Source organism: Sander lucioperca, chromosome 1 (genome assembly GCF_008315115.2).
Source record: "Sander lucioperca isolate FBNREF2018 chromosome 1, SLUC_FBN_1.2, whole genome shotgun sequence".
NCBI lineage: Eukaryota > Metazoa > Chordata > Actinopteri > Perciformes > Percidae > Sander > Sander lucioperca.
The window spans coordinates 24,184,165-24,452,791 of NC_050173.1; the positions used below are offsets into that span (position 1 = coordinate 24,184,165).

Sequence of the window (268,627 nt, forward strand, 5' to 3'; positions counted from 1 at the left end):
TGCAACTCTGAGGACCTCCTAGGGGTCCCGGACCCCTATTGAAGATCTCCGCCTTAGACTGACTAAAGCAGAGCTGAGTCTGACAAAGTAAAGCAAAGGCAAACAAATCAAACTCAAGATGTCCTACAGCAGCCATAGGAGGGGAAGAAATTGAAATGAATGTGCACTTTTTAGTCATTCTCTCATTCAGTGATGTCCCCAGTTAACTGCCCATCTCCTTGAAACATCATTCAAATATGTTGAAATCCCTCTCTAACCAATGTACTTGCAATCACAATACTCCCTTAGGTAATATGAACACAAGATATAGAATAGTTCTCGCCTTGAAAACACTTGGTGAACTCAAAGTCTTCTTTCCCTCCATTCTGATGCCTCCAGGTCGGCCTTTTGACCTGGCAGTATTTGAGGACAGGTTGTGGATGTCTGATCAGGAGCACCAGCAGCTGCGGAGCGTGCACAAGCGGACTGGGAGAAAACTGCAACGTATCCATGGCAACATGGTCCAACCAGCATCCATCGTGGTGGTACATCCCCTTGCTAAACCAGGTAAAGAGAGACACCAGGTACTCATTTTAGAGATTTAGTTTGTTCAGAAACTATACACAGAGGTTTAACCCTTGTGTTGTCTTCCCATCAACCATGGTCAAAATTGTCCTGGTCTGTTTGCCTGTTTTATAAAGCAAAAAATATAAATGATCACCCAATTCTGTGTTACATCTTCTTAGCCAACTTTATTCCAACTTATTACCACTAGTTTTACACTTACTTTTGGAATTCATAGTCAATAAACCTAATTCATATTAAATTATGCCTACATTTTGAGATAAAACCCCCAGAAATTATGAATTATTTTAGCTAATAGTTAAGATCAGAGGAACATATGTTGATGGATGATCACAGCCTGTTTCGTGTATGGAACCATCCATGTTATTTGTGGGCAATTTAGTTGAAACAAACCCATATTTTTTGTTTAGAAACTTTGAAAAGATGTCATATTTGACCCGAGGACAACACAAGGGGTAAAAACACTGCATGTAGCACAAGCAAAAAGCAAAGGAAGGATGACAAAATGATCTCAAGTTGGAAGATTGTGCATTATGATACAGTATGTATCCTGCAGCCTCTTTTGTCTTTCCACCGCTTTCTATGTGTTAGTATTTACTAAGTTATGCAAAAAAAAACTAAACACTGACTAAACAAATTCTGATGTTCAGCATTTAGGATAAATGATAAGATATGTGTAGGCCAGCAGCAATAAAACAAGTCATCCTAAAAGTGAATGATTGAGCTTTATATTTATACATATTGCATCCTCATCTGCAGGGGCCGACGTTTGCATTTACCTAAATGGAGGTTGTGCCCAGGTGTGTGAAAGCAAACTGGGATTGGCCCACTGCTCCTGTCTGTCACACTTCTACCTATCAGCTGATGGAAAAGGTTGCTTGCCTGCCGATGCTTCGAATGGAACAACAGGTGATTTGAGATATCTTACACTTCTGAATAAGCTATGAAGTAAAACTGACCAATGATGAACGTTTATTGTTAACTATATGAATTTATTGTGTAGAATCTGGAGACAGTGAATCCACTGATTTAACGTCTCTCAAAAACAAAACCTTCAACGATGAGAGCACACCCCTGACAACACCTGGGCTGTCAACCGATAAAGCGGCGGCTGATCTAGACTCAGATGTGGGCAGTGAGCCAACTCTCTTCACAGACAAGATGGTTTCAGGTAACAGTGTAAAGAGTGCAAATTGTGTGTACTGCTTCCCACTCAAGGTCTTACTCTAAATAAATGTCATGATTCCATGTGTCCCCTTCTCCGTCAGACCAGAATGAGTGTTACTCGCTTCGCTGTGATGTAAATGCACAGTGTCTGCTCAGTGCTGGCAGCCCAACCTGTCTATGTCTAGAAGGTTTTACAGGTGATGGACACATGTGTGTGGGTGAGTATTTCTGTTCCTGTACTACAAATGTGTCTTGGGATGAAGTGAAATATCCTCAAGAAAGCTTATGGAATTACATTTGATACAGGGACACTTTTATCTCCCTTACAGTAGCAGGGGTTTAAATTGTACATTTTTGGCATACATAACAGCACTGAGAATGGAGCAGAATTGATAATCACAATATTTAACATACACATTAATGACAGGAGCTAAAGCCAAAATGCCTTAAAAGGCAAGTCTAAAAAATGTAACTCTTCACATTATTATTAATTCCTTTGCTAAGATTGTCTGTCTGCAGTAGTAAGAGGTCACATGTTCAACTATTTTGACAGCTAAAAATAATACTTGCACCAATGTATCAGAGAAGTGTAGGCCTTGTTATTGAGAAATTGTTTATCATTGTTCTTCTTTCTGTAATCGTAATGCTTAAAAATATAAATAGATGCTATCTGGATGAGCTGTATATATATATATATATATATATATATATATATATATATATACAGGAACTTGTGATACACAGAATACTGTAAAAATTGTAGGTATATTTACCTTTTGTTTCAGATATTGATGAGTGTAAACAGGGAACGCACAAATGTAACAAACATGCAGAATGCCAAAATGCCTTGGGGAAGTACCTCTGCAAGTGCCACTCTGGATACCACGGCGATGGGAAGACTTGTCAGGGTGTGTCTCAATTATTTACAGCACATACAATTTCAGTACCATGGTTATCACTATTGGAACATTAGAAAAACTGTGTTTGACAGGATAAATGTATATGCTCTCGCCACTGATCATCAGGTGTACTATTTAAAGTGGTGAGAGAGTAGAGGCTTGTATCCAGTATGACTCAATATATCAAGTTGTTGATAGTGTCATTCGGTTTTTGTCATGACAAGTTAGGGTTAGAGTTAGGGTTAGGGTTCATGTGTCATGACTGTGTCATGACAGTGTCATGTGTTCATCACAGTGTCATGTGACTCTTATGTAGATACCTTCAAGTAAAGTGTTACCTAATCTTTTACCTTCATTGGTATTGTATTTGTTTTTGCTTGTTTATTTTCTGTTTTGGATCCTACTGTATTTTAACAAATGTTTATTGTGTGAAGCACTTTGTGAATCTGTCTGTAAAGGTGCTATATCAAATAAATTATTATTATTATTATTATTATTATTATTATTATTATTATTATATAACAACATTATTGGGATGTAATCAAATCCCTTTTATCATACAGTACATGGAATACAGTGTTTACATGAGTCACCTCAAAGGAGGACTAGTATTCTGAAGAGCAGACTATGATTAAAGATACTAAAAGGTAATAGTGTGCCGTTTGTATATGTGTCTAATGTAATGACATTATTTCCTGAATCTACAAGAGTTGGAGACCACATCGCCATGGGTGACAACCGGTAGCCCTGCTGATGTCACCACCCGGCACCACAACAGTAACTCAATAGAGAGCTGCCCCTCCACCCATGACTCCTACTGTCTGTACCAGGGTGTCTGCTTCTACTTTCCTGAAATGGAGTCCTATGCTTGCAAGTAAATAACTCCCCCATCAGTATGACCCCTGATCTCCAATTTTAACAGTTCACTGACATCGTGTGTAAGTACATGATGCTCACTTTCCCAAACTGTTATCCTTTGATCATCTGTTCTGTAGTAGATGAGGTTAAATATAAGCTGCTCTTTATATTTCAAAAGAGTCTACAATGATCGGTTGCACTCTATAGTGTGCAGTAACTCAAAACTAGAAACTCAATCAGGAGAATCTGATCTCTGGAAAGTATTTTCCTTTTTAAGCAGCATTACAAAAACACATGGAATGAAATTCCATCACAACATGCCAATATTGTTTGAAAGTATGAGAATACCTCCTGCATCACACATTGCAGGCTCTCTGGCTTCTTACAGTAGCTCTCATGTTATTTACTACAGCTGACAACCAGTAGGTGTCACTATTGTTTCATGATTAAAGCCATTGACTGGATGTCATCTTGCATGATATAATACATACCCAGCTCTAATAAGCGCTGTGCAAGAGACATGTAACTCTTGTAACTTATAATTTGATACTTTATTCCAGCGAACGGGTAGTTTCTTCCCTTGCAGTGTTCAACGCAGCTGCTCATTATGATATTCTTTACATAAAGTTTGTAACATGCATGTAACCCACTAAGTTGAACTCTTCTACTGTAAGTACGCTGACGCTCAATAATAGATTGTGATCGTGAACTACATAATGATGCTGTTTGTCTTTTCACCTGTTGCAGTTGTGTAGCAGGCTACGTGGGGGAGCGTTGTCAGTTCAGTGACCTGGAGTGGTGGGAGCTTCAGCAGGCTGAGGAGGAGAAGAGGAGGAACGTGGTCATTGCGGCCTGCATGGTGGTCCTCGTTTCCCTGCTCTCCATCGCTGCCTGTGTCACCTACTGTTACGGGTGAGAGGGGAGAAGGAGGAGAAGGGGTAAATGAGGGTCAAGGCATTCAAAAATGCAAGGAAGGAAAGGACAAGCATGAGATCTTGTCCTTGCTAAAATGCTCTATAATCAGCCTTTAGGACCACTTTAACCATTTGCTCAAAACTACTGTATATCCCATATCACAGTCAGAAAGGTTTATTTCCTAGTTTGGACATACATGTCTTGGGTTTTTTGGTGCCTAACAATAAACACAGTGGAAAAGTAAAGAGACATAATAGAAAATATAAAAAATATATAAGTAATGTATAAAGATATAGCTGTTTTTAAAGTGAAAGAGCTCTGTAGTAAATTCCCCTATTGTTTATCCCTAAGAAAACTGTATTACAAAACTAACCTCGTGGGGCTCTAGTAAGATACTAATGGCCCCAAAAGAATTTGATACATGTACATGTGAAAGTCCTATTATGGTCTTAAGTGGCTTCCGTAAGCTTTTTCACCCCCTAATGGTAAAAAAAAATATTAACAAAAGATCTGGGGACAGTTATGTTATCCATACTTCAGTGACGTATGCATTGCAATAATGATGTATATTATAAGAAGTGTTGTGTTCAGTCTTCTGGACACTGGAAGCATAGGGCAGCACAGATAGCCAGGGAGGAGCTGCTCCAGCAAATGAATGAGCTGACAGCATTTAGAGGTGTCTATCAAACCTAGGGTGGCATGAGCCGTGTAATGTAGGTGTCTCAGCATGACAGAAGGGGGTCGGGAAGCAGATTACATGTGGAACGAATGGCAGCATGCAACCCTGGGTAGCTGAGAGAGGAGCATACGTAAACTACATACTGTGACCCCTCCTCCCTTTTATTTCCACCTGAGCTGTCACTAAGTAGCTGATTTGTTTTACGGTTGTTTGGCTGGCTTATGGACAAGGCTGTTGGCATTCTCCACTCTTTTGACTCACAAAGCACACTCCTCCCTTCCACCTACTACATCCTAACCTTTGCAGTCTGGGTTCCCCTGTGGAAGCAGCACGCTTTCAATTACATGCTTGGTTTAGCTTGTTCTACAGCAATTACACATAAAAATAGGTCATTTCTCAGCTACAAAATGGAGCCGGTGAGGTATGACCCCGGTGAAACGCTACATGACCGCCAATAGCTCTGCCTCAAATTGCCTTTTGTACTTGACTGCGAGTGCACTTGCAGAGGAAACTAAACCACCAAACTCAAAAGCTGCAACACACACAAGTATCATACAGTACACAGTGAAATGAGCTAAAAATAAATAAATAAAAAACTAGTGCTGTCAAACAATTAAAATATTTAATCGCGATTTATTGCATTAATGTCATAGTTAAATCGCAATTAATCGCACATTTTTATCTATTCTAAATGTCCCTTGATTTCTTTTTGGCCCATTATTTTTTCTCATTTTAATACTCTTATCAACATGGAAAAGTGGATCGGCTTGCTTTGTGCAAATGTTTTTTTATTGAAAACAACATTGGCATACTGTAGTGTTCAATTTCACCCTAACATTCTCACTTGGAGCAAATAATCTCTCACACAATATAATGGCTTTGACGAGGGGGCGGAGAATTGGCATCAACTGTGTGCTTGGCCATCAAGTGGTATTTCAGACTGGACGTGCTGCGATGATAGCTCAGTTCACAACAACAAAACACACAGATCACTTTGGTCTTGTCAATGGAACCATTGGCAACTTTTTAAAAGTAAACTTTCCATTCAGAATGTTATTGGCATCCATTTCGTCGTCTCGCGCTCACCATCCACTCAAAACGTAACATTAGCCTACTACTCTACTACTGTGCGGCGTGCCTGTTGTTTTGTTTCCGGTCTAGCTAGATCCGGTGTGGTGTTTTAGTTTTTCTAACGTTACTAGTTGTTGCAACAGCATGTGAAAAAAAAGTACAAAGTTTGCTAGGCCAAAAAGAACGTTAATCTTGCGATAAAAAAAATGTACGCCGTTAAAATGGGTTTGCGTTAACACCGCTAATAACTGACAGCACTAAAAAAAAACACAACTTGCTTCTCAGGCTTCTCGGCATGCAAACAAATGTACCAAAAACAGACACACAGCCCTTGGGGTAGTTTCTCTTAAATTAAGTTAACCCTTCTGGTCAACGGAACAGACTTTTTAAAATAATTTTTAACACATTTATGTGTGTGTGCAGGACAGGTAAGGTGCAGGGCATTACACTGATTACAGGTTATGCAGAGCACGGGTCAATTTTATATTTCCTACCATGTTGAATTTGAATGTGTATTTTCTCTGCGAGGGCCCCACCTCTGTGACTTTATAACATATAACTTCCATGCGAGTCGGTGAATATTTACATGATAATTTGAGGACCCTTGTGATTTCTAAATGAATTAGAATACTGCATGTTTACTTATTGTTTTCTATGCAGAACTAGAAAATTCTTCCACAAACAGCCCTCAGAGGATAGCGTGAGCGAGAGCAGCGTGACAGATGAGAGCATGTCAGAGACCACCACAACCAGTGTGCCTCAGGTAAGGCTTTCATCACCAAGCTCTGTCAAAAATAATTTACATATTTAAAGGAAGATTTTTAGAGAACCAGAAATTAATGTGAATACATTTGCGTTACATCATTAACTGTAAAAGATTCCACTCAAACAAATACAAAAGATCAAGAAGCCAGTGTTATGTAGACATGACAACATAGCAAATGGAGCGATAGTTCTAACTCAAACGTCTTAATGTTTTACTGTATGACTTTGCAGTTCTCTATGGTAGCAGAAAATGGTGTGGAAGGAATGGTGATCCCTGCCACAGGCTGTCCCAGGAGAGCTGTCTGTCCATCCTGCTCTTCAGAAACAGGTATCTGTAACTGATAGAAACACCCTGGCATTCATCTTTGTAGACAGTCTTGACCTTATTGCTTTTTCTTCCTCCTAAGTAACTAAGACAAGTCTGCAACTAAACTGTGCCATTGTGTTTGCAATTTAATTTCTAAATGATCATGTTTTTTTTGCCAGGCAACAACCTTGTGTCTGAAGAGTTGGGAAGATTGTCACAGCACAACAGAGGGTATGAGTGTTCCATGGTGTCAACTGTTGCCATGGAGACCACACAACCCACTGTCCATCACTCAAGTCCGTCACTGTCAAGCTCATACACTTGTACGTCCATCAAGCCACCACTGCTCTCCCAGACTCCCAGGCCAGAGTCCCCTGCCTCCTAGATTACCAGAGAGACCGACACAGCTGTACAGTTAAAACTGTGCACACTGTTAACATCTGGCTGATGTACTAAGAAATGAAAGAAATGCCACAGAAGTTGTTACCTACCTAAAGGTTATTTGTTCCATTTTTGCATAAACAAATATCGCGTTTGCAACGCTCATCTTTATATTTGTATTACACCTACAATTTACTAATGCCACACCAGATCAGGAAAGCCATTGTAAACACAAGTATCTGGTAACATTACCCAGAATAAATAATTGTGTGCACAGAAAATGATATTACAAGATGTAGTGAGAGCAATATGTTTGACACAGAAAAAAACTCTGGCTAGTTAGCAAACGAAAAGAGCGTCATGTGCAGAAAGTCCACCAAAAGTGATGCAAGGTAAAAGGAAACAATAATTAACACACTAAGACTGAAGTTAACCTAAAAGCAAAGACCTAGCAAAAATGTTTTATGACCCATTTTCCAAAATATAGCATTTAGAATGAAACTCTTCCCAGCATCAACATTTACCTAATACTGTAGCTGACAACAGAATATATTATGTCATGTAAAATACATAGGTACAGTAGCCTATGGCTTTCTTACAAAGTTCCAAAGTAGATATAAGTATAGTATCATATTATCAAGTGTTACAAAAGATAATGAAGGCAAAAATATAGAAAACAAATCACATATACAAACAAGCAAACAAAGACAATAAAATCTGGTCATAATTTAGACCAAAAAAAAACTTCTGTTGCTTGCTTTTGAAAAAACATTATTAATGAATAGAGTACCGCTTGTCAAGTTATCATGGGCCATTTAAGAAAAACAACGTAATTTCGGTCTAGCAAAAAGCATAAATACTAGTCTAGCATAAACACTAGGAACTTAATTCACATTTTATTTTAAAGCCAAGTCAATTTTGGGTTACACTTTACTTGAAGGTATCTACATAAGAGTGACATGACACTGTCATGAACGTGTCATAAACATTATAAACATGTCATAAACATTTATGACATAACGCTTCTTTTAGTAAGTGTCATTCGTTTTTTTCGGTTAGAGTTAGAGTTAGGGTTAGGGTTCATGTGTCATGACTGTGTCATGACAGTGTCATGTGTTCATGACAGTGTCATGTCACTCTTATGTAGATACCTTCAAGTAAAGTGTTACCCAATTTTGTTTATATAGCTCAAAAGCACAAATTTACCTAATGTGTTTTGGATATTTTAGTCACCACAAGAATTTGCTTTGCTCACGATGGGCTTGCCTACCAAACTAGTTGTACTCCGCAGAGTGTTTTGAATATTATTTATTGTATTTCAGCTACCACTGAATACTTGACGTTGGTCCCATCCCTAAAAAGATCTCAATCCTCACTTCAAATGCTGTAGGCTTAATGCGGTTTGTGTTGACTTTTACACTAAAGCAAAGACTATTTCCAGCGTGAGCACTGATATGTTCGCATGTTTAATCTGCTGAATAAACTTTGAGATACCAATGCAACTTTTTCCCTCCCAATTATGAAATATCTGAACACCCTTCTCAAATTGCTTGGAATAAGCTGGTGCAGAAGAGCATCAGAATAGAATAACGGCTTGTGTTATAAAGGGATGCGTTTTGTTTTGTTGTTTAGAAATCACTTTTATGTTCTCCCCCATTTGTTCTTTATTTCATGGAATAGTTGGATGTGAGAGGTTTTCCTTTAAGGGTGTTGTATTGTAAACTCCACGAGGGGCTTTGATGGGTGCAGTGTACTCTGGCTCAACAGATGTACATTGCTGGGATAAAGCCTGACATCCGGTGTTTCTTTCATGCGCCAGATGTCCCTTCCTCTATCTCCACTATCTATTTAGCACGTTTAGCCGTTGCTGCATCTAGGGCTTAGTGCTGCCCAGGATGGTTGTGATTGGTTTAAAGAAATACAAACAAGCCAGGAGGCTTATTATATCTGAACAAGCAAAATGATGGTAATATTTGTATGAAAAACACAACCCCCTTCCAGAGTTTTCATTCACACTATATTCAATTGTCTGGTTATGTATTCCTTTCGGCCCGTGTACTATAACTGTGATTACAAAATGGCAAGATGAGGCTTGCTTTTATTTCCATCAATAAAAATATATTCCCAAAAAATGTGCTTTGTCAATAGCTGCAACACATTTGGCATCAAAGTTTAAGGGACACATAAAAACTCTTACCATTACTAAACTTTTGCAGTTCTAATTTTCCAGACAGTATTATTTGCAAAATACACTTTTGTAACGTCATTATTTTCTTAGAATTGAAAGATTATTTCGGCCATTCATAGCCTCTGTCTCGTTCCACCCAATCACACTCTTCTTCAAAGTTCTTGCTCCATTGATGATGCTTTTCTATCCTCTACCAAATCTAACGCTCTAGTGATGTTGGTACCAATGCTGCAACCCTCCACCACCACCCCATCTGTCTGTCTATTTCTATCTCTGACTCAGTCTGCGACTCCTTCTCAGGGTTGACTGGGAATTGTTAATAGAAGGACCCACAGCCTCTTTGTTTCGAGGCAATGGCAGAAAACAAAGCACTTTAACTCAAAAACCATCAGGGGCCACATCGATATTGATTTTCCTGGCAGGACACACTTATCTATATATTGCCCTCGATTAGGGCTAACAGATAGGTTAGGGCACCACTCTAAACAGCAGCAGTTCAGCCTTCAAGTAAAGATGAAATTGGGCCCAGTGTCAATTTATCTTGTATTACTCCTCAATTGGGGCAACAGGGGGCAATAGAGTCACGGACACTATAAGTAGCAGGGGCCTCAAGGGGCCTCAGTTTGTTATCTTTTTTGTAGGTTCCACTGCTTTAAATGTTCTTATAAATATACACTCAGTTGCCAGTTTATTAGGTACACCTAGCTAAAACTAGCGCAGCCTACTACAACAGTCCTGTATATGTATTATTTGTTGTGATATGTTCGTCTCAAGTCATTTGTTGTAGATATGTATGAACTTTATGTTTGGTTTCAGATGTTGAATACTTTACAAATCTAATAAAAAGGGTGGTGTGAGGGGTTTAATGTGTCAACGGATTATCACAGAGACACAGTACGAAAAGGCAAAAACATGAAAGTTACCCAAAGTAAATAAATATGTTCGTTAAATGTATATGTTGAAATGGTCCAGGAATGGGAGAAGATTGGACAAGTGTTTTTTTTAACAGCACAAAACACATACAAATAACTACAGTAGTTTCCTTGCTTCTCTTTTAGCTATCTTGGTATTTTTCTGCCAGATGGGGCAAGCTTTGCTTTACTGCTCACGCCTCCATCCCAGCCCAGAGGACAGCTGATGAGGGCTAAAGAGGGAATTAGCTACCCACTCAAAGGCTTTGCTCTGATCCTTCAGGTCAGTAGTTGGTCCCTCCAGCTCTTGAGCAGGACAGAGTAACACTAGTTTGCAAGGATTTGGGCAGATTTGAAATCAAAAGGGGAGGGGGTCTAATGCATGTATTGGACATAGACACATGAGCCAGAATCTATGGGTGCACACTGCACTACAGAGAAGGACATGTCCCAAACCCGTGGTTGTTTTGTCTCCTGAGGGGCAGTTGCAGGGAACATTTGAATTGTAAAGATAACAATATGCTTCCCCTTAAGTGACAGCCAATACAAATGTTATGTACGTCAATGAATTACCCTTACTGCAACCTAAAAACATATAAATGTTTGAATCCATTCCAAAATATCCAGTCAAACAGATGATGCTTATGTGCATTTGTGTGTCACATCTTTCTAACCATATAGTACATATTCATAATGAAAACATGTTATATGGAGTCAACCCCGAAAGCAGAAACTGCTTATGGATACTATTATTTAGTACTCTAATTCATTCATTGTAATGATGGCCATTCTCACGCAATGCTTACAAGTATTCATTGTTTCTATTGCATTCTTGTGAGGGTGAACAAGCTTTTGAAAGATGTTAGGGCTATCATGGAACAGTAAACACTCAGCTGAAACCAATGGTGAAGATCTAAGTTTTTTGAGTGGGTTAGGTGCTTTTCAGGCAATATTGCGATATCGATTATGAATATTGTGATATAGATATACAACATATGTAAAATTATAAAGGTTATGGGAAAACGCATCAAAATAGATTCATAACAAATAAAACAAGTTTTCTTACAACACAAGGTTTATTTCAACTGACAGTCATATTGGACTGGTCCAACATGAATAAATAAATAAATAAATAACGATGTCTACAGAACAGGACATGTTTTACTGGTTGTACAGTATAAAATAAATAAATAAAGAGAACAGGACACAACTTTTCTTTCGCTTTTCTGATTTGTTCTGTTTAGTTGTCTCTATCTATTTCTTCACTTACACTGTCACTCTGTCGAAATATGCATGCACGTAGTACGCTACATAGGATTTGTCACGTAGTGGACCCGTGCGCTGACGTGTACTAACATGTGCAAGTGGCAGGGTAACTGGCCAATGAAATGATCATTATAGCGCTTCAAGCGGGTTCCAAATCAAACACAACTGCCACACAGCCAATGGACGGGACGCAGCGCTCCACAATATAAACAAAATATTGCATACTTATCGCGACACTTTCGATATAATATTGCACAACGTGATATTGCGATAACGATATTGAGCCGATATATCATGCACCCCTAGTTTTTAGTCTGGTAAAATAGTTATCTTATACAAATAAATGGCTAAGAATAAAGACATACTACCAAATCAGATTTTTGGTATATGGTCCTGGAGAGAATTCCATCATACTTTAACAGACCTCATATAAACCAATATATCTCATATAAACCAATATTTCGATAAATGGCTGATGAATAAAGTTGCTCTTGCAGTTTACATGCTCACTCTAACAGACAGTCTTACAGCCAGGACACACAAAAACACAGAGAGAAGTCAAACGTGAGAATTATAGGAGGCACATCATTAGAATAATTGCAACTGGATTTCACCAAATAAAATTAAACCTGGGAGAACTTATTGTCATGCCTACTTTGTTCCAGCAGATGGCGATAGTGTACAGGGAAAACCACTTCATTCAAAGTCAACCTTGAGAAACTGTGATAAGATATATTGTCAGTATTAGTAGCAGTAGTAGCAATATATTCAACACAAATAACATACAGACTAAGCCTAAATCCAATTAAAATTAAAAAAACTGTCACAAAACAACTTTGAAAAGTCTGCCTGATAGTCTAAATCCCTTATTAAAAAATACATCAACCGTCAAATGCTATTAACATATACACATATATAAATACAAACACACACATTTACATATATATATATATATATATATATATATATATATATATATATATGTGTGTGTGTAAATATACACTCAGCAAAAAAAGAAACGTCCTCCCACTTTCAACTGCTTTTATTTTCAGCCAACTTAACAATATGTAAAACTTTGTATGAACATAACAAAATTCAACTACTAAGAATTAAGCAGGAATGTTAGTGTTCTGCCATGGCCAGCGAAGAGCCAGGATCTCAATCCCATTGAGCACGTCTGGGACCTGTTGGATCGAAGGGTAAGGGCAAGAACCATGCCCCCCAGAAATGTCCGGGAACTTGCAGGTGCCTTGGTGGAAGAGTGGGGTAACATCTCACAACAAGAACTGGCAAACCTGGTGCAGTCCATGAGGAGATGCACTGCAGTACTTAATGCAGCTGGGCCACACCAGATACTGACTGTAACTTTTGATTTTGACCCTTTGTTCAGGGACACATTTTTCCATTTCTGTTAGTCACGTCTGTGAAACGTTGTTCACAAGGCTCATATTCAGACCTTTTAAGGTTACACAACATGCATTTTAAACTGTCATAGCAGTACAGATGTAACTGATAGCAAATAATAATGGCTGCATTCCATTTTGGTTTGACACTTCCTGGGCTGTAAGCATGCATCACTTATCATTAGACACACTGTGGTTGTCCTGCTATGATCAATAGAAATGTGTGCCTTGAAATGTATTGATGCGTTAGTGCTGCTTGTTTTAACAGTATACCTAATATCATTATATGACTATTGTTTCCATTAAATTTCTCACATCATTGTGTGATTTATAGTCTAAAAATATAAAGGATAATATATGTGAGGGATACATTTGGTAACAATTTATAATGCTAAAATAAAGCATTGAAGCTGGAGTTACACTGGCAGTAATGGGAATCATTTATATTAATAACGTTATGCCACTAATATTTCCTTTTCCTCAATTTGTATGCCGTTTTGAGTGTGCCTCATGTTGTTGACACAATCTATTTTCCAACAAGCAAGTTCGTTCTGCACCTACCTTTGCAAACTAAAAAAAAAAAAAAAAAAAAAAAATCCCTAACGTTACATTAGCCAATTCCTAGAAGTGAGTTAGCTACATCTTAAAATGTTTGTTTACGATCTAATGGGATTAGCAGTTACGTGTGGGGCAGTTAGTGTTAGCTAAGGTTAGTTAGCTAAACCCGCCTATGAACAACCTCGCTGGTCGTTTGACAACACTTACCAGTTACAGTATGACACTTTCAGATTCCTCAAAGACTCCTTCATCCAGCCGAACAAAAATATTCCGTCTGCTGCTCAATAAATAAGAGTTTGAACTCATTTACAACTTAAATTGAGTCTTTTCGAACCGAATAAAAACGGTAGTCGGAAATAACAGCTATTTGTAGTCCCACAGGTGAGAGGAGACGGTCGCTTCCTGCTACCATGTTTTCTTCCCTTTTATTTTTGCTTAAATAATAGTCTGCTAAACATGGGAACACATTGGGCTGGGATAAACTTAGCCTTAGTATATCGCTTTCTCTCTCTCTACCTGGTATACTATACATTACATTGCTTACATAGTACAAAGTGGGACTTTTTCTTTGAGTAAAAGTTTTCACTCTAGGGTGTCTATTGTAGAATCCAGCAAGCATGATTTAAGGTGTGCTTATGCCTCCAACAATTAATCACAGGAAAGAGTGTGGAATATGTAGTCTCAATGATTAAGCTTGCTTGCACAATTACACCTCTAGAGGGAGGTCAGGTCCAGTGGATACTTTCGAATGCAGGTCCAGCACCAACTGTGAAATAGTTAATTGGTAGAGCCAATTAGCTCCAACTCAAGTATGTTGTTTATACCTGCCACCAACCAATTGTATCCAGCAATGATCTACTTTGACTTAAGTAACCTAGGTGAAACCAGAAAGTGGAATCATTGATATGTTTAAGAGCTGACAGCAAGTAGACAACTTAAATTGAATTATGGCAACATAAGATCCACTAAATCAAGTCTGACAAGTATTCAAAAATGCTGTCTACTCAACAGACATGGAAGTGATAATCACCCTCTAACCTTTCAATATTGCTGCCTCTAATGTGCCACGTAGTGCCTAAAATGGCTTTTCAGGTTCAGCACCAAAAAATGATTAGCCTAAGTATGTGCAACACCCAAGATGTTGCAGATGAGACAAAAAAAATACGCACCACAGGTATGACACATTTTTTGCACTCTTTGTTCATATGTTAAGTTGTTCAGCAACAATTGTTTTTGACATTGATACAGTGCAAATGCACAATAGCACAACAGACACCATTAAGGATACATACTATTTTTTTAAGTCAATACAGCATGTTTGAATTTTTTTTCTTTTGCTAAACATAAAAATGTTTGTCCTCAATGTAATCCTTCACTGTCCAAAAGACAAGCTTTCATCACTTGTAGGGGCCCTTTTAACAGAGAGGCGTTTGGAAATCAACGGCAAGTCATTTTTCCAAGTGTGGTCGGCAACTTCTGCATGGTCATGACAAGTGGTGAAGCAGGGCACTGTCCACATCTGTTTCCCATCATGCTAAGAGCACTGTGATCATCTGAGTCAGTCAGTCCAATCAGCTTCATTCGTATTTTTATCAACTATGCGGCCGTACTGGATGAGTTTTAGCCATACTGTAAACCGGTGCTGATGTTTAACATGTCTACTTTGTCTTGATATGCATATTATATTAACAAAGAGATAACCTAACACCTGAGAAAATATCGCATTTTGCAATATAAGACACAGAAGATACAGTGCCGTTCACCCCATCAGTTCACATCAACCACCACCACTCACCAGCGTTTCAAACTTTTTCTTAAAACAGATCAAAACAAACCAACAAACACTGACAACAGACGGACAAAAACATACTCAGATGGTTCAAGTCAACGCTGACTCCATCCATCTTCATAGTCAACGCTGACTCCATCCATCTTCATATGCACCAATTAATAATTATTTTAATATCAAGTAAACATATGCACGTGGCAGATGGATTTTTTTTAATCTGCCAATTTTGTCTTTTTGTTTAATTTTAGGTTTTAAAAAGTATTCATGGTGAATTCAAAAAGGGCCTTTTTAAAATTCAGGTGGACAACTCGATGATGGCTTCTGATCATGGCAACGCTGCTTCCTCAGCATCCCTCAACGGAGATATCATGTTCTGAGGCATTTTAGATCTGCACATTAGTAGTAATGCTTAAGCACAAACACCAGCCATCTTCTTGACCCTCCCACCCCACCCCCCCCCCCCCCCCCCCCCCAGCCTCCATGCCACCTCTCCATCACCCATCTTTCATTTCAATATCCCCTTACCCAACCCTAACAAATTCTCTCAAGTCACTGGTCCCTGTTTTCCATTTCTAACTCCCTTTTTCTTCATTATTTCCCTTCTTCTCATACTTATGGCATTTGTTCATTCGCTCTTCTTGGCGACAGCCGTGGCAGAGAATTTGGACTTGCTAAAGTAGGCCTCGAAGAAGAACTGGACAAAGAGCACAAAGTAGCTTAGGTACATGAGGGAGGACCACACAATGTTCTGCATGTGGGATGGACACTCCTGGCCCTGCTGCATCCACGAGTACACCAGGTAGTTGACCACACAGCCCATCAGCATCTGGGTGATCTGGGTCAGTGTGATGAACATGGCAAACTTGCGCGACACCTTAAAGCCGGCAGCCCGCAAGGCGTAATAAGAGTACATGACAGCGTGGACCAAGTAGTTCATGGTCATGAACCATCCGCCGCCGGCCACCATGTCTTTGTAGGAGTACCAGGAGTAGAGCAGCACGGTGATGTGGTGGTACCAGTGGAGGAAGATGAGCTTCTGTTTCCTCAGGACAATGAAGAGAGTGTCACCTGCAGGTATGACACAGGAAGTTGGGTTGTTCAAGACATGGGGGAGGTTTGTGGAGACCATGTACAGTACTAAATACACTATATGACCACTATGTGCATGTGGTAAAACAGTCAGCAGCAGCATGCTATTTGTGATGCTATTTGGTACAGCAGCATACTATAGACCTGTATGTAATGCCTAATGTCTATGTGTTTAGTCTACCATTGGGTTACACTACTACAAGTGGCAACAAAACAGTTGTAATGAAGGGATGACTAATTATTGTAATTGCAGTTCACTGACATGCCTTTGCCATTTGGCAGTGGGAAGTCTTAGCTGTCTGAAAGCAACATCACTAAAGAGCACAAGCTTCCTGCGCGACAATATGACAATAAAATGAATCCATAACAAAACCTTACTTGGTCTGTTCATTTATTTGGGAAAGATGGTTTATGGGAAACAATATATTATGAGGCATGCCATAAAAACGCCATGACTTACCCAGTTCTGGTGCTTTACTTAGTACAAAGGCGTATGCCCAGAACTTGCTAACAGGCCCATTGTAAAAGCTCTGGTCACAAACTGACTGTTTAAGCCCTTTCGTCATCAGGATGTACGTCATGTAACTCCCAGTACGGATGGCACCAAATATACTACAAGGACAGAGAGACAAAACAGGAAATGTGTGGTTATTTTGTTACTGTGGTTGATATGTGAAGTCTATGCCATGTTGTGTCGGTATCAGCTGCACCTTAAATAATGTTACAAATATGCATACTTTTTTTTTTTTTTAAATATATATATATATATATATATATATAAGCAAGTCTAAGTTATTCCCCGCACTAACTCCTCAAACTAGGAAGACCACAGGAAAAGGACCAGCATAATGTCGAGTTGAGTAAATGTGGACAAATGCAGATATTCTATCAGCTGTCTGTCTACTGAGCCACTTCATGAACCAGAGAAACCATTTTGTGAAAAGTAAAGTGAGAGAAATGTTTGTAAATGGCATGAATGGCTTACGTTTTATTGATTACACAATGTCATTTAATAAGGCCACTAACTGGTTAAAATGTTGGCCCTTAAATAATTAGGATTACTCTTCGTGTTTGAAAAGTGATATTTATTTGCTCCCTTTAATAACGTTAGCGCTTTCGTACCTGAATAGAGCAAGCGTGAGCGACCATAGCACCAGCGGCTTCCTCAACTCAAACTTCTCCCTCGGTTTCATGACATGGCGGCCCCCGAGGATAAAGGCCACGTAGAGTGCAGAGAAGAGAAAGGACTTCTTCCTGTGAACACACAAACACAGAGGAAAGATTAACATTAACCTTTTTTTGACTTTTCATTGCCTTTACCTACACAGCCTAATGTGCTGATTATGTCTGGTCTTTTTCAGAAATGCTGTGCTTATTATTCACGCAATCACATAAACACTGGGCGGCTTATAGTAAGCTGCTTAACAGACCTCAAACAATGTGAGGAGTCAACCAGATATAACAGCAGAAATATAGCAAAAATTGTGCAAAGCTCATATGCAGGACGGGATCCAAATATTTGAATTTCAATTTTGGGATTCAAATATTCGTTGTTGTTTTTTTAAACGTGCATGCAGGCTGAAATTCACGGTGGTGTTTTGTAGGTATTAAGCCGCTAATGTTAGCTAAATGTCTGGTAGCTGCTGGCTAATTTATGCAGCTCTACGTCGTCCATCTCAGCCAAGAACAGAGAAATGTGAAGTAACAAGCACAAGTAGGAATGTGCAGCATAATGCCATGCTTTAATGAGGCGCTGGCTGAGCATTCATTCACAAACACTGCGTCTGTCATCAGTCCGGCAAAACGCAGGTATTTCCATTTATTTTTAAGAAATTTGAAATTGAGACTGATTCTCAACTTTTGGAGAAAAGCAACCCGATGTCAACCTGCGGTGGACAATCATGTAATCGGAGATCAGACTTGTCTGTCCGTACCACGGCGTACAAGTCTGATAACGTTACAGGCAACATCATTGGCTATCGCTGCTTTATGGACTTGGGTTAAAAGCATTTTCACAAAGGTTACTAAAGGAGTAGTGAGGGTCACTCCTGCCTTTCTATGTTTAAAAATAAATGTATACAACCAAAAGCCTGCTTCTCTAACTGCTCCTCTCCCAGCAGTGCCACTATAATAAGCACAACATACTGTGTACAGAACACAAACAATAGCTGTATTGACTTCACAAGCAATGCCCGAAGTAATGATTTAATGATTTGAGGCCAGCTCCAGCAATCACTAAATGCTTAGGTTTCAGTTTACAGTTATTGCTTCTATTCAGTTCCAACTCCCACCATCCTGTGATGCCTGTTTACATTAATTGACTTGTCAGAGATCCCTGCTGTGCAACGTGAAGTGAAGAACTTGTGCTGAAGCACCACCTGGCCCAACAGAATCTAAAAAGCATTTCCCAGCGCTCAGCACAATTGCAAAGTGCAGGTGGTCTGACTTGACAGACTGGATGCTGAGTAGGACCAACAGAAGATTGGGGCATTCTGCCAAAATCTAGAGCAGCTTTTTTTCAAAAAACTGTTTGGTCTATTGGACAGGGAGCAGAGGAATAGTTTGGATCAGCATTAGCCAAAAAGGAAAATAAGTAATTAGTAAAGGTACGTGTCCACAGGCAGCATCATTTCCACACTTCCCTCTTCCCTCTGGATAGGACCATCTATTCAGGGACAACTCTCTTAGTAATAGAAAGTATAGTAGCACACTGGTATACAACTCAAATGCTCTGTGCACAACCCACACCACTACAAATGCAAACATTTCTCATAGAAGCGTGACATATGCAACCTGGAAACAGCAATCCATTCTGTTTTGCAACTTGAGCAGTAGGCTACACAGCAACAACAGCACTTTGTTTTGCTGATCAGGTGTGTAGCCAGGCAAAAAAGCGAGAAAAAAAAAAAAAAAGTGTGCAGTTTGCTTAGCCACTTAAAAAAAACTTCAAATGTGGCTGTGTGATATGCAGGGAGTGGACAATATAGAACAGAAAAAAAAACTTTCGTTAGTGTTCTGTTTTGGTTGAGTCTGTGTCACAGAAACATTTACTCAACCTGGTGGTCATTTTTGAGGTTCTAGTTTGTAATATTGTTGTAGTGGCAGCCATATACTGTAAGAGCGTAAGTCATGTTAAGCTGAATATCAATTATAAAAATATATTTATAATTATATATTAATATATTATATATATTATATAAAATATCAAGATCTACCTGACACCAATCCTGCAGATTGGCTTGGGGCAGCCCTACTTCCCACCTGTCTTTCCAATACATTTCAAATATGAAAAGCTGTACATTTCAAGAATTTTTTTTCTCAGCTGTTTATCACTGAAAGGAAAATGATGCTCAGAATGGGAATCCTAAACTATTGCTATCAATAATAGTAACCAACAACAAGGCAGGTCAACAAAGACAGGAACAAAAGTACAATAACAGTTGTTTAACATAATAGACTTCATTGTGACTCAGTATTCTGAAAGTGAAAGATGCCACTTTTCTGTTCTTGCAGGAAGCCCACAGACTGATTTAGGCCACCTCCACAAAACAAAGGACAAAGCATTCCAGTCCAAGTAGCTTTCAGAGAATGACAAGACGGTTGGACTGCAGAATGGCATCACTGTTTCTCAACTTCACACGAAGGAGGGGAGAACAGAGCCAACACTGAATACACAGTGGCTCACATTCTGTAGTGAGGCCGGTTGGGCTGGAGAGGATCAACAATCTTAGCATTCCCCTATAGTGTCCTGCCGTCAAAGCTGAAAGGTCAAAGGTCAGAGTGATGTATGGCCTGAGCTGTGATTATAGTCTGATAACGGCAGACTAAATCGCAAATGCGAATCATTCTGGAACCTCTTAGTTTATTTTCGAGTTTGAGTTCCAAGGGGCCATAGACCAAAATACCTCTGGATGCTGGTGATGGTGTAGCATAAAAATGTCTGTGAACAAGTGTTTTGCCGATTTTGCCATCAAAATATTGAAAACAGTACTTTAACAGAAAGTTCCACATCAGCTGCAACCATCTTAGTTGTTTTCAAAAATGCTTCAACGGTTCTCCTCTTTAATAAGCGAGGTGTATGCTCGTTATAGTGTCCCAGGCGCGAGGGTGTGCGAGCCAAAACTGATGTCACCACGTCATAAGCTTAAAGCGCAAAGGCTCTGCAAGTTGGTAAACTTAAACTCCAGCAATCATATCCTCAACCACCTTCTTTAACTTTCACTAAAAGACCTTATTTACAATACACACCCTCTGAAATATACCTGTTCATTAAAAATGTTTTCTAAACTGACCAAAGCTGTTATTCATGTTATTATTTGGTTATTATTTTGGAAGATAATGTGCCCTTATTATGTCTTTGTTTCTCAACGATAATATCAGTATCAAAAACTACCTCAATGATTGTTGCAATCTATGTTTTTTTTTATGATCCAGCCCGAACACAAAGGTTTGGAGGAATTTTCTGTCTTGTTCTCCACGTTGTATCATCATCTTAAACAAGTAGACTAAGCCAGAGGTGACGATGTGCATGGCCTACTGCGTTATGTTTAAAAGATGGATTACACCAGAGGAGTCCTTAGGCCTGGGCGTCCCCGGCTACAGCCCCGAATATTTTATGAACAGCCTCCGATCTCTCGCTCTCTTTCTCTCTTATTTTATTTTAATTTTTTACAAAAACAAGTATAATATAATAAAAAAAAAGCCCTAGAATGCCACATGCAAATTAAGAAAAAGTATTTTCCAAGGCACTCGCAGTTCTTACATTTTTTTTGTAGAACTCATTGTAGAACTGTAACTTTATCCAGTTTATTTTTCCGAGGCAAATAGAACGGGCAGCTACGTGCGGGGTCCGACCATCATGCCGTATTTGTTGCTATCACCTAGCAACCGTCTCTACTCTGAGCAGCGCGCATTCCGTGGTCTGTGCAGCTTCAGGTTTATAATAGACGCACTCATGCTGCGGCAGGAATACACGGAGCACAGATGCGACACCTCCGATGTAGAGCAGCGTACAGCCACTTCCCTGAACTTTCTCTCATTCTGAGACCTGAGTCTCAAACGGGGCTCTGGGTCTGTCAAAAGGTCTGAGATCTACCATATCAGCAGAGCAATCACGTAATGCACAGCAGACTATGGTGCAGGTAGCATAGGTGTGATTGGCAAAGGACAAAAAAGCAGGAAAATATACGGCGCACCCATGACGCTGCGACAGCCCCCTCCCCCCCTCATTTAAAAAAAAAAAATAAACCATTAAATGGCACTTTCTGGAGAGTTTTGTGCAAAGAAATGGAGAAATTGAGTCTTACATGATATGTAGGTATTAGGGCATTTAGCATTTACATTACTGTTAATCAGTCATCACTTGATCACACATTGCATTACCTTGTTATAATATAAATAATAGTGCCACATGAAGAGACAGTGCAGCATATGACAGTAGCAACAGCTGAGAAGATTTGGGTCTGTGGTGACCAGGTCCACCTCACACAAACTTCCTTCTCCTATTCTCTCTCCTTACTACCACACTCACACCCACACCCACCCACACCAGCCCACATTACCACGCCCATGCAGCCCCACCCACGGACATTTACGGATTTTTAAACATTTAATGTAACTGGCAAACAATGCTTTCTACTTTTTAAAGAGCACACGTTTATAACAAATTTTTATTTATGCCGTTTGTATGCTGTTACTGTCATTCTCTACAGTATGTAGGTATGTAGTATGTATGTTGTCACTGTCTGTTCAATTGTCCGTGTTTCTCTGTTGACACTGTACATATTAAGTTATAACTAACTCTGCAATTTAAATGTTTTTTATGGCTGTCTGTGATTATACTTCAGGGTTTTTCCTTGCTCAGAATTTGTCTTTGCGGGAACACACAAAGCAGGGGGAGGGGGTCTGGGTGTCCTCCCCCAGGAAATCACAAAATTCTGGTGGCAGGTAACAATTTAAAATACAAAATATAATGGAATATTATTATATTCAGTAGTCCAGTAAGGAGGCTTTCACATCCAGGACATGGGCCGGATACAACAACACTTGACCCTAAAGTCCAGTTGTTTGTTGGATTGACTTAGGCTACTTAATCAGTGATGTTGAATATAGCCTAGAGTGTAACGGACCACCACAGTTCATACATACATGTGAACCGCGGATTAATTGCAGAGTTTAATCTACATAGTGTAAAACTACTACGTGAATGGGGCACAGCAGAAAGACAGAGCAGAGCGACGCTGCTTGTTCAGGGTTTTCATGTGTAATAGGCCTACACTTTGCATCAGGCGTTAAAACCAATTGTACCGAATTAGACTACTATTTAACGCGAGACGTTTTTAACGGGTAATGAAACTGTCTCAATTTAATACTGATGCCGTCAGACGGCCGCGCGGACAGACAGCAGTCGGAGTTCCGGCAGAGCTCTGCGCCCGTCAGCAGCGGCTTCTCACTGTACAGCCGGTCCCCCAGAGCAGCATGATCACCGGGAGGGTCCAGCCTGAACCCTGCAAACGGAGATCCCGTTTGAAGGTGACATGATTGATTTTGACTGAACGTCCCAATTTAAGTAACCTCTGATCGGGTCGTAGCAAATTAAGTAGCTACACTAAGTTTAAGATTAGGTGTTGGTCATTCTCAACACCTTTCTACCCCCCCCCTCTGTGCTGCTGCCAGCCTGTGTAATGTACGTTACTCACCATCGATCGACTGTTAGCTTCAGCTGGCTAACGTTAGCTGTCAACCTCCCGACTAGCTAGTGATCTAGCGAGGATTAGCCCTTCAGACCGCAGTGGACTTCAGTGGACTCTCCATCCAATATCCCGACTTCGTCTACCACAACTGCCGGACTCTTTCAAATACATGTACTCCCTGTCTCCGCCGATCACTTGGTAGCGTTGGTCAGCTGTCAGCTTACGCCAGCTAGCTTCTGTTAGCTTCGACCGACTGACGGCTCGCCCAGCACATCTTTTCACTGTAGAGCTCTTTTAGCAATGTTTCCCGGCTCAACACTAAGTTAGTGTGGGCCACTACCTTTCTGCACTGCCCAAAATGGTGCTCCTAAAATATTCCTCACTGCAACTTCTCAACGTCATCTGCTACATCGCTTCAGCTTGCATTGCCAACATGCAACAATATTGTCCCGTTGTCGGCTTCAGCTAAGAAGATAGTTCGCCCCCACACGTCCAAAATTCTTATTCAAATAACCTTCCGCAACGATTGCAGGCTCTTTGGTGAAGCTCTGCTTTGAATGAAGTTACATCGTGACAAATTAATGGACCACTTGCGGAGTGATATGAAGACATGAGTCAGAGTATGTTTACCAATACCCCCGACCTGTGCCTTGCGACACCCCCCCCCCAAAAAAAAAAGAAAAAAAAAGCGGATTTGCATGATTTACGAGAGCTTCATTTTCAGGTCAGAAAAGCCGGATTTCCGGAATTATCCGGAAGAATCACACCCCTGAGGTAAATTATTTTCTGAAATATTGTGACCACAAAATATCACGACTCCTCCAAATGTCAGAGAGCACAGATGGGATATATTTTGAATGTGCACAAAGTTTTGAACATGAGCAGAAATCTTGCTCAAACATCTGAAATATTACAGTCCAGGGGTTTATTAATTAATTAAAATTAATGAATGTATCATTGAGGTGAATAATTGTCATTTGCACATTTAAGGAGGTGAATTCTCCAACAAAAGATGGAAGAGAGAGGAGGGAGGAGTAAATGATGCCTAGGCTCAATGTGTGCTGACTCAGATAGAATTAGAAAAGTCGATCTACAGGAGAATAAATAGTTGAAAGCAATACAGAATGCCTGAGAGCCTTACTGCAATATATTCTATTGTGTTTTTACTGTATATTTGGATTGTAATATATGTTTCCCTTTACATAAAGATATTTTCAGCATAAATTGATGCAGAAAAAAATGTAGAAATAGGTGCATAAAAATTCACCATCATGCAGGAAATGAAGTGTTTAATGCACAAAATGTTCTGGGGGAGGAACCCCCAGACCCCCGCATCATAAGTCACCACATAAATCTGCAACAACAAAAAAACCTGGCCTTTGGGTTGCCAGGCCAGTTATGATTAGGCCAAATGTTGGTGCCAACTAACATCTGCAAACTGGGCAGCTGAAATTAACATACACTGGCTATAAACAAGCTGGGCAATCGCCGTTTTGCATTGCATTCAGTTTATTTAAACGGGTCCGGACTAAGCTTCCAACCTCCTCCAGTCCTAGAAACGCCCCTGGATTACACGGTCAAAAAATAATAAAATGCTAAAGAAACCCAAGGGCATGGTCTTGGTTCATGGTGGTGGGGGAGGTGCTGCTGTTGTCTTTGCAAAGGATCTGAAGTGCCAGCTGCAGCCAAGCTATGTCTGCGGTCACAGGAATTTATTTGAGACAGTGTGAATTCACATCATCCCTTGAATGCTTCACGATGCCCCTACAGCTCTAGCCCTGAACTTCAGAATGCAGATTCACCCAAGAAATGATACAATCAACTGAATGTTTTTCAAAATAAAATCCAAAATATAAGCTATACATTTTGAATGATCCAAGGGCCAAAATAAGTATCACTGCTTTGACAAACTGACAAATGATGTGAAGTCCCGATAATACGATTTATTTATTTTGTACTTATTATAAAAGGTTTTTGAAGAATAGCTAAAAGTTTGATCTGTAGACAAGCTCTGCTAGCAACTAGAGTTTAGATTCTCGTTTCAAGCCCGAGCCCGACCCGAGCCCGACCCGAGGTCCGGTCGGGCTCGGGCCGTTATTTTCTGCCACATCCTCGGGCCGGCCCGGGCCCGGGCCAGCCCGCGCCTGGCCCGGGCCAGCCCGTGCCTGGGCCAGACCCTTGATCAAGCAATTTTTTTTTTTTTTTATCCATTACCTTATTATCCTATTTGGGTGGGGAGATGGCTATGCCATAATCAGAAATATTATAAATATATATATAGGCTATATAAAAGTAACAAATGTGTACAAAAGTTAGGCAGTTACAAAATGTGTCATGCGCGGAGTCTCCTCCTCTCGCACGCATCACACCGGGAGCTTGAAGATGTAAAGAAAAAAAGAAAAACAGGAGAATTAACTTTGAGCAAGTGTGGAGGAAAGTCGGAGGTATGGAAGCAGTTTAAACAAGTCGTGGGCAGTGACAACAATATGTTGTTCATCATTCATTCATTTCTTTTTTTTTTTTTTTTTACGTTTCTTCATTCGGATCCACTTGCGATCCGTTCCATTCTAAACAAACAGCACAGTTTACATGCTTCGTCCTTGTTGTATTATTCTAAACAGATTTCTGCAGTTCAAACAACTCTGAATTGTAGTTGAGAACGTCAGTTATAACGGCCCACGTATTAAAAAAGTGTCGGGTTTAAATCGGGCTCGGGCTCATAATTACAGTTAATGTTTCGGGCCGGGCCGGGCTCGGACACAACGTGCTCGGGCAGGTTCGGGCTTGATTTTTTGGGCCGATCTAAGCTCTACTAGCAACTCTGGCTATAGTCAGGATTTACAGTGTATATGTATTTCTCCCATCTTCCTTCAGTTCACTTAGCAAATAATGTCTACAACATAACCCAGAAACTAATAAAGAAGCAAAAACTTGAGAGGAAACTTGACGTTGATCTATTGATTTTGAGTTGAGACATAAGATGGAAGAAGCCTTAAAATATTTTACCAATGATATTTTAATGACAAAACTAATAATTGAAAAAAAAAACAAAGCTGGATGTGGCAACCACCACTTCTGAACCTGACTTATGTCTACACAGAACAATATATAGAGAGGGGTGTGGCAAAATGTTAGACTCTGCTCGTTGTCAAAGTGGACCAGGCAGCACAAATGGAACAACCACAACATCAGAGCTCTTTTGAGAAATAATAAAAGTAAGCAGCAGTGTAAAAAGTATAGGTGTCCCAGATCCACTGCATAAGATCTACATGTTCAAAGTGTTTGTGCACCGAAAGCTTAATTCAGGATCAAAACATAATTTTGAATCATATACCGTTTGTACTGGTGTGGTTAGGATCAGATATAACGTATTTCCATGAACAATGTAATGAGTAAAGTATTAGTTTACAATAAAACCAATGACTAAAAAGACCACGATCATTATGTGTAACCAGGACAATGAGTAAGTCAAATTAAAGTATCAGAAGAGCTGCTCAGTTAGGTAGGTATGACATGTCTTTCTCCCATGTGTGCTTGTTATCAAAAGGGTGTGACGCTGGGCATTGGTCCAGTATGCTCCGTTGCCAAATCATGCTGAATATCTGATATATAAAAATAAAAAAGGTGTTCATATCTGACAGAGTAAAAAGCAAAGTTACAAAGCCACTCTAGCCCAACAAAGGTTCACAACAAGATTTCCAGACCAACTGCCACTGAGAAAAGGCATCAGATCCCATACACAATTGTACAGCAGGTATAGACATCATCTTAAATTACTGTTCACAGTTTATCACAATATGTGTGTATCCTTGTGGTTTTAGGTAGTCTGTGTATCTACTGCATATGGACTATGTAGTACAGATCGTAATATAATAAGGATGTTGGTTGTGTAGCACCTGCCCTCCCCCACTCGCAATGTTGTACAAAGCTGCTGGATAACCTGTCGTGAAACTTGGATCTGCATTAGCTGGTCCAGGAGACTTTACCCGTTACGTAATCCTGAGTTTGCAGGCTGAGGATGACTCTGTACGCCTGTGCCATTGAGCTGGTGTCTAACTGTCTTACCAAATTGTGTGTGTTTACAGCGTTACATGCAACTGTATCCACAACAAAAGTGTGTGTATGTATGTATGCCGCACAAATGCACCCAGTTCAGGAGGTGTAACTCTATTCCCTGACACTGTATCTAAAACAGTGGGAAGGCAACCAGAGTTACTGTGGCACCGTGTAGCATTAGCTGCAAACCACTAAATAAGACCAAGTAAGACCTAGCTATTGCAGAATAATTTCCCATCCAGGAAGCACCAAAGCACCCATTTGTAATCCAGTTAGTAACACACCCACCAGTCCCAGTTCATTCTGCAATTAGTAGCCTACATGAAGGGAAAATGTATCTATTCAGGCAACAGAAGAGTTCTTTAGTTGAGTGGTAATTATTTCAGCCTGTTAAGTGCTTAAGAACATCTTGAGTCATGCTTATTTTAACCCTCTGTTCTTCAACCCCAAGCCATTTTTTCCAATCTTTGGTTCGCCTGGTTTTGTTGTGTAATAATTCTTGTATAACCTCAACCCTGTAATGCACAATCAATTTATAGACATCGTTAACTATGGACAATCGTGCGATTAAATATTTTAAGCCACAACATTCCTTGACTACACTCACAGGCTGTGGATCAAGCTGTGTCTCTGTCTGTCCAACCATCTCAGACAACAGTACACAGAAAAATGTGTGACTAAAGGTGGTGCTAATGTTTTGATGAACGGGTGCCAATTTTGTTGCTATCTTGTGCTCTACTAGCACCTAATAATGGCATACATGTACACAGTGAAGCACAAGGGTGACCCAGTCCACATTCCTGGAACTGCAGAGGGCAGTAATGCAATTATGCAAGGCATGCTATTTCAGTGATAGAAAGTTGATGGAGATAACATGCCAAGAAAAGATGCAATAATTGCTCAGGCAGTGAATAAGACAGCTATCAACAATGCAGTTTTTTAAATATATTTTTTTAAATCATGCAAAAATGTATATGCATAGTAACTCAATGGATACAATATACAATAGACTGTACAATGAACTGCTCTTTCCTTTGCTTGCATCTAAGATTTTCCTTGACAGCCTGATGAAATCTAAAAGTGAAACCAGAAACAGTGACACTCTAGGCAGACCTTAATTCCTAAGGAGCCAGCCTACATCTTCATCTCACCAGTCGTGAGAAGGCGAACAGCCTCGCAAACTTCAAGCCTGGGGTGAACTCTGGGTTAACATGGTCAGAAATGATCAGTATCATCATGTGCTGCTCTTGTTAAAATGGCAGCAGCATGCTGAAACAAGACCTTGTTAGATTTAAATGTACGGCCATCAAGAGGAACCTCTCAAATGCACTAGGAAATAAATACTAAATGTTGTTTGCTTTCATTTTCTTTGGTTTGGAGTGGTCACATTTGACTTAGGAAGTAATATTTAGCAAATAAAAGTAAAAAAAAAGAAAAGAAAACAAAGGGTACTAACCAACAGTTGGTGACATTAAAGAACGGCTTGTTTATTGCTAAGGCCATATGGTCAAAATTAAATGATTTAATAATAATGTGTAACAATAACTTATTTCACTAGTAAATTGCTGTTGAACAACAAAAACAACCACCAAGGACATTTACAATAACTTCAAATGCACCACGAAGCTGTAGTTTACTAGTTTCATTGAACGCACCGTCTGTGTTGGCAGCTCGGCAGCTGCAGATTGTTACATCCCGCTGTTGAGTCACAGTCCTCTACAGTAAAACACAGTCAAACTTTACACCGTTTAGCGTTAGCTGTCAGCATTGTAACCGTGTTTAATCCAGCTACTAGCCAGCGGTAGGCGAACGTTAGCTGCTGTCGAGTATAGTGTTAACTAGCTAGCGGTAGGCTAACGTTAGCTGCTATGCAGAGGTGCTTGTGTTGCCTGTATCGTCTTCAGAGCATCAGAGAGAAGTGCAGACATATCAGTGGCACCAGATTTCGGTAGCCAGGGTTGGCAGGAAGAAGATTTTTACAAGTGAATGTTCCAGATAATGATCCAGGCAGCACATTCTCGTCTCCCTCCTTCATTTTACAGTCGAATGGTGGCTAGAACGGCTCCGGGTCAAACCTCAATATGGAATGGATTAATCTGCGTTATTTTTTCTCAGATTAATTAATCGAAATGAACGCGTTATTTTGACAGCCCTAATAAAAACATATCTTTGGTCATTTGTATGTTAGGACATAGATTAAATTCAGGGCACAGGAAATAATATAAAACACAAACAGAAGGCAGATGAGTGTGACTACAAAATATAACCTAATACTTGCTACCCCAGTTTGACACCTAGGGTTGGGTTTCGTTTGGGTTTTTTTCCGATACCGGTGCTAAATCGATACTTTTAAAACGGTGCCTGAACCGGTGCATGTATATAATATAAAATATAAAAAAGGAGCACAAAACGACAGTTGGCAACATTAAAGAACGGCTTGTTTATTGCTAAGGCCATATGGTCAAAATTAAATGATTGATTAATAATGTAATAATAACTTATAACAATGTCTTATTTCACCAGTAAATTGCTGGTAAACGACAAAAACAAGCACCAGATGGGAAAAGGGTATTTTACATTAACTTAAAATGCACCACAAGGCTGGCGAGTTTCAAGTGAACGCACTGCACCGTCTGTGTTGTTTTTCTGACAACGGCAGGTGCAGTCAGACCGTTACGTCCCGCTGTTGGAATCCTCTACAGGGAAATGCAGTCACACTTTACACCACTTAACGTAAGCCGTCAGCATTTTAACCATTGTGTTTAATCCAGCTAGTAGCTAATGGTAACATAGCGTCCCGTGCAGCGATGCTTCTGAATTTTTTTTTTTTTTAAATTTTCGTTCTTATTCGATACTACCGTTTACGTCGGAACCGGTGCCCTATTGGCACCGCGTTTCGGTACCCAACCCTATTGACACCTGAATAATACATTCTTGAATAAACATCTAATTACTTACAACCACCTCTTCCACATCTTCTGCACTGTGGCTTTGAATTATGCATATTTTGTTAGTTGCATGCCTGTGATGCTGGCATCTAGAAATGTATTATTCCCCTATTTCTGTTGAGTGCAAGCCACTATTTAGAACTAAATTCTTCAAATAAAAAAAATATATATATATTTTCAACCAAATCTTTAACTACAGAAGAAAGGTAACTGGTTATCTAATGACCACAGAAATGATACCCTGATGCTTAATTTAAGATGGGGGTATCTATTGGCCATCATCATCAGGCTGTACTGCTCTTGGACTGAATAAGTAACATGAGACTTGGAAGGAAGAGACTTATCTCCTCAACTTATCAAGTACCATAGGAACCTGACCTTTAAGACTAGTCAGTGAGCTATGATACTTCTGAACAACATTGCCATATCCCTCATAGGGCAGCTGAATCATATAAACAGTGGGAAGACATTAACAGACAAAAATACACAAAACAGACCACAACAAAGATCTCATTGGTCATTATCACTGTTGCATTTTCACTGAAGCATTCTCAGGCTCTGCATCCTTTGCCATCAGTCCAGAGTAAACCACCAGAGATCCATCAAAAGTGCAGAGACCCGTAGCGATGCTATCTACCCCAGAGCCTTTTCAAAAACAGAGAACGCAGATTCCAAGCAACCTGCATGGTAATGGAGAATGATGACATCTGTGGGAGTACAGAGTGAGTCAGCAGGTTAAATATGTCTGTATAACAGAAAGGTAACAGTATTCTCTTCCGGACAGTATGGCCAAACTGCAAATAATCTTAAAAACACAACAGGCCACTTTGGAACTGCAGTAGGTTTCACCCATCACACAGTATCACATGCATGTTGCTAAACAACAGCATCTAGGTCCATGTCCACTCCTTCCTCTTCCTAGTTTTCTGACAACTGGCCGCTTAATCATCCTTGCTTCACAACTCTGAGCTGCCGCTGCCAGTCTCACGGGAACACATTAGATCAGTGTACCAGTCTCCATTCATCCCTGCAGAACAATGTATGCACAGTATATGTCCAAAGATTTCTCACTGTGTCCGTTTTAAAACACATGCATTTCTATAGCCAAGGACTTAGTCTGTACAGAAAATTCCTTTCAAAAACACAAACATATTGCTTTGCATGTATCACCCCTAAAAGTGATGAAAAGTAAAAACACCTGAGGCTACACTAAGAACAGCATATTAATTGGATTCTTTAACATAATAATATGAGATGGACTTCTGCTCAACAAAGCACATTGATTCTTAGCTCATTTAACAGCTCAAATTATAAATATATGAAAGGCAATCAAGTGAATAGAAGTTTTTCCTCCTTTGACAATAATAATATACAATTCAATAAATGCAACAGTATCAGTTGGAGTGCAGTAAGAGCAGTAGTAGTCTGCAGCTTTTTCACCTAGCTACCCTACAGGCACTGATATTAATGCTAAAATGGATTATCTACCCAAATCAGCCACTAGTTGGCTTGTGTTATATCCAGGGCTGAACAATGTATGGTTTCATCATCAACACTATGAGATAAGCATGTACAACACACGGCAAAGAATTGAATGCACTGTAAGTCAAATTGAGTCCAAACCGTCACGAAGTTATATAAGTTAAAAATGCTGGATAGAAAGTGGGAGCTATTCATCACTACAATATCCCTAGTCCTCAATACAAACAGTCTAAGGCATCAGATTGAATCACTCTTTTAGGTGCACAAGTAACGCATCACCCTCTCAACTTTCATGACCCCCTTGAAACAAGTACGAGTTCCAATGCATAGATTTTTTTTTAAATTTAATTTCTGGCAATATCCAAACTTAAACAATTTGTCTTACCTTTGAGGTCTGAATAGTTTTCATGAGCATCATTTATCAACACAGATGCTCCACCTCCTTCAGCTCGGTCTTCGTAGTGATGGGTTTTTATGTTACAGACTACTACAACCGGCATATCTGGTTGGACCTTTTTTTAATAGCTCTCATGGGGTGTGTTCAGTTGTTCACTTACAATACTGAATGCTGAACACTGGTTTAGACATAAAAGCATGTTGCAATTCTGGCCTCACCTCAATCAGCAATGTCACTGCAGGCATGTTTCTCAACAGCAGTGAAAAAGGTACAACACCTGCTGTCACATCACTGATTGTTGTGCAACAGTAGCTAAGACCTACTAAACTTGGACCTAAATCAGTGCACATTTATGATGTTTACATTCAAATAATGTCACAAAAATTGAACCAGAAGTGGAATTCATAAAAAATAATCAGAAACAATTCCATCTTAACACACATGCTAAGCAACCCATTGTCAGCCCAAAACTAATTTGATTGGCATTTGCAACTGCAGTGTTTCCTCTATGTTGATTTTGTAGTGGCGGCCCGCCATGGCAAAATTTCTGCCGCCACGGTATCAGAAATAGGGCAGACACTTTTAAATTATCCTGCCGACATAATGCACCCCCCGTCAGCTGCCGCTCACATAGGCGCCGGAAAATACTGAGCACCCACCCACTGTATTTGTGAGAAGTGGCGCTGTCCTGAGTTGAAAGATAGCCTACTTTACGGCTTTATTATCGAGTTAATAGGTGTGTGCGTTCGTGTCGGCCACTGTCCATTTCCTAAGGTTCTGAAATGCAAACATTTTTTGACTACTTTTTTTTTGAAGGGCGTGCGCCCGTGAGCACCCACAGAGGAAAACATAAATCGGCGCCTACAGCCGCTCACATTGCAATTTAACAACAAGTAGCACTATTCAGAGGTTATTGGGCCCGTCCAGAGTCCAGAGTAGACTATTAAACGAACAGGGGGTTGTTGTTCGAACAGACCTGCCCCCACTGCTAAAAAAAAATCCTAAAGGAAACACTGAATTGGCTTAGTTGATGTTAATTCCAGACCCTAGTAGAGGTTTGCTAAAGATGCTTGACCCCAGGCCCCATAAATAAATAAATAAAAGTGTGGTATGCAAGTCTGTGTTCTAAGTCACTTCATGGTGAAAGAACATTGCACTTGGTTTTCAAGTGCTCAACTACTGAAGTAACCATCAAACATCTTCATTTTATTTCTATTTTGCATGAGGCTTGCCTATTTTTATTTGCTTTTATTCTTTCTCTGTCTCACCCTTAAGTCATAAAAACATGCCAAGCTTAGTCAGTTCCTCCCTGAACATTTTGAATGTAATAAATAACCTATCAAATCCCATTTTCTATCAGCAATGTGCACTGGCCCAGTCTGACATCCTCTGTGGCCCAGTCTGACATCCTCTGCTACATGAGCAGGAGAGAAGTCAGCATAGGTCAGCTGCAATGTGATTGGCTAATGCTCCGTCAGCCGACATCAGAAGATTAATGTTATTGGTTGGTTGTCAGTACCAGGCTATGGACAGCTCCTACACACTGCTCCCATGCTCTCTCTCTCTCTCTCTCTCTCTCTCTCTCTCTCTCTCTCTCTCTCTCTCTCTCTCTCTCTCTCTCTCTCTCTCTCTCTCTCTCTCTCTCTCTCTCTCTCTCTCTCTCTCTCTCTCTCTCTCTCTCTCTCTCTCTCTCTCTCTCTCTCTCTCTCTCTCTCTCTCTCTCTCTCTCTCTCTCTCTCTCACACACACACACACACAAACACATATTTCATTTCAATAAATAATAATGGAACTGTTCTAAGACTGGCACCATGAGCTCTACTCACTCCAAATTTGTTTTAAAAAATATGCTAAATGTGACTCTTTTTTTTTACACAGGCAATTCAGACAGATGAATGCCTCCTGCTCGCTGTGTGCTGCTTTTTACAAACCTAGTGCCACTGAATGCATAATGAAGCCTATGCAAACTTAACGCTTGACTTATTTTGTATTGCTTAGAACCATTTTTTGCTCAACCTGGCATGGACTTGGACAGTAATGACCCGACAGTGAATTCATGCAACGTATGGTTGGATGGACCAGCACATGACCTACAAATGCATCAATGCACACAAACACAAAGCAATTAGAGGTCGACCGATATGGGTTTTCTCTGGCTGATGCCGATCTTTAGAAATCAGGGTCAGCCGATGGCTGATAAATGCTGCCTATTTATTTTGGCCGATATTTGGCCGATACGTGCTTGTTTTTAAACCTCTATTTGAAAGATAAAATGTAACACTAATATACACAGAATTTCTCAACAAAAACATTTATTGAACACTTCACCAATCTACATTTGTATACTTCAATTACAAATGTATAATGTAAAAACATACTGTATATTGTATAAATAATGTATGAAAAATACATTAAATAAACGAAACGGGTAAGAAAATAAACTGTCAAATAAACTTTTCAATGAAAAAATCAAATTTAGTGCACTTAACAGCATTTATTAAACTTCTGAGAATACAAATCTGCAAGCTTCACAGAAAGTGACATGTTATTATTAATCTCAACACTATTTCCTCCTAAAGTCCTGTTGAATCACATCAGACTAGGGCTATCTAAAGTCAATTCTTGTTCACCTTGTTTGTTAGTAGGGCTGAACGATTAATTGCATTTGCGATATCGCGATATGTTAAAACGCGATTTCCTAATCGCAAAGGCTGCGATTTGGTCACATGACTCGCGAGAGCAAATCAGTCTGCACTCCGCAGAGAACGCATCAACTAGCACAACTAACGCTACACTGTACCTTGAGCTGATTTCTGTCGTTCAGACAACTCTGAGTTGTAGTTTAAAACTTTTACAGCCATTTTAATAAAATGAAGGGTTTTATTCTGGTTCGAGTCCATACGTGCAGTTAATGGATACAGACACGCAGAACTGAAGGCTCGGTTGGCAACTAGCTCTGATTAGCGGTTAGCTCCGGTTAGCGGTTAGCTCCGTTATAAAGATATGGAGTGGAGGAGCTGCCACTGAGAGGGGTAACAACCAGACTCTGATAAATGACGTTCGGGGAGCTTTCACAGCAGCGTGGCCGCAGTGTTTCAACAGTTTTATTAGTACAGTTAATCCCACGGCAAGAACACCAGCAACTAGCTAACGTAACGACAGTCTCTCTGAGCAAGTGCAAACGGCAGCACGCAACTTCACGAGGGGGAGGGGGAGGGGCTGGAGGCAGCTCCTCTCTGTGCACTGTAAAAAATTACACGTGTGTGTGTGTATACTATATTTTTACTTTTTTAACTGTCTAGTGTGTAATTGTGTGTTGTTCATACTATAAAATGATTTATTGTTTGTCTTTGTTGAATAACACAGAAGACAAAGCTTAAAAAAAAGAATCGAATCGCAATCGCAATATTTGGGAAAAAAATCGCAGATTGTGTAAAACCTGGCAGACACTGCCCTGGGCAAACATGACACTCCATATGCTCGGTCATTACAAGGTTTCAAGAAACACACTGCAAGTTACTGTTGAAGCTTGTTTAATAATTAATCAATTATAAGTTGGTCCGCGTTCCCCACTCCTTTTGCCAAAACCTCTATCCTTTCTAAAACTAGTCTAATAAATCGATTTACAGAAAATTGCCAACTATGTTGATGATAGATTAATCATTTCAGTCATTTTGTGCTCATATTATGCTTTTTGGCTTTTTCCCTTTCCTTTATTGTGTTATATATCTTTTTGTGTATGTAATAGGTTTACAAAGTGAAAAATCCCAAAGTCCAACCCAAAGGGACTGACCATCTCCAACAGAAAACACTGTTCACCATCTGCTCCAAACAGCTCTATTGTAGTCCAGCCTTTACTTCAGAGACAAACATGCGTCACTTTGTAACACACGTTATAATGCTCGCCTAGCTGCTAGCGCGGCAAGCCCTCATACTCTACAACTTACTAGCTGACCTAGCTGCTGCGCATGTGCGACTCCCAACAAAGATGGAACAGAAGTGAGATGCCTCACTCTGTAGCTAAAACAGAGAGCTCAACACACAGGGTGAAAAGAGGAGCTGTAGCAATGTGCAGTACAACAAAATATGGTGTTTTTTGAAAATTAAACCACATAAACCTATTCTGGTACAACATCTAAATACAATTATGAAACTGAAAATGAGCATAATATGAGCACTTTAAGCAACACTGAATCCGGCATCTCTAATGTGTGGATTTGCTCCTCTTCTCTGTTTTACATCATTTAAATTGAAAATATTTTGAGTTTTGGACAGTTGCTTGGAGAAAACAAGCTATTTGAAGACATTACCTTGGACTCAATATTTTATAGTCCAACAGATGAATCGATAATGAAAATAATCATTTGTTTCAACCCTAAACCTTTTCATACAGAGAAAAACATAAAAGGTTCAGAATACAGTTTTGAGTGGCCTTACTGCTAACATGCAGTAAGTTGACTTGAATTCCCTTGTACAACACAATGATAACTTACTGTGATATAGTCTTTAAAAATCTCTGTACTGTAGCCTACCTTTATCAAAATAACAATAATAAGTAAGACCATCCTGTCTGAAGGAGAAAACCAGTGGATGACTGAGGGGAATTGGTTCAATATGGTATTGGGCCAGTGACTGTAAATGGATGAGGCAGCTGGAGTCAAGGATGACCTTCACAATAAAATAACTAATGTAGGGAAAATAAATCACGGGATAAATCCTACCCGTTAAAGATGCACAATGCAACAGCGGAGTGCCATGTAGTATCCAATTAGTTCAGACAGGCTTGAAGTGTGGCAGAGCCTTGCTTTCGCACGCGGCTAAAGGCCTGCGTAAATTTGTTCATTTTATGAAGCACAAGCAGCAATTTGCGGATGATGACAGAGCCTGATATAATACATAGACAGTATAATATAATAGGATACGGCGTGGTTAATCCCGGTGGGCTAGGCTGATACAAGTGCACGGTTACAGCCTCCCTCGTGTACACTCCGCGTTGAATTTGAACTTGAAAACGTTTATTGTAACGTGGGATTAAAAACGAGGCGCTAACATTACACGGCAGCGTAGCCTTACCAGTTCTCCTGCATCCATCGGATGGCTTCGTCCTCGTTGAACTGTCTCTCGAATTCGTACTCTTGCAGAGCTAGCACCGACATGCTCACTGTGCTGTGTTTCTGTTCACGCTGCTGAGACAAGACGATACTCGGTCGATGTGTTTCTGTTTGGTTAGTCGGTTTCCTCACAACCCTTGACTCGCATCGCTCGTGCTGCTGTCTGGTCCTCGCGGTTCGTGCGCGAGCAGCTCGGCGGTCGCGGGCCCTTCCTCCTCAACCGGCTGACAGAGCCTACGCCCTCTTCCGCACGAAGGTGGACTCCAGGTCCTAACGCCGCCGATTTTGTTCTCCTCTGCCATTATAGTGCATTTGAAAATGAGTTAAATTCAAATGTAGGCTATTTAATTGTAATAACTAGTACAGTGCCTGTTGAAAATGTGCATGTTTGGAACGGGCCGAATGCTTGGCCTGTGGTATTGCTGCTTGTAGAATTCTTCAAACCCAAATTGTACCCCAAAATTAGAATCATCAACCACCACAGAGAGAGAGAGAGAGAGAGAGAGAGAGAGAGAGAGAGAGAGAGAGACCAACCCCCGTCTGACCAACGGTCCAGAAACCAAAGTGTTTCAGTCACTATATTATAGACCAAGAAACTAGAAAATATTCTCATTTTAGATGTTATAAACATGACATTTTCCATATTTTTGTTTAAAAAAAATTACCAATCACCAAAATTGTTTCCAAGTCTTTAATGGACTAATCAACCAATCATTTCAACTCTAATATCAATTCTGTAAAATGCATTCTATTTCGCTGGTCAAGGTGGAGCTGCTCTTACTTACCTCATTTACAGTTGGGTAGTTTAATCTAACAATGTAGGCCTATCATATTTTTAACAAACTTAAAGATACATTTGATTGATAGCTGATTATTATAGATGATGGTTTGGACAGGATTTGGAGGTCTACCTTTATCTCAAGCATGAACAATATATGCATGTTTAAATGCAATTTTCAACCAACACAGCCTTTAAACAGTGTGACCTGATTAATGGTTTTCAGATCACGTAACAAAATAAATCTTGGAGCATAAATAGTGATGTGGCACTTTGTTGCACATTTATTTGCTGTTTCCCAATGTTTAAAAAGACTGTTGTAATGACTGCTGTATCAACCTATACAGGTGGGAGCTATTCAAAGACAAATAGGTGGGGTGAGCCCTCTTGGCACTGCCTGATTAAACTTTCACCTAGATACTGTCTACAGGGCTGCAGGCAAATGCAGACACACACTACACATACTTTCTTCAGATTTGGTTGCAGGTTGTACAATTTTTTTTTAATTTTTACTGATATGCAGACTATGCTCTCTGGCAGACTGGTGGGCTGATGATATCTGATGATGATGCAGCTTGCTTTGGACTTTCAGCATATTTACCCATTATCTTATACACAAACACTGAGGCAAAAATCTCCTGATTCAAACATGGAGAACTGTGTTGGTAACTAAATGGATTCTCTCTTGGGACATTTTCTTCACATAGGTTACATCATCGCCAGCATACAAATCATCTGAATAAAAGATTTGACCACATCTTGAACAGTTTGTCATTGGTTCGTTCTACTCCAATCAATTTGCTGACATCTATCTGTAAGAATGTAGGAATTTAGCAGGAATGGGAGAATCACTATAATGCTAAGGTTTTCTCTCAGGAAAAACATGTTTGCTTTATAAGCTTCTCAGCAACAAATCATCTTTGCACTCACATCTGAAAGTGGGCCACCAATTCTACAACACAACATCCACAGTCCAGTCATATTTTCTCCTAATACTGATTGAAATACCAACTGGGGCAACAGTGTGAAGTCTATAGAACAAAATGTCAAACACAAAAACACTATTGCAGAAACAGGGACTGATGTCAATAAACCTGTTGCTCTGCATGCTGAAAGGCTTTCCACTTTCCCCTGGAACATCACAATACTTCTGTTCTGTGGAACTTACAGTTTGTGTTAATTCAAACGGCCACTTTGGACAAAAGTGGTAGTGTTTTTACCACACCTGCTGTTGTAAAGGTGTTTTCTTTACGGTGCTGTAATGCCCACTGTAGATTATTGAGTTTGTGTTATATGGAGGTCTTATAGTTGCAATGAACATTTTGCTCAGTCAGAAAATCATTCATTTACAATAAGAGAATACGTTAAAGATGCATCGTTGCATTTCAAGTGTTGCATACAGTAACTTAGCCTACTTTGGATGAACCAGGTATCACTGTCACTGTGTCACAAGCCAAAGCATTAGGAGTTTGTTGTAGCAACCAACGTAATAAGATTAATATAGCACATTTCATGAAACCCAAGGACGCTTTAAACATGTACAGGACAACAAGGAAATAGAAAATAGTAGGCCAACACAAATACAGACTAAAAGGAATAAAACGTCCGCGCTAAATGGAAGGGGGACGTAATTTAATCTAGGCTACAACAACATTGCACAATCTAATGTTATTTTATGAATGAAATAGACATATTTAGGGCTGGGCATTATGGAGATGAATCAAATATCATCATATTTTTGACCAAATACCTTGATATCAATACCGCAACGATATTGTAGTGTTGACTATTGGTGCTTTCACAAAATATTTACACAATGAGAGTTTTGATAAATAATCATCAGTAATGTGGATATAATGACAAGTGGGTAAAGGCAAATAATATAACAGTTACAACAGTCTGGTAAGTTCAGAAAATGACATCACTTTACTGTAATGCAGCCTTTAAAACCAGGAAAAGACAACACTTATGCCATATTACGATATCCAAAATCTAAGATGATATCTAGTCTCATATCACGATTTCAATATAATATCGATATATTGCCCAGCTCTAGACATATTACATACCTAAAGGCCAATTTGGGGTCAGTTTTGAATCATTTACAATCCCGTAATCGTCTCCATCTGTAGAAAGCCAGACCGAGTGTGACTTGGGTTTCCCCCGATGTCTTTGTTTCCTTCTTTTCTGTGATGGCCCTGCCCCATTATCAGCCATAACAACAGCAGATAACTTCTAAAATAAAATTAAAATACAATACGGCCTATAAAGAAATCTCCTGCTACCCTTTAACTTGCTGGATACAATACCCCAGGCTTTTTGTGCGTTACACCGAGTCTGTGACCGGTCAGAAGATGTGCTCTGTAGCGCCGTCTACCTGATGTAAATCATTTTGTGACTTTTCGGGAAAAATCGTACCCGGGCAGAGGCATTAATAAAAACTATATAGCTTTCTTTTCACTGTTTCAACAGTCTCGTTTGAGGTTACAGGTCATGATAATCAGATAGAAAATTACAGTTTCAGAAACATTAAAAAGGTACATGTAGTCACTTTAAGTGAGATTTGTATTGTATGTCACTGCATGTAAAATCCCATGATCCATTGTAGGTATACTGTATGTGTTGTCTTACATGAAAAAATATGTTCTTTAGTATGATACAGACATCAATGTTTTGTAGGCTAGGTATAAACTGAAGTTTACACATATCCATTGATCACTTTACTCTGAATGCAAAATGTATTGTTGCATTGTGGAGTGGAGAGAAGCTTTGCTTCAGGGACTCATGACAAATCTGACATTTACAATGGGTGGGTTCAGCAAAGGTGGGGTCTTTAGGCATTGACTTGTTCGGTCATTGGACTTAATGGAACCCAAAATCTTGCCACACCACCATTTGTCACTGAACAGTGACTTTTATTTCATCATTGTGGAAATTATTGAAAGGCAAAGAGAGACTGGTTGGCATGTGTTCAGGGAAAGTGAACCAGCAAATAAATTGGACTAAGAACTTTTGGAGCACTCTACCGTGTTTGCTCAGCCAGACTGGGACAGTGTTTTCAGATAAAGTGGGACACCTTTTTAGAGCATGTTTGCCATATCTTATTAATTGAGATAAGAACTAGGCCTATGTGTGCGAAATATAAAGGAAACATTTGTGATGGGAGTTTGTTCAGTTTGTAATTTCTCACATATATAGGCTATATGTGGCATATATGGTAAATCTTCTTAATTTAAAGAAATGTAATACAAGATATGAACTCTTCCCACCCTATAGACAAATATTATAGTCATAATATATAAATACAATTTTATTAACTTTACTGTTGTCTCCATTTGGTCAGTTATCAATAGAAATAAGAAATCATCTCCATACACCATAAACAATAAATGCAAGACATATTTCTAATGTAGGCCTATGTTTTGTTTTGTTAACAGTAGTAAAGTGTGATATATAGTGAACTTCTCTTTAAATTAAGAGAACTCTCCCAGATGTTCAGGTGCGGTACTACACTCTCACGTGACATTATACACCTGCTGCAACACATAATTAACGCACCCTTTTGCAAGGCGGTCTATAGGCGGTCTATTTAAACTGGCGATGCCCTGCCATCTGGTTTGGTCTGCAAAGCTGCTTTTTAGCTAACTCTGCTGTAACATGTCTGTAAACTTTAGCTGCTAACGCTGCTGCTCATTAAGGTATATCATAATCAAGCTCGCCTATTAACAGTCCTAATGTCGCTTCGTTTGGTGCTATTAGCTGTTCCCTGACTTCCATGCTCACTTCAAGCCACCAAGCTAAAGTTTTCTGTCCTGCTTGGAACCACTCACTGCAACCCTTCCCGGAGACACTTCACCAAGTAAGTTCTTGGTACTTGTGCTTACATTCATGTTTGGACTTCATGTCTGAGGTCTGTTCAATTGGTTTGTGTGTGCATGGCTGTATCATTGAGGTTGCTGATGCTGCTAATAGTATGTGCTTGTGCTCACACTGTCTTCGGAGGCTGCTAGCCGTTAGCCTATTTTCTGCTCTGATGCTGCTTTCTTCCTATCTTCTGTGCAATATTTGCTTTAAGTGTTAATTGTGAATAGTTCTTGTTGTAGCCTTTGCTTGGTGTTTGGTGGATGCATTATGATGCTTTCATACTGCTGATTTACATTAGGGTCAAATATGACAAATGTTCGAGTATCATTGTTGTTGGAGGGTCATTGTGTGTGTGCTGCTGCCTTGATTACAATATCTCCCTCTACAGAAAGTTACATTTGTTTTGGGGTTTTTCTATTGGTTCAATGCAAACCGGGGCTTGTGTAGAGGGGGATATAGGCTACACTTAGGTAATTATAATGGAGGTTATAATATTCAGTTTTTGTTGATTCAACTATATGATCATTTGGAAGGCTGTTGTGGGTCGGTTTTTTATTTATTTTTTTTAACCTTTATTTAACCAGGTAGGCCTGAGAACAGGTTCTCTTTTGCAGTGGCGACCTGGCCAAGAAAAGCGTAAACGTGCAGGACAACATACAGTTTCACATTCATACAATACAGGAATACGGAATACAAAAGGCTACATAAAGTGCAGATTAAGTAGGATTACAAAGCCGGTGCAAAGTGAGGTATAAGTAGGACGAAGTATATGCGAAAATGATATGGTAATAACACAATATACATGAATAGGCAGTCTATAACACTGCTGAGATGTAGTGAAGAGCCAAACAAAACAAACAAAAACAGTGCAAATTATGATCTAGTTAGTCGTGTTGAATCAGTTATAATGCAATATATATGAATAGACAGTCTATGTAAATGCTGAAATGTAGTGAAGAGTCGATATACAGTTAGTGCAAATTGTGGTCTGGTTAGTAATGTAGATTAGAAATTACACGATATGCATTAATAGACAGTCTATAAAATGCTGAGATGTAGTAAAGAGTCAATATACAGTTGGTGCAATGTGTGGTCTAGATGATGATGTAGGTCAGTAATATCACAGTATACATGAATAGACCGAATATATAAATGCTGAGATGTAGTAAAGAGTCAATGTACAGTAGGTGCAATGTGTGGTCTAGATAGTGATGTAGATCAGTAATATCACAGTATACATGTTGGATTGTATTGCATTATACATATAGTGTTTCTGTTATTTAGCCTGCACTCAAGATGTGGTGTGGACTAAATAATAGAAACACTTAAACTTTTCAGGAAAACTAATGTTGCCACACACTGCCCATACACAATTATCTCTCTCTAATTTAGGCTTTATAGGAAACCCATCACGGTCATTGTCACATACAGGATAGGTTTCTTCCACGCTCTTTTTACATTCAGCTGAACATTAGGGAAATGGCTCAGCCCACAACAAATGGGTTTATGTGTCAGGTTGTTTGTCATCATTATAATTATATCTTATAAGCTTAGCGGCTGTGGTTTGTTCCACTCAGCCAGATTCAATGCCAGCCTTATGTTTATGTCCACCTACTGATGGTCATCTGCTGATTTATTAATGCTACATGGCATTTCATAGAGTGTATGAATGTCGGTGATTTGATATACGTATACAATAACTGCTGCAGGTTTACGTGCAGTTTAGTGTCCCAAATCCCACTATAGCCACCCCAAGACCCGTCCTACGAAGCAGCTCGATTGGTTGGGGTTAAGCATTTGACCTTAAGTGGTTAAGGTTAGGATAGCCGATTGGTCAGGGGATAGGACCTGTACAAATGGGGTTACATTACAGGGAATTTGGGACACTAAACTGCATGTATACCTCTGCTGCATATAGCTGCCATGTTGAGACCTGTGTCTGCCTTTGTGGTTTGCTGGGTTCAGGTAATCTGGGTTCACCAAGTGGTATATGTCCTGCAATGGTTGGAGATGCTTTGTTGGGAATGGCCACATTAATATGATTCCACTAGTCTTGGCTTGGCTAGTTGACACAGCATTCTGAATGGTAGAAAAGCGTGCTCTGGTTTATTGGCATATCTTTAAACCAATCACAATCGTCTTGGGCGGCGCTAAGCGCCGGATGGAGCAACGGTGCCTCTGCAAAGTAGCCTCGGGAAGGAATTTGTTTTTGTGGAACATGTGCTCGTTCAAATGTTGTCTTAGTCATGCAACAGAAAACTCAGATCTAGCTAGCTGTCTGGATTTACCCTGCAGAGATCCGAGGAGCAGTTAACCATAGTCCTCATAAATCGACCGGAGTTTAGAATACCAACACAAAGAAAGCGGAAGGTGACGGACATCCGGCCGAAATGAGGGATTCCCTGCACCTGAACAATCCCGGAAATGAAATGTCGTCGAAATAGACTATGATTCCACATAATGACTGGCACCAGCATCTATTAATGTGTTTTTATGTGGCTTTTGGTGTTAATTATTGTCACTCTACAGCTTTTTCTGTGTGCAGCTGTAGGCATATACTTTCAGGCACTAATGAGGTCAGAGCCTGGATGGCAAATATCAACTGAGTATTCACATAAATCAATCTGCTCTACCTGAGCCCGCCGACTGAACTGTGCTTATGTTCCTGCACCTTTTCACTCTTGCTCTTCTTCTCCCCTGTTACCTCATAACGCTTACCAAAATATCCAGCTTTTAGATTTCATCATGGCGTCATTAGTTTCCCACGGGTCTCTTTGAGCGTAATTCAACTGTAGGACTGAAAGGTGTGACCTCTCACCTGTCTGTCGAAACATATCATCTTAAAGTCTCCCAGTGGAGCGCCTGCCGCTGAGGCCTGGCGTACTACAGCATCAGCCGGGATTTCATCATCCCAGTTCATTCCCTCCACATCAAATAAATATCTAGTGTTGTTGTGGAAGCATATAAGGGCCATGTAAATGTATCTGTGTTGACATACAGGCTTACCTGCATGTCTGTTGTGTGTCTTGGGTTAGTGAGCAGTGTGGATCTGCCTCGAGGTTGAAGTTTGGTAGGCATGTCAGGCATCTGGAGTGGAGTATTACAGAGAGTTCATGCATTCATGAGTTGAGTCCTTTTGTAATCCGGGAAGTCACTCATGTGAACATGTGAGGGAAAGTATGTGTGAGTGTGGGGGGACAACGGGGGGACTGCAAGGTTGCCATCAGCAAGAAGACATGTGTTGAGGCAGAACATCTTAAATGTCTATTGTGCTTTTGTTCTTGTTGTTTGAATAATTATAATATGCTTTTGTTTTGTGCTAAAATCCTGCAAGGCAGGCAGTCTCTGTATTGTGTGTATGATTGTGTGTGATTTGTACTATACTATCTGCTGCACAACAAATTGCCCCACTGGGGGACAAATAAAGTAACTTGAACTTCGTACAATCGAAAAAATGTACAGTCACTTTTTTAAATAATTATTTATATCTGTTAAGTAGAACTGTAACTATTATTTGGCTTCATCTCCAATGTGAGCATGAATACTTCCTCTTTTTCATCTCCAATGTGAGCATGAATACTTCCTCTTTTTTTCTCCTTACTTGCTCTTCTTCATTGTAAAGTAAATCACTTTGAGTTTTTAGACTGATGGCCAGACCAAGGAAGACCGTTTCGCTTTTTACAGGTCCATTTAGCTTTTTGCGGTGCTTTATCTTTTAAAAACATGTTTTATAATAAAGAACAAACCATATACCAAGCAGGTTGTGTGGAGATTTCAACCACAGCTCTTGGTTCATGGAGTCCTTTAGACCTCGAGTTAAGACGAGAATACATTTTAGCACAAAATTGTTTATTTGCAGCTCCAGCTTTTTCCTCATATTATAAATCAGAAACTTTTAACATCATAAACAGTAAAAGATAGTCAGATAGGTTTGTGGGCAGGACTTTAAGTCAGAGTCGGTCGTGAGTGAAACCGAAGCAGAGGGACAGACACAGAGCTGTAGTGGAGCCAAAGTAGCACACTTTTTAATAAATTAACTTTATTGGTCAAATAAAACTCCAATACACATAATCTGCAAACTGCCAAAAAATGGCCTGATAATCGTCCAGGGCCGATAATCGGTCTATCCTTAGTAGAAAGGCAGTTAGAGGCATATATCCATTTTTAATAGTATATGTTATCTACTATAGTGTGTTCTTCAAAAGGAAGAACTGTTTTCCCATGACCACCACCCATGTATAATCAATCATACATCAACATGATGCATTGTACTCCCTCCTCATATCCCCAACCTGTGCCCTTTTGTAGAATCAGCACTCCTAACATAACACCTAGTTCCTACTGTTTTGCTTGGTGTGCTATAAATGCACCGTGTCCTTGAGGCAAAAACACATGTGTTCTGAAACACAAATTTTGTTAACACATTTCCTCGGCCATCTGGATGCACTGAGGTGCTCACACTATGATAGATTAAGTTATCGTGGTGTAACGTGTATGTGCAGTTCCCCATAATACCTGCACCAGTAAAAGCATAATACTATATAAATGTGCTGAAACAATAAGTTGAGTAATACTGTCAAAAAATACTAAGTAGCTTCTCAAGTGTGAGAATTTGCAGCTCTTCTCAATTTAACATGATAATTGTAGATTAAATACTTTTAGCTTTTTGACTATTGGTTGGACAAAACATGCAATTTTAAGACAGATGTCACCTCAGGCTCTCAGGGCTTGTGATGGCCGTTTTCCACTATTTTTGATTATGGGTATAGGGTTCAGTTTGATTAAACAATTACTCAAATAATGGAAAAAATGTTGACGGATAAATCGATTAATACAGTAATTGTTAGTCGCAGCCCTACTGTGTTTACTTATACATTCAACAGTTCTTTAATAACTGATTGGACACCAACAGTTCCTCTTTAGGCAAGTGTTGGATGTTTGTAGCGTGCAACCTTACCGCACATGTTTTTTTGAACTGCAAAAGTTGTGTGTTGGATCTCTGTGGCCAACAGTAACCCTGTTTGGTGACATTCGTCTAAGCCACTTGAAACCCTGCAGGGAGGGTGCCTACAAAAGGCCTGGAGCACTTTTTGAAAAATTAAAAGGAAAACGCAGACTGGTCGACTCAAGATTTTTAACAGCTGCACAGTCTAATGCAATCCATTCCAATAGCCCTGCAACATTTATAATAAAATATTTTTGTTGATACTGGTCAGGAAGCTGTCGACTCAACATTGTCACTTTTAAGGCAGTATTTCTTGGTGTTGTAGAGGATTGCATTAAGGTGTTTGTAATATTTTGTACCCTCACATAGCCTATACAATGTGCGGTCAAAATAACATGAACACTTCACAATATTGGACAGCGACAGTGCAGCCTACGGTCTCATTAAATCCCATAGCGAATAGTCAAAAACCTCTTTGACACAGCAAATAATATAAATGGGCATATTTTTCTTAGAGAATGACCCGTAATCTAACTTTCTCTTAACACATCTAAACTTGCCTTATAGTGGAATAACCTGCTCCACCATATTCACCATCGACTGTATATAAAACTAGATATTCTCCAGCATACTGCCATCTAGTGGTCTCAGGGTGACTTTCATCCTAGTAGATCTATTTTCTGATCTCGGTCAAACAAATTGGATTTATAATGTATGGCTTACATTACACGCTGTTTATATCATCTGAGGCTGTGGACGAACCCTGGCAGTAAATCTATTCTGTAATATCTCCGAGCCCTCTGTGTGACATTGCCAATAAGATGGAGAATTGGTGATATGATGTATGAGTGGCCAAGGTGAATGTATTGTTTTAACCAAAAGGGCACCATCTGCAGTCACAGAGTTGTGGCGTGGAAAGTGGAAATCTGACCTATTGGTTTAGAGCGGATAAAACCACATTACCCCTGACCTTTCCGCTTCATTACTCGCCATGATACCTCATAAATTGAGGAGAATACAGAAATGGTGTCACGACAGAAGCAAGCTGTAGTTTTCTTTTTCTTTTTTCTTCTCTCCATTTTTTCCTCACTTGATGTTTAAGTCAGACTGTCTGGTTGGCTTTATTTTTGTTGAGTGTGGTTTGTGACCTTGTAGATCTGTAAGAAAATGACCATAATATAAAAAAAGAAAAACATACCGGTAATAATATCCTAAAGCAAGCAATAATTATCCAATGATGAATGCATTTAAATATTAATTGTGTATAATGATGCAACCTTAAGTCCAAAAAATGTTGTAAAATATTTTAAAAATATATAATTGCATAAATTAAAAATAGACTAAGTAGCCAACTGTGAAGTTAAAGTCATAATGAAGAACAGGCAAACTAAAATAATATTGTACGAACATCATTTTTGTGTAGTGTTGCAAAAACATAACGTCAACTGTTGAACAGCGAATCTGTGTTTAAGATCCACAGATATTCCCTCTGTATTAACAAGATGAGCTGCTGTTTGTGATAGATTTAATTATATTTGGCGCCCTCTGCTGGTTCATGGGATGTCCCACATAAACTACCAGACTGAATGAACGAGAGCTTGTCAGTTGATGGTGCACTCACTGACCAACCACTGAAAAAAACATTTTTATACTCTATATATCAGCCCTTCTCTCAACCTTTTGGAGAAATGATTATATAATACAGCCAAAAATGTCATATTTTGTTCATAACCGAATGATAGAAAACACAATAAAACTTATATAGATAACTCAAATAGGGCCAGATTCTAACATCAAACAATTACAAATGTTAAATAGTCATATTATAACTTAAAAGAAGACTGATAAATTGTACAGATATCACTGTAGAACTCATAGGCCACGTCCAAAGCTTACTGCAGTGCTGTAGGACCCTTCAAGGGTTTGCAGGATGCAGTAAATGCAACTTTTTGCGAGATGATTAACAGAACAGGAGAGCAGAAAGAAACGTATTTCTGCAACACAAACCACTGTTTAATTTTTTTCCAGACTTTCTTTTGATCTTTGTTTTTTCCCCTGTGACGCTGGACAAGTTAGTTTGAGCTACTCGCAACCTAAAATCTGTTAAGAGAGGTCATGAGTGTAAGTATAGCAAGGTGAACTTCAATACTGAAATCCCCTTTTTAACGCAGCATCACTGCAAATGCTAAGCAGACGATAGCATTACACAGAACTAAGCCAACAGCATTATACCTCACAGCAGTATACCACATGCTGTATTAATGACATCAACAACAACAAATAAGAGCAGTGAGTCCATGCATGTAACTGACTACAGAGGATAAGTCTGAGCCAACGTAACATCTCCTGCAGAGAGATATAAACCTTTTAGCTGTAGTCTACAAGATGCTGCTGCTGCAACCATTCATCTTTCAGCCAATCCAAACTGTGGATGTGTACACGCATATGTGTGTAGGTTATATATGTGTGTCTTCCGTTTCATTAATGACAGTATATGGTGACGCCTTCCAGCAGGGATTGCCACACCGTGCGCTCTGGCTCTCCCACCGTGCGCAGTAATGAAGGGGAGCTGTGGAGACTGGAGGCTCAGGCGGCGGGTCGCTTTCCACCAGAGTTTACGCGGCAGATGACAAATCTGGACGTGACTGTCTTACCAGAGATTAAAACTGTCTGAGAGAGACACGGAGAGAGGGAGAGAGAGAGAGAGAGAGAGAGAGGCTAGTATGCTTTATGCACTTGTTCCGTCAACCTGCTTATGCAATTTAACATGAGATCACGTTTTTAACGGTCCAGAAAATCAAAGGAAAACTATGACAAAATGGGTTGTTTTTCAGGTTATTACATCTGTGTTTCAACAGGAGGACACTTGGGAGTTGCAAACTTGCACCCAGAGCTGAACAGTTGAATTGTTACACATATACACTCAATATTGGGAACTCAAATCTTTATCAGGTTCATAGTTTTATCAAACCAAAAAACACCAAAAAAAAAAAGATACACTCATATTGGAAGCATGACACATTATACTCCCTCCTCATATCCCCAACCTGTGCCTTTTTGTAGAATCGGCACTCCTAACATAACACCTTGTTTTGCTCGGTGTGCTATAAATACATGTTACATGTACATGTTCTGAAACACAAATTTTATTTTATAATACATTTCCTCGGCCATCTGGATGCACTGAGGTGCTCACGCTACGCTAGATTAAGTTATCGTGGTGTAACTTGTATATGCAGTTCCCCATAATACCTGCGCCAGTAAAAGCATAATACTGTATAAAAGTGCTAAAACAAGTAGTTGAGTAATACTGACACTAAAATACTAAATAGCTTCTCGAGTGTGAGAATTTGCAGCTTTTCTCTATTTAACATCATAAATTGTAGATTAAATACTTTGGGGTTTTGGACTATGGGTTGGACAAAAAGAATTTGAGATGTGTCGTTTCTTGTCTCGGAGCCTGTCTGTCAACAAAATGTCATAGGAATTGGTTCATGTTTTTTGACACATCAGGACAACAGAACAGTGTGACACATAAGTTCTTTATTAACATGATGATCATTTTTAGGAGATATTTCACAGCCACACATAGATACACCATCAGATTGGATATCGCTACGGACTATGTCAATTGTACACATGATATATTAAAAAAAAAAAATTGCCATTGATCGTCAATGCAGCATAAGCATTATTGGCATAAGATATTCAGGATGCTGCTTTTCACTGCAAATGCTGAAGATTTGCATTGATGTGTTGTCTAGTTGCAGAATGCCTGTTGATAAAATGGATGGATGGCATTTAACATGCAGTAGGTATCCCACTATTTGTAACTTCATCTTAAAGGAGTAATCTGCAAGGTTCTTGTTTTTCATTTTAGGGACATATTTGATGCAAAGTGATTATTACTGTTTTGGACTTAATCTACCCAGAGATCTGTTGGCAAGCAAACAGTGAGTCAACAGTGAGTAACTTTGGATGTTGTTACAGTTTGAGTTGCTGTAGGTGGTATTCTTTTCTTTATTCTGTTGAGACACAGCGGCTCGTGCTAGCCATGCTAACTGCCCAATTGTGCTTCAGTTTATATGAAACCATAACATTTTGAAAACATAACATGAACGACACATGTCAAAAATGTAATCACCTGGCTATAGGTTGAAGCGTTATGATGCTACAGCATACAGTATAGTGATAGCCTAGATGGTGGGGACATTTTCACAAAACGTTCCCACCATCTAGGCTATCACTATACTGTATGCTGTAGCATCATAACGCTTCAACCCTAGTATTACCTTTACCTTAACCGTCAGAGATAGACTGAGATTCCAGCGGCTCTGCTCCCCTCCAGGTCTCTGCGGATGTTCAGATCCTGCGGAGATCAGGCAGAGAGCAGATCTTGGAAAGATCAATAATCCTTAGTGGATTTCCTATATCAACTGCACTGAAATCCTACCATCTGTGACATATAGGTTGCGCGTATAAGTCACTGCTGGGTGGGATCCAGTCCAGTAAGTCGCTCCCCACACCGTCTGTTCTTGTTGGGTTGGAAATGCTGTAGGCTGCGAGAGGTGTGGAGCCACCAGGTACACCAGGTGGAGTGTATTTCACTGTTCACTGCTGATCGTCTCGACATTTCAAAATGTAATATATCAATTTATTTGCCATCTTATTTGACACATATACAGGGGTTTTAGCCAGCCCCAAAATGATAATAATAAAAAATAGCAATTCAAATCCTCTCTGAATGTGTCTAATAGCAATTTACCAAACAACCACATGTTTGCTGTCTTGCATAGCCCCCCCCCCCCAGCCCAACCCTACATATACAGACACAGCAGGCAAGTAAACAGAAATAAACAATCGTGAAAATGTTTTCTTGGCCGGGTACAGTACCTTTCTGCAGATCTTGTCGCCACTGTGAGGTTTGCGAGCAGCCAGCGGTGACTCCAGGGAGTTACTACTGTACATGAATTTTGTAACCAAATTTTTGTTAGCTTTGGACAGTGTTAGCTGTTTCCCCACTTATTTAGAATTATCACTTTGTGCTAAGCTAAACCAAGCTAACGGGCTGTGAATTACATATTTACCGTAGACATGAGGGTGGTATCAACGATACAGAGTCATGTTTTTTTTCCACTCAATAATGGACAAATTACTTTTGGGAATTACACCTTGTATTAATGAAATGAAGGAATGACACTCATGTCAGTGTATTTATAAAACCTTTGACAAACACTGATGGAAACAAATGTGAAAATGTAAAAAATTCTAACTAGATAATTATGATGATGCACAAAGAATAAACCATAACATATTGCACAGAAATGGAAAATAACTAAAAACCTAAATGTGCACAGAATGGAAGTAATCATCAATAACAACTGGGAGAAATGGAAGAAATCAATGTTTTTCCTACCTTTTTTAAACAACTGAAAAGTTTTGCTGTGGATGGATGCACTGGTTGTTGAGATGTTGTAGGCATGGTAACCACAAGCTGCTGCTGCTGACAGGTTGGAGACAAACTGCAACTGGCCCTGGAATTAGTGGACAAAAACTTGTTGATGTCAGACCATGTGCAATATAAGAAGGAAGATGCAGTGAATTACACAATTTGAGGAAAATAGCCTGCAATAAAAACAATGGCTAATGTGTTCATTAATAGGCAGGGTTTAATTTGGCGGCTGCTAGATGTCACTCGCTCACTGTGACATAAATTCAACACAAGGACAGAGAGTTATATTTGTAAGGCACAATGTATATGTATTTTGAACCTGAATGTGACTATTTTGTCTATATATTGTCTGCAGTATAGAACAGCAACAGTGTGTGTAGTCCAATAAAGGGCAGATTCAGTTGATTTCAGATTCACTGATTTGAAATCTAGGAGATTTTATATACTCAAGATTTTATATCAGAAAGAAAGGGCAAAAGTCATATTCATTTTCGACACAATCTATAACATTCCAAACCAAAGATGATGTTTCTTCAGTATTGTGCAGTGATGATATTGATTTAGATTTTGTATTCAGATCTTTTAATGCTGTTTGTTATATCTCTTCCGCTCGTCCCCAAGATGTAACACAATAGGACAAAGTATTTGGCCGCATACATAGACAGTTTTTAACTTGCATAAACTTTGCAAAGTTGTAACCTATTTATTGTTTTTGTCTTCTTTAATGTGTTCAAAAGAAAGCCAAAAAGCCCTCGAATGAAGGGTGTAAAAGTAGTTGGACAATATAGTTGATGGGTGTTAAATGAATTATAGCTGCTATCTGCCTTTCAGCATTTTGCATCTATAACAGTACTAATGTCAGAAACCGGGTCCAGGACAGGAACAAGTGCAGTTAAAGCCGAGCTATGAATCTGGTTGGCCGGTTATTCTCAAACCACTTTTCAGTGTGACAGAACTTCCTTTTACTGAACTTATAATGAACTATACTGTATCTAAAGTGCCCTGCAGCAACAATATTATGACGGTGTACACTGTAAATGCTACCCAGGATTATTTTTGCCAATGCAATAATCATTAAAATGTGTTTTAATTCCGTATTTACCAAATATTTTTGACACAAAATGAAACCGTTACATAAGACACATTATTTTGCCTTTAAATCTCAAGGGAGTCCATAATTCTTCTATAACTAGACCACATGAAAGCACAGAGGTTTTATTGAGGAAACTCTAATTCCTGACTTCTAGCTTTGAACTGAACGTGGCATTAGGGGGATAAATGATGTGAAGCTTCCAAAGTAAAGTTGCCATGTTTTTACAGCTGGAGAGTCAGATCCACGTGTAAAGTATGACATTAACTCTGCCAGTGTTTGAGGTTTTGTTTTATGGGGCTACCTTCACACAAAATCTCTCTCTCTCACACACACACACACACACACACACACACACACACACACACTGTGGTGTAGTGTCCACATTAATTGTATGTTTTGCATGAGTTGACCTCCTATTTGAAATGTCTAATATTACTTAACAGAGCACGCAGGTGACATTCAGTTGGAAACCTTTCCATAGTTTGCTTTTGTAATGAGCTGTTATCGATCTTTGGTTTTCTAGATAAGATAAGAATAGACTGCCAGGATTTCAGGCCACTGAACTATCATGAACCGATGAGAGCGTAAAGTAGAAGCTAGACACTTTGACAATTTCACAGCATTTTGTGATTCAACCTGCGTGTGAAGGGAGAAGTGCACGACACGAAATGAGAAAGGAAAAAAAAAAAAAATCTAAAACAAACAAACAAAAGCGTTCAGGTGTAATTTTCTGTGTGAAGTTGGAGCCTGGGAAACTATTCTGCCAGGCTGCTCATCAGACACAGACTCCGGGTGGCTGACAGCGGCGAATAGAGGTAAACGTCAATTAAGACGTTACAGTAGATGACAGGCCTAAAGAAAACAGTGCTGAGAGATGCCATCTGGGGCAGACTGTGTAAACTGAAGGTGTCTGAACACGACGCTTCAGATATGGCTAAAATGTTAGCAGCTTTAGACTTGTCAAGTTAACACGAAGAGGCACGAGGAAGACTTTAGGTAGCTGGCCTACCTGCAGGCTACCTATTTATGAATTGTATGCAGTTGTGTGTTTTCTGCACATTTGGTGATTATGATTTTAGAAAATGGAATGATTTTGTAGAAAAAATCTGATGCGTATGTGTTATTCGTCAACGCAAACATGCAGGCTTAGAGGTGTTTCTTGCTGCTTGGTAGGTCTTCTATATTTAGCCTTAATGCTAAATAATTCCACTTGAATGACATTTTTATCCAGTTTGAGCATGCAAGCTCTTCTTCTGCAGTAGCCCGCCTCACACAAGCACAGACACACCAGAGAGCTCCAGCAGCAGTTTATTTTTTTTTGACTGATTGGGTGCTGAATGCCTTTCTACTATTCTTGTTTCTGTTTTAAATGGGGTTTTTCTGTCCAATTAGGGACCTCAGAGAGAAAAATGGCTTAAAGAGACACCTCCAAACATTTACATTTTAGGTCTTCAGCAGGCGCTCCAGATCACAACGGGTGACGTTAAGGGTTTAGTGGTGAAATATACAACACGCCAACAGGTAAACTGTATTCTCAAAGTTTTTGTTTTTTTAACAATACAAGGTATGTTTCCTCCTATCACATAAATTCTCGAGCCTCTCCTGATGGATCATTTTTTCCTCCGCTATTTCAAGGTCCGTGAAAGCTGACCGTGCTGCTGATCTTTTCAGCAGTGCTTAATGTGTAGAAATTGATTTGGAGAGAAAACATCTCAGATGTGTGTTTTTGTTTTCCATCCTTCTTTAATAGAACTTCAGAGAGCAGGAAGTGTGTGCGTCATGAAATTCACCCTGGTTGTCTGCTTTCACACGCTCTGGCCAGCCGCCTGCCCTCAAACAGCACCAAGCCTCCACTATGAGAGGGGCTGATACACCACTTCTATACATTCACACACACACACACACACACACACACACACACACACACACACACACACACACACACACACATATGCATGCAGAGTCATGCATAGGATACACAACATATAGCCAACACACATGCAACAGATACCAGCATTGAGCAAGCTTGCATGTCTGTCTTCTATTTATTTCCAAGAATGCAGACATATAAATTAACACCAGGAAGTCAATATTTTTACACAAAGCACACTTTTAAATCAAAGCCACAGGCAAAGATGTATACATATTTCATTTTGCAGTGTGCAAACACATATGAATGTTGTTGCATTGAATCAAAAGCCAATTTATCTTGCAGAATGTTGCTGAAAAAAGCCGACCAGGTCAGATACATTATTTAGTTGGGAGGTGTTTAGAGTTGCGCTGAGATGGACGGCCGTGCATCTTGTTATGGAGAGCTTCTCCTCGGGCCTTAGGTGAGGGTGAGAATGTGTGAGGTCACACCATGTGACCTTTAGCTGAAGCCGCTGGGCCGCCATTGGTCCACAGCCAAACCCCCAAACCCTCAGCCCACCCACCTCCCCCAGTCACACAGCAGCCCTCTTTGCTGCCTGACTGCTGCATGGGCAAAGTGCTGAGATTAGTTGTGTGTTTGTAGATAGACCATCTATCTTCTCTGTGGCTATTATCCTACATTTATTCCGAAGCACATAGGAGTTTAGTCCCTTCTGCCAACGCGGCCCTAAATAAAATGCATCACTGAATACTACGCATGTGTGTATATAAATATTGGCGCAAGTACACGTGTATGCAAGTAAACTGTATGTAGAGATATAAGAAAGGTGTATGTGTGTATTACAATTATGTAGTATTAGTATTTTAATGTGTTTTTTCTTGAGGCATTAACGTGCAGATTGTGAAAACCAAATGTACACCCCAGTGGCAACTGACTATAGATATGACATTATATGATATGATGTGATATTAACAACCTGAACATTACCCTATACCCTATTCTTAGTCAAAGTCATGATCTTTGAGTTTTGAAAGCTGCTTGATTTCATCACCAGAGTCCTGCTGTGCTGTGATTTTAATTGTTGGCCTGTTGCAACACCGCCTCCTTCAAAACTAAAACTATTGATCAGAACCACCCCGCAAGCTCTGAAACATCTGAAATGTGTGTTCATTTCCTTAACCCATAACCCACAGCTCCCACACAAAACACAACCTTAAACTCCACTGATTTAAGTAAAATGCTTGCTGTGGTTGAATAGAAAGAAGCAAATGCTTGATTTGCATGTAGTTTTGAAGACGAGGCACACAAAACAAAAGTACTTTGTCCAAAAGAATATAGCTCTCAGAAATTAGCCTAATATCCTCTTCTAAATTATGTATTCATCTTTGAAGCTTAAATAGTTGCCATATCTATTAATTACGTGCAATAAATAACTGTTTACCTGCCAAATGTTGCTCAAATGCCCAGCATCATATATATATATATATATATATATATATATATATATATATATATATATATATATATATATATATGAAATTCGCCCTGGTTGTTGTTTTTTTTTTTAACCAAAAATCACTCAGAAATATACTGTTTTCTTGGTTGAAATGCCACAAACATGTCAGCAAGCGTGTGCAAAAACTTGTTTTTCAGAAAAACAATGCAATAGTTGAATCCCAGACCTTTATTAGCGTGTATTTAGAAAACATGCTCCCTGATATATCCCATGCAGCGTTATTACCAACCCGTTTCAGGTCTCTTCCAAACCCCGCCGCTGCATGAATATTGAGATATTGTTAATTATTTAGATTGGAGGTGTAACGATACATGTTTGGATATTCGCACTTCCTCGCTTTCTATTTGAATTCCCAGTGGATTGCGGGTGAGAGCTGTGTCGCCTCGGTGCGTTACTTCACATTGGATTATTTATTTCTTTTTTAAATCAGCTGGCGGAACAAATCTCACATTAAGATGTAGTATTGTGCTTTATGGGTCCGAAAACTGAGGCAGGACAAATATGAATTTGGTTTAAACAGACATGTATAATTGTATCTTTGTGGGAGCATGAACTAGCCTATATTTGTATAACGTGTATTATGTATACTTCTCAGGTATTAATATGCGTGGTTATGCATGCGAAGCATGTCTTTAAACTGAGTTTAGTTTGACGCATAAATGACTCTGCAGCGTCTGAATTTAGAATATTAATTTCGGCTAAAAACGTGAGCAGAATATGAGTAGCCATGGTGCAAAAATAAAAAATAAAAAACAAGCTTATTTTGCGAGAAATCTATAATTAATCATGAGTGAACATGCAGTTACGGCAGCAAAAATGCACACGTTTACCATTTAAACTTTGATAAGTTCTTACCTTGTGCAGGATGGAGAAGCAAAAAAAAAACCGTCTGCAGTCCTGCGTGCCGTTTCAGCCAAATGAACGTTTCCCACTGAAGCCTTTTCTCTTCAGGTCATCCTCTGTTCACATGTTGATTGTGTGGATGTGTATTGAGACTGCAGACTTGCGTATTCGCCTCTACAGCAGACGAGGCTTATCCCCCTGTCAGCTGATTATTGCTCCGCGTTACCGACTCCATCAAAAGGTGACACTCGTGCAACAAAAAGGGCCCGCCGCTTCTTTAGAAGAAAATCTAATTGTGGAGGGCGAGTTCAGGAGGTCAGGCCGCAGGATGCGCGCTGCAGCTCGGAAAATCAGTTGTATTCATAGATGTAGAAAGAGAAGAATGCTTCTCTTGTGTTTGTTATTTTGCAGTTATTGTAAAAACATTTGGACTAAGTGATTTATTTCTCCTCATAATAACCTCCCTTCGGGGAATGACCTAAGGCCTGTTGTAGCATGACATCAGATCCTAAATCAGCTCTCTTCACCAAGCCACCACATTAGCTTTTTTATTATTTTTGTTAATATTCTAGTTAATGTTCCAGTGATACGTGAATATGAAGAATATAGACACAAACAACTCACACGGTCAACATTATGAGGCTGATAAATGACCTCAGCTCAGGCTCCAAACCGAAAGTCTCACTATTTTTTATTTGTCTCTCTTTCTGCGGGGAGTGCTGCGGTGCTTTCCTCGCCGGTGTCTCCGCTCTCCCCGCAGCCAGGAAGCTGCACTCGTCCCCCCGCCTCCTCCTCCATCCAGCTTCGGCCCACATACCGCTGGATCTCTCTGTGGGCGCTTGTTTGCTTAAGCTTGTGGATCATAGTTTCCCTAGACCGTAGCTTTGTTTCGCTTTGGCGCATTTGCGCACTATTAAAAGCATGACTTCAAAAGTGCCACGTTCCAAAAGAAAGCCACAATACAAAGGCAAACAGATGCATGTGTGAGTCAGGTAGGCTGCATAAAGATCATTTAGATTTCTGGGACAAAAAAGCAGCAAGACTTGCTTTAAACATATGAACATAAACTCTCAACAAAAGACCTTTTATACAGACCTTTTAATACAAATGGCTCTCTCTAATCTCATATATAGTGTTCATAAATTAATTAGTAGGCCTAAATAAGTCAAATGGATTTAGACCATTGTATTTTTTTGTAATAAAATCCTTATTAGAGCATAACCTGACTAAAATGTATATAAAGATGTATATTGTTTTCTTATAACCCCCTTCAGAGAACTACAATCTCTTGTGTTCAAACACAGGGAGGAAAAAAAACCCCAAACCCTAATGGACTGTTGTCGCTGTTGTGTGGTCCAACTCCTGTTTGTTGATTCCCGTGTTATTTCAAGCACCAGTGACCAGCCGAGGCCCTCGGCTGAGCAGGCAGACATGTATTCAGCAGTTAATCTGACGGAGCATCTCGCCGCTATGTGTATTGGAGCGGCCCATTGTTTTCCTCTATAGATTAGCCGCACAAGCACCTCACATAATCGAAAGGCTATAGACAGACTGTCATTGCTTTACACTCCACTAACGGACTACTAACACAAAGATTCAATACATTCAGAGTGTTTTTGAACAATATATTTACTTCCATTAAATAAAACACAATAGTTTTTTTGGATGTTGAAAAAAACAACAAAAAAAAAAACAGAATTCCGTACCAAATAGTATACACAGAGCAAAAAAAAAAACAAAAAACATAATTTGTCGCAGGATCATATTTGATGCTTCTTTTTTTTTTTTTTTTAAATCCAGAATTGCTATTCTAAATCGATATTCACACAGACATTAATAATAAATTTATAATATGTTAGAAACACAACTGGTGCGTTTTAGTATGTACATTCCCTTTTTGTTTGTTGCAAGCAAAACATGATTCCTTTTTTAGGTTTTGTTTTTTCCCCACATGCGTTGATAAATTGAACCTGGAGAGGACTGGGGGGGGGGGTGTTATAGCGCATTCGCCTCGACAAACAGGAGATGATAATTCAAATATATATACAACCTTTTCAGTCAACAATTAACGTCCAAAATCCACCAGGAAAAAACCCCAAAACAAAAACATGACGAGCTATGAAAAATAAAACGGGCCTTTTTTTCTTTTTTTCTTTAACTGTGTTGCAGTGTGAAGAAGGCCTGGACTCATCAAAGGTGAATACACCTAAAATCTCCTGTTTCAGTTTGACTCCGACCTGGAGTTGAGCTTGTTTCAGTGGTTCAGTATTCTAGTGCCCGTTTTGAAAAATGAAAGGAAAAAAAAAAAAGTAGTTGTAGTAGTCTCTTGTTCCTGTGGCCGGCTGTTTGTGATTACCTGCACACTGCAAAAAATGACCACCATAACAAGCCATTTGGTCTTGTAATCACCCTCAGACTCATAGGTCCCCCCCCCCCCCCCCCCCTCCAAAAATAAATGGATGGAATAACCTCACTTGTTTCTTGATATATTTGGGGATGTTCAAGGAACAAGTGGCAATAGCTTAGGAAAAAAGTCAGAATGATGCAACTAGAATCAAGAAAGTAGGCCTACCATATGACCATCAGAAATTTCCTGAAACAAAACATAATTCCTCCTTGCGTAGAGAAGAATAACACTTTAAGCGTCGCTACTAGCCTGTTATGACTTGCTATGGTGGTTACACATTTGCAGTGCAGGCAGGTATTAGACTGGTCTGTCCACGGCGTATTGGCAAGCGCTCAGATTAGTGGCCGGATTCTGCACACTGGCGTATCCAAAACTCGAGTGCTGCTTGGCTTTCAGTCTCAGGCTGGCCAGGCTGGAGTTGCAAGTGTCCCTGTACACATAAGGAGGGGTCGGAGGCGCGTAGGGGCACGCCGAGCTGGGCACCCCCGAGTTGAGAGACGGGTTACTGAGGTTGTTCAAGTTATTGAGGCTGTTGAGGCTGGAGCCCGGCACGCCGGTGACCGCCGATGGCACCATGCTTGAAGTCATGGAGGATATGGAGTTGGGCGGCGAGAACATGGTCTGCGAGGATAAGGGGTTGACATTCATGGAGTTGAAGAAGGGGAAGCTTTTGGTGGATAAAGAGGCCGACGTGAGGCCCTTGGCTGCCCAGTTGTTGTACGTGTAGCTGGGGTACATGTCTTCGTAGGGCTGCATGAGTCCATTGAACTGCGGGCCGAAGCCGTTTTTGCAAAGCTCGGCTTGTTGGTTTCTTTCCCGTTTCCTCCACTTGGCTCGCCGGTTCTTGAACCAAACCTGAAGCAAAAGAAATGAGAGCATGTTAGAAATAAATTATTAAATTGCATTATATATATATATTTTTAAATCCTTGTAAATGTAACGGCTGTAAATCCAAACACTCTTCGCTAATCTATTTTCCTGTGCAGACAAGTCCGCTTTGACTCCGTCTTTATCTGAGCAGAATACACACTGGGCTCGCACTGCACCATCTTACTGTGGAGAGGATGTGTATTCCTCCGCCGGCTTCCACAAACACGCTGACCTTAATCACACAGCACCAGGGCGACAATCGCAAAATAAAAGCTTTGCACCTCTTTCACACGGCCAGGAGAACACGACTGGTATCTGCCACCGACTAACATCAACAGCTCAACTGTTAACACCGTAATAGTGTGTAATTACACCTAATAGGCAAATAACAAGTAGTTAGTTGTTGTCCTATTTTAATATGAAATTACTGAACAGATTAACGTGTGCCGAGAACCACAAATGAACTGTGCTAAACGTGCTTATTTGGCATTGTGTGCAGAGGATTGGAATTCATATTTAGCCTAATAAACAAACATATACCAGCAGAATCTTTAGACAAGACTGTGATTATTTATTTTCCAGCTAAAAACTGTGTCCTACATCATTTTCACGGAAATGTAAGCCGTGCGTAAAGTTTGGTGTCCGCGCGTAATAATGTTAAGGCATAGGCTATTTGTAGGTTAACCTGGCAATTGGCACAAATTACCCGAAATTATACACACGGATTATTTTTGTTTGCACCCACGGGAATACTCACCCTGACCCGGGCCTCTGTGAGGTTGGTCCACACGGCTATCTCCTCCCTCGTGCTCATGTCCGGATAGCGATTCCTCTGGAAAGTGGCCTCCAGTTCCTGCAGCTGCTGGCTGGTGAAGTGAGTCCTCTGCCGCCGCTGCCGTTTCTTTTTAGAAGGGTCATCTGAAGAGTCGTCGTTTTTGTTTTGGTTCTTTTCTTTTTCTGTCAAGTGGAAAGAAGTTGATTCAGTCAGTGTCATGCGGATTAAGGCCTGTGCGCTATAGAGAGGCAACAACAAAAACAAAACAAAAACATGACACTGTTGGGAAATTGATGATCGAGAAAGGAATGCTCTGGTGCATCAAATAAACACAAATACTTGGTTTCCCATGTTTGGATTTTTCTTTTCTTCTATGAGATTTGACTTGACCTTTTTGATAAAATCGGAAAACGGAGTATATGAGTAAATGCCTGAGTAAATGCACAAAACAAGCTGTCTTTCATTTACGTAACACAGAAACTTTTCACTACACCACACACAGGCCAGTGTCAAAACTAATTACCGGTCTGCGTGGATAAAATGACAGCTTTAATCGCCTATTTGCATGCACGTGAGACTCCCTTTTACGTTGATTAATGGAAGCCATCTTTTGTTTAATATCAAGATGACATCCTTGCTGAGAACATCTGCACCCCGGGCGGTTCTTACCGACAGACTCCGGACTGGACGTGTCTGACACCGTGTGCACCTCTAACCGGTGTTTAGAGTCCACAGACCGCTGCAGCGGCTGCAAAGTAGAGGCCATCGCCAAAGCCGTGTGGTGTGTGGAGGCAAGTTTATTCCCAATTAGGTGGTGATGGTCTGTGTTTAATGGATCCCTCATAGAGTTCATGAGTAGAAGGTCGCAAAACTGGCTGTCAAAAGCAGAGTAAGTCCCTTTAGTACAACCAGGATACGCGGAAAGTCCGTCTGCGGAATGTGTTCAAATCTCCAAAAAAACGCACAGCAGAGCAGTCCCTTTTGCGGTTGAGATAAAACCGTCTTTCTGTTTAAACTGGAAAATGCTTTAAAATAGGCCATTGAGTGCTGCCATACTAGCATCGGTGGCAAACAGCGGCTGACTATCAGAGTGACAAGGACAGGTAGGTGATATTAGATCCAGAGGCATACACACACTAAACCGCTCTCTGTTCATTTCAGCTGTTGCCTGCGCACTGCCTATCCAACTGCGCCTCTCTCCCGACCTCCACGTCACCATGTTGAGCCCGCCCATATTCTCTCTGACAGGCACGTCCATGTGGATATGACGGTGTGTCCAACCAACCGGAGCAAGCAGAAACGAGATCTGTGTGCCAATGTGTTTATGCCGGGGCTGGCGCTTATTTTTCTCTTCCAAATAAAAGCATGTAAAGAGAGATGGGACGCACGGTGTACCCGCGGCGCTCCGTTGCGCAGCAGCCCAAGACCAAATAAAAATGAAAATAACACAGTTTGGCCTCATTTTATGAGATGGGTCCAGTGGCCCAGTAAAACGATGCAGTTCTATTGATACCCAAGCTGAGCCGCATGCTCGCAGGCTTCGTCACCGCAGTTTACTCAGGGACTCAATGTGGATAAAGCGAGCCACCGAGCGGATGGTATTGAAAGCCGTATGAAAAAAAAAAAAGATGCACACTGAATATCAAACTCAAAAGAAAACTACAGCACAATGATCCTGAGAAAGGACACGCGATTAAAGGGAAATATACATGGAACTTCCAAAGGGGGGGTGTGCCAGACTGCTCCAAAACGGTGTGTGCGCACTTGTCAACTGACGCTAAGTGCCAGACATGTACAGTATAAGCTGGTGCAGCTCATACATACTTTTAATGTAATGTATTCACCAAAACCAGTGAAGTAACGCGAAGAAAAAAGGCGATAGCCTACAATTAGCCTATTAAAGGCAAAAAAACCCACTAACGCATTGTGTTTAGACATTCTCATTCTAATCCTCATCTTCCCACTTAGATATGAATTACAACGTGACCAAACCGTTTTAAAGTGGTTCACTCTCCACTACATCCCTATATGCATCCTACATGCTCATGAAAAGCATCGTCAGTCATACTAGTTGTCAAATGAGACGATCCTCTTGACCTCCCCAGAGTTAAGGTTCAAATAGCCATTAAATCAACCCCGCCGGAGTTAACTACGCAGACTCGGTTTGTTGACGACGGATTACTTTATCTGGGTGCTTAACTGGATTTCTCTCCTCACTTTGCGTTTGGACCCCTCAGTCGTCCTCAGCCAGCACTCCTCTAGTGTTTTTTTTTTTTTTTTTTTTTAATCTGATAAGACTCTAATTTGCTTAAGAATTTCTGAAGGACTTTTAATGAGTTTGAGCTGATATGCCAGCACTTTTTCCCCCTTTTTTTTTTAAACCTACAACTCCCCAAAGATTGCGACGCGTTAAGGCAAAGTAAACTTGTCTAATCAAACAAATGCGACTTTTATTTTTCGGGGTTGTCAGCTGGGTAACAGGTGATTGAAGTGACGGACTGATTGTATACTCCAATTAGTGCGATTCACTCAAGTAGGCTATACATGAAAAAAAGTGACTTTAAATATTGATTATATTCGGGTCCTTTTCTTATTCCATGACACAATTCGTTCATCAGCACCATCAAATGACACATTTCCGATCTCCACGTGGCCACGCGGACGCCCATTTAGCCAGCACATTTGGACTTGGCTCTGTTAAGAAGTTACTGGGCTAATCCCGTGAAAGCCCCTGGTATATAAATACCAGCAGACCATGGACTGTATGCAACACACGCACACACACACACACACACACACACACACACACACACACACACACACACACACACACACACACACACACACACACACACACACACACACGTGCACTCAGAGGGACGGAAAGACTTTATTAAAACATAGGGAGCCAATCGCTTCTCATACAGAGCAATAACACCTTGTTTGGATGGCCTCTGAGTAATCCAATTAAGTATGATGCACATTTTAAGTTAGAATCATTCATGTGTCATTTAAAAGTAATGCACTTATTTTCATTAATAGATATTTTGTATGGGAAAACCATAGAATCACGCCCTTACATTTCGAACAAACGTTCACTTAAACTGGGAAAAATATGACCTTCATAATTAATAATGGTGTGCATAAGGGAAACGGGATTCTAAAATACGTTTTATATTTCAAAATAAGGCTGCTATTTTGTTAACAATAATATTGTATTAGAAATACCCATAATAAAACATTTTCCAGGTCTTATTTTATGCCAAGCAGCGAACAGTCTGTTGCTCCCTTTTCCTTCCAGCCGTACTGTAATACTAAACTTGAAGTGGATTATCGGTTTCCTCTTCATTTCTACCTTCTGAATGCTTTATCTCTCTTCTGCGGATTACTGCGCGCAATAGGCCTCCGCCATTGAGGGCCATTAATTAGCAATTCAGTCAATATAGGGGGAGACGACAAGGCTTTTTACATAGGATTAAGGAGACATCAGATTCCTCCATTAGTATATTCCTCCTCACGAATGGGCTTTCATTATACATTTAGTTTTCCCCGGAGTCAATCCAACAAGCACTGCATAAATTACAGCAAAACAGTTGGCGCGGGTGTGTCTCCCCCCTCCGTGTAATTCAGTTTTTATTTTAGTTATCCTATTATTCTTAATCAATGGCCGTTCACACTGTGCAGCTGTGAAGCTATGAGCAGCCTGCCCTCTGCCCCATCAATGTCGGCTAAATGAAACCGAATGAGAGTTATCGGTTATTCGTTTAGGACCCTAACAAGACCTGATGTCATTTCCCCGCCAAATTGGAGAATAATTATTAAATCCCAGACTTTGTCGAGCAGGGGATTGTAGCTTTTGTTTAGTCTCTTGTTGGGTTTTATTCCTAGGTGTTATGTTAGGAAAACATGTTGCTGTTAATGCGAATAGAATCAAAGTATAAATCCACGTTTGGTCGTTGTACAACAACGCCTTAATGTGCCAAAGGCCAGTGAATTTGTAAATTAAAGGGTAGCTATAATAAGATGTGTCAGTGGTCCTATAGGTTATGGCCATCTTCTAATTACAACAAATAAACGTCGCTGCAGAGCTTTCATCCGGATCAAATCCTCGGATGACGCTCTGAAGCTGCAGATCCACATTCGACCACCAGGTGTCCCTCTAAGACAGCAATCCAACCTGGATTCACCACCAACTTCTCCACACCGACGAGCTCTCTGACTACTAAACATGTTGGAACAAACTAGTGACATCCACTGCAAAAAACAAAACAAAACCAAACACACTAAAGCAGGGTTTTACAGTCAGGTTTTATATCGTAGAGTCTTGAAGTGGGAGTTGAGATTGTGAAGAGGACAATGGGACATTATTTTGTGAGAAATAACCGTAATTTGGCCTTTTTTTAATTAAACATCTTAAGCTTGTTTTAAGCAAGCTCACACAACTAAAAGTTGGAAACAATTAGCTCACTAGTGCCAGAACTGTTCACTTATTTTTTAAACCAAATCCGATTTTAAGATCATCAGTGTCTAGGCCTCTGGAGAAGATGAATTCATTAAAAACGGCAGCACATAAGATATTAGCTGTAATGAATAAATATCCTGTTTTGAAAGCAACACGCTTGATAAACCCTCAGCCTGTTTAATTATCAAGAGTACCGTTTTATAGGCTAAATATATTAGAATAAAATAGAATGCAGTAACACAAAATTACATTTTCTTATGTAATTGAAACTAACAATTAGTCTATACTATTAAATCTAAAATAGCTACATTTTATTAATGATGTGTTCTGTGAGAATTGCTCTGTCAAGATGATGGATCAGATACTCACCTATTTGCGCGCAGGTGGTGGCCAGTTTGCGGCAGTGGGAGTCCATTATGGCAACTTAAAGAAACCGCTTCTGTAAAAACAGACAAAAGAGCCATAATTAGCCTTAAAGTCTGGTAAACAACCCCGCTGTGTTGTTCAATGACATCCAATTCTACTTCTGCAGTCAATATTTTTTGGAGTCAACATAAGACTGAAAAGGACAGGCCTAGTGGTGTGCTCAAAGGATAAGTAGGCCTATTAGATTACAAGAAAAAAAAACAAAAAAAAAAAACTTCTGGTCTTGAGAAAAATAATTCAAATTGATAATGAAAATCAAAATTCAGACATTCGATGCGCAGTGCAGATTGTTCAAATAAAGTAAAGGCATACAAAATACATAAAACAAAGTTGCACGCAAAGAAATAGCATTTTAAAGAGTCTCGGGATTTTTTTTGTAAAATGCGTTAGTGGTCGATTTATTTCCAATTTAATTCCAATTTAACTGTCAGCAATTACAACTGTCCATTCACTGAGCTACGGCAGGAAATGACATAGAAAAGCTCTCTGAATTGAAAAAAAAAAAAAAATAATAAACAGGAAAGGACACAAGATAATTTTCGTTGGAGAAAAACATAATCATAATTCTGACGCTTTGTTTTCACTTGATTTAAGACGAATTCGAGACTAAAAAAAATATCTCACGTCATGTATTGTAATATATTTTTTCCAGTGTAGGCTAAGAATGAATTTTGTGCAGTCCGAGGAGGCTTTATAAAAGCCGCCGTGTTGTGCATGGGCCGGATCTTGTGTTTTGGTGCAGCCTGCAGCAGTTGGAAGTGGAGTGATTCCGTAGTAAAATCACGGGATTAGAGTCTGATTGAGATGTCTGTCGGTGGGATATTACAAAATTCATTATCGCAGCCCTCACACTACCTCGATATGAAGTTACACAGATGGGGTTTTATTAGTCCAGGCTCACACTGTTTGCTTATGATAATTCAAGACGGGGGGAATTTGCATGCAGTCATGCTGTTAACCATTTTCCTCAGCTCTTCTCTTCACCTGCTCTACATCATCTGTGAGGGTTTTTTTTTCCTTCTCTAATTCAAAAGATGCTGATATTGGAGGTTAAGTTTTACGGCATGTACCTGCACAACCTTTCTTCTCATTCCTCCTCTTTATCCCTACTGCAAAATGAAATAGTGGGGGTCATGCTGTAAGGTGTAAGGTTGTTGCAGGCGGCTCAGTGTTATCTAATCAGTGAGATTTAATGACGGGTCCTTCCAATATTTCAGCCTGCCTGGCTGGCTACTCCGGCGGCCTTTGAAATCACACCCGGTGTTATTTATGCATTTTTGCTGTATTTTATTTTGATTGTGTGAAAATATGGATAGCCTATCATTTCTACATCGAATGATTTGTTTCTATTTTGTTGTTGTTGTTGTTGTTGTTGTTGGGGACTTAAAATGAAAAGCATGTATTCCTTTTAAAAATCTCAGGAAAAAAAAAACATTTGAAAAGAATCTAAATAAAATGTGTAGCATATAGTCTATTATTGATTTTCTTTGACTAAAATGTAAATGTATCACCTATTATTGTGCTAATTTGTAACCTAATAAATTTCTTAGAAACAATACACAAGTACAATTACCTTCATTTCTGATTATGTTGTAACGGTGGTTTGGTGGTAATTAAGCCTGTTACAGGCTAATACATATTTCTATTTCTCCTAACATATGCACAGTGTTGATCCCATAGGAACGGTTTAACGATATGGAGCTGCGTAATATTAGGATTACTTAGCCTATTATTCCCGGTCACCCATTCATTCTCACTTTACGGACGCTCTCACCACCAACAGTTGATATGAATCAGTGACTCACGTGGCATGCGGCCCAGTGCAGACAGAAAGCTGGCATTGGCTCACACTGGCTTTACTTCTGAAATTAACACAGTAGAGCATGAGACTGCAGCCTTTACCGGCAGTTGAATCGACTAACCTCCACCATATGGTCCTCTATTAATTAAAGGCGTGAGACCGTGAACGTCGCCTCTTTTCCCTCCCTATATTGCAACAGGATGCAGAGGAGGGTAAAACACATCTAAACTGCACTTTATTCCTTTTACTTTTATTTTTTATAAACAGGGTTATTAATAATTTTCTTTGGAGAGCCATTTAATTTAGGCTATCATCTTTATAGCAAATAGTTTATACGCTTTGTGTTGTTAAGTTTACCCACAATTTTACTCATTTTATTGGGATTTGTGTTTATTATTTTAGAGCATCAAACTGACAAGCTGCAGGATATGATACATGAATCGATTTTTAACGGGTTTCTTAGATTTATCACCAACTGCAAGACAATACAGTGTGGTGCGGCCCCTTCTTTTTAAGTCCCCACACTCCATCACCGCTAATGATACATCATTATCATCCGCCGACCTGTAAGGCGAACCCTGAACCCTCATAGCACTTCATGCTCCTTTATGTTACAGCCACGACTTTCAAATTCACATCGTAAACGCAAAGAACAAGAAAAAAACACGATGTGGAACAAATTCCTTCACTTGCATTAACTCACATCTCTGTGTTATTTATTTGTAGTGCCTCTCTTCCTCCTCCTCCTGCTGCACTTACCAGTTGTAGACACCGGTGGGGTTCGACTTTCCCAGCCGTCGGCGTTTGGCTCTATAAACGAAGAGATAATCCCACCGTCCAAACGCACTCAAGACACCAGTAACTGTGTTTTTATAGCGAAAATGCAGGAAACTTCAAGGTCCAGTAGCGCTGAAGTCTAACTTTCGGTCCGGAAATGCGAGCCTTGCATTGGATGTGGCTCCCCCCGCTATGTTATCCAAAAGGAGACGCAGCGCTACCTTTTAGGATAGTTTCATTTATGCGCATAAATAACCATCTATTTACAGTGCGAGGAGAAATGGCGAAGGAGGCGCTTTCGTCCGAGTCTCCCCTTGGTTCGTCCTCTTCTGTCTTGCCCAACTTTTTTCCTCTTGAAAGACGCTCCAAGAGTGGCGCATTTTTTTCCTCCTTCTTTTTGAGCTCAGAGAGGGACCCCGTGTGTGTGTGTGCGCGCGCGCCCGTGTGTGTGCGCCTTTTAAAGGGGTGTGTTTGTGTATGCGCCTGTGTAGTCAGAGGGCAAACTTAGAGCCTCTCAACTTTCAACAACAATCAAACAAAAATTCAGGATGGCATCTTTAAAAAGCGAACGCAGGTTAAAAAAATCAAACAAAAAAACCCCCACTGATATTCATGTTACCTTGCCCCGGTGCGTTTACTGTAACACTGCACCATTTGAGTTGCAAGCATGCAAAACATATAATCGTTGAATTTGCCTAAACCTTAAATGCAACTTACAAGCAACTCCACTGCTCATTATCGAAACTCGCAAAATAAACAACAGTCATAGCCACGGATTCATGACTAACCCCACTTACTGGCAGGTAATTTAAAGAAATACTGTATTTAAAGTCACAGATACGGATTCCTAAGGCAGCCTACTATGTAATCAGCAAATTAGAGCCTAATTAACGCCTAATTAAGCTCACTGTTTGGGCACTGGTTATAAAATAATGGACCACATTTTAAAAACGCAATATTTAGAGTATTCAGAGGTAAACAGAAACCTATTTCAATGGATGCATTAGGCTCCTTCAGGGCCAGACAGAGCCCTATCGTGTTGCGGATTTATGTGCAGAGTTGAACAGCTGGCTCAGATGCAAATGTTCTTTATAGATCCGTTTCGTTAGATACAGGCTGATTTTCCATTCGCATTTTAAGTGAGGCGAGCAGACCGGACGTAGGCCGGCGTTCCCTGCGCCTAATCCGTCTTTTACATTTTTAGTCATACTCCCATTAAACCAGTAATTAATGCGCACATCCACACGGGAATTTCCAGGCAATAGGGGGACACTGAAGCAAAACGAGCGCATCATCCATCCCCTCCGCCCCCCCGACCAACATTTGATGATTCAGGAATAGTTTGCATCCTTGTATCCCAAACACAAATGTAATGCAATACATTCTTACTGCAGCCTATAGGCTACTTATAATAGAGGGATTACACTAGTCGGTGTATTTTTAATAGCTGCTTAGATCAGGTTTATTTTGTCAGGACTATAGACATTAAATTAAGTTAGTTTTTTTTTTTTTTTTTTTTTTAGCACCTAGACACATTCCTCTTAGTCTTCTACAAAGGCCCAAGAAGGCCATATTTTATTAATTTTCCACTCGCCTAAACACACGTGCAGGCAAAGAGCGTTGGGTCAAATGCAAACCAATATAGGATAAAAAAAAAATAAAATGTGCATATTTGCCAACACAGCTCGCTTAGTTCTTCAAAATCTGACCCGGTCGCTTTAATATTAGATGTTGTGATATGGCACACCGCACACACAATGCAAAGTAAACGACCCCATAACCCGTGCAGAAAACACCAAGCCTGCATCATGCACATCTTTAAATCACGCCCCGCCTGCACGGGGAGAAGAGGGTGAGCGGCATCTGGAGAGGCATGATGCTTCGGCTATATTCTCCTCTTACCTTCTTATACAAAGAAAAAAAAAAATCAGTCAAGAGCCTCCTCTTTCTCACGCAGAAAGGTGCAGAGGAATGCCTGAAGTTCAGAGAAGGCTGGCGGGCGTGAAATCTTTCGCCTCGGGGGCAAACCGGCGGCTTCTTTTCATTTCAAGCGCTTATCGATTCGCAGTTGTCATCTTTGGCGACGCAGAAGGACACTTGAAAGAATTTCTGATGGGGCTGTGATGTGAGAAACACGGTGACCTGCTCTGCCGATGCTCTCTCTCCTGATTCTTAACGAGCACATCAGCCCACAGCCAGTGCAGTTGGACATTTCAACTTTTGCCCCTCCTGCATAATGGAGAGAACTTTAAAACACTCTTTTTCGGCTTTCCATGTGCATCAGCACGCATCCAAGCCTCCACTTTTAAAGGGGAGAGGTGATAGACCAGGCAGCAAGTCAGTAACAACACAATCTCAAAACTTTGGCCATTGTAGTTTATAAAAAAAAAAAAAAAAAAAAAAAAAAAGTCTGAACTTTTTATCAATTAAAGCTTTTTTGCTAACCATTTTCACTGTGATTGATTTCAGCGCTTAAAGGGATAGTTCCGATTTTTTTGACGTGAGGTTATATGAGGTACTTATCCACAGTCAGTGTATTACCTACAGTAGTTGGCGGTCAGCACGCCCCCAGTTTGAAAGAGCAGGCAGGAGGACCATCACGGAAGCTAAGTAATGTACTGCTGTGGACGGGGCCAGCAGCAAAGCATATTTTAGCCACCTAAAAAAAGAAATCTGTTTAAGTGTACGCTATATTTAGAATATTTTCATCGCTTTACCTTGCTGTCAGGCAGCCCTTTGCGACGGGGAACTTAAGCCAATATCTACTGTATGCTCTCTATAAAGCCACAAGACTCCTCCTTTTGACAAAATCTGTTTTTATTTTACTTCGCAGAACACGGGAGTTGCTGGTCTACCGCTGCCTCAATTGGTTAGTTTGAGGGTTATACCAGCAACTTCGCGTTCTGTGAAGTATGCGAAGAGAGCATAGATGGGAGCACAGATGGATATAATGGCTTCAGTTCCCAATCAGAAAGGTCTGTCTAACGGCAAGGTAAAGCGGCAAAAATATTCTAAATATAGTGTACACTTACACTGATATTGATTTCTTTATGTGGCTAAAATAGCCTACGTTTTGCTGCTGCCCCCGTCAACAGCAGTAGGCCTACATTGCATAGCTTCCGTGCTGGTACTCCTGCCTGCTCCTTCAAACTGGGGGCGTGCTGACCGCCATCTACTATAAGTAGTAATACACTGACTATGGATAAGTACCTCATACAACCCCACATTTAAAAAAAAAATCTGAACTATCCCTTTTAACCTTCACACCAATGCAGACTTCAGATCATATAAGCATAGGTTGCGCACATAATACAATGCATGAAACACAACATATTTCCCACTGGAACCAATACATTAGATCTGTAGGACCTGACAGCTATATGATTATTCAAAGTGACTAAATATGCAGTTTAAAAGCCCAAACGGTGTTCTAAAAAAATATGCACAACGACCATAACCTGATATGCACACTCTGCAGAATACAGCCCTATATCTCCACAAGTAAAGACTGTGTTGAAACATAGTATTACTTGTTATATGGGCTCTATTGTTTGCCAAATTACACTCTGACACAAGCTTATTAGTCTTATTGTGAAATGAAGCCCCAATTTATTTCCAAAGACATATAGAGTAAATGGTTTAATATGAAAATGTTTCCTGTCTCTGCAGCCTTTGCATCCTGCTCATGCAATGGTAAATCAATTAAATTACAATTAAATCAGACAAACTTCCCTCACCTCACATCATGACTTTTTGTATTAATTCCTGCTTGTCATAAAAAGTGAATCTAAACCTTTTTCCCACAGCATTCAGTGAAATATACAAGTCCTGTCATCATGCTGTTGCACCAGGAAGCTCGAGTAATGCAGATGTGAAGTGGTTCCATTAGTCAAGGGTGCTCTTTCACTGAGAAACCAGCCTGATTTTCTTCTTTTTTTTCTTTAGTTTGAGCCTCAAACCACATGTGATTGTCGCCTAGTGTTCTGTCTGGCCAACACTATGTGGCCATGTAATAAAATTTGGAGTCAAATTGGTGTTTCCAAAGCCACAAATCTTTTAAACAAATCAGTTTATGTACTGCTAATATGTTAGAAATAAAGTAATGGCTGGGAATTTAGTTTTATTGTGGGGTGTGACTTCTCTACAATTGAAAGGGATATATAGAGAGAGAGAGAGAGAGAGAGAGAGAGAGGAATCGGAATCAGAAAGGGCTTTATTGCCAAGTACGTTGCACATACGAGGAATTTGTCATGGTGTTGTTGGAGCATGTCACACATACAAATATAAGAAGGATAAAAAGAATATAAACAATATAAGTATAAACATATACACACAGTATGTATTAATAACGATAAAATAAGAGAGATCCTGTGTGCATTTCAATTTGACAAGTATCTCTCCAAGAACGTTATTAGCGAAAAAGCTGCCTGTAAATTAACCAAATTAAAAGGGTGGCTCTTTGATGGCTCTTGAGCTTGTTGAGTGGCTTTATGCCTGATCCTTACTATTCCAGCTCTGTCACAGTACCAACGGGAGACGAGCTACACCAACGCTAAGCACTCCAACTCAGCAACATGGCTTGTGGTTTAGAACGTTAATACGCAAGGCCAGTAAATGACATGATAGGCTAGCCTCACTTCTCCCGACATGCCAAGCTAACATGGTGTATATTTAAAAAGTACTCAGCTCTTCGTCTTTGTCTTCTTCTGTAATTATCCTATCCTCGGCTTCCAAAGAAAATGCTCAAGCTGATGTCATTGTGGTTTTGGCCCCCCGACTGCTCTAATATTAATCCCATGCATGAAACGGCTTCAAATGAATAAGGATTATTTTGAATTAAACTCTGGCCCATGTTTTCATGTGAACACATTAACTCCTGTCATTGCTGGTCAGTCAGACAAGCCTGTCTCCATTCCTCTTGACTTTGGACATGACATGACATGGCCTTGGTCAAGCATGATTAAAAATGTCCCCGAGACTCGGACAGCATTCATTGCACTGACAGCCACAGACGGGCAGCGCCTTTCATGGCACGTGGGTGATCTTGGAGAAAGTAATAGCCAGCGCATGCATAAACACATGCGGCCTCAGCCTTAATCACAGGTGCAAGCTGGCCAATAAATTGCTCAAGCAGGTCTCTGATCAATTACATGAAAAATCAATGGGAAGCTGCCACTAACCTGCCTAAGGGGAAATCGGCCAAGAATGAAATTGGTGTGATGAAATGACTATGATGCCTCCCACCCCGTCGATAACATGTGAAACAGTTCAGCTACACGTTAACTCTCCTGTCAGCAGACCTGAGGTGGACCCAAAGGTCACAACTGGAATCAGCTTAGTGCTAATTGGTCTACTGTGGCAAAGAGAGAGAGGGCACGAGGAGGGGGAACAGAAGGAGCTGGAGATGTATAGAGGCTGGTTCAGACAGTGGAATTAGGGGTGCTTGATATATCGACTCAAAATCGTTATCGCGATATCACGTTGCACAATATTATATCGAAAGTGTCGCGATAAGTATGCAATATTTTGTTTATGTTGTGGAGCGCTGCGTCCCGTCCGTTGGCTGTGTGGCTTAGTTGCGTTTGATTTAGAGCCCGCTTGAAACGCTATAATGATCATTTCATTGGCCAGTTACCGTGCTGCTTGCACATGTTAGAACACGCCAGCGCACGGGCCCACTACGTGACAAATCCTATGGAGCGTACCACGTATATTTCAACAGAGTGACAGTCTAAGTGAAGAAATAGATAGAGACAACTAAACGGAACAAATCAGAAAAGCGAAAGAAAAGTTGTGTCCTGTTCTCTCTCATTTATTTATTTGATACTGTACAACCAGTAAAACATGTCCTGTTCTGTAGACATGGTCCTTATTTATTTATTCATGTTGGACCAGTCCAATATGACTGTCAGTTGAAATAAACCTTGTGTTGTAAGAAAACTTGTTTCATTTGTTATGAATCTATTTTGATGCGTTTTCCCATAACTTTTTTAAATTTTACATATGTTTAAAAACATCGAAATGAATATCTATATCGCAATATTCATAATCGATATCACAATGTCACATTTTGTCAATATCGTGCAACCCTAAGTGGAATATAGGATGGGTGATATTTAGTGCTGAGTATCGTTCAAATATTTGTTCGATACCGGTATCAATACCAATACCTTGAATTCCATACCGGTTCCTGAATGATACTTTTTTCGATACCAATTTTATAAACTAAAAAGACAAAAAACAAAACAAAAAGAAATGATAACATTAGACATTACGGCACAACTCGTTTAATTTATTTTTCAGCTCTACGTGAGCCCAGTCTATGTGCGTAATATAGTTTTTTTTTTTTTTTTTTTGCAGAAGCATGCTGCATGCTTATTGGCTCACTGATGCTGATGAGATTTGCTCCTTAGGTATTGAAATTTGGTATTGAATGACGAGGCATTTTTTGATACTCGATACTAAGGAGGCAATTTGATCGGTGCCTAAAAAGTATAAAATTATGTACCCAGTCCTAGTGATATTTGGAAAATAAACCTTCAAAATGTATGCGTTTTAAAAAAAAAAAAAGATACATACATGGAAGGTGTAGGTACATAATTAATTCAGGAAAGGCTAATCCACTTTGGAGCTTTCAACCACATCTCATGGTCTTCATCAGTGCATGGAACTTGCTCTGTTATGGCTCAGTTGACCCCCTCCCCATTTCATCATCTTCATGGCAACTGAGCAAACCCCATCTGCTGATGAAGAATGTGAGATGAGGTTGAAAGCTCCAGAACAATAGCTAATAAGTGGTACTTGAGTTGTGAGTTGTTTTTGTTCAAATTCAACAAATTCTCTCCAAAATTGATACATTTGTAAATTGGCAGACTTGCATATGGTTCCAGGCCTCTGAACTGCTGCCCACATCTCCGGAACGATATGGGATGGATTAACTGGCGAGCGAACATTGTCTGACAACTGAAGACGGTTGTATGATTGCAGAGTTGGTCATGTGAGGGTTAAAAATATTGTGCATTGAGAATAAACTGTAGCACAATAATAAACATTAAATGTAGGTTAAATTCAGTTTAATGACATACTTTGGCTCACCTAAGACATCCATATGTCCATTTTAAGTTTCCAGTCACAAATAACACTTGGAAGTTGACGTATGCTATTTACAAAGTCGGAAAGTGATGTGTCAAACAGAGTTTTGGGGACAAAAAAGCCACAGAAACATGGCGACAAAAATGGCAACAAGCGTGGATGAGACCGATGCAGCTGTGCGAAGTGATGTTGACTTTGTTTGACATGACTAAATTATAAGTTAACTGCTCGCGCTAACTGCTTCTTCATCGACAGAAAATGTGGTTGGTGAGGACAAGATAATCCCTCATCCGAACAGGAAATGGCCAACATGAGATTTGTCTGAATTTCAAAGTGAAAACAAAATGGCAATTCAGCCTTGATTATCAGGCTATTAAAACCAAAGATGTTTTAGTCTTTTACGGTCTTTTGAAGTTTTAGTGTAGACTGCTAACTTTAAGAAAGCAATTCGGAAAAAACTAGCATCAACAGAGAATTTCAGAAAGATGAGAGAAAGAGGAATAGACATAAAAGGTATGATGAGAAAAAGAGATGGATATGAGGAGATTAAAGTTGCAATAAAGCAAAGGGGGGGAACATAACATAGATGATCCAAAGACAGGTTTAAAAAACCGCAAGATGCAGATCAAAAAGATCACCTCCAAAAGGTAGATAAATGAGACAAAAGATAACGTGAAGACAGAGAGGCAGAGAAAGAGAAATAAAGGGAGGGAGGGTGGCTAATCTGAAATCAGGATGCTAGTCCCATGTCCTGCGTTCTGATTAGTTCCTGTGTTTCATGCTTGTCTCTGCTTTTCATGGAGCCACATTGCCTGGCTGAACTGTACATGAGTACAGAGTGTTTCCCTGCAACACAACGGCCATCCCTGTGCAACCACTAGACTACAAGTGACACATGGGAACCTTTATAGATGACGTAGGGTCAACAGCCACTCATACTGTAGGCGTGCAATGTGTATCTCTCTCTTAGTCTTATCCTTTTATATATGGCTGATTTTAAGAAACAGGGTTACAACTGTTACTCCTTGGAAGACTTAGAGAGATTTCACATATAGACTTCAACTGCCCTTTGGCCTTTTCCTTCAAATCAGTACTTCAGATTCACTAACCCGTTACCGTTAGTGGGGAAACATGACAGATAAGGTGATGGAGGGAGGTGGATGTTTGTACACTCATAACTCTTCATGCTGGATGTGTGTGTGTGTGTGTCTCTGTGTGTGTGTGTGTGTGTCTGTCTCTGTGTGTGTGTGTGTGTGTGTGTGTGTGTATGTCTCTGTCTGTGTGTCTCTGTGTGTGTGTGTGTGTGTGTGTGTGGCGAGGAGGAGGAAAGTGAGAGCGAGGCAGTGTGTGAAAGAGGAGGTTGAGGTGGGGGTGTCTAATCCAGTCTCAGTGTGAAACTGTTGACATTTGTGCTTTTTTTCCCCTTCATTATGTGACTGGGGCTGTTTTGCGCTGGATTAGCTACAAATCTCCCATGCAGCACATTCAGCATGCCACTAGTAGTTTAACTTCATTAATAATGGATGAAGAGATTGTAATCCAGGAGTAAGAGAGCATGGAGGAGCACCATACAGAAAGCGAGAGACAGGGAGAGAGGGCACCACTCTGGTAGAATCATGTTTTTTCTTCCAAGACAATCGTGTGACGCCAATAACATTACCTATTATTATTATTATTATTATTATGATTATTATTATTACTACTACTTACCCATGTGTAATATTGCATCAATACCTTTTGTCTCAGGTTGTAATTTGCCTGGAATCCACAAAGGTAGGGGTGTGTAATTGAATACGTGGAGGGGTGAATAAAAGGGGGGGGGGGGACTTCGGAAGTCTCTGCGGTGCATATGCTAGTATCTTCCATTGATTGTGTTTACTCAAGCTTCTCATTGTAGACTATTATGGAAGACCGGGGGACACACCTTGGCCCAGCAGCAGGATGAGGGGGATTAGAGGTATACGTATTCACTATTTCTCTCTCCACTGCCAGCTTTGATTTCTGTCAACACAATGGAGATGCGGCCTGAGCACAATAAGGGCCAGTGGCGTGAAGGTGGATTGAGATTTAAATTTTTGTCCAATTTTTATACAGATTGATAACAGAGAAGAAGCCGAAAATACCTGTTTCATAAAAATGATGGGCAATTGAAGTCTGGTCTGAGCCATGTAGACCTCGTGTTGGTTGGAATAATTCCTTATATGAGATGATCGTTCATTCATGGTATTGAGTACATTTGTTTTGACTTACATGGATGAAGTATAAACTATGTCTTCAAAGTATAATGATTGGCTGCACTTTTATTTGAATACAGGTCAGAAGGCTACTCATCATTATCAATTGATAGAAGACAAAGTAATGTAATTAATGTCCATTTCAGTTAAGCTTTCACATTAGTTATTCCAAACATTCAGAGTCTGGAGGCATTTCTAGGGATACTTTCCTTGAGTATAGGGAATAATACGGTTTATATTTTTTGTCTACAGCAATAGCTTTTAATTTTTATCAAGACTTGAAGAAGAAGAACTAGATATTTATAACTTGCTGTGATAGCCACCATGCCTAACACAACAACAAACAGCTTAACCAGCACTCGGTCAAAGTCCAAATTAACAATGCAACATTGGCTACATTGTACCATTTTTCATTTAAAGTAGGAATAATAATAATTAAAAAAAAAAAAAAAAACAGATCCAGAAATCCATGGTTACAGATCATCAAAAAAACGCCTGGTAGTTAAGAAAGGACTGTAATCCTTATCAGAGACCATCACTACCAGTTTGGTAATTATGTGACATTCTGCTAAAGTGGAATTATTCAAGTCAAAGAAAGATAAAAGGAAAGAAGAAGAATGGAGAAAAGATTGAGGCTTTGATCTTTCCTGTTGCCGTTTCCCAGGCGGACGGCCACAGAAAGCTTCAGTCTGGTAACAGTGTTGGTTGTGCTTGTTCTATAACTGGTCCGTTTCATAGTTGATTCTTCATTTCGATACCCTATTTTTCAAAAGCTGTTAGAATAGGCAAATGAGAAATTCGGATTTTGAATTGCTAATCTGTCCTAACCAATCCTCACGTCGTAGCCTTCCGCCGGTGGCATTTTGTTATGTTCACTCCTGTGATTGGATACTAAGCCATGCACATGTATAACAACAGATGTCAGCATTTTTTTGTGAGGCATTTAACGGGTTGATAGTGCAGTGTGCAATAACTGCGTGCTCAGTAAAACAACAAAATATTGAAATATGAGTGTCATTGAAATGCTTTAAGTTTTGTCTAAAAACAGGAATACTGATGTTTACCCTTTGACCTTTGATGGAGGTGTAACTTGAATAAAGTCCAACAAACCTCTTTTATATGCAGGTGTTCTAATAGAGAGACTCTCACATGAGACGACACAAGATATCAATAAAAATGTTGTAAGCTCGTGATGTCCAGTTTGAACACTTACATAAAGCACTGATCCTTTTTATACTATTTTTTTTCAAGTGAAAAATCACTCAAATTATAAAATTTCACAAGGTGGCTGTGCTCTTTAATGTGGTCTTTTGTGTAACTGATATTTTACTGGCATGAAAGGTGTGAAGTTAAAGACATGGTGTCATTCGAGCTGCCAATTTACTGCAGCACAACAAAACCTCGTCGCTTCAGGGCAGTTTCTATCAACATTTTAACAGATTTAATATTTTTTTTTCTTGAGTAAAAAAAGAACAACGCACATCTACAAGCAATGTTCCCTTTATAAATCACAGATTACCCACAAGTGTGCGTCCGTGAATCAGCCTCTTATCCCGCCCTGTACACGCCCATTTTTAACCTTAAATAGTCAATGCAAAGCCCCTCATGGATGCTGACCAGTATGTTAATGACCCTGGCAGTTGTTCTTTCGTTATGACGAATAATGCCGGTGGCCAGTGGCGGGGAAAAAGCAAAAAGCGTCTCAGACGCTGGTGAATTGCTGCAAATTGATTTATGAATTCAGCTTGATGTATAGACTACCTATATTAATTAGGGCTGTCAATCGATTCAAAAATGTAATCTAATTAATTACATACTCTGTGATTAATTAATCGAAATGAATCGCATACATAATTAACGGTGCCTGAACCGATACTTTTTAAGAAAGTAATAAAAGAAAAGAAAAAAAAAAGGGTACTAAACAACAGTTGGTGACATTAAAGAACGGCTTGTTTATTGCTAAGGCCATATGGTCAAAATTAAATGATTTAATAATAATGTATAACAATAACTTATTTCACTTGTAAATTGCTGTTGAACGACAAAAACAACAACCAGATAGGAAAAGGACATTTACAACAACTTCAAATGCACCACGAGGCTGTAGTTTACCAGTTTCATTGAACTGTGTCTGTGTTGTTTCTCCGACGGCAGCTGCAGATTGCATCCCGGTGTTGAATCCTCTACAGTAAAACACAGTCAATCCTTACACCGTTTAGCGTTAGCTGTCAGCATTTTAACCGTTTCTAATCCAGCTACTAGCTAGCGGTAGGCTAACGTTAGCTGCTGTTGAGTATAGTGTTAAACGTTAGCTGCTGTTGAGTATAGTGTTAAACGTTAGCTGCTGTTGAGTATAGTGTTAACTAGCTAGCGGTAGGCTAACGTTAGCTGCTGTTGAGTATAGTGTTAACTAGCGTCACATGCAGCAGTGTTTGTGTTGCCTGTATCGTCTGTTTCAGAGCATCAGAGAGTAGCGCAGACTCATCAGTGGCACCAGATTTTCGTCTGTATGCAAACGTCAGTATAGAATGGATTAATCTGCGTTAATTTTTTTTAACGCGTTATTTTTCTCAGATTAATTAATCGAAATGAACGCGTTATTTTGACAGCCCTAATATTAATAATACCTTCCAAAACGGCAGGCATTACGGCACTCGGGGACAGCTTCGATATACAGTACCAGACCTATATGATAAGATTGAACAAAACTATATATTATAGGCTATCCAAACAAGTCTTAGTGATAAAGTTGAAGATTATATATAATATTTATATAAAACACTTAGCTGTCTGACATTTCCCTCTGGAAACAGCCGGTTTCCCCCAGAGTGGCGAGGACCTGTATTTGGACCGGGATGGCACGGTTCTGGAGCGTTGCCCTCTCTACTGGACCCAATTCAGTACTTAGATCCAAGAGCTCAGCTTTAGGGACTTTAAATCGTCATGGTCCCTGAAGCCTCTTTCTCTCCTGATTCTTCCATTGGCGTAGTCCTCCTGCAGGGCCAGCAGTGCCATCGTGAAGCATTACGCATGGGTTCACCGCAGTATTTATATGTTTACAACAATTTGTGATTGTTAACACCTTGCCAAAATCACAGCATCAATAGTGGTATCCCACCGATATACAATTTGAAGACGAAAGTCATAGGCAAAACACTTTTCTTCATGCAGGTTTGGTCACGACCATAGGCAAGTTCGGACTGCCGAGGACATTTAAGTGTTATACCGATCTGCATGCAGAGCCTTAAAGGCTGTATTTCCAAATCATATTTGTGATATATGACCGTTTAAGCCAGATATTTAGTTATTTACACTGTGTCGCAGGGATCTAATGCTAGGGTATTGATGCTATGCGTATTCCAGGAGTGGGTTGCCATCTCCTCTCCTGCACTCCGTAGCAGACGTTACGGTGAGACAGCGCCGATTAAACATGAATACATTTTTTTTTAAGATTGAGTTGGATTGTTCCAGGTGCTATGCAACAAGTATCAATCAGCACAAGCACAAAAACACTGCTGGATTTATATCTTCATAACGGGGAATATGGAGTGAAGAAATGTGCGGAGGCATCAATACTTGAACATATTACGAGTAATCGTATTCTCACATTACTTTGCTGCAGTCTGACTTAAAGTGTGCACAGACATCATCCATCTGCGTCGCCATCCCAATTGTCTCAAAATGTGCGTACGCAAGGGTCAGAGGTGCGGTGAGGACCGCACATTCTCCCGTCAAGTTAGTTTTTTATAAATCACAACCTTTGCGTGGGAAGTGGTGTAAGCACATTTTCAGCCCCGTTTTGTGCATACGCCACGTTTATAAATGAGACCCCTGAACAGTTTCTGAAAGCCACCTGTTTGTGAACTTCCTGTTTCAGTTGATCCGAAATCTTGTTTGTTCTTGTAAGTCTGAAAGGAGCTGGATCGCTCCAGGATCGCTTCCTCTCCTATATGAAAGTGAGATCACCTCGCGGCAGGATTTCAAAACAAGACAACTAATCAAAGCTTCTGCCTACTTTATATCTGAAGATCAAAGTGACAGCTTAATTAAAAAAGATGAACTGTATTGATGCCAGAGGGCAAATGTGGGTATTGAGTGAAAGTGTGAAATCTGATAATGTTTTCATGATCCTAAAGGGAAATGATCATAGTCATATTCATAGTCGTAGTAGATCATATTTCTGTTTATTTAGCTGGTAGACAATGAATGATACAGGGCTTCCCAAAGTTTGGCCTGCGGACCAAATGTGGCCCTCAGAATGGTTCTTGTTTGACATTTAAAGAGCTCCACAAACTGATGAGTTATTCTCTTTGCTCTAGTCTCGCTTTGCCAGACGCTCCTCCAAAGCGCGCTGAAGGAGAGTCCGGCTACTCCACACAGCATTCTGGGATGGGAGGAAAACGTGCTCTGGTTTATTGGCATTTCTTTAAACCAATCATAATCGTCATGGGCGGCGCTAAGCTCCACACAGAGCCGCTGCAAAATAGTCGTGCGAGAGAAAACTCAGATTGGACAGATAGTCTAGCTAGCTGTCTCAATTTACCCTGCAGAGATCTGAGAAGCAGTTAACCATAGTCCTCATTAATCCACCAAATTTAAAATTCCAACACAAAGAAAGCGGAAGGAAACGGAAAATACATGCATCCGGCGGAATTTCCTGCAGCACCGGAGCAATCCCGGAAGTGGAACACGAAGAATATAGACTCTTTGCTCTCACAACTAGGATTGTGATAGTCTCAAGTTAACATGAGACCCTAATAGGGACCGAGTGACCCCATTATTGATATATTTCTGACACAAATACATTCTTTAAAGCCACAATTACATTTTCTTTTACATATAATCATAAGAGTTTGACTTTAAAATAATATATTCTAATAAATAATGAATACTTTGTCTACTGATCATTATTAAAAAATTCCAGACCTGTGTACAAGAAATACTGATGTAAACAAACCTTAAATAGCATCAGAAGCCATGAAACCTGTATTGTTGGTGTTACTGTTTTAAAACACCTACAATTTGACAGTGCAGTCTTGCATTGTTTTAGCAATGGGGGCAACCTTTTTGTTTACATTTGTAAGGTATCTTTATATATTTGTTGATAAGGTACAGTGACAAATAATCTTTTTGTTGTAAATATATCATATCTCCCTGTCATAAAAGCCACCATATTCATCAATTATTTGCCAAAACAAATTCTGCCTGGTTAGAGCTAAAATGTCTCTTTTAATGCACGTAGTGTTATTTGTTGTGACTCAATCATGGAAGAACACTGTTACACCTTGTCAGCAGACACAGGAGAGACAAGTGTGCACTGTGCTGTTGACCATTTTTTAAGATTGACAAAAAACTTGAAGTGATGCGGAAGTTCATTGCTATTTTTGTTAAGTTACCTGCCCAACAGAAAGAAATCATTAACTTTTTAGGTAACCTAAGCAAATCGAATCATCTGTCCTTGTGTATGTATAGTATTGGTACAATCCAAAATCTGTGTCATATCCGTTTAACATTCCTTAATATCCTATTCCTAAATGTCTAACGTTCAGTTTTCGGTAAATTACCCACTGCTGTTTTCTTCTGGCAGCCCTCCATTTCAAAAGATTTGGTTTATATCTGGGAGCTGCCCAGTTTACACATTGTTGGCCAATAAGCAGCTACTGGGTCGGTTGTGGGTTTAGCACTTTGCTCAAGGGCACAGCAGCTGTTGTTGTTCAGGTGGCAGTGAGCACGTTTACTGTCCCAGCAGCAAGCATCCAGTCGCAACCTTCCTTGTGTAACCATCAGATCATGTAATTAGCTGCAGGCTGTCGGAGGTGCAGGGAATACCGGGCGGTCAGCTTTGTTGTGTGAGGTGCCACATTGCTGCAAATAAATGCTTAATGGGCTAAGCTTAGGTGATGTCATAGTTCATTGTAATGGCAGTTGCCAGCCTCATAAATAATGCTTAAGATTATTTCCAAGTACATCTTTTGACTGACACGTCAGTTTGTTTGAGGCTGGCGCTGCTGACCCCTGGCATGCTGTGAATGTCACACAACAGTTTCCATTGTAATGAACCGACGGAGCAGACGCACAAAGACCTCCATTACTGAATGAGTTTTCCAACAGAGAGTATTACAAATGTTGGTACAAAATTAGAGTAATGGCAGTTTGTCATTGTCAAAATGAAAACACTTGCTCAATGATGCTCAATTATAGATCTAAGGATTTATTTTTTTTCCAACATGGACACACAACATTTCAGTCAGTCATCACAACAGATGTTCAGACACATATGCATGCACATTAATTGTAGAGAGAGTGTTGAGAAAAAAAATGCCAGCCTAAACCCTCACAGATGGATGCTCTCAGGGAAAATAGTTTGATGACATTGACATGTATGACTGAAATGTCCCTGTGATGTGATAAGGATTTGATTAGGGCTGCAACTGACAATACCTTTTGATTAAGAATGTATCTGGTGCTCTGTTTTTGATCACTAATTAATTGTTTACTGCCAGAATCCAAGGTGACATCTTTAAATAGCTTTTAGTGTTTGACGGACAGTCTAGAATCCAAAGAGATTAATTTTGAAATTATATACAACCGAGAAAATCCTGATTTTAGAGGACAGACCCAGCAAAGATCTGGCATTTTTGCTTCTTAAATGACGTAAACAATTATTACTTTGTAAAGAAATTGACAGGAAAGATTTTATTGCCGAGTTTGCAAATATTTGACCTGCGAGCTTTATTTAAAAAAAAAAATCTTTTAACTATTGCGGATGTACACTATGGGTTTAGTGACTCGTTTACGTAATTATAAACTGAGGCCTGAAATCTAACCTCTAAAGGTAGGTTTATGGTCGCCGCGTTGTTCCCGACCACACGCTGTGACTCAAGCACCTCTGAATTTTCGTAACTCTGCGCGTTCTATTTCAACATGGTCAGCTGCAGGCTGGCCGAGCAGGTTCGTCTGTACAAACATCTGAATGATTCTTCATGTACAGACCACAGGGAGTCAAATTACCTTATATATGTGGTAAGAGAGCGCCAACACACTGGGAAAAGAAGAAGCATTTTGCTGGAGGGTGTAGAAAAACATGAGCGATAGCTTTGTCAAAGCAAAAAAAAAAACGGCCTCATGGAAAGAGTGTTCTTAACATCAAGAGGCAGACCGTAATTTTGACTTGGAAATAAGTGACTGTAATGTTAATAATTGGAGTTAGGGCTGGGCGATACCTCGATGGAGATAGAACAGTCAGGTATGTTCAAAAAATACATCACTTTACTGTAACGCAGCCTTTAAAACCAGGACAAGACAGCACTTACACTATATTACAATATTACCATATCCAGACGATATTTAGTCTCAAATCACGATATTGATATAATATTGATATATTGCCCAGCCCAAATGCAGTGTTTGAGGGTACATCTGTGTTTACCTGTTGCCAGGCAGCCTTTACTTCTACTCTCTACTTCTCTACTACTTCTTGCTTCTTCACAGATTACATTGTGTGTATGCCCCCTGGCGTTTCACAGAATACTGCAATGAAAAATGCTTTGAGCTTAAATGCCTCCGTGCCTGCTTGTAGCTCGCAACCCATCTACGAAGGCACGCACGCGTATAAACGGAGATTAATGTTTTGGCTTCAGGATGGTCTCTCTCATTACAAGCCTATCCTGCCACTCCCTACTTTCTTCCCACTTTCCATACTTCACACTTTCACCTATATTTCTATACCTCCATATAGCAAGTCAATAAATCGAATGAACACCAGAAAGTAAATGCCTCCATTTCGGGTCTTTCATGTCTAATACTTTCTAAAGAGCTGCCTTCCAAAACAATACACAGCAGAGCAATTACCTCGTCACGAAAGGGACATTTCCGCGCCGGCTGCCTCTACATGATACAAGTGCTAATGCGGAGTACAAAGTTACATCTGGTTCCCCCTGACTGGGAGGAAAGCTAGCCTGCTGACACTGAGGCTGGGCTAAGCTCCTGCTGGATAGCTCGTGCTTTCCGTGTCTTTTGGGGGCTGCAGTGCATGCGACGCGTCAGCCAAGGCCACATGAGCCCCAGAGCATTCTCCCCCCTCTCTCAAATGTTTCAATTAATTTCAGGGCTGTCACGAACGGTGTTCAGCTAACAGGAAACACATTGGCTTTGACGTGAAAGCCCCAATTGTTGATAGATGTAATTAGAAGTGTTAAATCTCTTTCCAGATTGTTTCACACAACTGCGTCCTCTCCCTCTGCCTCTCTCCACTCTTTCCTCACAGGTTTTATTTTAAGGACCATTACTGGTGTTGGATATTAGGAAATATGAATTGAACCTTTCAGTGACAAATTTATTCCAAAAAAAGCCCTGCAAATGTGAAGTGTAATTGTTTATTTATGAATTTCAGAAGATTTTTGGTAGTAACGACAGGTGAAACAGGCTATGAACTGTCATGAGCAGCTGCACTGGCCAGTAAGAGCATGTATTGCTATGTGTTACTCAATGGCACTTTGATGGGGGTCGTCATGTATTCATTTAGTTCCCCCACCCAGGTTTTCATAGCCAATCTGGCAGATTCAGACTATATGACCTTCCAGTCACAAGAAAGCTTCTCTAACCTTCAGGCTACTCCAGTGTAGGAATACTTGTGTAATGAAAAAGGGATGAGATAGTTTATTTGGGGAAAAAATGTCTGAGGAGTGTAAGAGAAAGGAAAGCATGGGAGTGGAACCAAAGCCTTCATTATATGACTGATAATGCCTGATGTGATGGATCACGCAAACGCTGTGCATCCCTGGCGGTGCACATGACTTCATTTTGCATGTGTGGTGGGACAAACATTCACTCCAGGCAATTTTGAGTCTCTATAATTGCTTTTGCAGCATATTCTCATATGTTACATTAATAAATATGGCACAAGCTAAATTTGATTATCAAAATGAATTGGTGTGTCATTGGATCATATTCCATTTTTGTGAGATTCAGCTCTGGATGACCCTTTGAACTTGCCTTGTATCTTGACAGAGTTATCTGAAATTCATAGTCAAGAATATAAGTGTGATTATTTGGGCCAAACTGAATGGTTTTGTAGCTGATAAATAGGACCTGAGAGGAGCAGAGATTGAGCAACAGTGGTTTAGAATAAAATATCTCATATGTCTTTATAGCAATATTGTGGTTCTTTTTGTTTATTATGTAATTATATATTATCTAGGAGACAGATTGTTCTTTGAACTCTGCTCTGATTGGCAGACAAAATGGAAATCCTCTAAAAATGCCCCTAAAGTAATTTAATTTAACAAAACCTGTGGCATTATTCCAAAACCAAATCGAGGCCATGTTATTATTGTCAGTACAAAGATATAAATGTTGTAGCAACACTCAAGATACTGTATGGAAGAATTAGATCAACTAGAGGAACAAGAGAAATTGAATTTAATGGTAGACAGATGTGTAAACATGACATGACACATCTGACAGGTGTACTCATACTGTTGCTCCTCGACTAAAACCTGGCCAGACATTTAGAGTTTAAACATTTTATATTCAACATATTGCAGACCCTATGGGTATGACTGTTTGGGCACAGCTTGGCATTGTGGGCCCTAATGAAAGGAGGTAATTCTGTAGGTTAATCTGTACTTCCCTCCAAAACTAATCCTAACCCACAGCATCACACAATAATTTACAAATCATTATAAACACACAAATGGCCTTAAACACAACATTGATAGAGGTGAATTGGCCGATCGGACTTGGTGTCGATAATATCCAATTATAAGAACTCGGATTAGGATGGGGGCCAAAAAAACTTGATTAAGACAAATATTACATATGCACTTAAGCAGTGGTTCCCAATCCCAACCTTTGTGACTTGTGATCTATTCAAACAAAGCAAAGTCAAATTGCGACCCCTCGTCAACATTTACAGTGAGCTGTTAAAGCAAAGAGTGCTTTTTAAACAAAGTAAAAAGCGAAGACAGTAGGATATGTCATACTTTATTTAAACAAAAATGTTCTTTTTTTCTTGTGACCCCTCAGATTTATTGTGTGACAAGTTGAAAGGGGGCCCGACCCCCAGGTTGCTAACCACTAGACTAAAAAAAACATTTCTGTATAGACACTTCAACTTATAGGCTGTGGATAGATACTGTGGATAGAATTACATGTTTATAGTCTTAACTGAATTAAATTAGTAAATGTTTTAGATTAATCCAAAAAAAGTCTACATTTTTGCAAATAATTGGAACTGCTCTTGTAACCACCCTAAAAATAAATATCCAGTACAATTATTTTGGAAACTGGAGTGCAGAGAGTGAGACATCCTAAGATAAATCATGCCCTATCTACTTTGACAAAATAATTCATAGAAAACCTGAAACAAAACAGTTTTTTAAAGGATAGTCCATGTTTGCGAAAAAGATAAAATGTTTACCGACTGGATTTGCTGCCATTGAATGGTGGGCTTCGGGCAATGATTGATTGATATTTTCCATTGGCCAGTGAGACATTAATTCAGGTTGACAGGCTGTAGGTCCATGATCCTCACAAAGAGAACTGCAGATCCTCTAGTATGTTGAAGGCTTGGCCCTTACGGACCAACCGAGTCTTAACCCCTTCTATGGTGCTCATGGTTATAACACAGAGCATTCTGATCACTGGACCTGAAGGGCAGTTCAAATACCGCCAGGTCATCGGGGGCCCATATTAACAGAACCAAGGCTTTGTCACCAATCCCACTCAACTTCAAGGGGAAACAAATCGATCAACTCCTGACTCCATAACTGGTCTATGGCCACAGAGAATAAAAACACCATAAAGAAGATTATTTTTCCCTGTGTAGCTCCAGCACTTGAGCTTACCTGCAACTCAAAGAAAACGTTGAAATACTATTAAATCAGGGATGAAAATTAGATGAAAAATTAGTCATAAATTTGAAATGGACTGGCATATTAGCAAAAGGCGTGTCAACGGTGGCATGATTGACACCTTTTTGAGATTTTATGATTGATCCAAATATTTTAAAGACCAAGAAGTTGCCCAATTGACATCAAACTAAAAAAGCTGATAAACAACTGAAAACTTCTATCGTGCCGACCCGCTCCTTTCTCTCCTGACACCCAATTAGGTATCAGTCCAATTACCTCAGCATACAAACCACAGATCTTTTTAGCGTTTGAAGCAGAGCAGCCAAATTAAAGAATGAGTTGGAATCTGAACAGACATTACAACTTTAGATCAATAATGTCTTCTGGTACCCGTCAAGAGAGAAGTAGTATTTTTTCAGTAAGTCTAATATCAGTGGCTTTCGTTAAAAATGTCAGGTTGGAGGCTGAGTCTCTGAGCAGGCACCTATCCATCATCACCATCGCTCAGGGTAAAAAGGCTTCAAGTAAAATTCTTTTGAGTCGTCTATATTGTATCTTACCTTTAAATGTATCCTGCCAATTTATTAAACCAAAATATTGTGGTCATCTGCCTCTACTCTTTAAATTATGTTAGTTGTTTCTTACCAAAAGTTAAATCACATGATACTTAAGCTTTAGGAATGAAACAAATACATTTAGCTATGTTCTTTCTTTGTTTATTCTGACGCAATATACAGTAGGACCACAGCAGTGCAGTAAAGGGCAGATAGCTATTGGTGTCTCAGAAGGTCACGAATGAGGCTTTAATGTCTTTCCTTACGCTGTCGGCATGCTGTGGAGCTCCCTCCCTTTCCTGATAGGTTGCCTCCCTGCTGGGACACAAGGCAACTCGTTCTTGGCTGCGAAGCAGGAACTCGGAAAGCCATGGCGTCAGCTATGTAGCTCCCAGCAAGAACGGTGGAGCTGTGAAATTGGGTAGTGGGGAGTAGGAATGAGGATGCCACCTGTTCACCTCAGCTAAACATTTAACCTAGAGCGCCTCGAAGGAGAGAACAGAATGGCCAAAGTGATGGTTAGGGATTAACACCAGTGGCTCAATAGTATTTAATGTACCTTCTAAAACACATTACTGCCTCGGCAATGTCTTTCCAAATTCAGCGCCCGTTCAGCCGCTAGCGTAGGACAGTTAGTATAAGCACATGATCAGCATTCACAAAAGTCACAAAATACTTTAAAAAGTGCTTTCACCACAAGCACAACATTGTGTAGAAACCAATTGCCTTGATTTTTCTTGGCAGCTTTTGGCTAAATTTAACCTTTACAGCAAATCCACACAATCTTTACAAGGTACATCTAGTAGCATTCTGGCAGGCAGGAGATAGAACATTGTTGATGCCAAGTTTGACTGCAGAAAAATATTGACTAATTTAAATTAGTGTAACCCAGAGTCATATAGCATATGTATATATATAACACTGGATACATTCATACCGGGACAAATATATCACTAGGGGAATATCTAGGAGGATGTGGCTTCCAGGTTAGGAAATTTATATTGTCTTCTTATATATTCTATATTCTGAATAAAATCAAGCTTAGATGGCAGCCTGGAGAGGAATGATCAGATGGTTTGTATGATTTTAAGACTGCACTAACCTAACATGTCACTAGTGTGTTACAAAAAACTTCCTGATTTGAAAAGTCCTCCAAATAAAATAACAATATGTTTTTGTTTTTCCCTAGAACGACATATAAGCATTTTCGACAGTGGCCCTTAAAGCCCAACACATTGTAACTTGTCAAAGTGATGATATATGTGTTCTTAATTTGCTTGTGTTTTGTCTCCTTGCATATGTTTTCTTAAGTTGCTGTATGTTGAGCTCCCAGGGCCACTGTCATTTTCTAATATCCCGCCCCTGTCGGCAGAACAACATCATTTGTCAGTGCTTTTCAAAACCTTTTAAAGGGGACTTGGTTTGAATAAGATTGTGGTTTGGGTTGAAATAACTACTTGGTAAATGTTAGGGAACGCTATTCATGGTTAAGAGAAACCAATGTTGACTGAGTTTGGAAACTGGAAGCCAATAGTCGTCTTGTCGAAGACCAATGTTTTGTTGATCCATCCCTCCATCCTGGCCTCTTCCTTCCTCTATCACAGGGTTTCCTGCAGAAAATTTGTTAGTTAAGGTGGTAGGTTTGCCATCTGACCAGGGGGGTCTGTAGTACAGACTTTGTACTACACACTACACTAAATATCAAATTTAAATAATAATAAATAATTAATAAATAACCATTTTTTCAAAATAACAGTTGCAATGTGCAATTTTAAGCTCATTAAACTATTTTCAAAAAAAGTGCTATAACAATTTTACTGGCATTGCTCCCATTATCCTCCGTGACATGCACTCTTCCACTTTGCCTGACAACTCTTCTCCAAAACAAACTGCGCTGAGATAACAGAGCTCAGCCCATAGCTTCACACACTCCAGCAGATAGTATGCGTGAAATAAAAACAGGACTACGTAATTTCACTGTGTGTAGTGTTAACTACGCTAACTAACCGTGTATTGTGAACCGCGTGTAGTGATTAAAAAAAAATCAGACAACAGCTGCGTCTCAAAGACCAGGCAACAGCCACACAGAGGTGATGGATATTTCCAGTCACTTCGTCATGTATTCACTTTGTTGAAACAAGAGAAGAAAGCCTCACTGATGTGAAGAATAGGACAGAGAAACATATATAAATGTTCTCTGCCTGCCGTATGCCAACGCTCCGGTAAGTCCATCACACCGTCTCTGCCCGGGCATGCCCCAGCTGCCACACATTTGTTGACAAACTCTGACGCATGCGCGACGGTGAAATGGCGATTTATCCCTTTAAATGTGACTAAATGACAGTTACACTCACCGTCAGCAAATGCTCTTTCCGTTGTGATTGGTGGTATCTTTACAACTCGCCGTTACCTTGTTTCCTACAGACTGTGTTGATGCGACTTGCGGTTATATATATATATTTTTTTTTTGAAGACTCAGTTAAGGCGGCATGCGCGTGTTGTTAAGGCGGGCCGCCTAAACTGCAAAGTGCTGCGGGAAACCCTGTGATTATTATGTCGCACTGCATCCTACTTTGCTCCCAATGTATAGTCAGTCACAGGCTTCTGTACTTGGGAAGTTTTTAAGGTACTTACAATACCTCCTAGATGCTAAAAATTGGTATAGACCATAGACTGTAAAATATTAATGGACAAAGCATGTGTGACATCACCCATTGGTTTGTGGAGATCTGCTATGCGTCAGCGAGTTTGCCATTATGGGCGTAGCCATCCTGGTTGCGGATGTGCCGATTTTAGACCAGAGGGAGGAGTGAGGGAAGGAGCCACGTTACGTTACACACTTTCACTGGCAATCACATCATAGCCACGCCCTAAAACACCCCCTGTTTTATCACCGATTTTAAAATCGAGACCACAATTTAAAAAATGAACATCATTCTGTATTGCAGAAGACCTAAAACTAGCGATTGAGACCATAAACTCATTATGAAAATGTTTACTGAGTTCATAAATCAAGTGAGAAGTGGGTCACTTTCTCATAGACTTCTACAGAAACTGACTTCCTTTTGCATCTGCACGTGTCGCCCCCTGCTGGAATTCAGATAGAATGCTATAGAATGTTTAAGGCACTTCCGCATTTGCAGCACTTCGCCGAACCGGATGCTTTGTCCATTAATATTATACAGTCTATGGTATAGACCGGTCTAATTTTAACTTTATTGAATAGTCAGTGAGATGCAAAATATTTGATAATGTTGTCAAATGAACAATATTTTATTCTGGTGAATAAGAGGATGATGCTTCACCATTTGGCTGCACATTCCAGCACCAGTTATAGGGACCACATCAATTCTCGATCTCATAAAACAATGCTAGTGGAATTAAACTTCCACAGCAGCCATCTTTTCTCCTTCTGACAGCATTGAAATAAATTATGAACATTTCCAGTCCATCCATTCAAGTTCTACCACTCAACCACTTTTCACACTTACCATCATCTACTTCTAACACTGCACCGTCATTCATCCCCAAGCTCCCCTTAAAGCACTTTTACAAGGTGAGAAGTGCCAGATCCAACAACAATTGAAAACAGAGCTGGCATATCAGCTGTAGCCATCAATCATACTTCGATAAATCACTGTCATCTGGCCCCGCGCCAACCTCACACCAGTCTTTCTGCCGCGCCCTCGGCATGTAGCCCTCAGGAATGCTGGGTAATGAGGGATGGCAAGGGGCATCCAGGCATCCGATTACGAGCCATGTTGGGAAGAAAGGAAAGATGTGTTGTGTGAGGGTGTGTGAGCTTGTTTACATTTACTAGTAAGGTATTTAGCTTCTGCTTTGATCCAGAGGAAAAGTGGAATGAGCTTCCTTCATTGCAAACATTTAAGGAGAGGAAAGGTCAGAGCAAGGAGGTGATGCATGGAAGAAATTTACGACAGGGAAGAGTCTGTTATGATTGTTGACATGTTAGGTGATAAGAAGTCTGTCAGTGCTGTTGTATGGGGTTGACTTAAAAGCACTGATTACTAATCATTAGATCTATAAACGTGCTGTATTTAGGGATGCACCGATCCAACTTTTTCAGTCCCGATACCGAAGCATGGGCTTTGTGTATCTGTCGACACCCGATACCGATCCGATACCGTTGTTGAATTAATAATAAACTGTATACCTTCCACCTTATACCTTCCTTCCACCATGTGGAAGAGACTAAATGCACCAGACTTTCCTAACTAAACATTACTTTCCTAACTAAGACAAAATAACATAGATGTAATGTATTGAATTCTTATTTATTTGTACACTCAACTCTTCCAGCATGCGACACACGTGCGACAGAGGGGAAAAAAAACTAACAAAACTGGATCGGCCCATGGATCTGTTCATTTTTCCGATCCCCGATCCAGCTATTTTGTCAATATCGGGACCGATATCCAATCTTAATATCGGATCGGTGCACCCCTAGCTATATTCACATAACATACCACATCCATTGTTTAAAATAGGGCTAGGCATTGTCTGATTTTTAGGCTATGGTAGTGGCATGGCTCTATGGATGGCAATGTCAGTTGGTTGGTTGGTCCACCACTTTGGTCCAGACTGAAATATCTCTTCCATCAATGGATGAATTGCCGTGGCATATTGTACAGACATTCTGTTCCCCAGAGGATGAATCCCAATGACTTTAGTGAGCTGCTGACTTTCTTCTAGCACCACCAGCAGGTCAACATTTTCACTTATCCTGTGAAACACCTCAACATCTACCTGATGGATTTGCACAAAATTTGGTACAGATATTTATGGCTGCCATGCAATAAATCCTGGTGACTTTGGCAATCCTTTGACTTTTCCTTAAGCGCCACCATCTGACGTATATTTAAGGAATGGTTTTCTCTTAAAGGAATGGCATTTTCAGTATATAATTTGGTCGGTGATAATGAGCTTCATAATTCATGTAATTGAGAATAATGTAATTGATATATTGTTATAGTTGTTCCTCACAACATTGCACTAACAATGGTATTGTTATAAGCAAAGGTAAAAGTACATCTTCCCAAACCAGGTACACAGACCTGTTTAAAAAAATAAGACATCATAAGATTTAGACCTGTAAAGATGTAATATTAGGGTGTTTATTTGCTGTGCATTAGTAGATTTGATGCTTTACCAAGGTTTATTCCAGGGATAGCTGCTTTAATTCAGCTTGAACATCCAAGATTTGAGTCCTCAGACTAATAAGTTTCTTTAAATGGCAGCAAATATCACATCATGCCATGGACGGGATGGAGATCTCACGTTAATCTGTGCTACAAACAGCAACTGTTGGAGGGGGCACCGCAAGGTATTAAGTGTAAATCCTCTTTCCTGAAAATTGTTCACAGCGTAAATGGAAATTCCATCAGAAAATTCAGACTAATTTATTATTCATTGTCACCCCTTCGCCAATGCCCCACTAGAGGTGATGAAAAATGATGGCGGATACGCAAGTATATCATGTGGGACTTTAATATATCGCTATCAAAAGCAGTGAACTGGAAAAGACAGGATTTAAAATGGTATCTGTTCCTAAGTCCCCACTAATTCAATAACATTATGCCAAAGATTTATTAGGCATCCCATTTCTCGTAAACACATCTGCTTGCTGAGTTTGATGCAGGCTGTGCTGCAACATGCAAATTTTTCAGAACTGTTTGCTTGGGGACAGAGTGAAACAAATAGTGCTGAATATACCTTAAAGGAGGGCTCAGTTTTCTGTTTTTTTTCTTCCTTTTTACCACTTATGACATCTCTCCATCTAATAAATGAATGCAATATTGTGGACAGTATAGTATTTAATCATAGTTATTTGCAAACGTTTTAACTAACCATTTTAAATCAGTTTATGTAAGGAGTGTTATGAGTTTTCTTTTGGACTTTCACCATATTAAAAAAGTGAAGCATACTCGTACAAAGTGATTACTCTAAGGTTTTCCGTCCCTTGATCCTGTCTGATTTATAGACAGTAAATGTTTCCCCCTTAAATGGCCACATTATTTTTTAAGAAGACTGCAGCTGAGTGGAGGGTGATCTGTCAAATCTCATGGACAAGATCCAGTCCAACAAAGGACGCACGCTACCGATTTTCCTTCAAAAAGTAATTTTTTTTTAAAGCATAAATTATTATTCAAGTAACATAATTTCACTTTTTTAAAGTTTTTGATATTATTTTGGAATTGGAACCATTTTGTACCCAAAGTTGCTGTTTCTAGATTCCTGGAGAGACCGTCATATCATCCTCATTTACCTATCAGACCAGAACTAACCTCATTACAGAGGAATGTGTCTTACTCATACACACTGCAGCCTCTTCCTCTCTACAATATGTCTTAGAGGCTGGATATGCTACTTTTTTTGGACCCAGCTTTAGAAGAAAAAACATTAAACTGAATAGAAATGAATTCCCATCATCTTTTTTTTTTTTTTTATGTCTTGAATTTGCCCATTCCTTACGTAAAGCTGTAACGCTTTAATGGCGACATGGTAGTTTCAGAGCCACACGTGATAGAGAGCCATCCCCTCCTCTGGAACCCATTAAGAGATGTATAAAATGCCTTACTACAAGTTTGATTTGTAGTTAGAACGTTAACCCCTCAAATGTCTGTCCGTGGTTCTTAAGAATTTGAAACCCCCAGTGAGTGATTGTTTCAATGTAAATGGGGCATGAAAGCCCCTCTATAACTTTTCTTTTGGGTCTTGTCATACTCGATTATGAATCCCACAAGTGACTTTTGGTTATAAAGTAGCCATTTTAAAGATTCCAAGATAAATTCCTTTAAGTTAAACATTTTGTTAAAGCAGTGACAACAACTCAAACCATTGATTTGGGAATATTTAACAAATGGTCATTGGATGAGGGAGAACCCCTGTCAAGGTGATATCTGCTTGTTGTGACAGTGGCGCTGCTGTGTGCACAAACACATGGCTGAGTTTTGTGGGGATGTATAACCGAGGCTGGCTCGGCGTTGACACCTCCAGCTGTCTCTAGGGTTGGAATAAAGATCTGACACCCACAGCGGTCCAGCGTAGACACCAGCTGGGCCTGGAGCCAGATAAAATGTCTTTCACCTCCTCTGTCAACAACGCCATTCTCTCTCCTTCACAACCACAATTCACCTCTTTCACCTTCTTCCACTCCCTTTTCTTTTATCTCTTCATTTTACTTTATTCATCCAACCTTTTTCCCCCTCACCCCTCCTTTACTCTCTCCAATGCATCCGTCTTCCGCTTCAGCCCGAGTTCCTCTCTCAAACCCTCCCTCCCTACTTCCCCTCGTTCTCCCTCCTCCCACTTGCAAATCCTTTCCAGTGACACAACACTGATTTTCTGCCAACTTTTTTCTTCCCTCCTTGAACATCAGTCTCTGTGGCACAGTAGCTCTTGACTTTTGTGATGACTTCATACCGCCTCTCATGGCTTGGGTGGTGGTCAACTCAAGCATAGAATGAGGACTCTTGAGAATCACAAGTGCTGTCTGCTAGTACAGTAGTACTACTAGTAAGTAGTGCAAAAGATGCAACAGTGGGATAACATTGTCAGACACTTCTGGTACGTTTAAATGTATAGCCTCTGTATTCTTTACTCTCCCTAGACAGAAATGACTATAATACATGACTGTATTGAGTGCAGAAAAGTGGTGAGAAAGTGGTTTGTTATACACAGTAACTTCCTTTTGATTCTTGTACATGCAATTGGGGGGGAACAAAAAAAAATCTAACAGTTAGGATAATCTTTTTGATATAAATCACAAATAAGACTTATGTAAAGCTTATGAAATAAGTCTTTCTGACTACACCTGGAACAATTTACTATTTGCATATCCGCTCCAACCTTTCACAGAATTCCAGTTGTAGTTTAAAAATAAAACCATCTTGCAGTTGTGTAGGTGTTATGGTCATCCTTCCTTTGTTGGTTCACAGGGGTGAAGTTAATCTGGGTGAATATTTCTCATCAAGTATAACTTTGGTGAAATTCGATACGAGAATTTGCACCATTGACTATAGTAGCAAACCGTACAGACATTTCTGACCTTTGAGGTAACGGAGACAGAGGAAGCTTCCCTAGCTTATTGGCTCTGTTGCACCATCTACTTGCATATCACATATAACCCTTCTTTGATGGAGTATAAACTCCCTCACAGTAGAGGAATGGTTTTGTCTGTTATTAGACAGGAGACTATGGAATAAACTTTGTGAACGTATTATCACACTCAACCGAGTTCGCTATAGCTAGTATGTTAGCTGTTAACTTGTAATCAACAGTAGTTTGACAAATAGCCCCGTGAGTAGTCCCTACATCACCAATCTTCTAGCACCACCATTTTAGCAAGGATCGACAAATGAACTTTGATTTTTCCACTTCCTGGTGTTACCAGTGGTTAACACCCAGGGTGCGATTTGTGAAGAAAGCAGCCAGGCATGCCAAAACACTTATTTATCAACTTCAATATTCAATGAAAAATAAATCTCAAAATGAAATAGCACAACGTGGTGTCAACACAGCGCTTTCATTTTACTTTGCGGCGAAAACTAAGTACTTTCACCCAGGAAACGCTCGTGCCGACCTCAGGTGTGTTTTAATCCAAACCACGATCTTTTTCCTAAACTATAGACGTTTTGGTGCCTAAACGTAACTGTCAGAGCCTCATGACCCTAACTTTTTCTGGCTTAACTCAACTACCATGGCCCCTGAAAGGACGGTAATCTGGCGGTGTCTGTAGCCGGCTCGCAGTCACCTGTTGGCGGCTAAACAACTGCCGCTGGTAGCCGGCGTCCCGGAGCTCTATAGCGACTAAATACAACCAGCAACTGCCGCTCGGATTTTATGATTCTATCGTACTATAGACTGTTCACGTTACAGCGCTTTACTTAGTTTAGAATTGGCTACTTCTATTTCAGGTATATAGCTGTAATTAATATATGGTCTATTGTTGAAGTAGCATTGATACATTTTGTCACCACCGGGTTAGACCAGAAAGGGGGAAATCCCACGTATCCTTCCCTGCAAATCACATCCTGTTAACACCTGTGTTTACAGTTGATCAATCAGCCAGCTTGTTTTGGAAAACATCTGCATCGGAAAAATATCTGCGATACAAAAAAACCCCATATGACCAATGTATAAAGTATGCAACGGTTGGATATAGGTTTGGATTCTAAAATGGATAAAGTATACATTCTCTAACTATCCTGCAACATTAAGTTCTTGAGATCCTGCCACAAGTTATAGTACAGGCAGAAAGTTTAATACTTCTAAACATTTCAGAAATTGCACGAGTTGCACTTTGAAGACGGCATGGGATGGCTACACCATTATTTAAACTTAATATGTCAATCATTTCAGCCATGAGTAGTTCTGTGGGATAAGTTCTGTAACCACAAGATATCAGCCTTTGCCAGTGCATATTTATGTTCCAGCTTAGAAATTGCCTCACTGTGTTCAGCAGATCTGAAACATCCAAGAACATTACTGTAGACATTGTGCACATACTTAGAGTCACATGAATTAGAGTAAATGATATGCTCATGTAAGACAGAACAATAACCAATAGATCATTTAAGTACCGGTCATCTAGTCTTGAGAAAATAACCAATTTCACATTAAAACGACAAAAGCAGACTGTACCGTTTACATTGGGAGTTATATTAGTTACATATCATCATAGGCTGAAGATGCAGATTACAAAAGACAAATAAAATGGTTAAATAAAATGCTTAAAGTCAAGCTAAATAAAACATGGACATGTCTTTATTTTTAGGCACAGATACGGCATGGGATAGAAAGCAGTTGTAATTCCAGTTGTATACATTAAATCCCAAAAACTATGGATTCTTTTAATTGGATTCAGCCTAGTTGTACGTTCTGGGTTCATTACTGGGAATTTTATAAACTTAATTTACAATGTCTTGATTTTGAGACACTTTGAGTTGTACACAGATGAAGTGGGGTATTCATTAAACTTGTAGATAGCAGTTTCAGGGGCCAAAGGTATTTAAAGGTGCACTATGAGTTCCTGCATGGTTTCAGCGCGATTTCATTTTTGTCTCAAATCGTAGGCATCTCTCCTTGATCCGCTAGCTGCCTGCCCCCTGAATACACTGTGAAAAAGCCCGGTCTCGGGAGACAACACAGGGGTCGTAAACGTCAAACAAACACTAGGGGGCACAGGATAGGCACCAAAATACAACAAAACACTCCAGCCAATCACTGACAAGATGGCTGGGGGAGGGGTGGGGGTTAGTGACAGTTAGTCAGTTAGTCATGACAGTTATGGAAACATGGGGGGAGGGGCGAGCTTGCTCTGTTTTGTTTACTTGGAACGTCAACAGGAGTGACCACGCAGGAACTCATAATACACCTTTAATACCAGTGTATTTCATTGCTTGATTTGTTGCTCTATTAGAATTCCCACCCATTTCTTCTGACAGCAAACTATATGCAAAAAGTATAGATTTTAAAGTAGCACAGCCACAAAATGTGGTCTAAAATACTGGGAATCTTTATGATGAGTTTATTAGTAAACATTTGTTGTGGAGAAAGAAACCAGATACATGATCCAACATTAGCTATCAATTTGTCAACTCTATCTATGTCATGTTAAATTCTTCATCACTCAGTCCAGCTAAGTTTTAAAGATATTTAATTTGATTAAAAATGGTAGAGTAATTCTACAACATCAACTGCCGAGGTACATGTCTTTAGCAGGAAAGAAAGCCATATTGGGTTTAACAAGGGCTCTGAAAAGGGTGCGGAAAGGGAAAGGAATGCCTTTAGATTTCATTTGGAGGAAAAATGCTGATGCGGTGGTAAACGAATGCAGACGAAAAGCCGGAGAAAAGAGCAAAATAATGATCACAGTCTTGACGTGGTTCACAGACAGATTTTTGTGGTCACCCGGCAGCGTTACAGAAGTAATTCCCAGTTTCGGCTCCTTTCCCCAAATGTTTTCCTATTGCCGGTCTCACACTTGCATTTTACAGGGCTCATATACTGTGGCTCATGGTGGTGTTTAATACCTTAATTTCAGCTGTTGTAGAATAAATTACTGAAATGAACTAGATCCAGGTTGATCACGTTTTAGAGTGCTGCATGTTAGTTTCTGAGGTGATGATGTTAGTAAATCCTCCGACACGCTCGTTAGTACTATTAGCAATTTAAGGTTATTTGGCTGCTGCACTGATTGGAAAAAGAGGAAAAGGTGCCAACTAAGGAAATCAGTCCTCAGAGAGTATAACCACTTACGGTCCAAATAGTGGACTATAGTCATAAAGTCAGTACCTCATTGGCTATGCAAATCATTTTAGAACCTTTTGACCTGCTTGGCTTTTATGCGAATGAGGGGAAGATTCTTTGGTTTAAGCCTCTTAGTGACAAGAACTCTGGGCCTTGGGCCAGCAGTTATGACTGATGGAGAGGGTTGTCTTCTCAGCTGCCCCTTTACCCACTGAGAGAACAAGCTAAAGATGTAGAGGCCAAATATAGAAGGCTATTTCTCACCCTAGGTTGATGGATTACGCCTAAAGCCAAACTATGTACAGTGTCCAAAGGGGTAACAATGTAATGTATTCATAGGATGGGTATCTGTTATCATACACAGTAACTGCAACCTTTTTTTCACCTTTTTCTTTTCATCTTGCCCCGCCACATTGCAATAAGTTTCTTCTGCACATGGAGATCATTGTAAGACTCCCGGCTCTGAAACTGAATAAGACCTGGAGCAAATTGTGTCAGAAGCCAACAAAGCTGGTGGCGTTTGTTTTGAAGGCTGTCTGCTCCCAACTTATGCAGTCTCCTTAGCTGGTTTTGTGTTCTTTGGAGCCGAGTCCAACCAGATGTTTCTCTTTGAGCCACTGAAACTGATAGCTCATGACGCAGTGTCATTTTTCACTGCCGTATCTCTCCGCTCCACTCAACACCCACATAATGCCTCATTTCTGCAAGCGGAATCAATACGCATTTTAAAGTAATATTCTCAGAGAATAATTTTCGGTGTGTGGCTTGCATCTTTAAACTGTCTGAAAGCGATCTTTCAAAAGCAAAGCCTGTGTGGGAGGATTTGGCTGTGAGTGGGGAAAATGCGAATCAAAAGGAGCAGAGATCAATATGATTTTGAATCAAACAACATAACAGTAATTCCTGCTGTCTGTTTGCAGCAAACTCAAAACTGAATGACTTGTGTGGGGGAGGTCTTTCTCTCTCTCTCTCTCTCTCTCTCTCTTCTCATTCCCTTAGTCCTTAATAACAGCTCCACAACACCCAACAAGAAATAAATATGGGTGCAAAGATAGATAGGGTTTACTCTGTTTGAGGTAACGATTGACCTTGTTAATTAAATCAGAGCAGTCACTATTGCACGGCATTGAACCGTTAAAGATTGCATACAAAGTTACACAGTGAGCCACAAAAATCAATACTCAGTTGAGAGGAAGATCAAAAATTGCTTGATGAAACGGTTTGGTTAGTTTTCTATCCACAACTTCCCACTCCCACTGTTCAGTGGCCACTGTGGTATGTTTATCTATCTTTTCAACACTATGGATTTATAGATGACCTAGCATTGTAAATCATCTCAAAATCAAGCATCAACATGCTCTGTATCTACCGCTGTGGCCAAAAATACCCTGGCCCTTTCCAAAAAAACTTTGTTCTCTTGTGTTAAATCAAGGAGCTTGTCTGATCAGAATGAAGTTCAAAGCCGTGTTAGCCAACACAATACAGAGAGTTAAAGGTCCCAACAGATGCTGCCCCTCTTCTGAACAAGACAAAAAAAAAACAATGACAGCGGTGACCTGTGTTTCAACATTATGAGGACCTTTTTGAATAGTTGGTATAGCTTTCTAAAAATAAATGACATGGATATCCTTTAAACAATGTTGCACAAGTGGCTCCTATTTGTCTGTTGATCTGAGGAGGTTTTATTCTCCCATTAATGCTTCTCAAATCCAGTTTATTTTACTGGTGCACAGCCGTAGGATTGGATATCGGTAAAAAAAAACGATTTAATAAAACAAAACAAAAAAAATAGATTATGTTCTCTGATTTTAAATTGTGTGTCCAGGTAGATTTCTAATACCTGAAAATCACACACTCTATGCTCTTATGGCATATGGTCACAGCAGTGAAACAATGGTGGACAAAAACTATTGTTATGGTGACACTGGGTTCTATTCTGAGGTTTTAACATGTTTTGTAGTCTGATATATTATTTCCCACTATTATAGAGCAAAAAGGCTGTAATTTAAACTGAGAATAGGTATGTTTTGGTTCTGTCCTGACAGTAGAACATTGTTAGCTCCGTCCTCCTTCCCCTCAGTGGGTCAAGTTCATGCCCCAGCACTTGTCGCCGTCTCGGTGAGCTGTCTGTTTTTAAGTGTGAAGGTCGAGCTTGTGTCTGGGCACACCAAGCATTTAACAAGAAGACAGTACTTACAGGGCAGTGCTACTACTGGTAATGTTTAGAGCAGATGTTATGTGGCCAAAGTGACAGTTTCATTCAAACGGGCACAGCCCAAAGGTGATATATAAAAAGTTTTTTTTAATGAATAATAGTTCCATATAATAGTATGTATGTTCAATATTAAATAGCTCAATACATTTATATTTATGATTCATATTCCCCGACTTTAACCAAATAGATTTACTTTATTGAGTGTGTTTAACAAAGGACAACTAAAAATCTGACAAAAGTGTGTCTTCACAAGCAGGGTGCCTTTGTTAACGTTATGCTTATTTCACAAAAGTTTGTGAGACTGTTAAATACAAACAAGCTGGGGCTCTCACATAAATTATTGCCTTATTTGTTGACAAATCAAACATTAAACTGTTTCATTGGAATTGTTTGAGAACAACTGTCATACAAGTTTTGGTTTGAATTCATTTTTTGAAGCTTGCCCCTAAATGACCCCACCCTACCCCTGCAGACACAAACATAATATTGCAGCAATATGCCCACAGTTTTCCTCTCTGTAATTTGGAACAATTAATTTTAGGAAAAAGACAAGAAAATGAAACCCCTTTGAGGGGTCATTGGGTTTTTACATGCATTCTTTTGCGATTATAAATTTAGCTCAGGGTCCTAATCCCCGGCATTGTTCTGTTAGTTGGGAGTAATGCTAGACATGCTTTTGGAGGCATAGTGCTCAGAGCTTCAATGCAGACGGAGTCGGGGCCAGTCCAAGTTCATCTAGAGCCACTATGTCATCTGTTAGACACAGAGATGACACACTGCACAACTGGAAATCAGGAGAGCTGCGGTGTCGGGTTTCCCATGTGCTCGAGAATATCCAATCAATGTCAAGAAAACAAAGTAAAGCACAAATTAGCCCATACACAACTGGACATATGGGATGTATGTGTGGAGAGTTTTGTTTCCTGGCCCTCCTTTAATTTCAAAATATCTGATATATTAAATTAAAAGAAACATCAGTTGTAATTTTGTTGTCATTTTTATTTAATGTATATTTTATGGATATCCCTTATGTCAGAATGAGGTTAATTTTTACTGTCCTGTCTACAAGATTTAGTAAAAGAAACTCCATTTTTACAGTCTTTGCATTTAATATTTATATGTGCAACATTTGTAAAGTGTGTTCTAAATTACATTGTGTATTTATTTCATGTTATCTTGGCTACATGGAAAATGAGGGCTTGCCCTCGATTTTACTCCCGAGAACTAAATAAAGGTTGATGACGATGATTTATGTTTCTTTTGGCTGGATAATAAACTTGAGTTTCAGCTTCAGGAAGGGAACCTTTTTTGTAGCAGATTTTATTTTGCCAACCTTGAAAAGGCATAATATTTAGTTTAAGACGGAGCTATAAAATAACCTTTAATTTTGTAATAAAATGAAATGTTTGACCACTGCAACTGTACTACTACTACTGTTTTGTAAACACATGAGGGTTGGGCACTTTGTGTGCATGACAAGTAAATAAAGAAAATAAATCAGTCAAAGAATACCCCATGGTTTTTCCGAAATGAGAGAAAAACATTGGTCATGATGTTATCTGGGGTAGTCCTGCAGTGTCCGACACAGACAGCAGTTTTAACACTGGGCATGTCCGCTTCAACCTCCTAAAACAATAAAGGGTTAAATTACATTTGTTTTCACACATGCTAATCTCTGCTTGTAAAAGTTACACAAGTCGAAGGAGGTGTGCTCACACAAAAATTCCTCAGTGAGATTGTCAGACGGCGAGTGCGTGGCTGGAGTGAAATTAATGAAGTCTGTAATGCGTTATCAAAGAGGGGAACCTGATATCTGTGGCGGGGAACCCCACCTGTTTATGGGGAGACGCACTTGGTCACACACTCACACACCCATGCATACACGTACACACACATCACAGTCTGCCAGACCAAAGAATTGCAGGTGGGGTTCAAATGCTCCCCCAATGCCAGAACAACAGGTGGATAGGCATTTTTTTATGATGTCTGCCCTCTCCATGTGTACTTTTCAAGCCAAGCAACATGAGATGTCAGAATTTCCTGCTAGACAGAAAGACCGACTGGACGAACTATACAAACTATACCTTTTTGTTGATTGAAATGTTCATGTCTCAGACGGAGTTCAGCTTGATTTAGATATTCTGTGTCAGTCACTATCCCTATATATAAATAGCAGTCAAGTTTGCCCGATCTCTATAGCTTCTGGATGTAACCCAATGGTGATGCACCCCAGTTTGTGAACATTTTAACATCTGAAACACTTTACATTTAGGCCTTACCCATGAATATTCCATGCAAGTTGAAAGTTTAGGTGTTTTTAAGGCACCAGAACTAACAATTTGTTTACAATAAAAAGGAGACGCCGCCACAGCTGACAAGACAAAGATAAGAGCAAAGACTAAATCTTAATCAATAGAACATTCAAGGAAAATTATGACAGTCCTGCTTGATTGTTAAACAGTTGGGGGAATTTCTATATTGTTTTTTACTTTATTTTCTTGCGAGTTGGGAAAGAATATCGATACCACTTTCATAATTGTATGTTAAATATGAGGATACAGTAGATCCAGCAGGCGATTAGCACAGCCTAGCATAAAGACTGGAAACCGGTGAAAAAAGCTAGCCTGGCTCTGCAGGTACAGCATCCATCTAGCAGCACATTTAATGCTCACTAATTAATATTTGAATCTCAGTTGTTTATTTGTGCAAAAGCGTGTGTAAAAACGACACATTTTTCATTTTACGGAGGGTTATGTGCCAGACTATTTCTTAGCCAGGAAAAGTGACTTTTTGGAGTCTCTGCTGGTTGTTTGGTAACCTCACAGTGATGTCAAGACTATACTGTAGTCTACTTATCACTACTCTCTTTAATGTTTACACTCTCTGATTGAAGTTATAAGTATAGCAGAGAAAATATTTTTCTTAGAAAAGGGCTTAATACACCATAAATATTTGAGTTAATTTACAGCAAATTATATAAGTAGTAGCTGCAGCCATTTGTCAGCTAATAGACAAGAGTGTAGGAAGGAGTTTTATGGGTTGGCACACAATAATTGGAGAATGGATCACACTATTTAACATGGTATATTGTACTTAATATGGTATATTGCATCTTTTGTTTGCCTCGCTCTGCCACTGTGGATGAAGACGGAGCTCTTTACAGATGGATTACTGAAATATGTATTCTGCATTCAGGGGACTAGCTGCTATAAGGTAGTGTTTAAACTGGTGCAGGAATATATGAACATGGTTTTGCTAGAGTCCTGATATACAGTTTTGTACTTCATTAGTTACTGTTTTGTTATTTATCGGTTTGATGAATGTTGGAAGTACTCTTAATTCAGTTGCAGGGACATTTTTCACAATATAGGTCCCATTTAGCCATCAGCCTCCTTTTATCAATCCATGCAAAGTATTTTTTATGAACTGACATTTTTTAAGATTTTATGAACTGACAATATCCATTTAAGGGGGCATTTACCTACCACTATTTTACCTAATATTAAGCCACCCTGTTTGTTTGCCACATGCACACACCAGTCATAGTCAGCCAAATGGCAAAAGACATGGAATGCTTCACTGAGCAGCCAAAGTGCAGGTAACATCCCTCCAAACCACTTGGGAAATGGCACTACGTTTCTAGTCCATACGCATTCAGAATATCAAGCCAATGCATGCCACATATGCTCCTTCTTCAGTGTTGTCAAAAACAACCCAAGTCTTAAAGTGAGAAATGTTATACTTTTTTGGCAGGTAAAATGACTTAAGTTACAGTGACATTTATAGTTAAGGGTTCATTCAGAATATTTCTGACTGGGCCTTAATATCCACGTTTTTGATATTATGTAGCTATCAGTAGTGAGTGATGCTTCTGTCCTGCCTACGTTGGTAAATTTTTCACATTAATTGAAGAAATATGCCGATTTTGTGATGACCTGATTATATCTGTCTCATAATATGTCAGCAAGCAATGCATCACCAAGGCTGTGTTGTCGATGTTGATGAAAGCCTTTTACCCTTGCACAGTTAACCATATGCAGTGCACCCATCCATATGATGCACATTGCACACATCATTTGGGTGATATGAATGTAAGATGATTGCAGAAGTGACACTGATCTGTGTTTTTGTTTATTATTTTTAAAGAAATGGCTGATGAAAAAAAAATCGGTATCGGCACTAAAAAAATCCATATGGGTCGATCACTACTTTTTATCATGGCAGATTTTCTGTTCTGGTACAGTATGTCCCCATTATTAATCCCTAATCCGCTAATGCAAAATAATAGAACGTGAAGGTAAATCGTGAAAGATAGTAGTGCAGCTGCAGGGAGTGCTGCTTGCAGGCCCGGTGCCAGGGTAAGGGGGCAGGTAAAAATTGCAAGGGGGCAATTTTTTTTCATAAAGTAGGCTAAAAATAACAAATTCACCCAGGCTTTACCCGCTGCCGCAACAGCGTCAGCACTCGCAATTTTGGCATTTCTTGAAGCAGTTAAGTTGTCCATTTTTTAGCTCTCTTTTTTTTAAATAATAAATACACACACACGCACACACACACACACACACAAACACACAAACAGCTGTGACTGCGCTCTCAGTGCGTGTTTCAGGTTGTAGACGTTTCCGTCCGGTAATGGTTGAGCCGACACTAAAGAATAAAATATTTATAATTTGTTTAGCTAGTGCAGTAAGCTAACGTTAGAAACGGCTAACGTTACACAAGTTACGTCTAACTAGAATGCCTATCACTAGACTGTAAGCATCTGTCACGTCAGCGTCTGAGGGCTGCTACGCTGTGATGATACGGGTAGCTGGAGCTCCTCGTCATCAGATGAAGAGTCCTCATCTGATGAAAGTGACGGGTCATTGATCTCTCCCCGATCCGATTCTCCATCCAAATCTAGCTTGCTCTAGCTTCTGATAATACAGCCGCCTTGTCAAAAGACATGTAAACAGATCACGTTGCAAGGCTACGCCACTGCTAAAAGCCGCTGTGCTGCTAAGACCACGGCTTTTATAAGGTGGTTAAAGTCATAGACATAGGCTACTAATGAAGTGAGAGGACGGCTGGAGCGGTCACTCTGTGTCAAATATCGCCACAGATGGGATTACATTGTTAGCAGTTGAAAGAACCCTGCGATAAAGACGCCATGGAGACCTTGTAATAGTAATTGTGTTTGAACGTTTTATGGACGATGTTGAACCAAGGGGGCAGAAAATACAACTGAGGGGGCAAAGCCCTCTTTTGCCCCCTCGTGAGGCTGCTCGTTTCATAACACAGAAATGGGGCCAATGCAAACTACTGACACTGAAACCCAAAGGAAAATAAAATACGCCCTTTCAACACAGTAATACTCACACTGCAGCTACATGTCATTAGAAAGCTGAACAATTATGGAAACCATATTTCATTTGTAATAGACCATTTAATACTTGTGGAGTTGCACACACATTTCATTGCTACAGCCTAAAGAGTTCTTGTGATTCACTCACTGGAACACAAACATCCTTTTGTATTTTATCTCTTTCTAAATGAAGCCAGAGCAGACTTATTTCGCACTTCTCAAAAGCATGGCTGATTGTATTATAGTTTCAGGACTGACAATTTTGATCCAGCTTGAATTAAATAGTCTACACTTGACAAATTAATTCAATCTGTTACTTTAGAAGGCCATGTTGTGTTTATTCTCCGCTTGCTAACCACAAATAAATCCATTACAACTATTGTATTATGTAAAAAGAACACATTTTGGTCTTTTCTTTACAACTGTCCTGATATTGTAACCCAACCACCTCAGTAAAACATGCTCATCGCCAAGGTCATCAGTAAGCTAACTATGTTTTCCAACCAAGCTTTCCATCAGTTTTCCACACATCCCCACCACTCTGCATTTTCCATCCCACTAAACTGTGGAGCATGCACTAATACTCCGGTGTCACCATATTATGTCCTTAAGTTCATCTATAAATATACAATGTCCTAAATCACTGTACAGAAGTGCTAATCATTTTCAGTGCACAAGGGCCAGCATATAGTCAGATCAAAGTTAAGCTCAATCGTAGCAGGAATGTGTTACCCTCTGGGCTGTTTTTAGGTTCTCCTTGCTAACTATCTGCCTTTTGGACTTGATTGGAGATTAGCACTGTTTTGATTCTGGCAATGAGTAAACATCCTTCCATTTATCTTTAAGCTCTGAATCCTCCCACCACGGGTAGCTGGTTGGGCACCTGCTATTTTTGGGAGAATATGGTGAGTGGTATTCTAAAGAGAGATGGTCTTGTTTTACACCCTGATCAGAACCCTGTGTGTGTGTGTGTGTGTGTGTGTGTGTGTGTGTGTGTGTGTGTGTGTGTGTGTGTGGGGCAGAGAAACTGAGACTGACACAAGTGAGTGTTAAATTATAACAACATATACAGTTTCCTCTCGTGCCGTGTCAGTTTGGTGGTGGGAAGAGTTGTTGATGATTAATTTTTTCTAAGGCATTAGCTACTTTACTTTAACTACTTCAAAAAAATGGCTAATTATATTACAAAGTCACTTTCTTTTAGTGACTTTGAAGCACATTTCTGCTAGCAAGTTCACAAATATACATTTTGTTGTAAAATAGGTTAATTATTGTACTAACATACGAATAAGCCAAGCATATTTCAAATTGCAATCTTTAATCATCCTTTTTAATTAAATTTTTTTATCCGCATTAAATGTTGTGATTTTGTGTTTTCTTGTTGTAAACCAAATCTGCATTTTCAATTTATGGACAGACCCTAGGGATGTCACAGCAGCTGTCAAATACGTTTGACATTATTATTTGCAGTGCTGTCAGCCCAACAGTAAATTAAGAGCCTTAGAATCTTCTAATAAGCTACATTTCGGTGTGGCGCTGGCTCGTGATCTCTCTCTTTTTCTCCCTGTCTTTTTCAAAAGTTGGGAAGCCGACAGCAAAGCCTAAATTTCCTTTTCAATATTATCAAACAAAGAGAAATGTTCTTCCCTCGTCCTAAAATGGTCATACATTGATATGAGAGTGCTTCCTTGTTTCATGAATTAATCATCAGCTCTTGTTTTATGAATTAATCATCATGTGTTTGACCAATCGGTGACGGTCATCCCCGAAAACCCCACCTCAAAGGTTCCTGTACTTTCAGAAGTACTACCCTCTGATCAGGGGACTTTTTTGAAGGGTAACAAGGCCCCGGAAAACGTCCCCAAAACAAAATTTACGCAACAAGTTTCTCAGCAGGTTCCTAGTTCTGAGGGTAGTTCCTGCGGTCGAAACTCGGCTTTATAGCGCATTCCATTTGTACTCGGAAGTAAGATTTTCTCGGACAACCTCGCATTACCCTGAGTTCAAAATCCAACATGGATGCCCCATGCATCAACAGTTGTGAAAGCTGTAGTAACATGCAGTCATTAGAACTTGTGACTTATTTGTGTCTCACTCTACTGGTATTGTATTGGAAAAATCCAACTTGTAAATGGAACGCTTTTAACTTGGGTGTGACGTCATTCCCAGCTCTGGCTTCCGAGGAAAATGGAACGTACTCTTAGCAAGCCATTAGCCTAGGGTAGTATGGCTAGCTTGGTTAGCAAACATCTACCACAGAAAAACTAAATGGACAAATCAACAATCACAAAACCGCTATAATACAAAAAAAATGGCAGATATGTCAGTTAAACTGGTATGGAACTGAGTCTGTAGCAGTTGCTACTAGCAACAAAATGTTCATCCAAACCAACTGCTGCTGGCAGAAAACATAAACTCAAACATTCTGAAACTAATATATATTCAATATATATATATTATATATAATCTATTCAAATTGAATAATAAAATAGTTAATGTGAGCACTCTAATATTCCCAACGGTGCTTAAAGTGGGTGCAGGCGAACACAGGCCTGACAGCTGGTCAGGTTCAGGACTGTGAAGGTTATGATCAGAGTGAGTGATTTCTATCTCACCACTCACCCACTCACCATGGCCCCGGGACCCCTGCTCAGACCCTCAGACAGCTGGACCCTGGTTCTGGTTTCACTTCTAGTTTGGTCAGTACAACTATAAACTCCAGTTTGTTGTCACATAGCCTACTATCTTGCACTTGTCTGTTGTCATTGTACCACATCTGCATGTGTCTCTGCCTAAATGCAATCACACAGACTTATCATGCTTGGTGAATGATTATGACACTGACACATGTTACACAGCAATATGCATATGGACTGAAAGCAGATAAACTAAAGAATGGAGAGGCCAAGAGCAAAGCCCTCTCCCTCTGTCGTTTTCTCTTTGAGTAATGTCGATATTTTTTAAAGCGCCCTTCCCCCTCCTCTTCCTTCTCTACTGCTTTCCCTTGCCCCTTCACGCCAGCTGTGGTCTGCACAAAAACTGATTTTCAGAGTGTTAACCACCATGTTCTTCCTGCCGACGGCAAGATTTCATTTGCAGAGCACAGGGGGCCAATATCTAGGGTAATTCCCAGGGTTTAGTGCCACTGATCTTTTCCCAGCTCACCTTGGGGAGAAAAATTAAAGCGGCGATAAGGCCTTACCCTGCCCAGCACCGTGTTCACCCTGTGCTGCCCGCTGCCTCACTGCTGTCTTCTACTGGAGGCTCTCACAGATAACACCTGGCCAGTCTCATATTCACTGTCTTGTAGGCATCTGTACACAAACTAAATGTAATATGACAGAAAAAACATGAAAAATGTTAACATTTCTTTTAGTAATAGAGTAGAAGTAAAGAAAAAGACAAAGCACATTTACGTTTTTGATTCATTATGTGTGTCGTTAAATAGCCTTATAACTACGTCATTACCAGCAGATTTCAAATTAAAGGATTCATTGCTTTTTTTAACAGCACCAACAACAACAAGAACTACAATTGTCACCATCAGTTTGGGATGTTCAGATTGAATTGCACTTGGTTCAAAGAAGGCTCACTCACGTCTTTTGTATATCAACAGCAAAATAGCTTTGTGTTGAAATGTGTTTAAGGTCATGTCAATGTAATGTCATGTTGTTACCTGTGAAGAGTTAATTTGTTTATATATTGCAAAATTACAATTCCCAGCAATTAGCAGGTATTACTATTGCAGTTTTAGTAATATTTTTGTGGTCCCTATAAAAAATCTTTTTTTTTACTTTAACATCTTAACTTGAAATTAAAGTTTATTAAACTTGTTATAGCTCTATGTAACAAAGGGATGATGAAAATATCAGAAATTGCAATCGCAAAACCCAAGACAATCATTGTTTAATCACAAATAACAAATAAATAACTTTCCAAACCAGTCTTTTTCCAGTGTTAGTTCTTGTACGACAGATAAGTCAGTATATGTCCAGTATGTATTTTGTCTGCATAATGCAGTAAACGGCATAAATACATTAGACACTAACATATTCTGAGTGGTAATTACTTTGAGACAGATAATTGTGGGGGAATCCAGTAAGTTCTGCTTGTATATTTCCATCTTCTTAGCAGCAAAATTACATTTCTACTGTGTAATAAAACCGTTGTTCATGACATTTTTATTTTTATAATTTTTTTTAATTTTATTTTTAGAACTAGATGGATGCATGCCAATCCCTGTGCAAAAATCCTAATTTAATTTAGAGAAGAGGAAAGACACATTAACAAATGAAATGTCAAAAGACTGATTCATATTTCTTTTCTTTTTTTTAAGAATTCAATCAAAATGAGAACAGATGTGATTTTCATGTATGTTAAATGGAAACTATGATTGGTTACGGTTGCTACTTATGAGGAAATTAAAAGAGGAAATTTCTTCTAGGTTTTAGGGTTGGTGGTCCATTCAAGGGCATCGCTCTGGTAGTACGCTTCAACTGTGTGATGGGAGCAATTAAGGCAAAGTCTTGTTAACCATCAGGCAGAGTGGGAGTGGAAAATAAAGAGAAGCAGGAAACACATGCTTTATGGCCTCCATTTCACTTATACAGACATTTGTGATATTTTCCTCACAAACGGAGTGAAAGATAGGGTGAGAAATATCTAAAATACCTATTTTTTTTTAAAAAACAATCTTTGAATACACACACACACACACTCACACACACACACACACACACACACACACAGCAGTTTATTCCCTCTCACTGGGAGTGGGGAGGGTCCCGGAAAAACAATCTTATTTGTGCACATCAGGAGGGACTTGTGGATTTAAGTGAAACCAAATGAGCTGATGTCTCCCTGATTAAATGCGTAAGTTATTGTTTCTTTAGAAAGTGCATCACATAATGCTCCCGCTCTCTCTCATACATGACATGACTGTTGGTTTGACATTTTACCATACAGAGCGCGCTGCAATGTGTTTCCAATCGGCAGGAGATGTGAAGCCCATGATGGGACATGCATGCTGCCCTTTGAAATGATGCACCAGTTGGAAAACATAAACAAATGTTTGCCACCAAGCACGTTCAAATCCCGCCTCCCCCTTTCACCGCCCACCCACCCCATGGTCTCCAGAAAGCCACAGCCTCACATGTGACACATTACCAGGGAGGCAGAAAACATGTTTTTGGATTTAAACTATTACAGGCCCTTTCAAACAAGATACATTTCCTAATTGGCTCCTTTCACAACATTTACATATTGCCTTTCTTTTCTCTAGGAGGTGGGTGTTGTTGGTTTGCTCGGTGTCAAGTAGGGGTGCCCCGTGGAGGTAAAGTTTATGAGAAGGAGCCTGGCAGAGAATCACGGCAGGACAGAACCACACTGGGAGAAAAAGAGCGGCCGTGTCGACATATGAAGCAAAACAAACAGTCTGACTTCTAAGCCTTGGCAGACCCTGCTGACGGGTCTCTTGGTTTCTCAGCTTTCCTCCCAGATGCCTTTTAAGCCTTTTATTCTGTTTTTTACTGGCACTCTTGTTTTTTTTTTCTTTGCACTTCTTCGTGTGTGTGTGTGTGTGTGTGTGTGTGTGTGTGTTTCATTAATCCCCAGAGGGATACACTCAGAAAGAGAGGGAAGGGAGAAAGAGGGATACAAGGCACAGTTTGAAAGGGGTAGAAGGCTCCTTAAATGCTATGTCCAGACAGCTAAATGCTACATTGGAAGACACGCACATGCACATACACAATTCTGCCGTAACAATACACATAGCTAAAGTGAAATGATACCATCATAATGGCCAATTCCTGCCGAACCCAAAATAGCTTCACACTGCACTTTAACGGCTCCTCACTTTCGCTGTCAAGTTGAGCAAACACAGACGTCACGACTATCAGAGGAGTCGTCCTTTCCCTCTCCCCTGCCCATTCCTGAGACGCTGCTGGTGCTGCAGCAGCAGAGAAACTCAATCTATTGTTTGATGTGGACAGACAGATTGTCTTCCAAAGACTGCCAAATGCTTTGTGTAAACAACCCCTATTTTAACCTTCCCCAAAGTGTGACTTAATAAAGATGAAAACGCGAGGTGTCCGTTTCCCCCTCGCTGGGGAGCCTGAATGAAAACCACATGCATAAATACAGCCCGGTGCCCGGCGTTAAGTGTGCGCATGAGAGAAGAAACAGTAATCAGATTGGTTTCCTGTGACAAACAATAACATTTATTTTAAACCAGCAGAATTTTTTTCTCAGGCAGAGGCAGTAGCTCCCATGGTAATCAGAGCCAGACTTGTCTTGGCTCCGAGACATAGGGATGTTGCTACCTTTGTGCTAGTGGCGCTAATGGGGGGCTCACATTAGTACTGGTGTAAGACAAGGTGGTACTGCTGTTTAGGCATGGCTTATATATGGAAGAGAATTCAGGGGAAAGAGATCATGGATGATTATTTTAAATACAACTAATGGTGTATGACTTAGTTGTACTTTACACATACGAACGTCCCAACAACTTGTTAAGCCTGGCCTGAAGTGGAGCACTCGAATGTGCTTTGGCATCTACATTTTTGTAATTTTGCCTTTTTAAGTTATTGTGGTGTTAACGTAATGAAAAAAGGTCTGGCTATAGATAACATGTTATGATCATAAAGTTATTTTTTTAAATGATTGATTTTAAGCCAATCCTAATTAAAAACTATTACAAAATGAGTTGTTGAAGTTTTATTTTATTTTACACATTCGATCTTCTAATGTAATCTCTACGGTGGAATACAATTAATTTAATTTAATCAAACTTTAAGCATATGAGATTTTGCATCGTGTGTGTGTGTGTGTATATATATATATCAGAAAATATGCTGATTAATATTGATTTCAGCCAGTGACAAGCAGGTTATATAAAAGCTCTTGTGAAAACGTCAAGAATAAAGGGATATATTATTATGATGCTATTTTACTTCTCAGATATCTACGTACGTATGCTAAACAGTCCCTATGAGGATCTATTTTAATTATTTAATTTGGAAGCTTATCTCAGTTTCCCTCCATTTTCATAACGAGTGATAGCTTTGGTGCCCCATGTAGCTCAGCTTAACTGTGATCAAGTGGAGGCTCGTGGGAGCTCTCAGCATGCTTACAGTCCCTTAACATAAGAACGCGCCGGCGATGATGGATCACGCGGTTTTCATCACAAACTCATAGGAGTGTCTGCTATCGTCAACTTAAGGGCTTCTGACCTAAGAGCTCCCCCCTGTTGGGGTGGTTTTAGTCTGACAAATTTTCCCTCCTACAGGGTCTCTGCCGGCTGCGAGGGGAGCGGCTGCAAGACTCATCTGCCTCTTATTACGCTCCCAATTTGAGTGCGTGCACAGTGACAGTGTTAATGGATAGAAATGCAGTGCAGGGACATGGCGTGCAGGGCTGGTAAAGAGAAACTACTCCCATAACCTGCTGGACTGCCAGGGTGGCCAGAACTCTCAGTTTATCGCTGCTATTATATCTAGTGTTATGTTACTTGGCAGAGGATGGAAACTAAGATATTTCTGTGTTATCTATTTACACACTGCACATGTGAGTGTTTCCCTTAGAGACAACTTAAAAACTTCAGAAATGTACAGTGTTTCCCTTCTTACTTTCACTTTTGCGGCCTGCTGATGTGACCCAGAATTGCATGCCAAATGCTAATGTTGACTTCAGATTGCCAAGTCACTACCTTTACAGCTTTATAAAGTGGACATTTGCTGAACATCATCACCACAATCCTCAAACGGTACCTGATCCCTAAATACATTTTGTAAATTAACTCTGTCCACAAGAAAAATGCAGCTAAGACATTTTAGTTTTGGCTGGTATTGAATATTTTAAAAGACACTTCAACAGGTAAACAACCTATTTTGTATATTCTACAACAATAGAAATGCAGAGCGGCCGTTCTATTTTAAAATCCACTAGCTAATTTGATGAGCGGATGAGGAAATTAGTTTCACTCGCTGCACATAAGTGGGTAAGGATTACCTTGCGAGGGCTGTTGGCGGCGGGCGCAGTGCAGGCAAGCTGTGGCCAGTGTGGAGAAACTCTCATGGCAACAGTCGGGGCCAGACGTCTGATACTGTAGCCTGGCATGGCAAGTGCCTTTCTGAGCCCACAATGGATCATGCATGACCACAACACTTAAATATAGAAGCGCAGGCAGCGAAACTGCAACTGTTCTAGCAGTAGATGATGGTCGACCTTGTTGCAAAAGTATTGCTGTGATTACTAGCAGGCCTTAATAATTCAAAAAGAAGAGTTATCTTTCAATTCAGCAGCATGTTGAAAGTGCAGTCAAATGATTGCACACATCAAAATCAGTTTGGTTATTAGAAATTTTCAGTTGTATAATGGCTTCTTTGACTCTGGAGGACGTTTGTCAAGTCTGAGAAAATAATATGATGACCATCATGGTTAGGGCTTGGATACATTATTTATTTTTTTTAACAAGGAACCTCAGTTACAAACTAGGGGCATGTAGTTTGAACGCTTTGGGCGTTCAGCACACAGGGAGGGTGTAATGAAAAGAGGGCATTGAGTTGCATTATGGGAATTGTACGATTCAGATTTCTGGAGCTTAACTCACGTTAGGAAAGCTATCTTGCCCTCTGATGCATCAAATTTTACCATTCTTTAAACAAAAAATTTGTCTCTCTTAGATCCCCAACTTTATGGAAGGGCAATGCTAAATCACTTGAGTACCACTTTTAAAGAAAATTTTGACTTTTGTGCTGGAGTTGGAGTCTATACTAAATATGGAGCCAGAGCCAGTAGATGATTAGCTTAGCGTTAAGACCAGAAGCAGGGTCTGGCTGTCCAAAGTTGAGAAAATATGCTCCTCCAAAGCTCAGTAATTAATACATATATCTTTGTTTAACCTGTACACAAACATAAATGCTAAATTTAAATTTAAGTTACATGCTGTAAATATTTCTTGGTGACCAGAGGTCCTGCTTGCGTGTACATCTATTTAGTAAAACCCACTGGTATTTCCACCTACTTCAACAAATCTAATCTACAGTCACCCTCTTAAAGAGTGAACAAAGAGCTTCACAAACTGTACTAACTAGCCAAAGAAACTTAACAACTGTTAAACCTGCTAAACTACATGATGCAGATTAAATATCATTGGATAACTCCATCATGCAACTACTGTTTTCTTCCCATTTTTTACCAACAGCTGTGTCAAAATGCCCCACGTTTACCCTTAAAGACAATCAAACATCAAATGTTCTGGTATTCAGACGATGGAGTGAAAAATTGAGAACGGGGAGAGGATTAGAAACAGCTTTGAGTGCAAATTGAATTAGCCCGTTTGAGATGACTTGGTAAGAAATGAAATGTCATCTTCGCCCATGCAGGCAGAAATGCAAACCATGTGAATGTGAAGAGCATCTTTTTTTTCCTCCCCTCTCTATTTTTGTATGCTGACTCTTTTCTTACTGTACTAAGATGTGTTGGGCATAAATCATCACAGTGAGGATGAGAACCAGCCGCCTGCAGCTCCTCGAGACACTCGGGTATACAGGCTCATGCTGTATGGTGACATGGTGAGTCGTACAGCTGGTTTCAAATTGTGTCACAGCTTTAACCCTGTTTGCAGTAATTACCTCCTGCGACGCCACGGCTCCCACCAACAAAAAAAGACAGTTCACAAACTTGATTCATAATTTAGAAATGATTAATGTAAACCACAATTCCTCTGTGTTTATTAAAAAAAAACAAAAAAAAAAAACATTCAGTCTTAAAGGTTTGTCCCCAGAAATATACCACATAATTTATTAGGATTAGTCTTTATGTATTATGTTCTTAAATGCTCTAAAAATAGTGGAATGGAGAGAAACTGCATTGAAATTCATTCTATATTACAGAGACTGAATGCAACAAATGACCTGCCAGTGCAATAATCATTACTTCTTTGCTAAGACACTTGCATTGGAGTAATAATCCACCAGTAAATCTGAAACTCCGACTAAAGGGTGTTTCAGTGAGCTGCAGTGTGCGGACAAAGTGATCGTGCTTCCCTGAGGCGTGAGCTATTCTGTCACTATTTTTATAGACATACAATCTTAACCTATCTCAACCTGCTGCAGAAGTGCAGCTCCCTGGTGCTGGATTTCAAGCTGATATGCAAGACTCATCGTAGGCAATAATATGGGGAGACGAGTGGAAGAGGGCTCTGTTTCTCTGCTCCCCTGGCTCCTGCAGTGATGGTGTGGGTTATGACACCACTCGCTCCAACTTTGGATACGTTTTTCCACAAGTTGCTTTTGGTGAGAACACACAGACTCGAGTCATAACAGCGTGATCATGTAACAAAAATCTGTGTTTTGTGGTCTTGCTGATGCAACTTAAATTTCAGAAAGAACACCAATGTACACTATATTCAGTTTAATTTGTTATTAGTAGTATTTAGTTCATGTCCTAGCATTTGTGAGAAAGCCTTGCCAGATGTGGCCAAAATAATAGTTACATAATATCTGAACACTGATTACCCAATTCAGGCCTGTTATGCCATACAAGTCCTGCTCTATGTGCAGTCAGATATTAGACCTTCAATAAGTGAAGACTCTAGTCCTTTGAGACATGACTTGAATATAAATTGTATTCATGCTCCTAACATTGCATAAATGTATAACTGTATTGTTAACCATTAACAATACATCACCATGTTTATTGTTTTGTAACAATACTTAGTACTTTAACAATGTTATTGAGGGTAGATACCACTGTATAGTTTTCTCAAAATGTAAACCAGTTTTCTATTGCTCAGAGATCAGGCTCGGTTTGCAATATACTTAAACAACACATTAAATTAGGAGGCTCACAAGAATGGTAAAAGTTGAAGTGGCAGTAGATGAGATATCTTGACTTTTAGGCCCTCCCAACTACAGTATGGGTCAGGTCTTAAAAACACCGGATTCTACATGTCCAATTACACAACTCAATAATGTCTTTCATTAGACCCTCCCTGCCTCCTAAATGCCCACATTTTTCAAACCCCACACCTCAAGTTTGTGGTGTGGGGACCTCAAATCTCAAGCCAAGATAACCCTGATGATATCATCTGGGTTATTCTCTCAGACTTCCTGCAGAGCCTCAGAAGACATTATACAACTGTTTTACAGGCTGAGTAGTTCTCTACTCATGACAAGTAAATGGTTTTCAAAGCCTACCATAAAAAACACCTTTATGAAATCCATAATGTAAAGTTTTTGCTGACTGAAATTTTTGTTCATTCTGAAGCCGTATTTTGGTGGCATTTAGCAGCAATTCTGTAAAAGTCAACTATCCCTCTTGGTTTGCTGTGACATTTGACCACTGATCCTTTTTCGTTGATGAAGTCTGAATGTTTTTGTCTTGCCACTACTAATTATTTTACAGTGTTTTGGGAATAACTGTCCTGCAGTTTTTTTTGTTGACATTTTTGGTTATCCCAGTAGTCTTTTGTTTTTATTTAAATATCGATAATAAGGTGGTGACCTGTTTACCTCTTTCACATTACTAATGGGCATATGTTTGGCCTTTGTAACTGCCCCTGCAAACTAGAAGTTCTTGTTTATGTGCTGTTTCCATTATTTTGTCCATCCCATACCAATGTAGTTTGACAACTAAGTACTATGTTATGAGTTTGGGTCCATGATAGAGGTTTAAAATGTAAGGCAGCTAACATGACGCCACTAACTGTCACTTCCCTAAATCGGTATCTGGAGCGTGCTCAGTGTGGGTGGGGGGGCAATTTACTACTGATACAAGGCACATGCTGTACAGTGATGATTGGTCTGAAACTAGGTTATCCATCACCGGCCGTCCTCAGTCCACGGGCCCCTGGCCAATACCACATCCATTATCGGGTTAGGGGGATACAAAAGGGAAAATAAAAGGGCTTTTTACCAACAGGAGACTACATTAAAAACTTATGGACAGATGTGAGAGTCTGGCAGACCTACTATAGTCGTCAGTCTAAAAAAAGGACACAAAGTCAGGAATGTCTTTTTGCAAATCATAAAATAGTGTATAGGGATGATTAATTAAAGCTGACTTCTAGAATCCTGGCTGGCTTTTAACAAGACTATACAAAACTTTACCCTTTGAAAATAAATGTTACCTGGATTAACCTACTACTTGATATTATAATGATAAATCTAAGTTTTTAAACTCTAATTGTTGCGTATGCTGTTTAAATATGGATATGAATATAACATATTTTATAAGGAAAGGGAAACCCATGCATACTACTGGAAACTGCAGTGTAAAGAAAACCTATTTTCCTCTGCAACACAAGGAAGAAGAGAAGAAAAATCCCACCGAGACTTGGCCAAAAGTGCTTTTTCATATTGTAAATTAAGGACCGACTGTGGCTTTCAAAGCAAACCATTATGATAGTTAACGTAGAACCACTTAAAAGGCCAGCTGCGGGAGTGACGTGAATAATAGTGTTTAATTTGTCTAATCTTAGCAGGAGCAGTGGGTGGCTGGGGTGGGGGGTTCGCTGGTACTCTGCTGGCACTCGAAGAGAGCTGCTTCCACCACAATGTGGTGCAAATGCCCTAAATTGCCGTTTGGCTGTGTTGCTGTTGTTTTTTTGTGCTGTTACCCTTTCATTTGTAGTTTTTCTGTTGTTAACATGTGTGCACAAAAGACATACATGGTAGGACTACTGTGGAAAAGTTAGTGCAGGATGAAGTTTGGCACGTGCCAAGAATAGTTGATTGAAGAGATGATGTTTCTTTTTCAAGGCCACTGTAATTTGCCCAGGCGCTGTAAAAGCCCTATAAATGAATCATTTAAGAACTTAGATGTAGTTTGGAAAGTATTTACAAGGGCAAGTTCTCGGACCCTTTTTGCAGCACTAGAGACATTCACTTGGCCACATGATAACGCTACATGTACTGTATGGTGAGCCTTATTTAAAATGTCAATAAAATGGTCTCCTTTTGGAACCAGGTTTGAATGTGGCCGCTCACAGTATGAGTGGTTTAAAAGTACAAAATAATGCACATATCAACAGTTTTGCAAGTATTTATCATCCAAGGGCTGTGGTTTATGCTGAGTTATATTTCCTTTATTTTATTTTCCTAACTGAATTCAGTGGGGCTGTCTCTTGTATTGCAACAGCCAGCACTAGTTTGGCAGTGGAAAATTCACTGCTGATTTTTATACTGCTTGTTTTCAATTTGACACAGTTTTACTTTCCTGTAAGAGACGATCCTGGAGCCGAGACATCTCCTGCGACTCTCCTACCCGCCCTGCTCAATGTTGGTTTGCGTTGGAACAGGAGATGTTGTTCTACGCTAGAAGCAGCTAGATAGTCTTATTCTATTTATTGTTATAATCCCTCAGCACACATTATAATTATGTGACAGAGCTAATACTTAGTGCGCTGAAACGTAAACTTGTGTGACATCAAATACATGTATAAGATTTCAGACGGGCTTCAAGAAAAAGGAAGAAATGTCTTTAAGTGTTAAATTATAAACACTAATGTCTTTGCAGCTGTAACAAAAACAAATCATGGTCATGAACACCCAATATAAAGAGGAGAAGGCACATACTGTGGGGGCAAACTGCGTGTGTGTGTCTGTGGATCTCACCTAAATTAAACCATGTGGTCACCAAAATTCCCTCACCACCCTCCCACCCCCCCACCTCAATCTCCCCGTCCCTTCAACCCAGGCCTCTCATTGACCTTCCAGGCGCTCATTGTCCCAAAGTGAGACTTGATTACTGGCCTAAGCCCTGTGAAGGTTCGCCTCAGTGGCCACAGCTGATCTTTTATACTAATTTCGGATTAATGCGGGGTCTGCAACACTGCGTAAACACAGCCACTGAGAAGGCCCCTGCCACACAGAGCTAAACATTAATCCTCCTTAATGCTGAGAGTCAACTTCCAGTCCTTATCAGAATTTGTCTTAATCTCTGCCTAGGCTGTACAAAACTCCACTGCTCAATAAGTAAAATGTACACTACCAAACAACAAATGAGCCAATGAGCTGTGCTGGAATAGAAGAAAAAAAAAATGTGTGCGTTGGAGTGGCAAAGAATAGAAATGAAGCAAGGGTCTTACCTTCGAGATCTTTAAAACACTCCTCCTGGTTTACAGATTTTATAGTAAGATGTAATGAAGACAAAAGAAGGACAGCAAAGGCTACGCTTTTCCCCTCATAATCGGAACCATTTACACGTTCATCTTTAGCTTTGCTGTGTGCAAATTCCTCCCTCGATTTCAGCCACTGCCACAAGCATTTCAGCAAGTTTCCCTACTCCCTGTCTCTCTTTCTTATTTTTCTCTCTCATGCCGTTACGAATCCACTGATGTGTGGGTTTTGACCATGTGGGTCCTAGTCCCTGTCTAGTCTAGCGCCCTTCCCTAGACTGCGTGTGCTTGTCTGTAATTTTCTCAATACAAGATATGTGATATATTATTTCAGCGAATATCTAGGCTTGGTTCAGCAACGTTTCAAATACTTTGATTTATGACTGGATGTTTTTGTATCCTAACCGCTGGTATATTTGCAGTATATTAAAGTACAATACTTTCCTTTTCTTAAAATACTCAAGGACACTTTCTCTTTTCATGAAGTAAACTTCTAGGTGAAAACTATGATCCCATATTGTTTTCTTCTGCCAAACATAAACTATGTCCATCCTTTACGCTGTGTGTTAAATGTTTGCTCATTAACAATAACTTAATTTAATCTTGTGATACCAAAAGAAGAGAATTTTACCTGCCATTTTTCACACTTTCTTTCACTATAATTCATCATAGTACATACATAAATACATACATAATTACATACATACATACATACATACATACATACATACAAGGGCCTTAACAGACCTGCTGTTTACTTTTCACTTTCACACGCCACAGCCACTTTACTTTGCAAAACAGAATTATCCCATTCTGAGGTTTTGGAAAGAGCTTTTAATTTAACGGTTGCATTTGGCAAGAATCCTCATCACTCTGAAAATTCATCACTCTGAATCTTCTATTTTCTTCTACATGAAGAGTCATCTCGCTTCCCTGTAATTATGCTGGTGAAGAGATCAATGAGCTGGGAGGATTTTCCTCCAAACCCGGGTCAATAACTTTAGTATTCTTGAGAAGGTTCTGCGCTGCCTCTAGCCACTCTACATTATTCAATTTTCACTGAGGTTAGCGCTAGTCTGTTATGAGCTGTGAACTGACCACAAATGTACGGACCAGTCCGTCCCAAAGTACATCCCTTAGCCCTCTTCCCATCCTTTCTCAACTACTCTTCTCAAGTCTATGGGAAAGGGCAAAAAAAGATGGCAAGAGCTTTAAAACGGAAAAATCCTTTAATGCAATTCCTACCTTATCTAAAACACCTACATATCTGTCTCCAGTCTGCGGCCTTTGAAAGGATATTTCAGGCCTGGGATTGGGGAGGGCTCCCTCCCTTTAGAAGCAGAGCTAGGGATGAGTTATAGGCATCTAAGAGGCTGGAAATCTCTGGGGCCTGACCATGGCTTTAGCATACAGCTCCAACCACGGCCAGGGTCTCGTCAAAGGAGGAAATATAGAGAAGCATGAGAAGGCTGCGCTGATATCAAGAATTAAGAGGGCCAGGTTTTGGTTTCATGGTGGGATTTTTTATTCACACATGATCCACTGAAGTGCAGCCGATGATCAGCCCAAGTTATTATGCTATAATTTTTCTGCCACTCCGACACAACAGGAAATAATTGGCTACAGGTTAAATTCAGGTGTGATGATTCAACTTTTTAATTTGACAAAAGCTAGACTACTCTTCCAGACATCCAGGAGATAGCTCAGTGACCCTAAGTATGGATCTAACTTTCACGCTCAACTTTGACGAAGTTATTGTCGGTATTAAAGATCTCCCCCAGACATGTTTTAAGACATATGAAAACACTCTTCGTTGAGTAATAATTTGTGTTACAAAATTCTTAAAATAACATCTACTCCTCCTCCCTCATTGGAAAATTCTGAATCTACAAATGCACAAATATGTTTTGCTTATAAAGTCCAACTACTGGACACTATGTCTCCTACTACTACTGAAAAGTCAATTTTCAATGACATCCAACTGTGTAAGTGAAATGCTAGACCACGACTGGCTTCCAAAACTATATTTAGTTGTGATGTCACAAAATCCCACTCATACACATACGCGTTAAACTGAGATTTAAGGCGAGTACAGAGAAACTTGTCCCCGTTCAGCAGATGAATGTGAAAACAGTCTTCTACTGTCATTCTCTGCACATACATCGTTCTGTACAGTGACACAGATATCCAAGCACAACATGTTTTAGTGGAGGGGGACTTTAAAGTTCTCTTTGAGTGTGAGTTTATTTGACCATCTACCAGGTGAACTTCCATGCTATTATCAGCACTGGTGATATTATTTGCATTTTAAAATGTGCTCATTTTGCTAAATTTCATGACACCACATGCTCGAGAGTATAGTATACAGTAAGTGCACTAGACTATATGTTGTGGGCTTTGAGGGTTAAGATGTGCTGTCCTGCCCAGTGTCTCAGTTGCCTTTGCCCCTCTATTAGTCTGGCTTTAACACACTGCTTTGGTCAGAGCCAGTAAATTTTCCAGCAGAGGATAAAGTTCAAGAAGATAAAATCAAACAGATGTCAGTGTGAGGGTGAGTCTTCGTGACCCATAAAAGTGTTCTCATCAAAGAGCTGAATCATTTGTTTTGAGTTATTACATTGTTATCAAAAGGGACGGCAGCGGCCTGTTTGAGCAGGAATCTGATCTGTTTGTCTAAAAACACGAGCAGAGATAGTCCAGCCCAGAGGAACCATGGGAAAAGAGTGACGGCTGACAGGCAAAGGCAGCTGGGGATGGGTTTGATTGACAGCCATCAGCTATCTTTGGACTTTGTGTTTACTTTTGTTTAGTGGAGTCAAGTGTTGACTGTCTGGCACCTCGCCCTGCACGCCACGTTTCTTGTAAACTTTACCTCCTAAATAACTAAATAGGTAGGAAAACAATTTCAAGAGAGATGTTGTGTCGTGAATATTTTTCTATTTACGACACTCCAACACTGCACGTTTCTTCCTCTGTTGTAAATTTGATAACTAATGAAATTTCTGATAAGATCAAAAGCAAAGTAAGTTCAATAAATGTTGATTATTTCTGAATCATTTGGCACACATTGGACTTATTATTTAGTCTTACACCAGAGGAAGATCATTCCACTCAGGGTTATACGTTCATGCAAAGTTCATGTTAAGGTTACATTTTTGCCCTATCTCTTAAATCTTGTTTCAACTCATGAGTGAGGTTAAGTCCTGGACAATAAAGTGTTGCTTTTATAAAAAAAAAAAAAGTCTGCCCATGATACCTTGTGATGTATAGGTAATAAAAGCAATAAATATAAAACATCTGACCAAATATACACAAACTATTTTCATCTGTTGTTGTAATTCAGGCCCAGAAGAATTTACACCATGAAAAAGTGAGTGTTGTCTTTTGAAGGGCCCAAAAACAAACTGGATTTCAAAGTGTCTGCGGCATAGGAAATTCGAGGTCAGCCGAGAGAGAGAGAGAGAGAGAGAGAGAGAGAGAGAGAGAGAGAGAGAGAGAGAGAGAGAGAGAGAGGGGTTAAACTAACTTTTACCCATGTGAACTTAAGCTGGCTGAAGCACGCAATTTCAGTTAGTACTGTAACTTATATGACATGCAACTGTGCAATACTTGACTTTACTGAGGTTATGTTGATAATCTGGCAATAAGGACGTTTTTTGTAAGAACTCCAATAACACATTACTGGCTTGTTTAAGCTGTTTTTCCTTTATTTGAACGTCTGTCTGTATAAATTTTACAGTACTTTAGAAAAAGTAGAACAAAAAAACATTGTTACATACACATTTCCCATGGATTTTGAAAAGCCATAATGTTTCTACATTTCACAAGTTACGCTGTTAGACACTGCTTTACAAGTTTCTCGTGGCGGTGGCTCAGAGTTAAAGTGTCTCCTGCAATATCTTGCTCTCTCAATGAACCATGAGGGCCTAGCTGGCTGGGATCACAGGAAGATGTTTGATAAGCAGGCCTCAGAGTGCTTTTGCTCCCAGCAGGCTATTCTCACTTTCGCAGTGTGGGGGCGGCATGCCAGTAGCCAGATTACTCACCACAGCAGTCAATACAGTCTCTGCAGCTTTCTCTCACTCTGCAATGAGGTTAGTAGAAGCTCGTACCATATGGTCCGAAAGGCCGGTCTCCAAATAACATAAGCCAAATATAGTGATCTTTTAAATGCTATAGCACAATGCATAGATGCACTTTGCTTTTTTTGTTTTTTTTGGCATTTTAGGCCTTTATTGGATAGGACAGCTTAGACATGAAAGGGGAGAGAGAGGGGGGCAATGACATGCAGCAAAGTGCCGTAGGTCGGAACCAAACCCGCAGCCACTGCGTTGAGGACTGAGCCTTTGCATATGGGCACGCGCTCTACCAGGTGAGCTACCCAGGCACCCAAGATGCCCTTTGCTTTTCCTGGGTTCAGAATACTGCAGGGCAACTTAGGTCTAAAAATGGAGCACAATGGCAAAATATACAATTTAATAAGAAATATCTACAATTAGCTTGTCATAACTTCTCAGTTTCAACCAGACAAAAAGAGCTGTTTGAGAAAACCTGTAGAGGATGATATATTTTTCAAAAGTTACTATTACAAAAACTAGAATGTTTGACCTAACATGTTTCCAACATACAGCAAAGCTCTTGCAAATATGATAGCAGCTAAACAATCTGTCTCTCTGGGGAGGTTCAGTCAACTTGTCCCCAGAGCTAAAATGATTGTGTGACCTTAAGATAATATTCCGCTTGATTATACAAAATACAGTGAAAGGTAAGCTAGAGTACACATGTATATTTAGTTTTACATATTGAGTAAAGTGTCCTCTAGTAAAAACTTCTCAGCATTATATCCACTAGCTGTACAACCCCATTCTGTCCCGCGTGCATACGCTTAGAATAATAACACAAAAAACAGGTTTGTTTTCATGCCATTGTGTCTTAATTTGTAAGGAGCATGTCACTATGGGCATCGTTTTTACATATAACCGCTGCCACCGCAGCCATAGCAGTCATTGAAACTGTTCTCCATGGAGACTTCATGCGTAGTTATCTGTGATGATGATGATGATGGTAAAGAGATTTAGGATTATTTCACTCAAGCTCATCAGGGCAAGGCAACGTAGTACATTGGCTGCGCCAAATGACGGAAATAAATATTTTAAATAGCTGAATATAATTGACCCAGAATTGACAACTGCACACAGCACGATCATGATTAACAATCACCGTTTGACATTGGTAGGGTGTCATGGTGCACCTTGGTATGACACCTCAGTTGAATTACCTCAGGTGGAATTTTAAGAAAGATACATGACACCAAAAGGTCAGTGAAAAAAAAGCTGGTGAATTACTAGTTAAAGCTGTAGTGCGTAGTTTCTGTCTCCCCCATGAGGAATTCTAAGTAATGACAACAACACTGTCGGCGCGTCCACTTGATACAGCCTTCTGTGATCGCGCACGCGTCCTCACCCCTCCTCCACACAGTTGCTAGTAGCCAAAGAGGACATGGAGGATTAAAAAAACAAGATGGACTCTTCAGAAAAGGTCATTATCTTCACTCGAGCTTCTGCGTCGGAAAGTCACCGGACGACACAACTTCTGAACATAGCCATACTGAGAAATACAGAGAGTTGAGCTGATAGTCTTAATTAGCTTTGTAGCAACTCATTTGGCAATGGCTTGAATGTAACGGATGTTCATTAATCAGTCAAAGTAGTCAGATTACTTTGAAATGTAATCCATTACTGACTACAAATTACATGGCAATTTTTGTAATCAATAACGTAATCAGTTGATTACCCAAAACACATAACGTAATCTGATTACTTTAGGATTACTCTTAGATCACTTCATTAAATATCCACCTTAAGTAAAAGACACCGCCACAGAATTGATCAATGAATTCTCATTTTATTTTTCTCTTCATTATTTCATTACATCTAAGAAATCTTTTTGCTCTCATTAAAGCATTCCTGTGTGAACTAACTAAAAACGTTATTAACTAAAAACATTCTTTACTCTGAACATATCCATTTCTCAGTACATATCCTCACATTTTTTTTCCCCAACATTTTTCTATCTTTTACATAGTTAGGCTATCATAAAAAGTTGCATTGTTTGCATGATAAAATGTAATCAGGTAATCCTCAACAATGTAACTGTAATCTGATTACACTTTTTTTATTGTAATCTGGGCTGATTATAGTTACTTGATTTTTGTAATCTGATTACGTAATACAGATTACATGTAATCCATTACTACCCAACCCTGGTAGTAAACATAAGAGAAATTCCCTTGTTTAGCAGTTGAAATCAGCCATCAAAGTGTCATCAACGTACGATTCTGCAGCAGTAAGACTGAAACTGTCTAAGGAAGTTCCCTGATGTGATCGGAGTAAAATGTAAGTCAACAACAGACAAGGCATGCTCACCAATCTTTTTCCTAGATAATTAAAGTTTTTAAGAAAGTTCAAGTGTAAATCAGAATGCTCTAACTCCAGCAGAGGTACTCTCGCATGCTGATTTGATATTTCACATTGACATTTAACAATAATCACAGATTCTCTGCAGAGAGACGAGCTGTCAACAGCAGCAAACCTTCTCATCTGCCGGAGGCGACGCAGGCTCGTAATGAATTGCGGAGGTTTGCTTCTGGAGCCCCTCCATCCCTCAGTTATTGATACAGTAGGGTGGGAAGATAGCTCTATTTTCTGCATAGATGAATGATGAGTGCGGCACCGTTTACATACTGTATTTTCCAGTGTTTGCCCTGAGGAAGGGAGCCTTGGTGGAATTTGTATTGACTCTACAAATGTTTAATGAGCAAGCAGCAACAGCAGCTGGTTGCACCCCACTGATGAAATGATGAAATGATGACACAAGACACGTGTGTTCCTGTGCACAGCAGTGACTGGGCATGTGTAGCACACAGAGTACAGTGGTTGTATCGGTAAATATAAAGCAATTACATTTTCTTTCTAATTTCTTTTAAGTTTACAGACAATGTCAAAACTTTGTCAAACCACTTTTTACTTTAACATTAAATTACATTCATGTTTACCGAGACAGTTGAGACAGAATTAAAGAGTTTCATTCCGAAACTACATCATTTTAAAATGGTCAAAAAATTAACACAATGTGTTTCCATTAAAAATAAACTTTGCAAAAATAACTTGCTACAATTAAACCAAATTCTTAATAGGTATTGGATTTTAGAAATTTAAGATATTGAATGATAAAAAAGGTATTGATTTTTTCTTGGTGTTTGGTGTTGTAATTTAATTAATAAGGATATATACATGTGCAAATAGACAATTAAACATGCATAAATTGTATTTTTAAGACATAGATGGATTTTGAACCCCACATAAGTCCATGGCTCCAGAATTGTAAAACGGGAGAAACACTGGCACCCGCATTGTGTCGATCTTTAAGAGAGCGTGGGCAGCCACAGTCCACAAAGCTAACCCTGTCATCTGGCAGCAGATTTGCAAGAGAGATAAACTGAGATCCTGCAGGGGATCAAACCCAGCCTCTATCTCTAACAGAGGATTTAGCCAGCAGAGACTAAAGGGGCTAGAGCAGAATTACTCTGTATGGAGCCTGAATGAGTCGTCGCATTTACCCTGCAAGTTGGTTGCTTTTGTGCCTGGATACTGTTTAGCAGGATAATACAAAAAGATGAAAATGCACTTTTATCCTGTGTTACAGGTTGACATGCAGGTCTATTTGGAGGGGAGGTATAAGTATAGCAACAGCACTTTAGATACAAAAGCATGAACTGAGTAAGGGACAGTAAATTTACCCTACTTACATGTCTAAGTTGGTTTCTGTTGGTATGCTGACTCGGTGTACCTCCTACTGTTGTTACTGTGGTTAATATAATTTATGTACCAAAAAATCTACAGTTATGGACGTTCAGCCCAGGAGGACTTCAACAGTGTAAGGAATGACCACCAGGAAGTGACCCTAACAGGATGTCTAAAAGGGGGTAGCCATTTTAATCATAATTATAACATATTTCTTCCTTTCTGTTTTATCATTTGCATTATAAGGCAATGTTAGGGGTAGCACAATACTTAGTGACAAGTTACTCTATACACATTATTTTCTTACTAAAGTAGTGTAATTCATTACTAAATGAGGAGTGTAATTCATTACTGCCCAAACAATTGTCACTTGTTCAATATTCTTTTACAGTTACTGAACCAGTGAAAGTGTAGAAATCATAGACTACGAGCTTCAATTAAGTTAGGACGCACATTATGTTAAATTGACTTTAAGGCAAGAGGAAGAATAATGTGAGATGTTAGCTCAGTTTAAAGACCCCATTGTCGAGTCAGTTGTTAAAATGTTTGCTTATTATAGCTCTGGGACATTACTTTAAGAAAAAATAGAAATCACCTAAAAAACTGAATTGTTAATGAAATGATTTTTCCCGAAAGTTTTGAGAATGCTTTAGATTTAGAAAACCTTTTTTTATTTTAGTATGGTTAGCAGGTAGTACTGTATTATATGTATATACTATAATTAGATTTTGTATGGGGGCAGTATTTTACGAGACTACTAAATTCATTTACAGGGGATTGTGTACTGTAAATCTTTCCATGACCTTTTTTAGAGAACACCCAGCAGCACTATCAGATTTGGTTCTGGTGAAAACCCCATGGGTTTTACTAGGCCCACACTTAATACTATTAATAGACATGTAGATGATGGCTGTGGAGTCAGCTGGATATTTTATTCTGTTGACTAACCAAAGCAGCAGCCAATCAAGGCAGAGATAATTTCCATAATACTCCATTCTACATAATATTCCATGACTTTTTGAAATGTCATGTCTGAGGTACCAAAAACATAACGTAAATATATACACAAAATCTTTACAGTGCCATGAGTGAAGGATTGGAAATCTAACGTATATGCATCTTAACAAATTCATTATTTTCATGCTCCATCATGTTATATTTTATTATTGATTTATTATTTATGAATCAAAAGACCACCAGAATGGTGAAAGGTTGACTGCTGCTGAACCCACTCAGAATTGACATTGCAGTGTGCAGGTATTTGCAGCTTACAGCACCTAAGAACCATCAGTACTCACCAACACCCCCATTAACAATGGCCAAACGTCCCCAGCCCATTACACTCACAAGAATGGCATACAGCAGCAAAACACTCCCCCACCTTCGTAGAAAATGTTGGTATGCTCAGGGTTTTACATCTGGCAGTGGTACTTAGCTTGGTTGTGGATTCCGCAGTTGGTAAGCCAGTCAGGGATTATGTCCTTGGCACTGCAATGGTGAATTCTACCAGTTGGTTTGGGGGCCTGACTATGGGTGTTGGGATCTGGGGTTAGCATGTTACACCCTCTTCATAAATCTCCTCACTGGCAGGAAAAAAGAAGCTGGCGACACCATGCCCACTCGTTTTGTAAATCAAGACACGCAGGACATGCTATACACTGCGTGGCATGTGACGTGTGCATCACTTTTCTGTTTTAAGGCCAGGCTTCAGCCAGGATGAGATTACAAAGTATTCATTATCATACATTATCAGTGGGTTTTTATAGTGGCTAGAAACAATCCACAATCAGATTGGCTCCTTCCGTGCACTTTGAAAGCTGTGTTCTCCCCACACCATGATACACTGGCAGTTTGGTAATGAAGGAACGGCCTTGCAGTCGACTGAAGATGAGAAAGGGGAACCCAATGGGATAGCTAATGCTGCTCTCCGTCTCTGGTGGATCCGTAAGAAGGCAATTCCCTAACATGTAAGCCATGTATATGTGATAATATTAAGGTTATGTTCTTTTGAGTTTGTTTTGTGGTCTTTGTTGCCCTTTTTGGTTAAAAAGGGCTGGCCTCTAATTTTACTTTGGTAATTAAGTTTTTTCTTTTTCCTGCAGCAACATACAGGATTATGTTTTATTACAGTAATTAGTGTGAGGAACAAATTGTCACCTCCCATTTATGGCCCAATTTAACCAAGTTCAGAGCATTCCTTGTTCTGGTGTTTCAACCAGTTGCATTACTTCTTTTTTGGATGACTTTTTTGTTAATAGTTACACCCACAGCAGTACTGTAAATAAGCACAAAATAAACAGTAAATTTTTTGGTATTCAAAGAATTTAAATACATTTTTTGACAATTGTGAGGAAATTTCATGGAGAAAAAGAAAAGAAGCTAATTTGAAAACTGTTTAATAAAAAGTCATGCTTAATATATCATATAGCATCTCATCAAAGCAACAAAAAGTGCATTATATTTTTTTTTTATCTACCTATTTATCTGTTTATATATTTATTGCTGCAGTCCGTTTTCTAGTGCAAAGCAGTACTTAATAGGGTGATGAAGACCAAGAAAATAAATTAATAAAAGGCCAATTTGTTCCATTTGTCAAATATATTCCTATTTGAATCATTAGGAGAAATAAAAGGAATAGATGCACATAAATTGATGAAATTAGTATTCTGGACCGTCTGTGTACATTGGAGGTCAGAGTTGCAGTGCAAACTATTAGCCCACTCCCCAACCCCTGTTGCACAGTCCTACTTCTTATTACTACAATAGTGGTTTCACCTTTTCAGTTTAATCATTCCAGTAGATATTAAACTCTCCCGGCAGGCTGGGGGCTATATAGTGTAGGGATTTACTGAGGGATTTGCGTCCTCCTTTCTGCTAGTTCAAATCTCTGTGTCTTCTCAGATCAAATTATCACAACCATCATCGGGCACGACTCCACCATGAAAACACAGTGCAGGAAAAACGCCGTCAGCGATTCCATGTGCCCCTCTCTCAGAAATATGAAATATGGTTATTGTGCACTGCTATGCAGTAGAATTGGAGTGTTATCCCATGGTACCAGAGCCATTGTGGAAAACACAAGTTATTGTCAAATAGCTGTGTGATTGACATAAAAAACCTCTCCTTTTAGAGTAGTACGTTTATTATATTTCTGTGCCACATTTGGCCTGAATAGAAGACGTATATTCTGCCCTACAAAGGCAAACGACCTTAACTCGCTAGAGCAGAGATCATCAACAGGGGGTCCGGGACCCCTAGGGGGTCCTCAGAGTCAATGCAGGGGGGCATCCAAATTATTAAGTTTTTTTCTAAAATTAAAGTCCTAAAATGAATCCCAATAGAAAATCTAAATCCCCACTGATAATAGGTTAACTGGCCTATAGGTAAGGTAGCCACTAAAATCCACAAGGATTTAATGTGTCATATGTATATTTAACATTAAAAGATGACTTATAAAGTCATGCCCACAATTATTAGGCTATTTTAATAGCTTAGTAATCTATGCAAAAAAGGTATGTGTAAAAGCTTTAGGCCGCCCTACACGTTATTGTAGGCCCAGTTTAATAAGCAAATTAATTTTATACAATATATGTAGTAGGGGGTCCCTGCTCCGTCTCTCTTTCAGTTAAGGTTTCCTTGGCTTAAAAAACATTGAAGACCCCTGCACTAGAGTGTGGAACTGAGAAAAATTATTTTAAAGCTTTTTAGTTGTCCAGCCAAATGAATTATAGGCAGGACACTGGAAACCTGGCAATTAGATGTTTAAGTAATGAACTGTATCTACATAAGAAAGCTTGAGCTCAAACTTGACTTTTTTACTTTTGACCTCTATTTTGAAGTTACTGTACTCCGCCTTTGTATTGTCTGCGAAAAGTGAGACGTCACACCAAGGCAAAAGGCAGTGACTTCCACATTATCAATATTTGGTTGCTGTTCACCATTTAAAATATCATTTTAGTAACACCTGTATAAAATGTAGTGATCATGGCATATAATTCTCATGATTTACAATTACTTATAGCCATCTATTTATTGCTATCCTGTACCCTAACTCAATTTCAGCGTTCCAAAACAAAGTCAAAGAGCGGTAACTGGTGTTACAGTGTTCTGCCTTGGTTTCTTCTGGGCTTTTGGAAGTTACTGTTAACACAACCCTTTATTTTCTCGAAAAAACAACAAAATTGACTCAAGATACTTATCCACATGATAAAGGATGTCTTGAATGTCCCAAAAATATAATTAACTAATTTTCGACCAAAAACAAAGTTACTTCCTCTTGCCTTTGCAGGGCAGTATTGTCTTTGTAATTATATTGTGTATTAAAGTGTATTGTTGATTGATTATAACCCTTACTAGGGATCGACCGATACTGGTTTTTCAATACAGATTATTAGTAGTTAACCGATATTTGGAACCGATATGCATTTACAGTGAAAATGAAAATCTTTAAGTCATACATTTTGGAATGTTACAAACTCCAACACACAACTTTGTTTAAATGTGTTAAGCAATTATTTAATGAATTAGATAATTAGATACTTTCAACATAATACACAGTAAAAGATAGTCAGATAGTGTTGTGGGCGGGACATTAAGTCAGACTCAGTGGTGAGTGAAACCGAAGCAGAGGGACAGACACAGAGCTGTAGCAGAGCCAAAAGTAGCACAATTAACTTTATTGGTTATCAGGCAAATAAAACAGCGATAAATATAATCTGCAAACTGACAAAAAACTGACCAATAATTGGCCAGGGCTGATAATCAGTTTATCCCTAACCCAGAACTGTTTTGGTGAAATTTAAGGGTCCTCATGTTTAAAACATTGCTTGATGTCCTTATGTTATTATAAAGCATTTTCATGAAGCCTCATTAATGTGATTGTTTTTAAAATTGAAAATTATACTTTATTTTTCCACGCCTCAGAACTGGAAGCTCCTTATTAAATAGAGCTGAATGGACCAAACAGAGAGGCAGAGTGAAAGTTTTCATATGGGAGAACTTTCATCTATTTTTGCGTATTATATATCCAACTTAATACATCATCAAGGGGGTTAACACACCATCGCGTGACTAGCTGTGATGCCATAAGACTGAAAGTAAATTAACGTGACGCGGCAGACCCCGGGACCCTTGATAAACGTGGAAACCTTTTATTATTATTTATCTTATTTTGGGTGTGTAAGCTGAGAGCAGACGGGGCGGGTCAGCACAATGTCTGGATTGTTCCACGCTGCACGCACCTACATATTGAGAGAAAGATGAATGCTTTCACCTATAGGGGCACCGCTTTACTTTCCAATCTTTAAACCTGAATATGGCTAGTGTGGGAAAAAGTGCGTTTTCTACCTCTGACTGCAAGGGAACGGGTCAAATCCTCTGCTAGATGCCCCAGGCTATTTTTCCTTTCCTCTTTTTTTTCTGAACACCTCCACACCAAGAGAGCAAACTCTCTGTCAGAAGACGAAGGAGGGGAGGGGAGGCAGAAATACTCTTCTGTTTTCACTTTGTGTGTGTGTGTTGAACCCTCTGGGGCTGAAATAATTAAGATCAATATATATGAAAGTTCAAGATACTTTTTTTTCAAAGTTGGTTCATTTCAAGGTAATTAAAGCATGATCTGGATCTCATGTGAGTCTGGGTAGCCTCATTGACATACAGTATCATTGGCGATGGGCAGATTTACGAGCCGTATTGCTTCAGCATCTGATAATTACACTTGTGCTGTAATTGTACCCTGTCTCACGTTGTGTTTGGACCAATTACCGAAGTGGATACACACAGGAATAACGAGTGTGCAGGAATGTATACACATGATGTCTCTTTTACTCTCTAATTAAATTACTTATTTTTTTCTTTCACACAGACATATTAATCAACAATGTACTGCACTGAAAAACTGTGCTGTGTTGTTTATTCTCCTCTAAACACCATAATCATCTCCTTCAGATAATGTGCCGAATATATTATCATTTTAATATAATCATTTAAGAGAAAAAGGTAGATCACCTTTCTGAGTGAGGTAGCTCTTCTTTAACTGTGTAAGTAGTAATTGTCAGAATAATTTACCAGCTATATACTACATTACTGTCTTTGCATATGAAAGAATGACATTATTGTAATCATATAAGAAAACACATGCTGTTCATAAAACCAAATCTATGCAGTACACGTGCAAAAATGTATATTTGGTGAGTGTGTGTAAGGAAGATGAAAGTGCGGTTTTTTTTTTCTCTCCATGGCTTCCCGTTAATGTTTGATCTAATTCAGTTGACTTTTAAGGGCCTACGGGTCATGGAATTGCTATAAACACATACAGCAAAACGACCATGTCAACTTTCAATTTCAGCAATGGGAAGAAAAATAAAAAACATCCAAAATAAATTGTAGTTCTGCGGTTTTTACCTCCCAGCATCGAGATGATATTATTACTCTGCTGAGCATCTCCGGCCAGAGTGACACCAGTCCATTACACCGTCAAAGCCCTCAACTCTTCCCCCACCACCTCTCAAAGGTCACCTTGGGGAGGATTCCACTATCCACCAAGCCCACCGAACAACACCCTTCCCATCATGCCATTGTTCAACCCAATTCCACCTGGGATAGATACAAGAGGATTGGAGAGAGGCTGAGGAGAGTGAGAGTGAGAGTGTGTGTGTGTGTGTGTGTGTGTGTGTGTGTGTGTGTGAGAGACCAGCTGTCACAGGGTTCTTGGTAAAAGGCTGCAGCTGTTTCGGCAGCCTGCTGATAAAGGCAGTAGGACTGTGGGGGAAAGTGTATGGACACGGCGGAGAATAGAATGCACACAGACACATGTGGACATGTATGCAAACATAATTAGAGACATACACAAACACACAGTAGTTTGTTAAGGCTCCTGTTCATTTTTTTCATCTTAAACTTTTAGAAATGAACAAATTAGCAAACCTAGATCCATTCATGGATACTGACAAAGACTGGCTTAATGCTCCCACATTAAAGTGTAATTATGTCCTGTTAAATCGCAGATATGTTGCACTAAAGCTCTGAACTGACTAATATGTTATCAAATGTATTTAAGCTGGTCCCTACAGGCAGCAAAAATAGTCCATAGTGTCCCTACATAGAAATACTAACTTGTGTTATCTTACTATGACTTAGTCTTGTTGGTTAAGTACATTGTACACCAGTGGGCGGGGGTAAAGACAAAAGAGGAAGAAGAAATTTGTTCACAAGACAACACGACCAACCGATATAATGGACCAGTTGCTGGCAGTCCATTTTAGACTGCTGTAAAGGATAGTTAGTTCAGCCAACAAACCTGTGCACAATGTGGGACCCATAGCCAATTTCAGCTGACAGATTATGGTGCTAATATAGCCAAAAAGTTTTGTTTAGCTTCCATTCTTTATACAGTTTGGTAAGTACAGCAAGACATTAGTGCTGTTAGAAGTCGGAGTTCCATTTCCTGTGTGGACCCTGGCAATAACATGTCCAGCATTTCTATACTGATTTGCTGTAGAGTCAACAACCCAAATGTAAATTGCATCCAGAAATTGGGATATAGTCTGAATTACATAAATGGTGTTTGAGCACCTAAGTCACAGGGGTCAATGTGTCCGGCTATGTCCTCTGTGTGCCTCGCCTTGGATTAACCAAAACCTGGAACAGTGTGGGGGTCACTGTGTGCCTAATTTACAGCTGACATCTCATGTCTCCTACTGTGGGATGGCATGATGTGAGACACATGCCTTTGAAGGTCTGGCATTGTGATAAATTTGGAAACAATACTCGTTGCAGTGCAGATACAGGATGATTAATTGCAAGTCTTCCAAACCTTTTAGGGCAAATCCCATGTAAGGTGCTGCATTAACGTACACCTGTGACTGCCCCATCATCAGTGTTGGGGAGTAACGGAATACATGTACCGGTGTTACGTATTCATAATACAAATTATGAGTAACTGTATTCCGTTACAGTTACAATTTAAATAGTTGGTATTTAGAATACAGTTACATTGTTGAAATCAATGGATTACATGACGATACTTCTCTGTTTCACGAGTTTATTCACTCTCTGAATAAATTAAGGTAACTCCATGCATTTCCCAGAAGCCCCAATATGAAAACGAAAAAATTAGCTATTTGCGTGATCACTGATAGAGGTGAGATGGAGCCGGAACCGGCACAACAGAGCCAGGGCAGGAATGCATTTCTATCTTGGAAATTCAAACAGCATTTCACATTAAAGAAAGAGAAGGGAGAATGAAATATAACTGTGCAGTGCAACCTCTGCTTACCAGCAACCAACCTCCTTTCAGCGTACAAATTACTCCACCTCCAACCTGAAGAAGCATCTTAAAGTAAGTTATTTTTTTTAATTAGCCAAGGGTAGTCGTCTGCTGTAGTTTTACTGGTCACCTTGCTATTTTATAGTTGACATGCGACTTTACATTCTCCTACGTGCTGATTTACTAGCCCCAGAGCCGTTGAAAGACTGTTTGACATGCTAGCTAACGTTAACTAAAATTAGCTTGTGGTAGCTTAGACTGCGGTTAGATTTTTGTAGTATGCAGTTCGGGACTACAAATACAAAAATCTATCTGCTTGTTCAGGTACACATTCAGCCAGATGGAACAGAAGAACACACCACAATAGGCCTGTTTAGTAAGCTGTATGTGTTGGCCGCATTCCTACATTTATAAAATGCAATTCAATGTGGAAGTAATCCAAGTATTCAGAATAACGTAACGGAATACGTTACAAATTACATTTTTGGGCATGTATTCTGTATTCTGTAACGGAATACGTTTTGAAAGTATCCTTCCCAACACTGCCCATCATGATCATCTCTGTGCTGACTAGTTGCAGCAAGAGGAAGATTTTGATATTCACTGTTTGTTTTGTTTTTACTGTATAGTCTTTCCTCATAAAAAATAGGGATTTAAGGTAAAAAGAGAAGCTGCGGTTTGAGAAATCTCAACACTGCTACAGTATTTCATCCTCGAAAGACGGGGTTGACACTTAATATCGCTTCCTGGCAACAAGGTGGTAGTGGTAAGCTTCTCCAAGCAACTAGCCAAATGGATTGGTTCTTCCATAGCAAACTATTTTAAAATGAGCAGGATTCAACAGTTGGCACACCTCCCTACACTGTGTACTTGGTTCATATTGTAAACTCTGTCAGTATGCATTTGATCAGTTATATAATGTTTAAATCATCTTGGAAATATGTGTGTTTCCTACTAACCAATGTCAATTTCTGAGCTAAAAACACTGACTTCGTAACTCTGAGTCAGTAGTCCACCCGACCCATGGACTGTTAAGGTTTCCATTTAATTTTAGAACATAATAATAAAATACTGGGCCCTAATCCTCACACAATGTAGGATAAAAGTAATGGACTATGCTGGTGACATACTTGGAAAGATATAGAAAACCTCTGCTGGACCAACACACAGAGAGCTCATGGGGCTAAAGGTAAATATGAAATTACATTTATCACTACAATCTAGTCGCCGTCAATGACTAAGCTTACATGCACATAATATTCAGTTTTTTGCCCTTATTCCAAAAAAGATTATATTCCGACTAAGCTGTTTACATGGCTAATTAAAGTGAATATTCCACTAATATTTACGTTTACATGCAGCCGTGCAAAATATGTTTTGTTCAGAGTTTACCAGCATCGGCTGTCTTGTTGGACCGTGCAAACACAGCGTCCCTCTTTCATTCCTTCAACCAGCTTCTTGACAAGGTCGGCGTAGCGATGTGTGCGCATATCCAAAAACCTGTTGATATCCAAGTCTTTGATACTGTTTAAAGGGGTGATAGAATGCAAAAACGATTTTACCTTGTCATAGTTGAATAACGACAGTTTGGTGGGTAAATAGGACATACATAGAACCTCAAAATCCCATTGACACCTCTTTCCTCTGCAAATCTCACAATTTCAAACTGCCTCTGAAAACGGGCAAATCTCAACAAACCACCGAGTTGACGTCAACTCGTGGCAGCTCCTTATTTGGCTCTAGTCTCTACTTTTGTCACGCCCCAACATTTACATAGGCTACACCACTGATCTGAGATCAGGTAGTCTTCTGAATAGGTCGCGCAGATCTCAGAAATTGTATACATTGTTTGTCTGCTATTTCGTCACTAAATTCACTTCTGAGACTTTTTTATGCGAGAAATCAACTATGTAGAAGTCAAATACGGGCCGTTTTACGAAAATTGATGGCTAATTGCAAATTATGTCCAACTGTGTGTTGGAGTTCAGTAGCTGGGCAGGCTAACGTGACAGCGGCGGTGCTGCCTGGGTTGCTGCTGACACACAGTCGGACAAAATTTGCACTTAGCCATACATTTTTGTAAAATGGCACATATTTGACCTTTACATAGTTGATTTCTCGCATAAAAAAGTCTCAGAAGTGAATTTAGTAGTAACGAACGATGTATAACATTGCAGTGTCTGCAGCCTTGCAAACTGTTGGCTGGTTGGTTTTTGTACAGCAACCATAGCAACGCACAGAACTGACCATAAGCTGTAAACAGGCAAGAGGCCATAAACTGGGCGTAAACTGTGATAAAAACCCCGATTGAGACGCATATTCTGAATGCGCTGTAAATATGTCCAAAGAATGCCTCTAAAACCCGAATAATACCGGAATATCCCACGTCTTAATCGGAAAATGCATTATTTGGAAAAAGGCCTTATTTGGAATATCCAACTGGAATATGCTGTTTAATATAATAGTGGAATATTGGTGTGCATGTAAAGATACTCAGTGTTCACTGTAATATTTTTCAGTAAATATCATGTGAGTTTATTGAACATCTTGCTTGTGGAACAAACAAACAAGACCAGATGAAATATTTTGTAAATGTCCAGACAGGGTGTGAGTACAAAAACTAGGGAACATATATATTAAAGATGCAGCATCCAGGCAAAACCGTCTCATTCTGACACACCGGTGACAACACTGTGACAAATTGTCCACAGTACTGCACATTGAGTGTGAAAAAGTCTTAAAAAAAGAAAAAAGTTTAAAGTATATCTGCAGCAGGTCAGCGATGTGCCAAAGTAAAGAAATATCATTCCCAGAAGCTTTGCTAAGGATTCAAGGAAGTCTTTGGAGTTAGATGCAAGGTTATACAGAAGGCAGCCAGAATGGGTGTTTAGTTTGGTAGACCGAGTCAAACAACTGCCACAGAATGAAAAGATACAGAAAAGTAATTCACCTTGCATCAGGAAAAACACTGGCGAGACAAAAGGGGTGGAAGGCAATGGTTCAATACAGGGGGTTAGTGCAATATTGAAGTGAATATTGAATGATAGGGTGATAAAAAGTGTTTTCAACAAATAAAGCAACTTTTTTTTATCTTTTTTTTCCCTCTATCTGAGAAAGCTGCACATAATTTAATCTGAGAGTGGTTCACCTGGGAGAGCTGGCTGTTCTGACTGCAAGAGGATTTGTGAAATGGCTCGAAGGCAAGTTCAGCAGAACACACAAACTCTTATTAAACTTCCTGTTTTCACCCAGTGAGAGCATGCACATGCATGTCCTGACACACACGGACACACATGCACACACAAATGTAGCATTTAACTGGCCTTTATGACCCCGTATTTGTTTGCTGTCAGGGATAAAATTGTGTATTTTAAGAGACAAAAAAAGAACAGAAAGAAAGAAAAAATATTTTTTTGTGATAATGACAGTGCTTTATATGTTCCTGAGGCCATTAATTGGAATCATCCTTATACGGCAGCAATCAATGCTTAGCTGTAACACTACAGGCCTGCTCTTGATCAGTGTCCATACTTCAGGGTTAAATGAGTAAACAAGAAACATATCACATAAACAAGTGGAGATGATGGATTCTTGATCACACTTATGATAAATGTAGTTACCAGTTCACCATCTCAACCTTGTATGTCTCTGTTAGTGCTCTCACCGTTATACACATTTCAATATAAAAAGCAATACAGTAGTAAAACATCCATAACCACTGCCCATCCAGTCAAATCCCATCTTCATCAGAATTGGCTGTCCTTTTGGTAAAACAAAATAAAGCAAAGGTAAGTAAAGTAAATGGGTTTTCCTATTGAATGTTATTGCTTTAGGAATGGGTGCAGATGGCTATTGATCTGCCTCATCCTTGGCCATTACTGTTGGGATGGCAATCAGTGAGGCCGTTGGTTTCTGGGTAAACAAGCATTTTCGCCTCTCATGGCAGAGCGGCAAATATATTGAGAGCAGTGAAAGGCTTGGAAAAACATTGCTATCGGTCTCTCCTGTGCTGCTGACAGAACAATTGAAAAGTATGTCATTCATGGATGCCCTAAACATGATTGTTTCTCTGCTTGCTCTGGCCTGTGTGAGGAGATATATGCCCTAGGGTATAGGGGGACATTTACAAGAGCAAACACTGGCGTAGAATGCATAAAAGGGGCAACCGAGTTTTGTTGATGTGAGATGTTTTTGCAGGCTTAACCTGTTTCTTCTCCCCGAATGAGCCAATCAGACTTTCTGTTACGTAATGTTCTGTGTTCCTGCGCTGAGCCTCACACAGACCAAAACAATGGTATATCCAGGCCATTCTCATCAACATTTTCTTAATTTACCACCAAAATGTTGCACTGAAACCGGTCAAGTTCATGAGCTGAAAGCTCATAACAACCTTTTATATTTTACTTACGAGGGACCTCTTGCAGTCATGCAAATAATGACTATCCTCTCTATGTTGCAAAAGTGGAAGTAATGTGACTGATTACACATCAGTAATGTGATTTTCACAAAACCTATTAGGTCAGAGTGGATGGTTGCGCGCAAGGTTATCAATTTGTATTTATAATTCATATGTCATTTTTCTGTCATGATGTGTGCAAATGAATAAAGCCTACTTGTAATTAAAAACGACATACATGGTATACAGTTTATCTGCAGCTCCAGGCATTACTCAAAAAAACGTTCAGTTTTAAAACTTAACAGTACTCTGTCAAAACCATCAAAATATTTTTTTTCTCCTCTTTTAGCAGTCGAGTCTGTCACTCAACAATTTTTTTCATAACGGTTTCATTTTCTCCTCACTCGAGGCAGTCACTTGTAGATCTATTTATGATTTATGATTTTTATGAACTTGCATCTTACCGTGTCAAACACAGTAGCTTTGCTTTGGTATTTGGCCTAGCTAGCCTAGTCTGACGCTAGCCCAACCAACAGAAGGGTTAATTTTATACTATGTTAGCCATGGTGAAATACACAAGCTCTTTGGTGGGTATCCCGCAGAACAGCTCTCCTAAATGCAGCTGCTCCTCTGACTTAAATGTAACCAGCTAAACTCCTATTCTTTTTTACAAATTAGCCAGCACAGTAATGGTACAGTATAACTGCAGACACTTATTCTCTAAAATGACATCACACAAGATACTGAAATTATGAGTATGAGATAATATTGTTAATATGTTAATTATTTTTAGCTAATAATGTTGCCTTCAAGAGTAGTTCATTTCTTTTCTTTTGTATCAGTCTGAACCATGGATTGAGCCATACATTTTCATTAACACTGTCTATTCTTTCTGAATCCATAGTGTGATGAGTCAGGTGTGAGTCCTGAGCCTCTCGCTGCTCTAAATGCCATTCCAAACTCATTACCTCTGTCTCGCGTCTGGCCATTCACCCATCATGATCTGACCTTGGGAAAATAGATAGAAAGGTGACAACCGAGTACCCAGTTCTATACATGTGATAAAAAAGATAGGGCTGGAGGTAAGTATACTCCCGCCATACTGCTGTATATCTAGGGTACATAACCAACATAAACATTTCTAAATTTAGAATGAGGTGTTGTACGGCAAAGTGTATCTGTAGTATATATTTTGTTAAGTAGGAGAAACTAGTGTTTGATGGAACAGCAGGATATCAGACAGATTATGATGGGATGTTTGTAGGTCTGTGTGCTTTTGCTTTACACATGTGGGAAGTGGCCTTGGTATCTCTTCTCACCAGAAGATCAAACAATACAGGTTGGGAATACAGTTACAGTAGGCCAGTGGGACTTTTTTTTTTTTTTTAAATAACTTGTTTTAATGATGCTTTGGTCCGTAGTATGTAGTACAAATTATAACGATCTTCAAGTTCCCTTTTTTTTTTTTTTAGATCTGAATTAACTGAATTTTTTCCCCCTAATATGTAATTATTAGGCGGTTTAATTGAGGAATCGAATGCATAAACATCAAATTCATCAACCTACATACATCTAATTAATTGTCTGAATATGGTCTTATCTTCTCTAAATCTTTAACAGCAGATGTGTGCAAATATTAACCTTTATTGCAATGTTTATTGTGACAAAGTGTACTTGGGGGGGAAAAAAAAATGCATTGGATTTGAAATATGGCAAGACGCTCTACAAGACCTTCATTTTACACATAGCAGCAAACAAATCTTGCAGTAACTGTTAACCATGCATCCATACACGTCTTCAGTATTAGTTTGTTCTAGTGGAGGGTTTCCAAAGCAGTGCTTAAACACAACACCCAGCAACAGTGTCTTCCTCTAACTTCCAAAATTGCCTCAGTTTAATAGTCTAGGAAATCATGTTCTGTCTTTACGCATTAACAAGGATTTTTACCCCTTATACTTACTCTTGGTAATAACAGACATAGTGCTTAGTCTGCTTGGTAGAAACAAGCACTGTGTCTTACAATCTTTTCTTTCCCTGCACATAAAGTGAGGTAATTTCCCTTGTGTTCAGACAGATCAGGCCGCTGATATTGACTGATTTATGAAAATGATTGAAACTATAGAAACAAATTCAATAGTATGTACCTTTGACAGGTTTTCCCACATATTCTGAAAACACAAGAATGATTTTAAGAGTCAGTATTATACATACTGTGAGATTTATGTGAGATTGTTATGTGTATTTGTTGTGTTTTAGCTGTCCTTAAACTAAATAAAACACAAACATCCACTATAAAAATGTAGTTAATTGCCATTATAAAATGTTATACTATAATTTATATATAAGCTTTTTCACATAATTCTGACTGTGAGATTAAATGATAATTCTGTAGGAAACAATACAACCATACTCTGGAAAGACTCCATCCTCCCAGTGACAAAATATGTGAAGACATGCGTGAACTCCAGCCAATTAGAATTATGTTTCAGTGACATTACCAAGTATCTTAGCAACAGGATCACATCAGATTTAAACCTCACTGTCTGCAGCTTCAAGTGATAACCTCAAAGCAATCATTCCCTCCTTTTTTCTAATTTTCACCAGATTGCCATAATACAGATACATGTGTTCAGTTAGTGATCTTTATTTAATAAGGTGTGGTGCAATTGTTGAAAATTTGCTTTGTGTCATGAGTGGACACGTTAAGAATTTGATTGAAGTTAAGACCTCACCGTCCTCACCGTCACAGTTTTTTTTTTTTTGGTCGGAGATTGACAGGAGTCATACATACCTTGATTAAGCCACGTTTCTTAGGCTCATCTTTGAACTGAGGAAATCAAAAACTGCTATTGGAATCCTTAATATGGAGGAGTCATTTAGAGTCAAATAGAATGCAAATTACTTGTACAATTGAAATGTCAACTTAAACATGCTGCGCGCCTGGCCTGTGGCTACCCGAAGAAGTCATTTAAAGTCATTTCGTTGATTCAGAGTCCCACTAATCCTTTTTCATTTCCTTATAGTCTCAGAGGTTACAGGAATAACTGGGAGTGGGGGTTGGGGTGGTTCGGGGGTGGGCGACACATCTGGGAATCAGGTTGATTTCCACCTTCGTCTGGCTGGACGAATAAGGTTTGTGGTGATTCATCTTTTCATGTTTTTTTTGTTCAAAATATGTGCACCCCAATTACAGCAGGGCTTTGCTTATTCAAATGGGAGACCTCCTAACTGACCAGTTTGTCAAACAAGTCAGCTGAGGTTAAACAAAAAAATGCAGCAGGGGATATCCTTGTCGATGCAATTTCTCAGTTAATGCATTTACATTTCTTTACATTTTAGATGGGTTTAGTTCAGATGCTGGAATATGTTTGATTATTTCGAGCCTTTTCTCCTCTCGGAATTCATTAAAACAAGAGGTTAATTATGAAATATGGCATAGATAAGAAAACACTGACCAATGAAATGTCAACATGTGCTATTTGTATGTTGGGTCAGCCAGACTCTAGCTAAAATATAAAAGGTATTAAAATGAAGTGATGAGAGAGATAGATGGATGTGTCTCAATGGAGGCTTTGCCCATGTTATGGTCTAGTGATTTTATCTTCAATCATTCATGTTGATAGTCTCCTTTTGATTTACTTTCTTATGAGCTAAATACGAAGTATCCAGTGTTTCACTATAGTGCACCCTTGTATGAATTGTTATTGGAGTTCATAGAAAGCATGTATAATTTAAGATTGTGATATAATTGTCATTTGGTTGCATTTCATAAACTTGTAAGGCTTGTTTTCACCCGGCAAAATTCCCAAGTGGCTACCACAATGAATTTGATTAGTAATGCCACATCCATCATCTGATTCGGTCACGTATGAAAGGATCCATTCCAATGGCATGCCATATATCCACTTCCACTGAATTTAATAAATTGTTACTGCTTAATAAAATAGGCGAAATCGCTCCAAAGGGGCCTTAAACAGCGGTGGCTGCGAGGATATTCATGATTTACACACACAGTGAGAGGCCCAATGTAAACTTCAGCCATGCACATGCACAAACATCTACCCTGGGACATTTACCTTTCGCCCTCATTGTCTCCATCTCATTGATACATGGCCATCAATTTCTGCTGCATCTTGCACTGAATAGTCTTTAAGGTCGATTTGATCCGTCCAAGTGGTGGCCTGATGCACTGTCCCCCTCCTCGCTCCCTTTAAATTGCCTTCCCCAGGGGAGTGCTTGTGTTTGCTCCTGGCGAGGGCCTATGGCCACGCTGTTAATTTATTAGAGAGATAAAATGCTTTCGTGAGTTGTGTTAGACTGTGTGCTCTTGGGGTGCTCAGTGGTAAGGTGGCCTCTGCAACAATAAAGTGGGGCAATACTTCGACATTTTGGGAAATATTCTCACTATATTCTCGCTTTCTGGTGGGGAGTAAGAAATGATGATTGATACCACTCTCATAACTGTATTTTAAATATGAAGCTGCAGCCAATTAGCTTTGTTTAGCCCAAACACTGGGAGCAGGGGGAAACTGCTAGCCTGGCTCTGTCCAAAAGTAATACAATCGGCCTACCAGCACCTAAAGCTCTCTGCTGTAGTTAGCACATAATTAACAGACAAAAAACTGAATTGTAACGATGACAATTTTCCATTTTGAAGCAGTGGCCAGGCAACCAGCAAGGCCAAGAAACAAAATGTGCAGTGACAATTTGCTTATAGATTAAACCAACGAGATATAACGTATTAACAAAGTTTATCCCCGTTTTCAAGTCTTTGTGCTAAACTAAGCTAAGCTTAAAAACAGATCATCATCATCATCAGACAGAGTGGTATCAATCTACGATAAATAATGTTACCCAGTCTTCTCATCTGACTCTGTTACCACTGCAAACTTCAGTCAGACACAGAAACCTTAATCTTATCAGATCACCTACATATTAAGATGTTATTTCTTTACATAATGTGGTATGATTTTTGGCAATTCAATGTGTACAGTTGTGCTCTGTCTGGATCCCTCCATATTAAGGCAGTATGAACTAGAGATGGCCCGATACCATTTTTTGCTTCCTGATACCGATTCTGATACCTGAACTGATCGGATACCAGTGTGTCATATATTTTATTATGTTTTAACAAGTGTATACTGCTATCCCTGTATGGATGTAATATTATTTCTATCTTTGTTGTCAGTCTGGCTCAGGTTAAACTCTTTGTGAAACATGAACAAACTCAAACAATGAATGCCACAGAACTTTCTTTTATTATGCAGTTTGACAGTCAGTTATAACGGAAAAAGAACATAAATAAACTACTTTAACATAGATTTTCTTTAGGGCTTTATTACGTGGTATCGGATCGGTGCATAAACTCCAGCACTTCCCGATACCGATACCAGTGTTTTAGGCAGTATCGGACCCAATACCGATACCAGTATCGGTATCGGAACATCTCTAGTATGAACTAAGGGAAGAGAACAATTAATTGTAAAACTTTCCCTGGCCTGACTTTGGATTCTACACTGCTAGGCAAACACATGGATAATACATTTCAAAGCTTTCCCCCCCCCCCAGAGATAACTTCGTAAATGTCTATCATATGACAGCAAAAACAAATAGTTTTGTTTAAAAGCTACTTCAGCATCTAGGGTTTTATTGATAGAAGATGGACTGCTGGCCCAGTTTTTATTTTTTTCCTGGAAGACAAAAGTGATAAAGTATTGTCATGAAACTTACCGATAACTCCGGCATCATGCCTTTACCTCTGGGAGCTATTGGACCCTTGTTGTGTCCCCAGTAACAATGCCTAGACAGCTGTGATTTCAGATTACAGACTTTTCTATCATGTTCAGCGCTATTGGACTGCAGAGAGCCCCTGCCACCTTATTGTAGTTCTTAAGTGTTGCATCTTCAGGGAGCCATTGAGGGCCCCAGCTGCCAAATAGCTGCGAGGGAAGCTGATTTGTCTTAGTCCATTCATCTTTAGCTCCGCACCCCCAAACGTTGACCTCCATGCAGCCCTTAACCTGAAAAAGAGAATAAGAAAGGAAAATCTTGAAATAAGGTGACTTGATGACTCCTGTTTCAGTAAGACGCTGCTGACATTCATGAGCACATAATGGGCATAATTTTACATTTAGATTTTAAGTCTGAACTCAAGATTAAACGAATTGTTAAAATGTACATTTTTGCAGCACATGCAGACAGTCCAGTGAAAAAAGAAAACTGGTTCTGATCTGCCTGCCATATGGACTGTGTTATCACTTGTTAGGGCCTCGGTATGTTGGATGCTATGATCTTATTAGTCGTGTTGACTGACAGATGTGATTTATTGATTGTATGTGCTGCAGTTGTGTCTTTGTCCTGCTGTATGAACCCAGTTCACTGCAAGACCACTGAACATGACATAGGACCTGCAAGCACAGTTAGACACACTATATTGAGTTTGAGACGGAATGGTAAGATAGCAGTCCATCAGTGGTGGAATGTAACTGACTATATTAGTGCTTTAGTACACATTTGAGGTACTTGTACTCAGTATTTCTATCTTATGCTACTTTGTGCATATACTGTAAATAGTAGCACAATTGGGATGTATGCAAACTTATTGTGTGAGTTTACTTACATATTTTTATTTTATTATAATTATTATTATTATTATTTCTTTTAGTATTGTTGGGGGTAATCAGTCAGTGTTGGAGTAGTTAGGCTTGGGAGTGTTGTGTGTATGTATGAATGTATTTTGTGTTTTGTATTCTCTGTATAATTGTATAAGAAGCCCCCTGTAAAATTAGATGATTCAGCTCAAGGGGTTATCCTTCTAATCAATACTCTGAAATACGCGAACTTTTACAGCCCTAGAATTCAAAGGGAACTATAATATTTTTACTTGATTACATTTATCTGTCAGCTACTAGTTACATTTCAAACTACGATTTTATTTACTAAACAACATAACAATGCATCATTTTGTACGTAAAATATATTAAACTACCCAACAGTATATATAATTGTTCAAATAAGCTCCACCTCTACAAACTACAACAGTAAAATTACACTTGAATGCATCAGTAATAATAATCCAATCACACAACATATAATAGTTAAACAGTTACAGGTTTCATTTTCAGCATTATGAGTACTCTCACATTTTGCTGATAATATTGATGTACTTGTACTCAAGTAATATTTTCAATGCAGGACTGTTTTTCTCAGTCTGATATTGCGAAAGTAAATGATCTGAATACTTCTTCCATCACTGCAGTCCATAACACATGCACACACAGTCAACATCACCATAGGTTTTTAATTGGAACAATTATTTCTAGTATTAGCTCCATTACAAGCTCTTAACACGCAGAAGTCAAACAAAAGACCTGCACACTGTCCTGATAGTTCCCATAAATGTAGTCTTACAGAGCAGAATATTCATCTAGCAGAGTAAGGTGTTGTTTTTGATCCAGCGTCTGTAAAGGTTTTTGGTTGTGTGCACCATCAGACCTGATCTCAGAGTTTATTATGGACTTTAAGTATTTTTAAGTACATCTCTAAATTGCACTATGATGCATGTCATCAATTAATTCCTTTCTTATAATTGTCATTTTTCTCTGTTCTGCGATGTTGAGTAAAGCAAAAACGGCATCAACATAATCTCAAACACACCAAAGCTCCTATCACACATTTTGGGTATTTCAATAGATGTCTATTGTAAAGACATTGTCACCAACTAATCTGTCTTCATACAATAAATTAGATTCCATCATAGCCAAAACAAACCTCGACCTGTCAAACCCATCGGCCATCCTCAATATGACCTTTTCTTTTTCCTGCTGAACTATCCGAGGTAATAAAAGCTTGAAAGTCAGATGCTAAATGTGTTTAGTTTTTAATTATCACACTGATCCTCATGGCAAATAACAGTACCAATCAATAGAGGCTACTGGGAAATATTCCATTGTGAATACATAGCGTGGATTATCGCCATCATTGTCTTTGTAGACGGCAAAATCAAATTACAGCTGATGATGAGTGGACCATGCTGTGGGAGATGTGACACATGGATATGCAGAGGATAACACAGTGAGATATATTTTTTTGGCTTTTCCGCCTTTAATTTGACAGGACAGCTAGGTGATAAAGGGGAGAGAGAGGGGGAAGACATGCAGGAAATTGTCACAGGTCAGATTCGAACCCTGGACCTCTACGTCGAGGCATAAACCTGTGCGCCTGCTCTACCACTGAGCCAACCAGGCCACACACAGTGAGATCTTTGACTTTGTGATGCACCGTTTGTTCTTTCGTTGTACATTCAGAGTAGCAGATATAAAGATTTGTCTGTGCTTTTCTTAGTTCAGATATAGGATGCCAACATAAAAGAGGTTATTGGACTGAGGAAGCATCAGGGAAATGAGTATCGTTTTCTCCCTGACAAAGCCTGGTGTTTCTTTCTTTATAAGGGTGCTAGAATGTGGTCAGTAAACCAAACCGAATAAAACTTAATCAGTCAGCAGTTGATTTATGGTGAAGACTTCAGAATCTACTTTACTTTCATTGCACAGTGGTAGATGTGCTGTTTTATTTTTAAAAGCTTTAACGTTCCCGTTGTCAAACAATATGATTACGTCCAATGACAACATTTGTTATTTTCCAATGCAACGTTTTAAAAATCACTTCCTACTACAATATGTGCACATGGTGACTAGGTTATGTTTATGGTTTAGGAAAATATTGTAGTTGTGGCAAATAAACTGTGCTTAAGGTATGGTTAAGAGTTATGGATTAATGTTGTAACTGCTCATGTAGCTGTTGTGTCCCCACACTGCACAGAAAAAAACACTTGGTAATCAAACACATAAATGAGGTTGACAAACTCTATTCACATCACTCTCTTCCTTCTCAGTGTACAGGCCTCTTGATGTTTTAATGGAATGCGCCATAGGACAAATGAATGTGATAATTTGCCAACCCTGGTTTAATCTTCCTGCATTATATAGCATTAGTCATACAGAAGCCAGCTGTGGTCAATAAAGTCTCAAAAATAACTCAGAGGGGTAAACCAACATTTAATGTGCTTCTCCAAACACCAACCTCTTGCTGACCTTTTACCTCTGTGACAAGAAACTAAGTAAACTGCACTTATGCTCTTAAGAAAGTTTATAAATGTTGCATGTGCAGCGAATGTTTCCTTTGCTAATCAAGCCCAGCTAGAGAAAACAAACTGCCTTTAATTTCAGCTTATGACTTGTGACTTGTGAGAGGTTACCACTCTAGTTCACCAGAAAGGACACATTCCTGCAAACATACCAGCAACTAAATAAGACAGGCTGTTTGTAATTTGTCCTCAGTGAAAAAAAACTCAGTACTTAAAAGACTGGTAATTTAGTGAACCATCTCCTTCCCATGCAGTGCTTTTGGGATGTCCACTTACAGTTAAAAGCCACATGCTAGTGCTGAAATGTGTGGATATAGAGATTTGCATTTGTTTAAATATGTCAATACTATGGTGGACGAGACGGTTCAACACAAATATAAAAGCTACAACGCAAACACCAAAGCTACAACACAAACATAAAAGCCACAACACAAACACAAAAGCTACAACACAAACACAAAAGCTACAACACTAACACAAAAGCTACAACACTAACACAAAAGCTACAACACTAACACAAAAGCTACAACACAAATACATAGGCGACAACAGAAGTGAGTGTGTTGTTGACAAATGGAGCCGGAGGAGGAAAGTTCTTGTATGTTTGAGAAGTGAAACATGGTTCCTGGCTAATTATGATTACTGTCGCTATGTGATTGTCACAAATAAGCAATGTTGTTCAATATCTTTTTTATTTTCATATGTATGTACTCTGTCATTTAGGCTACGAAGCTACAGCTATAGTGAAGCTGTTTACAGTTTTTTTCAACTGCTTACACACAAAATCTTTTCATGTCACATGATTTTTGAAACCTCTCACTCAAAGTGCAAACTACCTATCAAACTACACAGCAAATCTCCAAAACCATAAGCTATTTCTCAGCCTTTAACTCAGTTTTCAATTGCATAAAACACTTTTTTCAAAACATTACACACAATTCTCTACCTAAGACACAAAAATCTAACAGGAAGTGACTTGCTTTCCTTTTCTAGACACAACCAATGAAAATGCTACACTTATTTACCAGGGCTCACACACACTCCTCACATTTGCAAACACATTATGTCATAACTGAACACTAACCAATCACTGCTTTAGTATAGGCCTATTAGGTCAAAGGTCAGATTATCTGTTTTGAACAATGGATGCCAACAATAGACACAGAGCAAGGGGAGGAGGAGGGACAGAAAGGGGACAACAACAAGGAGGAGGAGGATGAGGAGGAGGGAAGAAGAGGAAGAAGGAGAGCCATCTCTGATGAGATCAGGGCCACACTTATACATCATGTGATCAATGAGAGAAGCCCATCTTGAGTAGCTTTACAATGGCGTCCATATTGCATGCAACTATCTAATGACTATTTCAGCAGACAAATCAGTCAGACATTGTTTTGCACAAAGTGCATACAATCCCCCCCCTCCCCCCGCCCCGACACACACACAGCTTTGTAGCTTTTGTATTTGTGTTTAAGCTTTTATGTTTGTGTTGTGGCTTTTGTATTTGTGTTGAAGTGTCTCAGCCACCGTACAATACAATGATTTTCCAGCTGATTTCAAAGATATAGGTTGAATCCCAATCACTTCATGTAATATCCTAAAAAAAAACTTCCTGCTCAAATGATACAAAATAAGTCATAGAAATAAACAGTATAATTTAGTTTATTTAAGTAAACCTGATCCTCTAGCAAGCATTCCAGTAAGTAGCAAATAACATACATTACTACAATGTACGTAAATATGCTTCTGTCTGTCCGGACCTGTGTCATCATTACAAATCAGATAATCTGTTGATCAAAGGAAAAAAAACCTTCAAGTTGTTACTTAAGTTAACATTTTTTAGCTGATCATCTCACCCACGTTTTGAAAGTGCTTAAAAGTCTCATCAGTGAACCTTGGATTTGTTTGGTCCCTCCTGTTTGTGCAGGAAGTCTGCACCGCACCAAAGCTGCCCATCCCTCGAATAAACAACAGGTAATTATGGGACAATAGCCTGAACCAAAGCCCTAACTATACAGTTATTTTGAAGCCATTCTTTCAAGCTCCATATTCTCAGACCTACTCCCTAAGCCCAACAAAGTAGCAAAGACATTCCTCTTTCCTGACTGAGTAATCCATTAATTTCTCATTCCCTCTTTGCATTGCCCAGTGGCATGTCTAGTCTCGGTGATTTCTTTTACCTCCAACAGAGCTTTGGGAAAACTAGAAACTCACCTTCTCATGCTGCCTTTGCCTTTGGCTACAGTCTCAGTTAGTCATATTAGGCAGGTTTTATTGTTGTCTTAAACAAAAATGTACAAACACAAAAAACTGAGGTGGAGAAGGTGGTGCAAAGTTGCAAGCAATACTGGCCAAACAGGTTATCTGTGCCTGCATGCATAGAGGGGACGTGGAAGTTGACATTTTAATATGACTAGAAGATTTTCATTGAAATTAGAAAAGATCCAGGGGATCAAATCTGTAAATCACTTGCTGCCTGTCAGAAATAGGCACAATTTATTTAATACTTAGCCTGATTGCACAAAGCTACACTAATTATCTACAAAGAGGTTTCTTGTTCAAAATCAGTTACTCAACTAGAAGTCTGGCTTCAGCTTGTCCAATTTATAGCGGTTCTCACATAAAAGGATTCATTCTTTTCAGATTTTATGAATTAAATAATCTGGGGATTATATTAATATACTGGTAAAAGCTTAAAAATTCAACAATAGGGTGAACATAAGATACAACCAGCAGGGCAAACACTTACAACCATTTGTTGTTTCATTCGATTCCTTAAAAGGAGCAAAATGAGCAGCTTTTTTACTGTTCTACTACAAACTTCAGTGAACAGTGTCTTCTAAGAGCAAAAATGCAAGTTTTGGTTGACTAGCAATTTTAATAAATCTGAGTAAAGTATCTCATAAAAATATTTTTTTTACTAAAGTACAACAATGTCATGAGGGCATTTGCATGTTTATACAGTATGTTAATGATAACTTTCTGGATGTAAGTTTAGTTCATGTGTCATTTAGAATGATTATACTCGAATGAAAGTTAGAAAAGGAACATTAACTGAATAATGTGCATAACTCTGACCTTTATACATTAGTGCTGTCTTCCTCTCAGGGTCTCACTGCTCAAAGGAAACTAAGAGCAGACCCACAACCCCAGCAGAGGAGAACATCTGTCCCCCCTGCACATGACTGATCATGGAGTGGCTACAGAGTTAAAGAATTCACATTTTTCACAATTGTATATGATGCTTGTGCTGAAAGCCAAAAGCACTGCGTGTGTTGTGGCTTCATGCGAGCCAGTTTCAGGTTTTTCGTCCTTCCCTGACCCGAAAAGTTTGGTCCACATCAAAGCTGCGAGGCATCTGGTTCTGAGTAGAGGCAGAGGGCAGGTGGACACAAGAGGTCTTCATTTTAGCAGCGGGGGGGATGTCAGAGGGTAGCGAGGGGTTAGTGGCAACACAGAAATGTCCACCGCACTTCAGGGAGATTAATCCGAGTTTAGAGGAACAGGATTGTCATTTCCTGGATGAGTGTTGGAAAATTAGTTTGGCTATAAATCTCAATAGGCCCTACCTTGTCCTGGCTTTTATCAGGTTTATATGAATTGAGGTAACTACAGCCAAGTAATCATTTTGTGTTAAACAATGTGCAGCTCCAGTTCAACAACCTAATTAGTGTATAGTAAAATGTGTTAAAGGACATTTCCAGTGTGATGAGTTATATAAACATGCCTTTCTGCAGACACTGAAGTTTTTCAGGGTTTCTGCTACATTAAGACACATTTCTGTTGTTGTCAAAATAAAAAAAAGTAATTTGAAACTAACGCTGTCCAAAAATAAGAACTTGATCAAATTTGTAGTCATTTGTAGTACATAGTCATGAACAAACTACAAACAAGAAACACTAAATCTGAAGACAGATGGACCAATGTCTTCCTGGGATACAGTGTCAAGTATACTAGTTTATGTTTTACATTGTTTTGGCTCTACAGCAGCACACTGGATTTCAAGAGAAATGATAAGTATGCAGTTGTTACCATCCATTTTTTCTAAACATATTCACAATTATGCAGTTGTGTAAAATCCCCCAACTTAAAGGCCAGTCAATTTAGCAATGGGGTCATATGAACACATAAGGTTCTGCCAAAGTTTTATCGTTAGTTTTGGGGGTTTCACATTTTTGGTGGGTCTCTCCTGGAAATGGTTATGTCATTTACTTCTGCACCCAAATTTAGGATTTAGCAATGTTTGAATCAAACTGTAATAACAGTTGCGCTTGTTACCAGGCCACTGTCAATCAAATATCATCAAACTACACAAACACAGTCCTGATGAAGGTGATGAGTTACGTTTTTGAGTGTTAAACTCGTAATAATTAACAAGGAAGTATGCTTTTTTAGTTATACATATACAGATACAAAGTGCTGGAATTACTGTTCAAATACTTATTGACTGCCTTGTAGCCATTTGTCTAAGATAGGTCGTAAGTTTAGATTTCATTGTTAGATGCTTTGGTTCTAAATTAAACATTTTATGGAAAAGATGAAATTAAGCATTTATTTCCAGGAACCCTGTATGCCCATTGCCCAAGTCTGAGGTATTTACAGACAGTGGATGCACATCATTGGACTCATTGACTATTGGGTTCAGACATAAACACACAGAAAGCTAGTAGAAAAACAAAGTGGATCACTCTTTTCCTATTTACTGTGATTTTCCTTAAGACCATCCGTTCAACATGTTGAAGTGACAAGTGCATGAATAAATAATCATCCAGCTAAATTGTTGTTGTTTTGTATATCAATATTTGGAAGATGGAGATACAGTAAGAGCCATTTGAAAAGATGGGAGAGTCAGAGAGACAGAAGAGAGACAGAGTGTGTGTCCATGTGTATGTGTCGGCGCACATAACCTCTGCAGCCACAGCCAAGTCATCCTGCGGAAGATTGCTGGCAGGCCTGGGGTCAGGGGTCACCCCTCTGAGGGAATTGTCCCTTTAAAAGGTTATCTGGGCCTCAGTTTGGTGCTGTGATGTGATTTCAGTTTGTAATTGTGTATGATTGAAATAATATATAATATCAAACAAGCTCTGAAGGTCATCTTTTTTCCCCATGGTTCCACATTTTTTCTCCTCTGAGAAGAATTCTCCAAATGTGTGACTCGTCTGGCAAATCCATTAGCAAGCAGCACTAAAAAAAGAAAACATAACTACAGTAATTCAAGACATGCAAAGGAGTCTGAAATCCTCTGCTACAGCAAAAGACACAACGTAGCGTCTCCCTTATCTTAACGGTAAATATTCTTATGACAAGGCATTATGTGCACAGTGCATCCTCAGCTGTTAAAAATCCCCAATCGTTTAAATGAAAAAAAGGACATTCATTTCTTTGTTCTTTGCCTTTTCTTCCATTGTCTGTTTGTTGGTTATTCCTGATTAGAAAGGATCTCCATCTGCCTGTCTGGAGCTCGTAAGCCCGCTCAGATCTCTGTTTCTTGTTGGGCGAAAGCTCAGCTAAATCCGTGCAAGCCTAATGTTTATCCGATGTGAAAATAATTACTCAAAAGTGTTTTTCTTAATCCTGATAATTAGAGCGCGAAAAGAAAGATCAGTGTCGCTGTATATCACGGGGGCCTGGCGATTGACTTCCTGGTCGCTGTAAGTTTCAGGTGAAGATGGGAGCGGATAAAGGTTAGATTAGGCCTAATCCAGAGCAGCAGCAGCCCTTAATCTGTTATGATACAAGGATGATCACTTAAAAAGGTCTGGATCCAGGGCTCTGCCTCCTGGTTGGGCGAGAGAAGGCTCGACTGGGACCCGTCTTAAAACCCGTTTAGCGGCACGGTGGCGCGAGCAGCTGTGAGCACTTGTGGACGACCGTGGTTAGAGAGCAAGAGAAAGGGAGTAAAAAAAAGAGAGAGAGAGACAGAAGCAGTGGAAGACATCTCAATATCATCCCGTGCCTGGGTTTCCTCATCGAGGGCGGACAGGGTTTAGATGGGGGGGGGACCTGTGTGGGTCAGTAATCTCAAGATCAACAAGCATGTTTGAGTCCAGGGCTATGATTTCACTGTGGTACATCAGGGATCTGCAAAATGAAGCCCAGAGTGGCATTAAGGGCCCAAATGGAAAACAGCTCATCTTGTTAGAGGAGGGAGGCAGGAGACTAGCGACTCAGTGATATTGGACGGAACGGGAAATCAGTCATCTCTCCAGATCGTATAACCAAACTCCAGCGGGAAAGGGAGTGCGAGCAAAGGGGGGGGCTCGGGATTAGGCAAGAAATTTTGCATGGCTTGGTGAATTAGGGTTGGAAAATATGGCAGGATGGTATGTTGTGCGGTTGGCATCTTCGAGATGCAGAACTGGATGGCATGGATGCCTGTGGATAAACATGCCAAGGAGGGCAGTGATGTGGATATAGTGACACATAGAGCATTTAGAGTTTTTTTATAGTATCAAGTGGGATGGCTTTGTGAAAAAGAAATGTGTAGAGGAAGACACACGCACACAATTTATCATTGTCTTATTTAGATATTATCCTGCAAAAACAAAGTATGAGCTTGAAGAAAACGCGAAAGTCACTAATATTCAAAGTATTATCTGTCTTTCCTTGCAGAGGAATATTTTGGCAAGCTGTGTCCAAAAGTATATAGGAAATATTTAAGAAGAAAAAAGATGCAAAAAAGAATTGCTTTTTTGTCTTGACAAATTTCCTGTGTTTTTTATCGATATAGAAATAATAACGTATTGAATGTTGAGTCATGAGCATCACTTTTTGCATTTGGTATTGGAGTGTGACTAGTAATTAGTTGCATATTTACCAGGCTGCTTTATATGATAATAAGCAGATGAAATCAATTTACGCATATGTTTATTGACTTTTTTTTCTCCAGCCTATTGATTGGTGTAGAAATAACTCAACACCCAGTCGCCTAAAAGGGCTTCATTATCTCAATTCAAAATGCCATTTTGTTTTACTACTCATGGTTCTGAGACAACAACACACATGTTTGTTTTGTTGTCACCAAACTGGACTAATAGTTGGTAGCTATTGATTATTGGCAATTGGGATGCGACAGATCCATCAGCTGAGGATGACATTCAGATCAAAGTTGAACAAGCTTAAACTTGTGCTTTAATTACCCAATTTATATTCACTAATATGAGTTGGTGCAACATCCTATTCAAATGATTGCCTTCTTATTATTGATGTCACATTATATGTGAAACCTGTAATGCTACACAGATGCAACCTTGAGTGTCAACGTCATACTCCAGTGGGATGTGATGGACACATGGACTACAATCACTTTAATTGTGGATGCAATAAAGGAAGAGGAATTTGTCTAATAACACAGTCAGTGTCACAATAATAAAAGGGAAACACTTTAACACTATGTCACTCTACATATAATTTCTCCATAATGTCATCTTTTTAGCACTATAATTATACTTATTAGTCCTGAATGTAGCTTTACTTCCATGCATGTATTAGCCCATTTATGTTTAGGTTTCAAAAGGAAAATAGACAAAACTGGAGGACAGGGTTTGATGCAACAATGACAAAAAAATGAGAACATTTGTTTTTGTTTAATAATACAAAAGTTCAATAAAATAAAATCAGTTAATTGCAATTCATGGTACCCTTTCAACCGCAGTTGCAATAGTTACTTTTACTGAGTATTTTATGTTTAAGATAAAAGAAGTGTAATGAACAACTTTTCCAAATTAGCGATAATATAGTGCTCCTTTTTTGTGTGCCAAAATCAATATTAAAAGCTACTAAAATAATAAATATGATCAATGATTTTGGTGTTTTATCAATCCAATATTCTTGCATAACTATCAGAAGTTTAGTTTAGTTTGACAATAGGATTTAAGCTGTTTAAAGGGCCTAATGAACGTGCAACTCATCCAGCAAAAGTACACAAGTAACTATGACTGTATGGATGTAAATAAAAAGACAACCACCATGTTAACAGGCGTTTTGATCTGATAAAGCAAAATAGGATTATTACTGAAAAGAATTGCTGAAAACAAATGCTTAACATCACTGCCATTCTCTTTGAACTGTCAGGTGGGGATCCCTGCTTTGTTTAAAAGAGCATAGGAAGTGACATCACATCTAATGATAAACTGGATTAAAGCCACCATTTCACACAACCGCAGGCTGCGATACATACATTTTACGGTGTAAGACTGTACACAACCGGTGTGAGCAGCCTCTCCAAAGTGATCATAATAGAGGAATTAAGTCCCTTTAATATGTTCTTATTTCCTGGAGGACATTCATATACTTTTTGTGGCTCTATGGTAATTTTCTGTAATTAAGAATCTAATCAAGGCATATGCTAAACCCAGCTTTTAATAAACACATGAGCTGCTGCTGACAGAGGACAGGGAGCTGTTGGGTTATGTGCGTGTTATTAGATTCCTGTATGTAATAAAAACAGGGCAAGAAGACGAAGAGAACAGGATGAAGAGGAAACATACGACTGTGGTCTACAAAGTAGTTTCTTTCTGAAGAAATGTTTTGAAATCAGCAGAAATAATGTGTTTAACTGCAGTGTAAGACGAGTAACATTGTGACAATCTCCCAACGTTTTATAAACAGTAGCAGGACAAACAGTTGCATTTTTGACAAAATCTGGTATAAGATGAAAGATTGGATAAATCAGGCTATAGATAAATGAATGAATGAATGAATGAATAAATACATATTATTGCTGTCAGTCAGATCCTATCCACGTGTAAAGGTTAGGCCTACGTTTGCCACATTGTTTACACCAGATTATTGCCAAGCATTTGTAAGAATCTTCATAATGGAGTCAGATTATATTCGGGCTACTTCTTGCTGATTTACCGCAGTGACTCTGGTGAGCACAGGAGGGCATGTGCAATCTCTTTTGTCTGGATATAAAAGAATAAATATCCTGCTAAATCCAGAGAGCTCGCAGGGCTGGGCTAAAGCTGCCGCTCAGTATTCACCGCTGTGTCTCTCTTTGCTCTTTGGTTCCACCATCCTGGAACTTTCCTCCTTGTTGCCTCTATCGCAGCGAGATGGAGCAAGGGAGGGGAGCGAGGCGGAGGGGAGAGGGAGGGAGGAAAATGAATTGGGGTTTGGCGTTTGATGTGTTGATTGGGAGAGGAGCAAGGACAGCAGCTGCACTCAGAACCCTCCCTGGGGAGAGCAGGCTTGATAGCTAAATGAAGACCTCTAGTGCTTTCTTGTTAGCCAAGATGGATCCTGCACCCAGATGAAGCACAATTAGTCAATGGTGGCGGCTTTAGGTGTCCACCGATCACAAGGCACAAGTCAGTGCTTCTCTGGGGCGAAGCTATTGGCAGTTAGTGCCCCAGGCTGTGTCCTAGCCCCGCTGGCCTTTTCAGGCCTCTTTACCACTACAGAGGAGAGAGCAGAAATCCTGAGCCGATAGGGGCTGCAAATATCTCTCGTCAAATGATCCCTCTGGCATTTGGGATACAGCTGTGCACATCTGATTAGAGCGAGGCAGGCATGGTCCAGTTTGCCTAAGAAGTGCTTTCTCTTAGATCTCAGCGGCTTTCTCATCTGACACATAAAAAAGGGAAAAATTCTCAATAGAATTGCAGTTTGCCCATCAGTCAGCTATTAAATCCCTCATGTCTGTGCGAGCCCACTGGCATACTGACAAGAGAGAATTGATTGCTGCTCTATCGTATGTTTAAGAGAAGCCCAATTTGTACTTTGTATCAAGCCACTTGGAAATAAACCCCATCTTTGGCCGGCAGAATGCTACTTCTTCTTGTTGCTATTCAGCATCATATTTCTTTGTTGCTACATGTCCATATTTTGCCTCCAAGACCAAACCAACCAGACCAGCCATTTAAAACTATAACAAAACATGTTTGCTTTTTGTCTGCGTGCTACCACTGCTCCATCCCCTCGGCATGTCCTCATACTTCGGCTGCCGCTGCTAATGCCACTGGAGCAATGCAACATGGGGAAGTTTGTGCCACTGCATGATGAAGCATTCTATTTATATTAAAATGAGGGAGCTCCTCTGGGAGATCTAGAGGAGAATGGAACAACAAACATGGAGCTTTAGAGGCGAAGGGAAGTGTGGGGGGACCAGTGACAGCAAAATGGCAACTCCTCCATACAAAGTGGCCCTAAGGACCTTAGGAAGAGTTATAATATGAACGGTGGCATATAGGAGGGCCGGTGGGTGTACTGCATACACTTTGCCATAAAACAACACCCACGGTAATAAAGCAAACCCTTTAAATCCACAGACCACACTATCCCCTTAAGTTGATCTTACTTTTTTTTTTACTGTTAATGCATTGACCAATGGTGTCGTAGCATCAGCTGACCTGTGATAGATTGTTTAGTCTTCGTCTGTTTGTTGTAGTACTTGTCAAAGCCTGTATTTGTTAGTATATTGACTACTGTCATTCATGCCCCCCCCCCAAGACAAATGACACCTCAGAGGATTGTGTGGAGGTGAGAAACTATTGCACATTGTCATCTTTCAATGAGGTTATTATTGTACTGTGTTATAGATAGATAGATAGATATCGATGGAGATAGATAAATATAAATAGGCTCAATACCATATATTAGGTAGATAGATGGATAGATATGGATAGATAAATGCACATAACAGATACATACAATGCCTTATGTCGATTATCGTGGAATTGTATGGTGAAAGAAACATTTTGTGTTAACGTTTTACAAAATTCTGCTGTCCAAAACGTTACATTTTTTTAGTCAGGATTTTTTATAGAGGCCAGGATCAGTATTGCACATCAATATAATGGGCTAGTGAAAAAAAGACCATTCCTTACAACAACTTGCCCTAATAACCTATATTACCGTTCAGCCATGGTAATAAAGGCCAGTGGGCAATAACAGCTGGGTTTTTCTCTTCCTCACTAAGAGCCTGGAGAGAGTGGTGGAGAATGGACCCTGGCCCTGCAGTCTGTCTAGTTAATTAAGCTCAGGGGTGAAGGTGTTATTTGTGGGAAAGAATCCAATTATTTTGCCTCTTCAGTCTAGAAGAAGAGAGGGGTTTGTGTGGTGGTGATGATGATGAAGATGATGATGATACCACTCAGAGGCAAGATAGCCACTTCATGACTTAAGGAGTTCATTCTTTGTACCCGCCTTCCCCTCTTTCCTTCCCCAGATTAGCCAATTCCTGTATGGAATGACAGTATGCAAAACATCTTGCTTTTTAACAGAAAGAGTGATATTTCATTTGGTGAAGTGCAAATGTGATTGTTACACTGCTTCAGAAAACAAAAGAAAATCAAAATTGTATGTTTCTGTGTGGATCCTGTTTCTGGTGGGAAATTCTTGGGATGAATAAAAAAAAGAATACTCCTGTTCATTGTAGCTTCAAAGGCAAAGGGGCTTATTTGAAACAAAAGAACCAATTAAAATCTCTGAAACCTTAATTACTACTTTAACATCTAAAAACTGTAATATCCCTGCCTGCCATGGTGTAATGGATGGCCTTGTTTGAACACAGATTTTTGCATTTCTCCCTGCAATTAGTGGCCTTAGGTAGGGATCAGTGAACGATACTCTGAAAGAACCAACTTAAACAAATGTAGCTGTTTTTTGAGAAATGTCTTACTTAAGGAACACTTCAAATGTATGTGATTATTTTGATTGCAAAACGAAAACGTCACGTGTAATAAAGTTTTAAACCACAACATTCTTGTGTTTTTTTATTGTTTTATTTGGTGACATATTTGGTGCTCAGGAGTCATTGCTGTGTTGTTTTTGCACTGCGGTTCCCAGGGATCACTTGGCAAACTAATATGTGGCCGCTACTGGCATTTATATATTTGTTCTTTGTAGTCTGTGCTCTTTTCTCTGTCTGGTCGGTTGCGGTCTGGTCGAGTGTGGTAGCTATCTCTGTTTATGCTAACAAGCCTGTTCTTTTTGCTATTTATCCCGAAATGCAGTGATTTCTGCTGCCAGAAACATAGAAGTCCTCATTTCTTGTGCATCACCAACATTGTAAAGACAGAGTCACTTGATGTTAAGATGAGAAACTGCTTTTATTTACTAACTATTGGACAATTGAGACATATTGGGTCAATTTAAAATCTGGTGAAGCGGCCTTTAGCTTGCTGTTAGCCTGTGCAGCCTTGCTGATATAGAACTATGTTTTGTAAAATGTCAACATGTTTGTTGTGTGTGACGGGAACAGCATTTTGCAATGTATTTATTGTAAATGCAAGTGAGGCTCTCAGACAGACTCCACTTGCAAGTTCATAAGAAAAGATTGAATAAATGGGAGGCATGTGGGATCGACCGCTACTGGTTTTTCAAGGCCGGTACCCATACCGATTATCAGTAGTTAATTTAACCGATAATCAATATTGGAACCGATATGCAATGCATACAAAATCTTTAAGTCAAAATTTAGATTTTGGAATGTTACAAAATCCAACACTAAACTTTGTTTAGATGCTTTAAGCAATTATTTAATAATTTAGAAACGAGCCGAAGTAGCGCACTTTTTAATTAATTAACTTTATCGGTTGTCTGTCAAAGAAAACGCAGATACAGATAATCTGCAAACTGCCAAAAAGCGGCCCAATAATTGGCTGGCAGAACATGTTAAGAAACAAAAAGTTTTCATGTAGATAATTTGATTTAATGTTGTGAACCGAAAATGATGTCCATCGTGGGCTAAATCTAGACTAAATCAGACACACGGAACAGAGTTTCATTTTTTTTTTCTCAAAAAATAACGTCCATGGACGTCCAATTTTTAAAGCCGCCTCACAACTGTTCTTTTTTTATGACCCTCAATAATGAGTATTACATCTTAATGATTGAATAGTTTGTATGTTTGCTTTCTTTGCTTTTTACTGTTTAAAGTTTATTTAGTTTCCAATTTATAGAAAATGTGCTTTTTTAAACAAAGTTTTCCTTGCCTTTGCCTGGAGAGCAGCACATTGAGATGTAGTATATGTAAATGTGAGTTCTGGTTATTTTTTCAAGTACAACTCAATAAATGTGTGTGTTTTGAGGCAGTGGTGTATTAGTGTAAAATCACACTGATAAATGTATCCACCTGTCACATGTGACATGTTTTCCTAATTGGAGTTTTTGCCTGAACAAACCTGAGCCTGTTTGATGTGACTGTTTGTGTGTGTTCTAGTGCACGCACAGAGACACATCGTATCATTTCACACTTTCATGTCTCCACTGGGAGAGGCAGGGCCCCTAATCTGTGCCCGGGAGAGCTCACCCTGTTCTCCCTTGCTGAACTTTGTCTTGGTGCAGGTCACCTCGCCGGGGCCACTGGGGAGAGGCTGCCTCAGCCAGCCCTAATCCTAGAGAGTCGATAGATGCTAGCATGGCTGCAGGCCTCAGCTCCACACAAGCGCCTCAGGGAGATCTGCTCATTTCAATAAATGTAAAGTGATGCTGTCCACAAGCAAAAATGAAAGCCACACACACATACGTTATTATACATGCACACACATACCCACACATGTGAGCTCATATGTACGCAGATGTGATGGAGAATTGGTTGTCCTCGGGGCAAAATATGGAGAAGTGATCCGGTGATGTAGTTAAATGACAGGCAAGCGAGTGGAACATTTGCTCGCTTGATGCTGTCGATGCGTCGCTGCTGCCCCGATAAGACCTTATTTACATTTATCAGGGTGGAATTGATTTCTTTTTTGCCCTTTACAGACTGTTCAAACTACAGAGTGGATGGGAGCTGTGTCGCACGCCTCCAATAAAGCCAAGAAGTCTGTCAAAAGTCTTGGTTTTAAAACTCGAACAACTTTTGAAAAAAAAAAAAAAAAAAGTCTGTAAATTGAAAGGGAAAATCAGGATTTGACTCACATTTTATTTCTTACATACAGCCTCACATGTGGCCACACAAGCCTACAACCTTCACCTTTATGTGTGTGACAGGGACATATGTTGATGTTAACCCCCTGTGGAGAGAAGGCTGGTGCAATATCGGTTTGTGTTTGTGTTGATGCAAACCCTTTGTGTGCATGTGTGCACGTAGACTTATGTGTTCCAATGTGTGTGTGTACACGTGCACTGTGTGTGTGCGTGCGGGGGTGTACGGCAGAGGGGGGACACAATGAAATGGGTGACTGAGCAGGCGCCTCCCACCATTAAAGCACTAAATGGGCAGCCGGGGGTCCCAGTGAGTGTGTGAATGGCGAGAGTTCTCCTGGGAGGTTAAGGTCAGCGGGTTTCTGATGGGACTGTATGATTAAGGTCAGACCCTGCTACTAATGTGGCTGTGTGTGGCGTCGAAGGGATACCAAACTCTTAAGGGTTAAGTTCATGATTTTTTTTTTAACGGGCCAAGGTTAAGATCAGACACCGAAAAAAATAAACACAGTAATGTAATTGTCAGAAGTGAGTTTTAATGAAATTCAACACTGCTTCCATGTGTTTGGGTTTATGCCTACTGGACATTTTATTTTATTTTTAAACATGAAATAAGCTTTCTATCTTTTACTTAGTGTGAAAACATGTTTTAAAATGTATAAGCAACAAGCTGTTACACTTATTTTGGGCATGGACCATGAAGACTCAGATGTTGAAAAAAAATGACCAAAGGATTCAGTTAAGCCTAGCCTAAAACTAATGACTATTTTCATCACCAATTAATCTCTCCATTATTATCATTTGTCAAGTGTTTGGAAGTTGCTCAACATCTTTCTCAGATTCATATTCTTACCTAGTATTGTCATTCTGTTTTTCCATAGTGTCTTTACTATTGTTATTTCTGTGTACGCTGTACACATATGTTGCATGTCTGTCCAACCTGGAAGAAAATATTACCCCATGTTTTTCCAGATCCAGGATCTAATCATAGAGGGTGTTGTAACCTGCTACAGATCGTAAAGCCCTTTGTGGCAAATTTGTGATTTTCAACTATATAAATAAAATTGACTAGGCTTGCTTAGTCTTTGAAATGTCAGAAATAAATGAAAGATAACCCCTCACACCTTCCCAGAGGCTATGTCTGTGTCATTAAAGTGCTTGTTTTGTCCTAACAACACTATTTGATGACAGTGTTTGATGATGATCTACATCAGAGAAAAGCAACAAATCCTCACAATTGAGAAGCTGGATTTTTTTGGGGCATTTTTGCTTAAACAATACATGGATTATCATTTCTGTCGATGGACTAATCATTTTTCAATACTTCCCTGATTCTTTATTTTTGGTTTGAGTGTTCAGCAACCCAGCGATGATTGCAGACCCAGCATGAGGTGCGTCTTGGAAATATAAAATAGAAAAGGATGAAAGATGTAATCTCAAGGCTGAAGGTAACATCAGGTTGTTGGCAGGACTCGCCTGCCACTGCACTTCATGAAATTTTAATGACATCTAAACAATGTGATGATATTTTGACAGATCCAAGAGGGCCACCTCCAATGATACTATCATTAAAACATCATCACGGGATAATGACATTCCCGACGGTCTTCACCTACAACCAGTCCAGTGTAGATGTCTGTCTGGACTGACTGACAGATGCACAGGCAAATAGATATATCTGACCTCTAGTACTAAGGGTATTTCACTTATGGCTGCCAGACGGGCCCAAAAAAGTGTTTATTAACAAGCCATCTCTTAAAAAAATAAATTAGAACTGGCCCTCCCTCCCTATCTCCTTCGAATCAAACTCTAAAAGATTATTCCACATAATTATACTAAAGGGCAATTGGTTGATATGTGGCAGGGTCGGAGGTCGTGGCCTGGTATAAGCAATCTGTAGGCTTTGGTTGGCAGGCGGTAATACGCAACCGGGCGTCAGCCTCTAACCCTATTCCCCAGGCTGATTGCTACCTGTCACCTCCCTTCAACTCATGTAAATTGCATCTGCTTTCTGCAGCAGGGGGGTGGGATGGGATGGGGTAAGGATGGGGATATGTGGATTTTCAGCGATGTATGTGTGCATGCATTTTTGAATACATGCCTGCCTGTGTCTGTACAGTATGTATGTGTAAGTTGGGGCATGTGTCCACTCCACCAGTGGCGTCCTGCTGCAGTTGGATGGTAATGGCTTCTCGGGGCAATCAGAAGAGGCACTTTCTTGACTCATCTTGACTCATCTCCTTTAATGGTGTGTCCTCCTCAGGCTAAAATTGAACAGTCCCTACATGGCCTAAGGCAGCCGATGAAAATTCGATAATTCAGCTCAGTCAACGTCATGTCATTTGTTTTGTAGATGGGGAGTGAGATTACGCTGCACTAATATGACGTCTGGACAGGGCTGTGTGTTTGTGTGCCAGTATGGTGCTGGTGGTGTAAAGGTTTCTCAGTGATACCTGCAGCACCATAGTTTGGGAGGGGGCATGCCACCTGTGATGTGATGCACACATCTATTTGATATCAGGGGGTGTTTAAAAGCACAGCACTGCTAGGCAGGACAGTAACACGAGAAACTGGGCTTCTGTTTTTAGTTTTCCCAACATAAGTAACAATTTCTGGGTCTGCAAGGTATTAGCTGATTGCATACTTTGTGTAAGTGCTACAAAGTTGGATAAGGATTCATCTAAAATTCTATTTTGGAGTCAAATTTTAGAAGATTGCTTACTAATTTTCTAAGTTATTAGTAAACAGTCATGGTTAACTGCAGGCAAAACTAGATGAATTGTTGTCATTCTGTATTTCAGTTCATATGAAGTTCACAGAAAAATGATTCACTATTTTATAACTAAAGATGATGTCATAAAATGAAACTGTACTTGGTAAATTAGGAACCAACATTAAGTTTATTTAAACAATCTGCTCACTGTGTATAGTTGTTTACATGCATGTAGCTGCAGTCTATAATATGTGGTTTTAACTGTAAGGATTAGGCCCTTTTTTATATTTGACTATACTGCCCGTAGTAATAGGATAATACTTACAGTTTCACCCTTTTCTACTCATTATAGTTTGAATACATATAAAGTAAATAAATAAATCTGTAAGTAATTAGCATCCATTTTACTGTGGGAATGTTTTATGTTGAGTCCTCTATATCCAGTCACTCAACATGTGTATATATATATATATATATATATATATATATATATATATCTCGATATATAATGTATATGTCTGCTTTATTATATCATGAAAAGTAGACATAAATTTGTCACAAAATAATGAAGTGCACACTATGTATGGTTTATAAGTTCATATTGATTTTTTTCTCCAATGTCAAACACAAATTTTTCATTTTCAGAAAAAGGAGAGAGAGAGAGAGGGGGGGGGGGGGGGATACATTTGAAATGGAGAATGGCTGTGACAGGGCCGCCCCAGTGGTGGTGGGTTGCGGCAGAGATGAAGTGCGAGGCCCTATTTTGCTCTGTCAGCTTTTATATGACATTATTATTCTCCGGGTTATAAATTCTGGCATGTTAAGATCTTCAACAACAACGACATAAAATTCAATCAATGACGCCTCCTTTCCACACCTCGATTCTCAGCCCAGCAGCTCGGCCCCGCTGATAGTTCCTAAATCAAAGCCAATGGGATTCTGCATAATTGTGCAGCAGCAGTGGCCTGGCGTTGAGTCGCCAGTGGTGGCCGCACGGCTTTATGGAGTTAATGTGAATGGTGGTATAAAACACTGCTTCATAAAACACTAAAGCACTGACATATTGCCAAACAGGGTCTATGTTTATTTATAACTGCTGCATGCCTGCGTAGAGGTGGTGGTCCATCGCACTGCTGCTGTTGGGCCAAAGACACTTCCCCAAACAATGTGTGGTTTGTGGGGCCAAAGAATCACATAACCCCTTGACACACATGAATGAGCATGTAGACTTTTACTTTAAACGTCAAACATGTTGCAATATTCGTTTGCAGATGTAACGTTATTTTATTCATCTGGTGCTGCAGATACAGTGCGTATAGAAAGTATTCACCACTCTTTGAAGTTTTCATGGCTTATCATCTCACAATGCTGCATCAAAAAAGTAGGTTTATTGTGGCTTTTTTAGATCCTTTGTCTTTGTTGCATAGGTTTTGTCATGATACTGACTCCCCTTCCAGAAATAGATGTATTGCAATCAACTGAAACCCACTGAATACACACAGGTAAACTCTATTCAAATTATAACAAATTATGTGACTTCTAAAACCAGTTGACTGCAGACACAAACATGTATTTTGTGTGTTATATTTGTGATTACACACCACAAATCACTGTGTAGATATGTCTTTGTCCCTTTGTCTTTTTTTGTTGATCAGTGTCGAAAAAACACATTAAATCTACTCTGATTCAACATTGTAAGACATTAAATATGACAACTTCCAAGGGAGGTGAATATGTTTTAACCCTTGTGTGGTGTTCGGGTCTGTGGGACCCATTTTCAATGTTTGCTAAAAGAAAAATTATGCTATTTATTATTTCTTCTAACTCAAACTCACTGGCCTTGGCTCATTTTCTGTGAAGAACATAAAAAATTGACTTATTTTCAATGCACACGGTACACCCCCCCTACACATAACTATTACATATGAGGTGTTCGGGTCTAATGGACCCGAGTGTATTTAAATGTAGGTGCTATGAAACTATGTTGTCTTTCTGCACCTACTATTCCCACACAAAGTTACAAAATTGTTACATTTCAAGCACTTTCACCTGTTCTGATTAAGTTCTAAGAAATAAGCACCAATAATGATCAAAAATCTTGTTTCTATTTTTTTAATTGAATTTCCTTGTTTTCTCACAAAAAACGAAAATGATCATATGATCATAAATGTGATCTCACAGGGGTAAATGGCATATATGAACCATACATGATGTATATATAATTGGTAATTGAGCTAAAGTAAACATCTGTTAAGTATTTTTACATAAATTTTTATGGCTGTATTGTTTTAAAAGCCTAATAATGTGGTGGGTCCACCAGACCTGGGATAACTGGCTGTGTAACAAAGATATGAACAACATACAAGGGTTAAAGGTTGTTAAAATAATGTAGTTTTTTTTCATAAATGCAATCATGTAATTTTTAAGGACATGTTCTGAAATTACTGTAATGGATTTCTGTTGTCGCTTAGCTGTGACTTATAATAATAATATATGTTTGTTTCCCCTGAATTGTATTCAATACTGTGATATATGTACAATGCCACACACATATGACAAGATAAAATGACAAAGGCGCATTGTACAAGATGTTTTCTTTTCCCCCAAATCCCTAGGAAAAATACATATAACAACTTATTTGTGTGTTTAACTGTGCGTTTGTGTGCATGTTTGTGCTCCGAGATGCACCTCTTCTCCATCTGCATGCCGCTGCTTGTCTGCCTGCTGATTGCTTTGATTGATCATTATCTGATGGCCTCTTAATTAGAATGCTAATGAGGAGGAGGTTTTCTGCCCGGCCCATCTCCTCTGCCGTGCGTTGTCTCTGAAATGAGGCGTAATGGAAATGACATGGGCGATGTGGGATGGATGATCCCCCAGTTAATAATTCCAATCTGTTAATCAATGGCCTGCTCGATTGGCTGCCACACAGAGCAGCGACACAAAACCACAAAACCACTTGGTGTCAGCACACTGGGTGAAAGGGATTGTGGGAGATGACAGGGATTTCGTGTTGTGGCTGATGTAGTAGATTGGAAGGTGTGTTTTTTTTTTTTTTTTTTTTTCCTTCAGCAAGACACACAATTATTCACTTCTGTTGACTTTAATACCTGTACATGATTTCTAATGACTGTGTATAGAAAAAAAACATTGTTCCCCTAATATACTGAGACTTTGTAGCTCTGTTCACAAGGTTAGATGAACATAGGAATAAATCCTTTTTTTCAGGCGGTGGTTGTGGGGCGCTGGGGGTGGGTTTGTTTGAGATCAGCGCGTGGAAAGAAAACGTATTAACAGCATAATAACAAAAGATTATGTTCATCTGGGGCGAGGCCCTCCGTTTTCTCGCAAGGCGCTGACTGTGAAGTCTTTATTCTGTGAGTCGGCAGCACGCCGCACCCTTAAAAAGGTTATTATGTCCCCCCACTGTGGCAGCACCAGCCCACGGAGCTCCAATATTGTGACGGGGGTCGCCCGTGCCACATTAGAGCCAATAAATGTGCGTTGGCACTTCCTCAATTTAAAGTAAAGCCCCCTTTCCCTTCTACCTCCCTTCTTCATTCCTAATAGGGTATTCCAGCAACGCATCTAATAAGTTGTGGGATATCTGCTGTGGGATAGGGCTGAATATTTCTCTTTTCTCTATTGTATGTTGCTGCAGTGGGAATTTGTCATTTGGTGGTTGTTACTTTGTATGAAACACCAATCTTTATTTTGTTTTTATTTTTAATTAATGTATCTTTTTATATAATCCTTATTAGAATTTTGGTCATTTTTATTTATTAACAAAAATGTACTTTAATTTTCATTTTGACCCTTGGTTTAATTTGTGTACTCCCCTAAAAATATCTTAAACATGACTCCAGGTGTGTTTCTGAAGCAATATCACACTGTAAACATATTTTAGCTTCATTCTTAAAAAAAAAACTCCAGGTCCAGTGTGCTTATTGTGGCTTCAAAAGAAGTTAAGGTTGGCGAATCTAAACACATTCTAAGCTAGGTTATTCTCTGATGCCTATCATGGGAGCTAATATCAACCTCGGGGATCATCCAAAGCCCACTGGGTCCGCAGAGGACTCCAAATTCATGAGGATGATATGTGCATGTGTGTATGTGCGTGTACATGTGTATGAAAGGGGCAGAAATAGAGGTTTGATGATATTGTGTTCACCTGTGAATGCCAATAACCATATCGCAGGTTTAAACTTGTTCCTTCCGAGGCGGTTAGAGTAAAAGGCCATGAATAATTGCCTTCAATACACACACTCAAACACACACACACCTTCACCCTCACATCCGTTACCGCATTGGAAGTCTGTAAGTAATGAAGAACATCCTCCAACAGCAGGACAAGCACTTTCAATGACTGATTGGTGATTGATTGCCCGCAGAGCACCTCCCTAACGGTCACTCTGTGAGGGTTTTTCTTTTCATCTTTTCATCTTTTTCATCCTTACAGAGAAAGAGTTGAGGGAAAGATATAGAGAGGGAGAAGGAGCATGGATTCATTAAATGTGCCAAACCTTTGCCTCTAAAATTGATCTCCTTTTTTTTTTTTTTTTTTTTTTTTTAAGCCTTCGCCCAATCTCATCTGTATTCCAGATCCATTCCCAGATGATACCCCCTCGATCAAGAGGCAAATGCAATAGAATCATAAATCTCCTTAAAAATATCCTGCTTTAGAACATGTGCATGTTCTGTGGGATGATAGGATCTAATTAAACAGGCCTTTGTTAACAGTTTGTGTAAAGGCTTAGTTTCACTGCTTATTCTGCAATGTTAAAAAAAATGTAGGTTTTAGGGGTGAAAATGCAAAGAAAATGCTTAATAAAGTAAACACATTTTATTTGTTTTTAACTCGTCTCTTTACAGTCTTTAAGGGATTTTAAGGGTCAAGCAAAGACTAACCATCTGCCCTCCTTCTCCTACAATTAACATTAGTGATAGTTTAAATAGCTCAGCAGAAAGGATTCACATTAACTTCCCTGTCTGAGTCAATTAACCACATAATATATCCCGCCTTCTCCAATTGCCACTCCACAGCGAGAGTGATGTGACACTTCCTTCCTCCAGCTATCTAATGGCACAATCCAGCAGTCTTGGTCAGCATGTCGTGTCTTTCTTAAACACGCATTGATTTGAGGCGTCGCCACATTAAACATTAAGCGGGGGCGCCTGAGCATCTTGTCATGAACACCAAGGGGCAATTAATAGAGCAGTAATGTCGGGGGCGACAGATTACTCAGACAGCGTTGAGTGAAGACCAGTCTGTTACCACCTGTTCAGTGTGGAGGGAAATGAAGTCGAACCTTGGCACCCTGCTGTGAGACGCTGATTGAAATTTACAAGGCTACACACACGCCACTGACAGCCATGTCGGTTTGGACACTTTGAGGAGGGTCAGACGTATAACAAGTAGTGCAAAGGACTGCAGGCAAAAATCTGACTTGCTGTGTTTCCAAAATGACATAAATCATGTATATAATACAAAATATATTTGGATAATTAGGACATCCGATTTTCTATTAGATCAGTCTTTGGCAAAGCTTACACTATAGGCCTGGTTTAAATATATATAATTAGTTTATTGCTACAAGAAGAAATTAACATCTTTTTTGTTTCATGACAGACCATTTTATTCCATGTACAGTAGCTCAGTATCATCATAACTACACAGACCCTCTTTCTCTGTTTTACCAGAGAGCCGTAAAAACAGCCTCTTGTTCTTAATATCTTCCCTTCTTTTGTCATTTGCTCCCACTAACAAGGCTTGACAAGTCTAAAGTGGTCCTGTTTGTTCTCCTTTATCAGGCAGGCAGCTCCCGGCCTCTTGTATTCAACACACACTACAGTGGAACCAGATGTCCTTTTGCCAGCGGCACAACTTTCAAGTTGACAAGGTCCCCCTAGAGAATGGGGGATGGATTGGTGGCAGGCAGAATTTGTGACTAATAGCCAGTTTGATGTGACAGGGCCCCGCCGTCTGGGGAAATTGAAGCGCTCTCCGTGTCGATACCTTTTGTGTCTCGCTCAGTTGTAGGTTATTGTTGGCCTGGCCTTGGGGACCTAGAGCCGGGCAGTTTACATTGCAGACACTACGTGGTCAGCACCAACTTTTTTTATTGTGGCTATTGATTAGTCCCGGCTGCCCCGCTGTGGCTAATTTGCTTGTTAACATCAGCCTGAAGTGTCCCAGCCTCCATTTTGTCCCTCTCCACTCCTTCATCTCCACACATTGTCAGCTCAGACACTTATTTCAAGCCATCTTTTTTGTTCGACTCCTTGTTCCTCTCTAGTCCAATACACAGGGCCTATTTATTACACAACTAGTCCTTAAGCTGTCATTTAATCAATACAGCTTCCCTTCTCTCGCTGCCTGGAATTAAACACGAGTTAAACACAAACCAGACATAATGACCTTTTTATGGGGCCCACTCAGCCAATGAAATTAACACCAGAGACTGTCCATTTATACCTATAAGCCTGTATAAGTCATTAACTTCAGAAAATATCATTTTAAATGACAACACATGGCAGTCAGCGGGGCCACACACTTTCTGCTCCCACCCTCGCTGTCATATGTTGAGTCTGTCAGAGCTCGGAGGAATGCCGTGGCTGTCTAACTAACAACAGACTGAATATATCTGTGAAAGAGAAAAAGAGAGAAGGCATGAATTTTATATTAAATTCCTTTGGCTAATCCAGTTCGCTGTTCGGTCCAGACTGAGTTTAGGCAAAATATTAATAATGCATTGAAAGGAGCTTATTTTCTTCCTGCTGGAAAGGGTTTAAGGGACTGGTACTTTCTCAAGTTATGCATCTTGGTTATTTGTAAGCACCCAATAACTAAGCAGGTGACAGTTGATTTTATGAGATCTTAAGCCTCCCAAAGCCTGAGAATGCCCCTGCTTGGATTTCCTAATACAATAGAGAGATGGTATAGAAAGGAGATAATGAATTGGAGGAATATTTTCGTCCTGTTTCTTTGCAACCTTGAATACTGCTGCCTGAGGCAGTTCCTTAACCTTTTACAAGCCAGTTAACATTTCAGTAAACAGCGGTTTCCTTCTATTTTTACACTCATTATATCAGTAAACACAAGTTATCTTATCTCCCATTTAACTTAAAATTCACAGAATATCAAACTTTCTTTATATTAATCTGTCACTAGTCTTGTATAGCCAGACCTTCCTCCACAGTGCTACGGAGTAGGGTCTGCTAGTCCACACAGCATTCGGGGATAGGAGAATAGGAGAAACGTGCTATGGTTTATTGGCATTTCTCTAAACCAATCACAATCGTCTTGGGCGGCGCTAAGCACCGAACGCAATAACGTGCCTCTGCAAAATAGCCTTGGGAAGGAACTTGTTGTGGTGGAACGTGCTCATTCAAAAGTTGTCTAGCTAGCTGTCCCGATTTACGCTGCAGAGACATCCGCCCAAAGTTGTGGGACAATCCAGCAGATTTTCCGACAGCACCAGAACAATCCCCTAAATTAATCATCGTCGATATGGACTAATCTGTCATATAATGTTGTTTGTCTATCCACTCAGGGAAGCACTAACTGGATTTGTCTGGCACAGACGCATGTGAAACACTATAAACACTACTTACTGTCACAATGTTGAACCGTTCTCACATGCCCAATAGTGTTTTGGACTATTCCTCAGTCTGACTGCACTAGTTTAGCTGTCTTTGCCTCAAGTATAATTTTGGTTTTGGGAGCCACTGCTGTCCTGTGGTATAGGGGGACATGGCAGGGAAGCTGTCTGATATGGCACACTGTCTGTGCCCCCCAGCATGAAACATGTGCACAGACTCATCCCACGTCTCCCTCTGGACGGTGTAAGGTTTCCCAGCATGCCGCAGCCTCTGAGAACTGGGGAGAACCAGACATTGTGGCGAAAGCCAAGGGTGACATCAGCAACAACTGGTGCAAGATGCCATAGAAACGTCAATAATATTTCTTTTGGCATTTCTCGTAAATCATATTGGGGGGTAAATAAGTCATTCTTAAGCTAGGAACCAGTGAGAATGTTAATGGTAATATAAGTGTGATAGAACCCACAATCACAACACTCACAGTCCTGAAAGACCTGTTTAAATAACTATTATTAGCAGAGTAAAAAAACGAATCAACATATTTTAGATAGGGCTTCAAGTAATGATTATTTTCATTATTGATTAATCTGCCAATTGTGTTTTTTTTATTAATCATTTTGTCAATGAGAAAGATTCCTTTTATAATATCCTAAAGACAACGTCTTCAAATTGTTTTATTCGGCCAACATTAACATCAATTTTATATCATATATGATACAGAAAATATATCTCATATTTGAGAAGCTGAAACCTGCAAATGTTTAGCATTTTTCTGGAAGAAATACTGAAATCATGAATTCCTTATCAAAATAGTTGCCAATAATTTTCTGTCCAGCGACTAATTGGTTCATCGTCTCAGCTCTAATTACATTGCTGCATATTCTTCATGTTTCTCACACACAGTGCAACAACATCCTCATAGCTGCAGTATGTTAGATGACATTTCTCTAACTGGACACAGAAGTAAACAGTGACCACTTAAATGCTGCCCTAAGGGGGTACGATACATTGACCTCACCACGACCCCAACCCGACCATAACCCTGACCCTCAGCTGACCTCCAACCTCTAAATTTAACCCTAACACCAACTCTCAGCACGGCCTGCACCCTTCAACCTGATGGCCCGTGCCTCGGAGGCACATCTGCTTTGGGATCCAGCTTTTCAGCAAGGAGAAGAAAGACAAAGAAATCTGACTCCCAGATGAAATTCACTCAATTTCTCAGTGATCCACTATACCGTGAGACAAATGTTGATCTTTCGTCACTGGAGCAAAAACAGTACGACTCTGGTCCTGGCCCCTCCTAGAATGCATCACGTGCTAGTGGCTGTCTCCGTGGTGCGTTGCTTTGCTGCTTGCTTGTTCATACTTTCATTGAAAAATTTGTCAGGCATGAAATTAGGCTTTGTTACAACCAGGGGCGTAGGACTGGGGGGAAAAAGGGGACTGAGTACCCAGGGCCCTCATATGAGGAGGGCCCAAAAAGATGCTAGAATGAATAGCTGTGGATGCCTTGAGGGGCCCATAGAAAATGCCTTTCTACAGGGCCCAAAATTTTGTGCTACGCCGCTGTTTACAACGTCAACATCAATTGCTGTTTTTGTCAATAAGACCGAAATTTACATTTAATTCATAATGACACTTTTCATCGCAGCTTTAAGGAATGAATCAGTTTAAAACCACCAAGATATTGGGTTATAAGATTCTGGGGTAAACTGATTCACTATCGTCAGGAGGCTATGGCTTTATATTTTAACTCAGCTAAAACATCATTTGACTCCTTTACATTTTGTAATGTTGCTCTACAGTATTTAGACTGCTCTAGTACTGTGACTGAAACTCTGTTAAATTGCTGGAGGGTGGTTGTATTCTAAAATTCCTGGAAATACGTGGTTGTCCAAATCATATTCACTCCCGTTTTAGTGTTCAACTGTTCAGACAACAAATCAAAATGTAATCGCTGCACTCAGAGTTACTTGTAAGGACAAATATTTATTTATTTTGAAAGCGGTCTTTACATTTGCTGTTTCACCAGATCTGCGGAAGATCACTCAGGTCTCCTGATTGCGGTGGTCTTTTTGATACATGGGCCTGCGGACTGGCCCAGGAGCAAGAGAACAGAAATAAATTTCCCCTCCTTACCCTTCCCTCCCTCTTCTCCATTTCCCCGTGTCCCTGTGACTCCCAAGACTGAGCCATACTTTTCATCCTAGCTGTGGAAATACTCCCCTGCGGCTTTTGGCTTTAGTTCCTTTCCAGCCTAAATCTCTGGACCCCAGAGCTAGCATGGTCCCAGGTTGTTATGGGTGGTCACCAGTAAAGTTGTAGACTTCCAGCATACTCAGGCATACAAAATAGAGGGCACAAATTTTGAGAGAGGAGAGAAAAAGAAAGAATACCACCGCATTAAGCAGACATCCTGTTAAAAAAAAAAAAAAATCCCTTTTTTGAATCCAGATGCTCATATTGCATCTGACAGTTGTTGGGCCGTAAAGTTCAGGCTTTAAAGCAACTGGCTTTCTGTTTCTGTTTTCAGCTTTAGCCTCCTAGGCTGTAATGAAAGCAAAACAGTAGAAAATTCCCACATTATTAAATAAAACATGTCGTTGGCCAAGGGCCAAGCATTGTCACGCTAACAGGAGCAGAGCACACAGTCTATTCTGTTATAATTTTAACATGATTTGAATGACCGATAATGTGTAATATGTTATAATATGTTAAGATATTAAGAAAAATACACATATTTTGAGATGCAAATGTTAATATTTAAATTTTAGCCATTTTTCAGACACCCTGTTCTGGATATTTTTCAAGATTAGAACGATTAAAGCAAGACCAGTCCAATTTAAAAGACATGAAATACATCTTTACCTTTACAGACGTGATATCTGGTGTCAATACACTTAAATGCCCAGTTCAAACCAGAGCACCAATCAGTCACCCCCCCCCTGGCCAGTGCAGCCAGGGTCATCTAGGGGTCGCCATTACAGGCCCCCCCCCGACCTTGGCCGAAGCAGTCCATTAATAAGACAGCTGTGTTCGATACAGCAGAATGATATCATACAGCGTTTAGCAGATTAACATGTTGTACAAGTCGTCAGGAAGTTTAAGTTTAGTGTTGTTCTACAGCACAATAATTAAGCTTATTATTGTGTTTATCATTATTTAATTTGCTGAATATTTCCTCAATTAATTGACTCATTGTTTAGTGTTTAAAGCTTCAGAACATAATGAAAAATGGCAGTCAAAAAGTTACTACCAAACAGTTCAAATCCCAAAGGTTTACTATGACATAAGACAAAGCAGCAAATTACCACATTGGAAAAGGTAAAACCAATGAAGACTCCACGCCAGCAATGACGATGTGACCGATATGAGAAACCACAAATAGATTACTTTTGTGTATAAATTAGTTTGATGAAATGAAGACAGTTTCATTCCTTTCTTCCCATCGTGCTTCAGTGTGTTCTGAGAGTTTCCATCACCTCCCTTTCTCTTTCTATCAACTTCTGACGGCCTTATCAGAGGAATCCTGTCCATGGAATCCAGATGAGCAAACACAAGACATGGCAAAGACAGAGACATTAATTACTTTAAAATAGCACATTTTCCAAGGCCTGACTGGATGAAACTGAAATGAAATGAAAAATATCCATCCATCACATGTTTGGACCACCTCTAACCATTTAAATAGGAGAAAATTATGCTATATTTAATGTTATCTTTCTGTCTCTTTCATTTTCTGTTCACATTTGACAGCTAAATGTAATAAGGGAGAATGTAAAGGATTTGTGGTAGCACGAACAACTTCTTATTGTTTGCTTTGAATTTGATGATTTTATTATGATCCTACTTAAGTCGAAGACATTGCCAATTGATTCTTTGAGTGATGATATGGTATGTTTCCTTGTTAAAACACAGGTTTGTAGGAGAAACAAAGTCACAGGTCATCTTTGGGAAAATCCATTAAATTCCAGCATGAAATGCACAGAAGCTACATTGTTCAAAATAACACTACTTTGAAATCCACAGTATTGCAAAGGGAAAAAAAAGAATATAGTACCTTGGGCAGATGAGAGATGAGAAAAAACATGCCCACCCCCCTTCGGTTCCCTCTTTTCCTGCCTGTCTTCTTCTGCTGGTATCCTTAACACCTTTCTTTGGGATTTACTTAGAATATGAAAGGATTGAAGCTACACCTGGCTTGACAGACACTGTGCTGCTTTATTAAACCTCATGCGCCAAGTACGGCACTGTATTAAAATTGAAAGAGAGGCAGTGAGAACCCGATTCCTCTGGATAGACGGTGTGAAATCCTTGGTCAAAGCACCTCGGATCTGTCTCTCCTCGCACCCAGCTCTCTCCGTACCACCGAGAGGCCCTATTGATATTTAGATGATGCTGTCGTAGGTAGGAGAGGCATTTTTCTTTTAAAGATATTGATTTTAAATTGCACATTAGGCCTATTCCATGCTGCTCGCTATATCTTAAAGATGGGCCACTTCTCCCTTCCCAAGGCGCTATCTTACGTGTGGGAATTTGTATGGATTTTTTGGGGCTTGTTTGCAGTGATGGGGGAGCGAATGCAATAAGTGCTCCATTACTTACACAATCTGTGAGTGCTCAGAAAATTAGTCACCAGTGACCTCTTGGCCTCCCTCTCATACTCATTCGCAGTCAAAAGACCTGATGGGAATAAGAATAAAGTCAAACTAATGGGATGAGCTCTGGCCCCCGCAGTAGCAGCAGCAGCCTGTCAGGAAATATAACACTGCACTGTGGATTGAATTAATAAAATATTGTACCATTTTGATTGATGAAATATAACACTTAAAGACATGCAACAACAAGCACATGCATGTATCCAATTAAGAAAAGATAGCACCCAAACCAGTGGCACTTAACACCTTTTGATTAATGTTTCAACATTCTCTGCAATAGCTCCACTGACTGAGCTGCTTTACATTTCCATATCTGCAAACATCATTAAAATGTTCTGAAATTGGATTCTGCTTGGTCGTCAAATTTGTAAAGCAACCCTACGTTTTGCGTGTACACGAGTAAAACGTCTGACGTGGTTAACAAGTCATATTTAATTTGAAATGATGAGTTAACTACACTTTGTCTTCACTTCCCTTCTAAATGATTGTCAATAGTGTTCGTATTGATGGACGTGTCAAAGGGCTGCACAGAGCAGACAGTGACCAGTCAGACACAGCAGAGTACTGTGTTCACCTGTGATGGGTCTGGGTGCAGCTTGGCACTGCATTGCATTGGATTAATAATTTCTGGTGATTTCCATTGATTCCTCATATTCCTGTATCCCCTTTTCCAAAATACACATGTAACCATAGCAACATTTCAATCAATCGACATCAATGAGGGACCTGCTGGAAACATTTTAATATCTTGTACGGTTAAACTGTAATTTCGTTTTTAAACTTGGCATACGAGTGTATGACCAATAGCTCAGTCATATTTATTTGTTTGTATTTGCAAGGTTCATTGATACAGAGCAAGACACTTCAATATATTGTAGGGAGGCGGTTTTAACTTGTCTGCATATGGAAATTCATAGGGGAGGGAGGGCAGGTGGTGTACAACTTAAAGCACTTCCTCCGAGTTATTTTTAATGAAAATAAAGTAGGATCCACACAAATCGAACAAATTATGAGAAACGACCTGGCAGAAGGTTGTTTTCTCCCTCCGAGGTGATACCGAGGGAGAAGAAGAGGAGCAGGAGGGCCTCTATACCCCCGCCCCCCCTTTCCTGTTTTTGCTTCTTTCCATCTCTTACCTCTCCCTCTCTATCATTCTCTCCCTGTTTCTCCATCTCTCCCAGCTCTCTCTTTCTCTACTCCTCTCACTCCCTATACGTCTTTCTCCCTCCCTTTCCACTGTCTCAAAATATGAAAGGCCTTGTATCTTCCTAACCGTATGTCGTCTCCCCCCCCCCCAGTAAAAAAAAGAACAAAAAAGCAAGACAAATCACAGTGATGCATTACTTAATTTAATAAATGAAGCTTGAGAAACCTGATCACACAACACACTTGTCCATAAAGTAGCACAAGGGGACATACTGTTGCCAGATGCCGCTGGATGTCTCTGAACAAAGAGGACACACACATGTAAACCCTTTGGGTTTGGGGCGACACCGTCTATTCGATGGGTGCCAACAGAGCTCTCACTCTGTATGACTGACTGTACTTTGACATCACAGGGAATGGAGGAAAGATACTCCCTCTTTATGAATAGTAAGATGGAAAATCCATTTACCCAAGCTGACTCATAACCAGAAAAAAGCTTGTTTTAGCTTTTAAAATGAGTCCATGATGAAACTGCACTGTATGTATGGACATGTGGAGGCCAAGACATCTACAGGGGAAACCAAATCTGTCAGAACTCTGCTGGGCTCCCAACTGAACTCCGCAAAAGGAAATTGGTTGCAGTTGGTCAACACAAAGAAAACCTAATTTCTAAAAGACATAAGGCTCTCAGCAAAAGTAGTTTTTTCTCTCCAAAGGTCTGTACACTTGTTCAAACAATTATTTCATTTAATGCAAATGATAAAATGAAAGTTTAAGAGTTCTAATATAATACTTCATTGCCTGGTCAACCAAGTTCCTAGACATTTGTCAACTCTTTTAAAGCAATACAAAAAGCATACAATACAAATTGAGCATTATTAAGATTACAGGAACACATAAAGGGCATTAGTGACGCAAAAATACACGTAGACACGTGTGTTCTCGTGCAGGCCCCCAGTGGTGCGAGGCCGCCAGTGGCGCGAGGCCCTGTGCGGTTGCACAGTTGACACAACCCATACGACGGTTCTATTGGGAAATATAACTGGACGATTGCTTGCCTTGCTTGCTTCTGGAAAAAACAAAGACCTTTAGAGATTCCATGAGCTTTAGGAAGTCATGGCACCTCTTTACTTTTCTCCAGTCAAGGCCACAACAGCTGAAGGCCAAGACTGAATTTAAAGTAACATAACTTGCGCTGTATATGAGAAACCATATTTTCCTCCTTCCCTTTGGTTTAGTTCATTAAGTATGTATGCCATGCATGAGAAAGAAAGATCTGACTAAATTCCTTTGTCATGGGTGGGGAAAGATGATTATTTATGGTGTTGTTTTCGCTTATGTATTCCCTTAATTAAAACATATTGGCTTCCAAAAGCAATATAAGAAACAAATTGCTTTGGCATGGCTGTGGCAGTTGGAGGATAGACTCTGCATGTTGGCAGATCAACGGAGATGGGATTTTGAGTCTTTGAAACTGCATTTGTGCTTCAGACTATGGTAATGAGGCCTACCAGAATGATATCACCCTCCCCAAATATTTAGTTTGTCATTTTGTGGTAATAGGCCCCTCTGCGTGTGCATGTGTGTAACATCAGCGCTGGGTGCATGTGTGGAGCAGCTTTGGAGGGGGGGGTGAGCATCTGGGAAGTACTTTTTATCTCATCATTTTAGAAGATTACCTGTTTCATAAGGTAATCATTATTGTAGAGTACAACTCCAATATAATCTCCTCACTTTGACTTAATTTTGAAATGTTTTGCATTCCCAATCTAGTTTACATTCCAAAGTACATGTTATTACTTATAATCAAACTACAAAACATTTATTTCATCTCACATTTAACAATGCTTCCTAGCTAACTCTACTATAATTTGGTGACATATAATCTGCTACTTTTTAATTCTGTATGTGCTTACATCTGTGTGTGTGTCCTGTGCATGGGAGTGGGTAAATGTGTGTCTGTGTGTGTGCACCAGAGGAGGATGGTTTCAACTGGTTGACAGTGACAGTTTCAGCTGGGACCAGGAGGAGACCGTGAGACAACTCCTCCTCAAACAACAGTGAGGAGTGGCGATACACTGCTGCGATAATGGCCTCTTTGAAAACAAGAAGGCTCTCCCCTCCTGTATTTTGGAGGGAACATATGTTTGCCTGTCTCTATTTCTGTCAACAGCCTCGATTACAATAGCAGAGACCAGAGAGAGCTGCGCTCCTCGTGTGTCGGGGGGAGGAGAGCTTCCCTGTCAGGCATGGCTGATATGACGACTCATTTCACAGCAATGCACTGGTGTGGTTTCTCTGTAAACATTGGGTATAAAAAATGCTTTTTGGGAGGCAGAAGTTTGTGGTGAAGATGAAAACATGACATGAGCCTTTCCAAAGAAGAGAAAATCTCTACCCCCCCGACCGAAGACTCTTTCTCGTCTTCTGAGAGTGGATACTGAAACCAGATGTTTTCAACAGATAACAAATGTCAGACGCAATAGCTGACAGCACACCTGGTACAGTACAGACAGGGTGACTGGCCCAGGTCATGTGAACAGTTTGACGTAAAAATACAATTCATTAATTTTCACTATAACTTTTACATCTCTTTTCTGAATATGTTTTTGCAGAAGAATGGATTGAAAAGCAATCACAGTGTGTGGTTTCATCAATGTATCATAATACAAGACAGATGTTTAAATAGTTAAAACATCAATAGCACTGATTTATGTCTATATGCATTTTGTTGTTGCAAATCACGCTGTCAACTGCAGGTTCTTGAAGCTTTTTTTGGTTGCAAAACCCCAAACTTTGCTCTCAGATTTTTAGCCACGCTAGCGAGGGATGATGATGTCTGTTGGGGTGCCATGTCATTCCTCTGACGTTCCGACCTCTCAATAACCCGAAAAATTCCCTTTGGTCCTACAGCCCACTAGTCCGACGTCCACCAGCGATATTATGAATCCCACTATGGCTACGCCAAGACCCATCTTTAAATAGCATTTATTGGCCAGGGTTCCATGCTTACACAAGGTAACATAACCCCATTTGTACAGGTCCTATCCCCTGACCAATCGGCTATCCTAACATTAACCACTCTAGGTCAAATGCTGTAGGACCAAAGGAAATTTTTTGGGTTATTGAGAGGTCGGAACAATGGAGCGTCGGAGAAATGGGCAGTCCCCGTCTGTTGGTCTGTTGATTATAATTTATAACCATTAGAGTGTTAGCATTATCATTGTGAGCGTTTACGCATGCTGATGTTAACATTTACAGTAGCTCAAAGTACAGTACTACAGTACAATACAGCCTCACAAAAAGCTGTATAAAGCCTTTTGAAGCTTGAGAGGAAGCTACGTGAAGTTTGATACATTGCCTCAAGTGATGTCACTTTAGCTCGCGTTGGTTGGGGCTAAAGACTACAAGTTGGAAAATAAATCAAAACTGGGGCTGTGGCATTAGAAATAACTGAGTTTACTAGACCTCTGTAGCCCACTGCTCATCCGTGCTTGAGGTTAGTGGCCCAAGGTTACGTTGGCTGCTACTAGCATAACACATCTCAATCTCCAGCTGAACTGAATTAAAATGACTATATCTATCTAACTATTGATCCTATTTTTGTACTGCCTGTCAAGAGTTCAACAATGTTGTAGAATTGCAATGCTTATTCACTACTCTTTCAATGTAATTTAGAAAAACAAAAGTAATAACACTTGTGTGTGACTGAAGTAAAACTTGGATTACAGACAAGTGTCCATGTCACTGTCACATAAAAATTTGGCAATCATTTTCCATGTTGGTATTGACAGTCTCAAGTGACCCTGAGCTATTATGAGGCATCGTCTATGGTTTGCTTTTTTGTCTTTAGGACTGACATCATATGTACTGTAGCCTATATAGTAATCCTCCCATAATGATCAGGGCTTGTTTGAGCCAACAGAGACCTGTAGGGAAGGGTGGCCTGGTCCCCCAGTCTCTCTCTCATGATTGATGATGCTTCTTGTGACACTGACAGAGAGGGATCAGCAAAACAACCAACAACTTCTGCATAACTCTGCTTGAGGCAGACGCCAGCCACGCTATTGTGTCATCAACACTGGCGCACACACACTGAGACACTGGTAAACACATCCGCCCACCAACTCACACACACATATTGAGTCACTCAAAGGGATGGGGTTGATTTATTATTGCTGAGACATAGTTTCTCATACATTATAAATGAATGGACATGTTTGCACTCTAATACGCTCCTATAAAAAGACGATTATCTTCTGTTCTAAATGGATTGGATTACTCTTACACCTGTGCTCCCAAGCTCTCAATTTTGTCTGTCTTCTCGCCAAAATCAGCTTCTAGCCACCTGCTCTGATGACCACAAGGGTCTCTGGGAACCAAGAACATCCACTGCTTGCACTGCAAAAAATTATATATAAATAAAATAAATTACCCTTTAAATGTCTTCTTTAAGGGAAATATGATTTGACACAACCTACATCTCATTTTCATAATTAAATGTAAAATAAGGGATTACTACCAACTACCACTGCTTTATAGCACAGGAGATTGCTTTATAGCACAAAAGCATAGTTTTATTCAGTCAAAGAGGATGCCATTCATTTCTAATTGTTTTTATTAAATTCAAGCACACAGTCATGTTTCAATGTTTCAACCATAGCTTTATGTGTTTATGGTATTTAAATGAAGGTGTAATATATTGCAGACTAGAAACGCTGCAATACATACAGGTCAGATCCCAGTCCTAAATGACTGGGCCTTTTTTTGCAGTGTGTTCACTCGTAAATCATAATTTTTCAGTTTCACCCTTGCAGCTGCCCAGATGTATGATTTACAACATTAATGTCTCAAGTCCCTTTTATTTTATTGAGTTATCAATTTCTCTGCATAAAGAAGTCTAACAAACTCCTGTGACAACTCCCAGCACACATAGAGATGACATTTAAAGCACTGGCCATTAACAATATATCTGGTTGCAGTAAGAATGGACCGTTTTACTGCTTAGTGCATATCAAATAATGGCGTCTGTTGGCACATGGATGTGAACAGGACACATCAATATTTCCGCAACAGCCAGCGGGCCACATAGAACATCTTGTGGTCACTCCCATTCGGCGCCAGCCATACAGACCCAGAATTCCTCACTTCATAAAAAATTGTTCAGGCTCATTCACAGTGTCTGGTAATCAATACTACCGGCACAGCTGTTAGACCATAAAACGGCCCTTAATTTGGAGACAGCCCCTTCCTCTCTGTTAGTTGGCTTCTGTCTGTTATAAGATGTTAGCTAGCTCACCTAGACATGGATAAAGATGACAGTGACAGGGCCAATAATATGATGAAGATGGCCCTAAGAAAGTCAGGGTTTTGTTGCAAAATCCTATCAGGTGTCAAGGTTACTTTAATTTTATGTAGTTAGATTTTAACTGCAGAAAACAGTTCAGAAGTTATTGTTCTGGTCCAATTTATGGCTCTGAAAATATACTCATTAGCATAATTATAAATGATGTATTTCCTGAAGTGAACACTTTTCCTAGCCAGTGTTTTCTTCTTCGCAGAGAGCCCAGCAGTGAAATACTGTACTACAATGCAGCAGCGCAATCTGATACGTTTTAGGCAAGACCTTGAAGTAGGCCAGAACCACATCTATCAGTGACTAAATCTGTCCTTGCATTCTCGGGGAAGAATCTCAAGGATGAGGCAAGTCTTCAAAAGCATCTCTTCCTTTTGATGTAAACTTCTGTGACTGGTAGGGTGCCTCTTCAGCCTCGCCGTCTTTTAATTGATTATGTGAGGCAGAGGGCACCGTATTGTAAATGAGGTGATAGACAAAGACCACAATGCTCAGTAGCTTCATCCTCTGTTATTTTCCGCTACAGTGGCGGTTAACAGTAAAGAAAATCTTGTTGTGTCATTCAAGGAAGAGGTCATGGGAACATTCAGTATTTAAGGGAAATAACAAGAAATAGAACAACACGTTATTATAAAATTATTGTATAACTATGTATGGTTATAACTAACTAGACAGATAGAAAATCAAGTTTTTGTCCTAACAATAGAATAATAAATGTTCTAAAATACCAATTAATAAAGCTGCCTCAATTTCATGCAAGGCGTTGCAAATGTCCCAACAGACGTGCATGTGCGTCACAGGCTGCTGTCAGTTGCAAAACGTGCATATTCATTACATTGGAGCAGTTAGTGCACATACAAATCTAGCATTGTCCTTGGGCACTCGCTGGCAAAACAAGCAGAAGAGTCTGGACCTGCTTTTTTTCCCCTGGTGGTAAAAGGAACGTTGTTGCTAATAGACTGCAGCGGTGGAAATAAAATAAATCTTTAGACTCCACCCGCAGCTCATGACATTTGACAGTCTTTTATGGTGCAGAGTGAGACATGTTTGGGAGTCGAAAAATTCAATTGTGGCGTATTGATTCTCAGCCGTCTGTCATTATTCCCAGGTTGATTGACAGGAGAAAATTGGTTACGTTAAGTATTTCATATGTTATAGGGGCTGACATTTGTTTGTCTGCTCCCTATGTCAATGTTGTTAGAGAGATCTGTAGCGTTATGAGATAGCATTATACACTGACTGTGGCTTTTGTGTGATGTTCCAGTGTTTTTCTTGACATTATTTAAGATATATTAAAAACCAGCAGAATCTTGAGGTGTTTAATGCCAATATTATTGTCTTCCTCCAGGGGATCATGTATGTGCATAATCGGTGGCAGCCGTGTGCAAGCGTGCATATGGGCACACACACACACACACACACACACACACACACACACACACACACACACACACATCTAAAAATATATTCTCTGCATGCGTTAACCATCGGTAATGCCAATGACAGTCAAATGGAGCTATTTTGATTGAACTGTGTCGACACTTAAGCATAACATGGCATAAGAAGAGAGCACAGTGACCTCATCATGCTGACAGTTGGCTCACCTGGGCCTGTACTGACTGCAGTATTTGAACCACATTAGCACAGACATAGCTCTATTTTTGAATTCATGTCAGCCTCGTTGGAGCGCCAGTTGGTTGAGGTTTTGTACTTCTGATCCAGATATGCTGTCAGTCATATGAATGTACTCAGAAGTTTTAAGCTACTCTCTGGTAATGATTTGACTGTCTTCTCCATGCTATTAGGCTGTCTTCTCTGCTCCTTTTTTTCTTATTGGAACCACCTCCTCGCATTTAATCTTAATGGGATCAACATCAAATTGAAATACAGCTTTGTTTGCTGGGAAATAGGTCCATAATTGATATTATTGTTCAACTTGGTTGTATGATTTTTCATAAAATCTAACAGTTACACAGTCAATAATTCTTTTGCATACCATGTCATTTGTCCTTATTATGAGACTGCTTGTAATGTGCTAATCCTGTATGTGGTGGTATTGCTATATGAGGTGGAATATATAGGTGGAAGCTGAAAAGGGGAATTATAACATGCTGGAAAAAAAATGTAAAAAAAATCAAACTCATCATTTCACAGACCAGGGAGCAGAGAGTCCTTAAGAAACCTGTCACAGGTGGGATCCAAAAGGTCAATAGACAAGCTGTGGGAAATGAGAGTGTCTGTTGGTGTGTTTTTTTATTTTTTATCATTCAAATAGAGACTGAAACATATGCTGTCAATCAGCAGTGATATTACTAAGAGAATAGTTAGTTAGGGAGTGAGGAGTTGCAGCATAGTAGAGTAGAGGGAGGCAGGAAGTACAAGCCCGTTCCGGCAGGGGAGAGTACGAGCCCAGTCCAGGGCCCGTCTTTAGCCTGCCTCTCTTAGTTATGCTATTATAACTCTAGACTGCTGTGGGAAGCTCCTTCCAAGGACACAATGAGCCGCTCCCTCTTCTCTCTGTCACTTGTCTCCTTTTGTGTGCATCTTAATCCCAGAAATGCCTGTTACTAACCTAGCTCTGGGGAGTTTTCTCCCCGGAGTCCCTTTGCTTCTTCTTCACCCAGAACATCGCCTTGGAATTGGGTGGCACCTACACCGGGGTCCTGGGTGCAGCTGACACTATGGACTTACTACACCCTGCTACGCTCTGCGATTCCCCGCAGTGTCCGACTGCGTCCTGCCGCGTCCAACCGCGTCCACCCAGGCTGCTGTGCCACACTACACCCCGTAACGCCCTGCTGCACCCTACTATGACATGAACTACTACGACTACCATTGTGATCACTGTTTCACTATCTTTATTATGACTATTATTGCCACCATTCACCACTCCCCCAACTGGTGCCGTCAGACACCGCCTACCAAGAGTCTGGGTCTGTCCGAGGTTTCTTCCTAACAAAAAAGGGAGTTTTTCCTTGCCACTGTCGCAATAGCTACTGCTAATGCTTGCTCTTGAGGCAACCACTGTAATAGTTGGGGCTTCGTAAACTACAGAGTTTGGTCTAGACCTACTCTATCTGTAAAGTGTCTCGAGATAACTCTTGTTATGATTTGATACTATAAATAAAATTTAATTGAATTGAATTGAATAGTTTAGGTATCAAATAGTGATGAATGTATCAGCTTGAGGGTCTGAACAGACCCTACATCAGACTGATTTTTGTGTTTGAAGAATTTCAGCTTCTTAAATCATGCCAGCAAAGCAGATATAACTGTCATGTGAACAATAATTAGTTGCATACTGGAGGCTATAGCCATGATTAGTCACATGTTAACATTGGCTGATAATTTCACCTACAGGCTAATTATCTGGCTACAAAAATAGCAGGTTTCTGAGATAACTTTTCAAGCTGCAACTTGTAGTACAGGGTGAAAAATAAAAACATTGTGTGCACAGATGAACCTTATCAGTTGAATACAGGACACAGAAAACACTCCACAAGACCTACATGATACTCAAAATGTAGTTACCATTAGATTGAAGCTGTAAAGCCTATTTTTAACAAAACTGTTGTCACTGGGATTGTATGACACAAGTATTACTGGCCTGCTTGTTTGTGTCTCTGTGTTTATTTGGAGATTTTTAGTCTGAAAACACAGAGCTACCTTAGACAGGTAACATCACACCATCCATTGTGCTTGCCTTCTATTGGCTATTTCAGAGTTATTCTTTGTTGGTCCCAACCCAAATGCAAATGTTTAGATTTTACTTGCCCATCCCTTATGCTATACTGACAAAAGCACTGTCCACATAGATCCCCAGTCCTGGGTCAACATTAGCTCTTAGCTGGACTGAGCAGTGGTAGGGTCAGTGGATCAATAGTAAGACCATCTCCCCACTTGTGTATATGACCATCATGTTTACTGTGTAAAACATGAATTTCTCCAGAAGATATTGATAGTTTATGTCAGTCATTTGTTTAAACAGAACTTCCCCAATGTCTACTTTGAATTTTGTAATATAACTTTGTGTAAATGTGCCCTAAAATGACACTAGTTTGCTGGCAAATTTAAAAATGTACCCTGGAGCATTGTCTACCCAAGATGAACCAAACATCTTATCTCTGCACAGCAGCTCATCCTTAGCCTGAAGCCACACTTGTTAGGTTTAGTATCAACCTGTCTTCCTCTACTGTTTGACGGACATCACCAGGTGTTTAAGTGGCTCAAGGGTGGGGAGGTATCTTTAGTACGGCCTGTTCCGTTGTTGTATTCTAGCTGAAAACATTGCTTTGTAAGCACATGATAACAGGCCTTAGGCTGGAACAATCAGACTGTGGTGATTTCCCCTTTGTTGTGTTTGCTGAAAAGCTAACTGATACATACTGTAGCACTATTCATTATTCCTGTATATCTTTAATTAGATGCAGTGTGTGTTCACTGGCCAACATTTTATCGCCATAGGCTTCATAAAGTAACTCATGTACAAAAGTGTAAGCAATTAGTATCTTATCTTTGTGCCACTGAAAATTGTTAATTCACTTTGTCTGATGATAATTTATAAGTGAAAGACTTTTTAAGGTGAGGTCTTGCTGTTTGCTTTGGCAGTACACTTCAATCAGTCAAGCCTGTGATGAATCTATTATCAGACACTGTGTCCAATACTGTGATAGCTCTTGTATCCAATTTCTTCGCCTTTGTTTTTTCAGTTTTTAAAAAAAATATTAGTTAGAACTGTTCATTGTAAATACCCCCTTTTTTATTCATGTGGTGTTGTTAATCCAGGACATATAAAATGCATCAATTTCAGCACACCAGAGAATTTGACCCAGCTACAATATTTCCCAAACCTGAATGTCGCAGATGCACAGTTGTTGAAGACAGAAAAATAAATTTTAAAAACCTTGCTATTGAACATAATCCAGGGCTTTGCAGAATCATCCAATATCACCATTCTTGTCTGACAATAGAGTTGATCAGACACGGAGTGATTACAACAATAAAAGCTTTTGTGAAAAAAGCTCTTGGTATTGCTGTTCAATCAGGAGCTCCCATCATCTTTAGGACTATCGTTAAACTAAATTTCAATTGGGAAAAAATTGCATTTGACAAAACAGATTTTGATGATGCAGCATGTCTAATTGCTTTGGACAAAACCATCAAATGCACGTAATGTGAATCAAAATTAACATATTCACACAAGACATCAGTGAAATCAGCATTCCTTTCACAGCACACATTAATTACTGTGGTGTTCACATGTGATGACTGGACATCAGGCCTGTTCTGACTCCGGGCACATCAAAGATTAATGCATACCTGTGGGATATAGACGGTCTGGGAGCTGGTGTGTTGTTACTAGTCTGTAAATTCTGGGAAACCCTAAGTGGGGGAAATGTATTTCATGTAATCCCTGGATTAGCATAGCAACCAGCTAATGGCCAGAAATGGACGGACTTCTTTCAGTTTTTGTGTCCATTTAACCTGAGGCAACATGGTGGGTGGACTGGGGAGAGGGAATGAGAGGGAGGACTTAGACCACCAGCTGCTACATGAAGGCTTTAGAAGAGGAGGTGGGCAACAACTTCCAGCTGGGGCTCGTCCTTACACAATGTGTCATTGGCAACAACAGAACTTACAAATGGAAAAAACATTTGTACACTTAAACGTGTTATACAGTTAAAGAATGTACTGCAACTAATACTCTTATTGAGATTTTAGTGAGAACACTGAAAGATGTGTAAGATGTTGTTGGCTAATGTAGCAGGAAATAGTGGAAAGGATTGTTAGGTAAGAATCGAAACAAACAAATAAGAAAAAAGAAATCCAACAAATATGACCTAAATTAGGAATGTTTATTTCAAATAACGACTTTGGGATCATTTTAAATGTATTAACTGTTTTTCATGGCATTATGTGGGTTTGTCCTCCTTCAATGTTGTGCAAAACCAATTTGGATGTGCAAAGTGTTACAAGCTGCTGCCTACAATAAAATTATTTGGAAACACATCTTCATGAAATTTTATATGTCAACAGTTTATATCCCATTAAGATGATTGTCAAGCTTCCCAAAACGTTAATTAATAAAATATATTGTAATTTGTCATGGTGTCTCATGGCTAGACTAAATGACTACTTTCACTAATTAATCATTGCCCTGTTGCTATATACAGCACAGTTTGCCCAACTGTTTTTACGTTTTGAATAAACTACACTGGTTTTATAAGAAACACATGACCTAAATGAATAGTGCAGTGTCTCAAACACACACACACACACACACACACACACACACACACATACACACACACAAACACATAATAATTTGGTACAAATACCTCATACTGCCTGTTACTGAGATAAGAAAGTCTCATTTGTGCAAAGTTGCCTTAATTGATCAAAATTCAGTGCTCACTTTCAAACATTCAACTATTTGTGAGTGTGTGTGTGTGTGTGTGTGTGTGTGTGTGTCTGGAAAAAGGAGTATTCCTGTAAGTACACTAATTGTGCATTACATACTAAAGTGTTAAGAAAGCTACATGCAAATTTGTGGTCAAACTCTGCTGTGATCTGGCACTGTACGGTCTAGAAAACTTAAATAAGCAGCCTCTCAATTTTTCTCACTTGAGTCGTCAAAAGCGCTCGAAGGGTTTTCATCACCAATCACCACACTGATCTCTTTGCATTCACGCAAAACCAACAGAAAAAAGAATATGACAGTTGGATCATAGCTGTCCACAAACGATGCCTCAAGGCTTGAAGTGTGAGTTCGACCAAGCGTAAAATGTCAGACGGGAAGCTTCCAGGGAACGCTTGTTGGCAGGACGAAGTGGAAACCCAGCTTCATGTGAGGGGAAAGGGAGAGGACGTTTGGTTTGTACTTTGCAGTTTGCGGATGGCTCCGCGTTCCTCTCAAATGTCATCCAAGACAGTCTTGCAACACTCCGACCAGAAACATAAGTTGTAGCCTATATTTATATATAGCCGGGTGATTATTTATGTACCTGCCATGAATTTTCACTCAAGCTCGCCGTGTACCAAAACCTCCCACATCTCCCCCAAAACCAGATGGAACAAGGCAGAGTAACCGCAAAAAGCAGTAGACTTTCAAGACTCTCCCTTTCTTGAGTTATATATTCACCATATGCTGTGCAAAATTATACTTGTGAATCTAAAGGCTGAGGTTTGTTTGTGAGAATCTCTATGAGAATAAACACTGCAATCCTACTTTAAGACCCCAATCAATCTTTTTGGCTAGTAGGCTGGATTTGTATGATTAAAAACAATCAAAATTGTGATTTTGACAGATGATTGCTTATGGTATCCGGCACCAGCTGCTTTTCACAGCTAATGCTAATGCATTATCCACAACTGCAAGAGCAGCAACATGCAGTAGCTTCAGAATCCATTAATAGTATATTCCTATTGAAAAGAAAAATCTCAAGCACCATAATGTTACTCCATCAGCTTATCCTGTTTCAGCAAAGCAACGCTGTGCACTGAAATAACACCATCACTGACAGAGAGAGCCTAATCCAGTGATTGGTTTTACCTTATCACACAACTTAAGGAGTGTACACTTCTAAGCTGACGGATTGAACCTCTGTTCGATACAGGTTTGCAAAACTGAATCTGTTGAGCCTCCAAGATTTGATATGGGTATTTAAAGCTCTGCGCGGCATTAACCGCAGAGCACAACAAATAGCCTGCCTTTTAACAGGGCTAGGGAATCCCGGGGCCAGTTGGGATGCAAATTGAAATGATCCAAGAGTGGATTGAGAAGGTGAGGGTGGGCTCGGATGGGGCTTCGGAGGGTGGATGTGGGAGTGGTGAGGAAAGAGGGTTGTAGGAATGTGGGAATGAGATGGGGTGGGATGAGGCTTGCGGTGAGGTTCTGAGGAGTTAGCTGTGATTAGCCTCAAAGACCAACTTATGACGTGAGTGACAACTGTATAGTAACAAATAGCAGGGGAGAATGCACTGTCACTATGCTCATTTCGACCTCCTCCTCTCCCCACGCAAAGGGTGACAGTCATTTGGTCAACAAACAGTGGATCGCTGCTCAGCCCTCTCTGTTGATGTGTGTGTTTGTGCTGGTGTGTTCCAGGATGAATGTCAAACAGTTCAAGAGGGGTGACAGGAGAGGCAAATTATGTGCTTAATGTTCTAGTTACACATTCACTATGTGATGATTCATGGTTTTATCTTGAATTACATTATAATTATGTAAAATCAACAACCTCCACACAGTAAGATTTTGCCTCAGGCCTTTGTCATGCGACAAGATGGCATAGAGACATTTTTCAGCATTATCACTGAACGTAAAATTGCTGTGGCAGAGATTATTCCTCCGCAGACAGGCAGACAGACCAAATTAAAAGCATGTTGGCAAGTGTTTGGAGAGAGTTTAAATGATATGTGATAATCAAAACCATGCCTTGGCCAGAAGAAATGGCAGCGTTAGTGCAATGGCAGCGTTAGTGCAATGGAAGCACGGTATAAGTCGTGCATGCTTACTTGATTAGGTATACAGTCTGCGGACCAGAACATCTGACACCACTAGAACAAATGGCCATCATGTTGGCACCTACACGGCAATATCACTCCTGCCAAAACTCACTGACTGTCTTCAATGTAAACCTTCAGGCAGCCATTTTAATTGTTGATGCTATCATGCCAGTGTAAGGATGTGCCAGTGATGTCATCATTTGTGCAGACTCTCCTGCTTACCTGCCCTGCACACACACACACACACACACACACATGGGGCTCATTAGTTTTCTACTGTTAAGCAGCCACTGACTAATGATAAAAGAATGTAACCTGCGTACTTTTCATCATTGTAATTAAAAAAGGATAAATTAACACTGTGAACATGAAAAAGGAAGACTCCCTCCACTGACCCTGTTAATCAAGACTGGAATGATCATCCTGGGATTTAATTGCCTTCTGCTGTTTTCTTCCAGCAATAATTTGGTTTGCATTGGCTACGCTGTGCCACTGTAGTAAGCCAAGCCCTGTTGGCCCATTAAAAGCTAAGGCACTCTGTTTTGGTGGGTGCGGGGGTAGATGGAAGGGGATGGAGGGGTAGAGAGGGGGGGTGATGGCAACACACACAGGGTGACTCATGATTGGGAGTCCATGGAAGTCAATGTAGGACTATAAAGAAAGCAGCTTCCCTCTCTAGGGTGTGGTGAGGTTTAAGGGCTTTCACATACAACTTTAAAGAGCCCAAGTTTTAAATCCTAGGATATACTGTTAAATCACATGGGAGGCTTATTGTTTTCAAGGCTTCACATATAAGCGCTGTTAACCCTCAAAATGCCAATGAAACCGGCCCGATGTATGCTCATTATAGAGTATGAGCAATCATCAGCATGGCAGGTGTGAGTGAAATGCGTCAGTGTTGGAGCATACAGTTCATGTCGCTCGACTATGTTTACAGTTATTATCCAATATCATATTTCGTTCTGTTGAATAAGTGAGACTCTTGCCCCTCCCAGGTCTCCCCCTTTCATCTGAGCGTGTCCATATTTGATTGAGCGTGCGTTTGTGTGACCACCAGCTCGTTGAAACCACCCTGACATCACTGAGTGCTTTTTGCTGCATGTGCAAAACCATCCAGCCGGCCGGGATTGAACCCTTTTCATTAATCTATCATCATCGTGACTGAGGCTGTCTGCAAGACAGCGCTGTGTTTCAGTCATGCTGGGAATAAGATGAGAAGAAATAAATAAGAAATAACATGCGTGGTTGCGAAGACATTCCGACAGGCTTTTTTGGAGAAAAAAAAGGTTTATTTTAGTATTATTAGCCAAATGCATTTAAAAAAAGGACTGCTATAAGTAACAAGCTTGCATGAAGATATATATTTTAGAGATGGAAGGTAGATCTTACTCTTTATTAAGATACTATTTGACATCCAGACAAAGTTAACTGCTGCAGATTAAATCAATTTCCGTTCATTCTTAGTTCTCTTTGTTTTGTTGAAATGAAAATATTCTCTATTTGCATGAAATTGCAAAAACTGTTCTTGCTGGTCTGAGAAGTGCAGAAGTCTTAATCCATTGCCGAAAAAATACAAATCTGCAGACTAAATCCTCTGTTTTCAGTTACTTTTGTTGCATTATTGAACATAAACGTTATTTTCAACAATCAGACCTTTATTTTCTTGCTTGTTTTCATTTAACCGCCCACAGCTCATTCTCCCCAGTGTGGTGTGCCTCCTAAGACAGTGTCAAGAAGTAAGATATGATTGTATCATCAGATATCGATCCTAGCCCCAACCTGCTCCATTGCCTGGTATTGATTCCGCAAACTGGTGCAGGAGGCCTGAAATTGGTCCTTGCAGTGAATTTCACCGGGGCAGGTTTTTTTATTTGTCAAGAAAACATTCATGCAGCGCTCAGCCGTGTCAGTAGTGCCTGTCTGTCTGACTATCTGTCTGCTCTTTTGTGTTATGTTTGTCTCTCTGAAGTCTCTGAAATGGTTGTTATAGGTTTCCGCAAAATATTTATGTGTAACTTGCTCTGATACTTTTTATTTGCTTAGTACGTATGTGATGCCTATATACAGTAGTTGCAACCTTGAACATATTAGGTCAATATAAGACTTTTCACTACAGTAACAACATTTTCTTCAGATGCATTTTTTGTGAAGAGTGAAGAGCATTGGATTGGGGTTTAACTTTCACACTTTGACCAAATTCAAGGCAGTGAGGAGTAGAGCATCACAGGCGTAGCTTACATGTTACTGAGCTGTTTGAGCAACGTATCCACACATTTCTAGCAAATGGTTAGTGAATAAATGAGTGAATCATACACAATTAAATACAATTTCTGCATTTATTCCTAAACAGCAGCACATACATGACATGTCATTATTTCTTAAGCAGAGCTGTCTTTTATCTGATGGGGGTAAATGCTAAGGGGCAATCTCTGCCAGCGTGTGGGATGGCCTGCATCGCACTACATTTCGTTTCACTGGAAAATATGACTCCATTGTAGAAATCTATCCATCTAAAAGCAGAACTGCTGCAGCGTCAGTCAGTCAGTTGAGCTGCCTACGCAGCTCTGATTTACAGACTGTAATTTATTTTGAACTAAGATTATGTAGGAAGTTTTAGGCATTGATCGGTCAGATCTGAAGGAGGTTTGGCTGCGAGTCTGATGCTGAAAACGGCTACACCACATTTGATCTTGTGCTTGAATAAACATCAAAATATACTGATGGAAATATGAAGGACATAAAAGTGCAAATTTACAATTCTCAACAGCAATTAGCACACACGATTCTGTCACAGAAATTATTCAACAGGCATTTTGGTGACTGTATGTCTCTATGGATATTTATTTGATGAGAAAATGTTAAGATGCTTGAAACACATTCTGCCTACTTTTAATTTCTTAAACATGCTCTGTAATCATAGAAATGTATCATCATAAATTAAGAGATTGGCATTCTTTTTTAAATTGCTATTCCATTTCTGTCCAATAATAGAGAAAAGCTGTATACCCCAAAACAGAAAACTTATCAGAGCTTTACTACCATCCATACCCATAATCCTTTTCCTACAGTAGCACAGTTGTGATGTAGCTTAAGTGCTTACACCACTGCTGATAAAACCTATTATTCCAAGGAACACCAACTAAACAACATGACCCTGCTCAGTCTAATGAAGTCACTGATTTAATATGCCACTGTGCTTTGGTGGCAATAGATTCAAAATCTAATCTGGGCCAAAACTGATTAGGCCTATTAAGTGGTAATGGAGCGAGGGGCACTTAGCATGCTTGGAGGTTAAGCACCTTTATCTAAGGCGTGGCTGCTCTTTTGTTGTCCTGTTGTTAAGCTGATTGCATAGCCGCGACCATCTGTCTACTTGTGTGGTCTTCATTTTCGGTCAGATTCTCCTAACGTGTTCATTTGTAACTTATATTCACATGCTCGAATCTTACGGATGCACTTTTGAAAAGGACATTTGATATCTTCAGAGTTTGTGCACAAGAACTGAAAAGTGAGTTCAAGAAAAGCTACATTTGTAATCTGTACAAAACATTTTGACAAATTCTTTTAAAAAAAAAAACACACACACATTTCATCATGGTCATGTCCTGTGGGTTTTGACACCTGTCATCTTACACAGTTTGATATTTGTTGTTGTGAAGAATAATTATTTGTAGAAATGCTGAACACCTAAACCAAATCGTAGTGAAAGTGAGACAAATGCAGGAAGACTGAGCATACATTTGAAGCATTAACACATGTCATTTTGACAGTTATAGATTTTATCAGAAACATATTTAAAAAAAATATTTTTTTAATAAAACAATCCCTTTAAAGAGTGTATTATCCAACTTAATCAAGAGCTGTGTGTACTAAAAGCTCCCCAAGGGCAATAGCCTATTGCGTAGCACTTATAATAATAGTAGAATAAGCTTTCAGTGTTTTCAGTCTTTTGATGTGTGACTGATCTGCCGACCAACACAACCAGAAGGCATTCCTTACCCAGAGAGCTGGCTGTGGATCTTCGCTCTCTGCCAGCTGAGCGCTCACTGCCACGGCACGTTTTCTTCTCACTCCCAGAAGGCCTTGACACTTTTCTGGCATGTATGAAGGATGGATCACGGGGCATAAAAAAAGGCAATGTCCTGCAGTGTTGAAAATGTATGGCCAGACAGCTCACGCAGACCCATATGTTTAGGAGGGGTGATGGGGCCATTCTATAAGGCTGCAATCAAATACATCTCAATTAGAGTGTTTTTCTCCCAGTAATACCTGCTTTAATTTGATGGGCTCAAGACAGACTTTTAAAGCATTTGACATGGTTGTTATAGTAGCTGTTAGTGGAGTTATTTCTCTTTTGAATAATTCTCAACATAGGCCAGCTTTTTGAAAAATGCTAAAGATATTATGAAATTATGTATAAGAAATGTATTGTTTTATTGAGCATAAGACATTGTTTTATTTAATTGCAAACTAATGGGACAGGGTGAGTTACTGAAAGAAAATAAAAGGTCTAGTGAAGCAATTAAAATCCTTTGAAGAAATGAATGTATCTATAGAACAAAACTACTAATCAGAATGCATAAGTGAACCCAAACTGCAATAATATGTAAAGGCTTTTCTTGAAACAGCACATCTGCATTTTCAACATGTTTTTAGTTTTATTATCATTATTACATTTTTTTGTGGCATGGATATGATAGGCTGTTTTATGTATGTGTGTCTTCTATAGGAATTTGTTTGTTATTGGGAATCCAACAGTATATCTGCAGAAAAATCGCAGGATGATGGTGGGACAGTTCACACATCTAAAGCAGGTATCAGATGCCATCTACTGGCAGCTCAAGCTGCTTCATCCTTCAACAAGCTGCTGCTACATACTACTATCCACATTCTCACAGAGAGTGCAAAATTTAAAATATATGGTGAATTTCAATGTGTTTTAATACATATTGAAGGCCTACATTTGTTTTCATATTACCACCTAAATTAATTGAGTGCAAAATAAAAAAAACAGGGCTGTTTTTTGAATAAAATTACCAACACATCCCTGTATTATCAAGGCAAATGGAGAGAAAGGGAGATATTATTGATGATATACGATGCACTAGATTTTAATGTCTTAAAAATTCAATACAAATGTATAAAATAGTGTAATTTGAAATAATAAAACAACATGATATCGTAGTTATGTGGACCCAAACCACACAGTCAAAACTTTAATCATTACAAAATGAAAAAGCAAAATTACTTAAACAAGAAAAAAGTGAATGTGTTCAAACAAGCCAAAGTCAAACAAAAACTATACAGTTTCAGTTTCCAGTTTAATTCTGCACAGAACACAGTCAATTCCCAACACCAGCCGTTTCAGTGTAGTCAAGATTTTGAGGCTGAAAGCACAGACTCGGAGCAGCTGAGCACCATCCTGTCTGTGACTCCACATTGTGACCCTGCGGCCTGTATATCCAGATGGCCACTTTTCTGTCAGCCTGTCTGTCTCTGTGCCTGTCTCCCTCTCACAGCTGAGCCCAGCTGAGCCGGTCACTGAGCGGCATGGGAACTATTTCTCTGACAGCTCACCGTGCCCCGCTGCTAACCAGCATCAAAATATTGAGACCGGCCCAGGTTGCATACAGTTCAGAGTGTGAGGGATTAAATTATGTGTATGCGTGTTTATGGATGTGAGTTTGTGTGTGTTTTCACGAATTATAGACAGCTGATACCAATTCCAATATAAGCACTTAAACTGCCGACAGGCTGTTGTATTCTGCCAAAATTGTTTAAAATGTAATTTTTATGCCAGAAAAATATCAAGGATTAAGTTTTTATTCTCTCTGATATTCTTCCGTGGAGGAAAAGTCTTCTAATCATCATGGGACATTAAAATAGTGATCAAAACCCTTCTGAAAACTGATAAAAAATCCCATCAAGCAGATTTGCATCACTCTGAAGCTGACTCACTGTTTAATAGGGGGAGAAACTGTAAGCTATAATACTCCCTTCCGATAAAGAAATAAACTAACTGCTGTATAAACTTATAAAGTGAAAACAATGACAGACCGATAACTGCCGCTTCACCTAATTTGTTAGACAAATAAAAAAAGAAGTGTTTGAGGGAAGTTATTCCTATGTTGATGTTAGAAAAATAGTTAAGATTGTGCACAGGTATATGGAACCATCTGTAGGTTATTTTTAAAGATGCCATTTTACATGACCCTGTTTTGTAAGATGACTCTCACAAGGAGAAGAGATGGCAGTCCTCAGGTGGGCGTCCTCCTTACAGACCACGCCCCCAACATGGAGGATCTCCATCGAGACGCATTTTTATCGTTTCTGGACTTAAGTGTAGGCCACTTAACTATCTAAGCTTTCGTAGTGATCATCGCATTTATCTGGGATTATTGCAGTGAATTTACTGTTTGGTCTTCTTCCAGGCCTAAAATGTCAAGTCCAAAGTCATGTATGCAGTAGCTTTATTCAGTAAGACCTTCGCAGATCCGTCCAAAGCTGGTAGTAGTTGATCTTTGGATAGAGCATGAAATAAATAAATCCTCTTTAGCAGATCAATATTCATCCTATTTAATGCTGGATGTGAAACTGCTGGATTTGAGGTGGTAATGCTGATGTACAGCTAATCGTTGGAAAATAAGCAGCGGGGCTTTGCGATCCTCCAGCAGATAGTTTAAACAGGAAGCCGGATGAGTAAATGCCGATTGTCTAGGCAGTGAAAAACCTGGTAGTGATTACTTGTAATTTATACCTTCCAATTAATACGCAGTCTGTTCTGGAGTGGGAGGGGATGAAGTGTAAGGACTTGTGTTGATGAGTGTTATTGAAGCGGGAAAATGAACCTGTGACACATTTTCTGCCGTAGTTTCACAGTAATGACATTGTACACTAATGATATTAGTTGACACCTCTTGCATAAATAGAGAGAGGGGAAGTATAATTGATATAACGGAGGGATGTGAGGTTTCATTATTGTTCTACTCCGTGTGTATTTCATTGTATAAAGAGCAAGCGAGAGGACATGACCCCTGGCTGGATTGGATTTTGGCATGAAGGAGGAACCGACTCTTCCATGTGTAAATTCACTCTGGCACTAAAGCACCTGTGACAGAGTGTGACAGTTGGGAGCCCTGAGGACTCCGGACAAGTTGTGACTGATAAGTTTGCAGTGCGCAGTTTAAGGCTGGTTCCCATAACATAAAATACATTAAAGCATCATGAACTTGACCAGTGTGATTTATGGCTGAACTCTCTGTTCCCTGTTGTGAGGTGCCCCGCCCACACAGCCTTTCTGGCCAATGATTTACTTCACTTGTAGCTACTATGAATTGAAAGCCGAAGTCTGCATACCGACTCTGTACAGTCCTCTGTCTAACATTAGCAGGACTGCAGCTTTCTTTGATGGATCGTCCCAAGATGTGTCCTAATTCCAGCAGCAAATGAATAGGGAAATACTTTGGGAAAGAAATGGACATCCATTGCCAACATGCTTCTTTTCTTTTTTGATTTTTATTATGAAAAATGTAAACCTCCACTGCTTATGTGTCTTAACTTCACAGCCTTTACAGGGATAAGCAGGATTTAAACTTTTTCCAGTTTAATAACAAATAGCCAGAATGAAGAATGTGGATGAATTAATTTTTTTTTCTTTTCAGATATTATTTTGTTTTTCCCATGCAAAAAAAAAATTGTTTTCCCATGAAACACCAACACTCCCAGTATCATAATACTCCCCAAGGCTTATAATAGAAGCTATATATAAATACATTTTTTGTCCTTTTCTACACTTGCTACACATCTTAAGGTAGTTCTCAAAAAGACGCTGGCTTTTTTGTGCTTCTTGTGTAAACTATAATGGTTAGTCCTGTAGATAACCATAAATCATAGCACTGTTATGAGCAGGACTGTGAAACGATGACAAAGAGACCTTAACATATAAATATTAGGACATTAAGCTTGTCTTTGACAATCTGGGATTACACTGATGAGCTAGCAGGTACAAAATATATTTTTCTGCAGGCCCATGTCATACCCATATGACTGCAATGGACATAAATACACAAGCAATGAATTTTAAAACAAAGACCTAAAACACCTGCTGCAACCTCACTGGATAACACAGTAAAATAGAAAATGACAGAGAAGTTATTGCTGACTGGATAGGCTACTACTGCTAAAGAAAATGAGCATTGACAGTATTTTCAAGATTATGAACATTCTTTTCGAATGTTTGATGATTTACTCATTTGAATATGTTGAAAAAAAAGGGAAGGCTGGGAATATAAATTCGTAAGAGAAAAGTGACAGGTCACTGAAACTGTGCTGGAAACCAGAGATCCCAGTGCAAAGGGGGGGTGGGGGGGGGACGCTGAGAGGCAGACCGGCTCAGTAAAGCTGCCGAGGCGGGATGTTTACCAAGGATTTTTGGCTCACTAAGCTGAACGGCTATGAGAGAAAAGAAGAAAGGAAAGACGAAAGGGGAAGAAGACCAAAAAAAAAGAAAAAGATATTTGGCATTTCTGACTTTTCCTCAACAAACACCCCAGGGTCTAAGAGTCTCATTTAAATAAACAAAACCAAGGGGGTTGGATCAATTTGTGGACAATGAGCTTTGCCTCTGGGCCCCGTGCTCTGACAAGCTCCGAAAGTGGCGCCGGACTGTGTCTCGCTGAGTCAGAAGGAGAAATCCCATCCTTCAACAAGTTGTTGTGAAGCAACGTTCACAGGCTGCACTGGTGGCCTCACCCGCCTCAGCAAAACTTTGAAGTTAGTGGAAGCAGACTCGGGCTACAAAAAAGGCAAATCTCCATGTACAAAATGGCTACTTGCCACAAAGGGTGTAGGAGTGGCAGAAAAAGCAGCACTTGGCTGTGGGGACTGGAGCTTGGACTGAAACAACCGTCTTAACCAGATGTAGGATTTAGGAAACTGACTGGAGCACCTGCACGCTGCACCAGCCAAGTTTCTGTCCTAGACCGATACAAAGGCCATGACCTCTCTTCAGAGGTAAATGAGGGGGTTTCATCAGGTTTCCATGTGCTGTATCTTTTGACAGCATTAGTACAGTAAAGGCAGTGTTCTTCATTCTTTGTAGTTATCATATATGACCAGCAGAGGGAGACCACAGCCCTAAGAAGCCCCACAGGATCAGTGTTGGCAGTATTTAAAATGTCCACAAAGATTGCAAGAGAACATTACTTCTTCACTTGTTTAGCAGTTATAGCTTTTTAAGAGGTGTTTAGTATGCTTAAGAAGAATTGTTTCTGTTCCAAAAGACAAAAAAATAATTTCTGACACGCTGCTTTGTTGCCTAATTCTTACTAAAGCATGGGAGCCTAAAAACAATACAAAACAACAGCAAACAAACACCTTTCTAGTTCTGCTCTTGGTAATGACGCAGAATGCTCAGCCAAGAGATATGTGCTTGCAAGACTGAATTATATTGATAGCAAGGAAGAGTTATTATTCATTCATGTTCAGAATAATCATCTTGTATTGACTTTTGTCATTAGATCTGTATAGTTGTATAGATCTGGCATCCTGCAATATGTTGCAGGATAAGACGTTAAAGAGTTTTGAAAAATAAGGTGACTATAAATGGCCACTGGTCAGCTGTGATGTGTCTGCTAGACCACTAGAGACTGAACTGCGTCCAAAAAAGAAACACATTTTTCTTCTTGTATACCAAAAAGGAACCTTAACCCTCCTGTTGTCCTCGGGTCAAATTTGACCCGTTTTCAAAAAGTTTCTATGTCAGAAATGTGGGTTTCTTTCAACCAAATTCTCAATAACGTGGATGGTTCCATACAACACTCTTCACAAGTAAAATAAATGATCAGGTCACTACTTTCATTAAATTTGGGTGTTTTGTTCAATATAATAGCATTTGAAGAAAAATTGATAAAAGAATGTTAAAAAAACTCACAAAAATGTCAGAAAAGGCGCCGAAAAAATGGACAAAAATGTCAGGAAAAGTGACAAAAACTTAAAAATAAAAAAGTGACAAAAAACACCAGGGAAGGAAGCCAAAACGTTGAAGAAAAGATTGCATTTGAAATTCTGACCCATAAAAACAAAAAGTTGCATGGTCGACGGGAAGAAAACACAAGGGTACTTTTTTATAAAAAAGTACTTCATTGCATGTAGCATTAACTGTGACACCGACTTAGCCTCTTCTTTTCTTTTCACTTTAATATATGGTTCTTGTATTTCATTTACTCAGCACACTTTATTATACAGGAATGTGTTGTGTGCAATATTGGACTGCAAGGATAATAACTAATGTATCAGGAGACCACGATCAACTTGGTTGGTTGTTAATATTCAGATATACAGCAATGCTACCACATATCTGTGGTTAATAGATGCTCATACATTCAATTTCTTTTAGCAAGATTTGTCAGCACAGTGCTGCCAATCCCCTACTGTAGTTGACACTGAGGGAGGAAGTGGTGTCCGTGCTCAACTGCTATGAGTTTTAGATTTTTAGACTGATGGCTTAGCTTATAATAAATATCTTTAAATACTGGTTCTATGAAGTAACGTGAAGTAGAGGTATTAGATGTTTTCCCCCAAACATTCTGAAACAATCCCATGACACTTAAACTGGGAAATTGTGGTCACATTGTAGTGTCAGTGCATTTTAATTATTCTACACGCTTTACCCTCCTGTTGTCCTCGGGTCAAATTTGACCCATTTTCAAAAAGTTTCTATATCAGAAATTTGGGTTCCTTTCAACCAAATTGTCAAAAGAAATAACGTGAATGGTTCCATACAACGCTCTTCACAAGTAAAATAAATCATCAGTTTACTACTTTCATTGAATTTGGGTGTTTCATTTAATTTGATAGCATACACAGAAATAAAATTGATAAAAGAACGTTGATAAAAGCTTCAAAAACGAAGAGAAAAGTGACAAAAACTTTTTAAAAAGTGACAAAAACGTTTAAAAAAGTGACAAAAACTTAGGAAAAATCTTCATAAACATCAGGGAAATCGACAAAAGTGTCAAAAAAGACGACCAAAAAGTTGAAAAAAAAGTTTTAATTTTGACCCAGAAAAACTAAAAGTTGCATAGTCGACGGAAAGACAACACAAGGGTTAAACCCGGAAATACACACACACACTTTTACTGTGGATTCAGTCCTTTGTTCTAATTATAAATGCCTAAACATGTTTTTTCAGCAGTGATGAACTTCAGAGCTGGCCCCTCTGCATCTTATCTAGCCTTCATTGTTGAGCCAGGGGTCACGTGAGGTCACTGACAGTCTGTTTGACACACTACTCTACAACTCAGCCTCCAACTCTTATCGAGACACTGCCGACATGTTCACAATGTATGACTGTCTATAAAAGGTTAGAGACCCGAAATCAAACTAGCCCGATACAATAAAAAAAAAAAGATGACATCACCGCCGAGGCGGGACAGAAGAGTGAGATACCACCACGGGCGCTGTCCATCTTCTGTCAGGTACGCACTACAAACACCGGTCCTCGCTTATCAAGGAAATGAATTAATGACAGTCCCAGCAAGCCTTGGCTTCAGTTGGATTTGGCTGCAGGAATACATTACCAGAAATAACCGATTCAGCAGGAATGATAAACTGAATTTTTTTCCCAGCCTAGGCAGTGCGACTCTCGGAGGAAGCACAAAGAGAGAACGTGTTTTCTGAAACACAGCTAACAAGATTAGCAGTGTTCATGATTTAATTGGCCCATCCCTAAAAATAATAAGATATGTGTGACAGACAATGTAATACTGTTGTACAAAAGAGTAGACAAAACAGACACATATTAGAAAGCCATTATGCAATAGGTTTTTGAATTGGTAATGACAAATCTAAATCAGTTGATTTTTTTTTTTTTTTACTTTTCCTGAAAAGTTTTTACCATGAGTATTCCTCAATGCGCTCTCTGCACAAACCACAATTTTAAAATCCTGCAACTCTGCAAACGCTGCAACGTTGTTGTATATTATGGTATCATGGCCACACTGTGTCATTTGAAGAAAAGAAAAACATCAAAATATAAGTTACATTTTATTCTCTATTTTGCACCTCAACTATGTTCTTAAGGAAAGATTTGAGAAGGTGTGGCAGTAAAATCTTCAGAATCAAAGAACAATTTACAAACTGTGGGTCAGGGAGCGGACAGTTCATGCTGCACTACATTGCAAAAACATTCTGGACAATAGACACTTTTAAATTGGTAATTCCAATATTTGTTCATGTATTATCTAAACATAAACGTTAAAAAATGTATTTCATTTGTCGATTTCCTATCCTTAATAAAAACCCATCTTTATTGGTTTTTCACGTTGGATGTCAACATTTTTGCAGGGGAGGTATATGTTCTTCAGATTGTGTAAATGATGGAGTTGAGACTCTTAATTTCTCTGATCCCATGGCTTCCTGAAATGGCCAGCTTAAACATTGTTCTGCTGTTCTCTCTCTTCCCACAGGAGACTTTCCATCCCATCCCAGACACCGAACCAGCTAGTGTAAGCCTCACTAAGTCACTCTTAGCTCCACCGCCTTAGTTTATGTAAGCCAATTCATGCTGAATAAGACCATGTTAATCTGGGGTTTACAACGGGACTAAGTAACTTGATTTCTCTCCTCTGTTAACCTGAAAATGCTGCGATGGCCAACTGGACTCATGGCTGGAGGGTTTTTGTTGTTACTGTTCCCAAGACAATGTGTTCATGTTTTCATCTCAAGTTCTCCTGTTGCTTCATGTTGCCCAAAAGGAAGGATAAGGCACATATGCACAAATAAATAAAATCACATAGGGCCTATAATATCATGAGCACTAAGTAAGATTAAAATATATTCCTAGCTAGCAGTTTAATGCTGTGATCTTAACATGGAAATGTAACATGATGCAAGGCTAAAGTCTACATGAGAAAACACACCAATGACTTTATTATTTCCCGAAAGAGAAATGAATCTCCCTATGCAGGATTATTTCTGCACTGAACGGGCCATTGACAACCTTTGATAATTGTAACGAGAACTTAAGCAAGCACTTTTGTGCTGCAATTTTCAATAAAAGCTTCAAAAACCTTTTAAAAAGTAGAGGCAGATACACAAAAGAACATTGTGTTACCATACTACGGAAGAGGATTAGGGCCACGTGAAAAAATTAATTTGAGTTCCGAGTTTAAGTCAGAATTCTGATAAAGTCAAAATTCTGAGAAAACAAATCAGAATTCTGAGATTAAAGTCATATGTGGCCCTAATTCTCTTCCGTACCATGCAGAATTACAGACACATTAATACAACTGGAAGACATAACAGTTACAAATATTTAATGGAACTGAGCTGTGTCAGAAAACAAGACTAGTTTTTCTTAAATGTCCTTACAGTTTGAGTTAATGGATCTTCACTGCCAAACTCTGCCAACATTTGACTCAAATTTGCAATAATAATGTACATTTATTAGGCTTCTCTCTTTCTCTCTTTCTCTCTCTCTCTTTAAAGAAAAAAAAAGAATGACTGAAAGATTCACAGCCTTGGAAACAGCTAGAATATAAAGTAGATTTTAAAATCCAATAATGCGAGTTTTATGATGTCTCCAACTTCACCATAAGACCTTTTTTTGCAAACAAACCTGGTGTGTGTTATACTTTGGCAGCCTTGACAAGGAGGTTGAGGTTGATGAAAACCTGTCATCAGGAATCCTCAGATTCAGGCCTTATAGTGTTTGTTGCTGTGGGACACTGGACTTATCAGCAACTGTCTTCACACTGTGATGTATGACATGCTCTTCTTTAAGAGCTCAATACACAAAAACCATCAATTGACTCTGTGTGAATAATTAGTGAAATTGAATGTAAATAAAACTTGGTTTGCTTGTCTCATAATACACCCAGTTTATAAAAGCTTTATTTGCTGGTCCAATTACCCAGTTTTCGCTTGGTCTTTAATGCAAAAAATCCTTTGGTGCTCACAAATAGATGTGTTTTAATGTCACAGGGTTAAAGTGGGACTTACGAGGGTTCAATATATGTTATTCTACTGGGGAGTTTTTGCCAACCCAAACAACGAAATTGAGCTGTTTTAAAAATACACCTGTCTATACGTTGTTTGGGTTGGCAAAAACTCCCCAGTAGAAGAGTATATATTGAACCCTCGTAAGTCACACTCTAACCCCGTGACATTAATGTTTTCCAGTTTGTTTGTTTTTTCAACAGACAAAGAGTCTGAAAGCCACTTTATGTGACAAACTTTTTGGCTTTTTAGTGTATCAACTAAAAAGCCACCATGATAAATAAATACAAGAATGTTGCACATAATCAGCCACTTATCAATCCATCCATCTTGTCCTTTATATCCATTGGTAAAGCTAATCTGTAGGTATGACTAATTCCAACACTATTACATGCCAGTTTTCCAGAAACTGAATTCAGGACTTCAAACATACAATGTTTGCTCTCACTGAATCCGTTTCATACAGAAGATCCATCCGTATTTTGACAGACTCCAAAACACTTCTGCTTTGCTTGTCAAGGTTTCCAGACAAAACACAGAGAATCATTTCAGATGTCATTTTACAGCTCTTTACATATGCACACAAAACTAATCCACAGAAAGTGTCCAACATTACTCAAAGGTACCTTCAAAAATGTAGTTATCAGAGGCCCAATGTGGAGTACAGTCAAAGAACACCCTGCCTTCTGCTCCTTATCTCTGCACTCTTCAGTGTTGTGTGAGTGTTCGTTGGAGGGAGATAGGGAGGGAGATGAGTTGACATGTAGAGGTTGTGTTGGGCACTGGAGCCTCTCGTGACTGGACATTGTCAAGTGGGGTCACCCGCAGGGCCGACCTGCGGGCTCACCAGGAATGCAGTCGTCTTATCAGTCGTATAAGGAGCTCTAGACCCTCTGAAAGCAAAGCAAATGTCTCTGTAGTAAGACACAGATGGGTCCTACGGGATATTTTTCTTTTTCGCTCTGGTTGGCAGATTTAAAGCTGCGGTGCAGATACCCACTGACTCCGACTGTCATGGAGGCTGTGATTTAAGACATGTTTCCCTTTATGCCTTCACCTCCCTTTCCACTAATATTTTGATATATTTATGTAACATGCTGATAATGGTGCTTGTTCATCTACCAAGACAGTAGCAACAGAAGCGTAAAGCCCCATTCTGCTATTCTTTAAACCACATGAAACTGAGCTACATTCACATTTGTAAATGAGTGTAATAGAAAAAACTAATATCTTTGTTTCTTAACTGATGTAAAGGTTTTAAAGGATGTAGTTTATTGTACTTTTATGTCAGCAGTTTTTCAAATTGCAGACATTTTTGATAAAAAGATATGCATTAACATATAATCAGCTGCATTCCTTATTCTACAACTTTTTTATTCACTCAAACCTTTAACTGCACAACTAATGTCAACACAACAACCTAACCTCAATAATGCAAATTAGATCAACAATAGAAGCCATTGGAATTAACATTATCTGACTAATATCCAGAGCTGATCATTAACATGAGAATTTAGGTTTTGTTCGGACTGTTTTGTTGGTTGGATAAGCCATCTGATGATGTCATCTTGGGCTCTAGGAGGCTGTGACAGATTCATTGAATAATTGAGAAACTAATGTGCAGATTAATCAGTAATGTTTATAGTTGCAGACTGACTAATTGTTTTTAGCATATTACAGAAACATTATAAGTGACTACTCTCTCTGAATTGGTGAATGAATTGATTAGCATCTGATAATAAATGTGAAATATTTTTATTTTGTTTGCATTATAACCTTTTCTTCACCATGCAGTGCAGACACCAGACATCAGTTAGTCATCCACAAAGCACAAAGCAAAACTTATACTTTTTTTTTTTTTATAAACGGTCAGTTGACACTGAGCTTGGGGCTACGAATATAAAACTTTTTACTTTCTTCTATTTCGTATCAGCTGTGAGGTTGCCATACTCAGACTGCCTTTCTCTCCTGGGCCATTTCTCATCCCATAATCCCTTGCTCTGTCTCCTCCTTGGCAAGCTTAGCCAATCAACTTCCTTAAAGGAATGAGTGATAGGAGGTAGGATGAACCAATTAGCGTGGTGACGACTGAAACCTCCCCTACAAACAGCCAAGTCTATAAGTCGCTGACTTGTTGCTCAGCGGGAAGCAAGCGCTGGTGGATTAACGCTACAGCAAACAGGCACAAGGGCCAACACGGCTGGGGGCTCCAACCCCACGAGAGGGGGGGAGCAACACCTCCATGTGAACCTCATAAAAAAACAGGCCATCGGGAGGTAAAGGAAGCCCCCCCTCATACTGAGCTGACCAGCAGCTTTGCATTATAAAGACTGGCGCAGTGACGCTGTTGGGTGGTCATGACCCCGTCTCCATGGTGATAAGGGTTGACGTGAAACTGTCAGAGGACCAGGGCAGGTGTGGCTTTGATTGTGTAGCAACAAAAAGAGGCCATCCCTTCCGGATGCCTACCTAGCATGTTCTAATTGGATTGGAAGTCATGCTGTGACGGAGCGGATATAGTATGAATGGTGTACTAATGCAATGCAAAAAAGAAACAAGTGGGCCTTAGTATCACAGGATAGGATATTTTTCAGATGGAAGTGTTGCAAGTGTTAAGCAACTATTCCCTAAGTCTTGGACTTAAGTACTTTTAGTACTTTACTTTAGTGATCCCATTGTATGCAACTTAATACTTCTACTCCACCAGATTTTGGAGGCAAATATTGTACTATTTACTCGACTACATTTAGTTTTGACAGTTTTTGATTATTAGGGCAAACTTTTAGCAACAAATATATTATAATGTATTAGATTAAGCTACACAACAGTATGCAGTAGTTAGAATTAGCCCTATTTTTATCAGCTGCAACGTGTTAATTAAACAGCAATAATTACAATATTATAGTATTATTTTTAAATGGGCTAGTGTTCATAATTTTGATGCTCATACTTAAATACTTTTACTTATAGTTGTGTACTATATCTATTGGTGGTATTGCTTCTTTTACTGAAGTTAAAGATCTGATTTCTTCTTCTGCAGCTGCCAGTTTACAAAGAGAATAACCTAAATCTAATACTGTTTTATAGCAGCGAAAATCTATAAAAGCAAGCAAAAACGTACTATAAAAGCATGTGCAGCAACACAATACTGTATGTTAACAGATATATAAATATCTTAAAGGGCCAAACCTCAATAGATAATTCACCATCATTTGAAATTTACTAAGTAGTATATAAATACTTACCATGACAAAACCATACTGGAATGATGGTCATGTGATTGAATACGAGTCAGACAGTCGCAGTCGGATCCATCACTTTAATATTTGGTTTGAGAGAGTTTGAAGACCTGTTTTGATGAGTAGACCTGATGAAAAGTTTCTCTTCAGCTCTTCTGCCAGGAAACAACGGCACCGATCACATTCATACCACTGTCAGTGTGTATAAATGATTATGACTTTCATCTGATTTTTTGCCATTGCCACAAGCCAATATCTCCAGCGGAAAAATAAATTGTTTTTTATCCTCACTTGAATTCAAATTTGACTCAGTCTTTAAGTGTTTAATGTGAGTTGTCTGACCCCTGGGCTCCTCTCCAACTACAAACTACAACAGAAACTAAGTCATAATCATAAGGTTATAATATATATATATATATATATATATATATATATATATATATATATATATATATATATATATATATATATATATATATATATATTACGGCTGTCAATCGATTAAAAAAATTAATCTAATTAATTACAGACTCTGTGATTAATTAATCGAAATTAATCTCATACATAATTAACGGTTCCTGAACCGATACTTTTTAAGAAAGTAAAAAAAGAAAAGAAAACAAAGGGTACTAAACAACAGTTGGTGACATTAAAGAACGGCTTGTTTATTGCTAAGGCCATATGGTCAAAATGAAATGATTTAATAATAATGTATAACAATAACAATAACTTATTTCACTAGTAAATTGCTGTTGAACGACAAAAACAACCACCAAGGACATTTACAATAACTTCAAATGCACCACGAAACTGTAGTTTACCAGTTTCATTGAGCCTTAAAACACACCGTCTGTGTTTTTCCGGCAGCTCGGCAGCTGCAGATTGTTACATCCCGCTGTTGAGTCACAGTCCTCTACAGTAAAACACAGTCAAACTTTTCACCGTTCAGCGTTAGCTGTCAGCATTGTAACCGTGTTTAATCCAGCTACTAGCTAGCGGTAGGCTAACGTTAGCTGCTGTCGAGTATAGTGTTAACTAGCGTCACGTGCAGCGGTGTTTGCGTTGCCTGTATCGTCTGTTTCAGAGCATCAGAGAGAAGTGCAGACATATCAGTGGCACCAGATTTCGGTAGCCAGGGTTGGCAGGAAGAAGATTTTTACAAGTAAATGTTCCAATCAATGATCCAGGCAGCACATTCTCGTCTCCCTCCTTCATTTTACAGTCCAATGGTGGCTAGAACGGCTCCGGGTCAAACCTCAATATGCAATGGGTTAATCTGCATTTTTTTTTAACGCGTTATTTTTTCTCAGATTAATTAATCGAAATTAACAAGTTATTTTGACAGCCCTAATATATATATATATATATATATATATATATATATATGCACACATATAATTTTATGCGACTGCATATGTATACATTGTACATTACATGCCATGTCATTCTCAACACACAGGCAACAAATCATACCAGACAACATACCTATCAGCATCGCTGTAAATAAATTGCCACCTAGCTCATATAGCTGACCTCCGGAGACAGAACATCTAAACACATGGAGAAATGTGTATATTACACATGCAGACACACATTTTCCTTAAGACTAATGACCATTACAGAGATAAATTAGAGTGCTTATATCCATGGTTCATATGTGTGCTTTATATATTCAGATTAACATGTAAATACATTGACAGTATTACCCTCTGAAACTTGCATGCAAAACACTCACATTTCTTGGAAGAGTGGGAGAAGAGATTCCCTGGAACGTTTTATGAATTAATTTCACCCATCATCAGCTTGTTATATGACAATGCACTTAAAAGGATATAACAACAGCCAACTTTTACTGGTGTTTTCTTTTCTGTAGTCATTATACTTTTGTCTAACACGGTATGCTGTAACATCATGATGACACATTATATTATATATCAGTGGTCAGCAGGGCAAGTGTTTCCATACTTTCCTCTGCACCATACTGATGTGGTAAAGTTGGAAAAAGTCATGGAAAGCAGCCCATTAAAGTAAATCCATATTCATGAGTGTATATAATGTTTGCATATTCACATAACGTTTCCATACTACGGGTTAATATCCAGGGAAAAGTATATTAAGTACCATTTCTTTCAAAATGATTAATAGCACAAAAGTTGAAGGTCTTGGCTGGCACTTGAACAGACTGGACCCTCTTATACTTTTAAGATTGAATCCTGAACTGCGGTTTTTCCAAAGAGCTGTTATTTTCTAAACTCCTCCAAAAGCCTTAATGAAAGTGGTATGCCAGGCAATGATGACGTACATAAAGTTCTGATTTAAATGTCTATTATTTAGTCTAAAAGTTGCCCGTAATTCGGAGGTGTGTTGGCACTGTAGGGCCACGGTGTCCTGCTGAGCCAGAAGCCTGAGCGATGAGCTGCAGAAGCGCCAAGGCTCTTCTCCTTGCAGAGGCGCAGAGGCAAGCAGGGCCTCATCTGTGACTGAGTGGGTGCTAGAACGCCAAGCAGAGAAGTGCTGGGTCACAGTAAAGGTTAACAAAATCAAGGCAGGGAATTTACGAGCGTCCGTGCTTCACAAGCGATGTCGCCAGCAGCAAGGGAGGAGTGTAAAAGACAAGGCTGTATGAGAGGATTATAGAGTGTGTGCGAGCATGCGTGCGGACGTATGTGTGTTTGTGTGGATTTGGTAGTGGGATCCTCGCCTACTTTGCAAGCAACACATTGTGACAGAATGATGAGGGTCCTTTACTGTGAGTGTGTGTTCATTTCACACACTGTTGGGCCAGTTGCGCTCTGTAAACTGACTAAAAGCAGCTGGACCTAAGACAGCATGTACATTATTAGTCTACAGGCGCCATCATTTGTCAATCTATCATTTCATTTTTGTCATATACAGTTTATCTATGCATACATAAACTAAATTTCCTCCTCATGATAAACATGTCAAGTCTGGAATGATTACAATTACAACCATGAGCTTAAAAAGGTCAAATGTACTGCACTGTGTTAAGGAGCTACTTCATACTCAACAACAGCAACAAAGACCCCAAACTGTACACCTGACAGAGGTCCTATAGATTGCACAAGCAGTGATGGGTCAGACTCTGTACTGATAATTACTTCCTCCATCCTGATGTAAACATTTCCTTTGCAGAAAGAGGCAAAAATCATGTTGCTGCAGTCATGCAAAAACGGTTTACTTGTTTTGCTATGAATTAACTGACTCAGTTATTTAACTGTTGAAATGTGCATAAGAACATTTAATTAAATAAGTATATTTTAAATATATGAATGTCAGAGTCCCCAGGTGGCCTAAAGACTTAAGGTGAATGAAAAACATCCCCAGTTCGAGTCCAACCAGAGACCTTTGTTGCATGTTTTTCCCTGATCTTTCCCAACATTTTCTGTAGTCTCTCTACTGTCAATTCGCAGTAGAGAGCATAATCCCTGAAATTGTAGTTTGATACAACCACTTGATCCTAAAGTAGCAGTTAAGCATTTTGCAATTCCTCTTTTGGAAAAATGTATTCGTTAAGGGTTCCTTGTGGAACATTTGAAGGAGTTTATGTTTCTGGAAGGAAGTAATTTAACTCAGTCATGTCAGTTATAGGTTAGTTTAGAAAACGTTGTTGTCCTCAGAGACGCAATTTGTAGTACAACACATACACAGAGATATTTCACAAGAAAACTACATAGAGCAAACAACAGTGATGTTAACAGCACACAACCGTCCGAGCATCCTTGGTCAAGGCAATTCAAATCATGAATAAATAAATATATATTGCACCTTATTTATTTCCCATCTTATTTAATTGTGTTATTACCAGTTAAATTACCAAGGAGATAGATATTAGCTGCCATTGCTAATAGATGCTACCAGAAAATGTGATTTTTAAAACAAAGCAAGAAGAGCAATGCACATCACATTTTCAAGTATACAAAGCATGTTCTGCCTGACTGGCCGTTGCTCTTTTGCGTGTGAGAACCATTGTGACCCAGTCAGGCATTGTTGGTCTTTGTTGAATAACAGATTTTAGGTGGCTTTAATGCACCCTTTGGTTTTGAAAGTTGCCTTACCTGCACACGTCAACCTTCAACTTAACTTCGAGTCACCAAAAGTGTTCTGGTTTTTCTGTGACATTGTTGAAATTAGTTGAATTATTGCGATTACATTCAATCTTCCTCTTAATTAGCATTACACTTGATGGATTTGTTCATATCAAACAGTTTCGGACTGTCATTATTCAACTAAAACACTATCTAAATTTGAAGATAACGACATGCAATAATGTGAGAAACACACACACACACACATACACTGTACAGATAAGATGCCTTGCCTGTTTTTCACGGCTGTCTGTAAGTGGAGTAGGGGCCCTAGAATTTGGGAGACAACTGAGCGATAGGACACTTCATCACGGTGGTTTGGGGAAGGTTCTCAGCTCTCTTCCCCACTGATAGCTCCAGTTTGTCTGGAACAGGTTATGCTTTGTGATAGTCTGGCAGAATTTGTGTTCTCGGACCTGTTGGAATCCGTACAGTGTATCAGGTTCTATCAGCATGTGGTTTCAATTTGATCCCTCACAAAACTGCTTTCATTTCGCTTGATCAATGTCAAACGGTACTAATGCTATTATTCTATGCATTATCAAAGTAACAACAGATGATATAAGTGGTTGACTTTCAACCAAGCGCACGGCTGTGGGTTGATTGTGCATGGTTAATGCTGCATCATGTTCTGGCTCCCTGACTGGTTCCTTGCTGGCATGTTTATGCCCTCACCACATGTGAGGACATTCATCATTTTCACATATAATAACACAGAGCATTGAATTTCCCTCTCTCATTTTTACAAAGCTACCCCTGAGCTTAGTGCACAGTAGGCATCAGTCTGCCCGTCCATCTCACCAACTGCGGTGCTGATGGCTGGTCTAATTCAAGCAATATTTTGAGTTTCCAAAAAGCTGTGGGGGAGAGTCTGTGGCTGATGGCTCCACCCTGAGCTGAGCACCATCCATCTCTTCCCTTTCCCGTCGCCCGTCGCCCCTCTGCTGAGCGCCGCCCCACTTGAGATCCATTCGGGGAGCATATTTGCCAGATGACAGCGCGCTCTGTGTACCATCCATTATGGCTAAGGCAGATACATTGTCATCGGGAGCCTCTCACGCTGGCATAAATCCATGGTCAACAGTAAGTCTAGGTCAAGTGATTTATATACAGGGGCACGTCCGTACATACACTCGCCCCTCTCTTCTACAGACATATACATAAAGGCATGCTCAAATGAGCATCTGCCATGCAACTGCCCAAGGCAAACTATGGAAACCTGTTACTGTACTCACAAGGACTGTAATGGGAGTCTTGTTTAAAGTACAGAGGAATCTGGTCAAAGTCTGGCGGAGGTCACTTTTTGAGGAAATGCAGAGCCCGAGGGAGTGAGTGCTAGCAGTTCGCCTCCTCCCTACTCCTCTTTACAGAGGACGAGGAGGAGGTGGTACAGTGTGAATCGCACAGACATTTACACATTTAACACATGCATGCATGCAGCGTGGAAACAGAGAGCTGTGCACAGAGAGGGAAGATGAAGTGCTAAGCGCGTTGACCGTACTTGACCATAATCTCTGGATGAGAATTGAGGAGATTCAGTGTGTGTCCCGAAGGCTCACTTGTAACATGGCTGTAGAGTCCCTGGTAATACTTGTGCATTACAATATTCCAGAGAGGGACATCTCACTTGAGTCAATTGGTTTGTTCTCAAGGCCACCACAGTGTTAAAAGTGCACACAACCACTGTAACACCACACTTGAAGAATTGATACAACATTCAGTCAATACAAGGGTGTATTTCTGTCATAATTCACATATGAATCTCATCAACTAAAATAACAGCACAGCATGTACGGGCTGTAGCCTAAGTGTGGGTTTAAGGGGTTTCTAAAATAGCTAAATAACGTCATTTCCATCATACCAAACAGACAAGTGGTATGGCAAGAGTATTGGCGCTCTGTCAAAGTCACATCACAGCAGGGAGATGGACTGATCCTTCTGATATTGTCTACTGTCTGGTCTTTAAAAAATACAACCGACAGTTGCTTGTCTTAGCCAGCGTCGTCAGAGCCCCGCTGTAGTACATCATCAGACATCAACAATATTGACTTCTGTTGAAGAGATTAGCTGTCAAGCTTTTATTTTGTTAAGGGATCAAGGTCCTTCATGTTCTTACCTAAATATAACTTTACTCCATTGCACGTTTGAAATTGCTGGTGCAGGTGGTATTTCATTTATGAGAGCGCTCGAGACCCAGAATGCCTCGGCTTGACCGCTGGGCTTTGGAGGGATTATGTGATGAATTTGTGTTTTACAGCAGCTGTTAGTGAGTAGTCACCAAGGGTCTAAAAGTGGATGCGAAAGCACTCCACCAATTGTACCATGTGATCACTTTCATTTTTCATTTGTCTGAAAACTTGCCATTAGCGCATTTATTTTAAAACTTTGCATTGCCTGGTTGGTATAACTATACATGTTGAAGGTTTTGATTTAAATGGAATGGAAAAAGACTCCTACGCTGCGTGATAGGGGGTCATATCAGACTACACCCAAAATTAAACGTCCTTAACCCTGTCTCTGAGAGCATCAAGTTAATCTTGTGCATGTCTGCATTGATAAAGATCTCCTGCAAGACAACTATGCAGCACCTCTTAGGTCATTGGAGATTTTGATTTATGAGGCAGGAGGGGCCAGTATTGACAACCTGCTAATGCCTATTTGGATGCTTGGATTGCCATCGTCATTCATAAGAGGCCAGCAGACCAAGACTAAATGAGACCGTGCTGAAAATGTCACCTGCGTGCACAACCTTTTGCGCCCTAGAGTCCTTCTCAGAACTGTAAACTCTATCTTCCATGCCTCTGACCACTTCCATTGATGGCTTACGGCAGAATCCCACTAGTGATACCAGCCTTCCCCCACTTCACTGTAAATCAAACTGCTATCTAAAGCAGCAGGACACAGCCTCAGCGCTGGACAGCATCATGTGGGAAATTCCCAGCGCTGCAGTATACCAGTGGAGATCCAACAAGACCATAAAGGTCGCAGGATACACTTGGCAAACCACGTTTGGATTTTTGTTACATGGTGTGCAAGCAAAGAGGAAGCCGATCACCAGCACCCCCTTCAGCGAGAAAAGCCTTGTTGACAGAGTTTAAATAATTGAAAGCCAATTGGCTCTGTAAATGAATTTGGGTTTAACAAAGAATAAACCCAAGTATATCAGAAATAATGCTTCTGGTCATGCCATTGAAATAGCTTAACCTGTAAATGAAGTGTGTTCAGAGCCCTTAATCCAAGATGAATCAAAGTGATAACTGGTCTATACTACAAGAAAATAAAAGCTGTTTGGCTCATTGGTATTACGTGTGTATTATATAGAGATTTAAGCATTGCATTCAGGGATTCACAGTGTACTGTACGTATGTATTGTATGTATTTGCAAATGCAGAGATACTCAAACCTGTTTTTTTTCAAAGGAATTAAAACTTATGAAAGAAAGTCTGAAAAACCTATCTACTGTATCCCTTATCTTTTGTGCTGGGACACCAAGGCGTCCCTGGTTTTTGGTTTAATGTGAAGTTTATGCTGATGGATACCACTGGCTCTAACTGACTGACTTTGAGGCATTTTTGTGTCTGGTGTTGCTGGCTTTGCACTCTGCTTTGGCTCACCACAGGCTGATGTATATCCAGACTGCTGGATCTTTCAAATTATCTGTTACCATTGTCACAGAAATATGGCAAATGTGTCACTTTTAAGTCCTGTTTTTTCACTTGATTTAAAGTGTCCATGGCTATGGAGTACACAGTTTATGTAGAGTGCGTTCTGAGCCTTGTGACCCTTGAGCCCCTGATAAGTATTATTTTTACAATAGTAAAGCACAGAATTATCCTTTTTATCTCTCAGAAATCGTCTTACAACCCATTGAACTTGCAAGACATTATTGTTGCGAGAACAGAATTTCAAGACTTTTAGCTGAAAAGCTCAGTATTACCTTACTGTTTTTGTGTTGAGATAAATAGTATTACCTCATCACAAGACCTATCTGTTAGAGGTCTGCTCAAACTGTTATTCAAATCTGTGACATTATGAGATATGATTTTATGATTTGGGTTGATTACAGACCATTATAGGCTGTGCAAGAGGCCTGTCAATGCTGATGCACTTTATCTGTATTCCAGAAAAGTCTTCGTAGATGTGTTTTTCAGCCTGCAGCAGTGGTGTGTCTGTAGCAGCTGGCCTCTGTACTGTGTCTGGCTTTTTACATGCAAACTGCTATCTCCACCACTTCACTACACACACACACACACACACACACACACACACACACACATATACACACACACTCCCTCCCCCAGGGAAGCGTCCTCTGAGTAATGAGACATAGCTGGGCCTATGTTCAACGTCCCGTCACTTAATGTGACATGAATCTCCCTTGCTATGTGTGATCGATCTATTTATTACCCTGTTTATGTAAAGCCAAGCAAAGTCTCCTGACGTGGGATTTCTTCAGCCTGAAATATCAATGGCCATCACTCACTTTTTATTGCTTTTTTCTTGTCCTTTCTGGTCTTGTGGCATTTGTTTTGTGGTGTATTGTGGAAAGGATATAAGATATGGAACAACGCTGCAGAAGATCTGCAGGTATATGTAGAACATATACCTGTATATGTCTATGTATTGAATTCAATAGCCAAGAATAGAAGTCTCATAACTGGAGCAAATGTTCAAATCAGGTCAGCGTAATGTTTTCACACATTTTTACTGAACATATTCTACATTTTATATAAACCATACAGCAAGAATGTATAAGTAAAATGAAGAACCTATTTTAAACAATCTGTAAGACATTTTTCTGTTTGTGACAGTAATTTAGCATAGAGAGAGCGTGAGGCATAAATCTGCATATAGGTTCCTGTCTATTGTAACTTTTACAGTGCTTCCTAGTAGGGCTGCACAATTAATCGCAATTGTATCAAAATCGCAATATGGACTAGTGCAATATCCACATCGCAGGGGGGCGCAATATTTGTTAATGGCAAAATATGTGTCAAGCCATTCTGAATTAAGTATTGTGGTGCTGCAGAGACATCCCGGCCTACAAATCGTATCCTACAGACTAAAGAAAGAAATCTTTGTTTGGTACAGATCCTCGCAAAAATCACACTATAATCATTTTAATTTCTTTCAATGTTAATAATTTGCAATGAAAATGAGAATAATGATACAAACATGATCATTCCCTCCAATATCGTGAATCATATCGCAATTGCAATATCAGTAAAAATAATCGCAATTATATATTTTCCTCATATCGTGCAGCCCTACTTCCTAGCATTGAATAGTTGGTATATGCTGCTGCATTAATACCAATATATAAGATAAAATATACTTTATTGTCCCCGAAGGGAAATTTGTTTTGGACTCTGTCCATTCCGCAGCTTTACAAGGACAACACAAAATACAGAAAATAAGCATCTCTCAACACATACTCTCATGCAGCACAAAACATGCTTTCATCTACATTAGACAGGTACCTATATAGTAAGCACATTAACTCCTCCTTTCATTGGCAGTTTCTAATTGAACGACCCTGTACGTATTGCACAAAATAACACTGCACTGACATAATGCACAACCCAAATAGCCTATTGCACAACTAACATATTAGTTGTGCAATACGTAGTAATAACTCATACATTAAATACAATTCTGATTATGAATATTTGGGCCAGTAATTGAACAAATAATTCTGCACTCTAACTCTAACTCTGCCTGTAACCTAAGTGACATTGTTACCATCTAATCTTTCCATTGTCACCAGCTGACCTGTCCACATCATCTCATCAAGAGCAAATGTGAGTTTCAACATTTCAACATGTTATGCCAAAACTGATGGGTGTCCAAGTTTGTGGCATACACTGGAACTATGGGTGTTTCATTGTAAACAGATTTGTTTGAATGCCACTTTTTTTCTCATGACCTGACAAAACTATTATGTAGTGGATATCTAATAACTGTTTTTGTGAAATGAAACATGACAAGATTTAAATAGCGTTCACTTAATATTGATTCAAATAACTCTTTAGAAAAGTCGGTTGATTGTTTTGGGCCCCTAAGTAGCACATGTATGGAAACAGTTTGATGTGTGTTGCAGTCTCATTTCATTACATGCAGAAAGGAAGCAAATGTTCTGCTTTGTCTTGCCTTTATTAGAGCCAGTGCAACATCTGGTCTTCCTACCCCAGATCATCTACAGAGGTGTGCTGCATGCTCGTGTCCAAACCACCCTCCAGACCTGCCGTGTGCAACACTCGTATGAGCGCCAGGGCTTTTTGCTATCGTGCAGATGCCAGGCCTTCCTAAGAGGGCTTCTCGGGGCAATCCCAGTTACAAGCTCTGGTGTTAACCCGCTGGAGGACCCTTATCAGCTGCATGTCATGTTCGTATTTTCCTCGCAGTTCCGCCAACTCCCTCACCGTCATCTCAACACTCTCCTAAACTCCACCCTTGAAGGCCACTTTTATCTGAAGCACTAAAGTGGCAAACATATTTGTCCAGAGCTTTCCCACAGTCTCAGGAGTTGGAAACTGTACGAAGCTCCTGCATTGTTGCACAGAACAGGAGTTAGTGTGTCCACATGGAGCCGCAGGTTTTGAGTGTGTCCATGGGGCCCCTCAATGTTGATGTCCCAGTTTCTGTAGAGGACCATATAGATATGTTTCCATGTTTTAGCACATTAAAGTGACATAGTGTACAGTTCTCTAGACTATTTTCCATTAGATACATTTTCAGATTAGATTTAGATTCTACCTTCCAGATTGCAATTGATTTTTAGTCATTTTAAACCATAAGAAGATTAAAAAAAAAAAAGAAAAAAAAAAAAAAAAGGATAACAAACTTGCAGGGATATTAATCTTGTTTGAGCTTAATAATCCATCACAGTGAACACTGATTGAACTTTTTTATTTTGTGGTTGCATGTTTGCAGTTGTTAGCAGTGCTTGTGAAAAGGCTTTTAAATTGAAACATTGCTGATATTTTTTTCTTCCATTGTTGATATTGAGACACATTAAAGTTGTTGGCATCTATGCGTACCATTTTATAACAGAACATGTTTGATTCTTTGTTACAAACAGCAAAACGAATTGATTCATTTACAAAGCAGCCTGTTGTGGCTGTAACACCGATAAATCTTCTGATAATGCTTGATGGACACTGACAAAGTGGGCTTTTGACTCTCAGACCCCCACCCACCACATACACCCCACTGAATCTGCTAATTACTGGGAACAATGAAAGAGAAGGAGGAGAAAAAACCCAAGCAGGTAAAGTTTTATTGCTTGTGTTGGCAGGTCAAGTCAGTTCTTGAAACTTAGCTTTTTGTTGATGGGGGGAGTTGGCTTAGTTCGCCTCCCTTTGCCTTTGACTACTCTCAGGCCTTTTATGTTCTTCCTGTGGATTTTGGGCCACTGTCAGAGAGACTGAGAGAGGGTGTGAGGGAAATTTAAATGTGGCTCTCCAAAGGCTGAAAGAGAATATTGAGAGGCTGGTTTTCTTTTAGGGGAATATAGAATTTGTGTCCTAATTACTGGAGCTCAACCCAGCCTTCTGGAAAACACGTGAGTGTCTATTTTCTATATGCATGTTTACTCCATAATTTACTATAATTTGTTTTTCCTCCAAGTTGTTACATTTCAGTTTGATACCCCGGGATTAGTAGCATGTTGTATTGGTCTAATGAAATATCTTTACCTAAAAATAAGGAAATATCTAGAGTCATGGGCTGCAATGATTCTGTTTTCCCCAATCTTTTAAGTCATGGAAAACTCTTGTGGTGGCTCTAGTTGACCATTGTAGTGACACCCATCTCTCCCTCATGTTGGCACCTTTTTCCCTCTCTGGGGATTAGGAGCTGTCAATGTGCCCCTCTGCTCCACACACACACCCTCATACCCTGCACACACACTGCAGTAGCTGCTCAAATCTCTAGTTCTTAGGGCACTGTGTATGATAGTGACTGGGCGAGCTTGGGGCTTGATTAGTGCAGTTAGCCCTTCTAAGGCTCTGGCTGTTTACAGTGGATTACAGGGAGGGAGGCAGGGGTTAAGTCTACCCAGGCACCATGCCTCCCCCTCATCCCTCTCTCTTTCCCCCCCACAGGAGCCACTGCAGCAGGGCTGGCAGCTCGTCTGGGCTCCCCATCGCAAGGCCAGGCTGACAGGTAGCGGGATTTGGCAGAGCAGTTTGCATGAGAGCCAACAAGAAAAACTGAACATGGCGGATTAGTTTGGGATTATGTTGTCAGAGTTAGCCTTGACGGACAAACTGCAGAGGAATAAATTGCAATCTGTTTAAGGAGCACGCTGCCACGCAAACAGGAGAGGCATCGGCTCGTCTCACAGCCTGTCCAAAATGACAGGGAGGGGAGAAAATCATTAATAATTTATAAACAAAGTCCACGGCCATTACTGACGTCTGCCCACTCTGGCTGGACGAGACGTCTAGTTGTCTAACCCCTAATGTCAGGGACTGGTTCCTGTTAAATCTTAAAACCAAAAGTGACATGATGGCATGTATCGAGATAAGAGGTTTTACTGGGAAGGGCTCGTAAACCCGCTATTTCTGTGATTTAAAGTCTAACATCCTATTTCTGATAAGGCATTGAATGAGGAGCAGGCAGTAAGGTCTGGATGTACTGTACCTGTGGCAATTTTTTTTAACTGTCATAGGCCTATTCATTAGTTCACAGTTGTGACTAATTTTGGCATCTGCCACCTTAGACTGAGGTTTTAGTAAAGCTCTGGAAATTGCTTAAGTAGCTTTTATAAAGCCAAGGAGACTAATAAACAAAGCCCAGTATTTAGGTTGGGGTCATTTAATTGCAAAGAGCATATAATGTGTTTTTTTGCAAATGTAAATCTCAAAGTTTTTTGGCAGCTCGTAGCTTCTGCCGAGGGCTGGTTTATTTACAGTTTATTATATAATTTATTTGGTGTGTGCTCAATTTCACTTTCATTGCACAAGCGGGACACATTAACCAATTTATTTGTATTTATGTTATGCATTCAGTGCGCTGTAGAAAAATATATATCCACCATCCATAAGTATTTTCATCCCAGAGAGATTAACTCTCACTCTCATTTGAAAATAGTGCTGTTATTTCAATAATTTCCCTGCAATTACATGCAAACATTCAACCTTGAATTACAAGCTTCAAATGTTGCCTTTTTCAAAACAGGATTTAAAATAATTTGGGGCATTTAAAAATGAAGAGGGTTCTCCCTGACTCAGGTTAATTGGAAATGGGTGATTGTTAATGTCTCATGAGAAGAGTTAAGAAAAAAACTTCAGAGTTGAGGAAGTAATAGCTTCATAAATGAGAAACTCGCCCTTCATCCAGCAGAAATAATTAAAAAGTACAAATGTCCTGCTGAAAGAGTAAACACACTGCAACAGCTACATTTCATTTCTCTCTGTTTTCATCTCACATCTGAGTCGCTCTTTATTGGAGAATTGAATTAGCTCGATTTGATGCAGCGTTGTCATGCCGAGGACTGACTGGCATGGTAAAATGTATTAATGAGCTTTATTGCATTCTATCCTCTCCTACATCATTAGGAATGCATGTCTGTATGTTAAACATATGAATATGCATCGGCATAGAGCATTTGCTCTCAGAGTTAGCAGCGAGCCAGCGTTGTGCCTTGAATAATAATCTAGCAGAGAGATGAACTGCATTTTCTTTACCTTCGTCTTGTAACTGAAAGAAAGATAACAAGAACACATTTTGTTCTTTAATTTCATCACAAAACTGATTCTGAATGTCAAATTGTGCTCTGATTGAGGGAACTTAGAATTTGAGACGAGGTGATATTTGCTTATATGATAACAACTTCAGTGTTGCATGTTTAGATTCAATTAGTTATGCGTGTATTTGTGATCACATTACTGCCTCTTGTAACACATCAGCAAATATATAGACAGAATTATGCGGTTTTACTATGTTAATTAAAACTTTAAGTTGCTGAGCAAATACATTAGATTGAGATATATTATATTCCTGTCTGTTTTCCTGAACAAATCCAGTCCAATGTTCCCAGTCACACTGACAGACTGAGGTCAGCAGTGGTCCCTGGATAAAGGTTAACAAATTACCACGATGCCTCTCACACACCTGATTGATGTTGGGTGGGGGAGGGGAATGTGTATAGGGTTAGGTCATGATAAGGTAAGCATGGAGACAAAGCATTTACGTAAAAACAAATGTGTTTTAAAGCAAATAAAAGAGAAAAGAATGTAAGGCCAGACCTTTCTTTTGTGTGTGTGTGTGTGTGTGTGTGTGTGTGTGTGTGTGTGTGTGTGTGTATATGTATATGTGTGTGTGTGTGTGTGTGTGTGTGTGTGTGTGTGTGAGTGTGTGTGTGTGTGTGCGCGTGTGTAGTTATATTTGCGTGTGTTTGTTGTGGCAACTTCAACACAACCCTCTGACCAATGCCAATAACCAACAAAAATCAGAACCCACAAGTCAAAACTGGAGCACTGCCTAATTAAAGCAGCATTTAATTGATCCACTCAGAGCGCTTTTGTTCTTCTTCTTTTTCTTCAGCTCTCTTACCGCTTGTTCTCTCACTGTACGCTCCGGCTTTGCCCTGCAGAAGACCTCATTCAACACACACAAGTCGCCAACAAAAACAGCCGGCGATCCTCAAGAACAAAGACACAATCTGCACACATCAGGCAGCGTGTTATAAGAAAGGGTGACATGGAGCAGTGAAGGAAGGGAGGCTCCTGATTTACTGACAGGACAATTAGAGGGAGCAAATCTTCTATCTGAGCTAAATATTCCAGATAGGGTGGGCATGCAGCAGGGTGACGGACCCTCCAGGGGCGCCATGGGGGGTGTTCATGTTGACTGATTTATCTGGGTGAAGGTGTGAGACATAGATGGGTCTGACTTCTTACTATTGTTCTGGTGTCTACAGAGCTATTGCTGCTCATTATGATTCAACAAATGACAACACATAAAGTGACAGTAAATAGTTTAATTCCAAAGGGAGATATCTACGACTGTAACTACTGCTCCAAAAACAGCAACAATCCTGTTGATCAACCCATCTACGTTTTTAAAATCCGGAAAGATAGACCCTAGAAACCCTAGAACCCTAGAAACAAAATAGTTTCCAGGATCGACATAAAGCATTTTCGGAGGGAGACTCAAACCCATAGGAGCAAGTTGAACATATTCCCTGCTCATCCACTCTCAGTCCCCGTTGTAAATAAATAAATCAGCTATGTCTGTACATGCAACTTTTGACCTGTGGTGACGTCACTCACTGGAAATTACAGTTTCCATTTTCTCTTTGAAAATACCAAACGGTATTATCTTTGCTCTCCAGTGGAGGGAGGGTAAACAGAAGCATTAGAGAGTCATATGTCTCTTTAAATAAACTGCATTGTCTGATGATGTTTTAATGGGCAAACCTCGATCCCCTGGGCAGTGACCCTTCTGAGTGTGTTTCAGCTATGCACTCTGCACAGGGTGCTGAGATGTAATTGCTATGTACATATGTCTCTGGTTTCTACACTGCAAGAAATGTCCAACTGAATGACTCTTTTAGTATTGTGATGTATAGAGAATTTAAAGCATTTCTTCCTTCAATACAAAATTCAAATTTCAGTTTGACTTTAATATGATACTTTTTTAAGTGGATGTCTGACTATAATATTCTTCGCACTTTATTCCCACATGGGGGTCCATTTCGAGTCAGAACAGAGAGAGTGTGCACAGAACAGACAACACAGGGATTTGTTTTCACTAGAGACCCCCACACCCTGAGCTTCAGTGATGTTTCTGTGGGAAGAAACCGAGATATGCGCAAGAATGGGGGGACCACAAAGAGGACAAGAAACCTTCGGGGTGGGGGGGAGAACAGAGGATGAAGAAATGAGCAGGAGAGAGAAAAAAGAGACAAAGTAACATAACTCAATATGTGCATGACTCACCCCGTTTTCCTTTTCTAGCTGAAACTAATGAATTTTTGCGGGAAGAGGAAATGCTTTAGGAATAGGTAAAAATTTCATCAAACACCGGATGTGTGCACTTGATTAGTGATTCAGACCAAAGCTAACTTTGGTAAGACAATATTACAAGAGGGCTCAAGGAAATGGCTAATGAGCAGCTAAGCTAACTTTGTCTCGCTCCAGAGCATATAGTCATCTGATTTTCTAGGCATCGAATCCTAATTGGATTGTGGAGAAGTGAAGAGGACAAAGAACATTTATCTTTCACAATTATCAGGAATTCATGTCTTGGACAAATTTGCTAGCTTGCATTACAATTTGATTAAATTAACTATTGATGAGCAGCAGAAACCAATATCATTTCAATCTTCCGACCCTTAACAGTCAATAGATTATTCTGATTTTGGATATTAGAGGAAGCTTTGAAAGTCTTTTGTGATTTTTTTTGACTTTCTTTTTAGTCATCTTTAATTTTTTCAGACTCAGTCTCTCTCTCTTTCCCTCTCAACACCTGTCTTCCATTAGGCTTTGGTGACCAGCTATTAGGGTATCCGCAGTGCACAGGAAGCGATGCAGTAACATACTCGACAGGCTCGAATCATTCATGAGCTGAAAGTAAGGGCGCGGCCTGAAGAAGATGTAAAGTAATATCCCAGCAGTGCATGAGGTCAGTCTTCCCCCTTTTACAGGCAACATGAAAAGAGGTTCGAGCGCCGGTCACGAGACAGGGCTGGGTCGCTTTGTCTCAATTAGGGTTTATCAGTTAAGATAATGTAATGAGGTGAGGTGAGGCTGCTGTAGAACATTTCATCTAGTCGAATACACTGATGTAATTAGACAATAATGATATTGTGACAATAGTGATATTTGCAGACACAACTTTAAGGAGCGAGAGGATCATTGCTGCTATGTTAAGTCTCACGTTTCCCTAAAGTCAGCTTTTCAAGAATTAAAAGCTTGATTCATAATTGACCATCAGGCATTTTTGAAATTGTCAAAGGGGTCATTAAAGGATTTCAATTAAGGGTTTTGCAAGGCTTTTTTCACAGGTTCAATAGTGACAGTGATGTTTTGTCTAACATCAGAGTAGAGAACAACTCAACAATTATTGTCTGTTTTGGCGTTGTCCACAGGTTAGGGTGCCAATTAACCCCAGATGGATAGAGTCGCCGACACGAGAGGTGACGTGAGGTGATTCGCCATCACTTTGGTATTAGTATCATAATGCAAGCTGACGGCGGGGATTTCAGAAGCAAGGGAGGGGAAGTGGGGGGTCCAGAGGGTTCGTGTTCAGGCCTCTTCTGTGAATCATGCAGCCTAGCGTGCGATCGGCACACTGCCCTCCTCTTGACTCCCTCATAAGCTCTGTTACAATAACACACTTGCCTTTCACTCCGGCCCTAACCCCAAACCTCTCCCGTCCAAAACTCCCCCCACCCACCACCACCAACACTCCACTTCTATGACAAACAGAAATAGAGAAGAAGAAAAAAACAGCCCTTTACCTACAGTTTTCTGTAAGATAAAAGCTGGAGGGTATTTATTTCGGCCCCTGGCTTCCCTCAAAACTCCTTTACTATTGTTAGCCTAACTGCGATGACAAAGATAATCTGTGTTATTATTATTATTATTCCCCACTTTAATTAATTTATCCCTGGGGCTGAACGTGGTAATAAGGAGCAGACGTTGACTGTTTCTACCCCACTCTACTTCCTTAACACTGAAGTCCCAACCAAGTTAAGTCAAGGTTAACAGTGCCATCTACAGTACAGAGGAAACTAGTCCACCGTGTGCTTTGATGATATTGATAATATGAGAGCTACAGACACAGACATATCTGAGGTATCAGCCATCTTGTACCGATGGGTTTTTACCTGTTGTTGTTTAGGGTGGGTTAAGCAACAGTGGGCCACTTTTTGGCAAATGCACTAAGGTACTACTACAACAAATCATTCACATCAATCATGTTTTTTGTGAAATCGTATAAAAAAATTAGATGCACAGCTATGATATGGACGTAGAGCTGTTTTGTAATATATAGACAGTGTTACAGCGTTACGTAATGTAATTACAAAATAGGGTAACTGTAATCCGTTACAGTTACTGGGAAAAAATGTGTAATTAAATTACAGTTACCTATGCAAATGTTCATGATTACATTGGGGGTTACATCTAAATATTTTCTGAAAAAAGCTAGGCTGTATGTTGAATAATAATAATAATAATAATAATAATAATAATAAATTGAATTTGTATAGCGCTTTTCATGGACTCAAAGTCGCTTAGTATTAGATTGTTGTCGCTTTGCATGTTTTTCATGTGCACAATGTCTTCTTTTGACAATTCCAGCCACAATTCAATTGGTTGTCCTGTTTGAATATGCAGTGCCACCCTTCTGACAGTTAAATTGCCTCTCAAGCTGTCTGAGAGTTGCCACTACGGCTACGGATAAAAACGTGTTCCGTGCCAGTGCTGGAAATATAAAAATCATTTCATACAAAAATCTGAGAAGGTTACGAACATAACCGTGCAATGCAACAAATGTTTGCCAGCGGGTAAAAGGCTATTGACGTCGGAAATGTCGATCTCCAACGTCAGGAAACATCTGCAGGTATGTAAGTTAAGTTAGCTTACAGTAACAGCAAGCAGTCATATTAAATAAAGTAGGGAAGACATTCCTAAGCTTCTAATGTGTATTGAATATGTGTTTTAGCACCATATTTTGCTTGGTGCATATCCAGTAGTTTATATTTAATCGCCATTCATAAAAAAATAATCAAAAAGTAATTAAATGTAATGCAATGTTACGTTACTTTGATAAAGTAATTGAAATAGTTGCACCACTGTTACATTTTAAATAGGGTAACTTGTAATCGCTAACATTTCCAAAGTAACAACACTGTGTGTAGATAATGTAGTTAAACAGACATAGATTCTGAAAGTTACTAATAAAATAAATAATGATTTAAAATGTTCTCTCTTTCATTCTTACATGATCGGACTAACAACCTGCACAGTACAACAGCTTTAACAACATGAGCCACAGCATCATTCTTGTCCATATTATTGAATAAAATTGCATAGTATTGCAGGAATGCTGCATGAAACGTGCTTTACAAAAGAGTCCCACTTTACTTGAAAGCACAGTACCAGTTAATAAACAGCTGAATCAAACACACTAAAAATACAGTTATTAGGAAAAACAATGAATATATTGTACATTCCTGTTTTGAAATGTGATCAGACGTGGTTTTATTGAAATACAATTTTTGCAATATCTGGTCAGTGTATAGCCTATTTATTTAAAGCCCTTTCAAACACGCCCACATGTCCGCCCCCCAGGTTAATGTAACAAAAATAAAAATGATAGGTCAATGGCAGGTAGTGTTGTGGCAAGATTTTCAGGATACAAAAATCTTTTTGGCAATTCTTTAATGTCCAACTGTTGCTGAACCCAAACAAAAACCAAGGAGTTACAGTTAAAATCCTGATGCTAGCTAATATATTTTTATTTCCTGTACAAAGACATCCAATCTTTCAATCCACAAGTCTGGCACTTTTAGAGCCATTCCTTAATGTGAGAAGTGCATGATCTGTATATGATCACAAATACCAATCCTGACACTGAGTTTAATTGTTAGCACTCTTAATCAGCATAAAGCTGAATCCCAAGTGTATTCTTCCTTGTGCTGTTTAAAATATCTCAAAATGTAAAAAGATATCCATTCTAACCTCATTTCATCCATATGATTCGTATTAGAATATTCCTAAATAATTGTTTATCCATTGAAGCCTGACCGAGGCTAGATGAGTGACATGAACTAATTTACAGCTGACTCATTTAGCTCATCAGTGTCAGAGACTATACACAGGGATTCAGAGATTTACCATTTGCCTTGACGAGCAAGAGACAACAAAAAGAAAGAGGCTAAAGACGGACCATTACTGTTTATCCTCAGCCTTACCACTACTGGCGATGGGCTTGTAAATATTATCCTATTGTCCTTGATCCACTGCACGACGCCGTGCTCACCCACTTACCGGAAGCTCCGACATTTACCTCGGGATTTGCCAGGGCTTGGGCTAGAGTGGCTGCGAGTGGGAAAGTGCTAATCTACAAGGCAGATTCAGGATTAGTGTGGTGAGCCAGGTGACCCGAGGGCCTGAGATCTTATTGGCCGGAGGAGATGCAGGCCTGTGGTCCTTGGCGTTGGGGTTGACTGACGAGAGGAAACTAGGAAGCGAGGGGGGGGTGATCTCATCTCTGCTTTCTCATTGTTTCTACCATTCTCCTTTTTTTCTCTCTCTTTCTCCCCCTTTCTCTTATCCACACTCTCTCTGAAGGAGCCCTGATGAGAATTCCACTAATCAGCTGAAGATTAACAGGGACTCAGACAACACTACATCTAATTCCCCCTTCACCGCCACTGGGGCAACAAGAGGCCCCACGCAGCACTACAGCACACCAGCACTGCAGCTCACTATCAAATATTTCTATTAGATTTAGGTACGAGGTAGACATTCACTTGTTGATTGGGATATAAATTATCAGTATGAGCAAAATGTAGTCATAAACTTTCTCCATCGTGCTAACTCTGCCTAGAAATAATGTTTATAGGTGCGTGTGTGTTTTTGCTGAGTGCGTTTTTAAGGTAAACATAATTGCCCCCTGGATTTTGTTCCGTGGCAACGTTTCGTCCAATGAACGAAGTGCTACGTTTTTGTATTGCTCAAAAGTCTTATGGATGTGGTTTGGGCATATGAGAGCAACATTTTGACACCGGTAAATCGGGATTTTGCATCCTGAGTCCTGAGCGTTCTTTGGTTTAGGCAACAAAAGCACTTTCGGTAAGGTTTAGGGAAAAGTGAGGTTAACTGTTGATTAAGTAAAAATGTCCTGCTCTTGCTTTAAGTCAGATTTTTTGAATATTCACCAAGTTGACGTTCTTTTCCTAACCTCAACCATAACCATGATTAATGTTGATGTGCTTTAGTTGTAATCTCACACAATATACATTAAGTTTCAACATTTTGCAACTTAGCGGATACGTTAATTAACGTAGAGTATGTTTATAAAAAAATTCTTTAAAGTTTTTCTTAAAACGTACTTGCTGTTACAAGGTTGATCATGCATAATAAACAGTTGTATATTAAATACATTACTTTGAGTTTTGGAGCAAAAGTTTTAGATTCCAAGATAAGGGAAAATTTAAGATGGGGGAAATTACAGTAATAAATAATACTCTAAATGACTACAAATTGTCTCAGTGTAGTTCCTCAATAACAAAAAATACAAGATTAGTTGAAATGTATTTGGAAAAATTGTGATAATCAATAAATTGTACACGCAATTTACTGTATAGAGCAGAAATGCCAAATTTTTTGCTAGTTTCAGCCTCTGAATGGTGAGGTGATGCTGTTCAAACGCAGCAAAGCTTAAAGCAGCCATATTATGCTCATTTTCAGGTTCATACTTGTATTTTAAGGTTGTACCAGAATAGGTTTACATGGTTTAATTTTCAAAAATCACCATATTTTTGTTGTACTGCAGTGTTCTCTCTCACTGCTGCAGATCCTCTTTTCAGCTGGTCTGTTTTAGCTACAGAGTGAGACCTCGTTTCTTCTTCTTCTTCTGTACTATCTTTGATTGCACTGCACATGCGCAGTAGCTCAGATGTAGATCATGTCAGCTAGCTAGCTCCATAGTAAAAAGAAAGGCTGTTTCTACAACTTCGGTCAGTTACAAGGCAGGATTAGCTGGGAGACTTCTAAATGAGGGCGCACATGTAAGTAGTTCTTTTGTAGATTATGGTGAACTTGTGTGTGTTGTAGCAGTGCTTTGCTAGGTAGCATGCTAGCATTAGCATTAGCATGCTAACGCTAAGAGCTAATGGTTGCGTTTAGCCTGCTCGTTTCGGCTTGTGACGTCACAAGCCGTGCCGATTTTGAACAGCTCACCCAGAGACTGAAGGCAGGACACATTCAGAAACCGTATCTCACTCTAAACAGCATGGATGGATTTTTTTCAAAGTTTGTATGTGTGTGGAAGCACCAGAGACACAACATAACAACCCAAATCCTAGAAAAAGTGATTTTTTTTCATAATATGGGCACTTTAATGTTTTGGCCTCAATGTTTTCTTATTTTTCTGTCCAAGATGAGTATGTAAGCCTACGTGACTCCTCTGAGTGTAATCCTGCATGCTTGGATAAGAACACGATGGTCGGCTTGTGTTTTTCAAAGTGACACTAGCATCAGGAACTCATTCATTTTAATTCCAAGGCTCACCGGCCAGGTCATGCTGGGCCACCCACAAAGCAAAAAAACTACTACTAAAAAAATCTGAACATCAATGCAGTTTCACACCATGTGAGGTGGGATATGTGATATTTTAAAGTCAGAATGTCTGCATCTGCTTAATATTAATGCCTCCAAATCATGCATTATGCCTGATGCACACTTCATAATATATTGGAGGTATCAAGGGTAAGTGGGTTACATTTTCAGTCTGGTTAAGTACATTTTGGCAGCAGTCCCGTGCTATCTCGGAGACAGGTTGGCTTCCCAGCCTCCCACAGTTTTGCAGTAATGAAGGAGCTGTCTTACCCAAACAAACAGGCTCTCTGGAGATGTACCTCAACTACCTCCTTAATCCAGGAAGTCTCTCTTATCTCCCCACAAATGGCCCGTAGTGAGGCACAGCACACTGCAATGCCATTCATCAGTTAAACCCCAGAGCGATGAGCAGGTACAATTGCTTCATGTCGGGAAAGTGAAAAGTGACAGCATGCACTCGGTTGGCGTAGATCGGGGCTACGAGCTCGGGTTTTTGTCGATCAGATGTCAATCTTTGTGTCACAATGCTGAATCCACACAGAATGGGGTGCTTTCATTTTTCATTGGCAGATATCAATATCTCTATTACTCAAGTCCCCCTGGTGTGGTGCTGCCGTTGTATTGGTCGTTGAGGATTTTAAGCTTATTCTACTGTGGCGTTTGTCGTAAATCTTCCAAGACAAGAGTCTGTTCAATACAGTTAACATAGCATGCTGTTACTCGTAATAGGATTTTATCTATCACCAAACATTTTTGGATACTTGTATTTTTCATTATACGTTTTGGCAGGCAAGCTTCTTTTTATATAAATTTGTTTTGACCAAACGTAATTCTACATTTATTAATTATTTGGTAGCTATGAAATGCTATGAAGTGAAAAGTTTGGTTTGATGCTTGTCCAAAGAGATGGCAGTGCCTGAAGGTGTTGACAAGAAGAAAATGGGAGCACAACATTGGGGGAGTGAGGACTGACAGCAGAGAAAAGTAATTTGTGGAGGAGTTGTGGCACTCGGCGCCACTCATTAGACAACTTCATAGAGAGCTAAAAGCTTTGCTTATCCCACTGAACACACTCCCACACAAAGCTGACTGGACCATGTCAGGCACGATGCTGTCGAATGAAAAGAAGGAATCTACTAAAAATGTTACTATTGTGCACATGTACAGTGATTTAAAAAACATTTAAATAATATGCTATAGGGTTTTAAAAAATATTTTAAAAGAGCAGGAAATGGAGTTAACATTAACAGACACACACACACACACACACACACACACACACACACAGAATCCAAAGTTCCGACAAACTTAAATTTTTTTTTTTTTAAATCTTTCACTTCTCAAATTTTTTTCTACAATAGTTGGCAATGTCAGTATTGTCCCACTAGAGGAATGAGGGTTTAGCGAACTATATATATTTTTTACCTTTGGTAATATTTTGTAGTATACTATGAAAATGCCATAGCCATTAAACAAAAAATAAAATATTTTACTTCCACAATGCAAATTTGGTAAGATAAAGGTAAGGTGTTTATCAGTTACATTCATAAATCTGTAAAGAAAAAAAATATAAAGGTATCTTATGTCTAATATCTTAAGTTAATACTTTTGTAAGAAATAGAGACTCCAATGTTTAATTAAATAAATAATGTATAAAAGAATAGGCTAAATTTAAAATAAATAACTGACTTTGAAACAATTTTTTTATTAACCTTTTCTACTAATATTCTTTTTTCCTTTTTACCGCTATCAAATGCAATCATAAAAGTGGCCTAAATTACTTCATTTTTCCCAAGACTTGCACTTTTGCTGTGTAATGTTGATTTGATCAAAATTTTTATATTTTTATTTTGCTACTGCACTTTTTTCCCTGTAGGTAACAGTTGTCATATATGTCTAGAATGTTAATTCAATATAAAAGGTTTAGGGTATACAATACTGTGCTTCTTACATAGGAAGAGCAAGGGATTACAAGCAAGAATAACATTTGAATGATAAACAAAAATAGTAATGCTATATTTGTATTCTCTAGATGCATTCCATGGTATGAAGTTATATTATATATATATTATAATTTGCATATCTTAATAAAATACCTTTTCTTTTTCAGCTCAGCTTTGACGAAATTGTTCCCTCTCATCCTGTGTTAGTGTGTGTGTGTGAGTGAGTGTGTGAGAGTGTGTGTGTGTGTGTGTGTGTGTGTGTGTGTGTGTGTGTGTGTGTGTGTGTGTGTGTGTGTGTGTGTGTGTGTGTGTGTGTGTGTGTGTTAAATAGCCAAGCAGTTTCCCATTACTATCAGTTACTCTGAGGCAGGTTTTGAACCAGTTGCTAAGAGCTTTCATCCAACAGTGTTGATCGTTAATACTGATCTGTACATTTTTTCCAACTAAAGCTCTTATAAAGAGCTAAGACCATAAGACTGTGTTTGCGAGTTTAGTGACTACGCCAACAAGGCAACAAGGAGCTGGAGAGAATTGGAAACGGAGCGCGCAGCCGGTTCAGAAAGCTGAAAACAGCTGTGTTTTTACAACCACTGAAACACAACGCCAGAAATGATTTTTTTTTTCTTCCATCGGCTACCCATACTGCACCTGTCATTTCCATCACAGCCATGTGGTCACAAAGGGAGCAGTATATCTGTCAACAGGATCAAGTGCGCAAGCCCCTCAATCCTTCAAGACACCCCCTCCACTGGCCTCAACAAAGCCCCAAAACCCCTCAACCTGGCCATCTCAGCCCAATTGACTCAGGAAATCCTCCCATTTTCTGTAAGGAAGATACTTCCCTCACCTGTCCAAACTGTCTAAACTACCTGCAGAGCAGTGTGTTACCAATACAGAGGCCATTTCTAGCACTGCAAGTCTGTTTTTGAACCTGACACTGAGACATTTATTTTGGAAAACTTTAAGAAAAACATCCTGCAGCACTGAGCTGTTTTGCAAGAAATGTTCAGGTGGATGTGAAACGGTCCCTGTCTGGTTTGTTTGCAGTTTCTGAGTAAATGTCAGACTCAACATAAACTGTCTTGACAACAACATTTACAAGAGTCATTCAGTGGCGTAAGGTAGTTACGATGGGCCCTAGTGCATGCTAGTTACTAAATATGAAACACACAAACACACCATTAGGCGTTCGGCTTGCAGATGTGCTCAGCTTGTCTTCATAGATTTTGCGCTTAAACTAGTTACCGTATATCGTATCGTCTTGTCACACGATCAAATACTTGACATTGGACAACATCAACATACACCCAGCAATAATCATCGCATATCGATATGCAACAAAAATATCAAAGAAAATACGAACTTATTCATTTAATTGAATTGAATAGTTTTTTGGGTTTTTTTTACAGTTTATTTATAGTTTTTTTTATTGTTTATATAGAATAAGCATATGATTTTGTCATAGATTGCTACTGACTATTTTACCAAAAAAAAGAAAAGAAAATCATGATGGAGATGGGTTTGCCTTTTTGAAGGCATATATAGAAAATGGAGCCATTTTTCATTTAACATGAGTTTTTCCTTGAGCACAGGCCTATTTCCAAGGTGGCACTCATATCACTTTAAGGGACCCGTTCTCCGCCCAACACATTATTGCAGGGCCCGTTGTCTCTATGGGCCCCAGTGCAACCCAACTACCTGCACTCTATATTTACACCCCTGGTGTCATTTCACAGAGGAGGGATAAGGCAAATAAAAACTCACTGTCCCTCTTAAAGAAACGTGTCATCGTTGCTCAGCTCTAAACTTAACATGAGCGTTAAATAGCCCAGGTCTTATGATCCTCAGGTCCGACACGAGTGTTACAGGGTAGGCACCTTCCGAGGTAAAAAAACCCAAAGGAGAGGAAAGGAAACGGAGAGACTGGCTCGATCCGCTGGGGATTAAGGAGGGGTCACAGTGGATCAGCTGGGTCTTCCTCTCCCACAGAGGAGGGAAAACAAATATTAATCACCTCTAGCACTTCACACACAATGGGCCCCGAGATTCAGGGGCAGGAGGGCCGGCCGAGAAGACGACACAGGCCTCAACAACTAATGAAAACCCCCCGTAGGGGTTGTGCCATGGTGGGGCCGATACTCTCAGGACACCTTAGTGTGTGAATGTATGTCTCTAGTGTTTGAATTCAGTTGCACTTATACGTGCGGGTGATGTTGAGTGGGCATAAGGGATCTCTTCTGATTAATGTAGTGTAGATAATTCTGCATTAAGGGCATGTTTACATCTAAGAAGTGCATATGTTTATAAGTGCCCACTGTGTGTGGGAAAGGCAAAAGGTGATCGAGAGAGAGATGAAAATGAGTGTGTGTAACAGCGAAAGTAACTGGAATGTGTGTTTGTTTATTCTTTTCCTAGTTGGCAACATGCTCCATCCACGCTCCTCTTCCTCCCAAACCTCCCCCCACCCTTCATCCATGAGGCATCTCACGAGTGGCAACGACGAACCCCACCTGGCATACTGGTGCCGGCGCCATCTGGTCGCGGCCAAGGCTCGCCATCGGGCCCGCAGTCAGTACCCACAGTGCCAGTGTGGTGTTGTTTAATGAGCGCATATGAGCAAACATTTGACTGCCAGGTGGCGTTGCCGCCACGCCATGCCGACCAGGCAGGGTTCTGCCATTGCCGTTCAAACCCGAGGGCATCAAAGGGGGGCCTTGGATTTCCAAAGTAACTAAGCCATAATCCACCCCCTTATTGGTCCCATTCATATTGAAATACATGATCAGAGGAGCTGAGGAGGCCCTAATCTTGCCAATGAGCGGTCCGGCACAGCTGCAGGGATAAAGTCAGAGTATGAGACCACCAGTATATTAGAAAAACTCAGGCCTTGCTGATTGGATTAGGGGAGACGAGGGCGGGGGGCCTCAGGGGTGAGGAAATGTCATCTCCCAGCATTGTGTGTGGTGTGGCGGGTTTGTTGTTGGCGTCCGAGAATTAGGAGGTGGGGCAAACACACTTTGTCCCCGGGTTCGGTGACCCGCAAAAGAGAAATTGGAGGGAGTGAGACGAAGAATAGCGACAACGAAATGGAAAGCAATGGCAAAGGCTGAATGTGTGGAGTCAGGCCTTGATAGCTACTCCCAGCATGAGCTCGTCTGGTATTAAGTTGTAGCATGGCAGTTTTGAGGAGGGAAAGAAAGAGAGAGAGAGAGAGAGAGAGAGAGAGAGAGAGAGAGGACTAAACCGGGCATTAGCTGTCGACTTAAAGGTTTGTGCTGGATCCTCTGGTAGGAAGAGCCGCCCCGTTTAAGTGTGATTGAGCGTGGCTTAGATGGGGATCAATGGTTATCCTCTCGACTGTTTTGTTTTGAGGTTTCTTTTCTGTATTTACTGTGAGGAAAAGGAGAAGCCATTTTGTTTCACAAAGCAGAAGCCAAATATTTCCATGTCTGGCACTAACAATGTGATTTATTCATTTAAAATGACAAATACATCTCAAACGCAAACCTCACCCTTTATAACTGTAACACACTTGATTCATCTCTAGTTTCAACAAAGATTATAAAAGCATTCAGACTTTAAATACTGTACACTCTGACTGGATCATCCCCTGGTGCTATTTTGAGAGTACCATAGACATGATATCATATCAAATACACACACCCCATTACTGATGTGTTGGTCAATCTGCAATGTTCTACTATACTAGTATAAAATCCCATTAGTGCATATACAAAATAATAATAATAAAAACATACAAAGTCTGATATATATCCACAGTATATACAGTTTTAAGCCAAAAAAGACAAAATATATTTCTGTCTGATATCCATATCATACAACAATGTGGCTATTGCCTGGGCATCTATTGCACTTTGTGATTATAGTGATTCTGCATCAATTTTCTCCTCCAGACTCTGCACACAGCCTCTGCTGAGCTGACGATGGATTTTTGGCTCTTGGGACACCTGTCCAAGATGTTTACTCTGGATTGACACTTAGCCTGCTGGGAGGATAGGGTTGTAGAGACAGACTTGAGTCTGTTCCACATTCCCTCATCTTAACAACCTGTTCACTTAGAGGAATATATCAAATAAGTGACTGTCTGAATGATGATTTGTCCCATCCATAATACGATAAACATACTTATATTATCAGTGTTGGTATATAAATTTCAAATATTATAAACCGAAGTGTTTCTGTGCTATAAATGATTGCCATTACAAATGATTTAAAATGCACATATTACGTATCTAGGACACAGGTGTAGTCCTCCACAGACAGATATGAATAAATGTGTCCATGCACTTACATAGACCCAAACACACACACACACAGGTGGGACATCTCATCTTAGTCATTCTTGTAGACGGCAGACTTTCATAGAATCCATCTGCAAATTCATCCAGCCGCACTAGAAAAACGTCACCACTTCTGCATGTGACTGTGGATGTAGTATGCCGGCACATATTTCTAATGTGTTAAAGATCAAATTTGGATCCAGGAAAACATATACTATAATCAGACTGAACAGACCAAACACAAATTTAAACTTTTATTTCAGTGGAATCAAGTTACATTGTGCCTTTTGGTCCAAAGGGGACTGTTGTGTAGCTACCTTGACCTCTACTCTCTCTGTAGAAACTGTCAGGTGACAATATTGACATTGCCCAAATGCATAACTACGTTTTATATGAGGACAGTATATGTTCACATTAAAATATAACAAAATGCATACATATTAATGACTTGAATTTTGCATGTGGTAGATAGACATTGTTGACAATGCACAATGATATTAGGAGAAAAACACAGTTACAAATCAATGCAAATTTATAATTGTTTTTTTTTTTTCAAAATTGCAACTGTGTAAACATTGTGCAGAAATGTACACTAATTTCTTACTGCCAAATTAATAATAATGACTATTTAACGGTGCACAGCACTTGTAGCATAAAATATGGCATTGATCAAGATAGACTGTCTTGTCTACACTTAAAAAAAAAAAAACTTGGATCAACTTAAAAAAATTGTTCGTGTGAAGTAATCAATCATACGAAATAGCTGACATTGACTCAAAGTAAATCATTTTATTTAGTTTAACCTGAAAAGTTGAACTCCAAGCAACCACCTTTTAAAGGTTGGGTCAAACTAATTATTTATACATCCGAGTAAATTAATTATTTTAGGTTGCCTCAAATAAAAAACTAACAGTTGTCATTATTTCAAACGTATAGTAAATCAAATTTGAAAAAAATGATTTTAATACATTTTGATCAATGACTACTCAGAACACTTTCCTTTAGAACACATTTATATTTATTGTTTAGTAAATTGATAACATTGAACATCTGTTTCAAATGTATGAAGAGAAACAGTCTGCTTCAGCTGAACACCCGAAACGAGACTATTGATGTCATCAGAAGACAAATCATGGAGCTGTGAATAGTAGCACAACTCCTAAGACATCATGCAGTACCCATGGTGAATTTACCGGGACATACATTTTATAATTCAGGTGTGAGCCTTACGGTAGAGATCCATATGTCCGACACGACTGAAGCGTGGTGTCGCGACGTCATACATCCATGGTTGATGCTCCACGCCCCTGACCGGCAGCTGATTGGACGAACGCGTGTCGTGGGTTTGGCTTCTCGAGAATTTCAACAGATCTAATAAAATTGCTCTGATCAAATGAATAAATTCAGTTTAATGTCCCGCTGCCAATTTATATTGTATCCATATAAAAAAATGGATTCAACCATAAACATAAACTAGAATGTTTACTTTAAATGAAAAAACTAATAATTTTCAGCTATTTCAATGAGAAAATACACATTAAACGAACAACAGCAATGTTAGACTTTTTTCAGTGTATAAATTACTCACGCTGATAAAGTATCACAACAGAATTGTTTTCCCCTTTTGTTTGTGGTGTTGTTCGTCATATTAATACATATTGTGTCACACATAGCCTGATTAGGGTTGGTTTTTGCTGATTAATTCATCCTTTCAATACGCTGATGTATCCTTAAAATAGTGTGTTTGTGTATTTGAAAATTAAAGAAATTGTTAACATTTTGTCAGGGGTTTTCCCTCATTGCCAAAAATGCAAATGCAAAATAACATTGGTATGTATTTTGATACTGGCCTTTAAAAATGTACATCATTTGAGGCTACATCACTGCATCCATCATGTCATATTATCTCCGTAAGTGTGCTGTAAGGGTCACTCCTGTCCAAAAATATGTGGACTGTGGTCCCTGTGGGCTAAGTGAGCTAGCTCAACAATGCTATTGTCTCTCAGAGGGATCTACAGTTGATTAAGTACCATGTTGAGAGAGTGGAGCAGTTGCTGAACAAATACTAAAATGTCCACAGCAACAATGGTCGGTCAAGTGCCAGAGCTCATTATCCACTGTGCACAGCATTACATTTACAATTTGAAAAATGTACATTTACAGGAAGCATTATACAAGGCCTGCAGTGGGCGGCCCAAGCTAGGCAAGAGCTGTAATACAGTTATTTACTGGAAACTGTTGTTCAGGGACAGATCTCTTTCAAGTGCATCAAGAAAATAACAGGACAGATTTAATGATCTGTTTTGATCCTTTTTGTGAAGAAAGACACTTAATGAAATAATCAATTTATTGAGTTCTTGCTTCTTTTTGCGTGTCATCTTTGTTCACAAATATTTCATGTATAATTGAACGTTAAAGTTGTTAAAAAAAAACGAATAAAAAACAGTGGGGAGAAAAGTCTAATAAATACAATAAAAGTGTTCAGTTTCACTCCACAGTCCCCCCAAAAAAGAAAATAGATATATTAATCAAAAGATTTTTAAATATGAAGGAAAGCTAGCATGAAAGAAAAAATTGACTCGCAGTTTTCCAAATTAGTTAGGCCTCTTTTGCCATGGCTTTGGCTGATGACAGGGCACCCTTCAAGCATACTAATTCACAGTGTAAAGAACATGTCGATATTTTCCTGGCTTGACTTAATTATAGCCACATATATTTCCCTTGTCAGCTTTGCAAGGGTTTTGGTACTTCTCAAGATCACAGCATGTGCTAGTATGGCAGACTGCAAATTTCCAGCCCCAGTGCGCTCTGGGAGGTGGGTGACAGTTTGTGTCAGCAGCGTCTTCTACCTGTCGTCAAGGAGCGGCTGCTATCCTTCTTCTTTTCTCTGCTACTGCGACAGGGGAGAAGGTTCATGTTTTGGCTCCTTGTATCAGAAGATTCCTCGCTGGGTGACATTCCTCTGTAATGCTGAGGAGGCCCACAGCTATTTATCTCCATCTCTGCACCTTTTGGAATTGGCAGCATCCCATCTTGCTAGTGATCCCTCAATCAACAGCTGAGTGCCTGGGTATCTGACTGTAGCTGTGACAGTTGTATATTCTTACATGCTGAAATAGCAGCAAGTGAGTGAGTGAGTAGGTGAGTGAGTGAGTGTTGAATTTGTCAGGGTACCACCATGTTTAGTGAGCAGTTAGGTCTTTAAGGGTACAAAATGGCAAGCAGGGGTGTGATACCACAAATGTCCCAAATCTCCAAACAGCCACAGGATCACTAAGGAGTTTTAGAGTAGATTCAGTATTCAGTGACTGGCTGTCAAACTGGGCAGTTGATAACAACACACAGGCCAAAACACAAACAGAAATTCCGTCACGGAATGGAAATTTCAAAAGGAGAAATTACTGGCATTAGCATTGTCAGAAAAGATAGTGTTTCAACGTAGCATGTTTCCTTAATATCTGATGACGCATTGGAGTCATTTTTGGATTTATTACAGTGAATATATTACATATTGGACCTTTAATGAACTGCAGCTTGAGAACAATGAGCTCAAATGCACAAAACATGTCTTTTGGCTTTGTTAGCTAGCTAAATAACCAGCTGCCTGTTTTATCAGGACCCTATTTCTTTTTTTTCTTCAAGTCTTTACTAGTGTCTATGTATAGTTAAGTAATGATTATTCTATTTTTGATATATTGTGTTGCCTGTTGTACTTGAATAGATATAGAATTTGCACTGATACTATCTTGTACTATGATACCATTGCACCTTTCTGCATTTTTTCCACACCGCTCCTTTAAACATGCTACAACCAAACTTTACTGTAATGGCACACCATTGATATCTTCCTTTGTATTTTTGTAGTATGTGTGCATGGATGTCATATGTCTGTGTGCCTATGTGTATGTATGTTGTGTATAAGCTATTGGACACCTTATTTTCTTTAGGGATAAATAAAGTATCTCTATCTATCTATCTCTATCTATCCTTGCTTTTAGCGCATTGTGCATATAAGATGTTTTCAAAGTAAAAACCGTGATAGGAGGGTTATTGATAAGCTTCTGAAAACTGAAATCAAATTATCTGGCCAAATGTTTGATTATTAGTCAAAAGCAGCACAGAAAGGAGCATCTAGTTCAGTCGAGTTAGCCAAGTTGCATATCCCTACTGCAATAATTCAATGTTCACACAAACTGTTGTCCAAGATCTGAAGGCTCACAATATGGCTGGCAGAGGGTGCATTATGTCACCAAAAAGCTAATAAGCTGGGTATTTAGCTGGCTCGCACTACAATAAAAGTCCACCAAAGTTTTATCAGAGGATATTGAGATTTCAGTCAGTTTTAGATCCAAGTGCAATTAAAAGAGGCAAAATGCTTTACTCTGCTTTGTTTTGTAGCCGATAAATTACCTGAAACATACAGACTGCAGAGTTAACATTCAAAGTGTCTGTTTAAAAAAATCTCAAATCTTTAAATTGCTTTGTTTTATCACAGGAGCTTTAGATTAGCTGGAAATGTAATTGACTAAATTGTTGTCTGTTGACTCAGACACAACCTCCTTGTGACAACAGGAGCACTGAAAGGGCTCAGATTTGACTGTAACCCCTCAGATTATCCTAATTATACACAATAACAGGCACAGTCCTTTGAAGGTAATCCTCTCTTACCTCTCCATGTAACCACACGCACCAGGAAAAGATGATTGGAAACCCCCTGGAATCGTGTCAACATGTACAAAATCTGCACTATGTACAAACTGCAAACACAAACACTGAGCACTAACTTTTTTTAAAATGCTGTGAAGTCCACATGTCCATTAACCAGATTTATTAGATGCCCATTTACACCTGGATTGTGCAGTTTTTGAGCATTCAGTGCACAATACAATAAGCATGTTTTTTTTTTTACTTTTAAAGCAAACTAAATAAAGATCTTTGTATATTTTGTTTATCTAAGATCGATTCAGATTTGTCAACTGCCAGCTTGTTGTTGTTGCATGCTGAGGACTCCGCAATTTTCAGCTCAGTGCTTATGTGATTTTGACTTCAATTTTGTCAGGCCCTTCTTCTAAATGAGAAGTAAGACAGTAAGGTAATCTCCCTGGCTTTACCTGAAATACAGTTGAAACACACTCTCTCATTCACCTGCATACACTCTCTTGAATCCCTCTGCCGCTTCACTTCTGCTGTGAAATACTTCTCAATGAAACCCTTCGTAAATGTTCATGGTGCGCCTTAAAACTTAATTTTAGTATTCTTATTTTTTTATGGTGTATCCACACACCTGCTGTGAGGTCAGACAGCTTTATTGAGATCTCCTCCTCCCCCTGACAGTAGAATCATATGGCGAGCGAATGGGTATGGAGAAGGAGATCAAAGATTTATAGTGCTTTCCTTGATGTCATAAAATTTTATGATGTGTTTTCCACTGACTACTTTTTAAGCACATCTTTAACTGACAGCAGAGACATAATTCACCCATGGTCATAATTTAGTCGAGACAGCTTTTCTAAGTCTGGTATGAACCTGCTTCGAGTTAGAACTAAAGCACATGTACAAGAGCTGGTCTTCAGTGGTTTCTTTTGGCTTCTGCGTTGTAATGTGTTGGTTGTAGGCAAAGTCAAGTTAAAAGTTTCTGTGGGTCAACTGGACCGCAGAACAACGCATATTGGTGTTAAAGTAGTCTCGCTTTGCCAGACCCTCCTCCAAAGCGCGCTGGAGGAGAGTCTGGCTACTCCACATAGCATTCGGGGATGGGAGGAAAACGTGCTCTGGTTTATTGGCATTTCTTTAAACCAATCACAATCGTCTTGGGCGGTGCTAAGCACCGGAGAAAAGCCACAGTGCCGCTGCAAAACAGGCTCGGAAGGAACTTGTTTTGGTGGAACATGTGTACGTTTAAAAGTTGTTTTAGTTGTGCAACAGAAAACTCAGATTGGAACCATAGTCCTCATAAATCGACCAGAGTTTAAAATTCCAACCCAAAGGAAGTCCAAGACAATGGATATCCGGACTAAATGAGTGAAATCCGGCAGATTATATAGGGTTAAAGTGATATATCAGTATACCACATATGGGGCAGTCTGTGTCGTCCACTGCCAATGGGATGGAGGTTCATTGTTACATCACAGACACATTAGTTTGCGTCTGTGAAACCTGATTTCCATATTTTATTTATGCACTTACTGTAAAAAGGAAAATTCCATTTTCATATAAGATGGTCTTATATTTTCAGTTTGTGCTTTTAGTCCAGTAGGCTATGGTAATTAACAGTTGTTGTTTTTTTAAAAGCTAACCATGTTGTCTTAACTCTTTTGGTGTTAAAAAACAAAATATTAAAATTATTTTGCAAATTCTGCGTTTTTTGCAGATCTACCTTTCTGTTCAACTTTAGCCTTGCATATTTACTGAGTGTTCAAATGTACATTTGTAATATAGTTATTCAAGCAAATTATTTGTAAATTGAAGAAGGTACCCCATATGAGGACCCTAAAGGATTTCATTACATGACAATATGTATAGCTTCATTATGGTCTAAATGCTAGTATTATGACCAAAAATCAATTTCTGGTGAAACACGTTCACTTTTAGCACAGCTAATCTGCACTCATATAAATCGGAATAATACCCATACCATACATGGTCAGAACACACACACACACACACACACACACACACACACATCTCAGATGCAGACATGCATTCTCATGAACGGGTTCGTATGATATTGTACGAAAACTTATGTGCATGCCTATGCAGATACACATGCTTGCAGGATTCAGCTTTCAAAAATGTTACACCATAAAGAGTTTTGCCAGTAAGGGTATTTTAATTAAGCTCATATGTTTTGGCTCCCAGTTTAAACATAGTCCTTTTCGTTTGGATCTGGAGAGGTGTGAGGGTTCAAACTTGTCCTCTGAGTGATATGATTGGAGGACACTAAATCCTCATTCTATTAATTAGGGCTCAAAGAAATATTGTGGATGAGAGAAAATATCTTGGCATAAAGCATCCGTGAGGGATGCTCATGGGAAATTATTGCTTTTAAGTTAATAAGTTGTTTTACTCTTAGCAGAGTAAAAGGGGCTTTTAGGATTCAAATCCAAACAAACAAACTGTCCAAATGAACTAAAGAGCAAGGTAAGAATCTTTGAAAGAAAATCAATTTCACACATGGTACGTACACAAAGAAAATAAAGTTCAGATGTAGTCAGTTGAAATTCTACTTCAGCAGTGTTTATGCACACGCACTGACTCGCACACACACACACACACACACACACACACACACACACACACACACACACACACACACACCTCAGATGCAGACCATTGCATTCTCATGAACGGGTTCACACACATGCTAACACAAAAAAGCCTGTCAAACAACATTATGAAGGAGCCCACAATCTTTTCATGCTAATCAAGATAAATAGCTTCTACTGTAGCAAATTGAACAGGCTCCATTTAATGCTGCTCTAATTTTCATTTCTTATCTGAAAATAGGCACACCATTTGAACAAATTGTGAACATGAAGTTTTGGATAATATTTAAAAGCTTGAATGCAGCCACATGATTAATGTGGTTACAGTTGGCAGATAAGAGAAAGACTAATGGCTTAGAGGCTGCCAGCTTTATAGCACCATGGCAGTCGATGTTACCCCTGTGGTTTTCTAACCTACTCTCCAGACACTTTTCATTTGGAAAATAATTAATTTAATTCAAAAACATGACAAATTGTCAAACAGAAGAATGTAATAATAACATACAAACCAGTGTGTTAGAATTTTGAGATTCACATTTTCATTTAAGTATTAAGCAGACACTTATCAGTATTAGTGAAATATGATCAATATAATCATGCATGACTCAGCATACATACATACTGTACCTACATCACACACATAACTGTGTAAAGACAATAAAAAAGAGACAAACATTTATGCTTCTATAAATAAATAAGCCTAATGAGAGATCTCCTTTAATTTAGCAGAAAATGACATGCTGATGATAAAGCAACAATTGTGGTGCAATGTTGTAAACTTATTAATAGTACTTTTTGAAATACATTTTGTATGTTGCATATTCTGTGTATTATGGAAGAAGCACATCAAGCTAAATATTTAAATAAATTCTGTTTGTACAACAAGAAATTAACTTGTTTATTCACCACACAACAACAAACTGATAAGTGCTGCAACTGTGTTGCTTACATTACATTAATGCTTCATTCCACACACATCTATAAGTAACCATTTATCTGTAATTAATATAATTCATCGCAATGGATACCAGTAGTTAGACAAGTAATGGCTTATGACATTAATTGCCAATAAGAATTATGAACAGAAAGTGCATGTAGCTTTCATTAATGATACTCTTATTTTGGAAGGCTTGTTGGTTGTCGGCTGTTTGAACCTGAAATTGACAGAACCTCCAATATATGTAATCTGCTTTTATTTTTTTTACATAATATATACTAATGTGTGACTATACGCATGGTAATGGGTCAAAGTATGTTATAGCAATTGTTGATAGTAGTAAATAATAGTTAAAGAAATCTAAAGAAATATCTTAAATTTACAATAAGCAGGTCAATCCCAGCATATTAATTTGACACTTTAAAATTAAAATGCTTCTTTGTGTGATCTGTCTCAGTCAGTGGATTTACTTTTCAGCTTTACCAGTCTTTGTCTTTGAAACTCATGCAGTGACACATGATTTTCTGCTACACTGCTCTCCCTAGTGGTGCTACGCCTCCACTGCATTTACAAGAAAACACAAGACACAACATGTCACAAGATAAATTGTTAACTTAGATTTTGCACAAACAGACTTGTTTCTTGATGTTCATGTTGCTGAATTTGTAGAACAAAAACACATTAGGATGCTTTGAACAAATGCAGAGCTGTAGATTCCAACAAAAAGAACCAGATCAGGCAAATCTCTCCCTTCAACCGCGTACCAAAGAGCAATGCTGCAACTGATCATTAAGCAACATTTTCCAGTTCAAGCTCTCCTTGAAACAGCCCAATTAGCGGTTAGCATGCTGATCCCTCTGCCACTGGGCTCTGGAGCCGTTAAACGTGCTTTCTTAATGAGCCAAGAGGTGAGGCCTTGTCTGTTCTCTAACCAGGTGGGACACGAACACACAAAGGCAATAAAATCAATTGGCTCGCCATCCCTGTGCTCGCTCAGTCATTTTTTTATATCAAACACAGCCTATTCCATCCACCAATTAATGCTACATTTGCTCAATAAATAGATGTGTTGCTCCCTGAAAACAGTGTGGGTTGCACTCATATAGAAATCTATGTAGTCCAGGATTACTAATGCATAGCCTACTGTTTTCCAGTCCAGTCCAGAAACTAAGTACATGCACTCAAATACTGTACCTTAGTTGAATTTTGAGGTACTGTACTAGAGTATTATCACTCATTCACTAATTACTAATTCAGATTAAGATTTTACATACAAAACATATGATCAGTTTATAAAAAAAGATGCATCATATACAGATTAAACTACTTAAAAGTAAAAAAATAAATAATTCAAATTAGCTCCCCCTTGACAAGCTACAACATTAAATTAATAATAATGATCTAAATAAGTAATTATTCCACCTGGATTTTACATGGATGTTTTTTGTTTTTTTCATTTATTATCAAGCTTCTGTGCTTTTTACCCTAGCAGACATTGCTGTTTGTTTCCTGTAATATGCTACCATTCAAGTTTATTGACCTTTTTGGAACTTTTAATGTCACTTTGGTTAGGCTAAATGCCCTAAAATGAACATAGAGTGGTGGCTGTGGGTGTTCCAAGGGCCCCTGCAGTACATTAACTTGTCAGGGCAGGACAGAGCTCTGAGGTGGGTAAATCTGCCTCCAGTGCCCCGGGGATGTGGGATTACCCTGGGCTATTTAGCTGCCTCCAAACAGGTGAGGAGCCAGGTTAGACATGACAGACTTTGTTGGGGTGTCCAGGGCTTAGGGATATTACTTTAAAAGCAACTCGTTGGGTGTTCCCGGTGCTCTCTCCCTGTCTTCTCTTGGTTGTTTGTTTGTCAGTCATTAGAGATCAGGCATTTTGTGTGGGTAGTAGTTCTTAATCCGAGTGGTAGTGATTATAGGGGTGGTCAATAGAAGCTAATTGTGTGCACTGTGGAGTTAATAACACAAGCGTAATCAGTCAGCTTTAAATAATGAAGTCATCTTGTATTGTTTTGCAGGGCTTTCTTAGCTTGTTTCTTATGAAGAAAAAACAGTCCAGTACTGTCACTGAAACAACTGTCTGGTTAAAGAGTTTTTCGGAATGAATATTATCATTTTTGACGAGTGCTGGTGACCAAAGTACTTAACTGGCATTGTTACTGGGCCCACGCCTCAAACATAAACCCTATCTAAACTTGGGACTTTGTGTGCCTTAATAAAGTCCTAATCACTGGGAAGCATTGTTTATTTTCTGTTACACTGGCCCTGGGGCCACACAAATTTAAACCCTCTGGCACTGCGGCTTTCCCTCAAAGCCTCACATATCCGCTAAATACCATCAGAGATCTGAGACTTTTCCTCGACCGTCCCTTTCATTAATGTTTGTGTAGGTGACCCGACTCTGCCTCTCTGGCACCACTTTCATTCACTAATGGTACATCAGCTTTTCCTATGCAAAAAATATGGCATTTATTACACAGAGACAGAAATTATTCATTACCTATTGTCAAGAAGCTAAGGCTCTGATGCATGAATTTTCTTTAATGTTTGTAATTTAGGATTTTTAGCTTGTTTTGCGGTTACTCAAACTAGTCTGGTTAAGAGCAGTAATTTAACGCTGATAAATACAAGAGGAATATGTGGAAAATGTCGATGTAAAGCTAGAGTTATGTCAAAATACAGAGTACATAAGCACTTGAATAATAGACAAAGTATAGTTTTATAGACAGCTTAACAAGCTAAATTCAAGTAAACATTGCAATCTGGACTTTTTTGTTGTACTAACTCTTTAAAAAGTTATGTGTATTTGCAGTAGCAAACAAATGTTTTAAAAAGATTTGATAGTATTAGCTTGGAGTATTTATAATGTGGATGTGTGGATCTTTGGTTTTTGTGGCTATCACAACACCACCTAGTGGATCTTGCTGTTTTTACAGCCACATGAGGCGCTTCTCTGCCCTAAATAGGACAGTGAACAGAGTTCCTGAAAAAGTCAATATCCATATCATTTTCAAAATAATATCAGATCCTGTATTTCACTTGATAAGGTCTCTGTACACTGGATATCTCAATAAGGAGCAAAAACATCCCATCCCAATTATCATTGACTGTCACTGATATTCATATCAAGGCCAGATTTTCTCCGTTTGCTCAGGGAACATCCTATTCAAGCAAATGTGTTTGCACATACTCTCAAGACATGTGGGCTGAGGAATGAAATATCAAACAGGACAACTGTTTAATGGGGATGCATGCACGCACGCACACACGCACGCACACACACGCACACACACACACACACACACACACACACACACACACAATTATGCACGCATTCAAATACACACACATGCTGCTTTTCTCAAACACAAGCAAGTGAATCTGTGGATACGCACTCACTGACACTCCACACCTCAGTCTCCTAAATGATAATTAGTCCTCTATCATGCCTGCTGAATGATCAATGACAGCACTGTAGATTTTACATTAATAATGTGTGAAGGAGAGAGAGTGACAAAGAGACTGAGAGAAGCGGGAGATGTGTCCTGTTGTGTTCTGGGACAGAGGAAGGCTAGATTACCCATGTGCCAGGGGAATCTAATGCAATTACGAGTGTTTGTATACACCATGTGTCCCCTTCCGTCTGCACAGCGGCATCGGGACTGCACCCGCCGCCATCCTCCCATTCAACTCTCTTGTTTGTTTTCAGTATTTACGCCACCCCAATCCCCCCCTCTCCTCATCACCAACACCCCTCCTCATTTGCCCCTGCCTTCAATATCACTAATTAAAGTAAACCAATAAGGTTGGGGGATGGACCAGATTTAACTCAGAACTCAGAAGTCAAAAGAGACATTTGGAGGGAGTGTTGTGTGTGTGGCGGGCAAAATATACATTATTTATAACGCAAGAAAGAAGGCCACATAGGGAGAGAGGTTTGTTTAAGAGATTAGCGATGGCCTGCTTATTAGCTTTAGCTCTCATTCCTAGTCATTTGCCTATTCTTCAAGAATCACATACCTTCCACAAAGAAGTTGCCAGATTATTGATTAAAATCCAATTTGACTTTAGATAGATATATAGACAGACAGACAGAGATAGACAGCGATAGATAGATAGATAGATAGATAGATAGATAGATAGATAGATAGATAGATAGATAGATAGATAGATAGATAGATAGATAGATAACATTTTTTGGATAGAAACGTTGCCCTTTGCACTCTATCTAGCAGGGTAGCCCTAGTTTGACTTTCTTATTTTGACTATACCCTGGGATGCGGATGACATTTCATTTTTGTGTATTTAGTGCCAAGGATGATATTAAGATAATCTGCCCATGCTCCTGTTTGCTCTTAGGGATTTGGGAAGTAAAGGCAAACGTGAAGCACACAGAGACTCCAGCTAAGATGAGAGACTTTGGGTAAAGCGACGTAGCCGGGGTGGCGGCAGCGAACTGTTGGCTTTCTCAGTGTGAGGTTATGAGAATATTGTCCATGTCCAATCCTCCCCAGTTAGGATTACATATTTGATGGGAAATCCTCTCCTAAAGTTTAAATCTGTGTGTTTTTCTGGCAGCAGAGTTGACCTTACAAGTGAACCTTCTTAAAAAGTGACTTCCCAAGGGCATTCGGGATTTCTTTTACTCTGCTAATGCAAGTCAAGATTAGTAAGAGACAGGGACATGACAAATAACAGAATAACTACAGGTGGTACAAAATCACCATGATGTACCACTTTTAATGTCAACTAGTTTTATGGTGGTCATTCTGCAACCAATAATAGTATTGTGTCTTTGAACCCCACATTTACATAGAAACATCATTACCAAGTCACTAAAGGCCGTATGGCATATACTGTATATTTATATTATGTTTCCTACATATACTAGGCCTACAAATATCCCGACTTCAGTATGACTTGTAACGAGTCACAATTCTACTTAAATAGAGTAGTCTTTTCTGTAGGTCATTTATTTTTAATTGTTAACCAAGAAATGTTGTCCTGAGATAAGCTCCAACGTCCAGTCATATTTCTCTAGTGCCATGCCCTGTTCTTAACATCTTTTGATGTATTAAAATATGCGACATCAAAACAACTAAACTGCATATATCATTATCCCTGATTAAAAGCTCTCAAGTAATTGTATTATTAACTCTACAATTAGTGAGTCTTAGTTAGTGCTTGATGCCAGCTATGTAAACTGATATGAAAGGTAATACCAAAATGGGGAAGAATATTCAAATAACTCTTTCATCATTCAGTATATTTTACTCTGACTATAAGGTCCAGCTATATACTTAAAATATACGTAAATGTTAATTCAGCATTACTCACTTCAATCCTGTATGCCAATATAATTGAAAACTGTGGGATGCTTGAGAATGAGTAATGGGCACAGGCACCTATAGTGGATCATTTCAGGTTTATTTTCTTTTTACCACAATTACCAGCCAAAGAAGTGTTTCAACTGTGTTCAGTTAGAAGTGTATTTTTTGGGATTGGCCCAATCCTTTTGTGGCCTGGCAGCAGGCCAGGAACAGTGATTTGGGAGCCTCATCTTTGGACAACAGTGAACAGTGAGCAACAGTGAGTTGTCGGGAGGGGAAGGAGAAAAACAGAATGATGTTATTTACTGTGGCAGTATAACAAGGTAACTATGACTCACCGCACACTCCTTTAGATTTTTTTTGTCCTACCACAACCTTGAGACTCATTTGAAGACACCCTAGAAGATATATCAAGAGTCATCAGAGCCAGAATCTGTTTCAGGGCCAAGCACAAAAAGTGAAAAAAACATATTTGCGAGTGTATAGGAAACATTTTAGAATGCATTTGCTCGGGGTGACTTCTAGCTCACCTAGTAGAGTGTGCGCTCCCCATAGGCTTCCTTGGCAACGGTCCGGGTTTGAATCTGACCCGCGGCTCTTTGCTGCATGTCGTCCCCCCTCTCTCTCTGCTTATATATATATATATATATATATATATATATATATATATATATATATATTACAATGCAGTTGCCATTCAGCCATTTAGGTGTCGGATCACATTATCCCAATTTTAGTGTCACTTATTTTGCTTCAAGAATGTAGTTCAAAATTATTTTTATCACTTATAAGGCATGACATGGATTGGCTACAAGTTATATTTCTGAACTACTAAGCTCATATGTAGGCTACAGTACAAGGGTGCACACTTAGACCAACAGAAAAGGTTCCTCTCGCTCTGTCTAAAGCCTAAAGTTGCTATCATGGGTGCATTTGCTGTCATGGCACCTAAACTGTAGAATGAACCATACCATCCACAACCTGCACTGCTACTAATTTATTTTCTTGTAACTGTGTACTTGTACTATGTTGTAGTGCTACACAAATAATGTACTTGATACAAAATTAACAACTCAACTGACAGTTTTATAGCACATAGTAACACCCTATAAAACTAAAACAAAACAAAACAACAGCGGTAGAAGACATTCTTTATGGACTGCATCACTGAACATGCACACATTCTTATAGTGTATAGATTATTGTAGATTGTTCAGTATAAGAATACAACCGGTAATTTCATACCAATTATATTCTTACAACCACACACACACACAAAAAGCTTCACAAACATTCCCAGGAATTACCCAAGCCCCATGTGGCTGCGGAAAACCGGGGAGGGGTAAACTGAGCAGGTTTGGGAGGTAGCTAAAGCTCCCAGTACTTTCCTCATGCTTGTGAACTTCTTCTCAGGGATTAGGGGGTAAACACACAGGGTCTGAGAGAAATATCCCCCCCTACCTTCAGCCCAAAACCACATGAAATGACTCTGTTGACTCAATGTTGGCACGCTGAAAAAAGCATTGATGCAGAGGGGATAGGGCTGCATCCAAGTCTGTCGTGGATGAGTTCTGTATAGCCCACCAGGTCAAATGTTCTATTATTGTACCTTTTTTAGGGAACTATATTCAATCTTTTATGACAATAATGATTAATGGATGGTCATTCTAGACAGTTGGTCAGAAATTGTTTTTATCATTTGAGAAATATCTCTAAATTGAGAAAAATACTTCCCAAAGCTACCATGGAGATGATCATTCATGCTTTTATTTCGTCACGGTTAGATTACTGTAATTCTCTTTTTACTTGTTTTAATAAATCTTCGTTGAGCCGCCTTCAATTGGTGCAAAATGCAGCAGCCAGGCTTTTAACAGGAACAAACAGAAGGGCACACATCACCCCGATTTTGTTTACTCTCCACTGGCTTCCAGTAAAATACAGAATTGACTATAAAATTCTAGTGTTAACTTTTAGAGCACTACATGGACAGACGCCGAAATACATTGCTGATTTGTTGACCCCTTACTCCTCTTTCCGCACGCTTCGTTCCTCAGGTCAAAATCTCCTGATGGTCCCAAAAACCCGCCTTAAAACTCGGGGAGACCGCTCCTTTCAGGCAGTTGCTCCCAAACTGTGGAATGCCCTGCCCCTTTCGCTGCGTGTGACCGATTCTATCGTTTATTTTACAAAACAGCTAAAGACACTCCTATTCCGACAAGCTTTCACTTGAATGAGATATCATTGTTTTTATGTTTGTATGTTTATTTTATATTATTTTTTTTTTAAATTGTTAATCTTGCTGCATGTAAAGCACTTTGTGACTCTGTCTGTGATAGGTGCTATATAAATAAAGTTTACTTACTTAAGTTTACTTTACTTAAAGACACATATATACATACACACATTCTGATTCTGCAATCAAGGTATGAAATGTACCTGTAATTGAAATAATATATTGTACATTGTCTTGGCTATGGATGCCATTTTTGGACCCGGGTCATTTATGACAGATTCAAAAGAGCTAAAATAGGGCAAACAATCTCAATGTATGACTCTTTCCCACACATATCAGTAATGTTCTGTGTGACCAATGAGGCAGAGGCTAAACAAAGGAGTGCCATGATAGCACCTTAGAGCTAATCTCTCAATTACTACTTTACTGCTGCTGTCAGACAAAACACAACAAAAGCTTAGACCTGTCACGCAATATAGCCCCTTATGTGTGTGTGTGCTTGTGTGTCTCTTTGGTAATAGCCGTGTGTGGTCTGTCTAATCCTGTTCTTTGTTGTCTATTTCTGTTGCAACTTAACTATAAAACACTGACACAATATGATAGAGAGGTTACAAAATAAGAAACACATTGTGTTGCATGGCTCAATGAGAAGAGCATGATACAGTCATTATCAGGTTTAGGGGTTTTGTATTACAATAAGGCCTCTAAAGTGTGGTAACACAAACTTTTATATTGTATGTATGGTGAGTGCCAACAAAATGTCTTATTTTTGTATACTATTTTGAAGAAAATGTGTCTCCCACTATTTGTTTTTTCTCTTGCCTAATTATGATGTTTGCACTTCAGCATGGACTATATTTGACACATTACACCTGCACATTATTGTAAAAGTAGACTACTGTTGCCCTGTAAAACGTCGGTACTCGAAATTTCAAAACTTAAATTCAAGCCTAAAACATCCTTAATTTTTTTTTAAATGTTAATATGTTGGAGGCTTTCACTTGATAACGATATCCTACTGTCACTTAAGCAGCGGGAAACTAGTGGCCTCTCCAAAACACTAGGCACTGTATTGTACTGTGCTCTAGTAAAGCAGGGTATATTCCACTGACACAGAAGCTGAAGCTAGCTTTGTCCGAGAAAGACTGGGGATGTCACAGGCATTGCCTGGCATTAGCCGTATAATGGCCAGGATTTGCTGATAAAGCAGGGGCCTCACATTGGCAGTCTTTAGTGACCTAAGTGGGCCGTTCTTCCATAGCCGTCGAGGATATACAGTATATCCATCCCTCTATCTCTCTTTCTAACCGACTGTCTCTTTCAGACGTGCTTTCCCCTCTAGCTTGTTTCTCGGAGATGTTAAAACAGTAGCTTTATTTCGACTGATTTTGTGATTTCAGCAGCCGTTAAGACCAAGAGGTGTACAAGCAATGCCATTTTACACATTTACAGAATATAAGCCCTGTAATGGGTTTGAACTGGGAAGAAGAAAAATAATTCCCAATTAAATGCCTAATTAAAATAACCAAATGTTCCTGCTTCTATTAATTTACTAGGCTTTTTCTCACAACAGACATTTTGACTTGTCATAGTAGATAAATGTTACAAATTCAATGTCCCAGTAAACCGTGACAGTGTGACAGTGAGCCAGCATGCACAATACCAGGACCCTGAAACAGAAGCCACTTAATGAGATTCAGCCATCATTCATTTTATTATTTACACCAGTCTTTTTCCTAGTATAACGTCTCAAAACTCCTTATTTCTTGTGCAGAGGCAACTTTTTCTCTTCTATGTGTACTGCAATAACAAATATAAAACCATACAAATATTAGAAGACAAAAATGTAACTAAGCTAGAGATACCAAATAGTATAATTTGTAGTTTTTCTTATGGATATACTGTACATATTTGCCATGACAATTTCAGTTGAATCAGAGCGACACTATTTCCCATTTACAATGTAGTAAATACACACATATATATATAAAAAAGGATATGGGTGTATTATATTTTGTGTTGTTTTTAACAAGAAAACACTGCCTTTGTTCAAATATTTTTTTTTTTTATTATCGACAGTTTTTATGTTCTCATCATATTTAATGTGCCATCTGTCACACAGGAATATAGCCTAGTAAATAAGAGGAAATCTCTTGAAGGCAAGGCGGCACCTTTTGACATTTTTTTCCCAGACATGCTTTTATTTGTGTGACGGCACTTACCTCATCTGGCATTTCTGTTCGTCAATTATCTCCATGAAGACTCATGCTTGAAAGAGTTGTAATGACAGTCAGAGGGAAAAACAAATTAGCAAAGAAAAAAAAGAAAAAATATATCCATTTGCAAATGTTAGCTGTCTCTATTTCTATTCCACTTTATGCCAAAGTTTCTTATACGGAAGATATCTGCAGAAAAGTTGCACAGGTGCATGTGAAACATGATAAGGCAGACAGTTTAGACTTTCAAAAATGTGTACAATGCTGTGGTTGTAATTCAGATAGCATGCCCTCCCTGTATTAGTTGCACATAGCTGTGACAATTCCAGAGGAAAAAAGGTAGGAGACTTATGGTCGTCACTTTGGATAGTTTTACCATATATGAGGCATACACGACCCCAAGAAAGCCTTAGAACTCTGTGAGCATGTCTAACATTTATATAATAGGATGCCCAGTCACATAACCACCTGTCAAAAGTTGTCTTCCTCTGTCTTTTGATCTCCCTCCTTTTCTATCTCCATTCTCTGCATTATTCTGCTTTCTATTTCTTAAAAACTTTCTTTACTTTAAGATTCTTTGGGAGGATGAAGGGGCGTCTAAACTGTGTGATCTGTGATTGATAGCATACAGGCAGATGAGACCAACATAAGCAGAAGCGCACCAATTTATTTTCCATTTTAAATAAAGATGGAAAAGTAGGGGGAACTGCCAAGGGTATTCATTTGATCTGAACGGAACTTCAATAAAACAAATTCCTCCGACAGCTATTTCGGTTCTTCTCCGAGAGGCATTCCCCAAACAACCTTTTGTCTTCTGTACTGACAGCCCACAACTGTTATTTTAGCCCTTCTAACCATTAAATCAATATATAATATTACCAAGGACGAAATTTGGTAAGCCTGACCACATGAAGCAGATACTTGTCCATGGATGACGACAGATTCAGCCATTTGTTTCCTGTGTCTTTTACCCCATCTTCTATACAAGGCTATGTAATTTCAACTATCATTTCACATTGATATCAGGACCAGAATCCCTGTATAGCTGCCAAATATAACAGATGTAGAGAGACTAGGTCTTAGGTGTTACTGTGGATGCTGTTTATTTCTTTTGAACTTCATTCGGTATTATTTCACACAAATGCACTGGACATTCTGTGGCCTTTTGATCAAGTGTGTGATAAACAAGAAAAAACAAACTCAGAAGTTAATATGAATAAAAATACAGAATCATTTGCAGATATAAGCAACTTTATAAAGCTAAATGGAATTCATGGCCACAAATGCAGAAGCTTAAGACTGATATAAGACTGCCATCTAGTGGTCAATATGGACACTTGTCAAGCAAGGAAAACATTTTAATTGTCAACATCTTTTTAGAAAGCGAGCATTGAGATGTTCACAAATACACTGCAGAGTTGTGTGCAAAACATCATTACAATGACACAAAATGTCAATTCTTCATCTTATATGACTAGCCACTAGTCTCCTCTGTCGACAGACTGATGACAGTACGGATGCTAAAAAAGAAAGAGAAAAAAGAAAGATTGTTAGGATAACTGAAGTCTGAAATCTCACCAGACCTAATATATTGATTAATCATTTTGAGTTTTTTAACAATTCTCTGGTTCCAGCTTCTCCAATGTGAATATTTTCAGGTTTGAATATATTTTGGTTTTGGGCTGTTCATTGGGCAAAAAAAAAGGACATTTAATTTAACCTTTGGACGATGTGAACGTTTTTTTAAATTTTAAAAGGTAAGCGATTAATCAAGAAAATAATAGGTAGTTGCAGACGACATATATAATATATAGAATAATATATACAATACATTTATATCACACATACATTGCTGAAAAACTTGCAGTTTGTCAAATTCTTGATATTTTTTTCAGCGTATTAATCATATTCCAAATTGCTCCTGTTTTGAAAATCACAATAAATGTCCTTTTTATTTCAGACAGACATTCTATGATGTGTTGGAAACTGTTTAAAGATAAAATAGAGCAAAGATGGCCACAGCAGCAGTTTGACAAACCACTGCTAGGTCAATATCTTTAGGAAAATACTGCACAGGACTTCTACAGGATTCCATTAGCATTTTATGAGAAATCCTTTGGTGCTTGTTTATATAATCAAACAGGTCATTTGGACACTTTGTTGTGAGTGTTATGCAGTAGACTAGTGAGGAAGTTAAAGCTTAAGGGGAGTACAGTGTTATACACACACACACACACACACACACACACACACAGAAAAAACATTAATAAAAGACTAATAGCCACAAATCGGCTCTTACCTGTTACCACTTGTCATATCTGCAAAGGCCACATTGATTTGATCCAGCGGGAGGATGTTGGTGATAAACTCATCCAGCTTCAGCTTTTTGTTCATGTAGTCGTCCACCAGTTTAGGCACACCCTCCACACTCTTCCAACCTTTAGAAGAGCAAAACAAAACTGAGTCCTCGTGAACCACAACATAGCGGACATTAATGAGCCCCTAAGAAAGGCATCTTTCCTCATCATCTTTTTATGTAGTCCCAAATTCAACATGGTGTGTGGCTGCATTGCATTCTGGTTTGGCTAGCTTGAAGATATTAGCCACCTGCCTCTTCTCAGTGAATTTGGTAGTATGCCTGTTGAACAGTGACTCAAGATAAAAGCCTTTACTTTTTGACTGTGGGGGACTTGCATCAAAACTCCAGCTGTAACCATCAATATGGTATATCGAAAACAGGGGTGGATCCTGACTTGATGTTACACTGAATTTTAAGTTTATGCAATATCTTTCTAATTCTAATTACCATAAATTGTTGCTGAAGCATTATGAAAAGCCATTTTTGCATTAAGTTTAACTTATTATGCAATTTCTTTGACATTCTTATTACCATAAAGTGTTGCTGAAGCATTATGAAAGGCCATTTTGCATTAACTAATAGACCTGGTAACTTCTTTTAAGTTTACCTCCAAAATAAGTCCCCTTCAAGGTGCGTCCCATCAGGATCTTTTCAACCACGACGCTCATTGCTTCCGTCTCCGTCCATCCAGCAATGACACAGGTGCCCCAGGCATCTATTGTAGACTCAAGCGCAGCACTCTAAGACAACACACAGCACCAGTGGTCTTAATTAATACTCCTTTTAAAATATATTTAAAAATTCACAGAATATGATCAAACTAGACAGGTGAAAAAATGTCAATTGCACAAATACAAATTGTGTATGTCAAAAAACGTGTAATTGTGTCATATTTTCTTTATGCGGAATTTCCGAGCAAACCTATGTGCACTTACTGCATTACAGACCTACTTTGTAATGACACTGTACAGCCTACTAAAGGATTCCTGCTGTACCTGTAGACATGTAGCCTGGATGCCAGCCGAACTTAGCCCCACCCACAACATTCGAGGTCGGGAAGTTCACATTCTGACTAGAATCTGAGTATGACCATGTCAGGCTAGTAGACATGTACACCCACCATAACACCTGGACTTCCAACACACTCCAGAGCGTAGTCCACTCCTCCGCCTGTCATGTCCACCAGAACCTCCTGAATGGGCCTGCTACATTGATTGGGGTTAACACATTCACTGGCACCAAACTCCTTGGCTTTCTCAAACTTTGCAGTGTTGATATCCACACCAATGATCCTGGTTGCCCCGGCAACCTTGCAGCCCATGATGGCTGCCAGTCCGACAGCTCCGAGCCCAAACACGGCACATGAGGAATCTTTTTCAACCTGGATACACACACTTTGGGAGTCAGTCAACCAGAAAGCTGTTTGAGAGATTTCTGATGAGATCACTTCACCATGTTTAAAAAAATAACTTTTATATAGTACATTTTGCCTTCATTCTTCTAAACATATCCAGTATACACATTCTATTTACCTTATACTGGCTCATTATATTATTATGAAAGGACAGATTCTTATCAGTAGTTTAGTTAGTTTAGTTTCGTTCACACATTCACTTTGTTTTCAGTTAGGAGTTTACCCCTTACATTGCTGTTGAGCAATCCAAAGTTTGCACAATATTCAAACCGGTTTAACCATTTTCATTTTTCTTGATGTGTTTCAACGAAACTTTCTTTGTTTGGTTTTATATGTATGGTGGAATATGGAACTCCTTTGTTCTTTTTAACCCACAGTACACTTAAGGTTGTTTTACAGTTCTGCGGAGGCTCCACGCAGAGCTTTCGCCGTAGCTTACGTAGCTTAACCCTCTCCTTGATGTCATGTTGTTTATGGAGAAGGAGAACCAGGAAATGAGTTAGGGGAAATGCAACACTACCAAGCCACGGCCGAGCGACGTGCGTCACCACGACGTGTAGTTACATTTTTTGAGAGGTGCACGTCAGGCTACGGCGTAGGGTCCGGCGTAGACGCAGAGGGGTCTTTTATGGCCTTTATGTGGTGCTTGTGTTATCTACTGACATCAAGTGGGGAAAATAAAAATAACTACAGTCTTGCTACGTACTGTTAACTCTGGGCAGCAACTTGTCAAATATATATATATATATATATATATATATATATATATATATATATATATATATATATATATATATATATACATATACAGGGTTCCAAATTAGCACCATCTACTAGCCAAATGCTGGTAAAATATGCAAGTGGCTGGTAGATTTGCTGCACTCACCAGCCAAAAAAGCAATGGTAATCTATTAAGTGGCTGGTGAAATGTGAACATTGACAAGCCATTTGGCTGGTGGACAACAAAGTCAATTTTGGACCCTGTATATATAACACATTTACCAAGATGTATTTACATATTAAACATTTATAAACAGTTGTGTGTATATATATATATATATATATATATATATATATATGCGTTGCATCCCTCTTGTTCTAAGGACATGCAGAGTACAAGAAGAAGCAGATCTGTATCCTCTTACCTTGCCCGTATTAATAGCAGCACCATAACCAGTGGAGACACCACAGCCTAGTAGACACACTTTGTCTAGCGGTGCATCGCTTCTTATCTTTGCAAGTGAGGTATCGGGAACCACAGTGTACTGGGAGAAAGAACTGACGCCAAGGAACTGGTACACCTGCTGCCCCTTGCAGGATATCCTGCTTGTGCCATCAGCCAATACACCCACTTGTGTATTTGCCCTAAAAGCCAAAAAAAGAGAAAACACTGAGTAGTTAAACATAATGAACACAATAGTGCTTTGTGTGTGTAAACAAAACAAAAAAAATCACCAGTTCTTCCTGCACTGATTGGTTTTAGGACTGCGACACCGTTCACATTCCCCACACTGTGGCAGAAAAAGAGGAATAACTTTGTCGCCTGTGAAAACAACAAAAAACAGACAGACTACATCAGTCAGAGTCACATGTCATGTCATATCGTTTGCTGTGAGCTGTACAATGTACCTGGTGAGAATTTGGTGACTTCAGGACCAACACTCTCCACTATCCCTGCTGCTTCATGGCCGAGAACTAACGGGAATGGTCTGAACTTCATCGCTTTTCCAGCTCCATACAGGTATTCAAGGTCTGTGTGGCACACGCCCGTGGCAACTATCTGTACAAACAGTTTGATTCACGTGGCAGTTTTAGGAAGTGAATGTTTTTGCAGTATTGAGAATGAGTGTTCAAGTATTTCCTGTCAGCATTTGTTGCTTGCATGATGAAAGCAAAAACTCAAAGTAACATTGCGTAACAATGGGAAATAATCATGATACTGTTCCTATTGCATTTGCAATAGAATTGAATTCTGATATCATTTAACATAATCAAATTCAAATGATTACCACCGAAAAAGCAACACCTGTTAATTAACACTGGAAAGTTTGCTGTATAAGTGGCCACATTTACAACCAAAGTTGGAGATAATGTGTTTTCTTGCATTACAGACAGTTAATAAGCAGCAGACCTTGATGCGGACTTCGTGGACTTTAGGTGGGGCCACCTCCACATCCTCGATGGACAGAGGCTTCCTGGGCTCCCATGCAACAGCTGCTTTGCATTTGATGACCTAAGAGGGACAAAAGTGTTTGTTGCTTGGTTGTGAGCATGGGTTGGGTTATGAATCACACTGTATTTTTAAGCATGTCTCAAATGAGAAGACGTGGAAAAGTCTTGGCTGGGCGTAGCCTGTTTTTGTAATGATGGACGAATTATTCTGTATCGTTATACATATGAGAGGCACAACATTGGTTGAACATATAGCTGTCAGAATAGACAGACTCCAGGCAACAATAACATTTAGGCCTAAGTTACGATTTATAAAACAAACAGTGAATATATCGTAGATGAAGTTTTTTTCTTACCTGACCTGCTGTTGACATTGTTTTGTGGCGTTAACTACTTTTTGCCTGCATTTGAACAAAATAATCATATTATCGGAATATTTACATATGTGTACATCAATCAAGTCTCATAGAAATAACTATGTGCCATATTATTGGAGTCTGTAAAGTTATACTGACCGAGTCTGTTATTTATCTTGATGAGTCAACTGACTGTCTGTCCGTGCTGCTCCTTTAAATAAGATGTGTGCGCGGCGGTAGAGATGCGAATTTACGACACTTCCCGATACTGGTAAATGCCTTTACGGCAGCCCTTGGTCACACGTGTTGTCATCGCATGGAAGTCTTTCGGAGTAAATAGCTGCAGCTAGCCGATCACATTTGTGAGTAATCCGCTTTAACTGTGTGTAGATAGGGTTGCAGACTTTTTTAAAGTTTATATTCCCAAGTGAACACATAACGTGTTGATGTGTGGAAGAAGATGCGGCTGAATTGTGTAACGTTAACGTTAGTTTTACTAGTCTGAATTGAGCTAACGTTAGCATGTTAGCTAGAACTTCTGAAGTGCTGCTGAATCCACGATGTTAGGTCGTTGAATGCATTAGATTCACTCCACAGTCCATGCTCCATTTAACCAACCATGGATTCGCGTGTCTTTTATGTTGTCTTTGCTTTCTTCTGACACTCGTTTCCTCTCCTTTTGTCTCTCCTGTTTCTCACAGACGATTTGAAGCAAAATGTCTTTCAGAGGAGGAGGTGGACGAGGAGGCAGAGGAGGTGGAGGATTTAACCGAGGTGGAGGAGGCAGAGGAGGAGGTGGATTTGGAGGAGGCAGGGGAGGCGGATTTGGAGGAGGAAGAGGAGGTGGATTTGGACGTGGTGGTGGCAGAGGTGGTTTTAATAGACAACAAGACTACGGTCCTCCAGAGTATGTCGTCGGTAAGATCACGAAGCCAGTACTGCTGAGAAGATGATGCAGAAGCTGAGAGCTTGTAGTAGTAGTAGATAACTTGATTGTCTCCGTAGGGTTTGCGGCACAGTCGCAAGGCACTTCATGACAGGACGTCAGACATATGATACAAACAAATAGTCCATACATCGGACACCGACAGACATAACATGAAGAACATACATCACACACTACAATACACTATTCACCCTTGGGTATGACCAGGCCATCTGGACATCTAGCTTATTTTGACTGATTTAAGGCTTTTATGGCTTGTGGGATAAAAGAGAATTTGGATCTGTTCTTGGTCAGAAGGGGTGGCCAGAAACGACGCCTAGATGGCAGTAGTTTAAAATGAGATGAGAATGAGGGTGTCTGTAGTCACATACAATGTATGTGCAGCGTTGTAAGCCCAGCTCCAGTACCTATCCTTCACATTAAAAACTAAACATTCAGACTTTAAATGACATCACCTGTATGATGAGTTTTGAGGTCACAGGAAAGTTACCACAATTAGTTTCCAATTAGGCCTGTCACGATAACAAATTTAGCTGGACGATAAATTGTCCCAGAAATTATTGCGTTAAAGGATAATGTTGTTCTGTGACCATTTTCATCTAATATGTCTTAATAATGCAGGTACACCTTTTCAAAGATCAATAAACTTTTACTTCTGAAGAATATTTAACACCAAAAACAATAAATAAAATGGACTCTCAGTCTCTGTTAACAAAAAATGCACTGGAAAAAAACCGAACAATCAAAAACAATAAATAAAATGGACATTTTTCCATTTTAAAAATTATCAAGCTCGTTTTTATTTATCATGCGATTAATTGATTTATTGCATATTGCGACAGGCCTATTTCCAATTCATGAATACCTTCATGTCAATATCGAAATTGGAATCACGACTAGAAAACTCATCTTTCTGAACACTGATGTATATCAGTCCTTAGGCTGAATAATTAGTGCCTGAAAAGCAAAAATCTCACAAC

At 39.5% G+C, this 268,627-nt stretch overlaps 5 protein-coding genes and 1 long non-coding RNA gene across 8 annotated transcripts in view; 3 read left to right on the forward strand and 3 right to left on the reverse strand.

Annotated features, from left to right (window-relative positions):
* egf (epidermal growth factor) overlaps positions 1-7,642 on the forward strand; it is a 21,119-nt gene extending 13,477 nt beyond the window's left edge. The window contains exons 15-24 of the mRNA XM_036001055.1: positions 379-546; positions 1,324-1,473; positions 1,568-1,735; positions 1,833-1,949; positions 2,517-2,639; positions 3,339-3,504; positions 4,236-4,400; positions 6,814-6,916; positions 7,150-7,246; positions 7,405-7,642. Coding sequence (XP_035856948.1) covers positions 379-546; positions 1,324-1,473; positions 1,568-1,735; positions 1,833-1,949; positions 2,517-2,639; positions 3,339-3,504; positions 4,236-4,400; positions 6,814-6,916; positions 7,150-7,246; positions 7,405-7,610 — 1,463 coding nt within the window. The 3' untranslated portion in view covers positions 7,611-7,642. The remainder of the gene's footprint in view (positions 1-378; positions 547-1,323; positions 1,474-1,567; positions 1,736-1,832; positions 1,950-2,516; positions 2,640-3,338; positions 3,505-4,235; positions 4,401-6,813; positions 6,917-7,149; positions 7,247-7,404) is intronic.
* A 7,471-nt stretch (positions 7,643-15,113) lies between these two features.
* On the reverse strand, positions 15,114-37,742 carry elovl6 (ELOVL fatty acid elongase 6). Its single transcript, XM_031303748.2, has 4 exons — positions 37,459-37,742; positions 17,933-18,064; positions 17,271-17,422; positions 15,114-16,789 (listed from the first exon to the last, which is right to left on the reverse strand). The coding sequence occupies exons 1-4, from the start codon at positions 37,539-37,541 to the stop codon at positions 16,347-16,349; spliced, it is 810 nt and encodes a 269-aa protein (XP_031159608.1). The 5' UTR covers positions 37,542-37,742; the 3' UTR covers positions 15,114-16,346.
* A 4,130-nt stretch (positions 37,743-41,872) lies between these two features.
* Positions 41,873-242,696, forward strand: LOC116052918. Its single transcript, XR_004897300.1, has 3 exons — positions 41,873-42,133; positions 240,525-240,677; positions 242,024-242,696. It is a non-coding gene; the product is annotated as an uncharacterized LOC116052918 (long non-coding RNA).
* Positions 59,795-123,300, reverse strand: pitx2 (paired-like homeodomain 2). Of its 3 annotated transcripts, none has more exons than XM_036001068.1 (4): positions 123,031-123,300; positions 66,744-66,813; positions 61,895-62,094; positions 59,795-61,122 (listed from the first exon to the last, which is right to left on the reverse strand). In XM_036001068.1, the coding sequence occupies exons 2-4, from the start codon at positions 66,787-66,789 to the stop codon at positions 60,565-60,567; spliced, it is 804 nt and encodes a 267-aa protein (XP_035856961.1). In that variant the 5' UTR covers positions 66,790-66,813; positions 123,031-123,300; the 3' UTR covers positions 59,795-60,564. The 3 variants fall into 3 exon arrangements, with proteins under 3 accessions (XP_035856961.1, XP_031159614.1, XP_031159613.1); XM_031303754.2 differs by lacking the exon at positions 123,031-123,300 and adding an exon at positions 69,361-69,777; XM_031303753.2 differs by lacking the exons at positions 66,744-66,813; positions 123,031-123,300 and adding an exon at positions 62,582-63,099.
* An 18,819-nt stretch (positions 242,697-261,515) lies between the features above and the next one.
* LOC116052906 (alcohol dehydrogenase class-3-like) lies at positions 261,516-266,962 on the reverse strand. The gene is made up of 10 exons (XM_031303742.2): positions 266,861-266,962; positions 266,702-266,746; positions 266,305-266,406; positions 265,803-265,953; positions 265,629-265,716; positions 265,319-265,538; positions 263,880-264,140; positions 263,367-263,499; positions 262,700-262,838; positions 261,516-261,920 (listed from the first exon to the last, which is right to left on the reverse strand). The coding sequence occupies exons 2-10, from the start codon at positions 266,717-266,719 to the stop codon at positions 261,875-261,877; spliced, it is 1,158 nt and encodes a 385-aa protein (XP_031159602.1). The 5' UTR covers positions 266,720-266,746; positions 266,861-266,962; the 3' UTR covers positions 261,516-261,874.
* The window catches only part of gar1 (GAR1 homolog, ribonucleoprotein), a 3,643-nt gene continuing 1,964 nt past the window's right edge, over positions 266,949-268,627 (forward strand). The window contains exons 1-2 of the mRNA XM_031303743.2: positions 266,949-267,063; positions 267,403-267,619. Of these exons, the coding sequence (XP_031159603.1) occupies positions 267,418-267,619 (202 nt within the window). The 5' untranslated portion in view covers positions 266,949-267,063; positions 267,403-267,417. The remainder of the gene's footprint in view (positions 267,064-267,402; positions 267,620-268,627) is intronic.

Coding starts and splice junctions, on each gene's coding strand:
- pitx2 (XM_031303753.2), bottom strand. CDS start 62,765: ATGAACTCTATGAGGGATCCATTAAACACAGACCATCACCACCTAATT. Junction 62,095..62,581: donor GTCCAGTCCGGAGTCTGTCG/GTAAGAACCGCC, acceptor TCCACTTGACAG/AAAAAGAAAAGAACCAAAAC. Junction 61,123..61,894: donor TCACAGAGGCCCGGGTCAGG/GTGAGTATTCCC, acceptor CTTTTGCTTCAG/GTTTGGTTCAAGAACCGGCG.
- elovl6 (XM_031303748.2), bottom strand. CDS start 37,541: ATGTCGGTGCTAGCTCTGCAAGAGTACGAATTCGAGAGACAGTTCAAC. Junction 18,065..37,458: donor CGATGGATGCAGGAGAACTG/GTAAGGCTACGC, acceptor GTGTGTTCACAG/GAAGAAGTCCTTTCTCTTCT. Junction 16,790..17,270: donor AAGTAAAGCACCAGAACTGG/GTAAGTCATGGC, acceptor TCATACCTGCAG/GTGACACTCTCTTCATTGTC.
- LOC116052906 (XM_031303742.2), bottom strand. Junction 262,839..263,366: donor GAAGGGGACTTATTTTGGAG/GTAAACTTAAAA, acceptor GCTCTTCTAAAG/GTTGGAAGAGTGTGGAGGGT. Junction 261,921..262,699: donor GATATGACAAGTGGTAACAG/GTAAGAGCCGAT, acceptor TTTCTTTTTTAG/CATCCGTACTGTCATCAGTC.